The 257,328-nt window shown below is 40.6% G+C and overlaps 2 protein-coding genes and 1 non-coding gene across 6 annotated transcripts; 1 reads left to right on the forward strand and 2 right to left on the reverse strand.

The window, feature by feature from the left end:
• The first annotated feature begins 4,108 nt into the window (after positions 1 to 4,108).
• On the forward strand, positions 4,109 to 4,182 carry TRNAR-UCU (transfer RNA arginine (anticodon UCU)). The gene has a single exon. It is a non-coding gene; the product is annotated as a tRNA-Arg (tRNA).
• An 11,584-nt stretch (positions 4,183 to 15,766) lies between these two features.
• On the reverse strand, positions 15,767 to 29,606 carry LEPROT (leptin receptor overlapping transcript). Of its 2 annotated transcripts, none has more exons than XM_005204483.5 (4): positions 26,768 to 29,606; positions 21,226 to 21,301; positions 20,004 to 20,190; positions 15,767 to 17,487 (listed from the first exon to the last, which is right to left on the reverse strand). In XM_005204483.5, exons 1-4 carry the CDS (start codon positions 27,096 to 27,098, stop codon positions 17,371 to 17,373), a joined length of 711 nt encoding a protein of 236 aa, XP_005204540.2. In that variant the 5' UTR covers positions 27,099 to 29,606; the 3' UTR covers positions 15,767 to 17,370.
• Positions 29,607 to 30,135: 529 nt separating this feature from the next.
• Positions 30,136 to 209,051, reverse strand: DNAJC6 (DnaJ heat shock protein family (Hsp40) member C6). Of its 3 annotated transcripts, none has more exons than XM_005204448.4 (19): positions 208,853 to 209,051; positions 92,269 to 92,419; positions 90,934 to 90,983; positions 90,678 to 90,826; positions 78,686 to 78,808; positions 74,271 to 74,404; positions 73,438 to 73,632; positions 71,125 to 71,242; positions 67,701 to 67,780; positions 66,667 to 66,860; positions 66,486 to 66,566; positions 57,405 to 57,839; positions 54,637 to 54,771; positions 47,592 to 47,660; positions 46,224 to 46,343; positions 38,599 to 38,862; positions 36,282 to 36,424; positions 34,114 to 34,290; positions 30,136 to 32,491 (listed from the first exon to the last, which is right to left on the reverse strand). In XM_005204448.4, the coding sequence occupies exons 1-19, from the start codon at positions 208,965 to 208,967 to the stop codon at positions 32,390 to 32,392; spliced, it is 2,835 nt and encodes a 944-aa protein (XP_005204505.1). In that variant the 5' UTR covers positions 208,968 to 209,051; the 3' UTR covers positions 30,136 to 32,389.
• Between the last annotated feature and the right edge of the window lie 48,277 nt (positions 209,052 to 257,328).

Consider the following 257,328-nt stretch of genomic DNA (forward strand, 5'->3'; position numbering starts at 1 on the left):
CAGAAACCTTTTGGAAAAATATATGCTTGATTGCATGAACTCCCCCTTCACCAAAATCACACATATATACAGTCCTTCCCCCCTACCTCTTTGGAACAGTTTCACAGAGCTATCTGAGGTGCTGTCTCCCAGGCTGTGGTCCTCATTTTGCCTCAAATAAAACATAATTCACAATTCTCACATTGTGCATTTTTTAAAGTCAACCATCTAATCCAGATCTAAGCTTCTTGTGACCCCTAATCAAGAAGGAATGTTACCTTTAAAGAGTTGTCTTATTGATGCTAAGAGAATATTGCTTTTTATGATTGAGCAGGCATTCCTGCCAATGGGAAGTTCTGGTCAATGCATAATGCAGATAAACAATGCACAGTAGACTGGAGAGAAGAGGCCAGAGGACAGAGAAAAGTTTTCATCTGTGACCCCATGCACTGTAGCCCATGGAGCTCCTTTGTCCATGAAATTTTCCAGGCAAGAAAACTGGAGTGGGTTGCCATTTCCAACTCCAGGGGATCTTCCCAACCCAGGGACTGAACCTATGTCTCTTATGTCTCCTGAGTTGGCAGGCAAATTCTTTTATCATTAGTGCCACTTGAGAAGCCCCAAATTTTTCTTGCCTTTCTACAAAATATAAATTCTATTTCACAACCACATATAGCAGAGTTTTCTCTAATAAGTATTTCTAAAGTATTTGGGGTTGCTTATACTTTTTCCTTTTCATACTGTTGAAAGGTCCATCTAGTCAAGGCTATGGTTTTTCCAGCAGTCATGTATGGATGTGAGAGCTGGACCATAAAGAAGGCTGAGTGCCAAAGAGTTGATGCTTTTGAACTGCGGTGCTAGAGAAGACTCTTGACAGTCCCTTGTACAGCAAGGAGATCAAACCAGTCCATCTTAAAGAAAATCAAACCTGAATACTCATTGGAAGGACTGGTGCTTAAGCTGGAACTCCAATACTTTGGCCACATGGTGCAAAGAGCCTATTCATTAGAAGACACCCTGATGCTGGGAAAGACTGAAGGCAGGAGGAGAAGAGGAGGACAAAGGATGAGATGATTGGAGGGCATCACCAGTTCAATGGACATGAGTTTGAGGAAGCTCAGGGATGGTGAAGATCAGGGAAGCCTGGTGTGCTGCAGTCCATGGGGTCACAAAGAGTCAGACACGACTGAGCGACTGAGCACTTCTTCCACTGGCTTCATTGTGTCCATTTTACTCTGAATTCTTTTTAAAAAATTTTTAAATCGGAGGATAATTGCTTTACAATGTTGTGTTGGCTTCTGCTGTACAATAGCGTGAACCAGTCGTTAGTATACAAATATCCCCTACCTCAACTCTGAATTCTTTATCTTTACCCTGTGACTCACAACTCTCGCTCTCACTTGGCCCACCTTTACTCCAGCATGCAATCATCCTCTTTTTCTTCAAACCCCCACTCCTTGGATGTACCTGAACACAAGTCCACTGACAATGTATATTGTAGGTTTGACTGTGAGTCTAGGCAAAGGAGGGAGAGGCAGCGTGGAAATCAGAGGGTTTCACCTCTGACGTGCAGATGACTGAAACAGTATTATTCAATATATTTGTGCTAAAAATCCTTGGACTGTCATCTTCAAAGGAGGGTCTCATAGGCACTGTTTTAACCTCAAGCTCCAGCTCTTCCGGGCAGGATTTGTCTTCTTCCCCAGGACTCCTTCTCAGATGTATTCCCCACCACATCCCCAACCCCACAACTGCACCTCCTTCCTCTTTCTCCCACAAAGCCCAGCTTTCTCTCAAAATTTTATTATGCAAAACACTTCAAACCCCTCACCTTGTCCGGGGTCCCTGTCCTAGACACTTAAAAGGCTCCTCTGAGTTTAAATAAACGAAAAATCATTTTTCCTTAGAAAAAATAGTGCTGCCAGTCACTAAAATAGAGACTTTCTGCCTACTTATTAAGCGCATTAAATAAATGCAATCCAAGGACTAATACTAAGAAATCACTTTCCTTTTATCGATAGTTCGAATTTGACCAAGTGTGAGCCTAGACAGCAAATAGGCCCGAATCCCACGGAAGTCAACTTATAGAATCGCCACCAGAGGGCGGTAACACCAAAGCATTTGTATATTGCAGGACTATCTCCTTCCCTCACCCACCACAGTAACCTAGCCCCTTCTGCTAAATCAAATGTTCTCCTCAGTCTACCTGCCTCAGGTGGTCGCTGCTGGGAACGTGAAACACCAAATGCAACATTATTAGAACATGGTTTGGGTTATTTGAGTTTTACACAGCATTTTTGGCCAACTTTATTGAAAACATGTTTTCATGAGAACCAGTCTTATTCCACCTACTGCCAGCTAAATTTATCTCCACAGAGTTTAACAACACGGAGTGATTAATTAGGGACCAAGCCATTTCCTGAGCACTTAACTGATTTTGTGACTGTGAGTCACCCTTGTTGTCTTAGCCATCTGTCCCTGAATAAAATGCATTTATTTATGCTTTCCGAAGTTTTTGATCTCTCTTTTTTTTCTTCTTTCAAAGGCGACACAGTTATTGGAAAAGCAAAGCTGTTTATTCCTCTTTCTTAAAAAAAAAAAAAAAAGCTTAAATTAAATCACAATGAAAGCAACCCCATTAAGAGCTAAGTCATATGTTACTTCTGCTCAGATCCCTCTAGTGGCTTCTCCTCTCTAAGCAAAAATCATTTCCGTACATGCATAAGGCCCATAGGATCTGTCTAGCCCGTATACACACTGTCTTTTGCTTTCCACTCTCCCCCAGCCACCCTCCTTGCTAGCCAGTGTGCATGCTCCACCTCAGGACGTTTGGACCTGCTTGCCATTTTTCTTGGATCATCTTTCCTCACTGCTACCTGCATAACTATGTAAGTCTTCCTTCACTTCCTTCAAACGTCATCTTCTAAGTCTTTCCTGGCCACTGTACCTTAAATGAAAACCACCATTCACCCATACCTATGTGCACATTCACTCTCTTTATCCTTTTCCTTTTTTTATGTTTTTTACTTTAGCATTTCCACTAACATTCCATGCCCTTTAATTATTTATGTACTTTATTCCTTGTTACTTTACAAAAAATCATAAGCTGCCTAGGGGTAGGCTTTTTAAATATAGCTTCTTCACTACTATATTTTCAACTCCTAGAATAATATGTCGCACACAGTAGGAACTCAACAAAAGTTTATTGAAAGGATGAATAAACAAATTAACAACAAAAAAATAGAAATGCTCACTTCAGCCATCATGTCTGTTCCTTCTCATCAGCCACATTGCTACTTAATAATCATCTCGCTCCACACTAAGCAGCCGTTATTAGAAGTCATTACCTAAGCCTTTTTCCTGATTTATTCCTCATAGCCTTCACCATTGTCAAATTTTATTCCTTAAATATTTGTTTACTTTAAATAAATAATTTATCTTAAACATCATGAGGGCAATAAATTGAAAAGGCAACCTACAGAATGGGAGAAGATAATAGCAGACCATCATGAAAATTAACAGAGGGGAACCTGACTAAAACAGGGTCAGGAGGCTAGAAGCAGAAGCTCTCATGTATGTACCACACAAGCCAATTCAGGGCCCAACAGGAAGAGATGTGCCTTGCGCCTCTGGCAGGAAGTGATAGTCCTTTACTATAGCTAGCAGGAGAAAGAGCTTTTCTCTGCCTGGCAACAGTTTTGCCAATGAGAAACAGTCACACCTCAGCCAATGAACTCTCAGCTTCCTCCCATGGACTTTTAGTTTATAATAGCCCCTCCCAATTTTCCATGCTTCTCAAAAAGGAGTTTTCTCTCTTTCGCTTTATAGGGTTTTTCACAGTTGTATGTCCCAATTTGCAATTCTCTACTGCTCCCAAATAAACCAGTTTTGCTGATAAAATAACTGGGCATTTTTTGTTTTAGGTTAACACTATATATTTAATAAGGGGTTAATATCCAAAATATATAAAGAGCTCATTACAACTCAATAGCAAAAAGCCAAATAATCAGATTTTTTAAATGGACAGAGGGAAAATAGACATTTTTTTCCAAAGAAGACATTCAGATGGCCAATAGGTAATCAACTTCATTAATAAGGGAGATGCGAATTAAAATCACCATAAAGGATTTCCCTGATGGTCCAGTGGTTAAGACTCTGTACTTCTACTGCAGGGGGGCACAGGTTCAATCCCTGGTCAAGGATCTGAGATCCTACATGCAGGGTAGTGAGGCCAAATAAAACATAAATAAGTAGATAAATGATAGATAGATTAAAAATAAAGCCACCATGAGATATCACTGAACACCTGTTAAGATGGCTATTATCAAAAATACAAGAGATAAAAAATGTTGGTGAGGATGAGAAGGAAAGGGGACCCTTATCCATTGTTGGTTGGAATGTACAGCAATAGTGGAAAATAATATGTGGTTCCTGAAAAAATTAAGTGAACTACCAGACGACTCAACAATCCCACTCCTGGATGTATATCCAAAGGAAATAAGATCAAAATCTCAAAGGGCTATCTGCACATCCATGTTCATTGTGGCATTATTTACAGTGGCTAATATATGAAAACAGGCTACATATCCATTAATGGATGAATGGATAAAGATGTGATGAATATACAATGGAATATTATTCAGCCAGGAGAAAAAAAGGAAGTCCTGACATTTGCAACAGCATGGCTGAAACTGAAGGACATGATATGAGTGAAATAAGCCAGACAGAGAAAGACAAATACTGTATGACATCACTTACATGTGGAATTTTTTATTAAAAAGAGTCAAGCTCATAGGAATAGAAAGTAGAATGGTAGTAACCAGGACCTGGGGGTGGGGCAGGGGAGGGAGTATGGTGAAGAAATTGAGATATGTTGATAAAAGGGTACATGCCTTTGGTTATAACATGAAGAGTTTCCGAAGACTGAGGGTATAACATAGTGACTACAGTTAACACTGCTGCATTGTATAGGGCTTCCCAGGTGACACAGTGGTAAAGAATCCACCTGCCAATTCAGGAGATGCAAGACATGCAGGCTTGATCCCTGGGTTGGGAAGATCCCCCAGTGTAGTAAATGGCAACCCACTCCAGTATTCTTGCCTGGAAAATTCCTTGTACAGAGGATCCTGGCTGGTTACAGTCCATGGGGTCACAAAGAGCTGGACACAACTGAGCCACTGAGAGCACACACACTGTATTACATATTTGGAATTCAGTAATAAAGTAGATCTCAACTGTTCTCAGATGCACACACACACACACATGGTAGTTATGTGAGGTGGTGAATGTGTTAATTAAATCCATTGTGGTCATCATTGCATAATGCATACCAGTATCAAAGCATCATATTTTATAGCTAAGAAATGGAAGCAACCTAAACGTTCATCAACAAAGGAGTGGATAAGGAAGATGTGGTACATATATACAATGGAATAATACTCAGCCGTTAAAAAGCATGAAATAATGCCATTTGTAGCAACATGGATGGACCTAGAGATTATCATACTGAGTGAAGTAAGTCAGAGAACAAATATTGTATGACACCCCTTATACGGGAAATCTAAAAAGAAATGATACAAATGAACTTACAAACTAGAAAGAGACTCACAAACTTGGAGAACAAACTTATGACTGTTGAGGGGAAGGATAGGGAGACGGGATAGCTAGGAAGCATGGGATGGTCACGTCCACACAGCTACATTTAAAATGGATAACCAACAAGGATCTACTGTATAGCACATGGATCTCTGTTCAATGTTATGTGGCAGCCTTTTTTGAAGGAGAGTTTGGGGAAGAATTGATACATGTATGTGTATGGCTGAATCCCTTCACTGCTCATCTGAAACTATATTGTTAACCAAATACAAAATAAGAACCTTAAATTTAAAAAGACATCATATAATCCACCTTTAAATATATGCAATTTTTATTCGTCAACACAAATTTTTTAAATGAAAGAAACCATTTTGCTAAGTGTAAGAAGCCAGTCACAAAGATGATGTACTGTATGATTCCATCTATAGGAAATACCCAGGATAGGCAAATCCATAAAGACAGAAGGTCGATTACCGGTTTCTTAGGGCTCCGTGGTGTGGTAGTGGGGGTGTGGGATGGGTGGCTGTCACTGTGTACAGGATTCCTTTTGGAGTGATGAAAATGTTTTAAAATTGACTGCAGTGATGGCTGTACAACTCTGTGAATAGATTAAAAACCACTGAATTACACACTCTAAATAGGCAAATTGTATGATATGTGAATTATGTCTCAATAAAACTTTTATTTAAGAAAGTTAAAAAGACAGTACAACAAATCATGTATGCAAACCAGTCTATCTGTGAGTTAATTTAACTCAGTTATCAACTCAGACTCTGTTTATTCCCATTTACTAAGAATGTGTCAAACCCAAACAAGCTAGAAGAAGGAACTTGAGAATTTCTCATTGGGGTGAAAGAGGCAAACTTGAAAATCAATTAAAAATACTTTTAATAAGAAACCACAGTTCTAAATTGCCAAGGACTGAAAAGCAGAGGCTCAAATATAGGTCACAATCTAATCTCTTGAAACAAAATAAACCTATTTTTAGCTAAAGCTACTTAATCTTACTCTACTAACCCTTCTCTAAGAAAGTCCTAATATTGTTTTTTTATTTAAAAAAAAGAAGAAAAATTGTTGTTGTTGTTTAGTTGCTAAGTCATATTTGACTCTTTTGTGATCCTGTGGACTATATAGTCCACCAGGCTCCTCTGTCCATGGGATTTCCCAGAAAAAAATGCCGCCATTTTCTTCTCCAGGGAATCTTCCCAACCCAGAGATCAAACACGTATCTCCTGCACTGAAGGCAGATTATTTATGCAAATTTATTCTATCAAATTTAAAAGTGCTCTTAAAAAAAAATTACTATTTATGTATTTGGCTGGGTCGGATCTTAGCTGTGGCACACAGGATCTTCAATCTTCATTGCAGCATATGGGATCTAGTTCCCTGACCAGAAATCCAGCCCAGGTCCCCTGTATTAGCAAGCACAGAGCCTTAGCCACTGGATCACCAGGGAAGTCCCAAAAGTGTTCTTGTTATAAAGCTACACATTTTTTAAATGTAGTACCAGACCCAGGTGGCTCAGTGGTAAAGAATCAGCCTGCCAGTGCAGGAGATAGAGGTTCCATCCCTGAATTGGAAAGATCCCCTGGAGAAGGAAATGGCAACCCACTCCAGTATTCTTGCCTAGGTAATCCCATGGACAAAAGAGCGTGTCAAGCTATAATCCATAAAGTCGCAAAGAGTTGGAAACTCCTGAAGCAACGGCATGCATGCACACCAGTTCAGGAAGAGATAAGTCAAAAAGAAAAAGTGAAAGTCGCGTCCGACTCTTTGTGACCCCATGGACTACACATACAATCCATGGAATTTTCCAGGCCAGAATACTGGAGTGGGAAGCCTTTTCCTTCTCCAAACGATCTTCCCAACCCGGGGATCAAACACAGGTCTCCAGCATTGCAGGTGAATTCTTTACCAGCTGAGCCATAATGGAAGCCCAAGAATATTGGAGTGGGTAGCCAGGGGATCTTCCCGAACCAGGAATCGATCTGGGGTCTCCTGCATTACAGGCGGATTCATTACCAGCTGTGCTATGACGGAAGCCCAAATCAAAAAGAACAGAAGAGAAAATTCTAGACACAAACTTTTGCTGTTCAGTTGCTAAGTTGTGTCCAACTTTTTGTGACCCCATGGAATGTAGCCCAGCCAGGTTCCTCTCTCCATGGGGTTTCTCAGGCAAGAATGCTGGAGAGGGTTGCCATTTCCTTCTCCAGGGGATCTTGCTGACCTAGGGATCAAACTCACATCTCCTGGCACATACACCATTGGCACATGTATTCTTTAACACTGAGTCACCTGGGAAGCCCCAGAAATAAGCTAGGTGGATATAAAGTTTTACTATATGTTAAAAGTGATATTTGAAATTAAATCATTTAACCAACTTACTAGCCAATGGAGCTACCTAGCTAAAAATATCAGGAGAAATACTCTTGGTTGATACCATTTACCAAAGTAAATTCTAAGTGAATGAATGAAGCTATGATAGCTCTAGGAGGGAATATTTTTCTTCTCTTAGAGTAGAGGAGACATTTCTAGGAATACATACAAATTCAAATTTTTAGGAAAAAGTAATATCTTTGGCTACACAAAATTCAGAAAATTCTACAGGTAGGAAATTCACAGGACTATCTCTTGCTAGTCTTTTATATGATACCATCTGATTAAAAATATACATATGTAATATAAAAGACAGTGTTAAGAATCTTAGTATGTAAAGAACTCTTACAAATCAATAAAAAAGATAAATGTTCTAAAAGACATGTAGGCAATTCATAAAAGAGAGCAAGGTTTTAGAAAAAAAGTATGAAAAAGAATTCAACATCACCAGTTTCTAAATATACAATTTTATGTAAACATTCAATTAAAAATAACAATGAAGTTGGAGTGGTTTTTTTTTCTGAACAAATTAGCAATTCTGTTAAAATATAAAGGCATATTTTTTAGGCAGGGGGCAGAGCATTCTCAAGAACTGCTGAGCAGGAAGACGCGTTGGCACCATGAAACATGTGTTTACTCTTCAACCCAACTTTGCACTTCTAGAAAAGCATCTTAAAGAGCTAATTAAGGATCTGTACAAAGACTGACTCCTCCCTCACATCCACACAGCTCTCTTTCTCATCTCCTTTAGGTCTGAACTCAGATGCCTTTTTCACAGTGAGGTCTATGTCACCCAATCTGACATTGCAAGGACCCACATACTACTTATACCCCTCCCCTTCTGTATTTTCCCCTATGGCACCTGTCATATCATGTATTTTGTTTTTATCTAGCTTTTAATTTTCTTTTCCCACTGAAATGTGAGTCCTATGTATGGCCAGAGATAGTCCTACATTTTACGGCTCCTGACACATGATTTGGGGGTTCTCCTTTTAAAAAAAAAGTGTTTTCCAAAAAAAACATCACATTTTAAGAATCTGATAAATAAAATAAATACTATAAAATCTAGAAAACTGATAATGCTGGTAAATTAAAGCTCAGCATTTGAGTTGTTTTATTATTGGCTGGATTTCTAAAGATATTCCTAAAGGCAAGTATGGGAATAACTGATGCACCTTCACTTTTCTGTAGTTCAAAAAGTTCATCCACTCATTCATTATGTTTTGTAGATTACTAAAATACAGTTCACACACCATAATATGCATTTCAAGAGTCCAGTTCAGTAGTTGATAGCATAGTCAACAAGGTGTTCAAACATCACCACAATCAATCTAGAATATCTTCATCACCCAAGGTAAGTCTGCAGCATACTTTTCAGGTGATAGACATTGAGGTTGCTTCCTCTTTTCATTTGTTTGTTTGACTTTTTGTTTTCTGTGTTTTCTTATTGAGATGAAATTTACCTTCTGCACAATTCACCTTTGCGAAGTGTGCAGTCCACTGGTTTCTAGTATATTCAAAAGCTGTGCAACTATCGCAACTAATTCCCCACCATTTTCATCACCCCAAAAAACAAGCCCATACCCATGAGCAATCATTCTTCATTTCCTCTTCCCTCAGCCCCTGGCAACTACATATCTACACTGTTTCTACGGCTTTGCTTATTCTGGATATTTCATACAGATAGAATTATATTTTATATGGGCTTTTGTGACTTTTTTCCCACTTAACATGATGCTTTCAAATTTTATCCATGTTGTAGCATTTATTGATACTTCCTCTCTTTTTATGGCTGAAAAATATTCCACTTTATGGATAGACCACTGTATCCATTGATCAGTTAATAGACATTTGGATTGTTTCCACTTTGGGGCTATTATGAATAATGCTGCTATGAGCATTTGTATACAAGTTTTTGTGTGATATATGTTTTCATCTGTCTTGATATATGCTTAGAAATGGGTTTGCTGGGTCAGATGGCAACTCAGTGTTTAACACCTTGAGGAACTTTCAAAATTTTCTATAGTGGCTACACCATTTTACATTCCCCCAGCAATTTACAAGGGCTCTGACTGTATCCTATCCTTGCCAACACTAGTTACTGCCTGTCTTTTTGTTTCTAGCCATTCTAGTGGGTGTGAAATGAAAGCTCATACTGGTTTTCGATTTCCATTTCCCTGATGTCTAGTGATATTGAGCATCTTTTCATGTGCTTATTGGCCATCTGCACATATTTGGAGAAATACCTATTCAGAAGCTTTGTCCATTTCTCAACTGGATTGTCATTTTACTATTGAAGTGAAGTCAGTGGACAGAGGGATAACTTGATCTGATTTACATTTTACAGGTTGACTCTTATGGCTCTGTTGAAACTAGTCTGAAGTGGGGTGGGGAAGGGCAAAAGCAGTGAGACCAGTTAGGAGGCCAGAGCAATAACCCAAATAAGACCATAGTGACTTGAACCTTTGGTAGTAGCAAGAATATAAGACATGTTTTGACGCAGGATACATGTTGAAGATAGAAGCAACATGATTCCCTGATGGAGTACCTGGGCGATATGCAGTAATGAGATGTTTTGAAATACTCCAGGTCTTTTGTTCTGGAGAAACAGGAATAATAGGAAGTGTCAGGAGCTTTGATTCTGGACATGCTAAATTTGAGATGCCTGTTAAGCATCCAAGTAGAGAGATGATATTGGCAGTCAGATGCACAGTTCTGGGATTTAGTGAAGTCTGGGCTAGAGAAACACACATGAGTTAGCTGCTTAGAAAGGTAACTAAAGCCAGGAAGTAGCATGAGATCATCAAGTCTGATACAGAATAGAAAAGATTTTTGTTGAACAAATGATGTTTACTATTTATCTATGATTTACATATATAGGTGTTATAAAAGCATCTAGCACTAGCAACCCACTCCAGTATTCTTGCCTGGGAAATCCCATGGACAGAGGAGACTGGTGGGCTATAGTCTCTGGGGTTGCAAAGAGTCAGACATGACTTAGCAAATAAATGATAAAGGCAACATAAATTTCACATTTGATTTGTGGGAAGTATATTAACCCTGTAGCTACTTATGCCTCTAATTAGCTTTCATAAATATGTTTTATGTGACATCTCACATTCATCTGTCAAAGGGGGGTCCAAATAGTCTCATCTTCACACAGCCTGTGTACCTGTCTTATAATCTCAATCTCCCCTTATTGATAAGCTACAGAAAAAGAGGAGATAAATATTGATGTTAGTTGTTTAGGGGGACCCTTGGTTTCAGAGCCTCTAACTAAATGGCCTCAGAATGACAGAAAACATCCATAAAAGAGGACACAGGCACAAGCAAAGTGAATAGATTACAGAGGTGTAATCTAAGGTGTAGATTAAGTTCATTCGACTCATTTTCATCAGCAGCAAGCGGATTTTAGCAAGAGCATCACCAAGAAAGCTCAAATGGTTAGGATGCAGCAATGATAGAACTGCTGGAGAATTCTGGATTTGTCAGCAGGACAAGCATAATTTTGGGGGCAGGGCAGTAAAGATCATTAAATTTTACAGAATGTGGTAGCAAAATTTGTTTTTCAACTGCAGATGACATTAAAGTATTGAGACAGAAGCATAGATGTACATTTATGCTTTAAATTATTAAATGAAATAATTATCCAGCTAAGATCAAATTGATAATCTTATTTAATTATTCTGAGGACAGAAAGGGAATGAGCAACTTTTAATAATATCTAGTAATTAATTTGTAAGTATACAAAACAGCTGTAACTATTCAATTTTAATAGATAAGTCAACAGTAGCTCATCACTATTGATTTATTTATGCCAAGTCTTTAAGTGTGTCCTTTTCCAAGTGAGTAATTTCAAAGATTAAGACCACTTTGCCTATATGCTCAGTATTGAAGATGAATCCTTATTCCAAAGTGAAAGTGAAAGCTGCTCTGTTGTGTCCAACTCTTTGCAACTCCATGGACTCCATGGAATTCTCCAGGCCAGAATACTGCAGTGGGTAGCCTTTCCCTTCTGCAGGGGATCTTCCCAATCCAGGGATTGAACCCAGGTCTCCCACATTGCAGGTGGATTGTTTATAGCTGAGCTACCAGGAAAGTGGTCATCTATTAATTCTGCACTGTGCTTCATAACTACAGGGAAATGAATTGAAATTTATTTTCTACCAAGTTACACTTTTTTAAAACGTGGGGAAATGCTTGAAATTTAAACTCTTTGTAACTTTCATTTGTTTTAAAGAACAAAGAGGTGTTTTCTACTTCTGCAAAAGCAAAGAAAAGATGAAATTTGACTGATAACCTAAATAGAGATTTCTGAGAGCCATTGTAGGAAGAAAAGAAAATAACTTACAAATTATAATTACTGGATACTGGATAAAACATTTTTATTTACATTTAACTGACAAAAATAATAGGCAGGCATTAAAAAAAAAAATCTCAAGACAGAAGATACTATGTTTAAATAGCAGGTACATGATTTCTCAAGACACATCAATTCTCAGTCCCAGAGGAGGTCTCTCAACGCACCCAGCATGTTTTTTTGAATGAATATGCATGTGTTCAACCCCTTGAACCAGAAAGGCTTCCTTGGGAACTGTTTTTCTCTTACAGGCATTTTATAGTTATGTTGTATTACCCAATTTCTATTAAGAATTTAATTTCATGCTTAGTTTGACAATGCAATGAAATAGCTAGCTCAGTTTCTTTATAATCTAACTGCTTCAATCCACCTTGAAAACATCAGATCATCCCCAAATGCTTTGTGTATAAGGGGGACACATTACTCCTTAAGTGGTACTTAAGAATGTGTGCATTCTTTTATGCAGTGCACAAAACAACTCTATAGAATACGTACAGCACTATTTTCAAGTGTTGACTTTTTCTTTCTTTTTCAATACAGCAAATTCTTGATTAACCATGCCCCACATAACCCAGCTCCAACCCTGGAATGTTAGCAAAACTGTAAGTAGGAACTGGAGTTCTCCCAGTTACACGTTTCCTGAATAAATATAGGAACTACAATAAATATGGCTCAAAACTAGTCAAATTCTCCAAATTTGATTAAGATTATCCAAACAAAAAACTTGGAAAAGAAATCTGCTGGTCTCCTGTCCAAATATAATGCATCCCACGGTAGTAATACCATATAAGAATTTTTGTTTAATAATGTACACAAAAGTCTTTGTTCAACGGTAAATGACAAGCTTTATTTTAAAGGAAATCATCCTCGGGCAACCCTGCTGGAGGAAAGAGAAAAAGAGATTCATCCTCATCATATGTATATAACTGCATTCTAAAGCAGCCTCGGGGATTTTTCACATCAAGTCTGGGGTCATGTGTCATTGCTCTACTCCAGGAGCGTGGCCACATGAAAGCAGATTGCAACGCATGAGTCATTATACACTGGGATTTTTGCGAATAAGGTACTTCGTGAGGAAGAATGTCAAAAGAACATTTAAACACACAACTTATATTCATCTACAGAAATACTGATTTCCCAGTTGTGAGTTAATTACAATACTTGGAAAATGCTAAAATCCTCATAAATATTTTGAGTAAATTATGGTGCAAAATCTGAATTTTGAAAAGGCACATTTTCATGACATCTCCTAAGCATTTCTGAGAGCCTAAAGCTATTAACTTCATGAAAACTTTTCAATCTCTAGAAGGGTCTTCATCAAGAAGATACCCCAGAGGTAGATTTCTGGGGGACCATAAGAAAAATCTGCAGATTCCTAAGTGGAGGAAAAGAAACAACTATGAAATGTGGAACCAACTGAGAACTCACCGAGGAAGGGATGATGTGTGATGGGGTGGCTCAAAATATCACATGCTTCTATAAACTGCTGGAGTACTTTCTTCACTCTACTTTGAAACATTACCATCTCTGCGAATGGGTTCCAAGGCACACCCTTGTAACAACGCAGCTGCAGCCTTACGTGGTAACTGCACTGGGCAGGCATGGATGTGTTCCAGATGTCGGGAGAATAATCACCATCCTTCATTCTCTCTAGGGAAGAGCATGAGCAGGCCACTTTCCCCTTACACATCCCAAGATGTCAGCACTAAGAAACCTGATCAGTAGGAGTAGTACGGTGGGTGACTTTGGAATAAGAAGAACCTCAGGATATGGGGCAGACTAGGAGGATGCCTCTAAGCCAGGAGAGGAGGCCAGCAAACATCACAGGTTTAATGGACCCCAAGGGCATTAGGGGATGCAGAAGGCTGCAAAAACCAAAGTGAGAAAGACCTTGTTCTTGGGAAAGGAGGTGGAAATTCACACTTCCTTTCCTTCAAACTGCTCACACTGAGGCAGGAGATAGATGGGCCCCCGACTGAACAATCTCTTCCCTGTGGACGAAACTCCTTAATAGCAGAAGCTCCATAAAAGCAGGATGATGAAGGAGGCTGAGCCCTGCCCAGACAAGAGATAAAAAGACCACATACTTCTCATTCTTGAAGTGAAGGACACCTCCCTGACTACGCAAGTCTCCTTGGAGGTCAAAAAGGGAGAGGGCATCACCTCATAGTAAGTGATGCTGACTACCCATAGGCCTCTTCACTAGAATCTATCTTGACTAAGAGATGAGCTCACACACGTGGGAGGACCTGAGACATATCAACATGGACTAAAGAACTGGGCAAGTCAAAATGATTGGCACAGGAAAACCGGCAGAAATGCCCCATAAAAGTGATCCAAACCACCACGAGGGCATGACTCTCTGAGCCCACCTGTGTGTCTATCCACACGTGCTGGACTCTTTTTCCTAATAGATACTTTGTTTCACTACTTTCTATCTTTCTGGGAATTGTTTTTCTAAAAGCCAAAGGGCCAAGGCCTTGTCACTGAGCACTAGTCTAGTGACTAGGATTCCGTGTTCTCAACCTCCACAACCTGACCTCAATCTCTGGCCAGGAACCAAAGCCCTGCTTCAGGCTGCTGCAGACCAAGGCCACTCGAGATCAGCACGACCCCAGTGCCAAGACCCAAATCTCAGGCAGGTACCTTGAGTATTCAAGGTCAGCTATGTTAGGGTTTGGCATTTCTAATATTGTTTCTGTGGGAAAAGCGTTTCAAGATGTAAGCCAGTTGTTTGGAACATGATAGAAAATTTCTTTTCTGGGCAATTCTTTATGTGCATTCTCAGTTTTAGAATATTATTAATGTGCTTTGAATTTCCAAAATATATTATAATATATAAAGGGAGAAAAAATGAACTTTTTATGAGGATGAAAAGTGCCGAAGATTTGGGTTACCAAGGTGAAACTTTTGTACCATACATTCATATCAAGCAATACTTCTTACCGACATTTATTTCTTAAATAATACTGAAGTTTATTACTTACATGACACTTAGGTGCTGCAGAATAAATGCCCGTTTCAGACACTTAGCAAATCCAATAACCTATCATTTCGATAAACCATTCCATTAGTAGCCACATTAGTGTTTCCAACACATTAGTCTTTCCATTCCACAAATACTCTACATGAAGGACTTTATATCATCCTGGAAAAATAATCAAGAAGCAATGCTGGAAGACTACACATTAAAGCTACACTGGTTATTTAAAATGTGTACAAGCAACAAAGGAACTTTTGCAAAATGTAGTATTAACAGTATCTCCATCTTAGGAAAAGAAAAGCTATTACAAGCCAACTACACATTCAAAATGGTACCTTACAACTTATTGCTATTATTCTGATGCAGGACAGATTATTGCTTAAAACTGCACATTTCAGAACACCAAGAAATTTTCATTGTTTTGGTTACCATTTATGCAAATCAACATCAGAATAAAGACTTTCAGTTAAAACTTTTGTGTTAAAAGTGAAGTTTATTACAATACAGTAAGTGCAAATGTTATTAAAAATGCTGGTTAAAATCATAAAGTGTCTATACAATTTTTCTAGTATAAATATTGGAAATAACAACTTTAACAATTCTGTAAGTACACAGTACACTGAAAACATAAAATCACGCACAAAGCTAAGTATCACTGCACATTATCATTTTAGGTATCACTCTTCTGATCCCAACATCATTCCAGAATACGAAGGGGTTACAAACATCAAGGTTTCAGTGTTTTGAATGTATGTCAGTTATCACACATTAATAATGCTTTAAAATCATTGCTTATATTCTAATCAAGTGGTTCTAGTTCCAATAATCCCTTTTCTCAATAGGTCTTGGACAAAAAGTTGAGCTAGAAAAACTGAGATTACAGAACCTAGCATCACACTAATTCTCAATGATTCATTTAAAAGTAGCATAACGTGTTATTAAAAGTCCTATAGGACGTGGAAGACAGTAAGTACATCACATGGAAATACAATTAAGCAGCTCACCCTCTGCTTGCTTACTTGGCTCCATGTCTCTGTAGAAAGGAGAAGCCGAGCCATAAAGAAGTGTGGGCCAATCAGAACCGCTGGGAGTGTGTTTAGGGGGTTTAGGGGGACTGGTGAAGGTGGAGGGAAACAGCACAGGGAAATAACTGGGGAGAAATGTCAGACTATAAAGGGAAATTAAACAGTATTACTAGTCCACTCCTCCCCATCCTGCTGAAGCAAGGGACAGCTCCAGTCCAGCCTCCATCCACTGTCTCCCAGCAGGGGCTCTGTTCCCCTCCACTGTGAAGACAGCATTTGCTTTTCAGACAATGTGAAGCCATGGCTGTTCGCTATTCAGAACACTTCACAAACCTGAGGAACAGCCTATAAATTATAGGTTTGGACACTGCACAAACATCAAGGAGAATCTGAACTAGGCCTCAACATGAGGGGAAGGGGAAACAGCTTTTACAAGCCGCTAATGCCCACACAGGCTAAGTGGTTCCGCCAAGGGGACGGCAATGCTTATTTCTTCATGAACATGCTTCTCAAACTTTCATGTGCATTGGATTCACATGGGATCTCACCAAAGCGAGCTGGGTTGGGGCTGGGGCCACAGATTCTGCATTTGTAGTTAAGCTCCTATGGACCACACTTTGAGAAGCAAGAGTCTGCAACACAAAGAGGGGGCCACCTCCTTCTCTCTGGGCCACGAGTATATGTTGGAAGTCCTGAGGAGAGTTGAGATAACCCCAGTGTTATGGACCCACCCAAGCACATCCCTGGGCTGCAGCTGGAGATGTGGCACACTGAGTGGGCAATGCATGTTAACATATTTTCTGACAGCACCATACTATGACTATATGAACAGCTGAACAACATAACTCAACTTGAGTGAATGGAGAAGTCTACTCGTTGGGAATAAAACTAACCCTTTCCCCCATGTAGTCCTCCTTAAAGTGATTACATGATTACAAAGGTATAAAAAACCAGCGTATTAAATTTCATAGTAAAAGGCCACATGTGCACACATATACATACAACATGGATTCTAAGAAATTAAATGCATTTTTGTCAGGATAAAACACGGGCTACCACTGCTCCCAGCTAAAATCATCTCCTCTTCCAAATACAAGGAAGAAACCTTGAATTGTAAGGAAAATCACTGCATTGCCTGCCAGCACCAGGCCACAGGCTCCCCATTTGATCTGAAACACAAGAGGATTAAAAAGAGGATTAAATCTTTACTTTATACTGTACTCTTTGCAAACATTATTTTTTACATCAGAAACAGCTAATGAAATACTAAATAAAACTGCTAAAAGGCTTAACAATGTAATAGGAGACAGTTCAGTAATTAGTCCAATCACTTTGTGACGCTTGTTAATTAAGTCTGGTATCATCCTTAACATTTTCCCCATTAGACATACTTCTCTACGTGTTTTCATGAGACAATGACTGCCTTCAGTAAAATACACAAAGCAAGATTAGAAAGGGTCCAATTACAATATTGGTTACCGGAAGTCCTGGATAGATTGCCTTTTTTCATGAAAATAGGAATTGGAGAGTTACAGACTGATTTGTTTCTTTTCCAGGCAAAAGATTTTAAATAATACTCGGGATACAACTAAAAAGAGCTTTCCAGCGTGGCAGATGGTTTTCCAGAGGCACAGTTGGGGATGAGAGTACCCTCTAGTGGGCATATTTTGTTTTAACAAGCAGAGAACATCAGTGAAAATTTTTTCATAAAACATGATGCAGCATTTGAAAGGTAAAAATAGAAATCCTTAAAGAAAAATTTAAGAAGTACTAGTCTAAGGCACAAGAGGGATAAGATCATGACAATCTTACATTGAAAAACCTTCCATGCTTATCTAAAAAGAGTTCACACTGGCCTGGCATTCCAGACCTTCCCCAGTCAGGCTTCCCCAGCCTTTCTAGCCTCAATCTCAACCTCTCCCTTTTTGCTCCATCATATTGGACTACTCTTTAGTCCATACATTTCATTTTTGCATTTGAGAACCATTCCATATGATTGTCTTTTCTACTTTAATCAAAATAGTATTTATCCATAGAAGCCACACCAAATACCAGAGGTAATTTCTCTCCTTGGTGCACCTATGGCATTCTGATCATGTTTTAATGACCACATATAGTACACTTATACTATACTTACCCATCAGGCTAATTTCTGTTCTTTTGAGAACAGAGACAGTATCTAGTTCTTATTCCGAGTGCCCTACAAATAGCATATGCTGTTTACTGTACGAACAAATAGCACTTGTGTAGGTCTGATATTCAACGTCCCAAATAGGAGTCTCATGAAATTGAAACAGTATGTAATTAGGGGAAATAAAAGCAAACAGTATGGAAGACAGTGAATATCAAAGAACTGAATAAATTATACCCATAATGTGTATTTTGGAGATAAAAACTTTATATTGGATACTGATTAAATAAAGTGCATATTTATGGCAAGACAAGAAAAACTTAAACATAAAATTTCTCTTCTTGTTCAGGCCTCCTCCCTCCCCTTTGTGTACTTTGCATCTGTATTAACCAGACCTCCTTAGGAGATAACATTGCTTCCTAACACGCCTTCCTAATCTCATGAACGTCATAACTGCTTAGGAGATAATCTTTCTTCTTAATGATGTAGTGGGCCATGACGACCCACTGCTCACTTCATACATGTCAATCTGGATTGCGTAAATGGCCAATAGTATGCCATCTGACATATAACCATTTGTCTCTAAAACTTATGCAGCTGTGGTCTGATCTCTTACAGAAGGAACAGTCATCTCCCAGGGTATGATCCTCAGGTTAGGGGAAATAACATTTTCTATTTCTTTGATTGAGTGAGTGAGTCATTAATTTCCTCACTGACAATATGAAGATGTCATATTACTCACTGTATCTTCCAGTAGCTATATAGTTTTCCCTCAATATGTAACTATTGTGTTGAGAATTAGGTCCATGATCCTATTTGCAGAAGAACTGGGTATGATGTTGTGATTTATATTAAAAAATATATATTTGATCAGTCCCCATATTCTGCAAAGAGCTTCTAAAATCCTTGCAACTTCGTAAGTGATGAGAGTGACTATTTTTATGGTGGAAACCTCTGATTTACAGCCAGTCAGTCAGAAGCATGAGACTTGTGATTGGCATCTGAAGAGGGAGGTAGTCTTGTGGGACTGAGCCCTGAACCAGTAGAATCTGTTGCTGTCTCCAGGTAGATGGAATCAGACTTGAGCTGAATTGTAGGATACTCACCTGGTGTGGAAGAATTGCTCCTTAATGGTGTAGGGAACAACCCGACCCCCACCCCCCGCCACCACACACACACATACACACACTGGAATTAGGTGACCAGGACCCCTTTTGATATTTATTTTGGAACTAGAAAAGTATTGCTACATGAGACTCTAGATTGCCCTACAAGAAGAGGCAAGGATTTCAGAATACTTCCAGAAAATAGCTTACAACAGAAAAAGCAAGAAATCACTTGGTCTGGCTAAAAATCGCAAGAGGAACAAAGAAAGCATTCTGAAAGCATGCGCAAGATACTGATAGGTAGATCTAAATCAGGGGAATACAGAAACTAAAAACATGTCTGGCTTTGAGTATGACGTCTAAGCAGTGGAAATGAAACTGTGGTTCCAGACACAGGCCTGTGAAGTAACCTCAGCGATAGCTGGGCAGAACAATAGACAAGACTTACCACAGACACACGAGCAAGAATAACAGGAAATCCAAAGGCAGAGACAACAATTCCTGTAGTGAAAAAATAAGCCAGTTCCCGACAGGCGCTACTTGTTGCATCGGAGTCGTATGTTGCTCGTTTGGCAATGAAATGGGGGATGGGAGAGATGGCGTGGAAAATCAGGACAAACAAGGGCCAGTAAACGCTGTTGGTCGGACCCAGGAGAAACCCAAAAGGGAAAGTTAGTTACATCGTAATTAAAGATACACTCCTGTTTCAAAGTTTATATTATTCTAAATGTCTAGGTCAACAATTATTTATTCAGTTGTCAACATTAGTGCATGAGATGATTATTTTCCAGGAACAGCTGATGATTAAGTAGTGATGATTAAAAATTACCAGTACATTAATACGCAGACAGCTTATACTGTGTTAAGAAACAATGACACAATGTAAAGTCTAGAATCTTCATGGTTTTCTGTGTTACTGAGCTGTAGTTTCTTTAGGGACAGAATCCTAACTTAGTCATCTTTGCTTTCCATATAGAACACAGCACAGTGCCTTGCACATGTTCATTCAGGAGAAATTATCTGAGTGTGCGCAGGTTGGAAACCTTTCAATTTCTTGGAGTAAAACTCAAGATTCCTTGCCCTGGACTACAAAGCCTCACATGATCTGGCCAACTTCTTCCATTCATTCCGTGCCATCTTCCCTCATTTGCTTCATCTGTAGCCACATTAGTTTTTCTATTTCTTAAATACTCCCTCTGCCTGGAATGCCCGCTCTTGACTCATTGACCTGATAAACTTATTTATCCACAAAGTCTCAGGTTAAGGACAACCTCTTCTATGCAGTTCTCCCTGACTTTACCAGGGAAATTCGGGTTCCCTTTCTGGACGCTCTCACTGTACTTTGTACACATCTCTCCTGACTGGACTGTCTGCCTGTCTCTTACTCATAGCTAGAACTGCAAGCTCCCTGAGGACAGGATTGTGTCTCATCATTCTTGTATCCTCAGCTGGTCTGGAGGAAGTCTTCAATAAATTCTCATTAAATGAACACATCAATTTTGAAAAGAGCTTTTCTCTGTACAAATACAACTAACTAAGGGACTGGCTTTGTAATTTGGGCTTCATTAATTCATTCATTAGAGCTTGGTGCTAAATTGACCAAATTCTCTAACACCCATACTAATAGTGACAAAGACATAAAAAGAATAGTTCTTTCTGAAATAACTTACCCATAATCCTCTAAGGCACATCCCAGCATCAGAAAAGTCAGCCCAACAGCCCCACTGAAAGATAAGGCCACAAGAGCTGGGAAAAATAAAATCAAGAGTTATAGGTTCCAATGGTTATCAGGGACTGGGGGAGGGGGAGAGGAATGGAGAAGGATTTTTCTGGGATGGATGAAATGTCCTGGAATTAGAAAGTAGTAATGGTTGTACAACCTTGTGTATATATTAAAAACCACTGAAAGAATTTTTAGAGTGTAAAGAATTTTACACTTGAAAAAGGCTAATTTTTGATATGTGAATGATAGCTCAATTTTAAATTTTTTAACAAAAAAATTGCTTATTTCATTGAAAGAGATTTACTTATTTCATTGGTTGATGTTACATTTGACTAGCAAATGACAGCCTATGTCTGTTACTCTTAAATCTTCAGGTGGAGAAAGAGCTCAAGCCTTTCCAGGACTCAGCCCCTGTCTAATGTATGAATTCCCTAACACCCATACTAAGAGGCCAGATAGTCAGTTGATACAATACCAGTGAAGGGAAACTCACTATCTCCTGAGGCAGATTATTTCATTCTGACAGTTTTCAAATGCTGAAAACCCTCTTTCCTTAAACTGTACCCCAAACTGTCTCCCTGTAATATAAACCCTTTGATCACTGTGCCTCCCCACACCACAGGGCTTCAAGTATTTGAAGATTACTTTCATGTCTTCCTAGAAAATTCTTCCCAACTAGTATCCCCTGAATATCGATTCCCTGCATCTGTTGGACACTAATCTTTGAGGAGGTAGAAATGTGTTTGCTTTGTCCACTGCTGAGTGAGAGAATAACAGAGTTGTTTAAAAACTCTTGCGCTGCTCTGGGTCGCCAACATGGGTTCATGTTGGTAACTCTGTCCCTGACTGGTTGTGTGACTGTGGTAGAAGCTGAACCTCCTTAAACCGGATTATGCAGCTGTAAAATGGGAATAACGAAGCCAACTTATTAGGGAGTTTATGGGACTCAAATGAGATAACCTATATAAAGTGACTGGCAAAGGCAGGAGCTCAGTAAGCAAATGCTGATATAAGTATATGCTCATTTTAGCAACGGTCTTCGGTAAAGGTAGCAATCACAAGCACCGGATACTGAATTATCCGAGTACTCCTCTGAAAAAAAATCCATAATACTCAAAATTAGTCATTAGGTAAACCAATTAACATTTTGATTGCTTCCTTTTACTTTAAGAGGCAATCTGGGGAGACTTTTATGGGAAGATACCTAGGTGATTTTTAAAAACATCTGGGAGCATACAGATGTTAGAGGACAAGGAAGGACAGTCAGTTTTATATATTTTTCCATTTAGTACATGTCACTTTTGGGGGGAAAAAATGGACAAAAGTAACTTTTCCCATATTGTTTCACTACAGACGATCCTTTCCTCATCGGTTCTGTCCCCTGCCTGTGCCTAAGCACCTGCACCACTCTGTCCTACAGGAGACCATTCAGAGCTATGAACCATAGACCTCTTCCTTCTGTTCTGGGACACCAATCACTCAAAGTTCACAACTGTATCTCCAACTGATGCTCTTTACCTCCTTTTTCTTTTTCAGGAATTGCATCCTCGGCCATCTGTCAAACTTGGAGCTAACCAGAAATCCAAATTCACCTATCACTCCACACTCTTGCTGGGATACTGCATTCAACACAAAGCTCCCTGGTACCACAAGGACCCAGCTACATCTAATGCTGCAGTTTGAAGTAACTCCTAAGAACTCAGCCTGCACCTCCAACTCCAATCTGGATTTCTCTGGGTAGTCAACACAGAAGTCAACTTCAACATGTGTAAAACTGAAACATCTCCCCTTATCCTCCCAAACACACACTTCTTCCTTTCCACGGTTCTATCTTGAAAGACTAACACCAGCCCTACACTCCACTTTCTAGAAAATCAGTAAGTCAGGGTGACTCAATCTCCCAGACCTCACTCAAACCCACTGCAAAAGACTAAGTGATTATGTCCCCACTCCCCAAATTCATCTATTAAATTTTCACATCCAGTGAGATGGTGGTAGGAGGTGATTAGATCACAACAGGATTAGGACCCTTATAAAGGGACTCCACAGAGCTTCCTAATCCCTTCTGTTGTGTGGGGACACAGCAAAAAGATACCTGTCCAGGAACCAGGAAGCAAGCCTTCACCAGACAACAAATCTGCTGGCACCTTGATTGTGGAGATCCCAGCCCCTCAAACTAAGAAATAAATGTATTTAAGCCACCCAGCTTATGGTATTTTTGTCCTGCAGCCTTAAAGGATTAAGACAACCACCTCTTCTCTCGTGCCCTCAGCTACTTATCATCTGTGTGCAGACCCTTATCATCTCAGGCCCGCCTTCACCTCATGACTCTTCCAATCTATCCTCCGCACAGCAGACGGTGACCTCTCGAATATACAAAGCTGGTGTCACCTGCACAGTTGCTTTCACAGCCTATGAGCTGTTCTAGCACTGGAGGCGCACCTCTGCCCCGTCTCACATGTTCTCTCCATTAGAATAAACTCTGCCCTCAACCCCAATCCTTTGCCAGGTAAAGTCTTATTGATCCTTTTAGATTCAGAGCAAGGAATGCCTCTTTTGGGAGACTGGTCCTCTTCCTCCCTGGAGCAGGGTTTGGTAATGCCATCTGTATTAGTTTCCTAGACCTGCTATTAAAAATGTATCACAAACTGGGTGGCTTAGAAGAACAGAAATTTACTCTCTCATATCTAGAAAGGACATCTGCTCCCTCTGAAGACTCTAAGGGAAGAATCCTTTCTTGCCTCTTTTTAACTAGTGGCAGTTGCCTGCCATCTCTGGTCCTCTCTAGCTCACAGTTGCATCATTCCAAGTTCTGCCTCTGTCCTCCTATGCTGTTCTCCCTATATTTATCCATGTCTAAATTTCCCTTTTCTTACAAGGACACTAGTCATTGGGTTGCTGCGGCTGCTGCTGCTAAGTCGCTTCAGTCATGTCCAACTCTGTGCGATCCCATAGACGGCAGCCCACCAGGCTCCCCCGTCCCTGGGATTCTCCAGGCAAGGACGCTGGAGTGGGTTGCCATTTCCTTCTCCAGTGCATGAAAGTGAAAGTGAAGTCACTCAGTCGTGTCGGACTCCTCGCGACCCCATGGACTGCAGCCTACCAGGCTCTTCCATCCATGGATTTTCCAGGCAAGAGTACTGGAGTGGGGTGCCATTGCCTTCTCCGAGTCATTGGGTTAGAGTCCAACTAATCCGATATCATCCTAACTTGATTATATCTGCAAAGACCCTATTTCCAAATAAGGTCAAATTCACAGACACTGGGGAGTTGGAACTTGAATGTATTTATTTGGGGGATACGGTCAGCCTGCAATACCATCTTGGTCCTCACACTGTATCTGAGCACACCTTAGACATTTAAACAGTAACACAATTATTTCCAGCCCTGTCACACAATAACTGATCATTTAACCTTTTATCCCAAGCCTCAGGCACACAGCAGTTCTTCTTTAAAAGTTATCTGCAAAACACTTCCTTAGTCCTTTTCCATTTCATAACCTATCTTCTTTTTTTTACTACAATGCAATTTCTAACACATTCACACATAAACATTATTATTTGATAGTTTCCGGACACGACTAAACAAAGCATAGTGGTGCTACTTCTTATCGGTTTTCTGCACTGGCTTCAGGTGGAATATTACAAAATGAACACTGTCCAAGTAAATCATGTTTACTATATTAATGCCAATTATAAAAGTCCGCCAGAAATAATTTTAAAATATGTCTGCTAACAGTTTACACACTCAGATAAATTTCATAGCAAACACATGCATGTGTACAAATATACCCGTATGCATGTTTACAGCATATGTTGATTAACTAGAGAAGGAAGATCTTTGTGTACAAATTTCAAGGGCAGGGGCTCCAACATGGAAACAAGTTATCCTACTCTATTCAAAAGATTAGACATCTAATGGGGTGGGTCCTACCACCTAAGGAAGCCTTCCAATAACCTCTCCCACTGCTGGCATTCCCCTTCACTCTGAAGGTGCACAGATGAGGGAACTGGTGTTCTTGGTACCCCCTTTTTAAAAATCAACTGTCCCATGCAAAAACACTCACTGCACGAAGTGAAGTTGCTCAGTCGTGTCCGACTCTTTGTGATCCCATGGACTGTACCCTACTAGCCTTCTCAGTCCATGGAATTTTTCAGACAAGAGTACTGGATTGCGTTGCCATTTCCTGCTCCAGAGGATCTTCCCGACCCAAGGATCGAACCCAGGTCTCACACATTGCAAGCAGACAGTTTACTGTCTGAGCCACCAGGAAAGCCCCACTGCACAAAGACCTACTGTATAGCATAGGGAACTATATTCAATATTTTGTAATAACCTATAAGGGAAGAGAATCTGAAGTATATATGTGTGTGTGTGTCTGAATTGTTGTGCTGTACACCTGAAATTAACACGATATTGTAAATAAACTACATTTTTTTTTTTTTTAAGTACTATACAAACACCACCCTCCTGTCTGTCCATAAAGGAATAAACACTGATGAAAGTAACGATAAAATCCCACCTAATCTACTCTGTGCAATTAAGACAAATACAGCATTTCAGGGTGCTTTTCGCTGACACCCGCCTGCAGCCAACTCTGCCCAATTGTAAAAATCAATTTACACGACAGGACAGATGTAAGGGTTCTAATGCCGAGAACACTGGAGACAATGGCTCGTCTGGAAAAAGTGGGAAACTCGGCAAAGTGGCAGGAAAAGCAGGGCATTAGGGTGAACATGACGGGAAGTGAAAGCCCAGTCTAAAACTAGGCAGAGGAGGGGGTGGGAACTGCTTCCCGAAGAACTGGGAAGCAATCCGGGAGGTGATGCCCCACCCGGGCTAGCCGGTGATTCCCAGGGAAGGAATGCTCCCGGCGAGGGCTTCGCCTGCAGCGACCCGGACACGCCGGGTGAAAGAGTGAAGACTAGTAGCCTTGCAGAAAAAGGTTGAGGTTCCCCAAAACACGCCTCCACCCGTACCCCAAGGAGCGAAGAGAGCAGGGGAACTCCTTCCCACCAGGAAAGGAGAAAACGATGGCACATCTGGGGAGGCCGTTTCCAGCCCATGCGCTAAAGGCGCAGCTTCAGGATTAGCCCAGAGCCAAGGCGGCGACCCCACCGCAGGACTAGCGAGCTAGGAACCTAGGATGTACCTTTAACGCCAGCCATGTCTCCCGAGCTGGGGCCGCGGCTGCTTCCGGCTTCCTGCCACGGCCCCAGCCCCGCCCGAGGCCGGGTCCAGGGCCGTACCTAGGCTCGCGACCCCGCCCCGCCGCGCAGAGCCCCGCCCCTGACGGCTCCGATCTCCCCAGGCCTAGCCACTCAGGGCCCCGCCCCTGCCAGTCCCCGCCCCCACTACGCATAGCCACGCCCCTGCTCGTCTCTGCCCCTGACACTCAGAGCCCCGCCCCTGTCCCCGCCACTCAGAACCGTCCCAGACCAGACCGCATCTCCTCCCGCCCACCCAAGGAGATCCCCGCTCCTACCCACCCGTCACGCTGATGGGAGTGTACCGCAAACCCGCTTTCTCAGGATAGCGGCGACGATGCTCCCTTAGGTCCTGAGCTTCTGCATAATCCTCGAAATTGCCCCACGCTCCTCCTTTCCATCGGTTGGCCGGAATCCCGGCTCTGCCGAATCGCTGGGTCCACGGGCCCAGAGCTCCCCAACACAGCCCACTAGGGACGCGTCCACCATAGCACGGAAGGGCGGGAACCGCGATTCCTGGCTGCAAGGAATTTCTGCGTGAGGATAGCGAAAATAGAGAGGGGAGGGGGAAAATTATAGTCGGTAGAGCAGGGATACCTGCTTTCTCTGGCATTACTTTCTCTAAGGCCTAGACTGCGTTTGTGTGCCTGTCTGCGTTTACGTAGCTGTGGCGGAGGAAGGGATGGGGACACCGGAGAAGAGGCCCCAAGGAGCCTGGCCTGGCCTTGCTTAATAATACCAACTTGAGCGCTTTTCGGGCACTAGCGTTTTCTCCTTTACACTCAGGTGTATCTATAGAAACGAAAAAGAAGCTATTTTGTGCTTGAGGCTTTCATGAACATTTAAATAAACAGCTATTATTTCTATATCATGGGCCTCGAGGTCTGCAGGTAGGCAAGGCTAGTTTAGACTTCACTGGACCACTTCGTAGTCTGCTCACAGGACAGAGTTTTGGCTTCGTGGGTACAATCTGGAAGAGATTAAAAACCATCTGGTCCAAAGGCTTCATTTTACCTCTACAGAAAGAGGCCCAGAAAGGTTAGGACTTCCCTGCTCACACAACTCTTTGGGGAAGGTTGGATTATGGGTCACTTATCCCTCTTTCTAGCTGAGAACCCCTACACCTTATGATGCTGCTCCTTTTCTTTCGCTTTTTAAAATTTTTCAACAGGACTGAAAGCTAAAGGAGTTCTGGGGAATCCAGGTTCCCCTGACGATAGAAACACAAAATCTCACTACCACCACCTTTCAGGACCCCTGCTTGGTTTCCTTTTTTAAATTGTACACTGAGCATATTATTGTCTCAACACGTTTAATTACTTGTGAGTTTATGTTTCTAGATCCTCCCATTTCTCCTCCTAGATAGAAGGTATACTTATTAAAAACTTTGTTGCTAGTCCCTAGCTCACTGCACAACTTGCAGATCCAGAATTACACTGCATTCTTTACTTTGTAGCCTGTGATCTATCCAAGATCACTGAGAACTTCTCTTTCCCTATTCTGAGTTCCCTATATTGGGTGGCAGTGAAAACTGCCCACCACCCAAACTCTGGCAGCCTGGGTTTTTAGCTCGCTTGGTGGTGATGGTGGTTCAGCCACTAAGTCATGTCTGGCTCTTGCGACCCCATGGAATTGTAGCCAGGCTCCTCTGTCCATGGGATTTCTCAGGCAAGAATACTACAGAAGGTTGGCATTTCCTTCTCCAGGGGATCTTCCCAACCCAGGGATTGAATACACATCTGCATTGCAGACAGATTCTTTACCGCTGAGCTACCAGGGAAGCCCCTTTTTTAGCTCCCTTACTGAAGTGCAAAGCTGCACTCATGAGGAAAATTCTCCTTAATTGATGAGGATTTTCTATGGGGTCAAATCTCACATTTTCCCTTCGATTTCCAACCACCTGCCAAATGTGTGTGATTTCCCTGGTGGCACAAGATGGTAAAAGTCCACCTGCAATCCAGGAGACCTGGGTTTGATCCCTGGGTTGGGAAGATCTCCTGGAGGAGGAAATGGCAACCCACTTCTATATTCTTGCCTGGAGAATCCCATAGATAGAGGAATCTGGTAGGCTATGCAGTCTATGGGGTTGCACAGAGTTGGACATGACTGGGAGACTGAGCACAGCACCAGGTGTGTAGAAAACTATATATAAGGGCTTGCTGGAGCCTCCCATATCACCCTAAGGCTAGTCCCATAGGCAAAGCTTGGTTTGAGTGCCTTGGACTCAGCAGTAAGAAACTGGAAGATGGCAAAAAGATGAGGAGTTTGCCCCAGGGTGATGTCCAGAATCAGAAAAATGCAGAGACAGTATTTGTCTCCAGTTAACTTTCCTGTCCACACCAGCCGTTCTTCCCAGTTTATGCAACACTTTAAAGAGGAACTTAGCCATCTTACCAGAGGCTTTAACCATCTTCTGAGAAAATCTGCTTTCCTCTTACCAGAGGTTCACTGAAAAACTGTTCTTCTACTACCCCATTCTGTATTTCCTCAAGAATAAAGAAGACTTTCAATCAAAAACAGAAAGTAAAAACCTTAGAAGCCGAACCCTTTCCCAACTTGCTGTCAGTGTGTTACCTGGAAATATAAGATCCACGTCCTCTGTCAAACTGGCTAGGACTAAACAGGACCTCTTAGGGTAAATTTTTTATATTCTCTCCTTGCATTCAATTCTCACACTATGAACTAGGTTTTATTATCTTCACTTTACAGATGAGAAAACTGAGGCTCAGATGGTACCTACTGAGTAGGAAAGCTGAGATCAAACCTTAAACAGTTTAAATGTGAAGTCAGAAAATCAGCACTTGAATTGTTCCCCATTTTAAATCGTAGAACAACCAAAACCTGTCTACTTGACCTAAATTCCCCAGTAGATGTTGTCAGCAGGGAAACTGTCCTGTTGCTGTGATAACTGGCTCTGGAATTCAACTTGCATGTTCATTCCTTACACAGTGTTTTGTCAATAGTGTGCTAAGTTGCTTGAGTTGTGTCTGACTCTTTCTAACCCCATGGACTATAGTCCGCCAGGCTCCTCTGTCCACGGGATTTCCCAGGCAAGAATACTGGAGTGGTTTGCCATTTCCTACTCCAGGGAATCTTCTCCACCCAGGGACGGAACCCACCTCTCTTAAGTTTCGTGCATTGGCAGGAGCGTTATTTACCACTAGCGCCACCTAGGGTCCAACTTGAAGATTCTTCTAGACAGGGTACAGCAATGATAATTCAAATACTTTTGATTTGCAACATTTGTTTCCAAGTAAACATGCTGCTTCTCTTCTTAAAGAGCTAAATGATCTGTTTTATGCAACAAAGTCTCAGACTCCCAGGATCAAACCCTTTGCCTCAGCACAAAAATGCATTAATATCCTAGCTAGAGCCAGGATTCCTGTGCTGATTCTTTTAGGGACACAGCATTCATGCAGCATGATCAAAAGTGTGTCTGTATATGGAGGCAAGGGTGGTAAGGGGGGTGGTTAAAGTATAAATCAATAAATTCTATCAGATTATGTTTTGGTGCAAATGTATTATATGTGCAGCAGCAGCAGCATATTCTTTCCCCATAACTTTTCTTAAAAGTGAATCATGTCAGAAGGTGTAATTCAAGCTTGTTGTTGCATTCCTATGAGTGAAAAAATAACTTATGTTTCTACAAATATTTTTGAGCCTTTTAATATACATTACAAATATTTTAGACCAATCACATTTTGTTGAGTGTAACATATTTACAAAACAAAAATATATTACAGTAAATATGAATGAAACAGTGAATCCGATCAACAACAAGCTCTGTCACAACCAGATATTTAAAAGGAATGCGAAAACCTGTTGGTCTGTATATGTTAAGAGCTTTGAGATAAATAGGGGTCCAGAATTATAATGTATCCGGAAAAGAGACAGGGAGCATCCCAAATTTAAGTTAGATAAGATTCTTTCTCATTGCTAATTACATAATGTTTAATGATGTTTTAAACTGTGAACATGGATGAATTATCCAAACATGATACCAAGCTAATATAGTTCTATCATTTCAAAATGTACGTGACATTCACATAGTATCCTTTTAATTATTATTATATACTGTAGTTCACACAATATCTACAGATGTGAATGAGAAAAAAAGTCACAGCAACATGTCTCACATTCCAATTTTAAATAAGACAAGCACATACTGCAAACATTATTTTATAATATGTTAATAAATAACACCTAGTTTTTTATGGTTACTTTGAACAGTTTACAGCTGTATATTTAAAAAGAGAATATTTGAGGCGAGTTTCACATTGTCAGCAAAAGGTAAAATAAATAATGAACCTTTATAACAACAACAAAAAAAAGAACGAAGGAAAGAAAGGAAGAAAGAGAGAAAGAAAGAAGAGAGTTGTATATAGAACATAAAGTATTTTTGACATGCTGCTTTTCCAGTACAGTTTGCCACAAGAAAATGAAAAACAGAAAGAAACAACAAAAAAGATTGTCTTTTAAAAACAATTTTTGAAAGCTTTTCACAATACTGAGCACAAACCTTTTAAGATTAGATCAAGATCTTTCTGCCCATCTGCCTTGTATGAATATCCTCTGCACACCGTGTACCTGCACACCCAAAGAGATCTACCAAAGTCATGGAAAACAATCACTTGCCCCTTAAAGTGAGAAACAGCCAAAATACTGAACTGATATCCAACCAGTCTGAAGTCTGCAAAGGTTTCACTCCTGCTTTATTTTCACAGACGTTCCTGTGCAACTGTTATTCCTGTGGACCCCCAACAACTTTTAGAACAATAAACCCCACTGTAATAATCCAAGAGGTCCTATTTCATCAGGTGGGAAGAGGAACCTGGTTCCTCAGAGAAGCCAGTCTTGATAAGCCATGTGACTTGGTCTGAAGTGGCCTCTCTCTGTCTCTCGCTGCAATTGCCCCTGTCACTGTGGTCATCGATTTCCTTTCCCCAGCCAATCACAAACCTGGAGGACAGGGGATCCATACTAGACAGTCTTCCTGATCAACTGTGAACACGCCAAACTGCCTTACAATCTGTTCCCAGCTAAGAGCATTTTCTCTGCTAAGAAAAAGGAGGAGCATTAAGCCTTACAGGAAAAATTAGAAGTTTCATCAAATCAGGTTGTTGTTATGGCATTAAGACATTCTTCAAGCTACCACATCTTTCTAAAGGGAAAAGAAGATAGTAGCCCAACTCTCTGACCGGAATACAGATTTCTACAGCTTTAGCGTCCCTATTTTTCTTCAGTCAGCATTTTCACTAAATTTTAGCTTATCCAGGAAGGAAGTGTTGGTAGTAATCACTGGATTATAATAGAATTACTTCCCACAGTTCAGGTTCTTTTACATCTGTTAGTCCTCTTGACCAAAAGAAGTGTACAGTATTATACTATAGACCATAGTAAATTTCTGTTAAAACAAACAAACAAACAAAACTTAATGGTCATGTTCCTGAAGTCTACGTAAAGCCATGGCTCAAATTTTATCTTTCCAAGAAAATCTCAAAACTATTAGTTAAAATCCATCATGTAATCCTATTATTATAACTTTGGCTCATTATCCTATCCTCAGACAATGAGATGGGTGCTATGCCTTTGGTAGCCTTTATTTTCAATTTCCCCACAAATTGCTGAGTAGGCTCCCCACAGGGCAGGCTGGAATGTTGTAAAAATACTCTGCAAGGTCTTCTGACTAAAAGTTCCTTTCCTGTTTTGGACTTTTTATGGTGGGGACTTGAGAAAACAAACATCCACATTCCTTATTAAAGAGGAATTAATTCACAAGTAACTTAACAGTTAAGTACTGGATACACATTGCTGGAGTTTTTGGTTCACCTGCAAAAACCTCAGAACTGTGACACACACTAAGCATTAGCACGGGTCTGCAGCAGAAATGGAAAAGCTCATAAGTTAATACAAGGGCTTTTGGCCTTGATTTTCAAATTCTGACCAGGCATCATTGAGCTCCATGAAAATCATCTTTGCATATTGTTCATAGGGTTGCCCAGTAGCCTACAGAAAAAAAAAAAAAAACAAAAATACACATTAGATACCACAGACCAAAATTTTATTTATATTAAAATTTTCATTGCTAATGTGGGCTCTGAGTAATTGAAATCTTTTTCTGTTAGACCATTTCTCTCTTTACAGCCCCATCTTGCTGCTGTTGCTGTTTGGTCACTAAGTCATGTCCAGTTCTTTGTGACTCCACAGAGCCCAACAGGCTCTTCTGTCCATGGGATTTCCCAGTTAAGAATACTGGATTGGGTTGCCATTTCTTTCTTCAGGGGATCTTCCTGACCCAGGGATTAAACCCACATCTCCTGCATGGGCAGGCAGATTCTATACCGCTTGAGACACTAAGGAAGCCAATAGCCCCATCTACATGACCCTAATTACTATGACCTCTCCACAAAGCCCTCCCCCAGGAATTCACATATGGTAGTAGTGATCAGTCACTGAGTAGGTAACAGAATTTATTGGTCAGCACAAGATGTATCTCCATTCTCCAGAGTTACCTACCAAATGACAAAGACTGCATAGCTCTGATTAATGGACTGCATTTTGAAACACTCTTTATTCTATTTCTTAAAAAAATTTTCTTGGAGACCCATAACACAGGCATACAGTTTGTGGGTTTTTCTGGGCTCTTTCCCTTTCTCTTCAAGTCACTGAAATACATCATTTCTTTACTACTATCTGGATTGTCACCAAAAGTTTAGAGAGATGAAAATCTAAGACATCAAATTCAAGTGTGTGTTCTCAAGTAGGATTCAGTCACAGCCTCACACTGTAGGACTCACACGGTCCATATGATGGGGCTTCCCTGGTGGCTCAGCAGTAAAGAATCCGCCCACAATGCGTGTTCACTCCCTGGGTAGGGACGAACCCCTGGAGAAGGGAATGGCAACCCACTCTACTATCCTTGCCTAGGAAATCCCATGGACAGAGGAGGCTGGTGGGCTACAGTCCATGGGATCACAAAGAGTCAGAACCAGCTTAGTGACTAGTCAACAATAACAAAGTCCATATGATGGCAAGTGATCCAATTCTGTCAAGGAGGTTTCTGTGTGTTATGGTGATCTCAACCGGGCCATCCACTGGTTGAAGTCTCTGACAGTGCAGAGCATGTATGTGTGTGTGTGTGTGTGTGTGTACTTCAGTGAAAATAAACTGCCATAATCAATATAGTAATGAATTTAGCTCCATTTTCAATATTTTGTTGATTCTCACCAATTTTACCAACTACATTCTAAAGTTTTTTCACTGTATAATCCTGGCTGAATATACTGCCATATTACTGTAGGAGAAAATTTTCCTCTGTCCAACTCTGAGTTCATCCTTTAGTCAGGCACAACTTCTATCTGATCCCTGAAAATTAGTCAGTAATGAATCTCATACCTAAGTAAAGCCCTCATTCCGTTATTTGTAATGTATAGCTTGACTTCTTTGCTTCTGTGTCATAAAGTATAACTGTTTGTTTAAGTACCTTTTTGAGCCTATGAAATTTATTTTATCATATAAATGGCCCAATAAGAAGCAAGTTGAAAGTATGACTCCTTGACACACGCTTATAAACCAAGGACAGGAGGACCAGACACCCCCAGGGGTGCAGGAGGACAGGTTGTACTCACTTTATCCGGGTGCACCACTAGCACAGCCTTCCTGTACACCTTCTTCACCTGCTCCGGGGTGACCAGGTCTGCCATGCCAACAGGTTTCCACTTAGTCTCCCCAGCCCACAGCACAGTGTGCATTGTGGACAGAAGGGCTCTGATATTCCTCTCTTTGCCTTCAATCCATTCTAGAATCTGCAAACACAGGGGCAGTTAAGAAATTCAAATGCTTCTGAGTCCAGAGCATCTCCACTGTGACTCTGGAAACCCCTCCAGCTCCAGCAACATCAGGTACCTGCCTAGGTCATCCTTCCCACTACCAGGACGGCTCTTCTTCCTCCGCCCCCTACACCTCTTCTTTCTGGTTAACTCCTTATCAGCCTTCAAAAGCCTGCTCAGGAATTTCACACTGTTCCACCTTGGAAAGTCTAAACACCTTCCTTCCTCTCTGGTCCCCCTGAGTTAATGACTTATGCCTAAAGTATGAACTCCACGAGGGCACACATCATGTCTGTCTGGGTCCCTGCTATCTGCTATGTCTAGTAGAGTGTCTGACGTGTACACACACACACACACACACACACAAATTCCTTGAAAAAAACAAAAACAAATTTCTCCAGGCTACCTTTTAAACATATTTCTATCATAAAATGTGCTATACTTCACCATAATAGTGCATTTGTTTTCCCCTTGCCATTAGGCAGACCTGTTTGAAGAAGGATAGTGTTTCTTACATATCATTTTAACTCAGAAACAGTATGCCTGGCAGAAAAAGAGCTTGAAAAGGTCTGTTAAATGAATCAATACATTTAGTCATTCATTCCAACTATGACCATTCATAGTTTGCATCACCATAGTTGGAACAAATGAGGTCACTAAATTGAAAGGTTTGTAACAATGAATCAGCAGTTAGCACTTAACAGAAGCTCAGTCAAAGTGAATGATGACTACTCTCCCAAACAATTAAATACTCCATACCAACTAAACAACCAAGCATGGTTTAAAAGACATAAACCACTTTCTTTTCCAGAAAATTGTCAGAGTTTACCTAATACACAAAGGCTCTTGAGATGGAGCACAGTGTTTGTGGCAGATAAAACCTTTATAACACTGCATGAAGTGAATAGCAAATGTAAACAGAGCATCATATATTGTACTGCAAATTGTATCGCTGCATCTTCAACAAATTATGGAAAACAACAGTGGTATGTTTTTCAACATGTGTAACATTGAGTGGTTGTGCCATTCTGGTTTTGGAGCACTAGATTAGACTCTCATCTTCCAGGCTGGAACAGTGTCAGTGTATTTTGTCACGTGGGAGTTCAGCCTGTCTGTGACAAGCTTTCCAGTTCTCTTGATCTTCACAAACTGTTTCACTACCTCACACCATTCATCAACATAACCATCCTTTTGTCCCCCAACTAACCATTGTCCAGATAATATCTTCAGCTATGAAGTAACATGTCTGTTTTCTCATCTATGAAACAATGAAGTTATAGACACTGGTTTGCAAACCTTAGAAGAAAAGAATATGAAAACATTCTCTTTTTCCAAATAAAATCTTACCTAGACATCCAAGAATCAGAAACAGATAAAAGTAGAAATGCTCTGGTTAGAAGTGAAGTGAAGCAGTGTAAAAGCCAGAGACCCCACTTCCCTTAGCCTCCATCCCTTTCACGTTCCCAAACCTCTAGGTCTAACATTATGGGAGTGAGTAATTCTCAGGCACATCAATCAATAGCTCCCTCTCTATCAGCAAAGAAGAGATCCTGAGGGCATCAGCCAATCTAGTCCTATATAAAGCTACCAAAGCAGAAACAGAGAATATAAATAATGCATTCTTCTTACCACCAAATCATAATGACTTACCTACAGATTGCAATGCCATCTGAATAATAAGATCACATCTTAAAGAGTGCCATTGCTTATTTGAAAATGTGAATGAAGAAAATCTACACTATATATTATGGAATAAGTGCATTGTACTAAAGAAATGAAACAACATATACAGCACTCCCTGAAAGTATTTTTCTATTAAAGGACACAGCTATACTCAAATCAGAACTACAAGAACCAAATGAAATATGGTAGATGCTAGAAACTTAGCATGGCACCTTCTATAGGTTAGTCCCACACTGACGGTTCCACACAACACGATAGTCACTGCGGGCCTGGGGCTCACTCACCTTTAACTTCTCAGGATCCATCTCCTTAGCCATTTCCTCCTTTCTCATCTCAGCTATTGTTCGAGGTCCCTTTTTGTCTTTGTGAGCATTAAAACCTTGACCAGAGAGCAGGTCTTCAAAGTCAGCTGCTTTTTGTTTCCCCTCTGCAACATAGTATTTTTAAAATTATTATAGTGTTTACTCATAAACATAGTATCATAACACTTAGGCACACTGCATAGGGCTTTCACAGGCACTATGCCCCTTAATCCTCTCACTTAGCCTGTGAGTAGAGTATGAGACTGTCATGTCCATTTTATAGATGAGAAAGTGAAGTCTGGAAAACTTAAGAGATCTGTTCAGGATCACATGCAGTGTCCACGGCCAAGCTCAGACTCGAGGTTGGGTTGTTGCACTAACCTAATTCCATGATTCCATGTCCACCGTTCCAGCCTTTCACAGATGAGGACAGTCACGATTGTACCCACTGCTCCCTCCCCACCTCAGGCCCCAGTCATACAACTGGCAAGCAGCAGTGATTGGCCTATGACCTGGGTTTCGGTGCTTGAAATGCACGCACACTGCTGCTTTCCTGCCCACACTCGGGACACTTTTAGTCCATCACAGAACTCTTTTCCCCTAAGTCTGGTTTTGGCCTCACAATCTTTATCAATCTGCTTGGAAAAGCAGCCTAGCGTGGTAGTAGCAAATGGCAAGGGCTCTGGAGACAGACCCCCAGGTTTGAATTCCAGCTCTGCCTTTATTAGCAATGTGACCTTGGGACAAGTTCCTTACCATCTTCCTGCCTCAGTGTCCTCATCTGTCAACCAGGCGTGGTGTTAATAACATGACTTATCTCATAAGGTTGTTGTGAAAATTGGCGAGTTAAATATTTTTAAGTGCTCAAAACAGTGCCTGGCTATTAAATGTTTGCTGTTAAAACAGAACCACAACACAAGAGTCCATTCAGTCCATGCCTTCAACCAACACTGTTGTCTCACTTGAAACTTTCTGTCAGGCATCCTGAACATACACTGTCACACACACACACTCAAATGTGGGTGCTCTGAGATTAGGGGTTTTGTCTGTCTTGTTTGCAGCTGTATCCCCAATGTTTTCTACACTGAAGATACTCCGTAAGTGTTTATTGATTGACAACACTCACCCCATATCTACTCAGAATAAAAATGGAGGGGAAGCCAAATGACTCTACGGAATTACCAGAGAATATCCACTGCTAACCAAAGAACAAACACAATGTTACAAAGACCTAAAAAAGACTCCTTGCCATGTAAGTATCGTGAGAAGCAGGGTGTGGTGGTGAATGGTAGGGGCTCTGGAGTCACATTGCCCTGGTAGATCTTGGCTCTGTCACTTACAAGCTGTATGGACTAAGAAAACTATTGATCTCTGTCTACAACAAGGGTTTGGAGATTATATGAAATAATATGTGAAAACTGCTTAGAATAGCACCTGACATATAATAAGCCCTCAAAAGATGTCAGCTAAAGCTACTAGGAAAAGTAGAGGAATTTCCTTTAACATGTTCCATAGAAAGGTCCGTTTCCTCATCATGTCCCTATACATTCCATTCTTGGGTATAATGAAATCAACTGAGATGTAAAACATATCATTACAGGCCTTTTAGAAAATTCAAATGTAACCATCCCTTCTATGAAAAATATATTATTTTCCACTTGCTATCAAGAACCCCATTTGAAAAAAGAAAGAATCCCATCCAGAGTTATCCTCCAGCCTTAGCTTTTGGGCCACTTTGTGTTCTTTTAACTTTCTTCTCAGAAGAGAGGGAAAAACCATCACAGGAAACCCAAAGATCTCAGGAACATCCCCCAGCCAGAGCATAATCAAGACCAAATGTCCAAGACATGTACACTCCTCTAACTGGGAGCCAAGAGAAAACGTGAACACAGTGCTTGAAATGTTTCCAACTTTTGTCTTCCACCCCCTCTTTCAAAGGGATGGCAGTTTCAAGATCCATCCACCCATCCACTCACTTCCATTCAATACTCCTTTAGTGCCTCCTACCTGTCTAGTGTTCTGCTAGGTGCTAATGCTAATGAGTCAAAAAAAGACCCAGTCCCTGCCCACCATTTGGTCTCAGTGTGGAGAGAGGCAGACAGGTGAGCCAGCACTCACAAAACCACAGTGTGTGGGGAGAATGATAAACCTAGGAGCTCCAGGCACAGCACTGGGAGGGATCGTGCTGCGTCATTACAATTCAAAGACTGCCTCAGAAACTGCCAAATTCCCTGTGTCCTTCTTCAGACATGCATACCGCTGGGTACCCTCTAGCCAGGCCCCATACCATCATCCTTACCCAAATTAGCTGCTGCTTTCCCACGTTCGTTCTGGCCCCCAGGCATGGATGAGAAGCTCACGTTGTAGTTGGGCCGGTTCTGGGGAGAGGAGTGGGGCATGCTGGACTGTGGCTTGGACTGTGTCTGCTGCCAGTTGTAGCCCCCTCCCTGCTGCCACCCCCCACCCATGGGCTGGGGAGATGCTTTCTGTGGCGAGCTGAGAGGTGGAAATCCACCACCCAATCCAGTTGGTGTGGAAGGTTTGCTGGCAAATGAAGAACCACCTACAGGAAAAACAGAAAGAGAAAGAGAGAAAGAAGGTAATGCTATTGTGAGTAGCCTCTAACTCCTGTGTCCCAAGTCACTGCTTACAAAGACTTTAGTGGAACCTCCCTTGACTAGTGGCATAATTAGCCTTCCTACCCTGTCCATTCTAAAGGAGATCAGTCCTGGGTGTTCTTTGGAAGGAATGATGCTAAAGCTGAAACTCCAGTACTTTGGCCACCTCATGCGAAGAGTTGACCCATTGGAAAAGACTCTGATGCTGGGAAGGATTGGGGGCAGGAGGAGAAGGGGACAGCAGAGGATGAGATGGCTGGATGGCATCACCGACTCGATGGACGTGAGTTTGAGTAAACTCCAGGAGTTGGTGATGGACAGGGAGGCCTGGCATCCTGCAATTGATGGGGTCGCAAAGAGTCGCACCGACTGAGACTGAACTGAACTGAACTGAATAGCTAAATAAATTGCATTCATATATTTTCCTTTAATCCTCACAATGACATTTTTAGGTATTTACTAACAGTTCCATTTTTCCTTCTGATAAACAAACTGTAGCTCAGAATAGGTAAGCGATTTTCTGAAAGTTACACAGCCAGAAAGTGGCAGAACTGGGACCCGCGTCCAAGTCTGACTCCAAGCCAGACGAGCCCTGGCTCCTCCACAGTGCCATTGCAGCTCTCCCTCCCACCCTCTCAGAAGATTCTATTTCTTAACTTGAGCAAAATCTATCAAATGACAAGAACAGGGAATAAAACAAAAATACATTCACTGGTGAAGCTGCTACTTAAACATCAACGATCAGGATTATTCACTGTCTGTTATAAATACCAGCATGGTTAGTGCCCACGAGTAAACAAAGGTGTTTTAAAATTTCATAACTAGGTTTCAATTTCACACTACTTGCATTTCATTGCAGGAGAGTAAACACAGCTAACACTCTGACAACTCTGAATAGGGTAAAGAAACTTATTCAAGCTTTAAAAAATGATATTACTCTGTCCTGGGAATTTAAGTAGAATCCTGACTCTGTAACTCCTAACTCCTAAGTACTCACTGCATAAATGCTGGGCTTTTCCCAAAATATGAAGACTAGCTGTGACTCATGTTTGAAGAGGTGATCTCCAGGAACCCTTTCAGGCACCAATACCGAAGCAACAGTGATAATAAAATAGCATTTATATAGCTCTTTTAGAATTTACAAAATATGTTTATGACTATTACTGCCTTTAATCTACACACATCCTTAGGAAATAGGTAGTATTACTGGTTCCACTTTATTTATTTTTCTTTGTCAAAATTACCATTTATTTTTTCATTTTCATACAATTTTTAAAGGTTACTTTCCATTTAGTTATTACAAAATCTTAGCTATATTCCCAATGTTTTACAGTACATCCCTGAGCCTATCTTATACCCAATAATTTGTACCTCCCATTTCCTCACCCCTCTCTTGCCCTCCCCCTAATCCCCACTGGTAAGCTCTAACTTGTTTTCTATATCTGTGAGTCTGCTTCTTATCTGCTGTATTTCTTGTATTTTTCAGGTTCCACATATAAATGATATCATACAGTATTTGTCATTCTCTCTCTGACATACATCGCTTAGCATAATGCCCTCCAAATCCATCCATGTTGCTATTAACGGCAAAAATTTTTGTTCTTTTTATGACTGAATAGTATTCCACTGTGTATACTGCCATATGCCATATCCTCTTTAACCACTCCTCTGCTGACGGACACTTGGTCACTTCCATATCTTGGTAATTGTAAATAATGTTGCTATGAACATTGGGGTGCACATATCTTTTCAAATTAGTGGGGTTTTTTTCCAGATGTATACCCAAGAGTGGAATTGCTAGGTCATAAGTTAGTTCTATTTTCAGTTTTTTGAAAAATGTCCATACCATTTTCCACAGTCTGGCCCCACTTTAAAGATAAGGAAATAAAGGAGGTATACTTGGTATACTTACAGGCTTATGGTCACACATCTAGTTCATGGAGCTGGGACTTGACTATGAACTTCCCATCTCCACATGTCATGTTCATTTCCTGCATCCATAATCTCAAATTCCTCTCCAAATCTCTGAGTCTTTTACTACAAATCTCTGAGTAAGTGAGTCATCCCTCACTTACTGTCTCTTCTTTCTATCAGTATTGTTCCTCTGGTCTGATGTGGGTTCCTCTTCCCACTCCCACTGGGAATGCTGTGTTATGACCAGCAGACTTGGAACCAATCTGTCTCTGCTCCATCACACATTCATGCATTCATTCTTACATTCGTTTATTTATTCATTCATTCATATATTCATTCATCAGTATTTGTTGAGCATTACCAAGTACCAGAAAGCAAAAAGATTTTCTTAGGCTCCAAAATCACTGAGGATGATAAGTACAGCTAAGAAATTATAAAGAAATTAAAAGACACTTGCTCCTTGGAAGAACAGCTATGACAAACCTAGATAGTATATTAAAAAAGCAAGGACATCAGTTTGCCAACAAAGGTCCGTATAGTCAAAGCTATGTTTTTTTCCAGTAGTCATGTACATATGTGACAGTTGAACTATAAGGAAGGCTGAGTGCCAAAGAATTGATGCTTTTGAACTGTGGTGCTGGAGAAGGCTCTTAAGAGTCTCTTGGACTGCAAGGAGGTAAAACCAGTCAATCCTAAAAGAAATCAACCCTGAATATTCATTGGAAAGATGGATGCTGAAACTGAAGCTTCAACACTTTGGGTACCTGATGCAAAGAGCCAATTCGCTGGAAAAGACCCAGATCCTGGGAAAGATTGAGGGCAGGAGGGAAGGGGATGACAGAGGGTGAGATGGTTGGATGGCATCATTGTCTCAATGGACATGAGTTTGAGCAAACTCTGGGAGACAGTGAAAGACAGAAGAGCCTGGCATGCTGCAGTCCCTGAGGTCGCAAAGAGTCAGACACAACTTAGTAACTAAACAACAACAACTAGGTACCAGATACAGTGCCCCAGGAAAATAGCCGAAAACAGCCTACGGAGAATCCTCGCTTTTCTGAAGTTCAGTGAAAAACTTATCTCCTTGACCTCAGTGTTATCACCTGTAAAATCAGAACTATGTCTACATCGCAGAAAAAACATAAAGGCACAATGACTATGTGAAAGCTCTTCACAATTCCTGAACTAAGCAAATAAGAGGCACCATTTTAAAATAATGCAAATTCATATTCCCAGCATGTACCCATCCACCATAAAGGCTCAATAAATACTTGGTAATAGAAAAAGGGAATGGCACTGTTGCGCACTACAGGCTGGCATCGCCCCTGTCGTGAAGCCCTTCTTTGTGAGCCTCTGGGCCCCTCTGCCAACAGCACCTCAACATACCTGAGGTTGGGTAGACATTCCACACTGGAATTTCATCTTTTATTTTAAGGATGCTTACAATCTTCTTTCTGAATATATTACGTTTATTATTTAAAAAGTCAGTAACTACAGAAAGACCTGAAAAACTTAAAAAATTCTTCCATGTTCCCACCGCTTTGCCATTTATTTGTTCATTTATAATACACTATTGAGCGTCTTCTCCACATGAGGCTGCAGATACAGTGGTGAAATGGCAGATGCTGCCTCTGATCTCAAGCTGCTCATCAACATTGCAGGGCTTTCTGATGTTACCCTTTCAGAATTCTTTCCTAAATATTTTTTAGACTGGTTAGCAATTCTAATTTTTAAAGCCACTGAAGCAGAGAACTGACGGAAATATAGAGTAGTAGCTAAACCCAGAGCCCACAGCTATTCTCATTAAAAGCAAAAGCAGTGGTTGTCAAACTTGGCTGTGCATTAGACTCACTTGGGGAGCTTTAAAAATTCTCTATACCCAAGCCACAACCAAACTAATTAAATCGGAATCTATGGGAAAAACTATGGTGTTTGTATCAGAATTGTTCAATGTGAAAATACCTAAAGGAGAAGCATGCTATCTTTTTTTAATTGCAGCTATATAACTTAGAAGTTTAATTTTTACTCTAAAGCAATTGCCTAGGAGTCAAAAATTTTAGTGTGTAAGTAGCCCTTGCTTATATACTCATTTGCTGTACAGTTTCAGGAAAATCACTTACCTTTCCTAAATTATGTGACTCGAAAATGAGGCAAAAGGAAACTAGTTTCCCCAGCAGTTTTTAAGAATTATTGCATTTCAAAAACAAGTAACTCTTCAAAAAAATATTTTTGAATTTCCCTGGTGCCTAGTCGTTTGGATTCATGGGCTTTCACTGTGGTGGCCTGGATTCAATCCCTGGTTGGGAAAAGTCCTGCAAGCTATGAGGCGTGGCAAAAAAAAACAAAAATAACCACTACTCTTGAACTCCTCCAAGTAGGTTTATTGTTGTAGTAATAAAGATGCAGCTATTCTAAAACTATTTTTGTTGTCTATTAATGTTGTTGAGATCCAAGGAAATGCAAGACACAGATGTGGAACAGGGGAAGGCAAGGAAGACCCTGTGGCCGTGGATGGGAGTAAATTATGTGTTAATATCCACTGATCACCTATCTCCATCTCCTGGAAGGCAGAGCAGTGACACCCACCCCAGAGCAAAAAAAAACAAACTTATAGCAGAGATTTTGGTTTCTAAATACCATTCCCCACAAAAAGGAATGAGATTTCTCAGAAATGCTGGATTATAGGACAGGCATGTAAGAAGTTCAAGAGAAGCCTAGGAAACCTTGTGCCATAAAGAAAGCTCTCAAAAATGATGGAATCAAGTGAAAATGATATAGAAGTCAGAAGAAAGGAGCTTTCACAAATCAAATGTGGGACCATGTGAACATTAAATAATAACAGTAATAGATGATAACCAACTGAGTCAAAAAAGAATCCGTTAGCCATTATGATGTGAGAGATGGAGGGAGTCAGAAAGGAAGGAAGGGGATGGGAGAGGGAGAGACAGGAGATTCTTCCTTAGAATGAAATGCCAATTAATATATACAGAAAGAAGAAGGGAATCAGAAAAGCACAGTTTTGTAGATATCATGGCAATAACTGCTTTAGGCAAGAATCACCAATGAATGCTAAAACCAGCGGGTAAAGGTCAGATGGAGAATTGGATAATCTCAAATTCTCTCTCCAGCTTACTCATTAATTACTGAAGGGAAAAATGGTAACTTCATGGTGAAGCAAACCTGGCAGACATCACCTTAACCAAGTGATCAAAGTTAACAAATCAAGACTTTGGCAACTGGCCTGTACCCTTCAAATATCAATGTCATGAATGGTTGAGGAATGATTCCAGGTGAAAGGCGTCTAAAAGGACATGACAACTAGATGCAAGACATGATGCTGAATTTTTTAAAAGAACTTCTTATAAAGGTCACCTATTCAGTAAGGCCCTTCCCTAACCACTCGATATTTAAAATAACACCCTGGCCCATCCCCCACGCGCCATCACTTTCTGCCTGATTTTTTCACAGGACTCCTCATGGGGTCATAGTGCAAGCCACAGACCTAGAGTTCATGGTGCTGAAACCCTGTGATTTGGGCGTGTTCCTGAAACTTCCGTGTCCGTTTCTTCATCTGTAAAATGAGGATTATAATAGTTTCTACTTCAAAAAATATTGGGAAGATTAAATGAAATGATATATGTAATGCACTTAAAATAGACCCTGGTACAGAGTAAAATGTCCAGCTAAACATTAATTGCTTTTATTGGTTGACATTATATTGTATATTTATTCATTTAATGTTTATTTCCCCTTCTAGAATATCAACTTTAAGAAGAAGGAATTTAGTTTTGGTTTTGTTAGTTTGGCTGGTTGGTTTTCACTAAAACAATGTTAGAACACAGAAGGCACTTAATAATTAATTGTGGGATGAATAAATGGGTAAAAAATGAACACTGAAAAGATTGTACTTGAAATAGAACTTTGACTGTTTTATAGAATGTTATTATTCTAAAATTTGAACTTTAAGATACAAAAAAAGGGAAAATAATTTGAGAAATTCTTAAAAGGAAAGAAGATCTAAATTATATAAAAGGAAAGGTCAAGATTCTAACATAACTACTAAGAAAAATAAAACGGTAGCATGTTCTCATTCCCTGCAGATAATTCAGCTCTAAATGCTTCCGGAGGCCTTTTGGGGAAACTAAAATATCAAGTTGGCTTATTTAAACCTTTGTGTCAGAGCTACCTCATCCTTATTTAACAACTCTGCACTTCACAGGAGAGGATGGAAAAGGAGGAGGGAAAAAGTTTCAAAACACACTAGTCCAATCAACTACACCTTGAAGAGAGATTTCTTGGTAAAACAGAACCTTGCACACTGTACCCCTCTCTAGGGAGCATCAGCACGAGCACCGATGCAGGGAGGCCTGGCGTGCTGCGATTCATGGGGTCGCAAACAGTTGGACACGACTGAGTGACTGAACTGAACTGAACTGAAGTGCTTTATGAGCAAGTAATTTTGGAAACACTGGGTTCAGTGAACTTCAATTAAGTGTTTTATGAGTGAGTAGTTTTGGAAACACCAGCTTCCGTGGACTTTGATTATTGCAGTCGTGTCCGACTCTTTGCGACCCCATGAATTGCAGCACGCCAGGCCTCCCTGTCCATCATCAACTCCCTGAGTTCACTCAAACCCACGTCCATCGAGTCAGTGATGCCATCCAGCCATCTCATCCTCTGTCGTCCCCTTCTCCTCCTGCCCCCAATCCCTCCCAGCATCAGAGTCTTTTCCAATGAGTCAACTCTTCGCATGAGGTGGCCTAAGTACTGGAGTTTCAGCTTCAGCCTCATTCCTTCCAAAGAAATCCCAGGGCTGATCTCCTTCAGAATGGACTGGTTGGATAAAACACTTATCCTATAATAATAATAATAATAATTAACATCTGATGAAAAAACTCTTTAGAAATACTCTCCAGAGGGTCTATTTTCTGTATGGAAGATTACAAACTGACCAGAGAGGACTGTGGCCCATGGAGAGAAGAGAGGCACAGTGTGAGGACCTCACTGGCAACTTCAGAATAAGACCTGCACACAGCGGGCCCCTCGTGGCACAGCTCTATTTGACCACCCTTGTCTCTCACTGTTTCCCTACATAGTCACTACTTTCGGTGCAAACTCTATTTTCAGATGCTCCCAGAAGTTCTAACTTTATTTACACTACTACTACTCCAAACTCAGGGATTGGAGAAATGCATTAATAGGGGTTAGCTCCAACCCAGTATTTGAAGCCTGTTTCCTTTTCTAAAAAGACAGCTTTAGGTTTTAGAATATAGCTTAAAAATACAGATTATTTTAGATCCCAGGTAAACACTACAGCTTATTTTTAACCCCAAAGATTTAGATTTGAGGCTTTGTAGCCAAAATAAGTATGTATCTTCATTTGTTATGTGTATACCTAATGTCCCAAGGTCAGCAAAAGGGTCCAGAGTCTGGGGTTTGTTTTGATGGGTGGGAGTACCATGCGAGGAGCCTGTTGGGCTGGTGGCAGCTGATTTGCTTCCCATTCCAAAACCTCCTGAAAAAAATAAGAAGGTCATTGCAAATGAATTAGTTGTCTGAGGCTGAATTCTGAAGTTCAGAAATCTAGAGCTACTGCTCACCTCATCTCTAAGGGCAAATTAGGACAAGGTTTGCAAATATGTTAGAAGTAGCTAGACCCCATTTCCCTAATTTAAGGGAGTAGTGACCTGGAGCAAGGACAGGGAACAGAAAAGGTATAAGTCATTACCAAGCAATGGCACCCCACTCCAGTACTCTTGCCTGGAAAACCCCATGGACGGAGGAGCCTGGTAGGCTGCAGTCCATGGGGTCGCTAACAGTCGGACACAACTGATCGACTTCACTTTCACTTTTCACTTTCATGCATTGGAGAAGGAAATGGCAACCCACTCCAGTGTTCTTGCCTGGAGAATCCCAGGGATGGGGGAGCCTGGTGGGCTGCCGTCTATGGGTCGCACACAGTCAGACACAACTGAAGTGACTTAGCAGTAGCAGCCACTCCTCTAAACCATTACATCTGGTGCTTACCTCATGTCACCTGACTCCATTCTTTCCTATGGGATTTCCTATGAGAGGAGTCAGAGTTGAATTCTGGTTCTGCCACTTCCTAGCTGAGTGACCTTTGACACGTTGCTTAACTTTTCTGAGTGTCGATATTTTCTCATTGGTTACATAAGGAAACAGCAACTGCTTTAGAAAGTGTGTGTGTGTGTGTGTGTGTAACTTGCACAGTGTCAGAAAGATAATCACACAAGATGGCTCTCAAAAAATACAATACTAGCCATAAGAAAGAGAATTTATTTACTATAGACAAATTCAGATCTAAAACAAGTTCTCTGTAAGAGAGAAAACCATTCAGATTATGCAACACCTACTCTATGCCAGAAAATTTCATGTAAGTAATTTCACTTAAACTGTGTGGGATAAGAATTGTGAATTCCATTTTACAGATAAGAAAACTGAAGTTCAGACTGGTAAAAAAAAATTCAAGAGCTTCTAAATGGTTGAGTTAGATGTATACCCAGATCTGTCTAACTCTATTGTCACGGCAAACATTTAGCAAATTGAGACTTAGAGAAATTATCATAAGACATGCAGCACTACCATGTCATCAAGGGCAATGTGAAAAGCTTTCTCAGATTGGGAACCTTTAGTAACTTCCATAAATGGGGCTAGCACTCTGCAAGTACTCACTTCACCTTGGGTGAAGGATTATGCTCCAGTGACCAATTATGTGGCACAAAATTCATCTGCTGATCTTTACCTGGTTTGGTATGCCAGTCCCAGGCTCCTGAAACATCTGGCTGAATGTTCACAGCAGGGGTACTAGAAGCTGCAAACGAGGAGAAGAAAAAGAATCAGGACAAAATAGCTCAGAATCCACTTTTCTGAGTTCACAAAAGAAAATGCTCTCCCTCTCATGATATGCCCATGTCTCACGTGATTCTACTCTCCCTCTGAGCTCTCTCCACATTCTGCAACATTGGTATTTTCTGCCTTCATCTGTACTTACTTATATGAGCACTGGTGGAAGCCATATACTGTTTGTCTCTGTTACTTCCTTGTTCGCCTTTATTTTACCTCCAAAGGTACACTCTGAATTGTAACTGTGCATATATCTGTCTCAAGTACGCTGTGAAAGCAAGAATTATCTTATCCATCTGCATGGGTCCCACCTCTACCCTTAACACAAAGTCAGTAGGCAATAGAAAAAAGGTGAAATGAAACTCAAACTCAATTTGCCTTAAGCTGGCATAAACTGCATGAGCAACTTAGAACAAAAATGTTGTTTTATCATTTGGGGGAGAATGGATCCATGTATATGTGTGGCTGAGTCCCTTCACTGTTCACCTGAAATTATTGCAACATTGTTGTATCCCAATAGGAAATGTATTTTGCATTAAAAAATGAATAAAAATTAAATTTTTTTTGTTTTTGTCTCCTCTGCTGGGACATTAACAGAGAATATGAGTCAATCAGAACACTTACTAGGAACTGACTAGATACCATCCACCCACCATGCTGCTGTCAGGGATGTATCTACTGTCACTAAAACAACAAACTCACTACAGCTTCAAAATAGATCATTCTGACCACTCTCAAGGGAGGTCAAGGGATTACATCTGATAGAGTGCTGGAAGAACTATGGACGGAGGTTCATGACATTGTACAGGAGGCAGTGATCAAGACTATTCCCAAGAAAAAGAAATGCAAAAAGGCAAAATGGTTGTCTTAGAAGGCATTACAAACAGATAGCTGAGAAAAGAAGAGAAGTGAAAGGCAAAGGAGAAAAAGAAAGATATACCCATTTGAATGCAGAGTTCCAAAGAACAGCAAGGAGAGATAAGAAAGCCATCCAGTGATCAATGCAAAGAAATAGACGGAAACAATATAATGGGAAAGACTAGAGATCTCTTCAAGAAAATTAGAGATACCAAGGGGACATTTCATGCAAAGATGGGCTCAATAAAGGACAGAAAATGGTATGGACCTAACAGAAGCAGAAGATACTAAGAAGAGATGACAAGAATACACAGAAGAACTATACAAAAAAGATCTTCATGACCCAGATAACCATGATGGTGTGATCACCCACCTAGAGCCAGACATCCTGGAATGTGAAGTCAGGTGGGCCTTAGGAAATATCTCTATGAACAAAGCTAGTGGAGGTGATAAAATTCCAGTTGAGCTATTTCAAATCCTAAAAGATGATGCTGTGAAAGTACTGCACTCAATATGCCAGCAAGTTTGGAAAACTCAGCAGTGGCCACAGGACTGGAAAAGGTCAGTTTTCATTCCAATCCCAAAGAAAGGCAATGTCAAAGAATGTTCAAACTATTGCACAATTGCACTCATCTCACACACTAGCAAAGTTATGCTCAAAATTCTCCAAGCCAGGTTTCAACAGTACGTGAACTGTGAATTTCCAGATGTTCAAGCTGCATTTAGGCAGAGGAACCAGAGATAAAACTGCCCACATCCATTAGATCATCGAAAAAGCAAGAGAGTTCCAGAAAAACATCTACTTCTGCTTTATTGACTACGCCAAAATCTTTGACTGTGTGGCTCACAAAAAAACTGTGGAAAATTCTCAAACAGATGGGAATACCAGATCACCTTACCTGTCTCCTGAGAAATCTGCATGAAGGTCAAGAAGCAACAGTTAGAACTGGACATGGAATGACAGACAGACTGGCTCAAAATTGGGAAAAGAGTACATCAAGGCTGTATGTTTTCACCCTGCTTCTTTAACTTATATGCAGAGCACATCATGAGAAATGCTGGGCTGGACGAAGCACAAGCTAGAATCAAGATTGCCAGGAAAAATATCAATAACCTCAGATATGCAGATGACACCACTCTTATGGCAGAATGTGATAAACTGAAAGAGGAGAGTGAAAAAGCTGGCTCAAAACTCAACATTCAAAAAACTAAAATCATAGCATCTGGTCTCATCACTTCATGGCAAATAGATGGGGAAACAGTGGAATCAGTGACAGACTTTATCTTCTTGGGCTCCAAAATCACTGCAGATAGTGACTGCAGCCATGAAATTAAAAGATTCTTACTCCTTGGAGAAAAAGATATGACCAACCTAGACAGCATATTAAAAAGGAGAGACATTACCTCACCAACAAAGGTCCATCTAGTCAAAGCTATGATTTTTCCAGTGGTCATGTATGGATGTGAGAGTTGGACTGTAAAGAAAGCTGAGTGCAAAGAATTGATGCTTTTGAACTGTGGTGTTGGAGAAGACTCTTGAGAATCCCTTGGACTGCAAGGAGACCCAACCAGTCCATACTAAAGGAAATCAGTCCTGAATATTCATTGGAAGGACCAATGCTGAAGCTGAAACTCCAAAACTTTGGCCACCTGATGCAAAAATCTGACTTATTGGAAAAGACCCTGATGCTGGGAAAGGTTGAAGGCAGGCAGAGAAGGCAACAACAAAGGATGAGATGGTTGGATGGCATCACCGACTCAATGGACATGTATTTGAGCAAGCTCCAGGAGTTAGTGAAAGACAGGGAAGCCTGGCATGCTGCAGTCCATGGGGTAAGAAAGAGTCATACACAACTGAGCAACTGAACTGACTGACCCTTCTCAAAGTTTCAAGTGGAGAATTTAAAAGAAATGTTCAGTTAAATATAATCAGGTATATTAGAGTACACATTGGTAGAGTAAACTTTTTCTGCATCTGTAGAATGCAAATAAGAAACTGGATGCCATAAGAAAGAACTTCTTTCTAAGACTCTTCTAGGTTCTGTTCATTAAATCAAAGAATACAAAGCAAATACTAAAATAACACTGCAAGTAGGATTTAAGACACAGTACACATATCACCACCAAAAGGTTCATCAAGGCACCAAGCCATCCTTATCAAGCCTTATATTTACCTGTTTTATTTCCTTAGTACGAACCAAGACACTGTACGTTCCCATCATTGAATTAAATAGAATATAACATTATCAGAAATAACAGTTCTTTTCTTTCAGTTTTCCCTTCTCTTTTTCCACAGTAATCCATGAAAACTGAGGTGGAAACTAGATAATTTTGCTAACTTTTTCTGTTTGACTTCCTTTAAACTCTGACCTTAGTCTTACACCCAACTAGGATGCAGAACTAGGAATTAGTACTTCAACTGTATTACTAATCAAACCCACAAACCTACCACACACAAGTCACCATCAGGGAACAGAGAGCTAAAGGACAAGTGCCTATCCTCCAGAAATTTAAAATCTGCTGGAGAGAAAGGAATAAACAAATGAAAAGATAATACCCAGTATTTTAAACTTCTACTTAGCTTTTTATTATGGTTACTTGTTCAGTTTTTCTTCTCAGATTAAGCCCTAAATAATTATTCTCTTCAGAGAAAATGTTCAGTAAATATTCATAGAACTTGAAGGCAACATTTCTTGATTTTCACAAGTGATGGATAGTGCCTTGTAGAAACTAGAGGTGGGCAATCTGACCTCCCAAACTGATGCCTGAGTCTCATCTATATATGAAGAGGATGCAACTGACCCACTAACAATGGAATAATTCCCTTCTCAGCAAGGACAGTGGAACATTCTTTCACACACTAGCATCACACAGATCAAAATCAGCAGCACAGCCACGAAAGAAAAGAGTTCTAACTGGCTGAAACGGAGGGATAAACATCTAGCCAACTCACAAGGTAGAACCAAGTCCGTACTGCCATGCTCAAGTACAAACATCCATACCCACGGGACATAAAAGGTGGTACTCACATGAAAACAGTAAATTCAAAGTATTAAAGTCAGGACAATAGATAACCTTATTAATATTATCAGTATGCATCAAAGAGATTTATATAGGAAAAAATATAATTCATTTTATATGGAAAGACAGGTAGATAATACAACACATCATATAGATCTTGTAGGCACTAGGAAAGCATTCGTAAACAAAACTAACAAAAGTCTCTGCCTCTGAACTCATGTTCTAGTGGGGAAAGATAGACAGGAGGAGAAGTTTCCATGTGAAATAGAGCAGTCAGAGGAGACCCCACTGAGAAGCTGATTGCTGAGCAAAGATAAAAGAGGAGAAGGAATTAGCCATGCCATGGTCTGGGGAAGAGACGACGGCCAGTGCAACGGTGGAGAGCCATGTGACTGGAATGGAACGAGCAGAGGGAGCAAGTAGGGAAGGAGGTCACAGCCCTGGGTATTCGAGCACAGAGGGCCAACCAAGGCCATCCCAATGACTTTGGCTTCCATGCTGAGTGAAGCAGGGAGCCACTGCAGGGACAGCAATGACATAACCTACATTTTAAATAAGTGAACAAAAACAACAGCTTTAACCTATCACCCTGCATCTTTCCTCTTGGGGTAGCCAACTTCCAATCCAGAGATTCTTTTAAGTGGGCATGGCACAAGGGTCAGAGGTGAATTTCTTGCATATCGTCCTGTGGATCCACTTCATACAGTTTGAGATTTAAGAGCAATAGGAAATCACCCATAAAGTTTGTTCCTGGACTGCTTCCTCATTTTCTGTCATTGCAGTTTGACCAGAGTTGCACAACTCAACTCAGTGTTGCACAGTTTCCTTTTGCATTTGCATAGCTCCCATGAAGTCAAGCTGATCACTACACTGTGTTCCCCAGAGGGGCTCAGGGGGCCTTCAACTATAAATACATCGTCCTCTAAGTCTAGGCCACTTGGGTTCAGCATCCTTCAGCATCAAGAAGGAGCTTCATTTCTCCAGCTCAAAGCCATATATCCTTCACTGAAGACCTTCAGTTTTAATCAGTGTTACCTAAGTGATACCTTTTTGCTCTTACAAACAGATGTGATTATGATTCTTTCCACAAAGTTTGTCTCTAACTTAGAAATATAATGTGGGCCTTGTATAATTTAAAATTTTTCTAGTAGTCACATTAAAAAAGGTAAAAAGACACTGGCAAAATTAATATTAATATAACATTTTATTTAACCTAATATATTCAAAATATTATATTAAATGACTAATATAAATATATTAATGACATGTTACATTGCTTTTTTGTACTAAGTTTTGAATTCTGGTATGCACTTTACACTTAGTATGTTTCAAATCAGACTGGCACATTTTAAGTGCTCAACAGTCGAGTGTGGTTAGTGGCTTCATCTTAGAACTAGTTTAATATATCGGGATATTGTATTCTAAACTGCTCTGTGGAATACTAATTTTGTGGAATGCTTGTCATATTGCATTTTATTAACTCAAGACACATATTTTTTCATAATTCAAAGATTTCAACTAGTAGGCATCCTCCAATCAACTGAAAGTGACAGCACATAAAATAAAGATATGTCCTACAACTGGTGGTACCCTATGCATTTTGTGCATGTAGCTCTAATGCAAAAAAAATTTCCAAATTAAATTTTAGGGAAGCTGAGTAAAAGTTAAGCAGGCTTCTTTACTGTAAAACACTGCAGAACTTTTAATATGTTAACATGAATTGTTAATTTTTAAGAGATATGTAGCTTTTCAAAAACAAAAGCCAATATTGGAAATAAATGCAAAAATAAACAAATGGGACCTAATTAAACTTAAAAGCTTCCGCACAACAAAGGAAACTATTAGCAAGGTGAAAAGACAATGGGAGAAAATAATAGCAAATGAAGCAACGGACAAACAACTAATCTCAAAAATATACAAGCAACTCCTACAGCTCAACTCCAGAAAAATAAATGACCCAATCAAAAAATGGGCCAAAGAACTAAATAGACATTTCTCCAAGGAAGACATACAGATGGCTAACAAACACATGAAAAGATGCTCAACATCACTCATTATCAGAGAAATGCAAATCAAAACCACTATGAGGTACCATTTCACACCAGTCAGAATGGCTGCGATCCAAAAGTCTACAAGCAATAAATGCTGGAGAGGGTGTGGAGAAAAGGGAACTCTCTTACACTGTTGGTGGGAGTGCAAACTAGTACAGCCACTATGGAGAACAGTGTGGAGATTCTTTAAAAAACTGGAAATAGAACTGCCCTATGATCCAGCAATCCCACTGCTGGGCATACACACTGAGGAAACCAGAAGGGAAAGAGACACATGTACCCCAATGTTCATCGCTGCACTGTTTATAATAGCCAGGACATGGAAGCAACCTAGATGCCCATCAGCAGATGAATGGATAAGAAAGCTATGGTACATATACACAATGGAGTATTACTCAGCCATTAAAAAGAATACATTTGAATCAGTTCTAATGAGATGGATGAAACTGGAACCTGTTATACAGAGTGAAGTAAGCCAGAAAGAAAAACACCAATACAGTATACTAACGCATATATATGGAATTTAGAAAGATGGTAACAATAACCCTGTGTACGAGACAGCAAAAGAGACACCAATGTATAGATCAGTCTTATGGACTCTGTGGGAGAGGGAGAGGGTGGGGAGATTTGGGAGAATAGCATTGAAACATGTATAATATCATGTATGAAACGAGTCGCCAGTCCAGGTTCGATGCATGGTACTGGATGCTTGGGGCTGGTGCACTGGGACGACCCAAAGGGAGGGTAGGGGAGGGAGGAGGGAGGAGGGTTCAGGATGGGGAACGCAGGTATACCTGTGGCGGATTCATTTCGATATTTGGCAAAACTAATACAATATTGTAAAGTTTAAAAATAAAATAAAATTTTAAAAAAATGTATGCAGATTCAAAGGAGAAAAAACAAAAACAAAAGCCAAAACAAAACCCTGCCTACAAGATGTTTTTATATCTGAACACCTACTGATGTCTTGTAGGGAACCCTGTTCCACTAAACACAGCATAAATACTTCCTTACCATGCACTGTAGGAGAAGGACTCCTCGTAGGCTGAAGAAAGGGGTCACTGGAAGCACTGGCTGTGTTCAAAAAAGAACCCAGCAAATCTTGACCTGATGGTTTAGAAGGTGCTCCAAATGGGTCAAAGGTGGCACCTAGAAAACAGGAAAAAGGTGTTTCTTTGTCCTATGGGTTCACTCATTCCATAAATATTGGACAGCTGTCACTCTTACAAGGCCCTAGGCCAAATACTGGAAAAGTCAGGATGACACCTGCCTCATGGGCTGCTCCACAGGCCCATCCTATCCTTAAAACTTCCTTCAGGGTTAACAGTGAAGCCCAAGGATTTCTGACTACATGTGAATAACCCTTTCTTTGAGGACAAAGGAGAACTCCTGATTTACCTGTAGGATGATCCATAAACTCTATAAACAAGGGCCCTGTGGGCCTTTGGACATCTTAATAACATGAAATAAATCAAGCAAGTTTATAGACTAATAGATAAGTGGTGAAACCATGGCCTGGATCACAAGAGATGATCAATGAATGAACTGTGATCATGTTCAGTGAATTAGTGAACAAACGCCAGGCACGAGGAGCTTTGCTATTAAGGTGAACAGTAGAAAACCTCACTGACCAGGTTTTGCTTAGTTTTGTGTTTTTAGTGGTCCTGGCACATCAAAAGTTAAAAAGAAAAGAAAATGAGTGTGACAAAAACTGAGCTCTCATCACACCTTATGTTCTATGACACAAAATGCTTTCAAAACATTGCTTGCTTACAACTTGCTAGAAACCAGGTGCAGATGTAGTAAAATGCAAAAAAGTTTGTGAATGAACCAAGAAAACTACAACAAAGTGGCAGCTGAGGTTTCCAGCAACAACACAATAATAGTATTTTTAAATTTTATTTATTTATTTTGAGTATGTTGGATCTTCATTGCTGTGCAGGCTTTTCTCTTGTTATGGTGCCTGGGCTTCTCATTACAGTGGCTGCACTTGCTGTGGAGGGCATGTGGGCTTCAACAGTTGCAGCGTATGGGCTCAGTAGTTGCGATTCCTGGGCTCTAGAGCACAGGCTCAACAGTTGTGACACACGGGCTTAGTTGCTTTGTGGCATGTGGGATCTTCCCAGACCAGGGATCAAACCCATGTCTTCTGCATTGGCAGGAGAATTCGTAACCACTGAGCCATCAGGGAAGCCCAACAATGCCGTAACTTAGTATTGCATCATTTCTTTAGGGTTTATGTTGCCTTTCATAAAGAGTACATCAGCTGATCCTGTTAGCTGTCAGACAGAAGTGATAGCATTTTCATTCTATAGACAATAAAACTGAGGTTCAGAGAGCCGAGTTTCTTGCCCAATATCAAGTAAATGATAAGACTGGACTCATGTTCAAGTTTTTGGACTTCAAATTCCAGGAATTTCCCAAAGGCATGTCATATTCTTCACAGACGTGAGATAAATGTGATGAAAATGACAGAGTGGCATATATATAACTGGACTTTAATTTTGCATTAATGGGCAAGGGAATTAGCTCCCTATAATGAGATGTCACTTCCTAATTTGTAAGCATCAAGCTAATGGGCTGACTGCTTCCTGGAGTAGGAGTGACCTATTCTAGGAATAGATAACTACAGTCAAACGAGTTAATGAATAAACCCCATTCTCAAAACCCAGGGAGGGATATGATTTAATATGTGTTCAGCTACAACTTCATTGGCATAGTGCTCTCCTAATGTCTGCCGGGCAGTAGATTAGCCTTACATAGCAGCAATGAATCAACTATACATCAGGCACTCTATTACATGATGTGTGTCATTTAGCTCATTTAATACCAACCAAACTTTATCCCTTCTATAAAATGAGAATACTGAGATTTATAGAATACCTGCAAGCAGACACCTAACTTTGATGTCCACCAGTAGAGAATGCTAAAATCTTCTCACTATTACTTGGGACACTTTTAATACCAACCTATGTTAAATTAGGCTTCCCTGGTGGCTCAGATGTTAAAGAGTCTGCCTGCAAACATCAAAAAAATGTGGGTGGCCAGCCACAAGAAGGATTGAGTCTGTGGCAATGAGCGGAGTGAAGCTGACTGAGCCTCATGGGGCTCAAACTCTTCATCTGGCACCAACTGCTCCACTCCATCAGCTGTGCTGCTGGCAGGGGTCCCTTAAATATATCTTAAATTAATTAAGTGCTTCTCTGCACAGCAAAAACGTATTCAGAAAACTACAGTTTCAAGAAGCCATTACAGGAAAACTGAGGGAAAGCTCAGGAGTCAAATGACCTAGTTTTGGGCCCAGGGACTCGCTATATAAAAGTACACTACTAATTTGACTCTAAGCCTCTGTTTCCTCAACTAGAAAATGCAGATAACAATAGCACCTTATTTACTGTGTTTTTATAAAGACTGAATTCATGGCTGGTGTTAAATTCCATGTTTGGCAAATAGTGAGTACCCCACAAATAGTTGCTGTTATTATTAATAACAATTCATCAATCTATACCTCCAAGAAGAAATAAATAAGCAGCTGAGGGATTGAAGCCTTAAAAAAAAAGTAAGGGTGATGAACTCAAATATTCTTTCTTAGACTGTCCTACCAAAATGGACAGTATTTCTATTTCCTCTTGTGGTTCCCACTGACATGAAGATACAGACCTTCTGCAGACTTTTAGGGAGATCAGAAAAGGCTAGATTATGAGGAAAGTTCGATTCCACCTGCTTGGCCCAAAAGTTATAATTCAACACTGAGAAGTACACCACAATATGGAAACAATTACCTTCTCCTACTCTCAGTGTTGGAGATGCAGAGGTGGAGGTGGCAGATCGGCGTGGTGTGGACTGGGTGGATGTAGGTCCACTCGGGTGAAACACGTCGTCCACCCCTGACTGTCCAGACTGGACGGGACCGGCTGCACCTCCGCCCCCGAACAGGTCACTCAGAAGTTCGGAATTGGAGGGAGGAGCTGCCGGCGAAGAGAAGTTCTTACTCACTGCAGACCCTTCTAGACCCAGAAGATCCACATCCTCAGGGGGTGCAGGGGCAGCTGGCTCCTGCTGCTTTTTGCTGGGCTTCCTGGCTGCGTGAGGTTTGTCACCATTGGCATTGCCATGTGGGCTGGACAGCGTCAGAAGCTCATCGTCTGACTGCTCACTCTCCTGATTCACTAGGGCAGCGTGGTCCTCCTCGCAGAATGACTTCTCCGATTTCTGATCTAAGGAAGGCCAGTATGCCAGAAACAGTCAGTCACCAGCCACAGAATTACTGCTTTTTGTTAGAGTCTACACACTTAAGTTCAGAAAGAGAGAAAGAGCAGCCTGGAAAAAACAATGCTTTTAGACTCTTACTGATGGAAAACTTGATGTATTTCACATAACATTCAATTACTATCTGATGAGCATTTGAGAGGAATATAGCATAGGCATGAAGACCAAAAACTCTAGAATCAGCCCAAGTTTGAATCTCATCTCTGCTACTTACTGGCTCTGTGCTGAGAAAGTGGCTTTACTTCTCTGTGCCTTGGTTTTCCCCTCTGCAAAACGGGAGTAGTAAATAGAACCTAGCTCCCATTGAGTGTTGTGAAAATTACATGAGATTCGATATGGAAAGTGCTCAGATCAATAGTAAGTAGTACTTAAGTGGTTTTTCTTATTTTTAAAATTACTACTACCACCATCCTCTTTTTCTTCCCAGCACTATGCTAGGTGCTTTGAAAAAAAACAAAACATCGTTTCCTAGTCCTTGCTGCCTCCTCTCATGGTCTTTTTCTTCTTCAAATGACCTGCAGCCAAAAGCAGGGCCTTTCTCCCACAGTCTGGAGCAGAAGTGAACCCCATGCCTAATAAGTGACCAGAGGAAATGGCTCTGGTGTTAGGATGGCCCTTTACACCAACTGGGAGGAGCTACTTTCAGCGTAAAATGGGCAGCCGGAAAGATTTGCAGCAGGAAATTCCTTTCTTCTGGGGAAGGAATGGAGAGGCTGGTGAGTGACATTCCAGGCCCTCCATGGGGCAGATGGCCCTATGGAACTTCATCTCCTGGCAGCTAGATCCCTGTTCCAAACCAAGTGCAGATGCACATCCCTCCTCCCCAGTTCTGAAAAGCAAAAAGCTGTGAAAAACTAAAGGTTTCCCTACGTTTGTGGGAAAATCTGACTAGAACTGATGTGAAAGTTACTTATAAATGTCTTCATTGATTTCACTCAGGGCTATGAGTTATGTTTCACTGCAGACATTTTTTTTTTCTTTTTCTTTTTTTATTGAAGGATAATTGCTTTACAGAATTCTGTTGTTTTCTGTCAAACTTCAACATGTATCAGCCATAGGTATACATATATCCCCTCCCTTTTGAACCTCCCTCCCATCTCCCTCCCCATCCCACCCCTCTAGGTTGATACAGAGCCTGTTTGAGTTTCCTGAGCCATACAGCAAATTCCCATTGGCTATCTATTTTACATATGGTAATGTAAGTTTCCATGTTACTCTTTCCATACATCTCACCCTCTCCTCCTCTCTCTCCATGTCCATAAGTCTATTCTCTATGTCTGTTTCTCCACTGCTGCCCTGTAAATAAATTCTTCAGTACCATTTTTCTAGATTCTGTACATGTGCATTAGAATATGATATTTATCTTTCTGACTCACTTCACTCTGTATAATAGGTTCTAGGTTCATCCACCTCATCAGAACTGACTCAAATGGGTTCCTTTTTATGGCCTGAGTAATATTCTGTTGTGTATATGTACCACAAATTTTATCTATTCATCTGTTGATGGGCATCTAGGTTGCTTCCATGTTCTAGCTATTGTAAATAGTGCTGCAATGAACATTAGGATACATGCATCTTTTCAATTTTGGTTTCCTCAGGGTATATGCCTAGGCATGGAATTTCTAGGTCATATGGTGGGTTTATTTCTAGTTTTTTAAGGAATCTCCATACCATCTTCCACAGTAGCTGTATCAATCTACATTCCCACTAACAGTGCAAGAGCATTCCTTCTCCATACCCTCTCCAGCATCTATTGTTTGTAGACTTTTTGATGATGGCCATTCTGACTGGTGTGAGGTGATATTTCATTGTAGTTTTGATTTGCATTTTCTAATAATGAGTGATGTTGAGCATCTTTTCATGTGTTTGTTAGTATGTCTTCTTTGGAGAAATGTCTGTTTAGATCTTTTTTCCACTTTTTAATTGGGTTGTTTTTCCTGGCATGAACTGCTTGTATATTTTGGAAATTAATCCTTTGTCAGTTGTTTCATTTGCTGTTATTTTCTCCCATTCTGAGGGCTGTCTTTTCACCTTGCTTATAATTTCCTTTGCTGTTCTAAAGCTTTTCAGTTTAATCAGGTCCCACTTATTTACTTTGGTTTTTATTTCCATTACTCTAGGAGGTGGGTCATAGAGGATCTTGCTTTGATTTATGTCATCCAGCGTTCTGCCTATGTTTTCCTCCTAAGAGTTTTATAGTTTCTGGTCTTACATTCAGGTCTTTAGGAAGTGTTCTAATTTCATTCTTTTACATGCAGCTGTCCAGTTTTCCCAGCACCATTTATTAAAGAGGCTGTCTTTGCCCCATTGTATATTCCTACCTCCTTTGTCAAAAATAAGGTACCCATAGGTGCATGGGTTTATTTCTGGGCTTTCTATCTTGTTCCATTGGTCTATATTTCTGTTTTTGTGCCAGTACCGTACTGTCTTGATGACTGTAAGTTTGTAGTATAATCTGAAGTCAGGAAGGTTGATTCCTCCAGCTCCATTCTTCTTTCTCAAGACTACTTTGGCTATTTGGGGTCTTTCGTGTTTCCATGTGAATTGTGAAATTTTTTGTTCCAGTTCTGTGAAAAATACCATTGGTAATTTGATAGGGATTACATTGAATCTGTCCGACTCTGTGTGACCCCATAGACAGCAGCCCAACAGGCTCCTCTGTCGCTGGGATTCTCCAGGCAAGAATACTGGAGTGGGTTGCCACTTCCTTCTCCAATGCATGAATGTGAAAAGTGAAAGTGAAGTCGCTCAGTCATGTCTAACCCTCAGCGACCCCATGGACTGTAGCCTACCAGGCTCCTCCATCCATGGGATTCTCCAGGCAAGAGTACTGGAGTGGGGTGCCATTGCCTGTAGATTGCATTTGGTAGTATTGTCATTTTCACAGTATTGATTCTTCCTACCCAGGAACATGGAATATCTCCCCATCTGTTTATATCATCTTTGATTTCTTTCATTAGTGTCTTATAATTTTCTGTGTATAGCTCTTTTGTCTCCTTAGGTAAGTTTAGTCCTAGATATTTAATTCTTTTTGTTGTAATGGTGAATGGGATTGACTCCTTCATTTACTCTTTCTGATTTTTCATTGTTAGTATACCGAAATACAAGTGATTTCTGTGTATTGATTTTGTATCCTGCAACTTTGCTAAATTCACTGATTAGCTCTAGTAATTTTCTGATACTATCTTTAAGGGTTTCTATGTACAGTATCATGTCATCTGCAAACAGTGAGACTTTACTTCTTTTCTGATCTGGATTCCTTTTATTTCTTTTTCTTCTCTGATTGTGGTAGCTAGGACTTGAATAATAGTGGTGAAAGTGGACTATTGAATAATAGTGGTGAAAGTGGACACCCTTGTCTTGTTTCTGATCTTAGGGGGAATGCTTTCAGTTTCCCAACATTGAGAATAATGTTTGCTGTAGGTTCATCATATATGCCCTTTACTATGTTGAGGTAGGTTCCTTCTATGCCCATTTTTTGAAGAGTTTAAACCATAAATGGGTGCTGAATTTTGTCAAAGGCTTTTTCTGCATTTATTGAGATTATCACATGATTTTTATCTTTCAATTTGTTAATATGGTGTAGAGTCCTTGCATTCTTGGAATAACTCAACTTGATCACAGTGTATGAGCTTTGTGTGTTACTGAATTCTGTTTGCTAAAATTTTGTTGAGGATTTTTGCATCTATGTTCTTCAGTGATATTGGCCTGTAGTTTTCATCTTTTGTGTTATCTTTGACTGGTTTTGGTATCAGGGTGATGGCAGCCTTGTAGAATGAGTTTGGAAGTGTTCTTTCCTCTGACATTTTTTGTAAGAGTTTTAGAAGGATAGGCATTAGCTCTTCTCTAAATATTTGACAGAATCTTCCTGTGAAGCCATCTGGTCCTGGGCTCTTGTTTTTTGGGAGATATTTGATCACAGCTTCAATTTCTGTACTTATAATTGGGTTGTTCATAATTTCTATTTCTTCCTGGTTCAGTCTTGGAAGATTGAACTTTTCTAATAATCTGTCCATTTCTTCCAGGTTATCCATTTTATTGCCATATAGTTGTTCATAATAGTCTCTTCTAATCCTTTGTATTTCTGCATTGTCTGTTGTAACCTCTCCTTTTTTATTTCTAATTTTATTGATTTGATTCTTCTCTCTTTTTTTTTTTTTTTTTGATGAATCTGGCTAAAGGTTTGCTAATTTTATCTTCTCAAAGAACTAGCTTTTGGTTTTATTAATCTTTACTATTGTTTCTTTCATTTCTTTTTCATTTATTTCTGCTCAGATCTTTATGATTTCTTTCCTTCTACTAAGTTTTTTGGGGTTTTGTTCTTCCTTTTTCAGCTGTTTTAGGTATAAAGTTAGGTTGTCTATTCGATGAGCTTCTTATTTGTTGAGGTAGGATTGTATTGCTATAAACTTCCCTCTTAGAACTGGTTTTGCTGCATCCCACAGGTTTTGAGTTGTTGTGTTTTCATTCTCATTTGTCTCTCGCAATTTATTTCTTTTTTGATTTTTTCAGTAACCTGTTGGTTATTTAGAAATGTGTTGTTTAATTTCCATGTGTTTGTGTTTCTTTTCTTATAATTGATACCTAGTCTCATAGCTCTGTGATTGGAGAAGATGCTTGCTATGATTTCAATTTTCTTAAATTAATTGAGGTTTGATTTGGGACCCAAGATGTGGTCTATCCTGGAGAATGTTCCATGTGCACTTGAGAAGAAGGTGTATTCTTCTGCATTTGGATGCAAATGTCCTGAAGATATCAATGAGATCCATCTCATCTAATGTGTCATTTAAGACTTGTGTTTTCTTATTAATTTTCTGTTTTGATAATCTGTTCATTGGTGTGAGTGGAGTGTTAAAGTCTCCTACTATTATTGTTACTGTCAATTTCTCCTTTATGTCTGTTACTATTTGTCTTATGTATTGAGGTGCTCCTATGTTAGGTGCATAGATATTTATAATTGTTGTGTCTTCCTCTTGTATTGATCCCTTGATCATTAAAGAATGTCCTTCCTTATCTCTTGTAATATTCTTTATATTAAGGTCTATTTTTTTGGATAGGAGGATTGCTACTCCAGCTTTCTTTTGCTTCCCATTTGCATGGAACATATTTTTCCTTCCTCTCACTTTCAGTCTACATGTGTCTTTAGGTCTGAAGCAGGTTTCTTGTAGACAGCATATATATGGGTCTTGTTTTTGTATCCATTCAGCCAGTCTGTTTCTTTTTGTTGGAGCATTTAATCCATTTACATTTAAAGTAATTATCATGTTCCTATTGCCATTTTCTTGACTGTTTGGGGTTGATTTGTAGATCCTTTTTCTTCTCTTGTATTTCTTGACTATGTCAGTCACTTTAACATTTGTTGTAAAGCTGGTTTGGTGGTACTGAATTCTCTTAACTTTGGCTTGTCTGAAAAGCTTTTCATTTTTCCATCAATTTTGAGTGAGATCCTTGCTGGGTACAGTAATCTTGATTGTAGATTTTTCCCTTTCAGTACTTTAAATATACCCTGCCATTCCCTTCTGGCCTGCAGAGTTTCTGCTGAAAGATCAACTGTTAAGTGTATGGGGTTTCCCCTGTATGTTACTTGTTGCTTCTTCCTTGCTGCTTTTAATATTCTTTGTGTTTAGTCTTGCTAGTTTAATTAGTATGTGTCTTGGCATGTTTCTTCTTGGGTTTATCCTGTATGGGCTCTTTGTGCCTCTTAGACTTGATTGACTATTTCCTTTTCCATGTTGGGGAAATTTTCAACTATAATCTCTTCAAAATTTTTACCTTATTCTGCTCTTCAGAAGTTATTTCCACCATTTTATCTTCCAGCTCACTGATTCGTTCTTCTGTTTCAGATATTCTGCTATTGATTGCTTCTAGAGTTTTTTTAATTTCAGTAATTGTGTTGTTTGTCTCTGTATGTTTATTCTTTAATTCTCCTAGGTCTTTGTCAATTGATTCTTGCATTTTCTCCATTCTGTTTTCAAGTTTTTGATCATTTTTACTATCATTATTCTGAATTCTTTTTCATGTAGTTTGCTTATTTCCTCTTCATTAATTTGGACTTCTGTATTTCTAGTTTGTTCCTTCCTTTGCATAGTATTTCTCTCCCTTCTCATTATTATTTTTTTTAACTTATTGTGTTTGAGGTCTCCTTTTCCCAGGCTTGAAGGAAAGTTGAATTCTTTCCTTGAAGAAGGTTGAATTCTTTCTTCCTTTTTGTTTCTGCCCTCCTAAGGTTGGTCCAGTGGTCTGTGTAAGCTTCGTACAGGGTGAGAATTGTGCTGAGTTTTTGTTTGTTTGTTTTTCCTCTGATGGGCAAAGCTGAGTGAGGTGGTAATTCTGTCTGCTGATGATTGGGTTTTTATTTTTGTCTTTTTGTTGTTTATGTGAGGCATCCTGCACAGGGTACTACTGGTGGTTGGGTGATGCCAGGCCTTGTATTCAAGTAGTTTCCTTTGTGTGAATTCTCACTATTTGACACTCCCTAGGGTTAGTTCTCTGGTACTCTAGGTCTTGGAGTCAGTGCTCCCACTCCAAATGCTCAGGGCTTGATCTACAATGTTGCAAACTTTATGAGGGCAGTGAGGCCAACAGAGAGTACCAGGACCTCAGCGTTTGACTTTTCTACTTTTCTGATGTTTCACCTCCCCAAATTTCACAATATAGCCATTTCCTCGCAAACCAGAAGGGAAGATCCTTGAGGACTGGGGATATCCTTGTTTCTCTAGCCCCTATTACAATGCCTGGTCCATTGCAAAAGCTCAATGTGTGATCTGGTCTGCCTAAAGCTGGGACACCTACAGCAGCAACTTCTTCCAGCCCCTCACTGCAGACATTTTAACATATTTAATGACATGCTGTTGTCTGAGATACACTCAGGGGTGCTAAGTAATATGCAGTTTATTTATCATATTGACTTTCTAACGTGCAAAAAATTCTTCATTCCTAAATCCATCTGGCTCTGTGCAGTTCAGTTAAAAGACTGTGCATTTGTGCTAAACCTATTTTATAGCCTGATAAGAAGATTTCTCAAGTACTTACTAAAATAGCAGAGGAAAGTAAAAGTAAAGTCTTATTAAAAGCTCTTATGTGAAGAAGCAAGATGAAGGAAAAACCAAGAGGGGACTGGGAAATCTACCTGCTATCTAGATTTCATTGGGTTTTCCCATTTTTAAAATGTTTTTGATCCCAATTCTCAGTAGAAAATTCTGAAAGAATCTAAAAAGGGTGGATATATGTCCAACAGATTCACTTTATAGTACACCTGAAAACACCACAACATTGTAAATCAACTATTTCCCAATAAAAATTTTAAAAAAAGAAAATTCTGAAAGTAAACCTTTCAATTCAAAGGAATTCTATAAACAACTTTTTCATCACACATGGAAAACTCTGTGTAGGCAATGGAAATAGTGTGTTATATTGACACGGAAAGGAAAGTCAACCAAGAGGATTTTAAGTACACTATCGCCAGAGGCAGGTTCCTACCCCTTTCTTAAGAAAGTCCTTACCATGGAATTCCGAATTCAATCTTGCAGTTAACCTCAGCAAACTCTAAAGCAAAGGGGTGTTGCTGCTGCTGCTGCTAAGTCGCGTCAGTCGTGTCCGACTCTGTGTGACCGCATAGACGGCAGCCCACCAGGCTCCTCCGTCCCTGGGATTCTCCAGGCAAGAACACTGGAATGGGTTGCCATTTCCTTCTCCAATGCACGAAAGTGAAAAGTGAAAGTGAGGTCGATCAGTTGTGTCCGACTCCTAGCGACCCCACGGACTGAAGCACGCCAGGCTCCTCCGTCCATGGGATTTTCCAGGCAAGAGTACTGGAGTGGGGTGCCGTTGCCTTCTCCCAAGCAAAGGGGTATCAATCAGAATACCAATGCTAATCTACTGGGAGCTGTCCAGAGTTTTATGTTGGGAAAGATTCTAATATCTCCAGGTTCTGCAAAAAAGGATATTGCAATCAAGTCCAACCTCTGTCAAGGTTTTTAAAGCAAGTAGCAGACATATAAGAATCACAGGGATGGCAGAGCCTGGTGGGCTGCCATCTATGGGGTCGCGCAGAGTCAGACACAAATGAATCGACTTAGCAGCAGCCGCAGCAGCAGCAGAGATATGTAGGTAGTGTTTGCCTTCCCTGCACCAGGGAAGCTCAGCTCTGCTCTGCTAGTGGTCAAAGCCCTGGGCAGGGTGGAGGTGGGTGTTGCCAGATTTTTTATTTTTGGAGAACTTAGTTAAGGCCGTGAGATAGAGTTCTTTGCTAATTTTTTGTGTGTGTCAGCAGTGTAAATGGAGATCCTAGAAAATACCATGATTATTCATAAACCCAGTGCTGTGAGCCAAAACACCGCATAATAGAAAAGGTAGAGTTCAGCTTAAAATGGCCTTTTGCATCAGTCTAATAGCATCCATGGAGTTCAGAGTAGGAAAGTTGCCTCATATGGAAAAGGAATGAGCAGGAAGAATGTGAAATAACATGTTAGATAGATGACTTCTTAGTGTTGTTTTTACTTTAGACTGTTTCAAGGACTAATCATTTTTATAGAAGAACCATGTGATTTAACCATCTAACCATGTAACTTAAAGAAATGCTTGGAAATAAATACCTTGCCAGCAGAGAGTGGAAAAGAAGCCACCTTGCCCAAAATGTCTGGGATTATCTGGAGGGATATCTATTGGAGCCTGTCCTGCAAGACAAAAGATATCAAGGAAACACGGGAAATAAATCAATGAGATAAATAACACAGAGGCTTCATTCTGAAAACTAAACCACTGGATGACTCATACCTCCTAAGACCAGAGTATCTTGATGCTCCTGGTGAGAAGAGAAGAGGATGCTGGGGTTGACATCTTTTGTGCAGTAATGTTCCCACGGTGGGGTTAGCTCCATCACTTTGTCGTGAGGCTGTAGTTCTACATCCAGAGTTACCTGAAATAGCTGAGGATATTTTTCTGGTACATCACATGCATCCAACTCAGGCCTAAATAGGAATTTAGAAGAATAAGGTCAGTGAAAAACAATGGAACCAGTATGACGTTCAATGCAGAAACCATTGTAGATGGATTCTGAGGTTCAGACTGAGACTCATTTCTAAGGAAAAATCAACCATTACCACATAAGAGACTTTACTGTTCTGAGCCTCAGTTTCCTCATCGAGATAAAAGAGGAGAGGAATGCCTACTTGTAGAATTTAGATACTACTGCTTGTGAAAGCATTCCAGATAGCAGGGCAGATATATCCTGACGGTGTACACTGGCATGTCCAAATCAGTTGTTAAAATAGTGAAAAAGGCTCACAGCCACCATCCTGAGCTCCTGAATGTCTACTCCTAACCTGGCTCTAGCAATTCCCACCTATCACCCCAGTTTCAGCCACTCTCGTGGGTCCCCTAGACTGCACTATAATACAGCAACTAATATCTGATGCAGAGGTCCCAGGGGACTCTGCTTCAGTGCTACCGCCAGGCATCCATTCTGATGGGTCTTTGTTGATTCCATTTCCTTCCCTGTTGCAAAACACAAAGAAATACAGATGCAAAGGATGACCATACTGAAACTCTGTTCCTTCTCTCCTCACTTCTGTTCCCCCACAAGGTATTTCAGATCTTTTCATTTGAAGTCTGATCCATTTGTGTTTATGACAAATTATATCCAACTGAGAGTTGTAAAATGCAACCAGCCTCCAGTATGTTGCTAAGCCACAGGCACAGGATTTGGGGTGACGGGGAAGCTGTCACATGGGCACTAATTGCTGGCACTAACTGCCAGCATTTCACAGCTCCTTGGATTGAAAAGGCAGGTTGGCCCAAGTAGCACTTACTTGGTGAACTTTAAAACTGTTGTGTCCAGTGGAATGAATCCAGTATGAAACTGAAGCTGAAATATTTGAGTGTTGGTCACCTAAAAAATACAAAAGCAGCACATTACAATCAATCATTGAAGAGGGAACCAGATCAAATGATTATATTTGGGGGAGTCATACATCATCAACTGCTTCTATATCTGCACTTTGAATTTTTAGTTTACTAGTTACTTTGAAGTTTACTATGAATATTAAACAACCTCATTTGGATCTAGCCCAGCTTCACTTCCAACCTCTCCTCTCCATAAACTCTTTTGTGGCAAGCCATTCCCTCATCTCTGAGACCCTATGTTCTTGCACCTTGCCATACTTTGACTCATCTCATTCCTTCTGTCCAGGATGCCCCTGTTCCAACCTGATGAACTAATCCTTCAAGACCCACCTTCACATCTTCTGTAGCCTTTCTGAGCCACCACTGGATAGAATAAACTGCTACCTTTATGCCATCTCATCCCACCTCTATAATGGTAGTGGATACTCATACATGTGTGAATTTCCCCTGAACTCCTAAAAGGCAGTCTTACTTTTGTCAATCCTAAACCCCTAGGCAATGACTGCCATAGAACACGTACTTAGAAAATACATGGTGACTTAAAATACGAACATTTGCTGTGAACATTAGGGTGCATATATATTTTCAAATTAGTGTTTTCATTTTCTTCAGACAGATACCCAAGTGTGAAATTGCAGGATCAGTTGGATAGTATCACTGACTCAATGAACATGAGTTTAAGCAAACTCCAGGAGATAGTGAAGGACAAGGAAGCCTGACGTGCTGCAGTCCATGGGGTCACAAAGAGTCAGACACAACTTAGTGACCGAGCAACGACAACAACATGGTAGCTACTCTTCACTTGAGGGGGAGGGAAACGCTATATTGCTTTCCATATTGCTGTAGCAACTTACATCCCCACCAGCTGTGTATTAGGGTTCCCTTTCCTCCACATCACTGCCACAATAACACTTGATATTTCTTGTCTTTTTGACAATAGCCATTCTATTCTGATGGTGTGAGGTGATATCTCAGCATGGTTTTGAGTTGCATTTCCCTGATGATTAGTGATGTTGAGCATCTTTTCATGAGTCTGTTGGCCATCTGTATGTTTCTTTGGGGGAAAAAAAATGTCTGTTTAGGTCTTGTGCCCATTTTTAAATTGGATTGTTTGTTTTCTTAATATTGAGTTCATAGCAGTATTATTCACAATAGATATGGAAGAATCTGAGTGCCCATTGACAGATGAATGAATAATGTGATATATGTTAATCATATACATATATATGTGTATATATATACACACATACACATATACATATATATTTATGTAGCATAAAAAAAGAATAAAATCTTGCCATTTGTAGCACCATGCACGGACCTGAAGCATATTATGCTTAGTGAGATAAGTCAGACAGAGAAAGATAAATACTGTATGCTTTCACTTATATGTGGACTATAAAAAACAAAAAAAAAATGAACAATAAAACAGAAACAGACTCACACACACATGGAACAAACCAGTGGTTGTCACAGGGGAGAAATGTGAAATAGGTGAAGGAGACTAAGAGATATAAGTTGCCAGTTACAAAATAAAGTCACAAGAATGTAGTATATGGCACACAAGGGAGCATAGTCAGTATTTTATAACAACTCTGTATGGTGTATACTCTATAAAAATACAAATCACTATGCTGGACACTTGAAATAATATAACATTTTAAGTCAACTGTACTTCAATACATAATTTTTTTTAATGCAATTACTTGTAGCGTCATTTGTGATATCCCAACAGTGGCGATAACTCAAATGTTCACCAAATGATGAAGGGATGAACAAAAGCTATATAATCATAAAACGGAACACTGTCTGGCTATGTAAAGTACTGATACAGCAAGGATGAACCTTGAAAACATTAGGCTAAGTGAAAGAAGCCAGCCACAAAAGAGCATACATTGTACGGTTCCATTTATATGAAATGTCTAAAATAGGCAAGTCCATAGAAATAGAAAGCAGATTCCTGGTTGCCTAGGGGATGGAAGAGGAGGAATGGACTGCTGCTAATTAGTGGCTGCTAATATACATAGAGTTTCCTTTGTGGGTGATGAAAACGTTTGGGAATCAGACCGCAGTCCTGTACAGCTCTTTGACAGTACTAAAGATAAGAGCACTACATACTTCAAAAGGGTGAATTTTATGTTATATCAAATGTATTCCAATTGAAAAATTGAAAAAATGTAATTACTTAATCCCACATTCTTAACAGAGATATCTCCTCTCACAGTGATCCAAACAGGGCACTGTAAAGAAAGACAGGCTGCTACAGAGCAAGATTTGCTCTTCCGCTTCAGGGCTACCGTCTCCCGGCAACACCACCTGGGCAGTCACAAATTCCAAGTCTTAGTTTTCTCCCCGGTAGAAAGAGGGCAATGAGCATAAGTTTTTTGTTGTTGTTGTTTTCTTTTTTTTTATTGAAGTATAGTTGATTTAGAATGTTGCGTTAATTTCTTCTGCACAACAAAGTGATTCAGTTATATATATATATATGTATACGTATATTTATATATAAATATACACACATTCTTTTTTATATTCTTTCCCATTACGGTTTATCACAGGGTATTAAATACAGTTCCCTGTGGTATTCAGTAGGACACTGTTGTTCATCTATTCTATATACAATAGTTTGCATCTGTTAAGCGCAAACTCCCAATCCATCTCCCTCTCTGCCTTGACAACTACAAGTCTGTTCTCTCCATGAGTCTGTCTGTGTTTTGTGGATAAGCTCATTTGTATCATATTTTAGATTCCATATATAAGTGATGTGTGTGTGCATGCTAAGTCGCTTCAGTCATGTCTGACTCTTTGTGACTCTATCAACTGTAGCCCTCCAGGATCCTCTCTGTCCACGGGATTCTCCAGGCAAGAATACTGGAGTGGGTTGCCATGCCCTCCTCCAGGGGATCTTCCTGACCCAGGGATTGAACCCGAGTCTCCTATGTCTCCTGCACTGGCAGGCGGGTTCTTTACCACTAGTGCCACCTGGGAAGCCCAAATAAGTGACAGCACATGGTATTTGTCTTTCTCTTTCTGACTTACTTTATTTAGTATGATAATCTCTAATTCCATCCATGTTGCTGCAAATGGCATTATTTGACGGTTTTTATCTGAATAATACTCCATTGTATGTATGTATATATGCGTATACAACATCTTCATCCATTCATCTATTGATGGACATATACGTCATTTCCATAAGTAATCTTTAAATGTTTTTTCTAACTCTAAAACCAGAAGTTATTCAAGCCCAACGTGATACAGAAAAAATACTGAAATGCTCCTGTTAAAGGGTCAGCTGAGCTTAAGTCATGATTCTTTCTGAAACCATACCTTAGCCTGTAGCCTGCTTCCAATTGTTGACCTCAAGTGATACATGGAAACAACCACATCTCCTTGCACAGTGATGCTCAAAGGAATGAAGATTTTTCCATCTTGGACACGGTATTCCCTTTAAACAGAGACAAAAACATACTGAAAGAGAGTCTAATTTGGCACAATAACATAGATTTACAGGTATAGTCCTCTGTGACTCTGGTCAAAGCATCTGTTTGTGCAGGCCTGAGCCCAGGAACTATTTCCTAACTTAAGCACAGTTAGGAGAACAGTCTATGCCAACTGGATGCAAAGTGGTTCTGCCATGAGATGCCACTGGTCTTCTGCCAGGTCCTCCCTCTTCATCCCATCCTGATTTGTAGATCAATCAATTGCCCATTAGCAGAAATCACTCTCTTCAAATATGGGTAGTCTTAATGTATTTACCTTTCCCTAATTGTAATTTTATGGTAAGAACAGAGAGAGAGAACAAAAACTTCAATGGAGATCAATATAGAAACAGCAGTGAAATACTCTGTGAAGGTCTTGTATAGCAATCTTGAAATTCAATCTATTTCAAATTAACTTCACTTCCTGTTATCACACAGTCCCTTTTCTCCACATCCCCTACCACCTCCCACTGGCACCTGCTCTTTATAATAGGTTCTGAAACATTTTAGTTACATCACCATCCACCTAGTTGCTCACATAGAAACCTCATTCATTTCCAATTCCTCCACTGTCCTCACAAATTCTTATCAAGGTCATCTCCTTTAATGTCCAGGCCTTGTGCCCACACCACTTTCTTAACCCTCATTATAACTCATGTGAGTCCCTTAGCTTGTATCACCACTTGAAGGGGGCTACAGCATCCCTTGATTTCACTGTGCTTTTGTATGATTATCACCTATGTTGAACATTTTTTTAAATTACCAGCCATTTCACAATGATATAGTCCTCAAAGGAAGAATAGGATCTGCCGGGAGCCGGTGAGGCATTCCACTCGTGACAAAGGTCATGAGGAAGGAGGCTCGGCATACGCAAAGGCGGGATCGAGCCTCAGGAGTCCGCCCGGATATTCTCGAGCATTTTCCCCCAAAAAAACCAGAGTCTGCCTACTTTATTGCTTTGTGCTCTCACCTCTGACTTTACTGGGGGCTGTTCCCTACCACCATCTCGCTCTCTCTGTCAAAGAGTTAACTTACAGCTCCAATTAATAAAGTTCCTGGGCAATTAGGAGTGTTTAAATCCAAACCCCTCAGATGGCTCTCTAACTCGGCTGACAAGTTTACCCGGACTCCTGCAGCTATGCATACTATTGTTTACAGTCACCCAGCCTCCAGAGGCACGGGAAGCTTAAGATATTCAAATAGCTTAGAGCCTCTCAGAGAGTTAGAAACTGTCAGAATAAACTAGTAAAGGATTTCATTGATGAGCCAATGCTTGTTGCCAAGTTTTCACATCCCCTGAATTGTATCCTTGAATGTGTATTAATTAATATAGTTGGTATGTAGAAAAAATAAGTAGTGGCCTTGGTGTTAGTAACTTTAGACCCTTAAGGTAATAAATTCTTTCCTTTGTTGTAAACCCATTACACATCCGCCCTATAGGAATGCAATTTTATCTTCGGAAGATGGCGCCAAACCTTAAAATAATTACTCTTAGAGAAAATAAGTCTTTGTTGATAAGTCCTTGTCAAGGGTCATAAAATGTTAGTAGGCCTTCTGGCCAGAAGATGATGTAAATCACCTAAACCATTTGTATACCATTTGCAGGAAAGAAACCCTGGTTTTTGATAAGAATCAAAGACTGCTGACTTTGCATCCCCTATTATCCTCTATGTGTAACTTAGGGTATAAAAGCCCCTGTTAAAAATAAAGCTAGGGGCCTTGCTCACCAATGCTTGGTCTCCCCATGTCATTCTTTCCTTTAACTTCCGGCTGAAGTCTCCATCTGGAGCGTGGATATCCTCTGCGACCACTTATTTGCCTGGGCTTCTAAGACCCACTCGAGAAGGTGTCTAAGGTGGGGCACCTTCCGCTATTCGAGAGGGCGCCTGTGGCCTCCATGGTCAGAGCTAACCTGGTGTCACGGGTTATATTGATTTTCCGCGTAAACCAAGCTACTCAGCCTCTTTTCTCCACTGAATTTTCCTACTGAGCTATCCTCATTCTATTACTCTTTATATCTTTGATAAATAAATAAATAGTCGCCGACGCCGTCTCCCCTTCGAATACCCTGGATCAGCCGGGGCTGGTCTCGGCAAGGATCCAACTTACACAGGAATCAAGCATTTCACAAGGAGAAATGAAGAAAGGCATCACGACTTACTTCATTCGTTCAAAATCTGCACAGGTTGTATATATTTTGGTTTCTCCAATCAGTACATCACAGTAAGGGCGACATCCATTTCTCTGTTTGTTGAAAAAAGGAACTGGACTGACAGTGATCGACTTAATTGTGAGAGGCTTGAAGTGAGGACGGTAGGGTTTGTCTGCTAGGAGGTCACACATGTAGCCCAGGTACCTAAAACACAAGACTGACATTCTGTTGGTGCCAACAACACCAGAAGAAATAAGCAATCGATTTGCTATAAAGTTTATTGTCATACGTTATTAACCTACAGTAAAAATTTACTGTGTTAGTCCCTTAAACATTAACTGGCAAAAGAGAAATGTTGCCAATGATTTAGGAAAGCTTTTATCTAATGACACTGCTGTACTTCCCTCCAAAGATCTCATAGTGAGATATTTATTAAATAAAAAAAGTTTACGGGAGCTTTACACTTTACTCAATATTTGATCTAGCAGATTAAATTTGTTATCAGCTGAAGGCTGGCTTTGGGGGGAAAGTCAGAATTTATCATCAGAAGCAATTTTTTTAGTCTTTTGGCCATACTGCATGACATGTGGGATCTTATTCCCCTACCAGGGATCGAACCTATGCCTCCTGCACTGGAGGCAGGGAGTCTTAACCAGTGAACCACCAGGGAAGTCTCCAGAAGCAATTTTTAATCCAAAAGGAAGCAAAAAGATACAATGTAAATAAGAGAAACAAGACACTCTGACTAAAGAAAAGATAATATGTCAGTTATTTAAAGATCTTTATCTTTTTTACGGACATGATACTAGTTAGACCATGCCTGCGCCAAGAGCTGACTTTACCTCCTGTGGGATGGTGAAAGTCCAATTCCTGGTCGCTTTGCGTAGAGCAATCGAATGGCTGGGCCAGGAGTAGAGTAGAGATTACAGAAAATGAACATAGCACCAACCAGAATCGATGATGCTGCCCGTCCATCCTATCAAAGAAAATGTATAAACTTGTCACAAATATGCGCCAGTCAGGCAACTCAGCACCTGCAGTGTGATTAAAAGAGACATGTCAGGGAGGGAAGTCTGGGGGGGGAGGGCGGTGGGATGTGGAGGAGAGAAGACCTAATTGGAGGTACTCATCAATTCAAAAATTGTTCACTTGAAAACCAAAATCTGTTCCAATTATTTAAATCACAAAGCAGCAAGGGAAGGCTTGTTCTTAGGATATGATTGACTCTGCTAACCTAAGAAACCCAGCAATATAAATTTGATTTGTACTTACTTACTGAAAAATAATCTAGTCTTCAAAGTAACTTTGGACTGGAAGGATGAGAACAGTTGAGGTCTCTCAGTTTAGGGTGAAGGTAAAGAGTTCTCAGGTTAGGCAAATACTGCTTGTTGGACTATGCCTGGTGTACATTTTATCCAAAGTATGTTCTCAGATTGATATAAAATAAAGAAGTTTCACATGATTCAACCATGTTTGGTAAAGGAATGCACACAGTAACATTCCTGACAGATGGTAAGCCAGCTTCTTCTAGAATACTTTAAGTGACAGGGGTCATCCTGTTTCAGGAAGAACTCCAAGTTCTTCCTTATACTGAGTATGTTGAAGTTGCAATGTATTCCACTCAATGATCCTCGTTCTTCCTTCTGTCAGGACAAAGAGGAAACCTACTCCTTTCTCCCAGGACAACCCTTCACATATTTGAAATACTCTCAATCAACTTTTCTATTTTCCAGGTTGAAAACACACCTGAACTGTGACGGTTAATTTTACGTGTCAACTGATTGGGCTAAGAGATGCCCAGAGAACTGGTAAGACATTATTTCTGTGTGTGCCCGGGGGTTCGGTGTCGGGGGTGGGGCGGTGCGTTTCTGCAAGAGATCAGCATTGAATCAGTAGACTGAGTAGAGGTATATACCCTCACCACAGTGGGCTGGCATCACCCAATCTACCAAGGGCCCAAACAGAACAAAAAGGCAAAGGAAGGAAGAATTTTCTTTGTCGTCTTAAGCTGGGACCTCCATCTTCTGTTCTTGGACATCGGAACTCTCGGTTTTTGAGCCAACACCAGTGGCCTCCTCGGTTTTCGGGTCTTTGGACATAGACTAAATGTTACTACTCCCTTTCTTGATCCACCATCTTCCAGCAGGTGGACTGTGGGACTTCTAGGCTTCCAGAATCCCTTGAGCCAATTCCTATAATAAATCGCCTCTTGCATATGTATCTCTGTATCATCCCATCAGTTCTGAGAATCTTGACTACCACACCATTTCTTCAATTCTTCCTCATTTGATGTTTCATTTTAAGAGAGATCATCATTTGATGGACTTCCTCTGAACAGACTCCAGTTTAAAAACAACAGCCTTAAATGTGCTGCCCAGATGTGAAATGCAAGATATAAGATGTGTTCTGACCAAACTAGAGAGGAAATACCATTTTCCTTTGTGTGGTAAGAACACTATGCTTTTATTAACATAGTCCCACACTAAACTAAATGCAAGCTAAATCATACCATAAGCTTTTATTGATCTTTCTATCCAGTAGAATTGTGAGCCCTTTTTCAGATGATGTGATAATAGATAAATACACTTAATCTTTAAGAACCAGAATTCAGGACTTTACATTTATCCTGTATTTAATTTCACATTAGTGGTTTCTATTAACCTGTAAAAACTTCTAAGATCCAGATTCATTATGTGACCTTCCTAGCCTGAGAAAGCTGATAAGCTTATCTCCACATTTTCAAAGTTGTTAATTAAAAGGACAACCAAATGCAACGTTTTCCTGGGAAGATGCTGATCCATTAATCACCCTTCTTTGGAAGCAATATTCAGCCAATTTTTAACTAAATGTATAACAATTTAGCCCAAATTTTTCTATCTTGAATATAAGAAATAGGGAAATACCTCTACTAATCTATTAGTCTTATTCCAAAAGTTCAGTTGCTTTGACATGTAGGTTTATAATGAATCAGCATGGACTTCTTTATTCTAAGAGTTTAAAATTATCTACGCAAAAATTGTATTAGAATTTCACCTTGAATCACCATCAGGCTCACCAGTCTGTAACTTTTCAAGGTCAACTCCTCTGTCTTTTGGGGAAAAAACCTCCTTTCCTTGCCTGCCTGGCACTCTTTTTCCTGTTTCCTGATAACATATAAGGAACCCATATTTTCTTCTCCAAGTGCTTTTAGCATTCTGTCACATAATTTAAGTCTAGAGAGAGGATTATTGTTAAGTACTGTGATGCGATTTACTATCTCACTACCTCTCAGCTTTGTTTTAATTATCATTGTCCCTCCCTTTCTAGCTTGACATCTGTTCCCCTGAGGAAGGAACAGAATAAAGGATTGACAGTTTTACTGTGTGCCTCAAGCATTTGTTGCTGTCCTTACTCCAAGGACAGTTTTTTTAAAAGACATACTTCTCAATCTTAATTCTAGAATTTTAGAATTTAGTCTTCCTGACACTCTTTTAACAGGTTCATGGCTCTTAGATATGTGTTCGCTCCCTTTATCTGCTATCCAGGTCTTTTAAAAGTTTTATTCGTTTTTTTTTTTTTTTTAATTAAAAGACGAATATATGCTTTTAAATTTTATTTATTTATTTATTTATTTATTTTTGACCGTGCTGGGTCTTCACTGCTTTGCTCAGGCTTCCTCTAGTTGTGGCAAGAGGGCTTCTCATCGCAGTGGCTTCCCTTGTGGAGTGCAGGCTTAGTAGTTTTGGTTCACGGGCTTAGCTGAACCAACTAAGTTCTGCGGCACGCAAGATCTTCCTGGGCTGGGGATGGAACCCATGTCCTCTGCATTGGCAGGCAGATTCTTATCCACTGTGTCACCAAGGAAGTCCATGTGCTTATTTTTAATAATAATAAAAAAAGGAGTATATAGAATAAAAATAAGTGCTCCCACCTCCAGCTTCAATTCCATTTCTGAAGACTTAGTGCAGACTTCCAACTCATACATGTCCAACACATGAAAGCCTGGAGAGCAGACTATAGGGTCTTAACTCTTTGTCTGCCTCTTTTTTTTTCTTCTTTCATTGGGTTTTTATTTGTCATGATTGTATCATCAGAACTGGGAGCCTCTGGTCTCTCTCAAGCCATCTCCTCTTACAAAGCCACCAGACCTAGGCTTGTTGAACTTTTAGAAAGTTTCTAAGTGAAGAGAAAAATCACCAAAGTGCCTAAAGGCTGCTTGGTCTCTAAAATAATCTGTCTTTTAAACAATCTGTTCTGCCTCTAAAAGGAAAACTCTTCGGCCTTTCACATTAAACTGCTATGAACACCAAGTGTTTTTCCTTTATTACCAAGACTTTGGGGATGTGAAATGGAAAGAAGAAAAAATGTTCTCAGCTTTCATCCCTTTTTTAGCCAACTGACTCTTAAGAAAGAGGGGAAAAGTCATCAACTAAGATTATAGCAAAATATATACCCTAAAGTTTATCAACATAATGAATAGTTCTAATACTTGAGCTCAGATTTCACTTTTGTGCTCCTTTCTTCACGTAGTCCATCACTTATTCTTATCTCTAGTACCTGGGATACAGAGGTAAAAAAGGCACAGTTCTTGCCCACAAGATGCTTGTAGTCTAGTGGGAAAACAGGCAGGTCACCAGGTCATGATGATGCGGTACATTAAATGCCACCAAAGATATTTAGATATATAATCGAATGTCCATATTGTGAAAAAGAAGACTTTACCTAAAGTTGAGTTTAAAGCAATATGCAAAAGCCCTCCAGAGGGAAGGTTGAGTAAAGGGACTCTAGGAGGTCAGTGGTCAGAAAAATCATCAGTCCCTCTAGAACTGCTATAAAATATCGTCAATCTATGTGACTGCATACAAGGGCATAAATGTCTTTTAATTTTGTTTTTATTCAAACATAAAGGTAAGAGAATAAAATATTCCAATATGCTTATGTCAATTCTATTCACCCAAAACTCTGGCATTTTTGCCTGGGCATCCATAGCTCTTGTTTCTACCTCTTTTATATTAGTAATAGCATATTTCAGAGGCTCTGTGCTATGGGGGTTGTATACATATCTGCCTCTCCCACTGGCATTCGAGTTTTAAGGCAAGAATAATGCGTTCCCCTCATTTATAACCCTTACATCATGTAATTTCTAAGGAGGTTCTTAATAAATGTTTATTCAATATAAGCATTACCTGCTCACTAGTCTATATAAGGCCATTTGTATTTGACCAAACCAAACCAGCAAACACGACAGCCACGTCAGCAACATGAAAAGGTTACTCACCAAGCAGTGGACAACACAGACGTTTTTGGGATTCTGTAGTAGCCAGTTATACATATTCCGACACACAGCAAAGAGGTTGTGCAGGCTGGGGGCCTGCCTGATGGGCCAACTGCATTCTGAGACCTAAAGGAACACAGCAGAAAGGAATGAATTCCCAAGCAACTCCCTCTCCATGAGCAGGTATCACACCAAACAACTTCTGGAAGTGACACAGTGGGAAGAGTTGGGAACAGGGTCCAAACACAGAAGAGTTTAATCTTGTAATTTTTTTTACTTTAAAAATTCTGTTTCAGTAAATGGTATGAAAACACAGTTTGAAATACATTTTAAATTAAACTGGATGATTTAAACTACCTATTTGGATTTTTAAAAATTCTGTGGGGTTACACTGAATTTAACTTCTATTTAGTACAAAATGTTTTGATCTGCCTACTAGATGCTTAATTATAGGGTTACATTATAAATCCTGCACTACCCTTAATTGTATCCAAGCTGATAAAAGTGAAAACATGAAAAAGTGCTGCTGAGTAAGCCAAAGATAAGCTTTTTCAGGGGTCTTATTTCTTTCTCTTTTAATGAAGGAACCCACAACTCCATGGGGTGATATCTGGCATTTTCATTCATTTAACACATACAATCATTTAGCACATTATAGAACACTGACTACATATGTAGAATTCTGCTTGGCTCTGATCTGAAAAATCATGTAAGATGGGTACTAATACGATTCCCATTTTGCAAATGAGAAGACTGACTCTCAGAGGTCGTCTTATCTAAAGTCACACCACTGGTTAGCACCAGGATTGCAACCAAGGTCTTCTGAATGTAAGTCACTTTGCTGCAACAGTATACTGGCTGAGACTGTTATTTGCCTCAAAATTCTAGGTACGAGTCTCAGTAGGGAAAAGCTTAGATTTAGGCAAACTCATGAAAACAGAGAAGCCTGGAGGGCTCCAGTTCATGGGGTGGCAAAGAGTCAGACATGACCGAGCTACTTTCACTTTCACTTTTCTTCTCAATGAGCTCTCTGGTCTTTCCTGGTGGCTCAGATGGTAAAGGATCTGCCTGTAATGCAGGAGACCTGGGTTCAATCCCTGGGTCAGGAAGATCCCCTGGAGGAGGGCATGGCAACCCACTCCAGTATTCTTGCCTGTGGAGAACTCCATGGACTGAGGAGAGTCGGACATGACTCAATGACTAACACCTTCACTTTTCTTCAATGACCTCGCTAAGCCTTTCTCCATAAAATATTGTGAATGATAATCACCTACCTACCTTATAGGATTGTGGCTACCACATGAGACTGTATTTCAAAGGCTTAGCTCAGTATTTGACACACACAAAATGATCAACAAATACTGGCTATCACTATTATTATTTTTAATCAGGTAACTGTAGTGCAAATCCTTAAGGTCAGATAGAGGCAACTATGGTTGAAAAAAATGAATAAAACCCTTTTGGGCAAAAGTTTAGACTGAAGGATCAGATCATACAAGGCCTTGTTAAGAACTGAGAGAAATATTTAAGAAGGAAAGTAACTCTTATTAGATTTCAGTATGAAGAAAGGATATAGATGACAAAAGACAAAGTCAGAAAGAACAGTCAGATGGCTGTAAGTGGAATCTAAGTAAGAAACGATGGTGGCTTAGGCTAGATGAGTGGTAGTAGGACACACAAAGACTTGAGGAATTCAAAAAATAGACAGGAAGTGGAATGCCTGTATACAAGACTTAGTGATCAATCAGAGGGTGGCAGTGCATGAGTGTAGACGGGGATGTGCAGACAGAGGACACAAAAATGACTGCCAGATTTCCCGCCTGAATGGCTGGATAAAAGGATGGGAGGTGCCATTATTGAGACAGGGAATTCTGGTCAAAGGAACAGGCTTTTACAGACGCTGTCATTAAAAAGTGCTCTGCAACACTAACAATACTGGTCTAAGAAAACCCATATGTCCCCAGTTCTTTACATTTAACAGTAGGGAAAGAGAGGTAGGAATAATCTGTTTGGTTCACGCTTTTCTAGTAACCATATAGTAACTAGTCAAAATATGGGTGGGAAATTATCTGTGCTGTCTAGAGTTGACACCCGAAAGCAAACACAGAGTTTCTCTCTCTGTGGATGCCAAAAACCCCATTCTTTTTGGTTAGTTTGTAACTTTTTTTCCTGTAAAATGATCATAGGTGGCATCAGAAGACTTTCCAGGTTGTTAATTATCCTAGACCTTTGGGAATGACAGGTGCAATTTATCTTTATTAAACAAAATAGACAAAACACCTAATAAAGGTACCGAACAACTCAGGGTAGCCAGTGTTGAGCCTCTGTCAATTTAAACTCCATAAAGCTTGCCGCTGTCACCTAATATGATTTAAGGCTGTTTCTGGCCCATTCTTTATCCTCAAAGAGATTCCCCATTGATGTGCTCTCAAGGTATGGAAATAATGATTAAAAATAGAATAATTGGGAAGAAAAGATCTGCCATCAGAGGAATTGCAAAATGTACATTTATACAAACTGCTTCCTGTCTGTGATGTTTTTCCTTCCCTTGGTAAATTTCTATTCACAATACAAAGCCCAAGTTCAAGTGTTCTCCTGTCTCTGACAGTTTCTCTTAACACTCACAGGCAGAAATGCTTAGTCATCCTGATCATCAGAGCAACATGGTGAAGCCCACAGGTTGGATTTTCACCTTAGCTTTACCACTTACTACCTAATTAACTTTTGGCAAGGTGCTAACCTCTCCAAGCGGAGAAGGCAATGGCACCCCACTCCAGTACTCTTGCCTGGAAAACCCCATGGATGGAGGAGCCTCGTAGGCTGCAGTCCATGGGGTTGCTAAGAGTCAGACACAACTGAGTGACTTCACTTTCACTTTTCACTTTCATGCATTGGAGAAGGAAATGGCAACCCACTCCAGTGTTCTTGCCTGGAGAATCCCAGGGACGGGGGAGCCTGGTGGGCTGCCGTCTATGGGGTCGCACAGAGTCGGACACGACTGAAGCGACTTAGCAGCAGCAGCAGCAGCAACCTCTCCAAGACTCAAGTCTCTTGTGTGTGAAGTAAAAATGGGCATTACAAGGCAGCTGTAAGAATTAAGGAGCATGACATAAACACAGTAAGTGCCAGCTAACTGACAAGCCGTATTCAAATTAAGTGTTTATATCTATCTCCCCATTTAGACACTAAGCTCCAGGAGAAGAGAGACCATTTTTTGTTTTTGTAACCCAAGTACAGAACCCACACGCTAGTCCAATGGAAGGCACTCAGTAGGTATTTGCTGAGTGAATGAACGAATGAAAGAACCAAGGAAGGAACCCTATGTGGTAATCTCTTCTTATAATATGATTTATCTTTGTCTATGTGTAAAAGGTCTTGAAGAAGCAATGGTGAATCAATTTTGTTGAATTTTTAGATTATGACTATGTAAAAGTGTAGAAAATTTATTTTCTCAGGTAGTATTCAGGCAGCATTTTTAAACCTTTTAGAAATTATATGTCACCCCTACAAATACTAAATGTCAGTATCTATAATGAGTCTCAGCTAAAAGCTGGCTAAATTGTTCTTAGCACAATACACCAATTGTTCAGAATCATTAAATAGATCAAGTAAATAATATTAATTTAAAGTACTCCATAATTACATATTTACTTGATATATAATTACACACCATTAGACAAACATACAATTAGAATTTTTTAAAAGCATGTGCTCTGTCTAAAGGGGAAAAACATTAAGGCGTAAAAAAAAATACAAAAAAATTTTAAACAAAATCAATCACTGCAAGAGGTTTTTGTAGCTCTGTGAGGTTCACAGCTTTGTGCGATAAGCACAATCCTTGGGCAGGTGACACTTCATCATGCTGCCTCCAGTCTCTCTGAACCCCTCCCGGAGTAGCAGACAGCAGAAAACGCCATATGGATTACAGGCTGCCATGATACCACCCGGAGGGAAAGGAGGCCAAAGCAGCACAGGGCTGAATGCTATTCGGTTTTCATCTTTCTGTCTCCCCAGGCAAGAGAGGAGATGACAGAAGCATCCCATTTGCTGAGCATAAGAGCAAAAGATGCTATAGAGAATCAGACTGAAGAGTCATATCCAGTGTTTTAAGAATCTGATTCCATTTTTGGAGGACAGAGGTACTTCAGGCAATTGGGACTGCAGCCTACCAGGCTCCTCCATCCATGGGATTTTCCAGCCAAGAGTACTGGAGTGGGTTGCCATTGCCTTCTCCAAATGGTGATTATAGCTTCCCCTTACTGAAGGCTTACTCTAAGCCAGACACTGGTGTCAAATGTATTCCTTATAGCACACCCACAGAAAAATATTCTAAGTATTTGTGAGATAGAAATCCTTATTGTCATCTCCACTCACTACAGGAGGATGAGTTTTAGATGACATGAAGTGACTTACCCAAGAAGCGGAAGAGTTGAGATGTGAATCTAGGATAATTTTTGTGCACATCATATGAATTTCACCTCAGTAAAAAATAATAAAAATTTGTACACTGTCTGATGATTATTAACTACAATTCCATACATTTCTGAGGCAGTTATGGCACCACATGGGGGCTATTTTTTTTTTTTTACCAAGGTTAATAAGACAGTCAAGTCACTGAAGGCTGCAAAACTAGAATGTGGGACTTTGAGGTTCTCTGGCTCCCAGGCCAGGGGTATTTTTCTGCCCCATTATTTCCTACCCTTACATTGATGCACAGTGACAGAGGAGAGATGAAGATAATCTATAAAGTCATTCCTCTATGGCCAACTCCCCTCACCATCCAGAAAACCAGCAGAGAAACAACTAGGAGCTATGGTGACCTCTTTAGTGAGTTCTGGAAGGAAAAAGGAAAAAAACGGGACCTTCAAAAAAAATCACAAACCCTTTAAGAAACCCAACTTGATCATGTATTTTCCTAAAATTAAATTATTTGCAAAGAGGAAGAAATTCTATAAGATTATACAGTTTAGAAATACTGGAAATAAAATAAGATTCTAAAAGAACTAGCTGGGTTTATCTTTTCTATGTTACTAACTGGGCTCCTTCAGCTTGCTCCTTCCTGGTTGCACAGAGGGAGAAGCAGGCTCAAAGTGGCACTTACATTCACATTATCAGGATGTAAGAACTTTAGGGCAGCCTAGATTTGCTGGCCATTCATCCACTTTTCCATTTATTGCCAACAATAACACCAAGAAATGTGTAAAGCAGTGGTTCCTGAAACTAGGACATAGCTACAAAACTGTGCAGAAATGGAACCAGTACACACACACATACACTCACTCAGAGTGAATGAGTACAGTGTATATTTGGGGGACGATGAAAAAGGTTGGGTATAGATACTGGTGGTGATTATACACTATTATGAGTGTATTTAATGCTGCTGAATTGTACCCTTACAAATGTCTAAAATGGTATGTTTATGTTATATGTCTTCTATCATAATAAAGAAAAAATAGGAGTGAAAATACATGGTTAAACTCTGAAGTCCATGCATGAATCAAAATATACAATGGATTCATGTCTGTTTAACTTAGATTCAGAACATCTGGTTTAGATGATGCATCTCACTGGTCTCCAGGACTTCGCTGTCAATAGCATGACTTTTATTTCCTCAAGGAGGATACTGGCTAAGAAGAGGAAAAAAATTGACATTCAACACCTCCTCTTCAGTCCTGAATAGGAATTCTAACACTATGAACACAGGGCTATCAGCTATGCTTTGTTTTGAGTCAAGATCAGATCAGATCAGATCAGTCGCTCAGTCATGTCTGACTCTTTGCGACCCCATGAATCGCAGCATGCCAGGCCTCCCTGTCCATCACTAACTCCCGGAGTTCACTCAGACTCACGTCCATTGAGTCAGTGATGCCATCCAGCCATCTCATCCTCTGTTGTCCCCTTCTCCTCTTGCCCCCAATCCCTCCCAGCATCAGAGTCTTTTCCAATGAGTCAACTCTTCACATGAGGTGGCCAAAGTACTGGAATTTCAGCTTTAGCATCATTTCTTCCAAAGAAATCCCAGGGCTGATCTCCTTCAGAATGCACTGGTTGGATCTCCTTGCAGTCCAAGGGACTCTCAAGAGTCTTCTCCAACACCACACTTCAAAAGCATCAATTCTTCAGTGCTCAGCCTTCTTCACAGTCCAACTCTCACATCCATACATGACCACAGGAAAAACCATAGCCTTGACTAGACGAACCTTTGTTGGCAAAGTAATGTCTCTGCTTTTGAATATGCTATCTAGGTTGGTCATAACTTTCCTTCCAAGGAGTAAGCGTCTTTTAATTTCATGGCTGCAGTCACCATCTGCAGTGATTTTGGAGCTCAAAAAAAATAAAGTCTGACACTGTTTCCACTGTTTCCTCATCTATTTCCCATGAAGTGATGGGACCGGATGCCATGATCTTCATTTTCTGAATGTTGAGTTTTAAGCCAACTTTTTCACTCTCCTCTTTCACTTTCATCAAGAGGCTTTTTAGTTCCTCTTCACTTTCTGCCATAAGGGTGATGTCATCTGCATATCTGAGGTTATTGATATTTCTCCTGGCAATCTTGATTCCAGCTTGTGTTTCTTCCAGTCCAGCGTTTTTCATGATGTACTCTGCATATAAGTTAAATAAACAGGGTGACAATATACAGCCTTGATGAACTCCTTTTCCTATTTGTAACCAGTCTGTCCTTCCATGTCCAGTTCTAACTGCTGCTTCCTGACCTGCATACAGGTTTCTCAAGAGGCAGGTCAGGTGGTCTGGTATTCCCATTTCTTTCAGAATTTTCCACAATTTATTGTGATCCACATAGTCAAAGGCTTTGGCATAGTCAATAAAGCAGAAATAGATGTTTTTCTGGAACTCTCTTGCTTTATCCATGATCCAGCGGTTGTTGGCAATTTGATCTCTGGTTCCTCTGCCTTTTCTAAAACCAGCTTGAACATCAGGAAGTTCACGGTTCACATATTGCTGAAGCCTGGCTTGGAGAATTTTGAGCATTACTTTACTAGCGTGTGAGATGAGTGCAATTGTGCGGATCCTCTGCTAAAACTGAAACTAAACACAGAGTCCTATTTTAATATTCTGTGCATGGGGTCACAAAGAGTCAGACACGGCTGAGCAACTAACACTTTCATACATACCTACATACGCAAATGCTAAGAAACTGCTATTTAATTATTTCATATGATTCCTGTCAACCCATGTGGTTTCTAAGCATAAAAGTTAGTCAAAATAAAGAATGATGCCCGTCAGCAAAATAAGATCATCTTAGAAACAGCCTGTCTCTGTCATCACCACCTTTATCTCCAAACACACATCACATAATAAAAAGGTAAAATGGCTGAGTTCAGGATTCAAGATACAGAGATATAGACAGAGCTCCATTCATGTGAGTCCCTACACAAAACTGGTCTTGTGTTTGGTCTCTTCCAGCAGTGGTATCCATGGAAGCCTTGGCCATCTACATTTATTAAAATAAGACTTAACTGCAGACCTAGTCCTCCACTGGTCTGGAAGGAGGAGAAAATGATTTCAGTCCTTGAAGACAGGAAGATGAGAACCAAGAACATGTTTCTAAGTCATGCAACAATATGATGCAAATCAGCTTGTAGTGTTAGTGTTGGGAAGAGAAAGGACTAGGGACTTGGAAAGATATGCAGTCTGATCAAAAGCAGAGCTATGCTGAAAATTCTAAGGCCGTGGGACTGTCTTCCTGAGATGCACCTAAGGGTTGAGTGAAGTCAGAGGGTCTAGTCCCATTCTGTGGAGTTCTGGGACCATCTGTAAAGGGCTAACGATGTAGTGCAGTTCTGTCTTTTAGGGGAAAGAATTGGAATTGGCACGCAGAAATCCTCGTGTTAGTGAAGCTAGGCGAACAAAGAAAGAGTGGGGCTGTGGAATGGGTGGCCTGTCAAGGAGTGGGAGCAGCTCATGGATGAGACAATGTGTCTCCCCTGGTGGGAGCATGGGTTCTCAGGACATGAAGAACAGTGAAAGATGAGCTAGAGAGCACAGAGGCCAGATCATGAAAAGACAGGTAAGATACCCTCTACAGTTTGCATGGAGAAGAAATAACCCCACCCCTTTCACCTAGATGAGATTTACTCATGCTTTGGGGTCCAGCTCTCACTACTGTCTCCCTTCACTAAACTTCCTCAGTATGTATTGTAAATATTATTTCCATTTGTCTTGAGAACATCCTGGCTTCTTTCTCCAGCTAGGCTGAGGTGCCTTGAGAACAAGAATCAAATTTTTATTCGATATCTACATATTCAACAATACTTGGCACATTTGATCATCTGAGAAACCTTTCCTAGCCAGGCCAGGCATCACTCTAGGCAGCAAATTAAAAAACGTGCTCTCTGCTCTTTGACCCAGATAACCACAATGGTGTGATCACTCACCTAGAACCAGACATCCTGGAGTCCGAAGTCAAGTGGGCCTTAAGAAGCATCACAATGAACAAAGCCAGTGGAGGTGGTGGAATTCCAGCTGAGCTATTTCAAGTCCTAAAAGATGATACTGTTAAAGTGCTACACTCAATATGCCAGCAAATTTGGAAAACTCAGCAGTGGCCACAGGATTGGAAAAGGTCAGTTTTCATTCCAATCCCAAAGAAAGACAATGCCAAAGAATGTTCAAACTACTGCACAATTGTACTCATCTCACACACTAGCAAAGTAATGCTCAAAATTCTCCAAGTGAGGCATGAACAGTACATGAACCAAGAACTTCTGGATGTACAAGCTGGATTTAGAAAAGGCAGAGGAGCCAGAGATCAAATTGCCAACATCCACTGGGTCATCAAAATAGCAAGAGAGTTCCAGAAAAACATCTACTTCTGCTTTACTGACTATGCCAAAGCCTTTGACTGTGTAGACAGGATAAAGCACGAGTTGGAATCAAGATTGCCGGGGGAAATATCAATAACCTCAGATACGCAGATGACACCACCTTTATGGCAGAAAGTGAAGAGGAACTGAGGAGGCTCTTGATGAAAGTGAAAGAGGAGAGTGAAAGAGCTGGCTTAAAACTCAACATTCAAAAGACGAAGATCATGGCATCTGGTCCCATTACTTCATGGCAAATAGATGAGGAAACAGTGAGAGACTTTATTCTGGGGGGCTCTAAAATCACTGCAGATGGTGACTGCAGCCATGAAATTAAAAGATGCTCCTTGGAAGAAAAGCTATGACAAACTTAGACAGCATATTAAAAAGCAGAGACATTACCTTGCCAACAAAGGTCCATCTAGTCAAAGCTATGGTTTTTCCAGTAATCAAGTATGGATGTGAGAGTTGGACTATAAAGAAAGCTGAGTGCCAAAGAATTGATGCTCTTGAACTGTTGTGTTGGAATAGACTCTTGAGAGTCCCTTGGTCTGCAAGGAGATCCAACCAGTCCATCCTAAAGGAAATCAGTCCTAAATATTCATTGGAAGGACTGATCTTGAAGCTGAAACTCCAATACTTTGGCCACCGATGCGAAGAACTGACTCATTGGAAAAGACCCTGATGCTGGAAAAGATTGAAGGCAGGGGGAGAAGGGGATGACAGAGGATGAGATGGTTGGATGGCATCACTAACTCGATGGACATGAGTTTGAGCAGGCTCCGGGAGTTGGTGATGGAAGGGGGACCTGGCATGCTGCAGTCCACGCGGTTGCAAAGAGTAGAACATGACTGAGCGACTGAACTGAACTGCTCTTTGAGGGCAGTGAGAACAGCCCAAGGCAGGTGGTCCATGTTCAGTTTCTTGTTCCTTTGGTAAGACTGCTAAGTCTGGTCACAAAATATGTGCTTATACTAATTGATGCCTTTCTTTAAATGTCTTTATAGAGATTGCTTTTATAAATCATATATGTATATATGCATAATCATATATGCATATGTTAATATGCATGAATACTTCTATAATGATATTATATCTTTATTTACTTCCAGAGGGAAAATTTTTCAGACGATCACAAATATTTCAAGATGAAATAAAATTTCTATGGAATATTATGCAGGATGTTTCATGGTCCTTCAATTATGAAAATAATGGCATTTTATGTATAACTGAGTCACTTTGCTATAAAGCAGAGACTGGCACAACACTGAAAATCAACTATACTTCAATAAAAACAAAGAAGAAAGAAAATGATGGCACTGAGTTTTTAAACCAAAAAGATCAATTCGAAAGATTTGTTGAATTATAAATAAAATATCTACCCACATTTTTGTGGATGCTAATTTACTTGCTCTCAATAAGGTAATAGATGGAATAAGAGTTGGAAGGGCAGTTAATTATAGTGAAATTTTAAAGAGCTGCATTTAAAATCTGTTATAGAATGGGAATTTAGAGCAAACCACTTGAGAACAGTTTTATCAGTGCTTCTCAGAAAGTGGTCCCCAGGGCAACAGCAGGAGTATCCAGGAAGTTGTGACCACAGCAGCTTGTCATCACACCCCTCTGCCAAAGCAGAAGGGCCAGGTCTGGGTGTTTAAAAGCCCTCTAGGAGATTCTGATGTATATTAAATCTTGAGAACCACTGGGTGACCTCTTGCCTTATTTGGAAACACTCTGAGAAAAGAGAATCCTTCACAAAATTCTCCCTTATCTTATTGAACATTAGGCTAGGAAGTGGTCTAAGAGAGCATACAGAATAATTTCTAGATTTTACAGATCAGGAAACTGAGGCCCAGAGATTATTAATGGCAACTAAAGTTTGGAGCAAAATGCTTTCTGGCATCAAAACTGAGATCCTTGATGCAGAGTAAACACAGCCAGGTATTATTTTGCATATTTGAAATCAAGTTTCACTTTTACAGGACTTCCCTGGTGGCTCAGACAGTAAAGAATCCATCTGCAATGCAGGAGACATGGGTTCGATCCTTGGATTGGGAAGATCCCCTGGAGAAGGAAATGGCAACCCACTCCAGTATTCTTGCTTGGAGAATCCCATGGACAGAGGAGCCTGGTGAGCTATAGTCCATGGTGTCACAAACAGTCAGACATGACCGAGTGACTAACACTTCACTTTTACAAGGTCCAATGTGTAAAAAACCCTTTCTATTTATTCAGAAATCCAGATGCAGCTGCAGAACCAATCATAGCTAAAGGCTAAGTTGAGATATTTGAAAATGTTCTTGAGAGAGAAAAAGCCTTATTATTTTAGTGAGTAAATTGAATTCAGTGGCCAGAAATATTAGACTTGGCATTAGATTCAAACCAAAGCCAGCTCGCATCACTCCTTAACCAGCCTGAAACTAGAACTCTTTCTGTGCCCAGTCCCAAAAGCTCCTTGAGAGGATAAATCTGTTTTCTAGGTAATACTCTCAGCCCAGAGCAATGGCTAAGTTACCTCACTTCTCTGTACCTCAGTTTTTCCATCTACTTCAGAGGACTGTTGAGAGAATTAATAATGTCTTGCATGTAAAGTTCCCGGCACACTGGAAATGCTCTAAAAATGTGCTGCCGGTGTCAGCACTATAAATACGAGCAATTGCATCACGAAACCCACAGTGTGGCTTTTACGTGCTACACCTCACCTATGAAAAATGTACCTCTACCAAAAGTCAGAAAGCTCTTTCCATTAAAACTGGTGTGTCTCTACTGGTCCCACCACACTGCTTCAACGTGATGCCAAAGCAGCAGTAAGGAAGGGTGAAAGGCGTCATTAGTGCTCCAGTAGGAGGGTCTCCAACTGCCCTACAGAGCAGTCCAGTCTTCACTGAGCCACACAGCAACGTGCCCTAACAACTGAGCAGCCAGTCACAGCTGATTTGAGGCCCCCAATTAGCCGGTACCTCACTGACACAGAAACTTTCCTGCAAACATCGTCACCCAAGGAAAAGCTTCAGAATATGTTATAGTAGCCTAGTAAGAATTTTACAGACAGAGAAGTATAGACAGTGCATAGTTTTTCAGCTCCATGTGCCTCGGGGCACAGGCTTTGAGAATAGCTCTTTAAGGGTAAAATACCCTGTTTTAACCTTGTGATCAGGTCTAAAATTCCTTACCCTGCTGTGAAACTTGGCAGTTCGATAAGACTTGGGCGACAGATTGTATACCGTGTAGTGGTCAAGATGTCTGGAATCCAAAAAGCTTCGAATATCATCAACCTGATTCCTGAATCCTATGTCAACACTGTCCAGAGGAAAGGACATCACTGGGAAGGTGAACACAGAAAGAAAATAGGTTAAACAGGTGTGCGGTCACAACGGGCAGCCGTTGAGAGCTGAGCCACTGAGCTGTTAATAAACGTGAGGAACTTACCAATAATTCTGGAGGTAACATAAGTGAAGTCTAAATCTCCTTTCGTGTAGCTAAAAGCAAGACAGGAAAGGGCATTCATTAAAATGATCCAAATATCCCAAGATCTCTCTCTCTCTCTCAGCCACCTGTGCATCACATCCCTGGACATTTCCATCCAGTAGCCACATTTTTATTTCCCTCAAGGCCGCCTTCTCTCTACCAAGGAAGCATTGTTGACAGAAGACAACCCGCACGCTCGGGAGCACACATCTACCCTCCAAACAGGGCACCCCAAAATCCTTTGTAGATGCCACTTCATGAACAGAATCCATCTCAGAGGAGAAAACACTGCTAATTTATTAACACTGATTGTCTCAGCCTCTTCACCTACAGGAAGACAGCTCCCCTAAGTGTCCCCTAAGATTTCCTCTGGGATGGACTGGTTGGATCTCCTTGCAGTCCAAAAGACTCTCAAGAGTCTTCTCAAGCAGGTAGAAGAGGAAGTGATGGAGGAAAAACAGAGGACCCTTTGTTGAGGTCTATAAGGTGTTAGATGGAGACTGAAGGTAAAGGATAAAATTATATGTGAACAAAAATTAAAATGCTGATTAATATACTGGACTACACACATGGATTTCTGCTTTAAAACCACATTTTGTAACTAAATGGCAACCCACTCCAGTATTCTTGCCTGGAAAATCCCATGGACAGAGGAGCCTGGAGGGCTTCAGTCCATAGCGTCACAAAGAATCAGACACAACTGAAGCGACTTAGCCTAGCACAGCACACTGTAACTTAAAAGGACCCTAGAACTTTCGAATTCCTAATGTTAAAAAAAATATATGGCCCGCTTGTAAAAGTTTCATACAGGAGAAAGGTAGGAAACTTCTCCCAGTAAATAAATGTTAAAGGGCTATTAAAATATAAAAACAAAATTCTGTTTTGAATACAATCCATAAGTACTGCTTACTTGGATTGCATGTGCATTATTACCTCACTTAATTCCTGAACCACTGAAGACATAAACCTTAGCAGAGTATAAAAGTAGAGCTCCAAGAGGTTAGTTAATGTGCCTTAGGTTAACAAGGGCAGGTACTGCGTTAAAATCCAGAATAATGGATTTGAAAGCCAGGGATGGCAACCACTATCCTCTAATGTACAGTGAGCCAAGTCCTCCTAGCCTGTGCCTGTAGCTTCTCAAAGACTCAATCTGATGACTTCAATGGCATTCCTCAATCAGACCCCATGTGACTGCATCACAAAATTGATAGTCTTTGAGGCAGATAAGCAGTTGGCAGGTAACCAGATCCTCTGGGGGCACAAAGTCCATTAACGTAAAGGGAAGAACGCACATACCTGGTAACAGATTGTATAACTCTGGAAGACGTGTCTTTGAGAGTGTCTTTCAAGTTGTCCTTTAGGTTGCTAAAGAGCCTCCCTGCCCCTCCTTTCACCATGTCAAAAAGACCTCCGCCATAGCTGGGCTCCATGTCTGGAGATGAGGCACCTGCCAACGGAAATCAGAAAAAGAAGTAATAGCAGAAAAAGAGGTAATGGGTTTCCCAGGTGGCTCGAAAGTAAGGAGAAAAAAAAAAAATCTGCGTGCCAATGTAAGAAATGCAGAAGAACGCGGGTTCAACCTCTGGGTCTGGAAGATACCCTGGAGAAGGAAATGGCAACCCACTCCAGTATTCTTGCCTGGAGAATCCCATGGACAGAGGAGCCTGGTAGGCTATAGTCCATGGGGTCACAAAGAGTTGGACACGACTTAGCAACTAAGCGTGATGAATATGTGGCATGGATGAGGAATATCCCCTTATTATTAGAAGCTACCCACCAGTCCATTCTGAAGGAGATCAGCCCTGGGATTTCTTTGGAAGGAATGATGCTAAAGCTGAAACTCCAATACTTTGGCCACCTCATGCGAAGAGTTGACTCATTGGAAAAGACTCTGATGCTGGGAGGGATTGGGGGCAGGAGGAGAAGGGGACGACAGGATGAGATGGCTGGATGGCATCACTGACTCGATGGACGTGAGTCAGAGTGAACTCCGGGAGTTGGTGATGGACAGGGAGGCCTGGCATGGTGCGATTCATGGGGTTGCAAGGAGTCGGACACGACTGAGAGACTGAACTGAACTGAACTGAACCCTGTTCCCATTTGGGGACTGTTTCTTACCATAGCATAACTTAGCTTATCAAGATTGATACATGAAGCAAGTAGGAATCTGTGCTGCTAAGTCACTTCAGTCGTGTCCGACTCTGTGCAACCCCACAGTCGGCAGCCCACCAGGCTTCCCCGTCCCTGGGATTCTCCAGGTAAGAACACCGGAGTGGGTTGCCATTTCCTTCTCCAATGCATGAAAGTGAAAAGTGAAAGTGAAGTTGCTCAGTCGTGTCTGACTCTAGCGACCCCATGGACTGCAGCCTACCAGGCTCCTCCGTCCATGGGATTTTCCAGGCAAAAGTACTGGAGTAGGGTGCCATTGCCTTCTCCGAGGAATCTGTGCAGAGGAAGCTAATATAAACAACAGCCAGGCAGGTTGTACAGAACAGCAGGTATGAGTCTGAGTCCCTCTCACTGGGTTCTGGCCCAGCCTTGCTATTCCTAACTGTAAGAACTTGGGAAGCCTTTCTAAGCCTCTTTCTTGGTGTCTATAAAATTGGGATAAAAATAATGCCTACTTCATCAGAAAACCTTAAATAAGTGTATTTTAAGCTATTCGAATGCTGCTGCTGCTAAGTCACTTCAGTCGTGTCCGACTCTGTGCGACCCCACAGTCGGCGGCCCACCAAGGCTTCCCCGTCCCTGGGATTCTCCAGGCAAGAAAACTGGAGTGGGTTGCCATTTCCTTCTCCAATGCATGAAAGGGAAAAGTGAAAGTGAAGTCGCTCAGTCGTGTCCGACTCTTTGCGACCCCATGGACTGCAGCCTACCAGGTCCTCCATCCATGGGATTTTCTAGGCAAGAATAGTACCTACTATATTAAGGAGTCAACAGATTTGCAGCTATACTATTTCTATGCTGCACCCTGAAATTCCTATGTTGATATTTTTTCATCTTTGTTCACTTTTCAACTCTATGATGACAAAGGGCAAGAATGGCATCTCTAGTTTTTTATTTTTTAAATGCAGTATTTGTTGTATACTTCAAAATATGTTAAGAGGATAGATCTCTGGATCTCAGGTACAGTAGAACACAGGACCTTATTTAGCTTACAGGAGCAAACCTCTGTAACTCTGAATCTGTTGCTGACTGAGTTTCCCTTCATACCTCCCTCAGGACAGGGGGATGGATGCACATCTATGTTCCAACCTGATCAGTTATTTTAAGCGACAAGTAGATACATGCGTGTGGACAATGGCTAAATGTGTCTGTGCGAAGTCTGGAGAGAAAATTTAAAAAAACACAAACAAAAAAAGACGGATCTCATGTTAAGTGTTCTTACAAAACAAAAAGCAAGCCACACAAAAGAACACAGGAAAATTTTTGGAGGTTGTGGTAATAGTATCATGACTATATGCATATATCTAAACTCATCAAGATGTATACATTAAATATGGTGATGTTGTATATATCAATGATACCTCAATAAAGCTTAAAAATTAACTGCCAGAAAAAGGAAAGTTGGAGGAGGAATTTATAAATGAAAATGTCTTAAAAGACCAATCAACCAAGTACAATGCATGGAACTTAATCTGAACAAACCATAAAAAGTGAATGACAGTTCTCTAGTGGTCCAGTGATTGGGACTCTTGAGCTTCCACTGAAGCAGACACGGGTTGGAGCCCTCATCAGAGCCAAAAAAATTACATAAATAAATAAAAAGTTAATGACATTTATGGGCAATAAGGATTTGAACAATTAACTGGGTATTCAACATTAAGGATTTATTGTTAATTTTTAGGTATAATAATGATATTGTAGTTATATTACATGTAGTCCTTATCTTCTAGAATACTGAAATATTTATAAATTTTAAATTGCAGTGCTTTATATTTTAAAAAACAAATAGAGAATAATAAAATATTCATGTAATAAAACCCTGAATTGTTAACATATACAGCACTATTTGCTAGGTATTATTTTAAACATCTTACCTATGTTCACTCATCCCAAAAGCATACTTATGAGGTAGATAATATTATTTTTCCATTTCATACATCAAAAATACCAAGGCATAGAGGTTAAGCCACTTGTCTAAGTGTATATGGCTCATTGGCTAATAAGTCTTGGGCAGATTTTGGGATTTAAGCCCTATGCAACCTGGACAAAAGTATCCCTCTTTCTTCTCCTAATACTATCTTGAATTTAATATTTATCATTCCAAATAATTTCTTTAAACTTTTCTTACATATGTAGGTATCCACAGGTAATACATTAATATTATTTTTCATGTTTTCAAACTGCATTCTCCTTAGCACTTAGTATGGTCAGACTTTAACATTTTTACCAACCTGGTGAATGAGACAACATCTCCTTTTGGTCTTATTTGTGGTTTCCCTAATTATCAGAAGAGGAGGTATCTTTTCTTGTGTTTACTGGCCAGGTAGGTGTTCTTTAAACCATACTTCACTATATCTACTAAACTCCTCCGAGCTGTAGGAGTTCAAACACATACCTATAAATACATGCTGACTGTAATGTGCTTATCCCTTGATCACAAGAGCTTTTGATGGCCAAGTCACCATTAGCCATCTATTTGAAAACAAGGCTCTATTAGAAATTGCAAAGAGCAATCAATGAATAGACACACGAATAAACACTTATAAAGTCTACCACTTACCAAGTTCTCTCAAGCACTAGACTCCACTTGGACTTTTATGTTAGTACAGTTTCATGTTGTGGGAGATAAGGAGGGTGTTTATTATCCCCATTTTAAAGGCAAAGAAACAGAGGCTCAAACAGGGTAGCAACTCACCTAAGATCTCAGCTAATGAGCAATAGAGCCAGGGATTCAAGCTCAAGTCTGTACCCTTCCGAAGTCTATGCCACCCCTACCATTGCACACTCCTCCACAGCTCCATTCCAGTCCACAGTTTCAACAGCTGTATTCAGGAGGATCCTCAGCTGCCTCACACACAGCCATCCCTCTCCAACTCTTTGCTCCTCTCCACCTCCCACATGTCTGCCTTTATCTGGCTGCTCTCGGCAGCAGCTGTCCTCCCAACAAGCTCTCTCACAAATCACTGCATCTGTCAGACCAACCAAACCAATCTCATTACTCCGGCAGCTAAGCCTCTGTCACCCTCACTGCTTCACAGCCCTACATAATTGCCAGGAGCCAGCCCAATGAGCAGCTCCTCCTAGGCGAGGGCTAGGGCCACAGATCTAAGAATGTTCTCTTGTGTTCTGCTTCTGTGAGAAAAAGGGCATATTATTTCCCTTTAAACACACTCACACATAAAAGGCTGTATCGTGTTTTCATTTTAAATACAATAAGGATAGGGCAACATATGCTTATAAATCCTCATTTCCACCCCAAGTTCCCATTCCAGCCTGAATACCATTCTCATATATGATTGTTCCAAGAGATGACACCAAATTGATTATTCAGACCTCTCTCTGACTCTCGATTTCCTGCTGGAATAGAACTCCAAGACACCAACCTATTAAAAGATATAAATACCCTTGATTATCTAAAAATCAGGCTCTTATCATCACTCAGGCTGCATGCTCTGTTCATTAGAGCCTTGGAACCCTGCAGAAACCAGAACCATTTGGCAGAGCTACAACGTCTGTAACCTCTATATACCCAACTTATATGTCAAACTAACCAGGACACAAAAAAGAAAAGAAAGACACTATCTGACATTACAGGGCTTTGAGGAGTGTATTTTGGCTTTCCTTAATCAGCTATATGAGTGTCAGAAGCACAGAATCTAAAAAGGATTTTGGAGACTCAGCTTGTTAAGAGGAAAAGCAGAAAGTCTTCGAAAAGTGACATAACAGAGAGAGAAACAGTGACATGCAGGAGGAAGACAGTGACTAATAGATCAGGGGTCGACAAACCACAGCCCACAGGCCAAACCCAGTCTGCTGTCTGTTTTTACACAGTCTGTGAAATAAGTATGGCTTTTACCACTTTTAAATGATTGGAAAAAAAAGTCAAAAGAAGAATAATGTTAAACACACTTAAAAACTACATGAAGGTCAAACTCCAACGTTTATAAGTATAGTCTTAGTAGAAAACACCTATACTCATTCATTTACACACTGTCTATGGCTTCTCTCATGCTACGATGGCCAAGATGAAGAGCTGTGATGGAGACCTTATGGCTCATAAAATCCAATGTACTTACTATCTGGTCCTTTATAGAAAAAGTTTTTTAATCCCTGCACTAAATGGCTGAAAGATTCTGCATTCTTAGGAATCCAGATCTTGCCACCTCTAACACTTTTCTAAATGCTTCATGTGAAAAACACACACCCTGGGCTTAGAAAGAGTCTTTGGAGATTTGAAGGTCTAAGAGGGTGGGAGCGGGGACGTCAGAGTTGAGACAGCATGAGAGTGCCACCCAAGGAGAAAGAGTCCAGGTCTGTGCCCCTAAGCCTCCAGGTAGAATCCTGTCTTGTGATGTCTTTTCATTTTAAAATCTAATCCCACCTAAGATAAGCACAAGAGAACTACACTTTGCTCCCTGTGTCATTTCTAAGATGTGATAAACAAGTTTTTCTTGGGATTCCTAATGTTTAGGAAACTAGAAACAGCATCCTATCTCTCCCAAGTCATGAGAACTCACCATGGCTATGACTTGACCTGTTCTTACTCCCAGAGTGACACCAAATTTATCTCTCCTAGGAGACAGTCTCTTCCCATGGGTCTATTAGTCAGCTGTTTGCTCATTTACTTATACTAAGCATCAGTCCAAAAAAGATTTGAGATGATCTGATAGTTATTTAGAATTTAAAAAATAAATGTATTTTTCAGTCCAGTTCAGTCACTCAGTCATGTCCAACTCTTTGTGACCCCATGAACAGCAGCACACCAGGCCTCCTTGTCCATCACCAACTCCTGGAGTTTACCCAAACTTATGTCCATTGAGTCAGTGATGCCATCCAACCATCTTATCCTCTGTCGTCCCCTTCTCCTCCTGCCCTCAATCTTTCCCAGCATCAGGGTCTTTTCAAATGAGTCAATTCTTCGCATCAGGTGGACAAAGCATTGGAGTTTCAGCTTCAACATCAGTCCTTCCAATGAACACCCAGGACTGGTCTCCTTTAGGATGGACTGCTTGGATCTCCTTGCAGTCCAAGGGACTCTCAAGAGTCTTCTCCAACACCACAGTTCAAAAGCATCAATTCTTCTGCACTCAGCTTTCTTTATAGTCCAACTCTCACATCCATACATGACTACTAAGAAGACCAAAAAAATGTTAAGATTGGTCTTAACTGCGTTAACGTAACTAGAAATAAAAGAAAAGTAAGTGTGGGTATTTTTCATAAACATCTAATTGATTTTTCAGCTGTGGGCAAAACACCCTGAGAAACACTGTGAAATAAGAAGGCAGATGTTGACAGAGGCCTTATCTTGGAAAGTCCATAATGGACGGTGGGCATTCCCCATATATGCTTTCACTGCTAATGCAATATATATATATGCTTATGACACTCTAGGCTGCGTATATTTTCACTTGGTAACCCCTAAGAAAGGATGTTCCTCCATAAAGTACTGTCACCAAAAGAAAAAGAAGGTATGCAAATATTTATGCATAAAGATGTTCACTGAGACTTCAGTGGTTAAAAATCTGCCTTCCCACGCAGGGGACGTTGGTTTGATCCCTGGTGAGGGAACTAAGATCCCACAAGCCATGGGGCAACTAAGCCCACCTGCTGCGAGACAGCCTGAGCGCTGCAACTAGAGAAGCCTGCAAGCTGCAGGCTGCAGTGAAGACCCAGTGCAGCCAAAAAAAAAAAGATGTTCACTGAGGTACTGCCTACAATGGCAAGAGACAATAAAGGATGTATTGTCCCACAGTAAGAGATTGATTGAGTATCTCTAAGAATGCAACTAGCTCCTAGTTATTAAATTAGCTATTAATATCACTTTGTAGAAGAGTACAGATGCTCATGACAAAAGGCTAAGTGAGAGATAAAGAGGATACAAAAACGCACAGTACAATCTAATTTTTACAAAAGAAAAATATTTGAGTTCAGAGAAAGAATTCAGATGATTTATTAAACACAAATAGTAAACAGAAAATAAAAATTCAAACTTTCTGAATTGCTGGCACCAATCTAAACTCTTTATGCAGTGTGTGTGCTCAGTCGTGTCTGACTCTTTGTGACTCCATGGACTGTAGTCTGCCAGGCTCTTGTGTCCATGGGATTTCCCAGGCATGAATACTGGAGTGGGTTGCCATTTCCTACTCCAGGGGATCTTCCTGACCCAGGGATTGAACCCACGTCTCCTGTGTCTCCTGCACTGGCAGATAGATTCTTTACCACTGTGCCACCTGGGAAGCTCAAATTCTTTATACTGTGCTGTGCTTAGTTGCTCAGTTGTGTCTGACTCTTTGCAACCCCATGGACAGTAGCCTGCCAGGCTCCTCTGCCCATGGGGATTCTCCAGGCAAGAATACTGGATTGGGTAGCCTATCCCTTCTCCAGGGAATCTTCCTGACTCAGGATTCAAACCAGGGGTCTCCTGCATTGCAGACGGATTCTTTACCAGCTGTACTACCAGGGGAGCCCCAAATTCTTTATAGAGAGTATTTAATCTTCACAATTATCCTATGAAGGAGATACCAGACTATCTCAATTTTCCACAGGAGGAAACTGAAGCAAAGACACATCAGTGACTTAACCCAGGTCCCACAGTTAGTAAACCAGGATTTTACTCAGGCAGGCTGCTCCAGAGTCTAGGCTCTTAGTGGCAACATTTTCAATTTTATTTTAATACATTTATTTTTGGGCTATGCTTCAAGGCATGTGGGATCTTAGCTCCCCAACCAGGGATGGAACCCAGGCCCCCTGCAATGGAAGCACTGGACCACCAGAAAGCCCAAGCTGCTACATTTTCAAAATAGTTACAGCAATTATATCTAAGTGGGAGAATGATAAGTGATTTTTTGTTGCTAGACTATAACTTCTAAGCTTTCTATATTTTATATTCATTAGGTTTATAATTTAAAATGTTATATAAAATAAAGACAACAGCCAAGTGATCCAATGTTAAAATTCAGTTTGTCCTTCAATAGAGACCTCCCTCCTCTGCATGTAATTCATATTAGTTCACAGTCACACAGGAGTTTCTCAGCCCAGCCTGTGAGATATAAGCAAATGTTGCCCATAAGCCCTTGAGTATTTGCAGGCAGATTCTTTACCATCTGAGCCACCAAGGAAACCCCTGAGCAGCCCTATATAGATCTTTAACTCCAATCAGGCTGGGAACCTACCACAAACATTTTTCAGTACTTGACTCTATTTCTAAGACCTAAGACCCACTCCATCATGGTAGTAGCTGTCTCAGCTCTGGTAAGATAATCCAGTACATTAAGAACAAGGAAAAGATGGCAAAGGACTCTTGGCAACAGTTAAAGTTCTTGGGACACCAGCCTTCCCCAGTGGGTTCTTTGGGCCTCCACAAAGACATTTCTACACAGCATCGCCTTTCCCACCTCTGGAAGTCTTTGTCATTCAGTTCTAGTAATTATGAATTATTCCATAGTGTTCAGGATCAGCCAGTATGAGGGATAACTGATAATCCAAATTCTGACATGTTTATCTTTTCATATTCCCATTCTTTTGCACCAACAGGGCATTTTCCTCTGTACTTATTTAAGTGCCATCAAACTACAAATGTCCTTTCCTGGCTTCTACAAAGTTGGGATAGAAATTCCCAAAACTAAAGGGACCTTGAAGAGATGCACCATTAGCCCTTATGCTAGGATATTACTATTTCTTCTCCTCAATACTTGGCAAAGGGGCAAAGAACCAGTGTCATCACCACAGAAGGCTTTATCATCCCTGTTTTATAGTAGATTCTTCAAATTCTTGGCTTCCATCATTCAAGAAATGGATCACATGGGGATAACAACTAGATATATCATGAAAAATCCTGCTACCTTGGCTTCTAAAATCAAAGGCTGCTTAAACCTCATTCCCAATTCATCTCAGTTCAAAGAATCTTAAAGAAAACAGGATGGACTTTGGGCAGAGAGATCTTAGACTGAAGACTTAATTTTTTCACTTAAATCTGTGTGACTCTACACATGATTTTTCACTCTTTTAAAGCTGCTTCTGCCTTTGCAAATTGGAACAAATTAAGAAAAAAAGCTTGCCTACATGTCTCATGGTGTCAAAAAGATCAAATGTGATCATGTATGTCAAAGTGATTTTTAAATAATAAGATTTTCTAAAGCAATCAGGAATTTTTATTTTAATTCTTATAAATTCAGTTCTTATACAAATGAGTCAGTGGACTGGATTCAGTTCATTCCAGTCACTCAGTTGTGTCCGACTCTTTGCAACCCCATGGACTGCAGCATGCCAGGCTTCCCTGTCCATCACCAACTCCTGGAGTTTACTCAAACTCATGTCCTTTGAGTCAGTGATGCCATCCAACTATCTCATCCTCTGTCGTCCCCTTCTTCTCCTGCCTTCAATCTTTCCCAGCATCAGGGTCTTTTAAGATGAGTCAGTTCTTTGCATCAGGTGGCCAAAGTATTGGAGTTTCAGCTTCACCATCAGTTCTTCCAATGAACACCCAGGACTGATCTCCTTTAGGATGGACTGGTTGTATCTCCTTGCAGTCCAAGGGACTCTCAAGAGTCTTCTCCAACACCACCATTCAAAGGCATAAATTCTGCTGCACTCAGCCTTCTTTATAGTCCAACTCTCACATCCATACATGACTACTGGAAAACCCAAAGCTTTGACTAGACGGACCTTTGTTGGACAAGTAATGTCTCTGCTTTCTAATATGCTGTCTAGGTTAGTTATAACTTTTTTCCCAAGGAGGAAGCATCTTTTAATTTCATGGCTGCAGTAACCAGAGGGCTCAGACACACCTTTTGCACACAAGGACCCAGAGACCCCACAGAGACTGAGACAGAACTGTGTTTGAGTGTCTCCTGCGGAGGTATGGGTCAGCAGTGGACTGCTGCAGGGGCAGGGGCTCTGGGTACAGTAGACCAGGGGATGGCATAAGCCCTCTTGGAGGAGGTCACCATTAAGCCCACCATAGAGCCACCAGAACTTAAACAGGACTGGGGAAACAGACTCATGGAGGATACAAACAAAACCTGTGTGTGCCAGGATTCAGGAGAAAGGAGCAGTGACCCCACAAGAGACTGACCCAGACTTGCCATGAGTGTCCAGGAGTCTCCAGTGGAGGCGTGGGTCGGTGGTGGCCTGCTGCAAGGTTGGGGGCACTGAAAGAAGCAGTGGACCTTTGGAAGGAGGTCACCATTATCTTCATTACAGCCACCATAGTTTGGTCAAATAACGGGGAGGGAACACAGCCCCACCCATCAATAGAAAATTGGATTAAAGATTTACTGAGCATGGCCCCACCCATCAGAACAAGACCCAGTTTCACCCACAGTCAGTCTCTCCCATCAGGAAGCTTCCATAAGCCTCTTGTCCTTCTCCATCAGAGGGCAGACAGACTGAAAACCACAATCACAGAAAACTAACCAATCTGATCACACAGACCACAACCTTGTCTAACTGAATGAAACTATGAGCCACGCCGTGTGGGGCCACCCAAGATGGATGGGTCATGGTGGAGAGTTCTGACAAAACGTGGTCCACTGGAGAAGAAAATGGCAAACCACTTCAGTATTCTTGCCTTGAGAACCCCATGAACAGTATGAAAAGGCAAAAAGGTAGGACTGGATTAGAGATAACAAATTTCATAGAAAAAAAAGTAAGTGAAAAAACTGACACACCCTATGCCAAACAAAGTTTTAAGAGTCAAAGCCACCACACTCAAAATATGGTGCTTAAGTCAAAACAGGGATAGGAGTCAACTTCTGCTACTAGCTGGATATATAGCCTATTGAAGTTAAACAATTTATCAGGATCTTGATATCCTTATCTGCAAACTGGAAGCTTTAATAGAATCTCACACAGGATCTCAGTGAGGATTATATAAGTCAAAGTTCTACAAACTCTCAGCACAGTGCCTGGAGTGCTGTGCACACTTATTAAATGATAGCTACAAGGTGGCTCTGGGGAATGAAAAGAATAAAGCCATGAAAATGCTGTCTCCAGCAGAGTTAAGCAGCCTCAGAAATTAAAAAAAAAAAAAAAGGCCACACTCTTCAGTTTCAGGTTTGATGAAGACAGACAGTAGGGACATGTGCGACAAGGACAGCATCTCTTTCTAAAGCTTCTGCTACAGCACATGTTAATTCTTCACATTTGATGGTCCAGAATCATGAGTGTTTAACAGAGGTGAACCTCTTTATAGTTCTGGTGTTTCTTCTTCCCACCCTGAAATAATCTGGTATGTAATATGGGGAACAATTATATGCTGTTTGCACGACTAATATTCAAGTTCACACAGAATCAAAAATACTGCTTTTGAAATACTGAAATACTTCTGTACTACTTGGCACATAACATGAGCTACGAAACTATAAGGCACTTGATGACATTGCACAGCGGTGGCCCTAGATGTGGACCAGTCTGGCAGCTGCTCGACAGACCAAGAGGGCAGAAGGCCTCGGTGTGTGCGGCATTCACCAGCAGTTCTAAAGGAACTCAGCACTGGCAGGCACAGGTCACAGAGCAGGTGAAGTCAATGATGCTGGCTTTGAGCATCCAAACCAGGAAGGGCCCTCAAAGTGCAGCACAGTCCTGACATGTCAGCAGCACACTCAGGCCTTCTTGTACTGAAATAATGTGCCCCTTTGACAGTCAATTTATCAGGGATGTTGCAGAAAGGACCCGATGCCATTCCCTACATCTAGTCAACACTTGTAAATGGGATCATTTAGCTAGTGAAAAAGATACTCCAGAGAATGTCCCAAATCAACACAAAAGATGGACATTTGAATGATAAATAATGTGTGCTATAAACACTATCACATAGTAAACAGTTATATGTGCACATGTATATTTACTTGTTTAGAGAATATACTTCATACTATATATTTATATTTTATATTTATATTTCATACTTTATATTTTAGAGAATATATTATATATTTATTTATATATTAACTTATCTCATCATGACAGTTATTAAAGATTTTACTATCACTTCTGATACCATCAAACCAGTATATACAATATTTCTGCACCCACTTTCAGGACTTCGATAGGAGGGGCAACCCCAGCTCCTCACGGAGCTAACAGGCCATAACAGAATCATAGACTCAAGGTCTCAAAGAAGATGGAAATGGATGATTCGTTAAGTCTCTTTCAGTTGTAAAATTCTTGGAGACTATCATCATTGTAAAAAGGTCATCTGTGAAGCACATGCCTTAGACAAGGCACACTGCTAAGCAGTTTCCATACACTACTAGATTAGGCCTTCACAGTAAGCCTGATGGTCCTTGGGAGTCCCACTGAGGAAACTGAGGCTTTGGTAAAGTTTAGTAACCATGGTGGCAGAACGAAAGTGAATCTAGGTTTAGCTGGATTCAAAGCCTCTGCTTTTTTATTTATTTGGCTGCACTGGTCTTTGTGGCAGCATATAGGTTTAAACAAAAATTTAAAATTTATATATATATATTTTGTTGCTGTTATTAGTTGAATTATTCAGGATCTAGTTTCCTGACCAAGGCTTGAATCTGGGCCCTCTGCATTGTGGCCCAGAGTCTTAGCCACTAGACCACTACAGAAGTCCCCAAAGCCTCTGCCCTTAGCCCCCTTCCCATTCTGAAGTCTTGCATAAGGACTCTGTCCCTACTCTTGCACCTCACTTTGCACCTCCATCCTAAGATGTGGAGTAGTTTGAACAACACAAAATTATTTGTGAATGAGTCTGACCCACGCACCTTAATCCCAGCACTTTGGGTCTTCAGTAACAGGGAAAATGTTCCACACTTCCTCATACCTTCCTAAAATCTTAGCACGATACCTGGCACACAGTAAACACTCAATAAATAGACATGAAACTGGGCTGCTGCAGAATGCAAGAATCAGAGAGAAGATGGCAGAGGTGGCAAGGAAGACCAAACAGATCAACCTTGGGAAAGACTTTGTCTTGGCATTATTGTAGGCTGCAAATATAACCAGATGCTTTCATTGTCTCCTCGTATTTCTCTAATTTCTGATTGTAGCACTGTATCATCCAGCACCCACTCAGCATGCTTGCCTAAAAGATGAAGATTTCATGAAACTTAACAAGAGCTGGTTGTATTTGCTGCCTACAGTTTTTATATTCAGATAAAATAAGCTAATTAAGTAACCATCTCTAGCTCCTCTTTCCTGAAAGGATCCAAGATATTAAAAAAGGATGATAAGAGTGCAAAGAATGAGAAATAGAGTCAAAGTGAAGACCACAGTGAGACTGAAATTGACTCTGCTGTAGAAAAAGGCAAGGCACAGTGATCACAAACTGGTTGGTAATGCTAGGAAAACCCCAGTAAAATGGATGTAACATTTTGTTCATTCAGGGACTGATTGTCAGAGTCAGGCTACATTTGTCAATCCAAATTCTACACAGTAAATTCTCATAAAAACAATGCATGGATATTGCTTACTTTGATTCAACAAATATTTTAAGCACTCATGGTATACCAGGGGAACAGATCTGTCTAGGAGATCTTTACTCTCCAAAACTTGGGCCAAATAGAGGTTCCCCTTTATGAAACAATAATGATCAAATCTAATGAGATCAGAACTCTCAGTGGAATTCTGAAGAAACAGAAAATGTTCTGCCCACCACAAGGCCTCTCAACTCCAGGAAGTGAGGGACCATCACATTTTTACCTCTTTAACAAAAGGTCAAGGCTTAAATTGCATTAAATGGACTATGACATTTCCCTTCTAATGACTAGTCCTGTTGCCTGGAACAGAGAAAACAACACTGTCCATGACAGAGTCCAGAGAAAGCAAAAGACTGATGGCCTGCTGAAAGTATACTGCCAAGAAAAAAAATCAAGCAAAATCTTCTTTTCATCATGTGGGTTCCATTTAATGTGGAAAGGGGAGGCAATAGAGTCCTCAAAGGGTGACTAAGAACCCAACTTTCCTCCCAAACAACTCCCGTGTTGAGTCATTCAGTCATGTCCAACTCTTTGTGACCCTATGGACTGCAGCCCACCAGGCTCCTCTGCCCATGGGATTCTCCAGGCAAGAATACTGGAGTGGGTTGTCATTTCCTCCTCCAGGAGATCTTCCCGACCCAGGGATCAAACCCACATCTCCTGCATCTCCAGCACTGCAGACGGATTCTTTATCAGCTGAGCCGTTTTCCCAGATACACCAAGAATCTTAGGAAAGTGCTGTCTATTATGCAGATGAAGTTCTAAGAGGACTCTCTCAACCCTCCTCCTTCCAATAAGACTGTCCTCTCTTAGCTCCTCATTGATGGAAATTCTAAAACTATCACTATAAGCAGACTTCTGAGAGAATGCTCCCACCACTGCTCTCCAAAGGTGCAGCACTATTGTGGACAGATCTTATTTGTTGTTTACAAACTCAGAGCAGATGCACACATACTACACACAACACAGATGCTGCACATACACCAAAGGAGCCTCACTACATGCAAAGCATCATGTGAGGAAGATGCAGTACCCCACACAATAGACTGACTGATGTTGTTGCTCTTATTTTTCAGATAAGGCAAGTGGGTCTCAAGGAGGCAGATTAAGTCATGCAAGGAATATATTTCATAGGAAATATATAATGCCTATGTGATGCCAAGACCCATGCTTTCTTCATTTCATCAGTCACGTCAGTACATTCAACCACAGGGGTTGAAGTTCTGCTTGAACCATGAGAGGAAGCAGTACAGATTCATAACATTTCAAAACTCAACAGGATATCAGTGACATATTCTTATGCTTCATACAGATACACCGCAAAGACAAAATTATTCTCCACAAAGTATTAATATTAAAAAGAACAGCTCTACTGACGCATACAAAACTGACATACAATAAACTATACATATTTAAAATGTAAACATTCAGTAAGTATTCACACATGTATGTATGGATACATCATAACCATACACACACACACAGTACTAACTCCAAAGCCTGGGTCTCTCTCTTTCAATACCTTCCAACAGAGTCCAGACTGATTGGAGAGAAGATGAGACAACACATGAATCACCACAAATTACCATCCTTGGTCCCTCAAAGTCGTCCCAATTGTCATGGCCATTCTCTGCTAAACCTCTGTGCTGTGCTAAGAACTAGGAGCCTAGATCAATTGCTTGGGACAATTCAAAGAAAAGGCCATGCACAGCCATGTATGTATCTCAGAGCTCAAGGGAGGCATTAACCAACAGATGCACCATTGTTAACTGCTTTTTCTTTTGCTTAGACTTGTCCACTATTACATACATATATTATATAATATAAATGGTGCAGTTCTATAAGGGATGTTAGAGAAAAAAATAGCCATGACTTTGAAGACTACTTTTTAGTGTAAATTGGAAAAAAATGGCAAATCCAAACTATGTCATATGGCAAATCCAAACTATTTCATAGTATGACCCTTTTCTTGTGTAACTGTACATAGAACACATAATATATATGCATGCACGCCCAAAAAACACAGAACTAAAAAATGCAAAGATGTACATTTCTCCAAAAATGTAAACAGTGGTCACCCCTGTTTGTTTTCTTGCTTATTTTATTCTCTGTTTTCACTCCATTTTCTTTGGTTTTAGAGGACCTCAGATATAGAGAAGTAACTTAATCATACTACACTGCACAGGCCCCTCTCTGGTTTTATCCTAGATTTTCTTTTTTTCTCCTTTCATCTCCCATCCTGGTGATATAGAGTAAACAGGAGTTCAGAGGAGCTTACTTCCAGCTTGAGGAGAGGGATGCAGGTTGCTGGAAGCAGCAAAGAAGACAGGTTTATGGAAGAAGGAGTATTTGAATTGCAGCTTAGGTAGAAATGGACATTTCAGGTGGAGGGAGGACAGAAAGCTCAGACCAAGAGAACACCAAGTCAAGGATATACACAAGAAGGGAAAGGACCATACCTGAGTACCAGTTATAACTGTACTGGGGACCATATTCCATACTAAGAACACTGAGTGATGGGTTTTTAGTTGCTGTTGCTGCTGTTCAGTCGCTAAGTTATGCCTGACTCTTTGCCACCCAGGGACTACAGCATGCCAGGCTTCCCTGTCCTTCACTATCTCCCAGAGTTTGCTCAAACTCATGCCCACTGAGTCTGTGATGCCATCCAACCATCTCATCCCCTGTCGTCCCCTTCTCCTGCCCTCAATCTTTCCCAGCATCAGGGTCTTTTCCAATGAGTCAGCTCTTAATGGCCAAAGTACTGGAGCTTCAGCTTCAGCATCAGTCCTTCCAATGAATATTCAGGGTAGACTTCCTTTAGGATTGACTGGTTTGATTTCCTTGCTGTCCAAGAGACTTTCAAGAAATTTCACAGTTTTTAGGTTTTTAGAGTCTCCACTAAATGGAGAGGGAGGAGGGGGATGTTGAGGTGGTCCGTCATTTGTCGAAGGGACCAAGTACAGTGCACACTGCAGCAGAATATCACGCTGTTTCCTCAGGGAACTGGGAGGAGGCAGAAGGTGTGTTGGGGCTTCCCTGGTAGCTCAGTGGTAAAGAATCCGCCTACAATGCAGGAGACCCAGGTTCAATCCCTGGAATTGGGAAGATCCCATGGAGAAGGGTATGGACACCCACTCCAGCATTCTCTTTATTTTTTTATTATTTTTTATTTTTTCCACTTCAACATTCTTGCCTGGAGGATTCCATAGACAGAGGAGCCTGGTGGGTTACAGTTCATAGGGCTGCACAGAGTCAGATATGAATGAAGCAACTAAGGAGCAACGGAGGGTGTGTTACAAAAAGGAGGGGGGTGAGCTCGGGAGGGTGAGAGGGCCTCAGAACCCAGGAGGACTGAAGGTCAAGCGAAAGACCAAGAACTTTTGCCTGTTCTCTATACAACTGCCTGTGGGATTTGGTCCTCACACTGACATAACAAATGACAAAAAAGCAGTTATCAGCAGATTTCAAAGAAGCAGATTTCTAATGACTTCTTAGGAAAAAAATCTGCAGAGCAGATTAATGCTGCCTCAGACCAGTGGAATTCCCCAGGGCTAGCACACACACTTTAGGACACATTTCAAAAAGCCAGAATTCCATCTGAGGGCACCTGAAGGAAATTTCAAGGCAGTACCTTCAGCATCTAATCATCAGATAAATGTATTAGTAGGAGTCTGTGATGGGCAGCCTCTGGAGTAAGCCGTGCCCAGCATAAAAATGCTCAGTGAGGCTCAGTGAACTCAGAGTGAGGATACATCTAAATGCTAACTCAACAGGGAACGTGGAAATGCTTTGAAAGTGAATCCTGGGACCAAAAAAAAAACAGCAAAACAAAACCCCACAGCAAGCTATCGGAGGAAAATCTGCTAGTTAAGTGCAAAGAGAACCGACGACTCCTCATTTCACTGGTCCCAGGACAAAACTGGCATGGACTTGTCTAGGAGACATTCTCATAAAGGCCTCACACCTACCCTCTCCTTTGGGAAAACCAAACACTGAGAAAATTCAATCAAAGGTAATGATGGGAGATACCTAGATCTGGCCTCAGCATGCAGCAGATGTGAGCTGGAGCTCAAGGACACCTTTACCTGATGAGTATAGTTTGTTTTCCAGTATTTCTTCAGATCCCTCCCCAACTCAAAAAATGCCTGTCCACATCTTGCTTGTCCAGAGAGTCTCAACAATAAGCACTCCCAGAAAATCAGGAAAAGAGAAGCATTTGGTACCAGCATAATGTAATTGAAAGGACCAACGCTTTGCAAATACGCAGACCTGGCTTCGTGACACTCACCTTCCTTTCTTATCACCTGTGTAACAGGCGGCCTTATTAATCTAAGCCTCAGTTTCCTCAACTGTAAAATGGGGACAGAGAATATCTTCCTCCCATGTATGTGGTGGAGTTTAAACAACATAATGACGGACAAACATCTGTCACTGGGAAGGCAATCATAATCAGTATTTTCCTATGCATGCCTGTCTTCTTATCCCCTGTGGGAAACTGGAAGAGATCCTCCTGAGCAGAACCACCATGAGAAAGGGAAGGAAACAGGACTTAGAAATGGTCTATATCTAGGAACTGCGACATTCTTCCATCCATTCAGTGACCTTTGCCTATCTGTATGATCTCATGCAAAGAGAAAGCCTATGACACCTTCCTCATAGAATGATAAAGATTAAATCCTTCATCTATAAAAAACACACTGTTACATTTACAACTTAGCAAATGGCAACTTAAGGTGGAGGTGCATAAGGTGGTACTGAATTAACTAGAACACTGTTCACAATGGATCACCAATGGGGGCTCTGAAATCCTTTGTCTGGAGTTTTTTCTTATTGTATGAGGATTTGAACTGCAGAGATCAGACATGCAGGAGAATTGTCCTCAGATAAAATCCTCACATGTGGCCCCATGCTGCCTGAGGCAGGCTTACCAAGCAAAGGGAAGGGGCCCTCCCTGGCTCCCATATTAACTAGTTGCTCTGGCTGTCTTTCAGGCTCAATTATGCACCGATAATCCTGACAAGACTGGCGGGGCTGCATTGTAAATCACGACGGTGGAAATTCTAAAATAAAAGCAAGATTAATGATATGACCTCAATCTTAGCATGAGGGCCCATTAATTAGAAATCATGGACTTAATTGAATTCTGGGCATAGCACAGCCAGCTGGATCAAATTTTATGAGACCTGTTTCTTCAAGCACATGAAGATAACTGAAATGCACCAATGATAGCAAAGTCAAACATCGGGTGTTGCTGAGGAGACAGACAGTTGATTATTTCCCTGGCATAGAGCTCCCAATTCTGTCATGCTTTGAAGGGACCATCACCACCATTTCAGCCACCTCCCTGTCTTCTACACGCTTAAGCATGCTGTGTACCCTCTTTGAGTCTCTGTTTTGCAATCACTGTGAATGCACACACACATAGCTCAATAAGAAGTAGTCATTATCATCATCCCATGTTTATCATCATCTGCTATCATAAGCGGGGCTTGCCAGGTGGCTCAGTGGTAAAGAATCCACCTGCCAATGCAAGAGACCCAGGTTTTATCCTTAGGTCAGGAAGAGACTCTGGAGAAGGAAATGACAACCCACTCCAGTATTCTTGTCTGGGAAATTCCACAGATAGAGGAGCTTGACAGGCTACAGTCCATGGTGCCCGAAAAGAGTTGGACACGAACTAGCAACTCAACAACTCTTATAAGGAGCCTGGAGGTGCAGAAGGGAACAAGAAAGAGTTGTGTGGCTTTTCTTCTCAGGTTGCAGAAGTGGAACCACAAATGACCAGACGAATCACTGTACATTCAGAGCCTCCCTACACTCGAGGCAGCTTCTACCTCTCCTTGGCATCTGACATAGCAGATTCCAGCATGTCTCTTCTACTTCCTTCGCTCTAGTCTGTGTGAGGCTACCTGTTCTCGGGACAAAGATTACAGGCATGAATCCCCACCCAACACTGAGATGGGTATCACACTCTCCTCTACAGAGAAGGAAGGAGGGAACTCTTGAGATGCTGGGTAATGTGTCTAAGGCTTGCCTACAGAACATTCTGGAACCAGGATATCATGCTGTTTCCTCAGGGAATTGTGAGGATGTAGACAGTGTGTTACAGAGGGTGGAAGACAAGATGAATAAAGTAAATGGTCCTCAAATTCCAAAAGGCTTGAGGGTCAAACTAACCTTCCACAGAACAGAGTGATTTAGTTACTGGGAGAGAGGTGAGAATGCTTTTGCTGGAAGCTGCAAACAGACAAATTAATGTGCAAGAAAAGCTTAGTGAGAACAGAGATGGTGCTTCATTTGTGTCTGTAGGAAACACCCAGCAGGAGGCCTACCAAGGTAAACAGTTCAAGATAGGATGCCGAATCTAATGGAATCAAATCTGTCAAGAAACCAAGAGCGCCACTTGGCTCTTACACCAACTGCAAATTGCTTTGAAGTGCTGCATGGTGACAATGGCAGGGGTTATCATTTATCACTCACCTTCTGATGGCTGGGAACTGGGACTCCATTATCTCATTTAATCCTTACAACGACGTTGCCAAGTTAGCTCTATCGTCCCCCTTCTTCAGATGGGCAAAGTGAGGACCCAAGACATAGATACAGTTACACAGCCAGGGTTCTTCCCCAGATGTGTCTCCCTCCAAAGCCCATGTTCTTCTCATGACACTTTATATATTAGTTAAAAGCTTAAAACATAAAGGGAAACACTCAAACCAGCAAGTGTTGTAGGAGCGGAGAAGCCAGGTCCTGTGATGTCAGCTCTGTAGATGATCTAAGGATATTCTTAGGACCAGATGTTAAGGAGGGGAAACCTCTAAACATCACTTGCTGGGAAGGCACAAATGAATGAAAACTACATGCTGAGTCTTTAGCAGGCAGGAGAGGAAAGCTCAGGCCAGCTCAGCTCGTGGTCCTTCGTGCAGAGTGAGTGATCACACACTGGGGTGGGGGCAGTGCCTTCAGAGGCTCTTTATATACAGACTGTAAAAAAGCCAAACTTGTAAAAAAAGAGAGTGAAACGGTGGTTACCAGGGTCTGGAGGGTGGGGAGACAGGACTGAGATTTTAAGGGTACAAACTTACAATGAGCTGAAAATAAGTCCTAGTGATCCAATATGAACAAAGCGAGTGGAGGTGATGGAATTCCAGTTGAGCTCTTTCAAATCCTGAAAGATGATGCTGTGAAAGTGCTGCACTCAATACGCCAGCAAATTTGGAAAACTCAGCAGTGGCCACAGGACTGGAAAAGGTCCGTTTTCATTCCAATCCCAAAGAAAAGCAATCAAAGAATGCTCAAACTACTGCACAATTGTACTCATCTCATACGCTAGTAAAGTAATGCTCAAAATTCTCTAAGCCAGCCTTCAGCAATATGTGAACCGTGAACTTCCAAATGTTCAAGCAGGTTTTAGAAAAGGCAGAGGAACCAGAGGTCAAATTGCCAATATCTGCTAGATCATCGAAAAAGCAAGAGCGTTATAGAAAAACATCTATTTCTGCTTTATTGACTATGCCAAAGCCTTTGACTGTGTGGATCACAATAAACTATGGAAAATTCTGAAAGAGATGGGAATACCAGATCACCTGATCTGCCTCTTGAGAAACCTGTATGCAGGTCAGGAAGCAACAGTTAGAACTGGACATGGAATGACAGACTGGTTCCAAATAGGAAAAGGAGTATGTCAAGGCTATATATTGTCAACCTGCTTATTTAACTTATATACAGAGTACATCATGAGAAATGCTGGGCTGGAAGAAGCACAAGCTGGAATCAAGATTGCCAGGAGAAGTATCAATAACCTCAGATACGCAGATGACATCACCCTTATGGCAGAAAGTGAAGAAGAACTAAAGAGCCTCTTGATGAAAGTGAAAGAGGAGAGTGAAAAAGTTGGCTTAAAGCTCAACATTCAGAAAACTAAGATCACAGCATCCAGTCCCATCACTTCATGGCAAATAGACAGGGAAACAGTGGACACAGTGGCTGACTTTATTTTTGGGGGCTCCAAAATCACTGCAGATGGTGACTGCAGCCATGAAATTAAAAGACGCTTACTCCTTGGAAGGAAAGTTATGTCCAACCTAGATAGCATATTCAAAAGCAGAGACATTACTTTGCCAACAAAAGTCTGTCTAGTCAAGGCTATGGTTTTTCTAGTGGTCATGTATGGATGTGAGAGTTGGACTATAAAGAAAGCTGAGCACTGAAGAATTGATGCTTTTGAACTGTGGTGTTGGAGAAGACTCTGGAGAGTCCCTTGGACTGCAAGGAGATCCAACCAGTCCATCCTCCAAGCAGATCAGTCCTGGGTGTTCATTGGAGGGACTGATGTTGAAGCTGAAACTCCAATACTTTGACCACCTGATGAGAAGAGCTGACTCATTTGAAAAGACCCTGAGGCTGGGAAAGATTGAGGGCAGGAGGAGAAGGGGATGACAAAGGATGAGATGGTTAGATGGCATCACTGACTCAATGGACATCTATTTCTGCTTTATTGACTATGCCAAAGCCTTTGACTGCGTGGATCACAATAAACTATGGAAAATTCTGAAAGAGATGGGAATACCAGACCACCTGACCTGCAGCAGGGAAAGCTGCCTGCTTCAGGACACACTAGTGTGGACTCTGGGAGTTGGTGATGGACAAGGAGGCCTGGCGTGCTGTGATTCATGGGGTCGCAAACAGTCGGACACAACTGAGTGACTCAACTGAACTGATCTAATGCACAAAAGAGTGAACACAAACAACATAATTGTCAAACCTGCTATGATACTATATCTTCATTATTTTAACAACAAAAAAAGAAATAATAATTATGTGATGTGATAGAGGTGCTAACGAATGCTATAATGGCAATCATATGACAGCATAGAAACATATCTAATTAACATGTTGTACACTTTACAGTTATATAATGTTATATGTTAAATATATTTCAATTTAAAAAAGATGTTCTTTCCTAAATTGGTCTCTTCATGCTGCCCAATCCCACCCACCCTTACAGGCAGAGGCACTCTTTAGGGTCAGCAGCTGCTCAGATTTTAATCCTCCCATTCACTAGTATGTGTACAAGTGTCCCCAGCAATGGCATCAGAGGTCACATATGTAACAAACAGCAGGGTGAAACATGAAGCGGATCTGCCTGGTTCTAAACCTCACGCCCTCTCATCATCACATTCTTCATTTCCCACTAGAGAGAAGAGCAGGGGTCTCAGTGTAATCGCCAACAGGGCATGGGTGGATGTACCTCTGAAAAAGCCCCAAGATGACCGCACCCAATATAAATCGGACATCAGAACTGCCTAGGACCAAGATGCCCAACTCTTCCCCTAGCAGCCACTGTCACTGCGCCTCCCACGAGAGCAGGTGCCTGGACTCACTGAGGACAGTGGGGGGCACCACATGAGTACGACCAGTGGCTCTCCTCCCCACACACCTACACGTTTGAGCCCACTTCCGCACGTGAGTCCAGGCCTTCTGGAATCTGCATTATCTGACCCATGAGAGTAATCAAAGGAGTTCAGTTTCAAACACCAGTATGTCCTGAAGCAGGAGGCTTTCCCTCCACAGGCAAAGCCACTTCCTCTGTAAAATGCTGCTCCCTTAGGTTCCAAGACACAGGAGACTCCATGATTCACAGACTCTCTAAAACATGAGTGTTAAACTGTCATTTATGCAAACTGCTATAAGACAAGGCACTGGTAGGAACCCCACCAAACTGGACAGGGAGCTGAAGTCTTAACTGCCACTAAAGCTTGTGGGGGGTGAAGGGGGGGTGCAGGGGGCACTGCTCAGTCATGTCTGACTCTTTGCAATCCCATGGACTGGAGCCCACCAGGCTCCTCTGTCTGTGGAATTTTCCAGGCAAGAATACTGGAGTGGGTTGCCATTTCCTACTTCACAGCACTGGTCAAACAAAAAACATCCCTATCTCCACCATGCCTTCCGTTTTCTATTTCTGTCCGGGAAGACCTGGAGTGGGCTGTTATGTAATAGGCTGGCCAGCTGCAAGCTACTTCTGTCCTTTTTTCTCTGCCTTGGCATTAATCTCAAAGGGACTGATCTCTACCAGGGTGCCCTTCTTTGTAACCTTTAAACATTTGCATCTTACCTTGACAACTGTAAGCTCCTGGAAGGCAAGTTGGGTGGGTTAGATGAGACTGAATACGCAGTGCAGAGCACAGAGCTGTGGACACAGCAGTGGTAAGAAGATTCTAGTATTCCACTACTAAAAATAACAAACAGTAACTAAAGTAGGCTAATATCTGAGAACCTATTCTGTACCAGACATTGTTCTAAATGCTTTACAACTCTATGAGATATTACCGCTATCCTATATTTTATTTGTGTGGAAACAGATAGAGCCTCTCTCACCTGCTGAGGTCACAGAGTTAATAAAAGCCAAATGTGGACAGTCTCCCACAGCCATCTCCTGAATGAAATTACACAGACCACAGTTGGGACTGTGTTCCTTTGGCATCAGACAGACAGACCTGGGTCCAAACTCTAGCTCAGCCATTTATTGGCTATTTCTTTGGATAAGCTGCTTAAACCTTTCTGAACCTCAGTAACTTCATCTGTAAAATGGGATAACAGTATCTATTTTATGGGGTTATTCTGAAGATCAGAGGCAAATTCCTATAAAAGAACCCTGGCCTACTCATCTACTCATATATTTACTAAGCTCCTACTGTGTAAAAGGCTCTGTGGCAGGTGGTAGGAAAACAGAAGAAACCACAATCCCTGCCCTCAAGCTGCTCAGGCAAACATACACAAAACAGTATACACCAGGAGGGAAAGATGGTGCGATGCACTGGATCCCACTGGAAACAGCGGGAAGCGCCTGAGGGCAAGGAGAGCTGACCAGAATCCGCAAGGATGAGTGAGGCTAGCCAGGCGCACTTGGATAGATGATTTCATTCCCAGCTGATGAGGGTACTGACCTTGACCCTGTTCTCACATCTCACACTCAGTCTTTCAGAAAACACTCACTGTGCTGCCTTCGAATTCTTCTAGAATCCAAACCATGTGCAGAGCTTCCACTTATCTAAGAGAAAATGGAGGAGACTTGGCAGTGGGGATATATTTTATTACATACACATATACTTACATATACAAAGTGAAAAGATAAACCCAAAGCCACCTATGAGGCAGGAAACAGGATATAGGGGGCAGGGATAGAAGTTGAATTTTTTTTAATACAACTTGTTTTATAGATTTGAATTTGAAACTATGTAAATATTCTTTGTAATTGGAAACATAAAAGTAACCCGTAAAAAGTGAAAGCAAAATGAAGCAAATTAAACCAACTAAGTACCAAACTGATGAGATAACCACATATTATGCTATGCTATATGCTAAGTCACTTCAGTCGTGTCCGACTCTGTGCGACCCCATAGACGGCAGCCCACCAGGCTCCCCCATCCCTGGGATTCTCCAGGCAAGAACACTGGAGTGGGTTGCCATTTCCTTCTCCAATGCATGAAAGTGAAAAGTGAAAGTGAAGTCGCTCAGTCGTGTCTGACTCTTAGCAACCCCATGGATTGCAGCCTAACAGGCTCCTCCATCCATGGGATTTTCCAAGCAAGAGTACTGGAGTGGGGTGCCATTGCCTTCTCCGAACCACATATTAAAGTAACCTTAAAACACAAAGTAATTATCTTAAAGTGAAATCTATCCAAACCCTCCCCCGCCTGCCAAAAACTTAAAAAACCCAACAATTTTACATCCTTAAACTGGTTTTGGTGGTAGTGCTGGTATTATTGTTCTGTGATTATTATTATGGCATAAAGCGAATAAGAAATTATATTTGTATAATTGAGAACCAGGGTTTTGGGCATGGGAGAAAAGGAAAAACAGACATAAGAGGTACTGATATTTAAAAATTAATCAAATGAAGTTTAAAAAAGAAACCCATGTCCCTGAATCTGAGTTTAAATTAGCATTATGAATCCATGTTATATTCTATTTTTTAATTGTTTCTAGCTCTGGCTAATGAAAAGAGCTAGACAGAGACCAACCCAGTAGCAAAGAGAACCTATCACACACAGACTTGACACAATACTCCCTGCTGAAAATAATTAGGGCCCTTTGAAAAGTGCCTGATTCTAAGACTGAGGCAGAAAATATACAAGATGAGCCCAGTTTGTGATACCAGAAACCAAGGAAAGAGAAAATGAATATTGAGATGTGTGAAAAGGACTCAGATGCCAACTGAAGGGGCTCCCACTGGCCAAGGATGGGTCCATTTGAACATCAGTAAGAATAATATAATAACTGCAATGGATTGAAACATAAATATATGTTTACAAACATGAGTTTATAATAAGATAATAAAGAAAAGAGAGAAAAACTTCATTAGTCACCTTTGGAGAAGGATAGGGAACCAATATGGCTTCCCTAGTGGCTTAGAGGTTAAAGCGTCTGCCTCCAATGTGGGAGACCCAGGTTCGATCCCTGGGTCGGGAAGATCCCCTGGAGAAGGAAATGGTAACCCACTCCAATATTCTTGCCTGGAGAATCCCATGGACCGAGAAGCCTGGTAGGCTACAGTCCATGGGGTCACAAAGAGTCGGGCACGGCTGAGCGACTTCACTTTCACTTTCACAAAAGAGAAGAATCTGCTTTTTTCCTGACTTAGCTATATGAACTATACTTCAAGATAAGGATTTCTCTCTTCATGGAAGTATTTCGAGCTAACAAAGCAAGAATGAAAAGAATGAAATTTACCCTTTGCAAGTCCTGATAGCATAATGTAACAAGGTAGTGATCACAAAAACAGAAGCAACCATGTATTACGTACCCCTATGGAAATATAAAACAAAATCTAATCTGAATCTAAATCTCATCAAGCTTCTACATCTAAGTATCAGGGAACATAGGGGACATGGGAATGGATTAAGTGCCACCACGTTGATACAGTCAGCAAAATCCAGACTTCGGGGAAAACATACAGTGCAAATTACCTGATTTATGTCAACATACATATGCAAGGGGACAAAAAAACAGATGGAAAGAAAGCTTTGAAAAATAAAGAGAATTAAGAGACATGTCAACCAACTTCAATGTATGAATATTATATTAAAATGGATCTTTCTTCAAGCAAACTGTAGAAAGGAAAAAAAAAATAAGACCCTCACTTTAAAAACTGGAAAATTTTAAACAGACTAGATATTTTATAATATTAAGGAATTAACAATATTTTAGATAACATGAAGTATTGTGATCACATTTTTAAAAGAAGCCCTTCTATCTTAGAGACACCTTGGATGAACTGATTATTATGGTTGAGATTTACTTCATAATAATCCAGAGGGGCAGGTAGATACAAAAGAAATGAGACTGTTCATGGGCAGATAATTGCTGAAGTTAGGTGACAAGGACATGGGTTTCCACTCTTTACTTATGTTGTCTCCCCTTCCTACCTTTATATATATTTGAAATTTAAAATCATGTATTTTTATATATCATACACATTATAGGTCACAATATATAACGTATATATTTTTATATACACACATTTAGATATAACTCACCTTTCCTCACTACCTGTGGTACAACCAGCCGTGAATCTAAGTCATCACCATTTATCACCTGAATTATGGCAACAGTCTCTTAACTGGTGCTTTTGCCTCCACTCTTACGTCCCTGTAGTCTGGTATATAAAGAGCAATAAAAGTGTTCTTTTAAGAAATAAGGCGGGTCGTGTTACTCTTCTGCTTCAAAATCTTCCAATGGATTCCCATCCTGCCTGGAGTAAAAAGCAAAGTTCTCACTATGGCCTAAAGTAGGGCCACAGAGCAGTCTGGGTCCTGGACACAAGGACACACAGCAAGAGATGAGTAGCAGGCAAGCAAGTGAAGATCCATCTGTGTTTCTAGCCACTCCCCATCCCTCACATCACCACAGTGTCACAATATAACAATAACAGAAATAAAGTGCACAGTAAGCGTAATGTCGGAGAAGGCAATGGCACCCTACTCCAGTACTCTTGCTTGGAAAATCCCATGGATGGAGGAGCCTGGTAGGCTGCAGTCCATGGGGTCGAGAAGCGACTTCACTTTCACTTTTCACTTTCATGCATTGGAGAAGGAGATGGCAACCCACTCCAGTGTTCTTGCCTGGAGAATCCCAGGGACGGCAGAGCCTGATGGGCTGCCATCTATGGGGTCGCACAGAGTCGGACACGACTGAAGCGACATAGCAGCAGCAGCAGCAAGCGTAATGTGCTTGAACTATTCTGAAACCACCCCCCCCACCACTGGTTCATGGAAAAAAAATGTGATCCAAGAAACCAGTCCCTGGTGCCAAAGAGGTTGGGGACCGCTGGCCTAAAGGCTCTATAGGAGCTGACCTCTGTACTCATCTCTGGCTTATATCTCACACCTCTCTTTCCCCGTCTCTTTGCTGTAGACAAACTATTCATTCTTCTATTCAACACATACCTGCCTCAGGGCCTTGACATTTACTATCCCACTGTCCCCTCAGATATCCACATGGCTTACTTCCTCACTTCCTACAGGTCTCTGCTTAAATGCTTTTTCAGAGTTTTCCAGATCACCCTATATAAAGTGGCATCCCCAGTCCTCTTATTTTAGTTTATTTGTCCTCATGGTACTCTTGATTTTTTCTTCCACCTACTAAAAAGGAAGCTCTATAAAAGAATGTATATAGTTTGCTTGGGCACTGTTATTTCCCATAGTGTCTGGCTCATTACATATTGTTGACTTTGACCTTAAATTCTGAACTGAAGGGAATTACCTGGAGACCCAGAGGTTAGGACTCAGTGCTCTTACTGCCAAGGGCCTGGGTTCAATCCCTAGTTGGGGAACTAAAATCCCACAAGCCACTAGGTGTAATCAAAAGCAAAACAAAACAAAATTCTGAACTATAAACTAGCCACCAACACTGCACAGGGAGTGCTGAGCAAGGAGTAGTGCAGGAGGTAGGAATCGCAGCTTGAAAGGCTGTGAGCCTTTTTAAGACACGGAGTTTTGTCTTGCAGGTGATTGTTGTTGTTGTTCGGTTGCTCAGTCGTGTCCAACTCTTTGCAACCCCATGGACTACAACACGCCAGGCTTCCCTGTCCATCACCATCTCCTGGAGCTTGCTCAAACTCAGGTCCATTGAATCAGAGACGCCATCCAACCATCACATCCTCTGTCGTCCCCTTCTCCTTCTGCCTTCAATCTTTCCCAGCATCAGTGACTTTTCTAATAGTTGGCTCTTCGCATCAGGTGGCCAAAGTATTGGAGCTTCAATTTCAGCATCAGTTCTTCAGAGAATACCAGGGACAGGGGAGCCTGGTGGGCTGCAGTCTATGGGGTCGCACAGAGTTGGACACGACTGACGCGACTTAGCAGCAGCAGCAACAGCCTTCTAATGAATATTCAGGACTGATTTCCTTTAGGATTGACTGGTTTGATCTCTTTGTAGTCCAAGGGACTCACTCTTAAGAGTCTTCTCCAACACCATAGTTCAAAAGCATCAATTCTTCAGCACTCGGCTTTCTTTATGGTTCAACTCTCACATCCATACATGACCACTGGAAAAATCATAGCTTTGACCAGATGGACCTTTGTCAGCAAAGTAACATCTGTAGCTTTTTAATACACTGTCTAAGTTTGTCATAGCTTTTCTTCCAAGGAGTAAATGTGTTTTAATTGCATGGCTGCAGTCACCATCTGCAGTGATTTGGAAAACCAAGAAAATAAAGTCTGTCACTGCTTCCATTGTTTCCCCATCTATTTTCCATGAAGCGATGGGACTGGATGTCAGGATCTTAGTTTTCTGAATGTTGAGTTTTAAGCCAGCTTTTTCACTCTTGTCTTTCATCTTCATAAAGAGGTTCTTTAGTTTCTTTTCACTTCCTGACATAAGGGTGGTGTCATCTGCACATCTAAGGTTATTGATATTTCTTCCAACAATCTTGATTCCAGCTTGTGCTTCATCCTGCGTGGCATTTCACATGATGTACTCTGCATAGAAGTTAAATAAGCAGGATGACAATATACAGCCTTGACGTACTCCATTCCCAATTTGGAACCAGTCTGTTGTTCCATGTTCAGTTCTAACTGGTGCCTCTTGACCTGCATACAGACGATGGGGAGTCTAAAACCATAGACAACAAGCCCTCAAATTTTAATTACAGGGCTTCCCCTGGTGATCTAGTGGTTAAAAATATGCCTTGTGATGCAAGGGACATCTGTTCAATCCCTGGTCTGGGAAGATCCCCTGGGCCACAGGACAACTGAGGCCATGGGCCACAACTAATGAGCCCGAGCCCTGCGGCCTAGGAGCTGCAACTACTGAGCCCACACACCACCACCACTGAAACGTGCACGCCGAGAGCCTGCGCTCCACCGAAGTGAGACGCACCCACAGGCCACAGCTAGACGGTGGTCCCCACTCCCGGCAAATAGAGAAACTCCACATGCAGCAATGAAGACCCAGCACAGCCAAAAATATATAACTTTTAAAAAATTTTAATTATAGTCATTCTTGCCACCATCATTATTACATTAAAGGAAATAAATGTGTTTTGAGTCTTTATATGGTTTATACATTACAAGGTTTATCATCTTCCAATTAAAAAAGCTGAATCACCATACTTGTGGTTAGCTACTTAAAACAACTGGATCCTCCTGAATTAGAATTAAATGCCCCCAGACAAAGAGATATGGGCATGTAAAAAAGAGACAATCATTTGCCTGCAAGATTTTTTGAATAAAAAGGTCCCAAGGACATTAGCAACTTAGGGTATAAGGGGTTATTTGGGAGCAAACTGTTTAAGAAACAAAACTCTCACTCTGTGTGTGTGTGTGTGTGTGTGTGTGTGTGTGTGTATGTTAGTCACTCAGTCGTGTCTCTTTGTGACCCCACAGATTAAAGCCCACCAGGCTCCTTGTCCATGGAATTTTCCAGGCAAGAATACTGGAGTGGGTTGCCATTCCCTTCTCCAGGGGATCTTCCTGACCCAGGGATTGAACCCAGGTCTCCCACATTGCAGGCAGATTCTTTACTATCTGAGCAACCAAGGAAGCCTTGATCGGCCACAAAAGCCCTTGTACCCTTGTGACTTTATAGCATAGAAAGTTATGAGGTAAGAAAGAGTGGATACAAAGAAATCTAAGAGTCACCTTGTCTCCTCCTGCCCCCGGCCCCTGTTCCCACAGGCAGGCACCAAACGCATCCATCCTGTCTAAGTACCCACTACTAGCTAGCACCTTGGTTCAGGTCCCTTTCATCTCTAGTCTCCTGATTTCCTGTAACTGATCTTCCTACCACCAGGCTTGAATCTCTTTGATTCCCTCCAGAGGGATGTTGTTATTAATAATATGCAAATTTAATCTTATCACTCCACTTCTAAAAAACATTTAGGTGCTTCAGGTAACAGGGTTTACAAGCCTTGAATGATGGGAGCCGCTTGCCTCTACAGTCTCATCTCCCACGTTCCCTCATTCATCCTGGATTCTCTGGCTCTTTGTTCCAGCCCCAGGGAACCACCTGCAGCTCTCCCAACAGCCTATGTTCTCACTTACCGGAACTCTGCATAAGCTTTCCTAGGTATCCTTTGCTGTCTCAAGAGTATTTTTCTATCTCTTCTCCAGCAACAATTCTGCATGTGTTAGATGTACTACATTTGGTGTGCTATATCCCCCCAAGAAACTACTCTAAAAAACCTCATATTATTTACCACCTTGCCAGAGGCTGTCAGGCTTCAGCGTTTGAAGTCTATGTTCTCCTAGTTCTTGCATTAAACATGATTGCATCTTATACTTGCAGTTTTCATGTAAGCCTAGAAAATTTTGCAAGTATAATCTCAACTGGGAGCCCTTTTTTTCATTTGCTATTATGTTTTGTTATTGCCTTCTCCTAAAGCAGGGATAGTTAAAAGTAACATAACTGCCACCTTTCTTTCAATTATCTAGTCCAAGAGATTCAAAATATATCTTCAGAAGAATTTCTTATAATAAATAGATCAGATATGAACATGGCTAAAGCCTTGGTTACTTTGCAAAATAATTTTTATTTATATTCATAACTATGTTTCTTCCTTTAAAAAAAAAAAAGTCCCTTAAACAACCTACAAATCCTTGATGATTGTCCAGGCTCTGCCTTCAATATGGTATAATCAAACACAAGGTGATAGTAAAGACTGAAGCTTGGGGAAAAAAATAGTCCTGAAGAATTCTGGACTCAAGGATGTTATAGAATGCATTATTAGGGTTAGTATAAAATAGAATTTGCAGTTATTTCCCAAAAGTATTTACAATAATATTCAAGGAGAAAAAATCCCTAAGTTATTATCCTACAGATGGCACCAATGCTTTTTAAGATTTTAAAGCTACTGTATTTTTCAGGAACTCTGACTATACATACAACAATATCTGGGTTGGAGTCCTGGTTCTGTCACCTGCCAGCTATGTTGTGATCTTGGGCAAGTTACCCCTTTTGAGCCTCAGACTCCTCAGCCATAAAACCAAGATAATTAAACTCAGCTCAAAGGCAGTTGTAAAAAGGGAGTAAAATTATGCCTGTGGAAGCGCTTTGTAAACTAAAAATAAGGCATTGATGGCGTGTACTGATGGCCAATGCCGAAGAGTAATGTGATTAAAAGATAATGCTCTTCCAAGAACTTCAGTTCTCCACCTAACAGTCTGCTGCTTATTTCTCCAAGCTATTATTTTTATTGTTATTGGAAGTACATCAGAAGGATCTCTTCTAAGCCTGGGCAAATACCAAACAAGTCCAGAATGTACTATTAAGTTCCCACAATTAATTACTGAGCTTGTGTTCTTTTCCTTTCTTTAAAGAACCTCTTAGTATATTACAAACCTTAACATGAATAGATGAATTAGCACTAGATTAAGACCCAAGTGCCCAAACTGGAACCATGTGCAAATCTGCTAGTTCTGTTAGTGATGGATGGATTGCTGCCAGTGGATGCACATCTGTGAGGCTCTAGTCACTGTAAATCAAAGAATCTGTCATTGTTTCCAGAGCAGCTCAGCCCCTCTGCCAACAGAATACCCTTTGAGTACCCTCCAATTTTCTATAAATTCCAGGTTTCAGGTTCTGATGTAATCATCTGATTTTCAACCATTTAAGTGCTTGAATGGGTTTTAAGAGGAAAGAGTGATCTAAATATCTTTATAAATCACTGCTAACATCAAAAACATCAGTGCTTTCTTATGTTCAAAGCCCCTGGGAGATCTCAAAAGATTTCTGAAGGAATACTGTCAGTGTAACCACTTCTAAAAGTTAGGTTAATGAAGCCAAAAAAAAAAAACCACTTCATCAAGGAAGTTGTTGATCTCTCTTCCAAAGGTACCTAGGCAAGGTAGGGTCTGACAAGCATGAAGGTGTTTGCCCCAGCATCATTGAAGATTGTCCAAAAATAAGCCATTGATTCTCCATGATGGGGTGGGATAGGCAACACTGACAATGAGCTTCTGACTCCCCTTTGGTAACAAACTCTAAAGTATACAAGGCTCTGAATGGGAGGGGAGTCTAGGGGAGAATGGACACATAGATGTGTATGGCTGAGTCCTTTTCTGCCTACCTAAAATTATCACATTGTTAATCAGCTACATTCCAATACAAAATAAAAAGTTACAAAATATATATAAAGTATACAAGGCTCAAACATACTAGTTTATTTCTTGCCTCTTTCCCACTTCCCCACTCAGGGCATTTGCCTTTACTATTCCTTCCACTAGGAAGCTCTTCCTGGCTCTTTGCATGGTTGATTCCTTCTCATTCTCCAGGAGATCCTACTACAAATGCTACCCATTCAGACAGGTGCCCTCTCCTATCAGTTCTAAAGCAGCCCCTATCACTACCCCACAAGTCACCAAATATTTGTGATTCTGAAATATCCAGGTTACAAGGGCCCCCCTCCTGTTGTCTACATATGCTGATTTGGGGGTGAAAAAGAAGTTTAACCACAGACACATGGATTCCTCATGGAGTGCCCTATTGTTAATATGTACACATATAAACCATCTGCGATACTGTTAAGAGGGAAAAAATAAATGATAAAAGGCAAGACTATCCCCAATAAAGACCTGGAAACATCTGTGTTAAATCAGAGCCTACAATCTCTAACCAAGTACAACAAAGCTAGCAAACTGAGGCTTGGTACCAGGTCCTAAGATACATTGAGACGCTCCAGAACATAAGGAAGCAGGGTTCATGCTCACCAAAGCAATGAACACGAGGCAGAAGACAAATTCAGAGTTCCTGCTTGGCATCAGACCCACATGGAGGCAAATCCCAACTCTACCACATGTCGTAAGCTCTGTGATATTTCTGTGCATCTGCTTCCTCAGGCAAAAGAAAATACCCTAAGGAGCACTGATGATGGCAAGATGGCACACAAGGACAACAGCTTGTGCCAATGTGGTGACCAAATATTTCTCTGTGATCCAAGCTCATACTCAGCCAGCAAGATGTTGAACCTGTCCTGTCAACTTGGGGCTCATAACCTACTTACAACAACTCTTCCTGCTCAGGTTATAATTAGGAATGTCTGACTATTATGAGGAACATGAGAGAACTTCATAAAGTGTTAATGAGCATCCTTGATTTGTCTGGCATCAGAGTGAAGGGACAATGACCTCAGGCCACCAGCATACTAACATAAACAGGTGGCAGTTTCATTACGTGTGACCTTAGGAAAGTGAATTCATCTCTCTGGAAAATTTGATCTGTAAATTGGGGATTAATAATAGTACTTGCCTCCTAGAAATCTTCTCAACATTAAATAATACAATTAATATTAAATATTTAAAACCTGCATGGCAGATAAATAGTAAGTCGTAAACAATGACAGCTATTTGTACTAGTGTGACCTTCTCATCAAGGATTCTGAACTTGTCTTTCACGAAATTCTGAAATTTCTCTTGTCCACAGTAGGAGGTCCTGCTTTGCCATATTTCCTTGAAATGGAACTTCATAAGCCTGGGAGGACAGTCGCTATAGAGTACCAAACTGGGACTTCTTTTTTTGGAGCTGGAATACAGAGGGATATGACAGAGACTGCTATTTGTCACACTAATATCAGTTTTCCCCTTCTTCCTTGGGAATACTTTTTATCTGGTCACATGGCCTCCCAGAATAAAAGATTACATTCCCAGGCTCCCCTTCAGCAAATTGTGACCATGTGACTAAGTTCTGACCAATGAGATGTGAGTGGCAGTGAGTGCAGTTTCTAGGGTATGTCTTAGAGAGAAGAGGTATGCTGGAACATAACAGTGTTAGTTGGTCATCTTAGGCAATGAAGAAGAGCGTAAAACCCTAGGAGCATAAAGCAGCCAGATAGAAGGGACCTGAGACCCTAGTTATTCCAAAGAGTAAAGCTGCCATTGCAGATCAGGCTTTATGAGTAAGAGATAAGCTTCCATCTATTGAAGCCATTGTTATGACGGCCTTTGTTACCTGCAGCCAAACCTGTACTTCCACAAATATTGTAGACAATGTGGAGAAAGGAATAAAGACGGCAGAACGTGATGGAGGCCTACAACATGCCCCTGCCATACAGAATGCTCTCGTATTTACTTGCAGAACTAAACACTCTCTCCAGAGCTCCAGGCAATCAAATCAAATTTGGAATATTGAGATCAATTCCAAAATCAAGAGGGACAGTGGCCAGCTGAAAAGTATTCATGGGAGAATGACTAGGGCAAAGGAAGGCTGAAAGAATCTGTCTCACAAGGAAAGACTATAAGCTAGGAGAAAAAAGATAAACCAGAGCATTAGGATTAGGCTTTAAGCAACTTGGGAGTAGTTGAGCAGGGCTCCACTCTTTCAGAGAGGGTGGTTAATTCTGCAAGTAAATATTAGAGCCTACTATGTGCCAGGGACAGGTTGTAACACTCCATCACATTCTGCCTTAACTGCCTTAATACATTGTACTAAAAGAGAATAATACATATCAAGCATGTAGCACAGTGCTAGGCTCATAGATACTTATAAAGGTCATTAACATCATATTAACTGTAGATACGGAGAAGGAAAAGAGAAAAGTTCCTCCTTTTGTGAGGAGCTAAGAAGATGAGAGTTATTTATCCTGGTGACAGCATCAGCAGGTAGAAGCCTGGAATTTGTGGACTGGGCAAGTAGTTGCACGGCCAAAATAAACTAGGGCTTGCCGTATAAATGCTGCAAAGTGCAGCAGGATCAAACATCACTGAAAGAGTAGGAGAGGAAGGAGAGCTGGCAGATAGAGTCTCATCAGAACCTGGGGAAGGACCCATCCAGACATCATGTACTTATCCAACATTTATTGATTATCTATGAGCAATTATAATGTGAGAAAAGTACTCCAATGAGGAAAATACAGAGAATAATCAGGGCACAGAGGAGAAGCATCTGACCCAGAGTTAGAGGGTCAGATGAGGGTTTCCAGAGAAAATGAGAGATAACCTAAGACTTACACTTCTGAGGCAAAGGTGTCTGGAGTGAAGGGTGGGGAGAGAGCTCAAGCTCATATGTGTTTGAAGGAGGCCAGAGGATCATAAACCTCTTCACCATTCCTCTAAGATCACTGCATGCTGAGTAACCAATCAGATGGCCAAGTCACTTCCAATCCTAAAGTTCTACAATGAAGAAGCAAAATTAAATAAATTTCCCTACACATCAGAGCTGACTACATTTTTAAAAGAATAGTGGGGGGTGTGGATATGATTATAAAAGGACAATATGAGGGCTTCTGGTGGTATGTTGTAACTGTTCAGTATCTTGACTATGGTGGTTGATTTCAGAACCCACTCAGGTGACAAATAGTATAGAACTTATACTCCCCCATACACACACACACACACACACACACACACACACACACACGCACGCACACACACACACACACACATGCACACACACGCACACGCACACGCACGCGCACACGCACATGCACACGCACACACACACACACACACACACACACACGCACACACACACGCACACAATGTACAGATAATACCAGGAAATTATGTCAGTATCTTGGCTGTGATAAAATACTCCAGTATTGCAAAATATTGGGAGAAATAGGCAAAGTCTACAAAGACCTCTCTCTACTGTTTCTTACAACTGCATGTCAATCTATAATTACTTAAATAAAAATTTAGCCACAAAATTAACTACAGAAAAAGAACACAGTTATATAAAATTGTAGTTATGAAATGCAAATTTATTGCTAAAACTATAGCAAAACCCTTAAAAATGATATGTTAAAATTACTAGTACCCTACAATCCAAATATCCTTTTATAACATTTAAATCTAGTTCCTTCACTTTTAGCCTATTACATAAACTTATAATGATTTTTCTGTGTGTATATAAATATATATTTGTGTTTTTATATAGTTTAATTCAGCATATAGTTTTACTTATTCCATGAATTTTATATTTTAAAGACCTTCTCATTACATTAAAATTCTTTGAACAATTATTTTAATGGCTGTTTAGAAATATCATATAGTCACATCATAACAATCTGAACCAATCTTCTTAATGGAACATTTTAGGTAGCTTTAAATTTTTTCCTATTATAAGTAATTTTGCAATAAATTAAGTCTAACTGGTTGCCAACATTACTGAGATGAAGGAGAGCCAGCCCCTGAACACTGAAATATTAGAGTTAGAAAAGATCTTAGAAATTATATGCCCAAACAATCCCCTGAAACAAACAGATCAGATCAGATCAGTCACTCAGTCGTGTCCGACTCTTTGCGACCCCATGAATCGCAGCACGCCAGGCCTCCCTGTCCATCACCAACTCCCGGAGTTCACTCAGACTCACGTCCATCGAGTCAGTGATGCCATCCAGCCCTCTCATCCTCTGTCTTCCCCTTCTCCTCCTGCCCACAATCCCTCCCAGCATCAGAGTCTTTTCCAATGAGTCAACTCTTCGCATGAGGTGGCCAAAGTACTGGAGTTTCAGCTTTTAGCATCATTCCTTCCCCACGTTTAATAGTTATAGAAATTATGTGCCTATTCCCACTTTAAAAAGAAAAGGACAATGCACAATTTCAACAGCTATCCTTTTTTTAAAAAAGCATGAGCAGCCAACCTTGCTCCAAGTCATTTTTGACCTTGTAGGAATAAGTAGAAAAATCATAAATGAAGAAAACTATAGAGGAAAAAATTTTTAAGATTAAAATATTCTAGATATGGTTCATATTCTCATTCTCTATGACACTGGGGAAGCAATTTAAGTATTTTAATTTTGTTTCTTCATCCATTAACATAAACTCCTTCTAGCAAGTCCTCAATAAATATTTGCCATGTAAATGAATGACTGAACTTACTGATGCATATATAGTTACTCAACGCTCACTATTCCTCAAATACTCCATATTCTTCTACCTTTCCAGTCAGCTCCTATGCAGAATGTCTTCCTCAGCTCCTTCTCGCCAACACTTCAGAGCCGGCACTATGGTCCCTCCTCAGAAAAGCCTTCATTAACCCCCCTTAACTTGCTTTGTGCCCATATTCTTTACCTCATACTTTGTTATAGATACGCAGACGTCTGTCCACAGTGATGTAAAGGAGAAACTTGTGGGTCAAGCTGTTTCTTTTTCAAGTTTGAGTAGGGCTTTGCCAAACGTGTTGACATAAAACAGGTTCATCACATCTCCTACTTTAGTTATAGCTACTGGATGAGAGGTACACAGGTAACACCTATTAAGCCAACAGGATCCTCTCCTTCTGAAACTTAGGATTTGGGGTTCAGAGACAGACGATCAGCAAAGACTGAATGCTTGAATCAGCAACAGGTACATTGGGAACTCTGGGGAAGCCACACACAGAGAAGACAAGAAATCTGATCTACAGAGAGAACAAAGGAAAAGCAAAGGCACAAAAGGAAGCAAAACAAGAACCATGAGGCACTAGACAGAGTGGCTGCCAGGAATCTCTCAGCTCTGGAGTTCCAGGCACCAATGAAGCAGGGCTCCACTCTGACCCTGGGACTTTATAACAACTTCCTTCCCTTTGGTTTTAATTACTTGCAACCAAAGATAATTCAGCAAGACATGGAGCCTTCACTAAAGACTCTAATAATGATTTTTCCTCCTTCCCTTTATCACCTACTTCTTCCTCTGAAAATGTTCTTTCCAACTTGATCTGAAACGTTCAAAGTCTACCCATCCTTCAAGACCAGACCTAAGTACAACCTAACCACAGAGAAGTCTGTCTCTGCCTTCTCAAAAAGCCCCTCCTAGAGCACAACAGTGCTTGGCACATGCTCATCACAGTGATGCCTGTACTTACCTTATCCGCCCTTTAAGTCACTTCCTCTCTCCAGGTCTCAATGTCCTCACTCTTAAAAGGAGTGGACTAGATGAGCTTAGTGGTTGTCAACTGAATTCTACTCAGCCCCAGGTTCTTCAGTTATGCACAAGAAACCACTTCTGGGCAGGAGAGGCAAGTGGTCCCAAGGAAGCAGTGTGCCAGCCCCCCATCCTTACTTGAACCAGAGTTGCTCTGTTCTCATGTATTTCATATAGTAGGATTCTGGGTAAGGCTTTATTGAAAAAGGAACATAGTGCTAATTTGAAAAGCCTAAACAAGATAACCCATGCTGCTGCTGTTGCTGCTGCTGCTGCTAAGTCGCTTCAGTCGTGTCTGACTCTGTGTGACCCCATAGACAACAGCCAACCAGGCTCCCCCATCCCTGGGATTCTCCAGGCAAGAACACTGGAGTGGGTTGCCATTTCCTTCTCCAATGCATGAAAGTGAAGAGTGAAAGTGAAGTCGCTCAGTCATGTCCGACTCTTAGCAACCCCATGGACTGCAGCCCACCAGGCTCCTCCATCCATGGGATTTTCCAGGCAAGAGTACTGGAGTGGGGTGCCATTGCCTCCTCCGAAGATAACCCATAGGGCTCCAAAATTCCAATGATAGTGAAAGAAAAATAAAATGTTATTGAGTGAGACACTGTTCTAAACATCCTATGTTTGTCAACATTTTGATCATCACAATATTCCTGTGAGGTAGATATTACTAACTCCATCCAAAAATGATGACCAGAGTCACATAAATCACAAGTGGCAGAGGCAGGATTTGAGCCCAGAACACAATCCAGATCCAGACCCAAGTTCTGAACCACAATACTGTCTTCTATGCTCCCCCAGGGTAGACACTGTGACTTCTGTTCCTTTCTCTCTTTGATTTCACACCAGTTACTTGGCTGGTAGTTATTTAATAGTGTTTGATGAATGAATAAATGCTTGAATGAACAAAGGAAGTTTCTCGTGGATTCCATGGAAACTGAGACACAAACTTGAGCTTTCTAGGACTTCGGCTGCCTCTAGGTAATGTGTATGTGTGTGTTAAGTAGCTCAGTCATGTCTCTCTTTGTGACCTCATGGACCATAGCCCACCAGGCTCCTCTGTCCATTGGATTCTCCAGACAAGAATACTCGAGCGGATTGCCATTCTCTTCTCCAGGAGATCTTCCCAACCCAGGGATTGAACCCGAGTCTCCTACATTGCTGACGGATTCTTTACCATCTGAGGCAACAGGGACGCCTTCCAGGTAATAACCGTAGCCGAAGAGAACCATTTTATAACTTAGGCCTTTCCCACAACATCTTCCTGAAAAGCAAAGAACCTTTTTGCATCCAGGAAGAAATTCCTTTCAGGTACAGCTTCATCTGTAGCCTAGCACTGACCAGTTTGATGAATCCATGAATGCACACCTCACCACATTCGCTAACTTTAACTCATAAACAAATATATTCATCCCATTAATATCAGAGCTTCTCAGCCTTCAAACTATTGATATTTTAGGTCAGATAATTCTTCACTGTGTAGAGCTGTCTGGTGCATTGTAAGATGTTTAGCAGTATCCTGGCCTCTATCCACTTGATGCCAGGAACAACCCCTCCCCCAACACTGTGACACCAAAAATGTCTCCAAACATTGCCAAGTGTCAGGGGCAGAGGCAGTGGGACACAGAGTCACTGGGAACCAGCTTTACATGAACTAGCTTCGATAGCAACACAGAAAAAAAAATAAACAAAAATAAGCATTGACTAATCATGATTAGAACCTAAATAGTAGATCCCTTTCATCCTTGGAAAGTTCCTGGGTTTCATCCTTCACCCTGAAAATTCTCCTTAGACTAGGCTGTCCTGAGCACCGGATAATGTCTCAAACCTGCTGATAGCCTCGTCCAAGAGTTCTGCTGATAACCCCACATACTTATAAGTACTACATGCTAACCACACATTGTCCTTAAAAAAAAATGCTCAGAACATTGTAAAATGAAAAAACTCAAGATAATAAAACATGCCCAACACGGACTCACTTAGCTTAAACCTCTTAACGTAGCCAACACTTAGCAAGAACCTACTATCAGGCTGGGAAGGCACTAGGCACTTTTATATACCATATACCATTTCGCTCTCCTAACAATTGGATGAGAAAAGCACTGTCCGAAGTCCCAAAGATAGTCAGTGATTTCAAAACTTGACTCTAGAACAACCACTAGCTCCAACACCAGGGCTCTCTCCACGATGCACTGCAGTATCTACGGGAAAACTAGAAGCCACAGTTGATGGAGAGCCAAGAAGGTAACTTGTCATTCATATTTTCACATAAGAGACAAAAGGGCAAATTCAAAAATGCTAACAATGGCCATCCACGGAAAATAACTTTACCAGCTATTCTCTGTGTATGTCTGTTTGTATGCATGCACTTTTCTGCATTTCTAAACTGTTTTGCCCTAAATATGTATTATCTGGGCTTCCCTGGTAGCTCAGCTGGTAAAGAATCCACCCACAATGAAGGAGACCCTGGTTCAATTCCTGGGTCAGGAGGATCCCCTGGAGAAAGGATAGGCTACCCACTCCAGTATTCTTGGGCTTCCCTGGTGGCTCAGACAGTAAAGAATCCTCCTGCAAAGGGGAGACCTGGGTTTGACCCCTGGATTGGGAAGATCCCTTGGAGCAGGGCATGGCAACCCACTCCAATATTCTGGCCTGGAGACTCCCATGGACAGAGGGGTCCGGCAAGCTACAGTCCATGGGGTCAGAAAAGAATGAGATATGGCTGAACGACTAAGCACAGCGCAGCACAGAATGTATTACCTATGAAATAAAAAAGTAATCACATCCCATTTCAAAAACCAAAAATAACTTATGGAAGTATCAAGATGCAATGCTAGTTTTAAACAAACAACTATCACTATTTCTCATTTATGAGATTGCCAAAAATTAAAATGTTTGATAATACTTAGACTTGACAAGGATGTGGGGAAAAAAGTAATCTCACACATTGTTAGTAGAAATCTAAGTTGGTACAAGGTTCTTAGAAAGCACTCTGGCAAGATCTACCATAATGTGAAATGAATATGCTCTTTCTTAGAAATTGCCATTTCTAAGAATTTACCCCATAAGTATACCACACGTACACAAAAATATATATTCAAAGATATTTACTACCTATCACTTGAGGACCTTGCACAGTGGAATTCAAAGCAGTCATTACAGAAAATGAGTTACATCTCTAAGTACCAACGTATAAAGTTATCCAAGACATAGTATTAAATAAAAATCAAGTTTCCTAAGAGCAGGAATAGAAGGATTCCAGAATATACAGGTGTACATTGTATATGAATATGTGTATACGTGTGTGTGGGTATGTAGGAATCTGCATGTGTCTATGTGGTTGTATATAAACTTGCATATGCGTGAATCTTCTATAAGTATATGCAGGAAATTATTAAATATTCATTATACCTGGAAAGTAAGACTATACAAGCTGAAAGAAAATGGACTTTTGATTTCATTTTTCTACCACTCTCTGAATTGCTTTAAATTTTCTTTTCACAAACATGTATTACTGCTATACACAAGAACAGGGGCTTTTATTTTGGTTTGGTTTTGGTTTTTAAGAGACAAGAAGCACAGCTCTCATGCAAAGGCTTGAAAACAAAGCAACATATGAAATAGAACTGTCTTCTGTTACGACTGCAAATGCTCACAAAACAAGACAGTGTGAAAGCCTGCCAGGCTCTGTGTGCCAGTGAGAGGCATAATGGAGACAGTTCTCTCCTGGCACACAGAGACAAAGCCAGCCTCCTACCATGGGAGGGGATTTAATGGCTGGATTTTAAGACCAAAAATTAAAATGAAATCCTGCTATATACTTTTTTGAGGCAACCTAAGCCAATTTCCCTAACAGCTAAAATCCAATTTTTCCTCTTCTCTCCCTCCAGCTTGTCTCCAGCCTGTCTAGGATGTAAAGTAGCTGATACATCTTGGCCCTCACAGCCCTCCCCCTTTGCAATCTCGGTCACACTCCGATATGTCAGAAGACCTGGACCCTGCTGCTGGCTTGGCTGTGTATCAGCTCACTGAACATAGCATCATCTCTAAAACATTTTATAAATGCCGCCTACTCCAGTGGATAATTATAAACATTATAAAAATAAATATGAGAGGGTATTTTTAAAAAACATGTAGTCAACACTAGGATGCTGTGAACATGTCACTTGAACCTGGAAAAGAAAAAAAGGCTGGCTATTAATGTTGAACAGATAGTTACTGACCTCACCTATGGTGAATAGGCTGGGCTTACAGTCTGGAATACTTATGAAGCCACCTCAAATTCTTTCTCAACACAAGCAGACAAACAGTTTCTCAGAAACACAACTCAGATTTCATTCGCTGTCACTCCCTCCTGGCTCCCTAAGTACCAGTCACACCACTACTCCTCTCTGCAGAGCTTTCTCCCCCTTCCACATCTTTTGCATTTGCTGTATGCTGTACTAAAATCTCTTTATCCAGCTCTCCATTTTTTTTTTTTTTTTGGCCATGTCACGCAGTATGTGGGATCTCAGTTCCCCACCCACGGACTGAATCTGCATTCCCTACATTGGAAACAGAGGGTCTTAACCACTAGACTGCCAGGGAAGTCCCAGTTCTTCTTATTTTTTTCCTGCTTGCATCTGTTTCTTCAGGTGTCAGCTCAAATGTCATCTCCTCAGAAAGGCATTCCTGGTCATGCTCTGTAAGACAGGCCTCCACCACCCGAAGTTCTCTCTTCCCACTCTGGTCCTTCCATGGCATTTGACACACCATATAATCCTTTCTCTTTGCTTACTGGATGGTGGTATGTCTTCTGCAATATAATATACGTTTATAAGTGTTGAGGTCTTAGCTGTCTCATCCTATGCCTAGAATAGTGCCAGCACATAGCAGGCAGTCTGGAGACACTGGTGAAGTGAATAAATGAAGGGTTATTCACGACATGGTGCTTTCATCTACATGCCACTGTGCCTGTGAAACAGCCAGGGTCAGTATGACTTTTCTCACTTGGATTACCTGCCCAAGGTCACAGCTTGTAATGGCAGAGCCAGAGCATAAATCTGGGGTTTCTGTGTCATGACTCCCTAATACCCCCACTGCTCAACAGCACTGACAAACTGAATTTGGAAATAATGAAAACAGAGCAATTTATCTAGGCTTCAGCATCAGGGGAAGGGAAGGGCCGAAGTAGGAGAGAGGGGCAGGGGGAAACGGCAAGGTATGATCTTGTACTCCCTCCCTGCGAATTACTAAGTAAAATTCTTTCCTTCATCTGAATGAAATAAAGTTACCTTTGGGATGGAGGCTTCTGAAACCTCTCATCACCAAGTCACAGCATGGAATACGTTGCTAATTGAAACAGTAAGTGAAATTTTAGGTAGGTCAGATGCATTTACCCAAACTGGAAAGTGACACCACTGTTCACACCTATTGGACAACATGCAGCAGGCTGGATCTAAGTCACACACATACACACACACACACACACACACACACACACACACACACCCCAAAACTACAGTCATCCACACACTTCCTATGGCATGGGGCTCCAAGTTTCCCGACCATGCTGACTCACTGACTGGGAAGAAGGGAGGAGATCCAGACAGAAAAGGGGAAAGGAGAGAGAATGGAACAGAAGTATAGCAGAGGCAAAGAAGGAAAGAGGGAGCTGAAGAAGTTGAAGATGGAAGGAAAGGAGAAAGACAAAGGAAGAAGCAAAAAGAGGGAAGGAGGACTGCAGAGGAGGAGAGAGGAGGAGAAACGGGGGTTTCTGTGCTGCGAGAACTCGTGCTGCAATGCTCAAGTGGCCCAGTGCTGGTACACGGCAGGCCTGGAGAACTACCAGGGTCAGGTTTTTTTCAGGTCCTTGTCTGTTTCCATAGAGACCAAGAGTTCCTGCTGTGGTAACATCTTCCAAGCTTCTCTGGTATCTGAACTTTCTTCCTGGGCCTCCATCACACAGCAATGAACCAGAGTCGAGGGCTCTGCAGGTGAGAAGGGGCATAAGGGCAGGCTGGCTACCCTACACCATCCTGGCCTCCAGCCTGGGTCCTGGACTCCGCCCAGTGGCATAGAGCTACAGTTCTAGCATTTCCAGTGAGTACCTTACTCCTCCCCCAGGTAAACATGGGTTCTGCTCCTGCCTCCTGTCCTCTCCCCTCCATAGTACTCCCCTGGAGATCTGCAGAGCCCAATGGGCAGCCTACCGAAATGCTGAGAGCCTGGTGAAAGCTTGTGCCAAGCTGACAGTAGATTCAGCCCTTCCACAAGCGTACCCACGGGGCATCTACAGCAGAGAAAACCAGTTGGTCGTATTTGCCACTTTTGCCCAAGACCAGAAGTACTACCTCCTCCCCTCCTGCCATCTGTGCCTCCAACCCCACATCTCATCAGAGTCCATTCTTTTTCTTTTTTTTTTAAACTTGGCTGCATCAGGTCTTAGTTACAGCAGGTGGGATCTTTCATTCCAGCACATGCACTTACCTAGTTGTGGCACTCGGGCTTAGCTACTCCATGGCATGTGGGATTTAAATCCCCAACCAGGGATCAAACCTGAGTCCCTTGCATTGCAAGGCAAATTCTTAACCACAGGGACCATCAGGAAAGTCCCTGTCCATTTTTCTGTGTAATACTTTTGGGAGCGGCCTCTTCCTTCCAGTTTCATTGGCACTGCCCTGACTTGGGCCTTAGTTATTTCTCAGGTCATCAACTAAACTGCCCCGTATCTGTTCTCCCAGTCCTCCAGGTGTATGCTTGCTCTCAGTGCACCCCCTCCCTCCCTTTAGTAATTCCTTACTAAATCAGGAATTCCTGGAGCCTAGGAACCAGTGCTTTCAACCAGCACTCCAGGAACATCTGATGCAGCCAGGACACAGGTAGGAACCATGTACACAGATGCAAATTCTCCCAGCTTCCACACATTACACTCCTCTCTGGAGCTGCAGGAGACTCTGTGGGCCCTTTGCCTTCCTGCACCCACTCCTCCATTTTTAAAAAAGTTTATGTATTTTTTAACCGCACTGATACCAAGATGAACTGCTTACTTACATACTCATTTATTTTATGCTAGGTTTTTAAAAGAAATTGAAATCAAGATATTTTTATGGGCCTTCAAATTATTGTAGTCTCCAGGCACAATGCCTGTTGGATAAGTCAGGCTTGCCTCAGCCAGATTCCCAAATCTTCAGCACCCTCTTACAGCCTACAAAGTAAAGTCCAACCTCGTCAGCAGGCTCAGTTGGAACTCTCTTCCAGCACCATCCACTAGAGCATCTTCCACCCACTTGGGCTTCAGCTTCCAGGTCTAAATGCAGGTCTCTCAACACACCGTGCACGATGGTACCACTGTGTCTTGGGCCTCAGCTCCAACCAATTTTCCTTTCCTTCTCCACCTGCTGACTTCAGGCTCAGACATCACTTTCCACTGTGGCCTTAGTCCTCCTGGCTCAAATTATGGCTCCTTCTTCTGCACCCCCTTCACACTTTCTCCATCTCTTATTATACCACCTATACGCCTGGTTCCAACGTGCACATCTTTCACAGCATAATATTTGTAAAATCATGAAAAGACTAACAACATATGCCAAACAAACCTGCAAGCCACCAGGTAGAGTACTCTAGTTGTAACATGCCAACAGTCATTTTCCACAAATACCAACCCAACACTACACAGAAGATACTGGGTCATCTGATTGCTTCCATGGTGGGGTTATCTGCATTGTTAACAGCTCATACAGTTGAACTTTAATATTTATCCCCAGCACCTAAAATATTATGCTTTGATGCATTAATGAAATAAGAAGATATCTGGATCTACACTATAGCCTGTGACATGTCAGGTAAAGTAATTAAAGGTAATAGAGACTGCCAGATCTCTTAACATGTCATGACATTTCCTAATTCCTTTGACTGTGAGGGACTAATTCTCATACACTGAGCTGCTCTGTCGAAAGCTTCCAAGTAGATTTTAAGAGAAATTATTTAATATACACTAACTGTAATTTAGTTTTTTCCTGAGTTACAAGTTTTGCCAACAAGAAAATGCACAATCTGAACTACAGGATTCTTTAAGTTACCTCAAAAGTATAGATTCTTTCCAAAAGGAGTTCAAGATGATGAATACAGGTTATAAAAAGCAGTAAGTCACCATAAAGTTTGTCTATTACTATTAACACACATGGTCAAAGGTGATACCAAAAACGTATTTAACACTAAACCTGAAAATGGCAAATATTCAAACCTTGGGATACTGATGAAGAAACATGCAGGTCTACAGAAAACAGTTGTCTAGTGTTAGTCTATTTTTTTTAATTATATATGTTTAATGTTTCTGTTTTTCTGCTGAAAAAGATACCTTGAGGAATCATACAATACATTATATTTTTTGGTCAAGAAAGCAGTCTTTTGTAAAGCTATTAATCTCCACATTAGAAAATTCTTGGGAGTCTGAGAAATGTATTTAATCATCTTTCTCCCTGGTCTGATTTCCTTGCATATGAAAAATGCTCATTATTGAATTAGTCTAGCTTTTTGCCAACAGTTTAATTTTTTTCAAGTCTGGCCTCATTTCTGTGAAAATCTAGCTGTTTGCTTATTTTTAGGTTTAGATGGGCATATTTCATTATAAATGCCCTTTTTAAAAATTCAAATCCGTTCATGCTTTCAGTCATTCAAAGAATATCTATCAAGCTCCTAATAAATGCCAAGCAGTGACAAGAGTACAAAGGTGAATAAGACACAGGCTTGTTCTGAACTTTACTTAGTGTCTAGAGGGACAGACAGACTAGGCAACATATCACAATTCAATGTGATGAGAGCTATGACAGGGATGTGCGAGCCACTGAAGGAGCATGGAGATTGCTTCAACTCATGTAGCCTATCAGTTCAGTTTACTCGATCAGTCGTATCTGACTCATTGCGACCCCATGGACTGCAGCATGCCAGTCTTCCCTGTCCATCACCAACTCCCAAAGTTTGCTCAAACTCATGTCCATCGACTCAGTGATGCCATCCAACCACTGCATTCTCTGTCATCCCCTTCTTCTCTGCCTTTAATCTTTCCCAGCATCAGCATCTTTTCTAATGAGTCAGTTTTTTGCAACAGGTGGCCAAAGCATTGGAACTTCAGCTTCAGCATCAGTCCTTCCAATGAATATTCAGGACTGATCTCCTCTAGGATTGACTGCTTTGATCTCCTTGTAGTCCAACGGACTCTCAAGAGTCTTTTCCAACACCACAGTTCAAAGGCATCAGTTCTTCAGTGCTCAGCTTTCTTTATGGTCCAACTCTCACATCCATATATGACTACTGGAAAAACCACAGCTTTGACTAGATGAACCATTGTTGGCAAAGTAATGTCTCTGTTTTTTAATATGCTATCTAGGTTTGTTTTCTACCAAGGAGTAAGGGTCTTTTAATTTCATGGCTGTAGTCACCATCTGCAGTGATTTTGGAGCCCAAGAAAATAAAGTCTGTGGCTGTTTCCATTGTTTCCCCACCTATTTGTCATGAAGTGATGGAACTGGAAGCCATGATCTTCATTTTTTGAATCTTGAGTTAAGCCAGCTTTTTCACTCTCCTCTTTTACCTTCTTCAAGAGGCTCTTTAGTTTCTCTTCACTTTCTGCCATAAGGGTGATGTCATCTGCATATCTGAGATTATTGATATTTCTCCCAGCAATCTTGATTCCAGCTTATGCTTTATCCAGCCCAGCATTTCATATGATGTACTTTGCATATAAGTTAAATAAGCAGGGTGACAATATACACCCTTAGGCAGTACATCAACTGCCTTGATGTACTTCTTTCCCAATTTGGAACCATACAGCCTATAGGGTTTTAAAATATGGAAGCCATGTCTTGAAGAATGAGTAGAAGATAAAATGGAAAAGTAGATATCTAGATGGCTTTGGGATAAGCTAGCCAAAGCTGAGTGAACAGTATATGCAGAAACAGAGATGGAGGTGGGAGGCAGGGGACCTACCAGTAGAGAAAGGAAACAAAGCTCTACTGGGATGGCTTTCTGACGTACTACAATGGGCTTCTGATGTCCAGTTGAGAACACTCTGGACCTAATTCCCAGAGCAGTAAAGACTCATATCCATTGACAAGATTTTGCTGTTCAGTCACTCAGTCGTGGCCAACTCTTTTTGACCCCATGGACTGCAGCATGCCAGGCTTCCCTGTCCTTCACCATCTCCCGTATTTGCTCAAACTCATGTCCATCAAGTTGGTGATGCCATCCAACCATCTCGTCCTCTGTTGCTCCCTTCTCCTCCTGCCCTCAATCTTTCCCAGCATCAGAGTCTTTTCCAATGAGTTGGCTCTTTGCATCAGGTGGCCAAAGTATTGGGGCTTCAATTGACAAGATATTGTTCCATAAATTTATGAAGCTCCACCAATTACACTCTTTTTCAGTGTTATATCAGGATTTAATAACCCTTCTCCAATACTCCTTTTGTTCTATCTCCTTTGTTTCCAGCATTTAAAAATTCCTTATATTTAATACAAAAGGAGACATTTGTCTTGTTTCACGAGGTTCAACGTGAAAAAAAATACACTCATTTCAGCTCTCTCAGATACTTTTATTCCTTCTTACCTCAGGAAAAGAAGCAGATAGAAACATTTACTAATAAATTCTTCATTTCCAGTCTTATAGGCATTCCTCTATGGAATTTTACACAATATACTATGAGGAGAGCTTGTGTAACCTCAGGTAACTTGCTTGAGCTCTCTGTGCCTCAGTTTAACCAACTATAAGAGGAAAATAACCATCAACCACCTTAAAGAATTCATATGAGCGTTAAACAAGATGGCATATGCACAATGCTTAGCACAATGCCTGGATTATAATCGCTAAATTGTAGCTATTTTATCATTAAGAGTTATTAAACAATTTTATATAAAGTATATGGTTACAACTTTTAATTTGTATTACAAATTATTATTATAATTTTAATCTTATATAGGCACACATGGTGGTGGTGATTTAGTTGCTAAGTCATGTCTGATTCTTGTGACCCCCTGGACTGTACCCACCAGGCTTCCCTGTCCATGGGATTTCCCAAATAAGAATAACGAAGTAGGTTGCCATCTCCTTCTCCAATATGCATACATATATACACACAATATATATTTATTTACATAAACTTTCAATAGGGATTATCTCCGGAGCAAGGGCCTATCCGAGAGGGGGAGATGGTACATTTCTACATTTTTCATTTTGTTCCTTAATGAAATCTTTTATTCTTTTTTAGTCAAGGGCATGGAAAACTTTTATAATAAAAACTGATGGAAAAAAAATCTTTGGAAGGAGGTTGGATTTATTTTGAAATGTAAAAGGCAGATAGGCTGAGTTTTGCCCAGATAAGAGAAAGGACGCTGTACCAAGGAGAACAGTCCAAAGGTACTCTCTCAGGAGGCAGTGAACGCTTCCTCACAGAAAGCCTACATCATAGGCTACATGGCTTCCCCTTCTAAGTCTATGAAACATAGCAGTCTCTAAGCATTTGAAATTTGACACAGATGCATCGTTAAATGGTTATCCAGAGTCACTCAAACTTTAGCCACAACTAAATAAGTTGGATGAATCAATTGTGCCTTCAACCTTCAAAACCCTTAAATGGGCAGGTATTCCTAAGTAAGTACTATCAGTACCTATATGTTGATGATATTTCAGTAATGAATTATGAAGTTATCCAAGTAAATATTTCATAAAGTTAAAGCCAGATTCAAATTGTGAATCCTGGGTTTGCTGCTGCTGCTGCTAAGTCGCTTCAGTCGTGTCCGACTCTGTGTGATCCCATAGATGGCAGCCCACCAGGCTCCCCCGTCCCTGGGGTTCTCCAGGCAAGAACACTGGAGTGGGTTGCCATTTCCTTCTCCAATGCATGAAAGTGAAAAGTGAAAGTGAAGTAGCTCAGTCGTGTCCGACTCTTAGCAACCCCATGGACTACAGCCTACCAGGCTCCTCCGTCCATGGGATTTTTCAGGCTGGAGTGGGGTGCCATTGCCTTCTCCGGAATCCTGGGTTTAAACACTACCTAAAACAGTATTTGTTGAAAGTAACTTCTATTTTCAAGTCAGATTCATATAAAGCAAGAAAACATTTTAGCATTCTTCATCATCCTTATACTTCATTAAATCATTGTAGCAGTTCTCATTATCCTTATACTTTTAAATCCCATTAAAATCTGGATTTTAATTGGTCTGTTTTATGACTTATCATCATGAATTTTTTAAGTAAAGCCTAATGTTGGAACATTTTTGTGGATTCTACTTTCCATGGAAGGTAAAATACACATAAGAGAAATATGGAGTTTCTGAGATAATGAGTTGGGATAGCTGCAATGCCATTTGGGATATGAGAGGATGACCTTTGAATGACAATCTTCTAGAGAATAATTTAAATGAAGAGAAAGTGAGCCAGGACAGACAGAGAGCTCTGCAGAACAAACCCAGCAAGGAGACTGCTCTGGAATCTACCTGGAGTCTGTTAACTTAGAAAGTCATTACACTTCTCTGAACATCTATCGGTCTTTCATCTAAGAACAGAGGGGAAAATCAAAGTAGACAAGGTTGCTTCCATTTCAACAATGATAGTATGCCTACATAGAAAGACAGCTTGGTTCAATGGGGAAACACTTAGACCTTAGAGTCAGAAGACGTGAATCTAGCTGTCACTAACTTGCTATTTTACCTTGAGCAAGTCTCCTGCCATCTGTAGGAGTATTTCCTCATCTCATAAATTGGAAGGGCACAGATAGTAAAAAGAAGAAAAACTGCAAAACTATTCTTACATTGTTTCAAGTCTCAGACTTAAGCTCTATGGTCAGAACTCTATGAGGATTCTCCTTTTGTAAATGGAGAACAAGTTTAAAGCATTTCTATATTTTCCATCTAGTAACAATAGTGCAGAGGTTTGATCCCAAATCTCTAGACATGGACACATGCTGCTTACCCTATCTAACAGAATTCTGGGGAAATAAAATAAGTGTACAAGTATTCTATTATAAATAGCTATAAAAGTGTAAGGCATTATTAAGACTAAGCTTTACATTCTCTAAGGGATCTTGACATATTTTTTTTTCATTCTTAAACATTTTCATTAAAGCAAAAGCCCCATGAACCACATATCCTATTCAGCACGTCAGTACAATCAGTTGAATAAATGGGCAAACTATTGCTAGTTTAGAAGTGATCCATAAGTTTAATTAAATACCTTAAACAAATGGACATATTTATACTGCACAAGGCCACTCTTCGAAAATCTTAGATGCTAGAACTATAATTAGATAAACAGGTATAGTTTCCCTGGTAAATGAAACTTCCTACCCACTACAGGAAAGCCCATTCTCAGAGACCAATCCCTCACCAAACAGCACTCTCCTGAAATGAATGCTAAAACAAAGCCACAATATTCTCCTAGCCTAAAGTGGGTGGGTGTAGATCTAGCAACCTCTTCATATAGTGCTAGTTTGATCAAGTTGAACAATCAACTCCTAGCAATAGCACTTTAGAAATTACAGTATTCTTAATAAAAATGGTTTTTCATTACAATAATTTATCAAAGCAATTCATTATTTTTCTCTAAAGCTATTAAAAAATCTGATTTCATAATGATAGGGGGAAAAAATCCTCAAAAATCCAGAATTTAGCAGAATTTAGTAACTGTGTCCAAGTTACTGCCCCTATTGTAGGATGGCGCCCTAGAGATCAGAGGTGTCTCATTTACTACTGCATTCCATACAGTGCTTCCCTGGTGGCCCAGGCGGAAAAGCATCTGTCTACAATGTGGGAGACCTGGGTTCGTACAATGTGGGATCCCCTGAAGAAGGAAATGGAGATCCATTCCAGTACTATTGCCTGGAAAATCCCATGGACAGAGGAGCCTGGTAGGCTACAGTCCACGGGGTCGCAAAGAGTCAAACACGACTGAGCAACTTCACTTTCACTTTCCTTTTCCCTACAGTGCTTACTTAGCACAGTGCCTAGCACATATACAACCAGGCTCAGAAAATACATGTAGAATTTATTCTAGAAGGTAATATACTTTCAAAAACAAATTCCAATTTTAAAATGAAAATCTCTATAAAAATTAAATTACTTGGAATTTCATATTTCATTTCCTTGAAGTGAGGCTCCTCTGAACACATTTGGAAATGTTCATTTTCATTGCATTTATCTGTTATATGTACATTATGTTCCAAAAGAATTATAGTAGCATCATTTAGAGTATGGATCTTTTTTTAAGATTTAAAAGACACTACATCCTGTCAAAAGGTAGTTTGTACCTTGATATAACACAGATTTGGAAAAACATAAATCAAATAATCATGTAAAACATCATACCAAAGCCCTTGAAACCATCAGTCCCTTAGGGATAATTTTAGCTTTAGTTTAAAACTGTCATGAAACAACATCCCATCAATACCTTATTTAACGTCAATAAGAACTTATATGGATAAAATCAGTTCTCAGCCTGGACACTTGAACACCTGTGGACAATATTTCATCACGCTATTAGGATGAAGAAAATAGAAAATGGTAGCCCAAGAAGAGTCATTACACAATTAAAAGAAAAGAAGCTTTTTTTTTTGCAAAGTGCTGGAATTAAATTCAGCTTGGTTTCATTATCTCCCAAACAACTCAACACAAATCTTTCCTCCCAGAGTTCTCAGTTGTCCAGTATTAAAGTTACCAATATAGAACAAACCAAAGAGCACCTCAATTATACATTATCTTTACGTACACAGTCGTCCTATTTTGGCTCCTTGAAAAGGTAAGCAAACCACTATAATGACATTCCAGGTCAAATGTGGATATATTAAATAACTGTTCTACTATGGAAATCGCTAAAAGAGCATCTCCAAGAGAAAATCCAACTTGCTAAAACGCTTTCTAAAAGACGGCTGCAAGCCCAGATGCAAAGTTTAGAGACATTTCCATTTTCTTTACATGTAGAGGTTCATGAAATATTAATAAACTCACTGCAAAAGTATAAAGATAAACAAGATCAAAGCCAACAACAGATGAAAACATTTTCATTGTGCAAAACGGCTCTAGATCCCAGGTAAAATTTGCTCAAGAAAGGTAACAGCATTAACCTTGGCACACAGCAGAGTGCAGAAGAGGCAGAGCTTTACAGAATTGTAAATAAGATCAGCACTGCAAGAATAATAATTGGAATAAATACCTTCGGCAGGCTGCAAAAGCAATCAGCACACTCGGCCCTTCACCTCTCCCCCTCATCCAGCTGGAGAGTGAAAGCCGCTGCCACTCCCCGCCTTCTTCCCAACCGCTCCTCGCGCCACCCCTCCCCAATCCTGTCCACCCTTACGCTCCCCTTTCCCCTTCTCTCCCCGCCCCCCAGCTGGTGTATCCAGCAGCCTAGAGAGATTAAGAGGCGCTCGCTACGGTCACCGGGCCTCCGGACTGATCTAACGTTTCCTAGCTCCCTGGACTAGAGAAATTAGAGACGCGACACCCTAGTGGTATTAGGTGCCTTCGCCTTCATCCTGTCCTCTCCCAAGCCCGGACTGGGTTGAGAGCTAGTGAACCGGGCCGCAACTGGAGGACCCTGCAGAGTTCAGCGGGGCGCTGCCCTCCCGCGGCGCTACCTGAGCTGTCCATGGTGCTGGCGCGGTCCTGAGGCTGCCGGGCGGGACTCCGCGCCGCTGCCGCCCCGGCGTTCACTCTCTGTTTGCCGCCGCCCCCGCCGCTCCCCGCACTTAGGTCCCCGTTACTGTCCACCAGCTGCAAGGATTCATAACCATCGTTGCTGGTCTTTTTCCGGTAGCTTCCGAGAAGGCTCATGAGCAAGCTCAGAGAAGGGGGGGGCGGGGGGGAAATCAACCTGAGAAGACGAAGGGGTGGGGGTGGAAGGTGGAAAGGGCTAAAGGAGGAATTTTTTTTTTAAAGGGGGAAAAAAAAAATCAAGTGTCCCACATGACGCAAATAGGAAGGAAAGGGGGAGCGGCCGGCGGAGAGGAGCTTTGCGGGGCCCGGCGAAGCCACCGCCCTGGGCAGAGCGCGGCTCTGGGCGCCGGGCGCGAGGGCGCAGGGGAGGAGGGACGCGGGCGGGCGGGCGGGCGGGTGCGCGCGTCCCTGGTGCAGCCGCGGTGGAGCCGCCGGCCCTGCCGAGCTCCCGACCCGGGCCAGCCACCCTCTGTCTGGGGAGTGCCCGGAAGCAGTCCTATAGGTGTCGCCGCGTCGCCCCGCGCCGCGCGGCAGGGCAACTCCAAGCGCGGCTGGCCTGCGGGGAGGGAAGGAAAGAGAGAGTAAGGGAGGAGAGATTCTCGGGGAGGGGGCTGTTGAAGGCGGAAAATGGGGCGGGGTGGGAGGGGGAGGGGACTACTACGACTAGAGAGAAGGGTGTTTTCGCGCACGTGAGGTGAAGAAGAAAGGGGCTGGGTGTCTCAGCCTGGTAAGCTTTGGGGAGGAGAGGTTCTCTTGGTAAGATCCAGACACGCCCATTTTGTATAACTTAACCTATATTTGCTGGAAGATTCGGCGAGTCAAAGCCATCCCAACAGTTGCCCTCCGGGAGGACTGACTTAACTCAACTGAACAGAAAAAGAACGCATGTTATGCCAGGATAGAAAGAAACAGCAGTATTTTGCACATTTCCCGGAATGGGTAAAATCCCTAAGGGAGACAGCAAAGACCTGGCTATTCTAACGCTAGGAGGCAGTTACAGCCTATTCCACCTAGGGAGGAGATGTGACTGTTTAGTAACTCTTTGTTGAACGAAAATATTGGCGGGGTGAGGCGGAGAGGGGACAAGGTTCAATCAGGTGCAGTTTCAGTTCTGACATCATTTACCTTGGGACCTAGAGCTAAGGAGTCTGCACCACTCAGCTATCGTGAGGGGATGGGTGGGAAGAAAGCTAGACAAGGATTTTCTTCCTAGTCTCTAGCTCCTCCCCCTTTTTTCTCTCATAGTGCGGAACACAAAGGGTAGTCACTAATTAATCAGAGGAGAATTAAGAAGCTAATGAAACCTAAGAGTCAGGACTCATTTTTTGGAGAAGCCCCTTTCAGGACTAATGCACCTAATTTTATATCCGTGATTTTGTTTTCTTATTCTTAAACAGGGCCTCAACATTATATATTTCAAGCCTTATGAAACCAAGGCTTAACTCTGTTAAGTCTCAAAATGCAATTACCAAATGCTCACTTTCACCTGGAATAAGATTGCAGAAGTATCCCCTTCATTCTCATCGGTTTAGGTGAAGACCAGGTGAAAATCTTGGCTTAAAATTATTTTTCCCTATTAAGATTTGGGATTACTGAGGTGTCTTCAAGTCATCTGATGGACTTTCATCACCAAAACAACAAGAAAAAAGTTCATGCGTGTAAAACTTGCTTAACCCCATACACAAACCTAAATTTGCCATCTCACTTTTCATGACTTTCTCTTGCTGTTATTATTTTGATATCTTTAACAACACAAAGTCAAACTGTAGCATCTAAGAGACTTCAGTCTAAATTATTTGGGATCCAAGGAGTTTCCTGGGAGCTCTAGCTCTACACGTCTACATAAAATAAATTAATTGGATTGAAACAAATTTTCCTCTTCAAGGATTACTCAAATGCAAATTCCTGTAGGAAGGGGATAAATCAGTAAAAGCCAAGAGTGTTTGCTGTCTTCTAGACCCTTCCAGTCCCTCTGGGAAAAGGTGGATTATCAGCCAGTTGCTTTCCTAACTGCATTATCTAATGAACATGTGTTCTTACCCAAATCACAAATCACAGTTAATGCTCATTTACAGGATCAAACAATTTGAGTGGTGACAGTTAAAACTGTAATAAAATTTAAACACAAGTTTTATACTTTCAATTTTCCCAATCTGTCAGTTTGACATTATTTTAGATACTTGACTAGTACTCCCTAAAGTTTAGGAAGTAAATCTTTTCCAATAACATTTTAGATCATCTTTTTCTGCACCCTTCCTCGTCTTTTAATTTATTACTGACCCACAGGGAGAGGAAAATACTTAATATCTGTCATATGCCTTGACAAATTCTGGATTTATACCCTGGATTAAGAGAATTTAGAAAATACCATTTTGAAAAGTGAGAATTATTATTTTCCAAAAAAAGCACTCAGTTATTTTCACTCAACTTTTCAAAGTTGCAGATATACTGCTGGAATAAATTATAAACACATGCCTTGTATTTTGTGACATCTATTTAATCACTTTGTAAATTTAAAGAAAAACATGAATGGAATACAGGGGGCATTTTATTTTTATATTTACACTTAATTTAACATAATTACAACCAATCAGAATAGTTATTAATAAATAACCCTACAAAATTCAGAATATAAAGAACGTAAAAGGCAGGAAAATACAGTAACTAGATTAATTTACAACAGCTTAAAAGTTAGTTTAGGGCTTAAATTAGAATATACACAAATTTCATCACTAAAATTTTCTTTACTATCCTAAAGATCAAATTCACAGAGTTCACATAAAGTTTGCATAAAGATACCACTTTTGTATTCTATAAAATAAAGCATAATAAAACTACCATCGTTATACAGTTGAATTAAGAATTAAATTAGTACCTAACACATATAGAGAAAGTTCTTAACAAATGTTCTCTATTATTACTCTTAGTGATATGGCTTGGGCACAACTCTATCCTTAGTGCTAATTGTCTAACTTCCTCTCATGATAGGAGCTCAGTAAAGGCTAAGTATTATTTTCTCCAGGACTATACTCATGGAAACTTGTCTATGTGATTTTGAATGCAGGCTTGGGCTTAAGGAAGAAAGGTGGTACTGGTAAAATCCAAGGTGAACATTTACAATCAAACTCTGTTTTTCCAAAATGATTGTTTCATAATTTATTTTATCTCAAGAATATCACACTATTTGCAATAGCCAAAACATGGAAACAACCTAAATGTCCATCAACAGATGACTGGATAAAGATGTAGTACATACATACAATGGAGTATTACTCAGCCATAAGAAAATAACAAAACAATGCCATTTGCAGCAACATAGGTGCATTTAAAGATTATTATACTGAGTCGGAAAGGAAAAACAAATACTATATGACATCACTTGCATGTACAATCTAAAATATGGCACAAATGCACCTATCTACCAGACAGATCACAGAAGTAGAGAACAGACAGGCATGGGGAGGGAGAGGGATGGCTGGGAGCTGGGGCTGGCAACTGCATACTGGGACATTTAGAACGGATAAACTACAAGGTCCTAAAGTATACCACAGGGAACTAGATTCAATACCATGTGATAAGTCATAATGGAAAAGAATATAAAAAAGAATGCTCATATATAAATAATTGAGTCACTTTGCTGTACAGCAGAGACTGGCATAACACTGTAAATCAACTATACTTCAATACAAAATACATTTAAAAAAGAAAAAAAGAATATCACACCCCATACGGGGCAGAGCCAAAGGATTAGATGCCCTTTGGGAGAGAGTTCTCTTCACCTTTTCTGTTGCTGACTTCAGTCAGTTTTATTAACTTGATGAAGATGATCCATACTGAGGAATGTTTGAGAAGCAGACTCTATTCTCCATCATCCCCCAAATGCTCTCTTAACACAGCAGATGTCACACAACTTTTGTGTGATACAACCTATCTGGGATTATGATCTATACCAAGAACTAGAAAATCTGTTTCCAGGAACTAGACAACATTGCTTATGACTGAGATTCTAGCACCATATTTCCCAGGACTGAATCCTAGTTCCATGGACTGTTAGCTCTACAAGCTTGCGCAAGTTACTTACTCTTTCTGCCTCACTTTTCTCATCCATATATAGTGAATAGTGAATAGTGAAAACAGAATAATAGTGTCATCATAATAAAATTGTAGTGAGAAATAAATTAGTACATAACATATAGTAAGAGCTTAGCAAATACCATTATCAGTATCATCAATGTATTTTTATAAGTCACTTTTTTCAAAAACATAATTTCCTATCTGTAAAATTAAGTTAAAATAGGTCTTGCATACTTAAGAGATTGATTGTCATTATGATTTATGATAATATAAAAGCATTATGTATAATGTGAAGTGATTATTCTGCCTTGAGTTTTTAGATAATTTAATGCATGTCTATCCTGTTAGATTTTGGACTCCTTAAACACAAACATCCATATTTTGCTCATGTCTGTACCCTCATGACACCAAAGAGAATTTCATACTCATTAGATATTAAGTACCTGCTGAATTTTAAAACTAGTGAATAAATAAAAATGTATTATTATCACCTAGCCTAGTGATTTTTTAAACTACATATTGTGGCCTACTAGTGGACTATAAAATAAACAGCAATTTATGACTATTATTTTCATAAAAATGAAGTAGGTTGGAAAATATCAGTTTTTACCACATGGTAAGATGTTATCTTTTTGAAATATTGTTTTGGGCTTATAACACAAAACCTCCAGTATTGAGACTGGTGAATTCCCAGCTGTGACTGTCCTACACACTGTAACATCTGAATTCACCTGGATAATCAGACAACAAAGAATTCTAGCTAACCAAACTGTATCGAGGGCAGAGCTTCTGCCTTCTGTTAAAGATGTATTATGATTTGGTTTCTGAAATAAACTTCTTCAGTATTCAACTAACATAAATCAACGAACAGCACTAAAACTTTCTTTGGCAGCATGCCTCAGCTACATGACTCGATTATCTTCCTAGTGAATATGGCCTACGGATACAAACACTGCAAGGCATTCAAACTGGGGACCAGGAGGCCACATTTAGCCCCAGATATTTTGTTTGTCCTGTCGTTTAAAAAAAAAATTCAGCTTAGATGCCTTTACAAAAGATACACAGGCTCCAGTTGGAGTGTGGCTGTTGACCACCACTTCCCCGTGTATGATCCCCAGCCTGCCCAACTCTTCACCACTGACACCCCTGCGGGCAGACATATTTGAGACCTGTCATGTAGCAGCACACCTGGAAGATTAACATTAAGAGGGATGCTAAGGTCACATCTTCAAGCCACAGTCCAGAATAAAAACCAACAGACTGGGAATTCTCTTCCAACTCTGTAACTATCTGACTGAGTAATGAATCGATAGCATCACCAACTCAATGGACGTGAATTTGAGAAAACTCCGGGAGATAGTGGAGGACAGAGGAACCTGGCATGCTGCATCCATGGGGTCACAGAATCAGACACGACTTAGGGACTAAACAACAACAACAAATTATGAGTCAGAAGAGAGGCCTTGGTTGCTTCTCCTTCTCTCAGCAGTAAAATGAAGGTGCTGAATTACAAGATTCTCTCTAGTTCTTAAATGTTCCTATTTTTCTCAACACTTGGATTGTCATTTCTTCTTTCTCCTCCAAATGAAGCCCAGAGGGAAAAACCATGGCCATTGAAATGTTCCAGTTGCCAAGTCCCATTTAATTAAGGTTTTACCATAGAATGCATCCATAAATAATGGCAGCTGTCAGGAGCTACACTTAGAGCAATACTCAAGAGAAAAGAGGAAGTATGCTGGGGAAAAAAGTATGCTGAGAAGAAAATCTCAGTTATCCCCGTGAAATTCTTCAGGAATGAGGTGGTCTGTTGTTGGTGCTTGGTGGAATGCTGGAGCTCCTAGAAAATACGACAATTTTTCCAGGAAGGGCATATTTTTAAAGATAACTCAATATCCTAAGGCCTGTTCCTCCTTGAAGCTCTAGTCTAGTCCTAATAAAAATAACTGCCATTGATTACTTGTGCTGCTATGCTGTGCTCAGTCACTCAGTTGTGACTGACTCTTATGTACTGCAGCCCACCAGGCTCCTCAGTCCAAGGGATTTTCTAGGCAAGAATCCTGAGTGGGTTGCCATCTTCTCCTCCAGGGGGTCTTCCCAACCCAGGAATCTAACCTGCATTTCCTTTGTCTCTTCTGTCTCCTGCACTGGCAGGCAGATTTATTACCATTGAGCCACCAGGAAGCTCCACTGATTACTTACCATTTGCCATTTATCTAACCCACCTTAACTCTCACCTTCCCAACATCCCTGCAAAGGTGTTATCCTTATTTTCAGGCAAGCCTGGCAATGGTAAATAACTTGCCAAAACTCACACAGCTAGCTACTGATTGAGATTAAAATTCATCAAGAAGAATCATGCTTTGGCCCCTGTTCTAGTCACAGCTGACTCATTGGAAAAGTCCCTGATGCTGGGAAAGATTGAGGGCAGGGGAAGAGGGCATCAGAGGATGAGATGTCTGGATGGCATCACTGATGCAATGGACATGAACTTGGGCAAATTTTGGGAGATGGTGAGGGACAGAGAGGTCTGACATGCTGCGGTCCATGGGTTCACAAAGAGTCGGACATGACTGGGCGGCTGAACAACAACAACCAGTCAGAAGAGGTAATTTTAGAGGTCAAAGTGAAAGCTGGAAGACATTTAGGTCATTCCTTGGCTCTGACCTGCCTTACAAAGTGTGGTCAGTGAAAATGGATTGGGTACCTTATTGAAACCTGCTGCTAAGTCGCTTCAGTCATGTCCGACTCTGTGCGACCCCGTAGACGGCAGCCCACTAGGCTTCCCCGTCCCTGGGATTCTCCAGGCAAGAACACTGGAGTGGGTTGCCATTTCCTTCTCCAATGCATGAAAGTGAAAAGTGAAAGTGAAGTTGCTCAGTCGTGTCTGACCCTCAGCGACCCCATGGACTGCAGCCTACCAGGCTCCTCTATCCATGGGATTTTCCAGGCAAGAATACTGGAGTGGGGTGCCATTGCCTTCTCCGCAATGAAACCTGAAAGGTTTTAATTAATGTGTCTTCACAACAAGCAAGCTTGTTTTGTAACCATCTGAGTTAGAAAGACTTTTTATGTTGTGTTCCTGAAAATTGATATGTGGCTATTGTTTGGCCTAGTTTTAAACCACTAGAAGGAAAAAAAAAACACTTTGTTTTCATTAAAAGCAAGCTCCATACTTTAAAAGAAGCTTGACTTTCACTGTGTTCACACATGTGTATGTGTATACGTATATGTATTTGCAGATTAAAGAGACATCACATATGGTTGAAAACCACTAGCTTTGGGAGAAAAAAAAATACAACCTATGTTTGAGTCCTAGACTTGCCACAAGTTTTCCTCAGTCTCATAGCCATATTCCCTTTCTATGAAGTGGACCACTCACCCTTTCTCACAGGAAAAAAATAAAATGAAATAAGGCACATAAAAGCACACAATAAACACAAAAGCCCTACTTACCAAATCTATGAAATCATCCAGCTTAAGTTGCAGCATTAAAATACATTTATTACTGGTGAAGTATGACACACAATATACTATCAATTTAGAGAGCTTCGAGGTTTTATACATGTTTATGTATTTTTAAACAGTTTTAGAATTGATGAAACAAACACTATTATTTGACTATAAGTTAGCCTGAGAGTACTATTTGTCAGTTTATAATTGAGCAACCCTGGTAGGTAAAGGCAATATTCACCGTGTTTTGCCAGGTCTAGCACAGTGCCTACCAAGCAGTACATGCTTAATAAGTATTTGCTAACTGAATGAAAGAAAATGCAAAAACTTGTTTGGGAGGCCATCTTTAACTTACAGGAAAATTCACCAAAGGTTCTCCTTTAGTAAGCTCACTGAAAATATAGTTCCATTTGCTAACATTCAACTTACCCTTGACTTTGCAAGGGCATGGTCATGGTATAATAATGTTACACATTCATTACCATTTCAAGAGTAATTCATGGAAGCACCAGCCCCTTTTATCTGTCACTTTACAAGCTGGAAAACTTCAGCTTCCTGGACAGACCCTGACAGACTACCACGAGCTGGCCCTGTGATCAGTTACTCTCAGTCTTAGGGAAAACAGACTGAAAAATTCTGTGTGGTAAAGAGTTCCCCAAAGTCAGGTGAAAATCTACACTGAAGTAAACCAGTGAACCAGTGAAGTTGCTCAGTCGTGTCTGACTCTTTGCGATCCCTGTAGCCTACCAGGCTCCTCCGTCCATGGGATTTTCCAGGCAAGAATGTTGGAGTGGGTTGCCATTTCCTTCTCCAGGGGATCTTCCCAACCCAGGGATTGAACCCAGGTCCCCTGCATTGCAGGCAGATGCTTTACCATCTGAACCACCAGGGAAGCTACACTGAAGTAAAAGTTTCCCTAAATCCTAGATATCCCCATATTTGGCTCTGAGCTCCTTATATATGATTTTATGCTCAAGATCATTGAAATATGGAGGCTTATTCTTTGTAATCCCATTGTGCCTAAAGGTTGTTGGCCCTAGAGTATGTGGCAAATCCTCTGTGATGGTGAAGCGGAAGGCAGTGACCACAGAAGATGCAGGTAAAGCCCACTCTCAGGGTGCTGAATCTCCAGGCAGAATCTCCTTGGCACCCAACCACTGCTGCCCACTTGACCAAATCTACCTGGAGGAAACAAACTAGCATTTTCTAAGCTCTAAATTAAGTGCCTGGGTTTTTTCATTTATTTACCCATTTAAATGTGAAAGGTCTTTTGATAAGAATTACCATGTCCATTTAATACCCAAGGAGACCAGAGCTCTGAAATGCAGCTGAGTAAGAGCTAAGCAGTGATTGTGAGTCGTCCTCAATATTCATTATCCTCTTTTATGCTAACAGAACCCCTGAGCGTCAGCTGGGCACAGGGTTACAGTTTTATAAAGAATATATTTCTCAGTCTTCTTTCATGTCTTGGGCCTGCCATATGCAAGGTTTCTATAATCTACTAGGTATGTACATGGGACTAAGTAAAGGTCATTATAATATAGGCAGAAATGATGTGTGTAATTTCTGGTATTTATCCTTAAAAAGGAAGATTGATGGTATGCCCTTCTTCCATTCCTTTTCCCTTTCTTCTGGTTGGAATATGGCATTCCAGTAGGTATCTTGGACCATGAAGTGACCTTGAGGATGGGAGACTTTCACAGGGAAACAACAGGATAGAAGGACTGTGATCCCCAAAGAACCATGGCAGCCTGAAGCGATTTTCTCTAGACTTTTTCAAGGTGAGAAACAAACTATTAAAAGTCATTGATTTTTTTTTCTGTTATGTTCATCAAAACCTAATCCTCACTGGGATACCAACTACAACCTAACCACTGGATTTCAATTTTTATTTATCATAACATTTACTGGGAATTACATAAAATCTCTATGATCATGGACAAATCATATAACTTCTTTATGCCTCAATTCCTAGTCTGTAAAATAGTGGCACTGAACTAACAGGATAGCTATTAAAATTCTATGATATAAAAAGCACACAGAGCTTGATACAGCACCTAGCATAAAGTGAGAGTTCAATGAACATAGTTATCTATTTTCTTTTTTGTCATTGTCCTTCAAGTGATAATTTCGCTGAGTCTATTATGTTGTTGTTGCTGTTCAGTTGCTAAGTCATGTCCAGCTCTTTGCAACCCCATGAACTGCAGCACTCCAGGCTGCCCTGTCTTTCACTATCACCTGGAGTTTGCTGTAAGTCATGCCCATTGAGTCGGTGATGCCATCCAACCATCTCATCCTCTGTCACCCCCTTCTCCTCCTGCCCTCAATCCTTCAGGGTCTTTTTCAATGAGTCAGCTCTTCACATCAGGTGGCCAAAGTATTGGAGCTTGGAGTCTATTACGCCTGACTTCAAAACGAGTAACCTCTCCACCTCACCCTGCTATCCAGAGACTGCCTTCCTGGGTAGATCAAGCCCAGAGCAGCAGAGCCCTTGCCTATGTCATCAACAAAATCCCTAAAAGAGTCACCCCTGTCCTTAGAGTATAATTCTCTTTCTTTGATCTGCCTACAGAAACTCAATGCAGTCTGGAATATTTTAAGCCACCGAAGTTGATACAAAACTTAAAGCAAAGTGTCAGTATTTATGACACAGCAGTTCTAAGTCTATTTATTTCAATATGGCCAAAATGAGAGTCTGACTGTTTCTCCATTTGTGCTAAAAGTAAATAAAGAACTTGAGTAATAAATTGGAGCACTTTTATATTGTTATTGTATCTTTAATTTCCTGTTATGAAATTTTTCAAACATATACAAAATTAAATTATATAATGGACCTTTGATAGCCATCATTCAGCATTTACAATAACTAAGTTACAGCCAACCATGTTTTATATGTATAAACCCCTAATTTAAGCAAATTCCAGATTTCATCAGCAAATATCATTTTATCAGTAAATATCTCAGTATGTAGCACTTTGATTTTTGGAGAACAACTATCAGATTTCATCTGTAGTAGAAGTAGGGCAAGGTGCCATTCCATCTGTCTGCTGAGAGGCTAAAGTCCACTAGCTCCCTCTCAGGAGACTGACAGAGGAATCTGCATAACCTTCCCGTTTCCTTCTCAGTGGAAATGATGTATTATTCATTCAGCTTTCTGCCTGCCCTCTCACCCACCCCTATTCCCACAAAATCACCCCTTTAAGCACTAGTTGTAATCTCACTACCCAAGAGTTCTAAAAGTCAGCATGGAATTAAATTTTTTCATAACAGCTGAAATTTTTGTAATATTAAACCTGGAAGGAGCTGTAAAGAGGAGACTATCCATTTCAATTTAGAGATAAGAAAACTGAGAAACAGGAGTGAACTGATTCATGTTAGAGCTTTCTAAAATGCAGATCCAATTATGTGACTCAGATGCTTAAAAACCATCCAAGGATTTCCCACTGCCCTCAGTCTAAGGTATTCAGCACAATGGAACCTCCACATTCCAATACCAGCTACTTTCCTCTGGAGAGAAGCATCACCATTTCCGCTTTCCCCATCCTCTAAGTCCAAACACTGAGCTTCTTTAAGAAAACCTGCCTGAGTCACCAGCTACATGTGGCTTGGAGCATGTGAAATATGGCAATTATGACTAAGGAGCTAAGTTTCAAATTTAATTTAAAATCATTTACATTTAAAAATCTGTATTGACTAGGGCTTCCCTGGTGCCTCAGACAGTAAAGCATCCGCCTGCAATGCAGGAGACCTGGGATCAATCCCTGGGTTGGAAAACCCCCTGGATAAGGGCATGGCAACGAATCCCCATGGAGAGAGGAGCCTGGCAGGCTACAGTCCATGGGGTCGCAAAGAGTCAGACACAACTGAGTGACTAAGCACATATGTGACTGACTGCTGCTGCTGCTGCTGCTAAGTCGCTTCAGTCGTGTCCAACTCTGTGCGACCCCATAGACAGCAGCCCACCAGGCTTCCCCGTCCCTGGGATTCTCCAGGCCAGAACACTGGAGTGGGTTGCCATTTCCTTCTCTAATGCATGAAAGTAAAAAGTGAAAGTGAAGTCTCTCAGTCATGTCCGACTCTTAGCGACCCCATGGACTGCAGCCTACCAGGCTCCTCCATCCATGGGATTTTCCAGGCAAGAGTACTGGAGTGGGGTGCCATTGACTGACTGCTGCTGCTGCTGCTAAGTTGCTTCAGTCATGTCCGACTCTGTGCGACCCCATAGACGGCAGCCCACCAGGCTCCCCCATCCCTGGGATTCTCCAGGCAAGAACACTGGAGTGGGTTGCCATTTCCTCCTCCAATGCTTGAAAGTGAAAAGTCAAAGTGAAGTCACTCAGTCGTGTCCAACTCTTCTCGACCCCATGGACCCCACGTCCAACTCTTCGCAGCCCACCAGGCTCCTCCATGCATGGGATTTTCCAGGCAAGAGTACTGGAGTGGGGTGCCGTTGCAGCTCCCAAATGACAACATCATTTAAAATTCACACATGTGCATGGTAAACCATCAATGAAGGATTGCATTCAAATGTGGAGATACATCACATGAGCATATTCCTATATTACTTGTCTCACTGGAAATATAATGTTTAAAGAGCAAAATAAAAGAAATAGCTTCTCAAAAACAGCCAAAAAGAAAAAAACCCTGCCTGAACAACCTTGCTGGTCCTTCAGACCCCCTACATAGAAAGCACTTCCCCCAGAAAACCATCAAAGTTCTTAAAACCAAGTTAGATATAATCCCATGTAGTCCCACAGAACATCATATGTCTTCTAACATAACACTTGCAACACATTACATGAAATTTCCTGTTACATGTACGATTTCTCATATCAGATTGTAAGCTCCATGATGGCAGGATCATGCTTGGTACCTAACTCTGTGCCTGACACAACGCAGACCCCTGGTAAATACTGAATGACTACTGGCACTAGGAAGAGTCCATGAAAGACTTAAGGGAAGAGGGTTCTAAATACTGTTTAGCACCCAACAAAGATTAGCCATTACATTTATTCTTGCCTAAGGCCACACAGCTGCATATAAGAAACCGGTTTCCTGACCAGTCCAGGGCAGAGATCTTAGTATTCCATCACTGCACTAATATGAATTCAGCCGTTAACACTGTCACTTATTTCTCTTTTCCTATGTAAATGAAACCATATCTACTGGATTAAGAAAAACACACTTAGACTTGTAGCCTTTTGAAGTCATTTTTGTTTGACAGTATTTACTTTTTGACCTAAGCAAGAGATTAATATACTCTGGATAATCTTTTTCTGAAAGACTTATAGATCATTATTTCTAAAGAATATTTCCTTTGGGACAGATACTGTTTATGAATCATAGAAAACAACTCTTTCATCTTTGCCTCTGAAATCACTATGCCCATGTGGTATAAAAAAAATGGAACCATATGTTGATGACAAATGAGATAGAGAAGTTTTTAAAAGAAGGTAGATGATCACAAATTACAAAAACAAAATGCCCAAGTGGTGGTAAGTACGTTTTAAGCTTATTACTGCAAAGATAATTACGGTAAAGTTTTTCTATCACCTTTAAAGTTTTGGCTGAAAGATCAAAAAGCATAAATATGTTGGTTTTCAATTCAAGAAAGATTTACTGAGTGGGTGTTACCATGAGACCAGTTTCCTTACACTTATTCCCATCATAAGTTTCAAGGGGAAGCAATCTGGAACAGGGTAAAAAAACAGCAAATTGTATAATTTGGGAAAACTTAACTCTGTTTTCAGAACCTGGGCTTTAGAGATAGATCTGTGCTTCCAGCTGGATGTTTGTACTTGGACAAAATATGTAACTTCTTTTTAGTTAATTGGGGTATTACCCCGCACAGAGTGGCTGTACCTACTAAATTAGTTAGGGTAGGTATGGTGTATATTTATTCTCTTATCAGACAAGAGCAGCACTTCCTTTTTCTGAGATATCCTCTCTGTGGTTGACATTAGAGCTGCCATGGCCCAGGGGTGGGTACCTGAAACCAAACTAGGCCAACCATGGCCTTTTCAGAGGATGTTTCCATTTAAAACCAGACACAGAGTAAGTCCATCCCTAGAGCAAGGAGAGCTGTAGAAGACCTGCTTTCTGACAAGGGGAGATACATAATCTAAGAGAAAAACGCTGCCAAGGAGAGAGAAATACGTATGGGAGAGGAGGAGAGAGAGCAAGAGAAAATAGCATTTATATCCTAGGAATTCAGGAAACTCAGATGCGCTTCTCCCCTTTCCATGGTGACAAGATTCCCCTTTTTTAAGTTCAGTTAATTCAAACTGGTTCCTGTCATTTGTAACCAAAGGAATCCTACATACTGCAGTACCTAGCACAACCCTGTGTCACCTTAACTCAATGCACTGAAATTATTTGCTTACGTAATTGGATTCTAACAATTCTCGTCTACTCCCCTACTACACTTACAGAGGAAATATTAATACGTCTAAACAAAAGCTTGCTTGGAAACCTAGTAAAAATAATAAGCTCCCTGCTATTAGAATCATCCATTCAATTAAACCTTCTACATTTTCTGGCTATAACTAACATTTTTTCTATATGTATGCTATGTTCTGCAAAGAACTGCCATGTAGTGTAGCACTGCCCAACAAAAACATAATGCAAGCCACAAATATATGTAATTTTAAATTTTCTAGTAGACACATTCTAAAAAACTAATAAGAAACAAGTAAATTAACTTTAATAATGTATTTTGTTTAATTCAATGAATACAAAATACTGCCATTTCAACATGCAGTCAATGGGAAAAAAAAGTAATCAATGAGCTATTTTATACTTTTCAAATGAAATCTTCAAAATCCAGTGTGTGATTTACACTTACAGCACATGTCATTTTGGACTAGGCACATTTTAAGTACTCAAAGGCTACTTATAGTAGTGGTGACTATATTAGACAGTGCAGATGAAAAAACGTCTCAATCTTTACAACAACTCTAAAAAGACTAAGGCTTCTGTCATTGAAACGCAAAGAAATCAAGTACAGTTGACCCTAGAACAACAATCCCCAACACAGTCGAGAAGCCACATATAACTTTATAGTGAGCCCTCCACATAGGCAGTTCCTGCACTGCCTGTGGGTTCAACCAACCACGAATCCTGTAGTACTGCAGCATGTATTTATTTATTAAAATCTCTGTATAAGTGGACCTGCCCAGTTCACACCCACGTTGTTGAAGGGTCAACTGTAATTTGTTCGTAGTCAACAGCTAGACAGTGCAAAACCAGACACAAACCTTGAACTTTGGCCTCCCAATTTTATTCTCCTTATCACATTATGCTGACTGTACAATAAGAACACAATCCCATTTTTCAAATACAGCCAGATCAATCAAATAAATTAAGAGTGATGTGGCTTCACCTATAAAATGGAAGGTTTGGACAGGTGGTCTCTACATATAAGGGTTATATTTTGTGATTCACCACTAGGACAGAGAGTCTACCAAGGGGACAGAGGAGGTCAAATGGGAGGAATAGCCCCAAATCCACCGTTCTCTATATCAACTGGTTCATAAGATTCTTACTGTCACAAATCACTGAGTTTCCTCCGTCACGCCTTCTTCTCTAGCAAGCTATTACTCTATTCACAAAATCAAAATCAAAATCATTGCAAATAAAACTGTTCACTGAAACAGCTGTTTAACAGTCTTCAGTGGAGCTTTAACATGAGAGCTAGTCCAGCAAAACCATTTCTTTAAGCAACAGGGAGAAACAGAAAGCACACAGCCTCATCTACTGCCAATGGCCCAACCCTCCCATTATTGACAACAGGGAGACAGCTATTTCCTTAACAGCTAGAGCTGACAGGTCAGGATCTCAAGACAAAAAGAGGCATTTGTTGATGTATCTTAACCATTATAATTTTCTCTGGATCTTTTCATACAAAACCTATTGCTTTTTTTTTTGCAGCAACAAATGGATTCTTTGTTTGGTAGTAGAATGTCAATCCTGCAAATTAACAAGAAACTTGTTTTACAGTGAAGATAACTGTGTGAAAATGTTCAATATTGTGCCTGGAACATAGCAATTTATGTTGGTTTCCTCTACATCACAGAGTAAATGACATTGTCAACGAATACTTAATGTCTGAGAAAATACCTACAATATAATGTTAAGAGAAATGAACAAATACAAACCTGATTCTAAAATGCGAATCACATTCTTAAAAAAAAAAGAAAAAGTCTACCTCTATATGTGCATAGACAAAATGATGGAGGAAATTAACATATTTAACAATGGTTATCTCTTGATGGTGATATTAGGGATGATTTAAAGCTTTGCATGTTCTGGAAGACTGTTTATAAAAATGGCTCCAGTCATTCACCTCCCCCACCTCCCACCCCTTGCCATCCACATTACTTTGTAATATTACTTCACATTTGCTCTCATCAAGAAATCGTTTACTTCCACATTCCTAGATTCTGGGCTGGTCTTGTAACTTGCTTTGAACAACAGAGTGTTATGGACTGAATGTTTGTGTCCCTCCCCACAATCCATATTTGTAGCCCTAAACCCTAATGTTACAGGAGATGGGGGATTTGCAAGATAATTAGATACCTGAAATTAGGAGGGTGAGGCCCCGGGGACTAGTGTCCTTATAAGACAAAGACATTCTCTCTGTGTCGTGTGAAGATGCAGCAAGATGGTAGCCACCTGCAAGCCAGGAAGAGGGCCCTCACCAGGAATGGAATCAGCAGGCACCTTGTTCTTAAAATTCTCAGTCTCCCAAACTGTGAGAAATGCATGTCTGTTATTTAAGCCACCCAATCTATGGCTGGACTAAGACGGAGGGAAAGTGACACTGTACCAGCTCCAAGCGCAGGCCCAGACCTTGTGGAATTCTGCTTGCTCTCTTGGCTTCCTTTTCCTTCCCTAGGTTATCCTGCCACAGGATGGGAGACCACAGGGAGAACCTGGTTCAGTCACTCTAGATATGTGAGCAAACTTCACCGACAACAGCAGATTTTTTGGCCCAGATCAGAACTGCCCAGCTGAGCCCACTCACTAACCAAAATAATTGTGAGCTGAATAAATGTATACTGTCTTAAGCCACTAAGTCTGGGGTTGGTTTACTATGTAGCAAACCTAATTGATAAATTTTTATTTTCCAGAGTTTCTACAACTAAAAGCATAACATTCATTTAAAGGACAAAAAGCAACCTTTTTGGACAAATCAGTCATAGTCATTGACAGGAGGAGCTTACAGTCTAAGAACAAAAGAGTGGATCGATACTCTGATGGAAGTATCTTTTGGGTACACTGGAGGTCCACAGAACAGAGCTGTCAAATCATGGGGGTGGGGGAGGCTAGCATACTTGATTTGGATACTAGTTTCAAGAATGTGTTAACTTTATAAAAATTCATCAACTGTATACTTAGAAATTGTGTGTACTTTTCCATATATTTAAAAGCTTAAAAATTCAATTATTTTTAGGGCTTTATCATACTCACAAATCAATATGAAGAATTCTGATGCCAAAGTTTACCAGTTTATCTCCTGAGAACACTCTAAGTTTCCTATTCATGTAATGTTCTTACTTTTATATATTGCCAATTTGGCCTTTTCCCAATGTTGTCATTAGTTATAAATTTCTCATGTTGGAGTTAAGCTTTTTAAAAAATGATATGTTTCAGTTGTACAACACTATAATTTGATATCTATACACACTACATAGGAATAACTCCCCAAAATCTAGTTCCCATCCATCACCATACAGTTAACTCTCTGCACCCCTTTCACCCACACATCAGTTCTCTGTATTTATCTTTGTTTTTGCTTTGTTTTATTTGTACATCTTTTTGCTTTTTGTTCCACATGAGTGAAATCATATTTGTCTTTTTCTTTCTGACTGATTTCACTTAGCAAAATACCCATAAGTACATCCTTACTGTCACAAATGGCAAAGATTTTATTGTTTTTATAACTGAGTAGTATTCCTGTGTTTGTGTGTGTGTGAGTGTGTGTGTGTGTGTGTGTGTGTGTGTGTACACACACCATATTTTCCTTATCCATTTATCCATGAATGAAAACTTAGGTTATTTTCATATTTTGGCTATAGTAAATAATGCTGCTATGTACATAGGGATAGAAGAATCTTATTGAATTAGTATTTTCCTATTCTTTGAAGAAATACCCCAAAGTAGATTCGCTGGATCATATGATAATTCTATTCTTGATTTTTCAAGGTCTCTCCATAATGTTTTACATAGCGGCTGCACCAATTCAAAATCCCACAAACAGTATACAAGTTCCCTTTTCTCTACATCTTCTCCAATATTTGTTATTGTCTTTTTGATAATAGCCATTCTAACCGGTGTAAGGTGATATACCCTTGTGGTTTTACTAGAACTTTATTAATATTTACTAATGTTGAACATACTTATTGTGCTTATTGGCCAGCTCTATGTCTTCTTTGGAAAAATGTCTATACAGAGCCTCCACTAATTTTTCAATCAGGTTGTTTGGTATTTTGTTGTGGAGGTGTATGAGTTCTTTATATTAGATATTAAGTACAAATCAGGTATATGATTGAAAATATATTCACTCATTGAGTAGGTTGCCGTCTCACTTTGATGATGGTTGCTTTTGCTGTGCAGGAGCTTTTCATACTTTGATGTACTCTCATTTGTTTATTTTTGCCCTTGGTTCCCTTGCCTTTAGAGGCAGATCCACAGAAACATCACTAAGACTAATGTCAATGAGGTTACTACCTATGTTTTCTTCCATCACTTTTATGATTTCAGGTCTTACATTTGAGTCAATCCATTTTGAATTATTTTTTGTGTGATATAGTTTTAGTCTTTTGCATGTGGCTGTCCAGTTTTCACGCCATTTATTGAAGAGACTTCCCTTTCTCCATTTTATATTCTTGGCTCTTCTGTAAAATAATTGTCAGTATACATATGGCTTTAGTCCTGGGCTCCTCAACTTGGTTCCATTGATCTGTGAGTCCATTTTTGTGTCAAACCTATACTGTTTTGATTACTATAGCTTTGTAATATAGTTTGAAATCAGAGCGCATGATACCTCCAGGTTTGTTCTTTTTTCTCAATATTGCTTTGAATATTTGGGATCTTTTATGGTTCCATACAGTTTTGTGAAATATGCCATGGAATTTTGATATGGATTTCTTTCAACCTGTGGATTGTTTTGGGTAGTATGGACATTTTAACAACATTAATTCTTCCAATCCATGAAGACAAAATATCTGCCCATTTATTTGTGTCTTCTTCTATTCCTTTCACCAATGTACAAGTGTTCCACCTCTGTGGTTAGATTTATATCCAACTATTTTATTCCTGTCAATGCAATTGTAAATGTAAATGCCTAATTTTTCTTTCTGATAGTATATTATTGGCATATAGAAATATCACATATTTCTACATATTAAATTTGTATCCTGCAACTTTACTGATTCATTGATAAGTTCTAATGGCTCTTTGGTGGAGTCTTTAATGTATAATATCATGTAATCTACAAATAGTAACAGTTTTACTTCTTTTCTGATTTGCATGCCTTCTATTTCTTTTTCTTGCCTAACTGCTGTAACTAGGTCTTCCAAAACTATGTTGAATAAAAGCGATGAGAGTGGGCATATTTGCCTTATTCCTGATTTTAGAAAAAATCCTTGACTATGATATGATGTTAGCTGTCTGTTTCTTATATATGGCTTTTATTATGTTGAGGAACATTTCCTCTATGCCTACTTTATTGAGAATTTTTATCATTAATGGTTGAATTTTATCAAATGCTTTTTTCTTCTTCTACTGAGATAATCATTTGATTTTTATCCTTCATTTTGTTAATGTAGTGTATCATGTTGATTTGCAAATGTTGAACCATCCCTGCACTCCTGGAATAAGTTCCATCTGAGCACAGTATATGACACTTCCAATGTATTGTTGAAATTGGTTTACTGATATTCTTTTGAAGATTTACATCTATGTTCATCAAGAATATTGACCTGTAATTTTCTTTTGTGGTGTCCTTGTCCAGTTTTGATATCAGGATAATGCTGGCCTCATAAAATGTGTTTTGAAGCATTCCCTTCTCTTCAATTTTTTTTTCAGAGTTTGAGAAGGATAGTTGTTAAATTCTTTGAATATCTGTCTGGTGACAGATTTCTGCTTTTTGGGAAGTTTTTGATTACTGATTCAAATTCCTTACTCCTTACTAGTAATTGGTCTATTCAGGTTTTCTATTTCCTTATTTCAGTTTGGGTAGACTACAAGTTTCTAGGAATTTGTCCATTTCTTTTTATCCAATTTGTTGGCGTTTAATTGTTCACAGTACTCTTATGATCCTTTATATTTCTGTGGTATCAGCTGTAACTTACACTCTTTCATTCCGATTTTATTTATCTGAGCACTCTCTTTTTTTTTTTCTTGGTTAGTCTAAATAAAGCCTTGTCTATTTTGTTTATCTTTTCAAAGAACCAGCTCTTACTTTCATGGATCTTTTCTACCTTCTTTCTAGGCTCCATTTTATTTCTGCTTTGATTTTTATTTCCACTCTGATCCCTCCTTCTACTATTAGTAACTTTGGGCTTCATTTGTTCTTCTAGTTCCTTGAGGTGTACAAATTGTTTATTTGAGATTTTTCTTGTTTCTTGAGGTAAGCCTTTATTGCTGTGAACTTCTCTCTCAGAACTGCTCTTGCTGTATCCTGTATAATTTAGTATGTCATATTTCTGTTGTCATTTGTCACTATGCCTAGATATTTTTTCTCTTTTAATCTGCATACTTTTGTGGGTTTTCCAGTTTTCTTCTTGTATTTCATTTTTAGTTTCATACCACTTTGGAAGGAAAAAATGTTTGAAATTATTTCAGTTTTCTTGAATGTATTGACATTTGTTCTTGGGGTGAAACTGTGATCTATCCTGGAGAACATTCTAGGTGCACTTGAGAAGAATGTGTATTCTGATGTTCTATACATATCTATTAAGTCAATCTAGTCTAATGTGTCATTTAAGGCTGATGTTTCTTTATTGATTTTCTGTCAGAATGATCTATCCATTACTGTAAGTGGGTTTAAACTCCCCTACCAATATTATGCTGTTTTCAATTTCTCCCTTTAAGCCTGTTAATGTTTGCTTTATATATTTTGGTCCTTCTATGTAGGGTACATATATTTTTATATATGGTACATTTTCTTGCTGAGTCCCCTAATTATTGTAATTTTAGTTAATCTTACTACTTTGTCTTTTAATGTTCATACTTGCTTTATAAGTGATTGATCCAATACCTTTACTATATATTTACCTTTCAAAAGAGATTTCTACTTTTGTATATTTTCTTACTAGTATTTCTAATACTATTATTAGAAAATTAGTATTTCTAATACTATTATTAGAAGAGTAGTATTTCTAATACTACTTAGAAACTTTAGTATTAGAAATACTAAGTAGTATTAGAGTATTAGAGTAGTACTATTAGAAATACTAAGTAGTATTAGAAATACTAAGTATTTCTAATAGTAGTAGTAGTACTAATACTTAGTAGTAGTATTAGAAATACTAATTAGTATTAGAAATACTAAGTATTAGAAATACTAATTAGCATTAGAAATACTAAGTATTTCTAATATTTAGTAGTAGTAGTACTAATACTTAGTAGTAGTATTAGAAATACTAAGTAGTATTTCTAATACTACTTAGAAATACTAAGTAGTATTTCTAATACTACTTAGAAATTACTACTTAGAAATACTTTTAAGAAATACTTAAAAGTATTTCTAATACTATTATTAAAAAAGTAGAAATTAATATTTCTACTTTTGTATATCTTCTTCTTTCAGCTTAGAGAAGCTGGAATTTCATGTCAGACCAATTTAGTGGTAATGAACTCCTTCAGGTTTTGCTTATCTGTAACTCATCTTTCCTTCAATTCCAGATGATAATGCTTCCAGGTAGAAAATTCTTGGTTGGAATTTTTCTTCCTTTCTTCCCTTTGAATATGTTATGCTACTCCCTTGTGACCTGTAAAGATTCTGCTAAAATATCTGAGAAGCCTTATGGAATTTCCCTTGTATATAAGTTGTTTTTCTCTTGCTGTTTTTAAAATTCTCTCTTTACCCTTTATTTTTATCATTGTAATTATAAAGTATCTTGATGTAGTTCTCTTTGGGTTCATCTTATTTGGAACTTTCTGGGTTTCCTGGAGCTGGATGTCTGTTTCTTTCCTCAAATTAAGGAAGTTTACAACCATTATTTCTTCAATTAATTTTTCTCCCTTTTTCTGTCTTCTCCTTCTGGGACTCCTATAATGCAAATGTTACTCTGCTTGATGTTGTTCCAGAGGTCTCTTAAGGAGCCTTCTTTTTAAATTGTTTTTTCAATTTGCAGCTCTGTCCGAGTGATTTCCATTGATTTGTCTCACTGATTCATTCTTCCACTTCATCCAGTCTGCTGTTAAACACTTAAAGTGTATTTTCCAGTTCAGTTATGACTTCTGTTTGATGCCTCCTTATATTTTCCATCTCTTTGTTGAAGTTCTCACTATGTTCAACCATTTGTCTCCCAAAGTTGGTGAGCATCTTTATAATCATTATTTTGAACTCTTCATCAGATAGGCCGCTTATCTTCCCATTTCTGCAGTGGCAGTTCCCTTTCTGTTTGAAAATCAGTCTGCAGACCCCAGTTTGTTGATTACTGCTGGTATATTAATGTGCCCAAGAGGTAAAGGATATTGCTAATGGGCATCTCACAGGTCAAAAAGCTGTAATATTGGTGGGCACAGATTAAGCATTTAGAAGCTGTTAGGGCACTCACCCCCTAACCCAAAGACTCCCATTCTAGAATAAGTTGGTCATGGAATGGGTTAGATTGACACTAGGTCACCCTCCAACTTGAGAAGATTTCTGTGCAATGAGGTACACTGTAAAATACCACACAATCCCCAACCACATGGCACATCACTCTCATGTATTAATTTGGCTCCAAAAGACCCAAACTTGGCTAAAAGATATGAGATCCTTAAAAATCCAAAGAGTTAAATATACCATCTTTCAGCACAACTGCTTATTTTATTTCTAAGAATTATATGGTCTCAGAAACTCAAGATATCTACAAAAATAGCAAAATCTTACTTAAAACAACCTAGAGTTACAATAGCCACTATGAGGACTGTTACATTTAGACAAGATCATTCATTTACGATGTACACTTGACAGTAAGGATTCCCATATCAAGCAAACACAATGGAATTCCTAGTTTAATCTGGTATGTGAAGTGAAAGTGACAGTGAAGTTGCTCAGTCGTGTCTGACTCTTTGCGACCCCATGGACTACCAGGCTCCTCCCTCCATGGGATTCTCCAGGCAAGAGTACTGGAGTGGGTTGCCATTTCCTTCTCCAGGGGATCTTCCCGATCCAGGGATCAAACCCGGGTGTCCTGCATTCCAGGCAGACGCTTTAACCTCTCAGCCACCAGGGAAGCCACCAGGGAATCTGGTATGTAGAGAATTCTAAAAAGCTCCAAGATTCAAAATAGCTTCATTGAAAGTGTTAGTCACTCGGTCGTGCCCAACTCTTTGCGACCCCATGGACTGCAGCCCACCAGGCTCCTCTGTCCATGAGATTTTCCAGGCAAGGATGCTGGAGTGGGTTGCCATTTCCTTCTCCAGGGGATCTTCCCAACCCAGGGATCAAACCCTGGTCTCCTGCATGGCAGGCAGATTCTTTACCGAGTGAGCTACAAGGGAAGCCCATTGAAAGGTCTGTCGCAAAAAGGTAATGAAAAATTAAAGATATAAAAGATACCCAAAGTAAAATAATCTAATACTGAGATAAACTCCTACTGCTCCCCTCTATCCTTTTTTGAGTACTCATTCTAGTAATCCTTTGTCTGAATTGCCTTTCACTTTAAAGAGACTGTAAAACAGTTACTTTTTAATCCCTGGTCAAATACAAAACTCAGGGCTACAGTTAAAGAATTTCCAAAACCCAAGGAGGACACTCAAAAGTTTTTGTAAATGGATTATATTCAGAGTCTGATATTTAAAAAAAAAAAAAAATGAGGCCTTCTCCCTTAAGCTAAAATAAAACTATGTACCCAGAGAGGAATTTTTTTCCCCTAAAGCCCTTGTGAACCAACCTATGATGTCTTTCAAGTTGCAAAAGATTTCTTTAAGAAATTAAAAGCGACTATCCTTGTCTTATGAATCAAGTCTTTATAAGACCCAAGATGGAACTCCAGAAACAACTAAAAAATCTTCAACCTTCCCCTGTGTATCTCAAAAGGTTATTGTGGTAAGCATTGTTAAAATTCTGGTCTTAGTGAATAAAAGTCCTTCTTGAAAGAGTCTGCTTTCTTTCCCTGAGCTTTTGAGATATAAATGTTCTACTTGGTATTCTCAGAAAACTCTTATATTCCTATCTAGGTCATTTGTTTAAAATGCAGACTTCAAGGAGGTAATTCTTATCAGAAGAAAAACAAGAAGGAGGGAAGATTATTTGGAAGTTGGGCAAAAGAAAAATCTTTAATTTCTACTCCACAAATATTAGTAGAAAGCTGTAGCTCTGAGCAAGTGAACTTAACTTATTCCAACTGCCAAACATAATTTGGATCCAACTGTTCTTTTATAAACTAAGTTTTGTAAGTTTTGTATTATCATACCTGTCTTATGTCTAAAATTTTAAAACAAAGGCTATATGGTCACTATTTGCATTTGTGTCTATATGTTAATATGTTTATAGATGTGTGATATTTTTCTACCTCTGAATGGTATTGCCAAAATTGATCTGCTAAAGAGCTCTATTTAGTTGGGTTGAAGGTCAAGCACTTTTAAGGATTGAGTACTTGAAAACTCTCAGAAATACAAAAACAAACCAAAACGTTTTTCAAGTTCACATGATTTGGAATAATCTTGGTTAAATAAAAACTAGTTTTTCTGCTGCATTAATTAAAATAAGTATATATTCAGAATTATCAGCATTAAAAACAACGCAGGTTAATGCTCAATATCACTCATTATTAGAGAAATGCAAATCAAAACTACAATGAGATATCACCTCACACTGGTCAGAATGACCATCATCAAAAAAATCTACAAACCATAAATGCTGGAGAGGGTATGGAGAAAAGGGAACCCTCTTGTACTGTTGGTGGGAATGTAAATTGATACAGCCACTATGGAAAACAGTAGAGATTCCTTAAAAAACTAGGAATAAAACCACCATATGATCCAACAACCCCACTACTAGGCATATACACTAAGGAAACCAAAACTGAAAAAGACACATGTACCACAGTGTTTGTTGCAGCTCTGTTTACAACTGCTGGGACATGGAAGCAACCTCGATGTCCATCAACAGACGAACAGATAAAGAGGCTGTGGTACATATGTACAATGGAATATTACTCAGCCATAAAAAGGAATGCATTTGAGTCAGAACTAATGAGGTGGATGAATCTAGAGCCTATTATACACAGTGAAGTAAGTCAGAAAGAGAAAAACAAATATCATATACTAATGCATTGGAAACTTAAAACTTCAGAATTTCACTAAGTTAAATGATGGAAATTTATTGAGTATCAAGGTCATTTCCAAACAAGACAAACTAATAAAAAATTAACTACTAAACAGTAGTTATGTCTTGGCTTTCTACTGTAGAGAAACTAAAACTACATTTGAGTTTATTAGTAAACATGTCTCAAGCCACATTAAAAGCTGCATATGAGGAAACATATGTTTCTAGAAATTACAAAATGTACGCATAAGTTTGCCAATGTAAATGATGTTGGCATAACATACAGTTCATAATTGTCTACTTATTTGTTTTCAGTAAAAAAAAAAAAAAAAAGCTTTTTAAGGTTAAAATGGGGAAGGAAATGGAAACCCACTCCAGTTATTCTTGCCCAGATAATCCCATGAACAGAGGAACCTGGCAATCTACAATCCATGGGGTCGCAAAAGAGTTGGACACAACTTAGTGACGAAACAACAAACAAGGGTTAAAATTTCTAGTATATGTATTTAAAACTACTAAAAATAATATGAAAACCACTTCCATATACAAGGAAAGTAGGATGTGTGTTTTCAGTAGGAGAAGGTATGAGAAATAGAGATGTACTTTTTGTTAAAGAAAAAAAAGTTAAGGAAATCTCTTCTCTTAAGCTATCTATGATTTATCTCAGTTTAGTTAAGTGCATCTTTGCTCATGGGCTTCCCAGGTGGTGCCAGGGGTAAATGAAGGAGACACACAAGATGCAGGTTCAGTCCCTGGGTCGGCAGGATCCCCTGGAGGAGGGCATAGCAACACACTCCAGTATTCTTGCCTGGAGAAGCCCATGGACAGAGAAACCTGGCAAGCTGCAGTCCACAGCGTTGCAAAGAGTCAGACATGACTGAAGTGACTTAGCATGCATGCATGCATAGTTGCTGTGTGGGCTTTGGGCCTATAAATGCCTTGACGGCTGGTGCATAATGAGCAATGCCTCTTAGGTCATCTAACTGTGCCCTAACTGTTCACAAACTGGAACACCTCCCTGGTCAACTCCCCTGAATTTACACTGCCAAGTTAGAAAGGACCTCATGATTCAGAATTAGCTCCCATTTGCAGGGCCCCAATGCCTCAGTTAGGAATAAATAAAAATAAGGCTATAATTAGGAACATCTCCTTAACTCCTGAAACCACTGCAGAATCCTATGCTAAAGCAATAACTGCCCCCAAAACTCCTTAGACTCTCTGGCCAAAGTTGTTCCTGATAACTGGATAGTCCTTGATTGCCTGGACTTAGGGAAACTTCATAATCAAATACAGACCCTGGAACACTCTCAACTGGATTTTACCGCCGCTGGAGCAGCTAATGACTTTTTTCACACTTTCTGTAACTTCATTTCAGGAAAAAACATTCTGTCTAATCTGTTGGTGCTTTAATTTTGCTTCTCATGATCATTCTTCCTTGTATTGTCAAGATTCTTTGGCAGAACATTCAGAAGCTCGCAACTGAGCTGCATCTGGCTGTTTTAAGAAATAAAAAAGGGGGAGATGCCAGGAGCAGGAGCTCCGCCCATGGCAAAGGTCATGAGGAAGGAGGCTCGGCATACACAAAGGCTGGATGGAGCCTCAGGAGTCCCCCTGGAAATTCTCGAGCATCTACCCCCAAAACCAGAGTCTGCCTACTTTCTGCTTTGTGCTCTCACCTACACCTCTGACTTTACAGGGGGCTGTCCCCCACTACCTCTCTGTGAAAAAAAGACTTAACTTACAGCTCCAGTTAATAAAGTTCCCGGGTGTGATAGTGTTTCAACCTACAAACTCCTTTGGAAGTCCTCTAGCCTGCCTGAATATGTTTTTCCGGCCGGCCACATGTGATTGTTCAGAGGCTCCCAACTGTGAGAGGCATGAGATGTTCTAAACTGTCTAAATACAGATTCCTTTGAGCAGTTAAAAGATTGATTAGAAATTGTATTGGTGAGGGGTTTTTCACTTGTTGGGCCAATGTTTGCTGCTCAATTTCCATATCCCCTACCTGCTGTGTCCCTGGCAGTGTATTGATTAATATAATTGGTGTAAGTAGTAGCTTTAATGTTTGTAACCTTGGACCCTTGAGTTAATTCTTTTTCTTGTTATAGCCCACCACACCTTTGCCCTGTAGGAATGCAACTTTATCTAATGCTTTTGGAGGGTGGCGCCTGACTAATCACCTTTAGAGAAAAATAAGTTTTCTGAAGAAAGGGTCTTAAAATGTTAACAGGCCTCTGGGCCAGAAGATGATGCAAACCACCTAAACTTTTGCATATGATAAGTTTGCAGGAAGAAAGCCTGGCTTACTGCTTGACTCTACCCCTTCCCCCATTATCCTCTATGCATAACTTAAGGTATAAAAACTACTTTGGAAAATAAAGTGCGGGCCTTGTTCACCAAAGCTTGGTCTCCCCATGTCGTTCTTTCTCTCACCTTCTGGCTGAATTATTCAGCCTCTTTTCTCCACTGAATTTCCTCACTGAGCTATCCTTATTTAACCACTCTTTTTATCTTTAATTCTCATTTAAATAAGCTGTTGTTTCCTGATCGCAGATGCCATCTCCCCTTCAAATTCCCTGGATCCACCGGGGCTGGACCCCGGCACTTGATTATCTTTCAGCTGAGCAAAGAGATATCTGTGCTATGGTCAACACCACCTGTTGTACCTGGATTAACACTTCTGTGGAAACTGAAACTCAGTTACTATGGATCACTGAGCAAGCCACCTGGCTTAGAAAGGTAACTCCTTCGATGAGATCTTTCTTTAACTTATTTAATTTTGATTGATTTATGTCTTGGGGACCATGGCTCCAAAGGGCATCCAGACATTGGGAATTACCCTGCTTATAATAGTGGTATCAGTCCTCCTGGTATGCTGTATTCTTTCAAAATCTTTAAAGGCATGTTTGCAGCCTGGCGCTAGTAGTAAAGAACCTACCTGTCAATACAGGAGACGCATAAGACACTGGTTCAATCACCAGGTCAGGAAGACCCCTCGGACTACTCCAAGTAGGAAATGGCAACCTCATCAGTATTCTTGCCTGGAAGATCAATGGGCAGAGGAGCCTGGCAGACTATAGTCCATGGGGCTGCAAAGAGTTAGACAGAATTGAGTACCACCACCACCACTCTAGGAGCTGCTGACCACCAAGCAAATGGTCTTCATAAGACTAGAACATCAGAAAAGGAACAAAGAAAATGACTGACTTTAAAAATGTAAACCTGAAATCATGACCTGTGAATACCACAGAAATTCAGCAAAAAACAGTTATGACCTGTGAATATCACACAGAGGATCAAATAAGCTATGAGAACCACAGAGCAGTGACTAAGAGTGGTGCTTTGAATTTTGATCTCATCTTTCAGGCTAAGAGTCTGAACAAAAAGGTGAAATCATTAAAAAGAAACAACACGCCCAAAATGGAATCACTTATGCTAAGCCCCATGTCAACAAACTAAGATGATATCTAACCTGATGGCAGCTTCGGCCTCTCCCAGGAATGTGACCTTTAATCAATCAATCTGGGATTACCTGGTTGGCAATAGGGAGGTAATCTGCCAGACAGATCCCACCTTTCCCCAAAGAAAGGTGACCCTGCCTGAAATAACCTGCTCTTTAGAAACTTCCTTTTTCCATCCCCTTCTGCCTATAAAAGTCTTTCATTTTGTACAGCTCCTCCGAGCTCCTTTCCAATTGTTAGACGGAGTACTTCCCGATTCATGAATCACTGAATAAAGCCAAATAGAGCTTCAAATTTACTCAGATGGATTTTGGTGTTTTTTAAAAAACAAAGTCAATTTATACCCTAGTCACTATATTATTTATTTTCTTCAGATTTGAATTATCGTCCTAAATCATAAACACTGCCCAGTTAAAGGTAAAGTTGAAATTGTTGAAATGTCAGTTTCTAGATCTTTTTTTGTTTTGGCTGTACCACACGGTTTGTGAGACCTCAGTCCCCCAAACAGGGACTGAACCCAGATCACGGCAGTGAGAGCACAGTATTCTAACTACCAGATCACCAGGGAACTCCCCTAGATCTTCTTTTAATAGCTGAAGGCCTGGTTATTATTATGAAATATTATGACTATACCAGTATTTCACAAACACTAAAAAATATGGAAAGCAGGCAGTCACGTGTGAAAAAGAAAATATGACCTCAGCAAGGTAAAGCACATACATGGAAAAATAAAGATACAGAAAAGGAATACACTTTCTGTTGTCACTGTTGTTTAGTTGCCCAGCCATGTCTGACTCTGTGACCCCCTGGACAGCAGCACATCAGGCCTCCCTGACCTCACCATCTCCTGAAGTTTGCCCAAGTTCATGCCCATTGCATTGGTGATGCCATCCAGCCATCTCATCCTCTGACACCCTCTTCTCCTTCTGCCCTCAATCTTTCCCAGCATCAGGGACTTTTCCAATGAGTCGTCTGTTTGCATCAGATGACCAAAATACTGGCTCTTCAGCTTCAGCATCAGTCCTTCCAATGAATATTCAGGGTTGATTTCCTTTAAGATTGACTGGCTTGATCTCCATACTGTCCTATGGACTCTCAGGCGTCTTCTCCAGCACCACAGTTGGAAGGCATCAATTATTTGGTGCTCTGCTTTCTTCATGGTCCAGCTCTCACAACTGTACATGACCGCTGGGAAGACCATAGCCTTGACTATATGGACCTTTGTTGGCAGAGAAATGTCTCTGCTTTTCAACACACTGTCTAGGTTTGTCATAGCTTTCCTGCCAAGAAGCAATTGTCTTCTGATTTCAAGCCTGCAGTCACCATCCACAGTGATTTTAGAGCCCAAGAAGAGGAAATCTGTCACTACTTCCACCTTTTCCCCTTCTATTTGCCATTAAGTAATGGGGCCAGATGCCATGATCTTAGTTTTTCTAATATTTAGTTTCAAGCCAGCTCTTTCACTCTCCTCCTCCACCCTCATCAAGAGGCTCTTTAGTTCCTCTTCTCTTTCTGACATTAGAGTGGTATCACCATACCACTCTATATACATACATAGAAAGTGTATACCACTTTCTACGGGGATACAATTATTTTAAGAAAACTTATCTCTAAAGCATGGGTTAATGAACATATTACAGGCTTCCTCTGTGCTTTCCCTAACTTCTTTGGGGGAGCATATACTCTTTTTAGTTACACAGTACTGAGTACCTCTATGTGTCAGGCACAATACTAGGTGCTTTGTACACACTATTTCTAATCTCACAATAACCCTTTGAGTTGACTATAGGCATACCTCAGAGATGTCACAGGTGTGGCTCCAGGATGACTCCAATAAAGTGAATATCAAAATAAAGCAAGTCATACAATTTTCACATAAAAGTTGTATTTACACTATACCATAATCTATTAAGTGTACAATAGCAGTATGTCTTAAAAAACAATGTAGTTTAAAAGGTACTTTATTGCTAAAACAAAAAATGCTAATCACCATCTGAGCCTTCAGCATGTTGTAATACTTTTGCAAGAGCAACATCAAAGATCATTGACCACATAGTACCATAGCAAATACAATAAAAATGAAAAAAGTTCAAAATATTGCAAAATGTGACACAAAAACACAAAGTGAGCAAATGCTGCTGGGAAAATGCTGCTCAACCCAGGGTTGCTGCCAACTTTCAACTTGAAAAAAAAAAAAATACACAGTATCTGCATAGTGCAATAAAATGAAGCATACCTGAATTACTCTTTCAGTTTTGAAAATGAGAAGACTGAGACTCAGAGACTCAAACTGCCCATCTTGCCAGTCTCTGAGAGGAGGGATGCAAACACGGCTGTCTTCTTTCACCTCTATCCCTCCTTTCTTCTCTTCTTTCCTTTTTTCTTCTCCTTTCCTGCTTTTTACAGTATATTTTGAAGGTCTGTGATCTGCCTGAATTTAATATAGTAATTTAAAGTATTGGAAGTGACATGAAAGGGAAAACAGAACGCTCTGAGGGCACGTTATAAGGCAGGGCATGGGGAGGGGCCTAGGGTGAGAGAAACTCTTCCTGAGGAAGCTACTACTTAAAAGAGGAGCAGAAGAACGGATGGCTGGGCAAGAGGAAGGTAAGTAGATTCCAGGCAGAAGGAACAGCATTTGGGGAACTCAAGATTTAGCCTTTAAGAAAGTAAAATGCATCCGTGACTTAATGATTCACTACCAAGTCCAAGGTGTATGTGTCTGAGTGTATGACTGTGTGTGTGTGTGTATACATAAAATACCCTCACCACATCCTCAGTAGGCCAAGTCTTGTAGAAGCAGGAGGGGAAACGGAGATATCTCCCACTGCTTCTTTCTTCTTACCGGTCCACCCGACCCCAATTAAGGCAAGTACCCTGCCCTGCCACCTTCTTTCTTGAGTCCTCTTTTTTAAACATGAGTTCCCAGATTTTCCCCCATTCATTTCACAGCAGAACTCACAGCTGGGTTCAATCTCTGCACCATCACCCCCAGTTTGAAAAAAAAAAAAGTATTCTAAATTTAAACTATACAGCATCAAACTAAAAATGGCTTAGAAATGGGAACAGATGTACCTTGTGCTGGGCCCTTGTTAGATTTCACAGGCACAAATTACCCTCTTTCCTAAGCATACATAGTCAAATGATTCTTAGGTGATAAAATAACCATCTCCAAGTATGCCTGAGATAAAAGGATCTGTTTTTAAATGACCAGAGACGAGGGTAGAAAAAGAGTAGGAAGTGCTGACTCACACAAGCTGCATTTGGGGTTCTGAGAATATCATCAAGCTCCAATGTTGCTGCATGCTGAGTTTCTCTTCCTTCTGCTTTTCCTGAACCAACCAGTTAGAAAAGTAAGACAGAACTAGGACTCAGAGCCTGAGTGTCCATCTTTGTTCCATGAGACACTCCCTTTACTAAGTTTCAGTCTTCTCTTCCCTTATCACCCTAGGGATTAGATTGATAAACTAGATCAATGGTTTTCAAGCTTTCTTGTCTTTGGCACTTTCTTTAGATGTGACATTACAGTATTCAGTTCAATCGCTCAGCGGTGTCCAACTCTTTGCAACCCCATGAACAGCAGCAGGCCAGGCCTCCCTGTCCATCACTAACTCCCGGAGTTTACCCAAACTCATGTCCATTGGGTCAGTGATGCCATCCAACCATCTTATCCTCCATCGTCCCCTTCTCCTCCTGCCCTCAATCTTTCCCAGAATCACGGTCTTTTCAAATTAGTCAGCTCTTCTCATCGGGTGGCCAAAGTATTGGAGTTTCAGCTTCAACATCAGTCCTTCCAATGAACACCTAGGACTGATCTCCTTTGGGATGCACTGTTTGGATCTCCTTGCAGTCCAAGGGACTCTCAAGAGTCTTCTCCAACACCCAGTTCAAAAGCACCAATTCTTCGGTGCTCAGCTTTCTTTACAGTCCAACTCACATCCATACACGACCACTGGAAAAACCATAGCCTTGACTAGACGGACCTTTGTTGACAAAGTAATGTCTCTGCTTTTTAATATGCTGTTTAGGTTGGTCATAACTTTCCTTCCAAGGAGTAAGTGTCTTTTAACTTCATGGCTGCAACCACTATCTGCAGTGATTTTGGAGCCCCCCAAAAGAAAGTCAGCCACTGTTTCCACTGTTTCCCCATCTATTTCCCATGAAGTGATGGGACCAGATGCCATGATCTTAGTTTCCTGAATGTTGAGCTTTAAGCCAACTTTTTCACTCTCCTCTTTCACTTTCATCAAGAGGCTTTTTAGTTCTTCCTCACTTTCTGTCATAAGGGTGGTGTCATCTGCATATCTGAGGTTATTGATATTTCTCCCGGCAATCTTGATTCCAGCTTATGTTTCTTCCAGCCCAGTGTTTCTCATGATATACTCTGCATATAAGTTAATAAGCAGGGTGACAATATATAGCCTTGATGTACCCCTTCTCCTATTTGGAACCAGTCTGTTGTTCCATGTCCAGTTCTAACTGTTGCTTCTTGACCTGCATACAGGTTTCTCAAGAGGCAGGTCAGGTGGTCTGGTATTCCAATTGCTTTCAGAATTTTCCAGTTTATTGTGATCCACACAGTCAAAGGCTTTGGCATAATCAATAAAGCAGAAATAGATGTTTTTCTGGAACTCTCTTGCTTTTTCGATGATCCAGTGGATGTTGGCAATTTGATCTCTGGTTCCTCTCCCTTTTCTAAAACCAGCTTGAACATCTGGAATTTCACAGTTCACATATTGCCAAAGCCTGGCTTGGAGAACTTTGAGCATTACTAGTGCGTGAGATGAGTGCAACTGTGCAGTAGTTTGTGCATTCTTTGGCATTGCCTTTCTTTGGGATTGGAATGAAAACTGACCTTTTCCAGTCCTGTGGCCACTGCTGAGTTTTCCAGATTTGCTGACATATTGAGTGCAGCACTTTCACAGTTCGTTCTTTTTAAAATTTTTACTGAAGTACAAAAATGATAATACTAAAAACTGATCAAATTATGTGTTGAGCCCAGTGAATTTTCACAAACTGAATATATCTAAAAAACCAGCAGCCAGATTTAGTAACAGAACACTACCAGCAATTGAGTAGGAAAACACTGCAAAGACTGAAAAATAAGCACTATTTTGTTTCATTTTAAAAGAAAATTTGGAAACACATAGAAAACATTTCCACAAGTGAGTAATGCACCAATCATCTGGTCACCTTTTCGTTTTATGTCACATGTGAGTAGAATTATTTATTGCCCTACTTAACTCCTAAAACTATAGGAAAGTCTAGTACATAAGTGCTCAAAAAGTATGAGATTATCAAGTTAATGAACTGAACTTGTCCTTGAAAGACTAAGGACACAGCAAAATTAAATCATGGGTGCAACTACACTATAAATAACCTGCATCCTGGGAAGGATGTTGGGAAAAAAAAAAAGTACTCATCTACAGTATAAAGGTTTGAATCAAGTGTTCTAAAATTTATTGTAATTCAATAATTCAAATTACTTTGTAAATTTCAGAATTATATCTGAACTTAGGAAGTGAGAGTTGACAATTTCAAGTCATAAAAATCACAAAAGTAGTAAACAATTGGATGGAGGGCCAGACTTAGGAAAATGAAAAAGTCATTTAGTAATACATTTTCTCTAGAACAAAGCAACAACAAAAAACATGTAGGTGTTCCAGAGAAATATGAGGAAAGAAGACACAAGCTTTTAATAAGCAAGAAACAGAATAACTAGAATAAAAAGCAGTAACTAGAAATCAACTGCACATATCTCTTATACTTTGTATAAGATGTTTAATATCGTCTACACTAAAAAGAAAAAAGATCTGGTTCAATGTCTAGATAAAATAGAGTAGAATGTAGAAGACTAATATGTCTGCTGAGGGCAATTAAAAAAGCCAGATAAAATCCAAAAACATCTGTTGACGTAACCAGAGAGTTGCTGAGTAGTCAGGATTTGAGGAGCCAGATCCTGGAGAAATAGAAAGCTCACTGAGGTTAAGTCCAACTTTCTGAAAGCTCATTTTTCCCTCAAGTGTTATTTGCTGATTCTTGGCATGGGGAAAGAAGTTGAGAAGCCAGGAAGAGAGCAGATGCTAAGAGACAGAAAAGACTGCAGGACTTTAGCCACTCTTGTGGGGTTGTAAAAACACAAGTGGAGTTCAGAACTGAAAAGGCACATCCTGCAGGGGCCCAGAGAAGTGAGTCTGATATAAACTTTTTCCCAGGAGTACTGCTAACTCAGCTGTACAAGGCTAAGGGCTCAGAGCCAAGGAGGAAGGAAATGAAAAGCAGAATAAGCATTTTTGCAGAGTAGAGCTTCCAATGGACTCACAGTATAGGAACACAAAAACTGTAGTTTAGGACCTGCTGAGGTTCTCATCTCAGGTGCTCAGTCAGCATTCCTGGGGATCTAGAATTGGGTAAACCCAAAACAGACCAAATTTTGAATGTCTGCAAAACATCCTTAACTGAACTGAGTGTCTGACTGGACTGAGGCAATTTCCTTTCTACTGTGGGCAAGTGAGTGTGTTAGTCACCCAGTCGTGTCTGACACTTTGCAACCCCATGAACTGTACCCTGTCAGGTAAGAATATTGAAGTGGGTTGCCATTTCCTTCTCCAGGGGATCTTCCGACCCAGGGATCAAACCCAGGTCTCCTGCACTGTAGGCATATTCGTTACCATCTTAGCCATGAAAGGGTAGCAGAAATACTCTCATAAAACAGAAGACATCATTCAGATCATCTTTATACATTAATGCTCAACATTCAATAAAATATTGTCAGGCATATGAAGAAAGAAGTCAAGAAGGAAAAACAGAAAAGGTAAACATACAAGTGACCCATACACCGGAGTTGTATTAAAGATGGTCTTTAATAAAGTTGTATTAAACGTGGTCTTTAAAATGACTGTGATTATATATTTGAGAAAATAGATTACAAGATGGTGAACCTACTTTTTAATAACAAAAACTTTAAAACTGAAAAATATAAAATGAAATTAATAAATTGCATAATAATACATTAGACACAACAAAGAGAGCTAGTTAGTAAACCTTAAAACAGCAAAAAATAATCAAACTGAAAAAGAGAAAGAGTAAGAATACAGATAATAAAGTAAGGAATACATTAAAGAGAGTAAAAATTTCTAACATAAAAGAACCCAAAAGAGAGGGAAAAAGGAGCAAAAATAATATTTGAAAATATAATAGCAGAGAATTACAAAAAACATCATCTCACAAATTAAAGAAAGGTCGAAAATTCCAAGTTGGATAAACAGAAGGAAAAAAATCATGCCTAAAAAAGCTACCACAAATGAAATATATAAACTCTTAAAAGTAGGCAGAGAAAAAAGACATCACATCAAATAGCAATAAGACTGACAGCCAACATTGCCAAGAAAAGATAAAAGCCAAAGACAATGGAATGGCATCTTTAAAGTGTGTATTGGGGGGTGAAAGGGGGTGTACTGCATCCTCCATTCATCCAACGAAATTATCGTCAAAAGCAAAGGTAAAGATAATTCATTTCCAGAAAAAAAAAAAAAACAGAATATTCTTTCATAGAAAATATGTATTACAAGTAATACAAAGGAAGTCTTTTTTTTTTTTTTTTAATTAGGAAAGGAAGATCCCTAGGGAAAAACACATAAATTCAGAAAATAGCAAAAAGCAAGGGATAGGGAAAATATGTGAGTACATCTAAGTGAAAATTGATTGTAAAAAACAATGATGCTGCATGGGGGAGAGGGTGGTGGTGACAGGGAGGCTCAAGAGGGAGAGGATATGTGGATATTTATAGCTGATTTATGTTATAAGCAGAAACCAACACAACATTGTAAAGTATTTATACTCCAGTTTAAAAAACTTTAATGAAACAATGATGCTAGTGTCTCATGGGGGCTCAAATAAAATTTAACTGAATAATAATAATGACACAAGAGGCAGAAGGTGGGGGAGGGAGGATGGGTAAGGGGAGGACACAGGATGAAGTAAAAGTGTTGCCAGAGTCTAATGTTGTCTGAGTGTGATAAGTAGAACTGGGATAATCACATATACACAAAATGAAAAGTAAAATGAGAAAAAATATGCAACATGCTCATAGTGAAAAAAAGGGAAAGTTAAAAATAATGCTTGATTAGTCCAAAAAACAGCAAAAAAGAAGAAAGTGGTGCAAAAAACAGAACACAAAGAGGAAACAAACATGAATAATTATAATAAAAGCTTTAAATACTCAAACTGAAGACCAGAACTGTCAGACTGGATTTTTTAAAACTTTATATGTTTCTCAAGAAGATTCATATTAAAACATAAGAGCATAGAAAAACTTAAATATAAATATGAAAAAAGATATACCATGTACATATTAGCCCATAGAAAGCTGATATGGTTCTATTAGTTTCAGAAAGGTAGACTTTAAAGTAGGAAGCATTACTTGAGAAAAGAAGAAACATTTCATAATACAGATATATCAACTCTATATGGCAGGCACCTAAAAACAGAGTCTCAAAGTTAATAAAAGCAAAACTTAGCAAATATAAAAAGAGAAACAGGAAATCTAAAGTCATAATGGGAGTTTAATCCCCTCTCAGTAACAAATAGATGGGAAAAAAGTTAGTGGGGATACAGAAGACTTGCAGTATAAGATTTTAAAAACTGACATGATGGCATATATATAGAATGTGAAACAATCTCAGAATGTGCATTCTTTGAAAGTATACATATATTAACATATAAATTGACAATACGCAGGACCCTAAAGTAAGTTAGCAACACATTCTAAGAACTAAATCATCCAAAGTATATTCTCTGGAAAAAGAAATAAAGGGAATCCAAATTAGAAAAGTAGTAAAACTGTCACTGTTTGCACATGATATGATACTATACATAGAAAATCCTACCAGAAAAGAAGCTACTAGAGAAGTACTAAAGATCATCAACAAATTCAGTAAAGTTGAAGGATACAAAATAAATACACAAAAATCTGCTGCACTTTTACACACTAACAGTGAAAGATCAGAAAGAGATGTTAAAAAAACAATCCCATTTTCAGTTCAGTTCAGTTCAGTCGCTCAGTCGTGTCCCACTCTTTGTGACCACATGGACTACAGCACGCCAGGCATCCTTGTCCATCACCAACTCCCAAAGTTTGCTCAAACTCATGTATATTGAGTCAGTGATGCCACGCAACCATCTCATCCTCTGTCGTCCCCTTCTTTCACCCTCAATCTTTCCCAGCATCAGGGTTATTCAAATGAGTCAGTTCTTTGCATCAGGTGGCCAAAGTATTGGAGTTTCAGCTTCAACGTCAGTCCTTTCAATGAATATTCAGGACTGACTTCATTTAGGATGGACTGGTTGGATCTCCTTGCAGTCCAAGGGACTCTCAAGAGTCTTCTCCAACACCACAGTTCAAAAACATTAATTCTTCGGCGCTCAGCTTTCTTTACAGTCCAACTCTCACATCCATATGTGACTACGAGAAAAACCATAGCCTTGACTAGATGGACCTTTGTTGACAATGTCTCTGCTTTTTAATAGCATCTAGGTTGGTTATAACTCTTCTTCAAGGAGCAAGCATCTTTTAATTTCATGGCTGCAATCACCATCTGCAGTGATTTTGGAGCCCCCAAAAATAAATTCTCTCACTGTTCACATTGTTTCCCCAACTATTTGCCATGAAGTGATGGGACCAGATGACATGATCTTCATTTTTTGAATGTTGAGTTTTAAGCCAGCTTTTTCACTCTCCTCTTTCACTTTCATCAAGAGGCTCTTCAGTTCCTCTTCACTTTCTGCCATAAAGGTGATGTCATCTGCATTATCTGAGGTTATTTATATTTTTCCCAGAAATCTTGATTCCAGCTTGTGCTTCTTCCAGCCCAGCGTTTCTCATGATGTATTCTGCATACAAGTTAAATAAGCACGGTGAAAATATATAGCCTTGACATACTCCTTTCCCAATATGGAACCAGTCTGTTGTTCCATGTTCAGTTCTAACTGTTGCTTCTTGACCTGCATACAGATTTCTCAGGAGGCAGATCAGGTGGTCTGATATTCCCATCTATTTCAGAATTTTCCACAGTTTATTGTGACCCACACAGTCTAAGGTTTTGGCATAGTCAATAAAGCAGAAGTAGATGTTTTTCTGGATTTCTCTTGCTTTTTTGATGATCCAATAGATGCTGGCAATTTGATCTCTGGTTCCTCTGCCTTCTCTAAATGCAGCCTGAACATCTGGAAGTTCACGGTTCATGCGGTTCACATACTGTTGAAGCCTGGCTTGGAGAATTTTAGCATTACTTTGCTAGTGTGTGAGATGAGTGCAATTGTGTGGTAGTTTGAGCATTCTTTGGCATTGCCTTTTTTTGGGGATTGGAAGGAAAACCAACCTTTCCAGTCCTGTGGCCACTGTTGAGTTTTCCAAATTTGCTGGCATATTGAGTGCAGCACTTTCACAGCATCATCTTTTAGGATTTGAAATAGCTCAAGTAGAATTAGCTCAAGTAGCTAATTAGAATTTAGCTCAAGTAGAATTTAGCTCAAGTAGAATTCCATCACCTCCACTAGCTTTGTTCATAATGATGCTTCCTAAAGCCCACTTGACTTCACATTCTAGGATGTCTGGCTCTAGGTGAGTCATCACACCATTGTGATTATCAGGGTTGTAAAAGATCTTTTTTGTATAGTTCTTCTGTGTATTCTTGCCACCTTTTCTAAATATCTCTGCTTCTGTTCGGTCCATACCATTTCTGTCCTTTATTGAGTCCATCTTTGCATGAAAATTTCCCTCGGTATCTCTAATTTTCTTGAAAAGATCTCTAGTCTTTCCCATTCTATTGTTTTCCTCTATTTCTTTGCATTGATCACTTAGGAAAGTTTTCTTATCTCTCCTTGCCATTCTTTGGAATGCTGCATATATCTTTCCTTTTCTCCTTTGTCTTTTGCTTCTCTTCTTTTCATAGCTGTTTGTAAGACCTCTTCAGACAATCATTTTGCCTTTTTGCATTTCTTTTTCTTGGGGATGGTCTTGATCACTGCCTCCTGTATAATGACACAAATCTCTGTCGATAGTTCATCAGGCTCTCTGTCTATCAGATCTAATCCCTTGAATCTATTTCTCACTCCCACTGTATAATCGTAAGGGATTTGATTTAGGTCATACCTGAATAGTCTAGTTGTTTTCCCTACTTTCTTCAATTGAAGTCTGAATTCGGCAATAAGGAGTTCATGATCTGAGCCACAGTCAGCTCCCAGTCTTGTTTTTGCTGACTGTATACAGCTTCTCCTTCTTTGGCTGCAAAGAATATAATCAATCTGATTTCGGTATTGACCATCTGGTGATGTCCATGTGTAGAGTCTTCTCCTATGTTGTTGGAAGAGGGTGTTTGCTATGACCAGTGTGTTCTCTTGGCAAAGCTCTATTAGACTTTGCCCTGCTTCATTCTGTACTCAAAGGCCAAATTTTCCTGTTACTCCCGGTATTTCTTGATTTCCTACTTTTTCACTCCAGTCCCCTATAGTGAAAAGGATATCTTTTTTGGGTGTGAATTCTAGAAGGTCTTGTAGGTCTTCATAGGAACTGTTAAGCTTCTTTAGCAGTATTCATTGGGGCATAGACTTGGATTACTGTGATACTGAATGGTTTACCTTGGAAACAGAGATCATTCTGTCATTTTTGAGATTGCCTCCAAGTACTGCATTTTGGACTCTCTTGTTGACTATGATGGCTACTCCATTTCTTCTAAGGGATTCTTGCTCACAGTAGTCGATATAATGGTCATTTGAGTTAAAACCCATTCCAATCCATTTTATTTCGCTGATTCCTAAATTGTTGATGTTCACTCTTGCCATCTCCTGTCTGACCACTTCCAATTTGCCTTGATTCATGGACCTAACATTCCAGGTTCCTATGGAATATTGTTCTTTACAGCATCAGACTTTACTTCCATCACCAGTCACATCCACAACTAGATGTCGTTTTTGCTTTGGCTCCATCTCTTCATTCTTTCTGGAGTTAGTTCTCCACTGATCTCCAGGAGCATACTGGGCACCTACCAATCTGGGGCGTTCATCTTTCAGTGTCCTATCTTTTTGCCTTTTCTTTCTGTTCATGGGGTTCTCAAGGCAAGGATGCTGAAGTGGTTTGCCATTCCCTTCTCCAGTGGACCACGTTTTGTCAGAACTCTCCACCATGGCCCGTCTGTCTTGGGCAACCCTACACAGCATGGCTCATAGTTTCATTGAGTTAGACAAGGACCATGTGACAATCCCATTTACCATCACATTAAAAAGAATAAAATACCTAGGAATAAACTTACCTAAGGAGGCAAAAGACCTGAACTACAAAAACTATAAGATGCTGATAAAAGAAAGCAAAGGTGACACAAACAGATGGGAAGATATACCATGTTCTTGGATTTGAAGAACTGATATTGTTAAAATGACTATACCATCCAAAACAATCTACAGATTCAATGCAAAATGGCATTTTTCACAGAACTAAAACAAAAAAAATCTTTAAATTTCTATGGAGACACAAAAGACCCTGAAGAGCCAAAGCAAATTTGAAAAAAGAAAAATGGAGCTGGAGGAATCAGGCTCCCTGATTTTAGGCTATGTGCTGCGATGCATGGGGTCGCAAAGAGTCGGTCACGACTGAGCGACTGATCTGATCTGATCTGATAAAGATACAATCATCAAAAAGTAGGATACTGGCACAAAAACAGACATTTAAATCCACAGAACATGATAGAAAGCCCAGAAATAAACGCACACACTTATCGTGAATTAATCTATGAAAGAGGAGGCAAGACTATACAATAGAGAAAAGACAGTCTCTTCAACAAGTGGTACCGGGAAAACTGGACATTTACATGTGAAAAAAAAATGAAATTAGAACATTCTTTAAGGGATGTTATGTATATCACACATAATATCACACATATGTATCACATCATACGATCATATGATGTGACATCATATGTATCATATGTAACATCATATGTATCACACGTAAGGGATGTTATGTGTAACACACACCATACATGTGTGTTAAGTCTCTCAGTTGTATCCAACTTTTTGTGACCCCACAGACTGTAGCCTGCCAGGCTCTTCTCTCCATGGAATTCTCTAGGCAAGAATACTGGAATAGGTTGCCATTTCCTCCTCCAGGGGATCTTCCCCACCCAGGGGTCGAACCCAGGTTGCAGGCAGATTCTTTACTGTCTGAGCTACCAGGGAAGCCCCCTTTAACACCATACACAAAAATAAACTCAAAATGGATTAAAGAATTAAATGTAAGACCAGATACTCAAAGATCTTAGAGGAAAACATAGGCAGAATACTCAACATAAATCTCAGCAATATCTTTTTTAATGTCTCCTAGCAAAATGGACAGAGAAGGCAATGGCACCCCACTCCAGTACTCTTGCCTGGAAAATCCATGGACGGAGAAGCCTGGTAGGCTGCAGTCCATGGGGTCACTAAGAGTCAGACACAACTGAAGCGACTTAGCAGCACCAGCATCAGCAGCAACATAATGGAAATAAATACAAAAATGAACAAATGGGACCTATTAAAGCTCAAAAGTTTTTCACAGCAAAGGAAACCATAAACAAACAAAAGACAACTCAGAGTGGGAAAAAATATTTGTAAACGATGCTACCAACAAGAGATTCACCTCCAAAATTTATAAACAGCTCACGTGGCTCAATATCAAAACAAACAACCCAAACAAAAAATGGGCAGAAGACCTAAAGAGACATTTCTTCAGCCAAGAGGCACATGAAAAGATGCTCAACATCACTAATTATTCAGTTCAGTTCAGTTCAGTTCAGTCACTCAGTCGTGTCTGACTCTTTGCAACCCCATGAATCGCAGCACGCCAGGCCTCCCTGTCCATCACCAACTCCCGGAGTTCACTCAAACTCACGTCCATCGAGTCAGTGATGCCATCCAGCCATCTCATCCTCTGTCGTCCCCTTCTCCTCCTGACCCCAATCCCTCCCAGCATCAGAGTCTTTTCCAATGAGTCAACTCTTCGCATGAGGTGGCCAAAGGACTGGAGTTTCAGCTTTAGCATCATTCCTTCCAAAGAAATCCCAGGGCTGATCTCCTTCAGAATGGAATGGTTGGATCTCCTTGCAGTCTAAGGGACTCTCAAGAGTCTTCTCCAACACCACAGTTCAAAAGCATCAATTCTTCGGCGCTCAGCCTTTTTCACAGTGCAACTCTCACATCCATACATGACCACAGGAAAAACTATAGCCTTGACTAGACAGACCTTTGTTGGCAAAGTAATGTCTCTGCTTTTCAATATGCTATCTAGGTTGGTCATAACTTTCCTTCCAAGGAGTAAGCGTGTTTTAATTTCATGGCTGCAGTCACCATCTGCAGTGATTTTGGAGCCCAGAAAAATAAAGTCTGACACTGTTTCCACTGTTTCCCCGTCTATTGCCCATGAAGTGATGGTACCAGATGCCATGATCTTCGTTTTCTGAATGTTGAGCTTTAAGCCAACTTTTTCACTCTCCACTTTCACTTTCATCAAGAGGCTTTTGAGTTCCTCTTCACTTTCTGCCATAAGGGTGGTGTCATCTGCATATCTGAGGTTATTGAGATTTCTCCCGGCAATCTTGATTCCAGCTTGTGTTTCTTCCAGTCCAGCGTTTCTCATGATGTGCTCTGCATATAAGTTAAATAAGCAGGGTGACAATATACAGCCTTGACGGACTCCTTTTCCTATTTGGAACCAGTCTGTTGTTCCATGTCCAGTTCTAACTGTTGCTTCCTGACCTGCATACAGATTTCTCAAGAGGCAGGTCAGGTGGTCTGATATTCCCATCTCTTTCAGAATTTTCCACAGTTTCTTGTGATCCACACAGTCAAAGGCTTTGGCATAGTCAATAAAGCAGAACTAGATGTTTTTCTGGAACTCTTGCTTTTTCCATGATCCAGCGGATGTTGGCAATTTGATCTCTGGTTCCTCTGCCTTTTCTAAAACCAGCTTGAACATCTGGAAGTTCACGGTTCACGTATTGCTGAAGCCTGGCTTGGAGAATTTTGAGCATTACTTTACTAGCATGTGAGATGAGTGCAATTGTGCAGTAGTTTGAGCATTCTTTGGCATTGCCTTTCTTTGGGATTGGAATGAAAACTGGCCTTTTCCAGTCCTGTGGCCACTGCTGAGTTTTCCAAATTTGCTGGCATATTGAATGCAGCACTTTCACAGCATCATCTTTCAGGATTTGAAATAGCTCAACTGGAATTCCATCACCTCCACTAGCTTTGTTCGTAGTGATGCTATCTAAGGCCCACTTGACTTCACATTCCAGGATGTCTGGCTCTAGATGAGTGATCACATCATTGTGATTATCTGGGTCATGAAGGTCTTTTTTGTACAGTTCTGTGTATTCTTGCCACCTCTTCTTAATATCTTTTGCTTTATTAGGTCCATACCATTTCTGTCTTTTATTGAGCCCATCTCTAATTATTAGGGAAATGCAAATCAAAAGTACAATCAGATATCACCTCACACCAGTCAGAACGGCCATCACCAAAAGTCTACAAACAATAAATGTTGGCGAGCAAGTGGAGAAAAGGGAACCCTTCTACACTGCTGGTGGGAATGTAAGTTGGTACAGCCACTATAGAGAACAGTGTGGAGGTTCCTTAAGAAACTAAAACCAGAACACATGTATGATTCAGCAATCCCACTCCTGGGCATACAGTCAGGGACAAATGTGGTTCAAAAGAATACATGCACCCCAATGTTCTCTGCAGCACTATTCACAATAGCCAAGAACCAGAAGCAACCTGAGTGTCCACAGACAGATGAATGGACAAAGAAGCTGTGGTACGTATATACAATGAAATAGTACTCAGTCATTAAAAAGAATGAAATAATGCCAATTGCAGCAACATGAATGGACCTGGAGATTATTAAATGAAGAAAATCAGATTGAGAGAGACAAATATCATATGATATCACTTATAAGTGGAATAAAAAAAAAAGATACAAATGAACTTATTACAAAACAGAAACAGACTCACAGACTTAAAGAAATTTACGATTATGGGGGAGGGAGCAGGAGTGGGGGTAGGGATAGATTAGGAGTTTGGGACAAACATGTACACACTGTTACATTTAAAATAGAAAACCAACATGGACCGACTGTATAGCACATGGATCTCTGCTCAATACTCTGTAACAACCTAAATGCAAAAAGAATTTTTATAAGAACAGATGCATAATATGTATAACAATCACTCCACTGAACACCTGCAACTAACACAACACTGTTAATCAAATCTACTCCAATATAAAATTTAAAATTTTTAAATAATAAAAGTACAAGAAATAAACAAAGTGCATTCTCTGACCACAGTAAAAGTAAGCTAGAAACAAAGAGCAAGGGACTTGGCTGGCAGTCCAGTGTTTAGGACTCCCTGCTTCCACTGCAGGGGGAGAGTGTTTGATCCCTGCTCAGGAAACTAAGATCCTGCAAGCCATGGGGCCCATCCAAAAACACCAGCTCTTTGCAAAGATTAATACAATTTATAAAATCTTTGTAATATGCATGCAAAAACTGAGAACTACCAGTATAAAAAATACAAAATCAATATCAGGAATAAAAGTAGGGAAAATACCAGGCAACCTACAGGTATTAGAAAGATCATAAGAGGATGTAAAGAAAACCTTATGCCAATAAATTTGAAAGTTCAGGTAAAATGGACAAATTCTTAGAAAAACACTTACTAAAAAAACACCAATACAGTATACTAACGCATATATATGGAATTTAGAAAGATGGTAACAATAACCCTGTGTACGAGACAGCAAAAGAGACACCGATGTATACATCAGTCTTATGGACTCTGTGGGAGAGAGAGAGGGTGGGGAGATTTGGGAGAATGGCATTGAAACATGTATAATATCATGTATGAAACGAGTCGCCAGTCCAGGTTCGATGCACGATACTGGATGCTTGGGGCTGGTGCACTGGGACGACCCAGAGGGAGGGTATGGGGAGGGAGCAGGGAGGAGGGTTCAGGATGGGGAACACAGGTATACCTGTGGCGGATTCATTTCGATATTTGGCAAAACTAATACAATATTGTAAAGTTTAAAAATAAAATTTTAAAAATAAATAAATAAATAAAACATATATACACACACACAAAAAAAACACTAAAAAAACTTCCTAAAACACAAAAAGAAATAAGAAATCTAAATAAATCTATACCTATTACAATAAATGAATCCATATTTTAAAGCTTTCCCACAACAAAATTTCCAGACACAAATGGTTTCCACCAGTGAAGTTTTAAGAGAATAACTCTAAAAAGGAGTCAGAACTCTCACAGAACTCTTCAGGAGAACAGACTGAAGAATTACTTCTTAACTTGTTTTATAAGTTCAGCAAAACCTTCACGTCCAAACCAGGCAAGGACACCACCACAATAGAAAATTACAGGTTAATCTCTCTTGTGAACAAAAACACTCCACCACAAAACATTAGCAAGTGAAATCCAGCAAATATATGCAAAGGATAATATGCCACAACTAAAGTGAGTTTATTAAGTAATGCAAAGTTAGTTTAACACTCAAAATATAAATGTAAAAGTAAAACAAACAAATAAATATAATAAAACAGATTCACAGATACACAGAACAAACTAGCAGTTACCAGTGGGGAGAGGGAAGAAGAGAGGAGGAAGATAGGAGTAGGGGGATTAAGAGGTGCAAACTACTGTGGATAAAATAAATAAGCTCTAAGTATAAGTGTTACATTGTACAGCACTGGGAATATAGCCAACATTTTATAACAACTATAAACAGGTATAATCTATACTCTACAAAAATTTTGAAACACTATGTTATACATCTTTATCATATAATATTGTAAACCAGCTATACTTCAAACTTTAAAAAGATCATTCAAAAAGAAAAAATCAATGTAATTATCATATTAACAGAATAAATATAGAACAGTCATATGATCATCACAAAACAGGGAAACATTTTTATATTTTTTTTTAATTGGAGGATAATTTCTTACAATGTTGTGTTGGTTTCTGCTGTTCAACAATAGGAATCAGTCATCAGTTTATATATATAAAATTTCCCCTCCCTCTGAAGTCTCCCTCCTTCCTCCCATCCCACCCCTCTAGGTCATCATAGAGCACAAGGCTGGGCTCCCCAAAACAGGAAAGCATTTGATAAAACTCAGCACCAAGTCATGATAACAACCTGGCACACTAGGAACAGAAGTTAACTTTCTTAATCTGATATAAAAATGTCTATGTAAGCCCTACATCAAATAATGTATTTAATGGTGAAAGATAGCTTTTTCTCTGAGATTAAGGAACAAGATAAGGATGCTCACCATCACCACTTCTATTAAACATTTTAAGAGAGCATAGCCAGTGCAATAATACTGGCTATTAAAGGGATAAAAAGTATAAGGACTGGAAAGTAAGAAATACAACATCTTTATTCATAGAAAACCTACTATCTACAAAAATCTAAAAACTATTTTATAAATGAATTTAGCAAGGTCACGGAAATAAAGTCAACAAATAAAAATCAACTATATTTTTACATCCTAACAGCAAACAATTACAAAGTGAAATTTTAAAATTCCAGTTACAGTAACACAACTATATATTACCAGTGACATTATTTATAATGCCTATATCTCAGTATTTCTGCCCTTAAAGAGGTCAGTTAATGCTCAGCTCAAACTCATTGTTGTAGACTACTCTAATTTTTTTTAAGAATAAGAAAAGTAAAATTGAATATACGGTATCCAAAAGTTTTAATGTTTGCTGAAATTCTTTTAAATTATTAAAGAGGTAAAAATAAAGTCATTTGTACACTCTAACATGTGTGTGTGTGTGTCAGTCGCTCAATCATGTCTGACTCTTTGCAACCCCATGGACTATAGTCTGCCAGGCTGCTCTGTCCATGGGATTCTCCAGGCAAGAACACTGGAGTGAGTAGCCATTCCCTTTTTCCAGGGTATCCTCCTAACCCAGGGATCAGACGGGGTCTCCTGAATTGCACGCAGATTCTTTACCATCTGAGCCACCAGGGAAGCCCTACACTCTAACATACATACATACAAATATAAAAATATCCTATATTTCCTTGTTTAGCATCTCAAGATAAAATTTAAAGATAAAATAATCTACCTAACACAATTAAACAATAACTATATGTATATATCAACAATAACATAAAAGAGAAGTAAATAACAAAACAATATGGATTTCAATATACAAATACTCAAGCAAGATATAATATTCATACCCATACAGGTACATACACTGAATGAGACGGGTATGTTGTATTGATGTCTCAAACCAATTGGTGCTTTGGGCAAGTGATTTTTCTAAACACAATTAAGTATTAAATAAAATCTTTCCTTGATTTACACAGCATTTTTAATCCCGGAAATTTCAGTGTAAATGTAAAACCAATAAATATGTTCTAGGCTCAGAAAAGTATAAAGAGTTTTTCAACTTACCTCTTCAGCAAAACATCTGAAAATTGCACAGGACCCAGGAATAATTCATCATTAAATGGAACAATCAGGAACATTGCCAGCCATCGAGCAGTTCCAGTTTCTGCCCAGGGAATGCTGCTATAGCCCCTTGCATATTGCTAGTATGTTCTACAGGAAGCACATAACGACCGGAAGCAGTATCATGTGCATTTGAGAACCACTGACATAGTCCAGGCTCTAAACCCAGCTTTATCTCATGCTAGCCATGAAAGCTGAAAAGTCATTCAACCATGTATAGATCACCCCAACCAACATACATCATTTGCCTAACCTACACAGTCCCAAGCAGCAAGGACAAAAATCTTGAAAGAATTGAGTTTTCTCTAAAAGTATCACTTTTTCTAAAAATAGTCATGGTTGTTAAAACACACACACACACACACACACACACACACAAACATTACGGGGGGTTCCCTGGTAGCTCAGCTGGTAAAGAATCCACCTGCAGTGCAGGAGATCCTGGTTCGATTACTGGGTCAGGAAGTTCCCCTGGAAAAGAGACAGGCTACCCACTCCAATATTCTTGGGCTTTCCTGGTGGCTCAGATGGTAAAGAATCTGCCTACAATGTGGGAGACCTGGGTTCAGTCCCTGGGTTGGGAAGATCCCCTGGAGGAGGGCATGGCAACCCACTCCAGTATTCTTGCCTGGAGAATCCCTATGGACAGAGAAGCCTGGCAGGCTACCTTCTATGGGGTCACAAAGAGTCGGATATGACTGAGTGACTAAGCACAGCACTGATTTCATTTTGAACTGCTGATTGGGGAATGTACACCATAGTCTTTTAAATATTTAGGGTTTAGAAGTCTGGATCTGACAATATTCAAACTCCCAATCAGATTCTGTAATAACTTTCAGTAAAAAATCAAACTCTGTCAGGAAAGAGTGTGCTCTAATCCTAGTCTTACCGTGTTACAATGTCACGCATAATTTTATTTGCTCACAAAATGTCATGCTTGTTATTTTGAAATAAAACATAGAAAAAAAAATGAAAAAAGAACTACTTACCCTAAACTGTTGTAGGAAAAAAAATGTTTCCACTCAAATTTTCAAACTCTGCACTATTCTTTTTTATTTCTGTTTCTAAAATCTTGTTGTACAAAATACTCAGAGAACTTAAAAGGAAAATTTGTAGCTGAACTTAAGAGTTAAAATGCCTATTTTCCAAATAAACACAGTCTAGAAAATTATGCAAAAGCCAGCATTTTCTACAGTTCACATTTCCCTTTTTATAATAAGTAAATTAATCCAGCAATAAATAATGCTAAAAATTTTATTAAAAATTCTATTTTCCCATGCTACTTACTCTCAAGCCCTTGCACACCATGTGAATGATTCTGAAGATAAAATGAAGATAAAAGGTCTGCCACTTACTAGCTATGTGTCCCTGCACAAATTCTTAATTCAGTTCTTTACACATAAAATACCTCCAGCCTTGCAGTGTTGTGACAATGTGTAAAGCACCTTGCAGAGAGCTTTTCACATATTACTTGTTCATTAAATAGGAGCTATGGTTGTTATTATTATAATTAGCTGTCATGTTTGCCAATACCTAGTCATTAACTCATTCAACTATTTTCTTCTGAGTTGCCCCATACAAAGTTTTTTCCTGGCTTGCAGAGCATTTTGAGATGTTGGGTAAATGCTATACAATGCTGTTTGTGTTTAAAAGTCTCATCAGACTGTCTTAAGATGTACTTGAAAGAGGAAAAAGAAAGGCATTTATTAAACCACAGCTCAACATTTAGAGAACACTAGTCACGTGATGGCAGCTTATAAAAATTCTGTTTCTGCCTACCAACATTCTGATGATTTATTTGTCCCTGTCAGTTTCTTGAGATTTTACCTGGTTCTTGTTTTCAATCTTTTCAAGGAGAGCTAACTTCCAAACAAAGCACAACATTTTGATGGTTTTCCTGTGGTACTTTTCAGCACAAAGACTAATTTTTAGATATTTATGTTTCATATTTAGGTCACCAACTGGCACTTTGGAATCTACAAATAGCTCTCGTGGTCTGGTTACCATGGTCACAGTTTCTCTTTAACATGCTCACACACTCCATCTCACATCTCACATTTAACTGGTCCTGTCAACACACACCCATCTCCCAGCCCTGAAAGGATTCTTTGATCTCTAAGAAGTTAGCTTGTGAGGGACTTAGTGGAAACAGAATGATTCATAACCTATTTGGGATCTCAAACCCCTTCAAAATTTTGAGGAAAAACTACTGACATTCTCATCATACACAAACAAAAGTGGACATGCATATAAAACCACATTTCACAGACTTCGTGACAAACTAGGAAGCTATGATTGATTTCAGTGTTTCTCAAACTCTTTTGAGTAAGATTTGCAATAAGAAACAGATCTGACATTAATACAGCCCATATCTACATAAACATAAATACCTAAAACAGAAGTTACAGGAAACAATTATTTACACTTAGCATACACAATGGTTTCTGATATTTTCTATCCTATTACATTTTTCTACAAGGTTGCTTGAGATTCACTAAATTGCTTTCTTATGACCCACAACCTGAAGAACAGTGCTCTGGTCTAACATCACTCCATTTTCGATATAAGAAAATAGATCCAAAAGGTTTTGTGCTAGGTCACTAATGAGTTAAGTGACAAAACAAGCAAGAACCTAACCATTCTCACTTCCAACCAAGGCTTTTTCCAAAATAAAGTGGAACAAAATTCTAAATACCGTTGAAGTTTAAAGCATCCCGATACACTTGAGAAACTGAGAGTGTTTCCTTTCCAAATGATGGTAAATATTAACCTAACCTGAGCCTCCAGCTCAGTCTTAATTTTTTCTAAACCATGCCTCTGGCCTAGCATGACAGGGCATATAAGCACATTTTTTTTCTTTCCAGAAACCTTTCTCCAGCTACTGAAAACAACACATGAAAGGCCACCATTCTCCTGAGTTCATTTAAAATATTTTAAACAAACACACACATGTTTTATTTGTCCATGAGAGCCTGGCTTACAAATAGCAGTGGGCAGGTCCTCTTTGATTTACCAGGGACATGCAAATCTCCCCTCTCAGGCTGTTTAGTTAAAATTTAAACATCAAAACCAGAGATCGATATGTGGACATGAATGATCCAGAGCCTATTAGACCTAAATCTACAAACACCAGCTACCCCGGCTCCTTTTAAAGCCTCAATAAGACAAAGTGAGATGGTTTAAGAGCCTTCCTTACAAACAGTGTGATAGATTAAAATACCAGCCCCCCTACCTGCATCAGGCTGTGTGTTTTTGATTTGTTCGGTTGGTAGGTTTTTGTTTATTTTTAATATGGAACAAACATCACTGTCCATTACAAGTAAGACTGCACGCCAGAAAGTGTTGCCGAGAACTGGGCTGAAGAAGGCCAAGCAAGCAGTCCTGCGCACGGTAGAGTCAGGAGGATTGGGGCCTGTGCGGGTCTCACTGATCACGCAAACAACTCATCTCGGGCGTTGGGGAGGGTCGGTGGTTTCGAGTAACCCGCCCGGAGTTGCGTGCCGCGCATCAGCTGGGCATCCAAGCCCTGTGCCCAGAGGCAAAGTGCTGCGGTGTACTTAAAGCACTCGCTCTTGGAGGAGAGAGTGGAGTGCAAATTGCTGCGCAGAGGTTTGGGGTGAGATCAGCGAACGCCTGCTGCGGGCGGAGGGCGGTGGGGGGCGCCGCGATGCAGCAGGCAAACCCTAAAATTAGCGCTGGGGAGGCTGGGGCTGGCCCAGGTGGCGCGATGATGGCGCGGCGGCTGTCCTGGAGCTTTACCCGGGAGCCTTGCTGCCTGCATACCCTGCACCTTCCTCCTGCACCCAACCGGGAGCAGCACCTACGCAGCACCAAGGACGGGCTTCCTTCCTGGGAACAGGATTGGGGTACGCCCTGTAGCCTCCCGAGCCTTGAGTTCTAGAGCTCCTCCCCCGTTTGCGGATGAAAATGTAAGGAGCCTCGGAATTCAAAACCTCAGTATGCTCCAGAATCGTTGTTGAGCTTAATATTTGTCTGGCTCACTTTAGAGACCCCGGTCCTTTCCTGAATTTTCCTTTAAATCCGTTCTGTCTTCCCCCATGCCTCAACAGAATTGGGGGATGTAGGGGGAAGGTGCTGGGGGAGGGCCCAGGGATCTAGGGACAGAGGCTAGGGTTGGGGTGGGGGGAGAGTTTGCATCTGAAAATCTCTCTGCAAGATAAACACTTCTGAAGGTCAGTGACAGCTCCCCGTTGGATCCTCCTGAAAAGGTGAATCTTCATTAAAGGATTCTTGGCCCACATTTTTCTTGAGAACCCAGACTGTAAAAAGTCTTCAGTATTTCAGATATTGCAATTCCAATAATGTATTGAAGACCTATATATTAAGTACTGTGAACACTCTTGAAATAAAAGCAAGCTATTATAAGGAAATTTGTGAAATGTAAATATGTGTTTCTCAGCCAGGATTAAATGAAGAATGCAAAAATGTTGTTATATTTAGTAGCACAAAAATGGATAACTGAATGACACAGTATTTGGAAACCAGAAACCAGTTAATTTTAAAAGTCATGTTTATTATATAACTAGACTTTTTAAATAATATATGCACACTACTTTTAAACCAGCCATTTAATATACACTCAGCATGTCCATGGAGTGACCTCTTAACCCTAGCATCTTTTAGCCTTCCCTCTGCAGTCAGCCTCTTACCTTTATTTTCAGAATCTTTCATTCTCTCCCTCCTGCCTCTGCTGCAAAGGAGCAGGAAAGTCCGGCTGATTCTGCAACTCTGACTTTAGATCTGTCATTCAGACAGTCAGCAGTCTCGGGGACAAAGTCCCCCAACGGAGGAGCACCAGGGCTCTGATAATTGCATGCAAGTCAGTGTGTTGGGTTATAATTTTGCTTATACTGAAGCGGAAAGGATGGAGATGAAGGCAGACGTAAACACAAATTCCAAAACATGGCATGGAACTGGATCTGGAGCCTAGGCTTGCCATTCCTTGCAGTAGGTTAGGGCACTGTTTAGTGCCTCCTTCTCTCCAGAGAGATTTGATTCAAATTGAAAGGGGAATGTGTGTGCCATGCAGCAAGCTTATCCTCAAATGGAGACCTTCATTTTGGAGGTGGATTAAGAGCCCTGTGCCATTTCTTCTTACATATTCTTTCATTCAGCAAACATTTCTTTTACCTTTCTGTGGACCAGGCTCTGTGCCAAGTACTGGGGATAAAACAGTAACAGAACCAGCCCCAGTCTTCAGGCCACTCACCAGCTGTTACAATGCAGCATACAGTGCCATACAATGACCTATATCTGCTGTATGGACCTAGATTATTGAACCCATTTCACCCAGGCGTAAGTTGGTACTCAAGGCTTTAAAGCCACTGGATGGCTGAGACAGAAATGATCTGTGGAAAGCCAGACCCAAGACCCCTCTGTTAGATAGCCAGGAATACTCAAGCAAACCTTTCAATCATCCAGTTCCAGCTTACTTTCAATCATTACATAGCTCCAATTCATCCCTTCATTCATTCACTCAACAAATGGTTATCAGTGCCAGGCACAACTCCACCTGCTAGTGACTCAGGAGTGCAGGAAAACAGACCAAGTACCTGCTCTCCTGGCTGTCACATTTGGGTGGGAGGCTTCAGACAGGTCATAAACAAATAAATACAAACATATAATTAATGGCAGTGAATGCTGTGAATAAAACTGAAGCATGATAATAAGGTAAAAGAGGTGCTTTTTAGATAGCGTGGCCAGGGGAGGTGCCACTTAGCATACTTTTGTGGGAAATGGATCAGAGTTAACACAGTCCCTTCCAAAAGTCTTCACTCAGAAATTGTTTTAAAAGTTCTGAACTCTCACAACCTCCTTAGCTCCAAGTGCACTCACTAATGGGCAGTATTTATTCCCCATTATACAGATTGGTAAACTGATATTCAGAAAGATTAACTGACCCAATCCAGGCCCTCACTAAGTTGGAAGAACAACAAAAAGAAAGACACCCTTTGCCATACAGCAGAAACTAACACATCTTTGTATATCAACTATAGTCCAATAAAAAATTATTAAAAAAAATAAACCAACCCATTGCTTTCATCCCCAGTACAATACTGACATGGAAGTTTTGCTGGAGGGAGGAGAGGTAAGAAGGTGAAGGCCTATCTCTACCACTATTACCTGAGTTGTGTAGGGCAGGTGATTTAACCTCTCTGTCATCAGTTTACTCATCTGTAAAGTGGGGCTAATCATTCCAGCCCTGTGTATATTCCAGGCTGTTCAGGAGATCAAAAGAGAGAATAGACATGCCACTTTGTAAACCAAGTTCTATATAAATATAAAGTATAATTATCAACATACTTGGGCACATTAAGAGAACTAATTACTAGTATTTACCTGCTCATTACTGCAGCCCAAGTTAAACACAGCTATGGAGCAAAAGCTTGTCATGGCCACTAGGGGTCCTGGAGTTGACTGCTGCTGCTACTGCTGCTGCTAAGTCCCTTCAGTCGTGTCCGACTCTGTGTGACCCCATAGATGGCAGCCCACCAGGCTCACCCATCCCTGGGATTCTCCAGGCAAGAATTCTGGAGTGGGTTGCCATTTCCTTCTCCAATGCATGAAAGTGAAAGTGAAGTCACTCAGTCGTGTCTGACCCTCAGCGACCCCATGGACTGCAGCCTACCAGGCTCCTCCGTCCATGGGATTTTTCAGGCAACAGTACTGGAGTGGGGTGCCATTGCCTTCTCCGAGAGTTGACTGCTAGCCGCCACAATTTAAAGACTCCTCCAAAGTGTGGGGTAATTTTATTTTTTTTTCCATCCTTCCTTGACAGCGCATAATAACTTTATGCTCATCTTTGAAAAAAAGGCCAATGAGAAAAATCTGCCTTCACTGGAATTCCTCACTGCCCACCAAATGGGCCAGGCTGGCCCATAAATCACCTCAAAGAAACAGGCATCTCCATCTCCAAAGACCAAGGCCAGGGCAGCCAAAAAGTGCCCAGTTCAGAGCTCCTTTAGGGGCAGATAGGGTGAAGAAGGAGGTGCTAAGAGCCACCATCCAGGTACTCTTTCATCCAATAATATTCATTATGCCAGACACTGCTCTGAACACAAAGAATAACACAGTGTTGAACAGAACATTCTGTTCTTAAAGAGCCTGTGGTCTCAGAACAAGAGCTTTCCACAAGGCTTGCTGATTTACTCCATTAGGCCAAGGCTTGGGTTTGAATAGGACAGCAGAAGAGGCCGGGTCCAAACACAAGCTCTACCATTTCCTGGCTCCTGAGGTAGCTGGGATACGTTCCTGCGCCTCTCTCAGTCTCTATTGCCTGATCTGTAAGATGCAGACAATAAGGCACCTACTTCCTAGGGCAGGATGAGGCTCAAGTGTGCCTCTTTCTTCCATTTCCTTCCTTTTATTTTTATTATTATTTTTTTTTTTTAAGAAAAACGCTGTTATCAGTTCGGACGTAGGCAGCAACCCAGGACTGGGGGGTTGAGACCCTCCTCCTCTCAAGGGAGCACAAAAAAAAAAAGAAAAAAGAAAAAAAAAAAGCCCCTCCCCTACAGAACCCACAACGAGAATCCTCAGCCTCGTAAAATGCAAAAATGTCTAAGAATATTTATATATGTACCATTTTTTATAAATAAAGCTGGTCACTCAAGTAAGTCAGTGCATGTCAAGTACACAGCACAAAACTATGACGCATAAAGGGAGGGCTCCATAAATGCTGTTAAGACTAGTATTATCACCTACTGATCTGGATCAAGCATACCCCTCAGCACCTCAGTTTCCTCTTAAAATGAAGAAAATAATAAACAGCTAATATGGCTATTGTGAGAGTTACATATCAGGAAAACTATATAGCCCTGGCATACAGGATCAGCTCAAGCCCTGCCAGGCTCACTTCAGGCCCCTTTTAATCAAGCAGGTTTTCCAAGAAAAAAAAAAACTAAAGCTGGGAGGATTGAGGAAGAGGGAGAGGGGCTGGGATTCATATTAACAAGGAAACAATTTTCTTCCCAAGAGTGTGGTCTTTTCTAGGGTTACATGCATTTTACTCAACACTGTATTTTGAAAAGTTTCAAAATACAAAAAGTTGAAAGAATTGCATGGCAAACATTTTCAAGTATATTTACTAAATTTGCTTTATCACATATATGCTTATCTTTCTATTCATCCTTACTTGATTTTTTAAATTAAGTCAAAAGAGATCTGGTCTTCTTCAGATAAAACAAGTCTTTATTTTCCCTCATGATACAGATTTTACAGAAGCATTAGACTGTTTGATTCTGTGGCCATTCTAAGCAGTGTTTGGTAATTCTCAGAAGTCTTATCTGGCCTGCAGTAAACAAGGATGTGGCCACATCAAGGCCACACACAGTTGAGGAACAAGGATGAACTCAAGTCTTGGAGCTTTCCAGAACAAGGCAGTGTCTCTGGCAGATCCTACGCTCCTATTAAACTGGTACCAACAACCATTAATGGAAATGACGCTCCATCTCAATAACCAAGTTTAGGGAAAGCGTCAGGCAGGCTCCACTGGCCACAAGTCCCTTCACAGCTCTGCCCAGTCCTTGTCTTCTCAGATGCCACTTCTGAGTCATTAGACTGGTGAGTCATCCCCAGGGAGGGAGGCCATCTTGAGAGCAAAACCAAAAAGAATTTTCAAGAACAATGAGTGACACCCTGAATTGAAAGAGAATAAGGCTTTTCATTGTCCTAGCAAAATAACAATGAAAAAAAAAAACAAACATGCTGCTGTTAACACTGTGGGTTCAACTGCCCAGCTGTAAATTGTACTGAGAAGAAAAACTCAGCAAAAAAAGCTTTCACATTCCCTTGGAAATCTGAGAGCAAAAGAGACTTGGAGGCTATGTCTCAAATTAGGCAAACCTAATGATCTTTCAGTAACTTGCCTGGACCTCTTCTGGCTTAGTCATTCATTTCCCAAACATGGCAGGGTAGGGTGACAGGAGGGTGACTTCACCTGCACCACCACATTTTGTCCTCCCCCAGCCAAGCCTCTGTTTGGTTTGCTCAGCCGCGAGAGAGATGTCTAGAGTGAGAAAACTGCTGCCTGGGAGTGGGTTTGTGATTAGGGGCACCGCAGAGGAAGGCAGCATGACTATAAGAAAAGCTGGGTGGGCTCTGATGAAGCCAAGCCACAAGGCAAGGGGAAGAGAATTCACACATGCAGTGCCTACTGTGTGCCAAGCACTCTTCTCATCAGCAGCACCATACATTTGAAGAGAACTTATTTGCCAAGCATGGCCTTTAAAGCAAGGACTTTCACAGCACACTGCCTAGGTTTGAATCCAAGCTTACTAGTTGTGTAACTTTGAATACGTTACTTACCCTTTTTGTGCTGCAGTTTTCTCATTCATAAAATAGACTGTAAAACAGGGTTATTGTAAGAACTAAACAAAATTAAAATATTCACATGTTTAGGACAAGAGCTGGCACACAATAAGCTGTGCAGCATGCATGTTAACACTTGCTGGTCCATCTCTTTTTTGTAATTTTTTTTTCTGGACATGCCGCAAGACGTGCAGGATCTTTGTTCCCAGACCAGGAATTGAACCTGTGCCTCCTGCAGTGGAAGCAAGGAGCCTTAACCACTGGACCACCAGGGAAGTCCCAGCCCATCTTTTTCAGATGAGAAAACTGAGGCAGAAAGAAGAAAGGAGACTTGCTGAAGGACACACAGCTACATGGTGGCAGAACCTGGATACTGCCTGTCATTGACTTCTCACAAACCCTGGGAGGGAAGTGACATCCTCTTCCTTCTATCAGTGAGAGCCTGGAAGGCAGACAGCTTAGTAACCTGCTCATCACACAAGCTGGCAAATAGGAGAGTTAAGATTGAAAATCCCACATTCGCTGTCTTTAAAGCCTTTGCACATCCCACTAGGCTGTTCTCAAGCATTAGCGTACATCAGAATGACTGCTGGGGTTGGTTAAGCATAGGCCGCTGGGCCCTACCTCCAGAGTTTCTGATTGGGTAGCTCTGTGGTGGGGGGCCAGGGATTGGCATTTCTGACAAGTTCTGGAGAGACTGTTGCTGCTAGTCTGGAGCCTGCATTGCCTACAATCAGGCACCTGTATGCAGAACAGAGAGTAGAAGGGATGGGGCCCAAAGGTTATGGGTCCCACCCCAGCAAAGGCTTGGTTACTCTCCTGGGCCTAGCAAACATACTTTGCATTTACATGGTCCTTTGATAGTTATGATCTCATCTGATCTTTCCAACATCCCTACGTAGTGATCATTATCCCCATTCATTGTGATTTGTTTGTAGGGACATATGGTTAAGAAAATGGCAGTGAGAGCATAAACCACAGGTCACCTGACAAGTGTTCTGTTCTTCCCTCCAAGTAACTGATCCTGGAAACACTACCTGCTGATGGAGACTGACTCCAGTTCCAACTTGTGACTTTACAAAGAATAACTTCAATTCAGGCAAGGGCACTTCGGCCCACCACAGTTTGTGGGAGGTAATTTCTGGTGGGAAGAGCATAAGACCCATTTTCTACCATCATTTCAAGGACTAGGAAAGTCTACTGCTCACAAAATACTTCCACCAACTATTTGCTCCCTGCTTGATAGCCTAAAAGCTTTGATATTTGACTAAAATGTGATTCTCTATAAAAGATGAAAGCAATTTGGGGGGTTAATTTCTACTGGAGCACAGCTTGTTCATTTAGAACAGCTTGCATGGTTAGTATAGTTTTTAAAGTTGCTTGGACATATAAGCCAATAACTCATTAGTATCTAGAATATTTCAAGAACTTCTATAAGTAGATAAGAAAAAAACAAACCCCCAAGAAAAAAATGGGAAAAGACATAAACAGGCATTCACACATGTCTTAGTCACATATGGCCAATATTCATATGAAAAAATCCTCAGCTTCATTATTTGTCAATATAATGAATTTGTCAAATTCAATATAAAACAACCAGGCAGTACACTTCATACCCATCAAAAAGGCAGACATCACTGAGTGTTAGCAAGGAAGTAAGGAATCGATATATATATATATCCTAGAGGATTCAATTATTACTTATCCATTCATGTATTGTTACCCAATAAATAAATAAACATATTTACATTCATCTTCTACATTCAGGATACAATGTTAAGCTGAAAAGATGCCAGGGATTCACAGAAGCTATGCTACTTCTCACCTGTAATCTCCTGGTGGAAAAAAAGGGGGTAAGGGGAGAGAAGGATACTGACATGGAAGGCCTTCCAGTTGGCCCAGAAGGGACTGCTGCCCCTAAGGAGCTTCCAGTCATGTTTCACCCCACCACCCACTGAACTTCCCATATTTGGGGTGTGATCATATGGTTGAATATCTGGACTAAAATTAATAAAAATAACCACCACCTGTGAGCTACTATGTACCAAGCACTTTATATACATTAACCCATTTAATCATCACAGTAACCTAAGACAGGAATATCATTCCTACCTTACATATGATAGATAAATGAGCTTTAGAAAGATTCAGCACCCGGCCCAAGATCACACCATTTATTAGTGTGCCACTCATCAGTGGCAGCTTTAAATCACAGTCTGTCTGGCACCAAACCATATGATTATAGATGCCCTAAGTGATGTTGACATCATCATGAGAAATTCAGGCCACCTTTAAGGAAAATTTAATAAAGTTTGGATATGGATTTCACTCATTGCATAATATTCATTCATTTTACTTCTTCCTTCTATGAGTATAGATATTGGAACATGTTTATTTTGTCTGACGTGGAAGAAAGGAAGCTGTGTGGATAACCAGGCCTAAAACAGCCACATACCAGTCCTATGAACTTCTGCAAGTTACCCAGTCTCTTGCTTCACTTTCCTCATCTCTAAAATGGGGGAAATAAATACCATCCATCCTCCTTCTTTCCAAGGTTTGTTAACATCTAAACAAGACCTCATAGTTGAGCTATTCTGTAAACTGTAAAGTATCATATAAGACATTTTAATGGCCTCATCTCCAGGTTGGGGTGGGGGGAAATAGGGAAATACAGTGATCAGCCAAGATCCTACTGAAGAAGAGAGGTGTGGCATGGCAGTGGGCCCTGGGAATCCACGGGTGAAGTCTAGGGTGGGAACAGAGAAGAGGAGAGGGTGGCTGTGTACACAGTATACACCTGGGTTTAAAAACTGTAAAACTAGAAAACTTATCCTCACCCAATTCACTGCAGTGGGAATATCGGTTTATTCCTCTTTTGTAAAACATTCACACAATACCCGGAGTAACATTATGCATGTAAGTATCACTAAAGCAATACTTGTTGCAATTCCCAATCTATTCAACTACTCAGGCAAGCTAAAAAAAAAAGGGGGGGGGTCAGCTTTCAGACCTACTAAGTTTCAGCAACCGTTTGATGCAAGGGGAAAGGAATTTAATTGGCATACTGACTAAAAGTAAGAATACATCCTTTGAAAGCTCGCAAGATGACAATGCCAAGCCACAGAGTCTCCCTAACTTGAAAAGCTTGTTTCTAACACAATAAATAAATATTTGAAAATTGTTTTTGCCCTTTGTCAAATTTCTCTTTAGAATGCTTACTATGTGCCCGCACTTTACAATTATTAACTCATTAATTCATTTAATCTTCCAAACAACCCTGGGGTGGAGGGGGGTGGTGACGCCAACACCAGTGACAGGGCCCTGGTGCAGCCTGCCTCTGGCCCTGGTCGGCCATTTTAGAGCTCAAGGCATGTTAGCCTCGGAAGAAGAATGCTCACATGATGGAAACAGATGAAAAGGACAAGACAGGACACACACACACACAAGCAAACAGGTATCTTAAAAGTACCAAATCCTGACTTAGCTTGGTGGGAGATGCAAAGATGAAGCGGATGAGAACTTGCCTACATGGAACCTATAACAGCAGATGAACAGTGACGAATGCCCTATGGATGACAAAATTCCAAAAGAGAGGCTACAGGTGGCATGAACCCCAGGAAAGGCTTCCCAGAGGAGATGGCATTTGTGCTAGTCCTGAGGGATGGGTAGGAACTGGCCAGGCTGAGAGACCAACGCATGGCCACTGCAGATAGAGAGAACGCAGTGAGCCAGCATATCGGATCAGGCCCCTGTGCTCAGAACATGCCGGCAACGTGCAGTGCCTTCCCAGCTCACTTGGAATAAAATCCCAACTCCTTGTCACATCCTACTCAGACCCTGAACAGGCCCTGTCGCCCTTACTTTCCCCTTGCTAAGCTCAGGCACTGGGATGCTTTCCACCTGTTATTGCCTCTGGCAGGATGCTCTAACCCTGGCTCCATGCTGGAGTAACTCCGGATCAGTCTTCAGGCTCCACTGCAATGGCACCGCCTCAGAGACCCTCCCTGGCCACCTTCCATGTAAGCCAGGGCCCCTCTACCTTTTTGCCTCTCCCAGCAGATGATCTGATTCCTGCCAAGTACACACGGCAATTTGTAATGGGGATTTTTACCGGTCTGACGTGTGTAATGTCGGTTCCCCCTCTGGAAGTAGTTCCATGAGCTGCGGCCTTGTCTATTTGGTTCTCTCCCGGCCCTGACACACTGGAGAGCTCAATAAACATTTTGGAATGAATGAAAGCAGTAAGTCAGTGATTGAATACATGTGAGTGAAGGCCTAGTTGAGGACAAGGTAGAATGTGTTTGGGAAATAGGTAATCGTTACTAGAGTGTACATGATAACAGGTTGGAAAGGGGGTGGGTCCAGATAGGGAGGACCTCAAACGCAGACCTGGATCGGATTAATTCCCCCAAAGGGTACTGCATTGCAGGTGCGGGCCAGGTGTTCGGGGGTGGGGGATACAAACTGTTTCTCCGAGGCACCCCGGATTCTCTCTGCTCAGAGCCAAACGGACACACAGGGACTTCTTCGGGAAATAAACAAGCTGCAACCACCTGAGCCAAGGGGAGATGCTCAGGGGTGGAGGGGGATGGAGGGGCGTGAAGAGGACTGTCTTTGAGCGACCCCGGGGGAGCTCCGGTACTGGTCTAGTCCCTGCGGCCAAGGATCAGGGTGGAGGGTCGCCCAGGCAGGGCCAGACATCCAGGCGGCGTCGCCCCCGCCCGTGGGCCCCGGGGAGTTCAGGGGGGTGAGTTGGGGGCCGAGAACCCAGCGGGAGATGCCACCTACGGCCTTCGGGGCCACCACAGCCCCCCAGCAGTCGAAGGCCGGCGCCCGCAGAGCGCAGTAACAGGTCCGGCGGCCGCGCCCACACTCACCCTGCGCAGCCTTGGAAGCCGAGCGCGTCCGCCAGAGCCGCCGGGTCGCCTTCCACGGCCGCAGCGAAGAAAACAGCCTCCGGCTCTTCTTGCCGCTCTTCTCAGTTGCTCCCATCTGTGCGCCCGCACCCCTCCCCCGCCGCCCGCCGCCCGCCGCCGCCCGAGGGTCGCCTCCCGCTTCCCCGGCTGCCGCGCGTCTGCCAGGTGCCTGGCCGTCGCGGGGGAGGACGCGGCCGCGGGGGGAGGAGCTTGCGGTCGGGTTGGGGACGGGGGCGGGGGATCGGGTGGGGGGGGCACCGCGCTCGCGCCGAGCCTGAGGGCGCTGTCGGCCGAGGCGGGGGCGCTGTCGGGATGCGCCAGCCGGGGGAAGCGCTCAGCAGCTCACGGCTCAATGCTTGTCATTCGTCCTTGATTCCGGAGGTGTCGACAGATTGCCCGACTACAGCTCGGCATTATTAATTAACACAAAAACCCCTGGAATATGCGCTGATTTTTATCCCCAGATTACAAATGAGAAGATTGAAGCTCCGAAAGGTCAGGTAATTGACCGGGAGATCACAGTCTCTAAACCATGCAGATTCCTAAGTCCTCGGCTCTAACTGCATTTGTTCATTCCTTTCTACTTCCTCAGGATGATTCCACGTTATGTTCGAATTTTTTTTTTAAGTGTGATAGATATTCCTGTTTTCTTCATATAACAGATTAAGAATCACCTGTTTCTCTCTCTCTTTTTTAAGAACCTAGTCTATGTCCAGGGACTTTTACACACATGCCATTAAACCTCATAGTACCGCTGTGGGTAGGAAGCATTTACCCATTTGCCAGATGAGGAAACTGAAATGTCAGAGCTGAGGTCGCCCAGCCTTCTCACCACTTTGTCTCTGGAGTGATTTTGCTTGCAGTTGGGGGAGTCCAAGAGAAGAAGAGCAAAACCAAGATTACTTAACAGGGCCTGGCTGCAATAGTAATAGCTCATGTGTATAGAATGCCTTTCATGTGTCGGGTTTTGCATACTTTATTTAACTCTCCCAATGATACTCATGGGAGAGAAATTATTAATATCTATGCTTAACAGAGGGCTTCCCAGGTGGAGCTAGTGGTAAAGAATCCACCTGCCAGTGCTGGAGACACAAGAGTCAGTGTTTGGTCCCTGGGTGGGGAAGATCCTCTGGAGTAGGGAATGGCAACATATACCAGTATTCTTGCCTCAAAAATTCCATGGGCAGAGGAGCCTGGCAGGCTACAGTCCCTGGGGTGGCAAACAACTGGACAGGACCGAGCACATATATCCATATATACACTTAACAGATGGGGGAAACTGAGCATCAGAGAGGTCAGGTTACATATATAAAGCCTTAATAAAGTTTCTATGTTAGGCTGAATCATGCCATTTTTGTAGGTTCAAACAAAAAGCTCAATTTATTATAGGATAGTTTCACCAAATGATCAAAATTTAAATAACCAAAGGAGGCAACTGATAACTCAATGCATCTAGATGATACACTGAGAAACATATATATATATACATATATATATATATATGTTTCAGGACTTCCCTGGTGGCCACCTTCCATCCCTGAGTTGGGAAGATTCCCCTGGAGAAGGGTATGGCAACCTACTCCAGTATTATTGCCTGGAGAATTCCATGGACAAAGGGGCCTAATGGGCTACAGTCCATGGGGATTGCAAAGAGTAAGACACAACTAAGCAACTAACGCTTTCATTTTTTTCATATATGTTTAAGAGTCTTTGTCAGTGATAAACTGTTGAAGTTGATTTTATATTGGTAAGAAAATATCCAAGTTTTAGAAAATACATACTAAGATATTTATGAGTAAATAGTCATGATACATTTAATTTTCCTTCAAGTGCTTTACCAAAGAAGTTTCATATATATGTTTGCGGAGAGGGGAGAAGCAAATGATAAGGCAAATACAGGAAAATCATAATAATACATGAATCTGTATAAAGAGTATATGGGTGTGCTTTGTACTATTCTTTATTCTTGCAACTTTTCTGTAAGATTTCGATTTATTCCCAGGTGAAAGGGTAAAACAACCTTTGTTGCATAGAAAAAGAAAATAAAGTGGGAAGACTCACTGTACCTGATATTAAGGCCTACTATAAGGCTATATTTATCAAAACAATGTGGTCTTGCCAGAGGGATAGATGCATAGATCAGTAAATAACTCGAAAAACAGGCCTATACATGTATACCCAACAGATTTTTGACAAGGATGCAAAAGCAGTGCAATGGAGGACAAACAGCTGTTTCAACAAATAAGGCTGAAGCAAATGGACATGTGTTGGCAAAAAAAAAAAAAAATTACCTTGACGTAACCTCACACCTTATATGAAAGTCTAGAAAATGGATTATAGACTTAAATGTAGAATTATAAAACTTCTAGGGACAAATAAGAGTAAATCATCTGTGATCTGGAATACAACAGAGAGGTATCACCAAATGCATGATCCATACAAGAAAAGGCTGATAAATTGGATTCTATAAAAATTAAATACTTTTGCTCTGTGAAAGACCCTTTTAAGAGGATGAAAATACAAGCTACAAAATGGACAAAAAATCCTTATCCAACAAAGGACTAGTATTTATAATATATAAAGAATCTCAAAACTCAGCATTAAAAAATCCAATTAGAAAACATGCGGGACTTACTTTCCTCATAGTTCAGAGGTTAACAATCCACCTGCCAAAGCAGGGGACACAGGTTTAATACTTGGTCCAGGAAGATCCCGCATGTCACGGGGCAACAAAGTCCATGTTCCATAACTACTGAACTTGCACTCTAGAGCCCATGCTCTGCAACAGGAGAAGCCACCACAATGAGAAGCATGCATACCACATTGAAAAATACCCCTGCTGGCTACAACTACGGAAAGCCCGTGCAACAGTGAAGATCCAGCACAGTCAAATATAAATAAATTTTTAAAAAATTTAATTGGAAATGTGCAAAAGACTTGAGCAGATATTTCAGTAGAGAGGATGGACATACAAATGTCAAATAAGCACATGAAAAGCTACCCAGAACCATTAGCTATTAAGGAAATACAAATTAAAACCACAATGATATATTAGTGCATACATGAAGATCTTTTTTCTACAGTTCTTCTGTGTATTCTTGCCACCTCTTCTTGATATCTTCTGCTTCTGTTAGGTCCATACAATTTCTGTCCTTTATCGAGCCCATCTTTGCATGAAATGTTCCCTTGATATCTCTGATTTTCTTGAAGAGATCTCTAGTCTTTCCCATTCTGTTGTTTTCCTCTATTTCTTTGCATTGATTGCTGAGGAAGGCTTTCTTATCTCTTCTTGCTATTCTTTGGAACTCTGCATTCAGATGCTTATATCTTTCCTTTTCTCCTTTGCTTTTCGCTTCTCTTCTTTTCACAGCTATTTGTAAGGCGTCCCCAGACAGCCATTTTGCTTTTTTGCATTTCTTTTCCATGGGAATGGTCTTGATCCCTGTCTCCTGTACAATGTCACGAATCTCATTCCATAGTTCATCAGGTACTCTATCAGATCTAGGCCCTTAAATCTATTTCTCACTTCTACTGTATAATCATAAGGGATTTGTTTAGGTCATACCTGAATGGTCTAGTGGTTTTCCCTACTTTCTTCAATTAAAGTCTGAATTTGGTAATAAGGAGTTCATGATCTGAGCCACAGTCAGCTCCTGGTCTTATTTTTACTGACTGTATAGAGCTTCTCCATCTTTGGCTGCAAAGAATATAATCAGTCTGATTTTGGTGTTGACCATCTGGTGATGTCCATGTGTAGAGTCTTCTCTTGTGTTGTTAGAAGAGGGTGTTTGCTATGACCAGTGTGTTCTCTTGGCAAAACTCTATTAGTCTTTGCCCTGCTTCATTCCGTATTCCAAGGCCAAATTTGCCTGTTACTCCAGGTGTTTCTTGACTTCCTACTTTTGCATTCCAGTCACCTATAATACAAAAAAGATCTTCATGTCCCAGATAATCACGATGCTGTGATCACTGACCTAGAGCCAGACATCCTGGAATGTGAAGTCAAGTGGGCCTTAGAAAGCATCACTATGAACAAAGCTAGTGGAGGTGATGGAATTCCAGTTGAGCTATTTCAAATCCTGAAAGATGATGCTGTGAAAGTGCTGCACTCAACATGCCAGCAAATTTGGAAAACTCAGCAGTGGCCACAGGACTGGAAAAGGTCGGTTTTCATTCCAATCCCAAAGAAAGGCAATGCCAAAGAATGCTCAAACTACCGCACAATTGCACTCATCTCACATGCTAGTAAAGTAATGCTCAAAATTCTCCAAGCCAGGCTTCAGCAACATGTGAACCATGAATTTCCTGATGTTCAAGCTGGTTTTAGAAAAGGCAGAGGAACCAGAGATCAAATTGCCAACATCTGCTGGATCATGAAAAAAGCAAGAGAGTTCCAGAAAAACATCTAGTTCTGCTTATTGACTATGCCAAAGCCTTTGTGTGGATCACAATAAACTGTGGGAAATTCTGAAAGAGATGGGAATACCAGACCACCTGACCTGCCTCTTGAGAAATCTGTATGCAGGTCAGTTAGAACTGGACATGGAACAACAGACTGGTTCCAAATAGGAAAAGGAGTACGTCAAGGCTGTATATTGTCACCCTGCTTGTTTAACTTATATGCAGAGTACACCATGAGAAACGCTAGACTGGAAGAAACACAAGCTGGAATCAAGATTGCCAGGAGAAATATCAATAACCTCAGATATACAGATGACACCACCCTTATGGCAGAAAGTGAAGAGGAACTCAAAAGCCTCTTGATGAAAGTGAAAGTGGAGAGTGAAAAAGTTGGCTTAAAGCTCAACATTCAGAAAACGAAGATCATGGCATCTGGTACCATCACTTCATGGGCAATAGACGGGGAAACAGTGGAAACAGTGTCAGACTTTATTTTTCTGGGCTCCAAAATCACTGCAGATGGTGACTGCAGCCATAAAATTAAAAGACTCTTACTCCTTGGAAGGAAAGTTATGTCCAACCTAGATAGCATATTCAAAAGCAGAGACATTACTTTGCCAACAAATGTCCGTCTAGTCAAGGCTATGGTTTTTCCAGTGGTCATGTATGGAAGTAAGAGTTGGACTGTGAAGAAGGCTGAGTGCCGAAGAATTGATGCTTTTGAACTGTGGTGTTGGAGAAGACTCTTGAGAGTCCCTTGGACTGCAAGGAGATCCAACCAGTCCATTCTGAAGGAGATCAGCCCTGGGATTTCTTTGGAAGGAATGATGCTAAAGCTGAAACTCCAGTCCTTTGGCCACCTCATGCGAAGAGTTGACTCATTGGAAAAGACTCTGATGCTGGGAGGGATTGGGGGCAAGAGGAAAAGGGGACGACAGAGGATGAGATGGCTGGATGGCATCACTGACTCGATGGACGTGAGTCTGAATGAACTCCGGGAGTTGGTGATGGACAGGGAGGCCTGGCGTGCTGCAATTCATGGGGTCACAAAGAGTCAGACACGACTGAGCAACTGAACTCAACTGATTAGAATAGCTAAAATGAAAAATAATGATAACACCAAATGCTGGTGAGGATGCAGAGGGAGAAACTGGATCATTTATACATTGCTGGTAGGAATATAAATGGCACAGCCACTTTGGAAAATAATTTGGCAATTTCTTATAAAACTAAACTTGGGCTCTAAAATCACTGCCGACTGTGACTGCAACCATGAAGTTAAAAGACACTTGCTTCTTTGAAGAAAAACTATGACAAACCTAGACAGCATATTAAAAAGCAGAGATATCACTTTGCCAACAAAGGTCCACATAGTCACAGCTATGGTTTGTCCAGAAGTCATGTACATATGTGAGAGGTGAACTGTAAAGAAGGCCAAGCACCAAAGAATTGATGCTTTCAAACTGTGTGCTGAAGACTCAAGTCTTGAGAGTCCCTTGGACAACAAGGAGATCAAACCAGTCAATCCTGAAGGAAATCAACCCTGAATATTCATTGCAAGGACTGATGCTGAAACTCTAATACTTTGGCCACGTGATGTGAAGAGCCGACTCATTGGAAAAGGCCATGATGCTTGGAAAGATTGAGGGCAAGAGGAGAAGGAGGCAACAGAGGATGAAATGATTGGATGGCATCACCAATTCAATGGACTTGAGTTTGAGCAAACTCAGGGAAATAGCGAAGGACAGAGAAATCTGGCGGTTCATGCGGTTGCAAAAAGTGAGACATGACTTGGCAACTGAACAACAGCAACAAATAAAACTAAACACAACTACCATAAGACCCGACAATTACACTCTTGGGTACTTATCCCAGAAAAAAGTGAAAACTTATGTTCACACAAAAACATATACAACAATGTTTATAGTAGCTTTATTTGTAATAGCCCCAAACTAGAAACAACCCAGATATCAGATATCCTTTGATGGGTAAATGGTTAAACAAACTGTGGTATATCCCTGGCAAGGAATGCTAAGCAATAAAAAGTAACAAAGCTAGTGCTACAGGCAATAAGCTAAATGAATCTCCAGGGAATTATGCTGAGTGACTAAAACCAATCCCCAAAGTTACATACTATATGGTTCCATTTATGTAGTATTCTTGAAATGGCAAAAATTATGTAAATCAGAGACAGATCATGGTTGCCAGGGATGAGGGAGGTGAGTATGGCTATGAAAGTACAACAAGAGGGACTTTGCTGGTGGTCCAGTGGCTAAGACTCTGGGTTCCAAATGCAGGGACCCTGAGTTCAATCCCTGGTCAGGGAGCTAGATCCCACAGATGCTGCAACTCAGAGTTTGTGTGCTACAACTAAGACCCAGCACAGCTAAATAAATTTAAAAAGAAAATTTTTTTAAGTACAGCAGGAGAGAGAGACCTGTGGTGATGGAACTGTTCTGTATCTTGTCTATATCAGTGTCTATACTGTGATATTAGACTACAGTTTTGCACAATGTTCCCACTAGGGGCAATGCATAAAGCTGTACATAGAATCTCTGTATTATTTTTTACAACTGCATGTGAATCTACAATATTTTTAAATTAAAAGTTTCATTTTTAAAAAATGACAGGTCTGCAATTCATATAGTTCACTCTAATGTCTAAATCGTGATTGAACCAAGATTCCACCAAGGTCCACACCTTCATGGCCACACTAGGCTTTCTCTTGACTGCTGGCTCACTGTGAAAGGCCAAGGATCTGCTGCTAGGTTCCAGGGAGAAGGGAAGGAGGACTCAGAAAGGTCACAGGAGCATGGAGACCCAGGTCAGTCAGGGAGTGTTAAATGACTCTCTTGGGTTTGTTTTTATTTAACGTATTTATTTGGCTACGCCACGTCTTAGCTGTGACACATGGGATCTTCCTTGTGTTAACTCAGAATCTTTCCTTGTGGTGCTCAGGCTACTTTCTAGTCGTGGCACGCTGGCTCCAGAGCACAGGCTCCGTAGTTGTGGTGCATAGGCTTAGTTTCCCTGACATATGTGGGATCTTAGTTCCCTGACCTGGAATCACTGGAAGGCAGATTCTTAACCACTGGAGCACCAGGGAACAAACAGGATTCTCCTGTTTGAAATGAGTTCCTTGGAGGTAAGCGACACTGTGAAAGTAATTATGGGCCAGATCTATTCTGTTCTTTCTTGAATCCAAAAAGAGTAGGAAGATATAAATATGAAATAAAGAAGGGAGGTGGGAGAAACCACGAAGAGGGTAGAAATCAAGAGGTATCCTCTCTCTTAGCAATGAGCTGCATTTTTCTGTACATCAGCCTTCATTCTCCATAGCACCTAAAGTCTAAACAAATAATTCCTTAGAAGAAATGATCTAATGAACAAAGCTACTTAGAAATAGCAGACACGTGCCAGCAACTCACACCCTAGAGAAGGGTTACCTCTGCTCCTAGGACTTCTTACTTGCCTTGGGGTTCAGTTCAGTTCAGTTCAGTCGCTCAGTCATGTCCAGCTCTTCGCAACCCCATGAATCGCAGCACGCCAGGCCTCCCTGTCCATCACCAACTCCCGGAGTTCACTCAGACTCATGTCCATCGAGTCAGTGATGCCATCGAGCCATCTCATCCTCTGCTGTCCCCTTCTCCTTCTGCCCTCAATCCCTCCCAGCATCAGAGTCTTTTCCAATGAGTCAACTCTTCGCATGAGGTGGCCAAAGGACTGGAGTTTCAGCTTTAGCATCATTCCTTCCAAAGAAATCCCAGGGCTGATCTCCTTCAGAATGGACTGGTTGAATCTCCTTGCAGTCCAAGAGACTCTCAAGAGTCTTCTCCAACACCACACTTCAAAAGCATCAATTCTTCGGCACTCAGCCTTCTTCACAGTCCAACTCTGACTTCCATACATGACCACTGGAAAAACCATAGCCTTGACTAGACGGACCTTTGTTGGCAAAGTAATGTCTCTGCTTTTGAATATGCTATCTAGGTTGGTCATAACTTGCCTTCCAAGGAGTAAGCGTGTTTTAATTTCATGGCTGCAGTCACCATCTGCAGTGATTTTGGAGCCCAGAAAAATAAAGTCTGACCCTGTTTCCACTGTTTCCCCATCTATTTCCCATGAAGTGATGGGACCGGATGCCATGATCTTCGTTTTCTGAAAGTTCAGCTTTAAGCCAACTTTTTCACTCTCCACTTTCACTTTCATCAAGAGGCTTTTTAGTTCCTCTTCACTTTCTGCCATAAGGGTTGTGTCATCTGCATATCTGAGGTTATTGATATTTCTCCCGGCAATCTTGATTCCAGTTGTGCTTCTTCCAGCCCAGCGTTTCTCATGATGTACTCTGCATAGAAGTTAAATAAGCAGGGTGATAATATACAGCCTTGACGAACTCCTTTTCCTATTTGGAACCAGTCTGTTGTTTCATGTCCAGTTCTAACTGTTGCTTCCTGATCTGCATACAGATTTCTCAAGAGGCAGGTCAGGTGGTCTGGTATTCCCATCTCTTTCAGAATTTTCCACAGTTTATTGTGATCCACACAGTCAAAGGTTTTGGCATAGTCAATAAAGCAGAACTAGATGTTTTTCTGGAACTCTCTTGCTTTTTCCATGATCCAGCAGATGTTGGCAATTTGATCTCTGGTTCCTCTGCCTTTTCTAAAACCAGCTTGAACATTAGGAAATTCACGGTTCACATGTTGCTGAAGCCTGGCTTGGAGAATTTTGAGCATTACTTTACTAGCATGTGAGATGAGTGCAATTGTGTGGTAGTTTGAGCATTCTTTGGCATTACCTTTCTTTGGGATTGGAATGAAAACTGACCTTTTCCAGTCCTGTGGCCACTGCTGAGTTTTCCAAATTTGCTGGCATATTGAGTGCAGCACTTTCACAGCATCATCTTTCAGGATTTGAAATAGCTCAACTGGAATTCCATCACCTCCACTAGCTTTGTTCATAGTGATGCTTTCTAAGGCCCACTTGACTTCACATTCCAGGGTGTCTGGCTCTAGATGAGTGATCACACCACTGTGATTATCTGGGTCGTGAAGATCTTTATTGTACAGTTCTTCTGTGTATTTTTGGGGTAAGGACACTTAAATCTAATCCTGAATACTCGAACCATCTGCAAAATACTAGTTATGTCCCTCCCCCTCATGGCTTACTATTTTAATCACCACCACATCCACCCCCATTCATTAATGGAATTTAACCAGACGACCTAGAAGTTTCCTTCCAGGGCTTCTCACCATCCTTCCCTGCACGTGTCCCACTGGTCTTAGAATACTGCTAAGCATCAGTAACCCAAGTTGGCCTGGCTTGGAGACTTACCTTTTCTTCTGTTCTTTGGCATATCCAGTGGATTATAGTTGCTCCTTGGAGGGGTACATTTGCTCGCTGCTTAGATTCACAAGTCAGGACAGCATGAGAGAGACATTCTTCAGCTTGCCCTTTTAGTCCAAATGTCATGTGATTTCATGACACCCCTCCAGCTTGGAGCTGGAACCAGGTCAAAAGTCTCTGGCTCCCAAAGTCACAGACTGCTTCAGGCAGATCCAGTGGGAAGCCTTATCTGCAGTCCCTGGAGCCCATGGGGAAAGAATTTAGTCTGGGAGAAGATCTTCCACCCTAGTAGAAACACTCAAGTGCCCTGGGCACATTCATGAGCACTAGCAACATAGAATTTCTTTTCAAATGTCAAAAGTGCAAAACAAATGTTGGGCATAGGACAGAAAGAAAAGAACCTCCCCCAAAGCCTGAATTTCATTCATGTCATTGGATTTACAAAGCTAAGTCCAGCAATGCTCAAAGTTGATAGGATACAAGATTCTATGTGTGTATGTGTGGAGAGGGGGCTAACAGAAAGGACCTACACTTCCCAGCTAGGCAGAGCTGTGTGAATCCTGGCTCTGCCACTTACTGTATATGTCACCTTATCCAACTTGCCTAACTTCTCTAAGTCTCAGTTTCCCCATCTGTAAAATGGATTTAGTAAATAGTACCATATCACAACTCACAGGGTTGTGATATGTTTTATTATCATATATAAAGAATTGAATAGGCTCAATGACAAGAAAGGAGCTTATTATAATACTATGTCCACTTAGAGATACAACAGATAAAAAAGAATAGCATCTTCTTTCACAATTAATAAGTGTGTGTGTGTGTTTGTGTGCATGAGTCTCAAGAGAGAGAAATGAAACGATTGATTCTTGGTGAAGATTACATCCTTCAGACTTCATAATTTAACTCTATGTCTGTCTTCTTTTATGTCTGAAGTGTCCTGTTACTCACCCTTCCTTACAGAAAGTTCCAGAATGTAAACTAAACTGTATAACCTAAAAACATCTCAGGTGCCTTTGGAACCACTGGGCGCTGTTTCACGTCACCCCAGTGGCAGTGCCAATAGGACCGTTATTAGCCCAGGAAACAATTCAGAGCAGTCTCCACTTTACACTTATTTTTCAATCTGAAGTTCTGAAGTTCATATTATATTGAAAATAGGTGCTTAAAAGTCTTTCTCACTCCACAGATTAGCGCTCTCATTTTTGCATCTGACTCCTGACTTATTAATCACAAAATTCTCTACGCCCAGCACAGACTTGGTAAAGTAGAGGTTCTCATCAAATGTATACTCATTCTGGTTTTGGTTTATGTCAGAACCAAAGGACTTTATTGCAGGGGAGTGGTGATCGTGAAGTAGTCCAGAGAATGTTGTTGTTTAGTTGCTAAGTTGTGTCTGACTCTTTGTGAACCGATGGAATGTAGCCTGCCAGGCTCTTCCATGGAAATCCAGGAAATCCTCCAGGAAATCCATGGGATTTCCCAGGCAAGAATACTGGAGTGGGTTGCCATTTCCTTCTCCAGGGAATCTTCCCAACCCAGGGATCAAAACTGGGTCTCTTACCATGACAGGTGGATTCTTTGCCACTGAGGCCCAGGGAAGCCCACAGTCCAGAAAACAGGCATAGTAAAAAGTCATTACCACTCTAGGCTGGACTGACAGAAGGAGAAGACATTACAGCAGCCCAGGGGTGGAGTCACTAGAGACTGGAACCAAGGAGATGCCCAGAAGAAACAGCCTCAGCAGAGATTTCAGGAAAATGTTTCCTGACCTGTAACACAATGTGCAGCCCCACATAATCCAGACATCCCACACTTGCAAGGAGTTTTTCCAGAAATCCTCCTTCTCTGTCTCCCTTATGATATGTGGGATTTCAGAGCAGTGGAGAAGAGTGATTAAAGTCACAGAACTTATCACTTCTGGGTAACTAGCTTCTGTGTGCCTTCGTTTTCTCCTCTGTAAAGTTGGGAAATTCGTATATATCTCGAGGGGTAAAAGTTGAAGAAGAAATGTGAGATTACATTTACAAAGCATCTAGGCTTGTCTGGCACAAAGCAAACATTCAAATTATGCTAATCCTCACCCTCCCTTTTTAAATGACACAGAACATGCTATAACAAAAGGCTTTTGTATTCCACCCCTTTCTATTAGAGAAAAACTTTTGTGTGGAGACTAGAAAATCTGTCAAAGGGCAAGGGATCTTTCTGGAAATGTTGGCCATGGCTTAGAGTTTAACTGTATGCCTTGGTGGATGGGAAATGAAATATAAGGTGAATGGTTATCTATAGATGCGTAGTTGGAAAGCCTTCAAGTAGAGAAGGGAAGGGCCATGGGAATGGCTGACGGGTTGAGGGAGGGTGACTTGAGGGTCCCTCCTCTTCTTTCTCCGATCTCCTTGTCAGAGACTTTGGTGAAAATGACAGTCCAATTGTGTAAATTATTTTTTTCCTCACGTCTTTCTATTTTTCTTTTTTCAAGCTTTCTATGTGTGGATCTTGTATAATAAGAAAGATAAATTAAGCACCAACTTTTAGGTCAACTAACAAAGCTGACTCTATTGGCAAGGCTTTAAAATGAATGAGGGACTTCCCCGGCAGTCCAGTGGTTAAGACTCAGATCTTCTACTTCAGGGGACACAGATTCAATCCCTGGTCAGGGAAATAAGATCCCATATGCCAGATGATGTGGCCAAATAAATAAGTATTGTAGTTGCTGGTTAGTTGCTCAGTCATGTCTAACTCTTTTGCAACCCCATGAACTGTATGCAGCCTGCCAGGGTCCTCTGTCCATGGGATTTCCCAGGCAACAATATTGGAGTGGGTTGTCATTTCCTTCTCAAGGGGATCTTCCCAATCTAGGGATCGAACACGTGTTTCCTGCATTGGCAGATGGATTCCTCACCACTGAGCCACCAGAGCAGCCCTAAATAAATTAATAAATAATAAAATGAGTGGTAATAGGAAAATGGAAATAATATGGGTTCCACTGGGGATTCAGCTCTAACCACATGGGATGGTGGTGGCTGTTTCAAACCAGTGTCACCAGCTGGGTCTGCAATCCTGACATCTTTTGTTCTCCTGGAGAGTTCCTTTGCAACACTTAGAATTGTGGTGTAATGCCCTCAGGGAAGGCCTGCATGCTTTTAAATCTTAGAATGTGAAGATACTCCTTTTTTTGTTTGTTTGAGGTATGCTATGCTATGCTATGCTAAGTCGCTTCAGTCATGTCCGACTCTGTGTGACCCCATAGACGGCAGCCCACCAGGCTCTGTCGTCCGTGGGATTCTCCAGGCAAGAACACTGGAGTGGGTTGCCATTTCCTTCCCCAGTGCATGAAAAGAGAAAAGTGAAAGTGAAGTCACTCAGTCGTGTCTGACTCTTAACAACCCCATGGACTGCAGCCCACCAGGCTCCTCCATCCATGGGATTTTCCAGGCAAGAGTACTGGAGTGGGGTGCCATTGCCTTCTCCATGTTTGAGGTATAATTATAGTTAAAATTGGAGTTCTTAACTTCTCTTCTACTTGCTGTTAATCTTGGTTATCAAAGTATCAGTTTGCTTTTGTGACAGAGATGGGTGGTGCTCACCATATCCTCTTCTTCCTGGGCCCCAGCTAGACTACTTTCACAGCCTAACTTGCAGCTGGTCATGGCCAAGTGACTGAGTCTGGCCAAAGGAATGGGGAATAATGATGTACATCACTCAGAAGCCTGGCCTCTGACCGTTCTCACATAACCCTCCATGCTCTCTTTCTTCACAGATCAGCTGACTGGAAGCTGAAGATCCACTGACTGATTTTTGAAGCCCAGAGCTTTCAGAAGGAGGGAGCTGGGTCCCTGAATGACTGCGTGAAACAAATTCCTTCTGCTCTTCCATCAATCACATTGAACTGCAGTGTAAGCAAGGAACACCTTTGCTATGTCTGGCATTGAGATTCTGCAGTTGTTTGTTACAGCAGTCAGAGTACTCTTATAAATACCCCTACAGAGAAGGCATACTGGGGGAGAAATATCTAACTCTGAATGGTATCCCTGGCAACATGGTGCCAGATGGACACTTCCAAGGAAGATTAGCTGGAGCTGCATATCACCATCTCCCAAGGGGCCACAAAAAGCAAATCAGATCATTGGATGTAACCTCTAAGGATAATTTTCTCTCAATTACATTTGCTGGCTTATGTTTCCCTCTTCCACGAATAATTACCTTGGCTTCTTATTTTCAACTGCGGGTTGTTAATGATGATGGAAGGACCTGAACAGGGTGGATACTAAAAGCTGTTACAAAATGGAGAAGGTTTTTGAAAATTTCAGAGGGTTTGCTTCTGTGAGCTTGGCTTGAAATATTACATTGCCTTATCCTGTGATACTAACAGGCCTCCTTTAATTCTTTCTTTCATTAAACAATTACTTTGAACAAATATCCCACTAGTCCCTGATACAGTGGGATATAACTCTGAAAAACTGAACAACTGTGGTTCTTTTACTCAAGGAGTTTATGGTCTAATGGAGAAGAAAGACATTAAATAACCAATTACCCAAACAGATAATCACACAAGTGGAATAGGTGCTATGAAGGAAAAGCCCAGTGTACCAGCAGTGTTAGAACATATAACGGTGGGGGTGGGGGTGTGGTGGCTAAATTCACTGAAAGGGAAACCGCTCCCTGAGAAAATGATGTGAACTTTAAGACCTGTAGGATGACCAGTTGTCCAGGGGAAAAATATATAAGGTATGGGAAGCAGATCTTAATGTAGGAGAACTACAACCTAGATAGCATATTGAAAAGCAGAGACATTACTTTGCCAACAAAGGTCCATCTAGTCAAGGCTATGGTTGTTCTGTGGTCATGTATGGATGTGAGAGTTGGACTGTGAAGAAAGCTGAGTGCCGAAGAATTGATGCTTTTGAACTGTGGTGTTGGAGAAGACTCTTGAGAGTCCCTTGGACTGCAAGGAGATCCAACCAGTCCATTCTGAAGGAGATCAGCCCTGGGATTTCTTTGGAAGGAATGATGCTAAAGCTGAAACTCCAGTCCTTTGGCCACCTCATGCAAAGAGTTGACTCATTGGAAAAGACTCTGATGCTGGGAGGGATTGGGGGCAGGAGGAGAAGGGGACAACAGAGGATGAGATGGCTGGATGGCATCACTGACTCGATGGATGTGAGTCTAAGCAAACTCTGGGAGTTGGTGATGGACAGGGAGGCCTGGCGTGCTGTGATTCATGGGGTCGCAAAGAGTCGGACACAACTGAGTGACTGAACTGAACTGAACATTAATATTACTGATAATATTAACCAATGGTTTTATAATACTTATTATGGCTCAGGTAATACTCTAAGTACTTTACATATGTTCATACATTTAATCCTTTCAGCAATCCTATAAGGTAAGTACTATTATTATTTTCATTTTGCAAATGAAAAAACTGAGGCATAGAAATGTTAATAAGTTGCTAATAAACAGCAAGGGAAGAATTTTCACTCCAACTACCTGGCTCCAGAATTTTGTACTCTTAGTCACAATAGTCTGCTGAGATTTGGTAGATTCTGGGCAGGAACACAGAGGACAGGCATAACTGAAACTTGGTGAGCAAAGGAGAAGATGGCACAAGGTAAAACAGTGAGATGGACTTGGGAATTCTTTCAGGGTAGGGCTTCCCTGGTGGCTCAGTCAATAAAGAATCCGCCTGCAATGCAGGAGACGTGGGTTCGATCCCTGGGTTGGGAAGATCCCCTGGAGGAGGAAATGGCAACCCAATCCAGTATCCTTGCCTGGGAAAATCCATAGACAGAGGAGCCTGGGTGGGCTACAGTCCATGGGGTTACAAGAGTCAGACATGATTTAGGGAGTAAATCACCACCATGGCATACACTAAGAGGTCAATAAAGTCCCCTAAAATTCTGAGCAATCTTGATCTTTATTTTCTCCACGTGAATTTGGTGACCCATGAACTTTGGGGGTCATGACCCTGGGGGATAGAGAGGTGGTCCTGCCCCATTAGCAGCTTGCACATCCTATCAGCCATGATTCTTCCCTATGGAGTTCAGTTCTTTCTTCTGGATAATCGGCCTGGGGGCCACCAGGACATCCTACCCATGGGTTCAATGTACCTGCTTCTTTAATTAGTGTTTTGCTCATGATGCCTGTGACTTCTCAGCCAGCCTGATACACCTCGGTGAGCCCAAGACAAGCTGACTTCATCTAACTCAGTACAATCATTATCCTTGTATACCCTCCTCACACAATTCACCCCTCTTGCAGTCAAGTACAGGAAATGCAAAAAAAAAAGATCAAAGCTTCTAGAGTTATTTTGTTCATTACAGCATCCACTAGACACATGTAGCTATTTGCCTTTACACTTAATTAATAACATTTGATTGAATAAAAATTCCTCAGTTGAACTAGCCACATTTATTTTTGGCTGCACCATGCAGCATATGGGATCTTAGATCCCAGACCAGGGATAGACCCCATGCCCCCTGCATTGGAAGCAGGGAGTTTTAACCCCTGGATCACCAGGGAAGTCCAAACTTGCCACATTAAAAATATTCAGTTATCACAAGTGCCTTGTGGCTACTATATTGCCAGCATAGTTAAAGAACATAGTTAAGGTTTCTATTGTTGCAGAAAGTTCTATTAGACAATGTAGAAACATGCTTTATGCTTATTGGGTTCATCTTAAGATCTGTAACCATAGCAGAGTGCATTTTATTCCAGAATCCATTCATAATACATGATACCCCATTCATATTCATAGATTATTCATCCTCATTCAACTAATGCACACTAATGTACATTGAACATCTACTGCTATCAGATTCTATACCGTATACTGAAAAAGGCTGAACGATCATGTTGTTAAAAAGTCTTAGATGACTAGAGCAAAGAGTGTTTGAAATATGGATGCACTGGACTATCCCAATTTGGGGGGGTTTGTAGGTAGACAATCAAACCTTGGGAAAGGTACTTAAGCTCTCTGAGCCTCATAGCACTGTTGTGGGTATTAAATGAAGGTATTAAATATATGAAAAACACTTAGTAAACATTCAATAAATAATAACTGTTATTGTTCACATCATCATCATCTTCCCAGTTGACAGGCAACACAGTGGGAAGGCAACTCAGCCTTATTCATTTTGGGATAGTAATAAATGGTATAGACCTTCTTTGTGTTGATCACAGATTACCCTCTTTATGACACCTAGCTCTGCCGTGGACTGTTCATTAGATATCTGAAGACTATGCCTGCTTATCCCCTCCCCACACTCAGCCCTGGGTCCTTCACCTACCTACCCCACTTCTGCAACTCCTCCTTTCATTTCTGAATATTTTCTTCTTTCACAATACTTTTCTAAAAAGTAGAACTCAGAACGTCTCCAGGTACTTCAGGTATTGCCCAAATACTATACATTAGTGACTACTAAAATGTGTGCCATGAGGAGGAATTCATTTAATAATTTTTTAACATTTAAAAAATTTATTTAAAAATCATTTATGAGGGTTTACTCCTATAACTGAATTTTGAAAGTTAAATACAAGACTTAGTTCATATCCACTACACACTTGCACACACACATTTTTTATACAAGTGGTATCATAGTCTATGTTTTGTTCATATTTTTCATTAACAAGAAATCTGGAAATATCTCCAATGCTGAGTACAATATGATGCCTCCATTAATCTGAACACAAAACTGTATTTCTATTATAAGTGAAGATCCTGTTAGTTGTCTTTTTAGAGGGTGGAAGATTTTTTAACAGTAGATTAGGCTAGTATATAGTTACCTAAAATTTCAGAATTTTTTTCATAAAATTATTAAGCCAAGTTCCTCCCATTCTATACTTATGCAACTGCTGAATATTTTAAGCCTAAATGTAGGACTTGGCATTCATTTCCATTAAACTGCATTTTGTTGTTTTGACCTAACTTCAAGGTCTTTCAAAATCTTGAGTGCTTTATCCAAAGCCAATCCCTCCCACCTATAAATCTAATAAATATAATTTTACTTCCACTAAATCACTGCAGCATCTAAGGCCAAAAGCAGAGGCCTATAAAACAGATGTGACCTTGCTTCAAATACACAGATCTGCTTCCGCTGGTTTTTGCAGGTGACTTGCCTTGGGACTGTGTGTTTAACCTGTCGCTTTCCCCCTTCCTCCACTTTAGGTCTTCTTCTTTATTATTTTTTTTAATGTTTATTTATTTGGCTGCGTCAGGTCTTGGTTGTGGCACGTGGGATCTTTCATTGTATGTGGACTTCTCTTTAGTTGTGGCACACGGGCTCAGTAGTTGTGGTACACTGGCTTAGCTGCCCCGTGGCATGTAGGATCTTAGTTCCCTGACCAGGGATCGAACCCACTACCCTGCATTGGAAAGGAGATTCTTACACACTGGACCACCAAGAAAGCCCCCTAGGCTTTCCTCTTTATATTTGAACCAAAAGACTGTCAAGCATGATAAATCAACGAGTGATTCATTTACTACTCCTTAACAGATTTGGTGACAAAAACAAAATTCATTGCAAGAATTTGAAACAGCAGAGATAAAATAGAGTTTTATTTTATTTTATTCGGATTCTCCGAAGATTCCAATTGGAAATTAAATATAGATCAGAAACTCATTTGATGAATCCATATTTATTAATCCTATCCATTAGGAGGGGATAAATGAGAGGTGACATCCGATCTGCTTATAAAAAGTCAGCCAACAAGGAGAGATTAAAAGGAGCATCCCGTACACATCACTTTTTCTGAACCTCTAGTTTGGAGTGTGTGGAGTCATTAGTGGGTTCACAAATGTCATTCTCTGTCACCTTCCAGGCACATAGCAAGGTTGCAGCTCCCCATTTTTTACAGCCTTCCCCAGAGGAAGTCACTCTCAATTGTTTGACATACCTTTCAAGATATTTCTTCTACATTTCCACATATGAATAAATATGAGTAAAAATATCACTATAAGATATTTAGAAATATCGACCAAATTCCTTTCTTTTTATTTTTTGTTTTCAAAATTGACAAGGTTTAAAAATTTTTTTTATTGGAGTATAGTTGCTTTACAATGTTGTATTTGTTTCTACTGTACATTAAAGTGGATCAGCTAAATGTATACATATATCCCCTCTTTTTTGGATTTTTGGATTTCCTTCCCCTTTAGATCACCACAGTGCATCAAATAGAGTTCCATCAAATAGTGTTTTGCAATCAGAGAAGGCAATGGCACCCCACTCCAGTACTCTTGCCTGCAGTAGGCTGCAGTCCATGGGGTCATTAAGAGTCAGACACGATTGAGTGACTGCACTTTCATGTTTTCACTTTCATGCTTTGGAGAAGGAAATGGCAACCCACTCCAGTGTTCTTGCCTGGAGAATCCCAGGGACGGTGGAGCCTGGAGGGCTGCCATCTATGGGGTCGCACAGAGTCAGACACGACTGAAGGGACTTAGCAGCAGCAGTGCTTTGCAATAGGTTATCATCGGTTATCTATTTTATTCATAGTATCAATAGTGTATATATGTCCATCCCAACCTCCCAATTCATCCTATCACCTCCCTTCCCCTTTGGTATCCATGTTTGTTCTCTACATCTGTCTCTATTTCTGCTTTGTAAGTAAGATTGTCATACCAATTTTTTTGGATTCCACATCTATGCATTACTATACAATATTTATTTTTCTCTTTCTGGTTTACTTCTTCCTTTCTTGCTGTAAGTCTCCAGTTAAACAGCGTGGCTTTTTTGTGCTCACTGAGGGAAGGATGACAAAAGACAAGTATGGGTGTTGTGAGGGTCTTTCCTTGGCTTTGGTTTTCCAAAGTCTAAAACCCTTGGAATGAGGATGAATCTTAGAAAATTAAGGACAGAGGGATTGCTGACTCATCATTTCTTCTCCCTTGGATATTTCCCTGGGAGGAGGGGAGCAGAGAGTCTGAAAGAAAGTAGTGAGGACAGATTTCAGACAGTTCTGGAGCGAGAGTCTTGGTAGATTGCCTCTGAGGCAGCATTCTGAGATGTTGCTCGTAGACTGTCCAGTACCCTGGCAGGGAATAAAAACACCAAAACAAGTCTTGGGCCTGACAAATGATTTCTGTGCCCAGGAACAAGATGGAGCAGCAGCAGGGAGAAACTCTTGCCGACAGGATGGAAACACCCAGGGGACTGATGACCACAAATCAGGAGGATGGATATCTTGGCAGGTGCCTGTGTTGACAATGGACCTTGAGTATCAGAGGGACCAATAGCCACCCCTATCTCCCAGTTCCTTGAAACTCAGATGCACCCCTGGAGAAAAGGAATGATAAACTTCAAATTCATTGAGAGTATATCTACAGAGTTGATACGGTGAGGATTCAAAATAGAAATTAGACCAAATTATAAAAATAAAAGAAGTTCCTTTTCTTGTATACCTGAGTAATGGACTTACTATCCATCACACACACAAACACACACATACTAGTTTTTATATAAATGGTATAATCTACAATTGTTTATATTTTTTATTAATGGACTTCCCTAGGGGTCCAGTGGTTAAGAATCTCCCTGCCAATGCAGGGGACACAAGTTTCATCCTTGGTATGAGAAGATTCCGCATGCCACAGGGCAACTGAGCCCACACGCCACAAGCACTGAAGCCCACGCACCCTAGAGCCTGTGCTCCGCAACAAGAGAAGCTCCACAATGAGAAGCCCGCTCATCTCAACTAGAGAGTAGCCCCTGCTCACTGAAACTAGAGAAAGCCCGCATGCAACAACAAAGACTCAGTGCAGCCAAAAATAAACGAACAAACAATACATCTGGAAAATTATTCAGTGCATAATGGTCCATATATGGATAGACTATGATTTATTATTTACTACTGAACCATACCCTTACTGTAAGATATTCAGGTTGTTTCAAGTATTTGCTGTTTCAAACAAGACTTCAACATATACTCTACATAATTTTGTGCACATATGTATTTCTGTAGAAAGGAGTCCTTGAAATAAATAGAATACAGGATCAAAAGACATGTGAATTTTTAATATTGATAAGATATATACTAGCAATTTGCCTTCCATAGTGACCCTATCGATTTGTATATCCTGTGACAGTATATAAATTTCCCTTTACATTATAACTTCACAATCCTGAATATCATTAGTCTTTTAAATTTTTGAGAGTTTGATAGTTAAAAGTATTTTTCATTGGTCACTTCAGGGTAATTGAAAAGTAAGAAATTTTCCTCCTCTTTCCAGCTTTGGCCAACTGGCATATCCCATTTTAGGAGATTAAGAAGCAGGGATTTCTTGGATTTCCCCAGTGGTCCAACAGTTAAGACTCCATGCTTCCAATGCAGGAGGTGCAGGTTCCAGTTGGGGTACTAAGATCCCACATGCCGCACTGTGTGGCCAAAAAAAAGTACAGACTTCTAAAAGAAACAAGTGATTAATCAGATTTCTAGTAGAATCTTACTTAAATATATCATAATGTAATCCTGATTAACGATCTCATTTTTCTCAGATATAACACTTAATAAATTTAATGATGAAACTCTTTTAAAACTCATTATTAATAAATAATGCAGATATGGAATAATAGAGAATTTAGCTTCTTTTCAAGCATTCATGGAGAGTCACAAAGCTTGACAAAAGAATATTCAAAAGTACAGTAAGGTAGAAATCATACCCCCCAATTTTTTTTTCTTAACTTTAGGCCCCATTGTGCAGCATGTGAGATTAGTTCCCCAGCCAGGGATGGAACCCATGTCTCCTACATTGGGAGCACAGACTCTTAACCACTGGACCAACAGGGAAGTCCAATACTAAAAAAAAAATTTGACCACAATGCAATAATACTATAAATTAATATCAAAATTGAAAAATCAAAAACCCTTCTGCATAGGATATGAAAGAAAAACTATTAAACAGCCTTTGTGTAAAGAGAATATACAAACAAAATCAAAAAATTTCTATAAGTACTATAATGAAAGCATTGCATGTCAGAATTTGTGAGATGCTGCTATGAAAATAATCAGAGGAAAACTCACAGTCTTAAACATGTATAAAAATCATAAAATGAACATAAATGTATTAAACTTTCAACTTAAACAGCTAGGGAAAAAATCAACAAACTGAATCAAGAATTCCAAGGAAGGAGATAATAAGGAGAAAAAATATAAATCAATGGAATATGACATAGACACATAATTAAAATATCTCAGGAAAGAATCAGTGAAAGGAACATAGCTACCTTTTAAACTGCAGGAAATTTAAGAAGTCTTATTTATGGAGAAACATGAGACAGATTCCTTCTAAGGCCAGAAACAAGATAAAGGAATGTATTGTCTCCACTACTACTTAACACTGTTGGAAATATTAACCAATGCAGAAAGAGAAACAATTAGAAACAAAAGAGAAAATAATTAGAACTAAAAAAGTGGAAAATAGGTAAAACTATTCTTATGTACAGATATTAAACATGGAAGAACCAACAGAATCAGTATTATATCATAGAAATAATAAAAGAATTCCCTAATATAGCAGAATGTAAAACTGACATATGAAAATTAATAGCCAACTGTCTGTCAGTCAACTGCTTGCTACTGGTCTTCAAGAAAATAAGGAGCTAGTACCAGAATGTAAATCAGCTAGGCCACTAAATACGCTACTGAACTAGACTGGCAACTTTTTAAAAAGAAAAACTTCCTAGTACCTGAAGAACACAATGAGTTGATTTACATAATACAGAGAGTAGCACTGGGACAAAGCAGATAAATATATCAAATGTGAATAGGAAACAAGATTTTCAGTTTGAGAAGAAAATATAAAATAAAAGAGGTATGGAAAAATCTTGCAATGTTTAAATTTGAATTACAAACATCAGTATGAACTTATAACTTAAAATATATACATTTCTTAATTCTATCTAATGTCACCACAATGACAATGAGCATACTCGGTGCCAGGGCCCTGGTGGCTTCTAAATACTCCATTATCCCACTGAAAGAGGCCAGAACTCTGTGGAGAATTGACTAATTCCAGGTCTTGGAAGGGAAAGTTGAGATGACACTGTGAAATCTTATGCCAACAATCAAGTAAGTATTCAAATACTGATGGAGCCTCATTAAAAAGAAACAAGAACAACTTGAAGAGGATCCTACTTGCCAAATTTGGGACAATTTGAACATGAGGAAATAATTGTTAGAGCTAAAAAGGCGGTTAGCAAGACATGAGGTTACAAGATGAGTACACAAAAATCAATTGCATATCTGTACTAGCAACAAACAATATGAAAATGAAATTAAGAAAAAAATTTCATTTACAATAACATCAAAAGAATGTAATACTTAGCAACAGTATTTTCTAAAAACCTTAGCAAAAGATATGTACACAAAAAACTACAAAACTTTATTGAGAGAAATTGGAAAATAATTAAATAAATAGAAAGGCATCACATGGTCATAGGAGCGAAGACTTAATATTGTTAAAATGGCAATATACCCGAAATAAGGAGTTCATGGTCTGAGCCACAGTCAGCTCCTAGTCTTGTTTTTGCTGACTGTATAGAGCTTCTCCATCTTTGGCTGCAAAGAATATAATCGATCTGATTTCGGTGTTGACCATCCGCTGATGTCCATGTATAGAGTCTTCTCTTGTGTTGTTGGAAGAGGGTGTTTGCTATGACCAGTGTATTTTCTTGGCAAAACTCTATAGTCTTTGCCCTGCTTCATTCCGTATTCCAAGGCCAAATTTGCCTGTTACTCCAGGTGTTTCTTGACTTCCTACTTTTGCATTCCAGTCCCCTATAATGAAAAGGACATCTTTTTTGGGTGTTAGTTCTAAAAGGTCTTGCAGGTCTTCACAGAACCATTCAACTTCAGCTTCTTCAGCATTACTGGTTGGGGGATAGGCTTGGATTACTGTGATATTGAATGGTTTGCCTTGGAAACAAACAGATTATTCTGTCGTTTTTGAGATTGCATCCAAGTACAGCATTTCGGACTCTTGTGTTGACCATGATGGCCACTACATTTCTTTTGAGGTATTCCTGCCTGCAATACTAGATATAGTGGTCATCTGAGTTAAATTCACCCATTCCAGTCCATTTCAGTTTGCTGATTCCTAGAAGGTCGCCATTCACTCTTGCCATCTCTTGTTTGACCACTTCCAATTTGCCTTGATTCATGGACCTGATATTCCAGGTTCCTATGCAATATTGCTCTTTACAGCATTGGACCTTGCTTCTATCACCAGTCACATCCACAGCTGGGTATTCTTTTTGCTTTGGCTCCATCCCTTCATTCTTTCTGGAGTTATTTCTCCACTGATCTCCAGTAGCATATTGGGCACCTACTGACCTGGGGAGTTCCTCTTTCAGTATCCTATCATTGTGCCTTTTCATACTGTTCATGGGGTTCTCAAGGCAAGAATACTGAAGTGGTTTGCCATTCCCTTCTCCAGTGGACCACATTCTGTCAGAATGAAGAGAGTTCAATCTGTCTTAGATTGAAGAGAGTAGGGAAAACCACTAGACCATTCAGGTATGACCTAAATCAAATCCCTTATGATTATACAGTGGAAGTGAGAAATAGATTTAAGGGCCTAGATCTGATAGATAGAGTACCTGATGAACTATGGAATGAGGTTCATGACATTGGACAGGAGACAGGGATCAAGACCATTCCCATGGAAAAGAAATGCAAAAAAGCAAAATGGCTGTCTGGGGAGGCCTTACAAATAGCTGTGAAAAGAAGAGAAGCAAAAAGCAAAGGAGAAAAGGAAAGATATAAACATCTGAATGCAGAGTTCCAAAGAATAGCAGGAAGAGATAAGAAAGCCTTTTTCAGGGATCAGTGCAAAGAAATAGAGGAAAACAACAGAATGGGAAAGACTAGGGATCTCTTCAAGAAAATCAGAGATACCAAAGGAACATTTCATGCAAAGATGGGCTCGATAAAGGACTGAAATGGTATGGACCTAACAGAAGAAGAAGATATCAAGAAGAGGTGGCAAGAATACACAGAAGAACTGTACAAAAAAGATCTTCATGACCCAGATACTCACGATGGTGTGATCACTGACCTAGAGCCAGACATCCTGGAATGAGAAGTCAAGTGGGCCTTAGAAAGCATCACTATGAACAAAGCTAGTGGAGGTGATGGAATTCCAGTTGAGCTATTCCAAATCCTGAAAGATGATGCTGTGAAAGTGCTGCACTCAACATGCCAGCAAATTTGGAAAACTCAGCAGTGGCCACAGGACTGGAAAAGGTCAGTTTTCATTCCAATCCCAAAGAAAGGTAATGCCAAAGAATGCTCAAACTACCACACAATTGCACTCATCTCACATGCTAGTAAAGTAATGCTCAAAATTCTCCAAGCCAGGCTTCAGCAGTACATGAACCGTGAACTTCCTGATGTTCAAGCTGGTTTTAGAAAAGGCAGAGGAACCAGAGATCAAATTGCTAACATCTGCTGGATCATGGAAAAAGCAAGAGAGTTCCAGAAAAGCATCTATTTCTGCTTTATTGACTATGCCAAAGCCTTTGACTGTGTGGATCACAATAAACTGTGGAAAATTCTGAAAGAGATGGGAATACCAGACCACCTGACCTGCCTCTTGAGAAATCTGTATGCAGGTCAGGAAGCAACAGTTAGAACTGGACATGGAACAACAGACTGGTTCCAAATAGGGAAAGGAGTACGTCAAGGCTGTATATTGTCACCCTGCTTATTTAACTTCTATGCAGAGTACATCATGAGAAACACTGGACTGGAAGAAACACAAACTGGAATCAAGATTGCCGGGAGAAATATCAATAACCTCAGATATGCAAATGACACCACCCTTATGGCAGAAAGCGAAGAGGAACTAAAAAGCCTCTTGATGAAAGTGAAAGTGGAGAGTGAAAAAGTTGGCTTAAAGCTCAACATTCAGAAAACAAAGATCATGGCATCTGGTCCCATCACTTCATGGCAAATAGATAGAGAAACAATGGAAACAGTGTCACACTTTATTTTTCTGGGCTCCAAAACCACTACAGATGGTGACTGAAGCCATGAAATTAAAAGACGCTTACTCCTTGGAAGGAAAGTTATGACCAACCTAGACAGCATATTGAAAAGCAGAGACATTACTTTGCCAACAAAGGTTCGTCTAGTCAAGGCTATGGTTTTTCCTGTGGTCATGTATGGACGTGAGAGTTGGACTGTGAAGAAGGCTGAGTGCCAAAGAATTGATGCTTCTGAACTGTGGTGTTGGAGAAGACTCTTGAAAGTCTTTGGACTGCAAGGAGATCCAACCAGTCCATTCTGAAGGAGATCAGCCCTGGGATTTCTTTGGAAGGAATGATGCTAAAGCTGAAACTCCAGTCCTTTGGCCACCTCATGCGAAGAGTTGACTCATTGGAAAAGACTCTGAGGCTGGGAGGGATTGGGGGCAGGAGGAGAAGGGGACGACAGAGGATGAGATGGCTGGATGGCATCACTGACTCAATGGACGTGAGTCTGAGTGAACTCCAGGAGTTGGTGATGGACAGGGAGGCCTGGCGTGCTGCGATTCATGGGGTCGCAAAGAGTTGGACACGACTGAGCAACTGATCTAATCTGATCTGATACCCGAAATTGACCTACAGATTAAATGTAATCTCTAGCAACAAATCCCAGATGTCATTTTTTGCAAAATTGACCAGTTGACCTTAAAATTCATATTGAAAGTAAAGGCAGGCAGGAAAGGTCCCTTCTTGAAAGAGAAGATCAAATTTGGAGACTTGTGTTTTCTATTTCAAAATGTACTTACTACAAGACAGTGTAATCAAGATTGTAGTGATGGCATAAGGAGAGATACATAGATCAATAGGAGAGAATTGAGAATCCAGGAATAAAAGCATTTATGTATTTTTAGTTGATTTTAACAAAAGTACCAAGACAATTCAATTAAGAAAGAATAGCCACTCTAACAAAAGTTGCTGCACAACTGCATGTCCACATGCAAAAGAATTGTTGGAGCCCCACCTTATGCCATACACAAAAATTAACTCAAAATAGACCAAAGACCTAAAAAGGATTATAAAATTCTTAGAAGAAAGCATAGGGGTAAATCTTTGTGACTGTGGATTAGGTAATTGTTTCTTAGATATGACACCAAAACACAAACAACACAAGAAAAAAAATGGTAACTTGTACTTCAGTGTTACTGTTGTTCAGTCGCTGAGTCGTGTCCACCTCTTTGTGACCCCATGAACTGCAGCACTCCAGGCTTCCCTGTCCTTCACTATCTCTCGGAGTTTGCTCAGATTCATATCCATTGAGTTGGTGATGCTATAACCATCTCATCCTCTGCTGTCCTCTTCTCCTTGCCTTCAATCTTTCCCAGCATCTGGGTCTTTTCCAATGAGTTGGCTCATCACATCTGGTGGCCAAAGTATTGGAGCTTCAGCTTCAGCATCAGTTCTTCAAATAAATATTCAGGGTTGTACTTCACCAAAATTAAAAACTGTGGGGACATTCCTCGTGGTCCAGTGGCTAAAACTTCACACTCTCAATGCAGGGGTCCTGAGATTTAATTACTGGTCAGGAAACTAAAAGATCTGTGCCACAATTAAAAGATCCTGTATGCCACAGCTAAGATCCAGCACAGCCAAAAAAGTAAACATTAAAAAAAAAAAAAAAAAACCTGTTGTGCTTCAAAGGACATTATCAAAGTAAGTGGAAAAACCAGCCCATATAATGGGAGAAAATTGTACAAATCTTATATCTGATTAAAGTCTAGTATGCAATATATAAAGAACACTTACAACTCAACAATAAGACAAATAACCCAGTTTTTAAGTGGGCAAATGGTAAACCTAGAATAAATAGACATTTTTCTAAAGAAGATGTACAAATGGCCAATAATTAAATATGAAAGATGCTTGACTTTATTAGGGAGATGTAAATCAAAATCACAAGAACATTCCACTTCACATCCATAAGAATAGATATAATCAAAAAGACACAATAGGACCTGGGAGAACAAGATGGTGGAGGAGTAGTGGACGTGGAGTACATCTCTCTCCACGGATGCATCAGGAATACACCTTCAGACACAGAAGTGCATGCAGAACACCAGCTGAGAGCAGACAGGAGTGCCTGACCAGTGGAAAAGAATACATAGAACCACGCAAAACTCGGTAAGAGGAAGGAACTAGGGGGGAAAACAGGAGTGTTAGTAGGACTGGACCTGTCCTCGGTGGGTGGGGGAACTGAAGCAGGGGTCCAATCCCCATGTCGGGGCAACTGTCTGAGTCAGAGGAGAAACATTTAAGGCTGAGAGTGAAACAGCTGATTTGTGGCAGCCTAAATGGAATGAGAATCAGACAGTCCTTGCCACAGCCATACATACCCCAGACAGGGACGCAGCTCCCCTGGAAGGCAAAGCAGCTAGGAGCTGGAGTTTAGGGATTGTGGAGCAATCCCAGAGTGAGGGCTGCTGTTGACTGAGGAGAGATGGATCAAGGGAATGTGAGGGAGGAGATTGTGATGGGAAATGCCTGTGGAGGAAAGCAGGGCAGCCATGGAAGCAAGGCGATACTGCTGAGTCATGTGTAGGGGGTGGAGCCATCACCATGGCCTCTCTTCCCCCACACGCCAGCATCAGCAGCTGAACAATAGAGAGGCTGGGCCATCAAATGCCTGACATAGGGAACTAGAGTAGGACCCCACCCAGAGTGCTCCTTTAAGTGCCCGACACGCTAATCTATAGATTAGGACCCCAGTCAGGGGGGACCCTCTATGTGCCTGCTGCACTAAACAGAGAAGGACCCCAGGCAAGGGAGCCCTCTAAGTGCCTGAATGGGCAGAGCTACAGAGAAAGACTGGCTAAAGAGGCCTTCTGATCGCCAGCTACCAGAGGCTCGAAAAAGACGCTGATAAGAGCCATAACTCCTGTGGCAGAGACCGTCCCTGTCCCTGAACACTTGGTGCCGCCAAGGTCCCTGCCAGCCAAGCAGCGGCGTCACCATCACACTCAACTCTCACTGGGGCAGAGCTGCCACAGGCAAAAAAACCTCGCTTCTATATGTGCAGGGTCACTTCTGTAGTGTCTGACTCTTTGCGACCCTATAGACTGTGGCCTGCCAGGCTTCTCTGTCAGGGAGTGGGGTTCTCCAGGCAAGAATACTGGAGCGTATTGGCCAATACACACACAGACACACACACACACAGAAGTCGCTCAGTTGTGTCCGACTCTTTGCGACCCCATGGATTGTAGCCCACCAGGCTCCTCGGTCCATGGGATTTTCCAGGCATAAATACTGGAGTGGGTTGCCATTTCCTTCTCTGGTTGCCAAACCCTTCTAGAGCACTATATTTCCTGCTGCCCTAGCTGCCATCTCCCCTCAGTATCTGGTGCTGCCAGAACCCCTGCAATCCAAGCAGCTGCACCACCTCCACACTGGCCCTCACAGGGGCAAACCCAAGTCCTCCAGGGAAGCCCCAAGAGCAAACCCCAGTGGACGACCCACATGCAGAGGTGGAAATAAAACCAAAATTGAAACCAAGGGTCAGTGTGGGTAAGTCAGAAGACTCAAAACCTTCCCACCAGCTGTACAAGCTGCAGAATAAATCCACATGATCAACTGAGCAGACTCTGTGTCTATTAAATATATAAATGGTAATTGAGAGATCCCATAAAAGAAAACACACTAGTTCTGATAGCTGTGGACATTGGAGGCGAGAACACACAGGAGTAGGACCAGAATAGAATCTGAGCTGCCCTCACAGTGGGTCCAGAGATCAGCACAGTGTTGGAGGGCATCCTAGGGAAGTGAAGTGGACTGTGAATCCCAGTGAGGAGAGGGACTCTGACAGCAGTGACTCAAGAAAAACATTTATTATTCTTATGTTTTGACTTGTTCTGTACATTCTTTTCAGAGAAGGCAATGGCACCCCACTCCAGTACCCTTGCCTGGAAAATCCCATGGATGGAGGAGCCTGGTGGGCTGCAGTCCATGGGGTCGCTACAAGTCGGACACGACTGAGTGACTTCACTTTCATTTTTCACTTTCATGCATTGGAGGATGAAATGGCAACCCACTCCAGAATTCTTGCCTGGAGAATCCCAGGGACGGGGGAGCCTGGTGGGCTGCTGTCTATGGGGTCGCACAGAGTCGGACACAACTGAAGCGACTTAGCAGCAGCAGCAGTACATTCTTTTGGATTTGTCTTTTCCTTTTTTTCCCCCTCTGTTGTAGTTCTTGATTTTATTGGCACTATGAAATCTAGTTAAGCTTTTGAGCTTTTTTTCCCCTCAGTCACATTTTTATTGTTCTTATAAACCTCTGCTTCTATGTTGGGCTTTTGCAGTTCTGTGGCATTTTCCTCCTTTATTTTTTTTTCTTTTCTTTTTTTAATTTTAATTTTTAAAACTTATGGTTATTTTTTCTACATTTACTCCTTTGTTTGCTTTTCCTACTGTTCTTTTCCCCTTGAAGTTAATCTTTAATGTATATAAATCTTCTTTATATACGTCTATTTAACTATGCATCCAGCAGTGATCTGTTGCAAGGGGAGAGGCTCTAGTGTGGCAGTGTCTGCATGGGATCTTTTGAAGGAGGTCCCCATTATCTTCATTCAGTTTAGTTCAGTTCAGTCATTCAGTCGTGTCCGACCCTTTGAGACCCCATAAATCACAGCACGCCAGGCCTCCCTGTCCATCACCGACTCCTGGAGTTCACTCAGACTCATGTCCATCAAGTCAGTGATGCCATCCAGCCATCTCATCCTCTGCCGTCCCCTTCTCCTCCTGCCCCCAATCCCTCCCAGCCTCAGAGTCTTTTCCAATGAGTCAACTCTTTGCATGAGGTGGCCAAAGGACTGGAGTTTCAGCTTTAGCATCATTCCTTCCAAAGAAATCCCAGGGCTGATCTCCTTCAGAATGGACTGGTTGAATATCCTTGCAGTCCAAGGGACTCCCAAGAGTCTTCTCCAACACTACAGCTCAAAAGCATCAATTCTTCAGCACTCAGCTTTCTTCACAGTCCAACTCTCACATCCATACATGACCACTGGAAAAACCATAGCCTTGACTAGATGGACCTTTGTTGGCAAAGTAATGTCTCTGCTTTTCAATATGCTATCTAGGTTGGTCATAACTTTCCTTCCAAGGAGTAAGCGTCTTTTAATTTCATGGCTGCAGTCACCATCTGCAATGATTTTGGAGCCCTCAAAAATAAAGTCTGACACTGTTTCCACTGTTTCCCCATCTATTTCCCATGAAGTGATGCGACCAGATGCCATGATCTTCGTTTTCTGAATGTTGAGCTTTAAGCCAACTTTTTCACTCTCCACTTTCACTTTCATCAAGAGGCTTTTCAGTTCCTCTTCACTTTCTGCCATAAGGGTGGTGTCATCTGCATATCTGAGGTTATTGATATTTCTCCCGGCTATCTTGATTCCAGCTTGTGTTTCTTCCAGTCCAGCGTTTCTCATGATGTACTCTGCATAGAAGTTAAATAAGCAGGGTGACAATATACAGCCTTGACGGACTCCTTTTCCTATTTGGAACCAGTCTGTTGTTCCATGTCCAGTTCTAACTGTTGCTTCCTGACCTGCATACAGATTTCTCAAGAGGCAGGTCAGGTGGTCTGGTATTCCCGTCTCTTTCAGAATTTTCCACAGTTTATTGTGATCCACACAGTCAAAGGCTTTGGCATAGTCAATAAAGTAGAACTAGATGTTTTTCTGGAACTCTCTTGCTTTTTCCATGATCCAGCGGATGTTGGCAATTTGATCTCTGATTCCACTGCCTTTTCTAAAACCAGCTTGAACATCAGGAAGTTCACGGTTCACGTACTGCTGAAGCCTGGCTTGGAGAATTTTGAGCATTACTTTACTAGCATGTGAGATGAGTGCAGTTGTGCGGTAGTTTGAGCATTCTTTGGCATTGCCTTTCTTTGGGATTGGAATGAAAACCGACCTTTTCCAGTCCTGTGGCCACTGCTGAGTTTTCCAAATTTGCTGGCATATTGAGTGCAGCACTTTCACAGCATCATCTTTAGGATTTGAAATAGCTCAACTGGAATTCCATCACCTCCACTAGCTTTGTTCGTAGTGATGCTATCTAAGGCCCACTTGACTTCACATTCCAGGAGGTCTGGCTCTAGGTCAGTGATCACACCATGGTGATTATCTGGGTCGTGAAGCTCTTTTTTGTACAGTTCTTCTGTGTATTCTTGCCACCTCTTCTTAATATCTTCTGCTTCTGTTAGGTCCATACCATTTCTGTCCTTTATCGAGCCCATCTTTGCATGAAATGTTCCCTTGGTATCTCTGATTTTCTTGAAGAGATCTCTAGTCTTTCCCATTCTGTTGTTTTTCTCTATAAAGCATTGATAGCTGAGGAAGGCTTTCTTATCTCTTCTTGCTATTCTTTGGAACTCTGCATTCAGATGCTTATATCTTTCCTTTTCTCCTCTGCTTTTTGCTTCTCTTCTTTTCACAGCTATTTGTAAGACCTCCCCAGACAGCCATTTTGCTTTTTTATCTTCATTACCTCCACCATAGTCTGGCTTCAGGTCAAACAACAGGGTGGAAACACAGCCCCAGCCATCAACAGAAAATTGGATTAAAGATTTACTGAGCATGGCCTATCAGAACGAGACCCAGTATCCCCCTCAGTCAGTCTCTCCCAAAAGAAGCTTCCACAAGCCTCTTATCCTTATCCATCAAAGGGCAGACAGAATGAAAACCACAATCACAGAAAACTAACTAAACTGATCACACAGCCTTGTCTAACTCAATGAAACCATGAGCCATGCATGGAAGGCTACCCAAGATGGATGAGTCATGGTGGAGAGTTCTGACAAAACCTGGTCCACTGGAGAAGGGAATGGCAAACAGTTTCAGTATGCTTCCCTTGAGAACCCCATGAACAGCATGAAAAGGCAAAAAGATAGGACACTGAAAGATGAACTCCTCAGGTCGGTAGGTGCCCAATAGGTTACTGCAGATAAGTGGAGAACTAACTCCAGAAAGAATAGAGATGGAGCCAAAGCAAAAACGACACCCAGTTGTGGATGTGACTCATGATGGAAGTAAAGTCTGATGTTGTAAGAGCAATATTGTATAGGAACCTGGAATGTCAGGTCCATGAATCAAGGCAAATTGGAAGTGGTCAAACAGGAGATGGCAAGAGTTAACATCAACATTTTAGGAATCAGTGAAATAAAATGGACTGGAATGGGTGAATTTAACTCAGATGATCATTATATCTACTACTGTGGGCAGGAATCCCTTAGAAGAAATGGAGTAGCCATCACAGTAAACAGAAGAGTCCAAAATGCAGTACTTGGATGCAATCTCAAAAACGGCAGAATGATCTCTGTTCATTTCCAAGGCAAACCATTCAATATCTCAGTAATCCAAGTCTATGCTCTGACCAGTAATGCTGCAGAAGCTGACATTGAATGGTTCTATGAAGACCTACAAGACCTTCTAGAACTCACACCCCAAAAAGATGTCCTTTTCATTATAGGGGACTGGAATGAAAAAGTAGGAAGTCAAGAGATACCTGGAGTGACAGGCAAATTTGGCCTTGGAGTACAAAATGAAGTAGGGCAAAGTCTAACACAGTTTTGCCAAAAGAACACATTGGTCATAGCAAACACACTCTTCCAACAACACAAGAGAAGACTCTACACATAGACTTCACCAGATGGTCAATACCAAAATCAGACTGATTATATTCTTTGCAGCCAAAGAAGGAGAAGCTGTATACAGTCAGCAGTTTTGTATACAACAAGACCAGGAGCTGAGTATAGCTCAGATCATGAACTTCTTATTACTAAACTCAGACTTCAATTGAATAAAGTAGGGAAAACCACTAGACCATTCAAGTATGACCTAAATCAACCCTTATGATTATACAGTGGACATGACAAATAGATTCAAGGGATTAGACCTGATAGACAGAGTGCCTGAAGAACTATGGATGGAGGTTTGTGACACTGTATAAGAGGCAGTGATAAAGAACATCCCTAAGAAAAAGAAATGCAAAAAGGCAACATGGTTGTCTGAGGAGACCTTACAAATAGTTGAGAAAGAAAGAGAAGCTAAAAGCAAAGGAGAAAAGGAAAGATATACCCATTTGAATGCAGAGTTCCAAAGAATAGCAAGGAGAGATAAGTAATAAATGCAAATAAATAGAAGAAAATAATAGAATGGGAAAGACTAAAGATCTCTTCAAAAAAATTCGAGATACCAAGGGAACATTTCATGAAAAGATGGGCACAATAAAGGACAGAAATTGTATGGACTTAACAGAAGCAGAAGATATTAAGAAGAGGTGGCAAGAATACACAGAAGAACAATACAAAAAAGATCTTCATGAACCGGATTACCATGATGGTGTGATCACTCACCAAGAGCCAGTCATCCTGGAATGTGAAGTCAAGTGGAACTTAGGAAGCATCACTATGAATAAAACTAGTGGAGGTGATGGAATTCCAGTTGAGCTATTTCAAATCCTAAAGATGATGCTGTGAAAGTGCTGCACTCAATATGCCAGCAAATTTGGAAAACTCAGCAGTGGCCACAGGACTGGAAAAGATCAGTTTTCATTCCAATCCCAAAGAAAGGCAGTGCCAAAGAATATTCAAACTACCGCACAATTGCAATCATCTCACATGCTATCAAAGTAATGCTCAAAATTCTCCAAGCCAGGCTTCAACAGTATGTGAACTGTGATTTCCAGTTGTTCAGGCTGCACTTAGAAAAGGCAGATCAAGCTGCCTTTAGAAAAAGCAGAGGAACCACAGATCAAATTGCCAACATCCATTGGATCATCAAAAAGCAAGAGAGTTCCAGAAAAACATCTACTTCTGCTTTATTGACTATGCCAAAGACTTTGTGTGGATCACAACAAACTGTGGAAAATTCTGAAAGAGATGGCAATACCAGAGCACCTTACCTGCCTCCTGAGAAATCTGTATGCAGGTCAAGAAGCAACAGTTAGAACTGGACATGGAACAGACTGATTCCAAATCGGGAAAGGAGTACGTCAAGGCTGTATATTGTTACCCTGTTTATTTAACTTATATCAGAGTACATCATGCAAAATGCCAGGCTAGATGAAGCACAAGCTAGATTCAAGATCTCTGGGAGAAATATCAATAACCTCAGATATGCAGATGATACCACCCTCATGGCAGAAAGTAAAGATGAACTAAATTAGAGCCTCTTGATGAAACTTAAAGAGGAGAGTGAAAAAGTTGGCTTAAAACTCAACATTCAAAAAATGAAGATCATGGCATCCAGTACCATCACTTCATGGCAAATAGTTGGGGAAATAATGGAAACAGTGAGAAACTTTATTTTCTTGGGTTGCAAAATCACTGCAGATGATGACTGCAGCCATGAAATTAAAAGAAACTTGCTCCTTGGAAGAAAAGCTATGACCAACCTAGATAGGATATTAAAAAGCAGAGCCATTATTTTGCCAACAAAAGTTCATCTAGTCAATGCTTCATGTATGGATATGAGAGTTGGACTATAAAGAAGGCTGAATGGTGAAGAATTGATGCTTTTGAACTGTGGTGTTGGAGAAGACTCTTGAGTCTCTTGGACTTCAAGGAGATCCACCCAGTCAATCCTAAAGGAAATCAGTTCTGAAACTCCAATACTTTGGCTACCTGATGCGTAGCCTGGAAAAGACCCTGGTGCTGGGAAAGACTGAAGGTAGAAGGAGAAGGGGATGACAGAGGATGAGATGGTTGGATGTCATCACCAACTTGATGGACATGAGTTTGAGCAAGCTCCATGAGTTGGTAAAGGCAGGGAAGCCTGGTGTGCTGCAGTCCATGGGGTGGCAAAGAGCTGGACATGACTGCCTGAGCAAGTGAACTGAACTAAACTGATCTACTACTCTTTCTTTTCTTTCTTTCCTTTCCACTCAACAATTTGTTAGTTTTATTTTCATGGCTTTATTCCCCACCTTGCTTTAGTTTTGTTTTCTGGTTTGTGCTTTAGTTAGTTTTGTTCTTAACTGGTAAATATAATTTTTTATTTCCTTTGTTCGCTGGGTCAATCTACTGTACTTTAGTTTTGTTGGGCTGTTTTGACCCTGCTCATGGGTATATATGTATATGTGTATATTCCATTATTTTAATTATTATTTGCCTAATTTTGTAACTGCCATTTGCCTGGGGTTCATCTTTGGTTTCTCATCTTTGGATATTTGTTTTAATATCACTTAATGCCATAACAAATCACTTATGGTATCTTCATTCCTGACCAGAGATCAAGTCTCGAGCCTTTGGAGTGGGAGCACTGGCTCCAAGACCCCAGACTATCAGAGAACTAACCCTAGGGAGTATCAAACAGTGAGAACTCATGCAAAGCAATCCAGTTGAATACAAGACCCAGCATCACCCAACCACCAGTAACACCCTGTGGTGATACTAAACAACAAACAAAACAAAAATACAAACCCAATCATCAGCAGACATGATTACCACCTCACTCGGCTTTGCCCATCAAAGGAAAAACAAACAAACACAGCACAAATCTCACCCTATACCAAGCTTACACAAACCACTGGACCAACCTTAGGAGGGCAGAAAAAAAAAGGAAGAAAGAATTCAACCTTCTTCAAGGAAAGAATTGAACTTTCCTTGAAGTCTGGGAAATGGAGACCTCAACAACAATAAGTTAACAAAAATAACAAAAAGACAGAGAAATACTACACAAATGAAGGAACAAACTATAAACACAAAAGTCCAAATAAATGAAGAGGAAATAGGCAAACTACCTGAAAAAGAAATCAGAATAATGATAGTAAAGATGACCAAAAACCTTGAAAACAAAATGGAGAAAATGCAAGAATCAATTAACAAAGACCTAGAAGAATTAAAGAGTAAACGTACAGAGACAAACAACACAACTACTGAAACTAAAAATACTCTAGAAGGAATCAATGCAGAATATCTGAAGCAGAACAAATCAGTGAGCTGGAAGACAAAAAAGTAGAAATAACTTTTGAAGAGCAGAATAAAGCAAAAAGAATGAAAAGAACTGAGGATAGTCTCCGAGACCTCTGGGACAATATCAAACGTACCAACATTTGAATTATAGGGGTCCCAGAAGAAGAAGAGAAAAAGAAAGGGTATGAGAAAATTTTTGAAGAGACTATAGTTGAAAATTTCCCCAACATGGAAAAGGAAATAGTCAATCAAGTCCAAGAGGCACAAAGAGTCCCATACAGGATAAATCCAAGGAGAAACATGCCAAAGACACATACTAATCAAACTAACAAAGACTAAACACAAAGAAAGAATATTAAAAGCAGCAAGGGAGAAGCAACAAGTAATATACAAGGGAAACCCCATATGCTTAACAGCTGATCTTTCAGCAGAAATTCTGCAGGCCAGAAGGGAATGACAGGATATATTTAAAGTACTGAAAGGGAAAAATCTACAACCAAGATTACTGTACCCGGCAAGGATCTCATTCAAAATTGATGGAGAAATAAAAAGCTTTTTGGACAAGCCAAAGTTAAGAGAATTCAGTACCACCAAATCAGCTTTACAACAAATCTTAAAGGGACTTATACAGGCAAGAAACACAGGAGAAGAAAAAAGATCTACAAAATCAACCCCAAATAGTTAAGAAAATGGCAATAGGAACATATATATCAATAATTACTTTCATTGTAAATGGATTAAATCCTCCAACCAAAAGACACAGACTGGCTGAATGGATACAAAAACAAGACCAATATATATGCTGTCTATAAGAAACCCACTTCAGACCTAAAGACACATATAGACTGACAGTGAGAGGATGGAAAAATATATTCCATGCAAATGGGAAGCAAAAGAATGCTGGAGTAGCAATCCTCCTATCATACAAAATAGACCTTATAATAAAGAATATTACAAGAGATAAGGAAGGACACTACATAATGATCAAGAGATCAATCCAAGAGGGAGACAACAATTGTAACTATCTATGCACCCAACATAGGAGCACCTCAGTACATAAGACAGACATAAAAGGAGAGATTGACAGTAACACAATAAGAGTAGGAGACTCTAACACCCCACTCACACCAACGGACAGATCATCAAAACAGAAAATTAATAAGGAAACACATGTCTTAAGTGATACATTAGATGAGATGGATCTCATTGATATCTTCAGGACATTTCCATCCAAATGCAGAAGAATATACCTTCTTCTCAAGTGCACATGGAACATTCTCCAGGATAGACCACATCTTGGGTCCCAAATCAAACCTCAATAAATTTAAGAAAATTGAAATCATATCAAGCATCTTCTCTGACCACAATGTTATGAGACTAGATATCAATTATAGGAAAAGAAAAAAAAAACAACTGTAAGAAATACATGAAGATTAAACAGCATGTTTCTAAATAACCAACAGGTTACTAAAGAAATCAAAAGGGAAATCAAAAAATTTCTAGAAACAAATTACAATGAAAACACAACAACTCAAAACCTATAGGATGCAGCAAAAGCAGTTCTAAGAGGGAATTTTATAGCAATACAATCCTACCTCAAGAAACAAGAAAAACATCAAATAGACAACCTAACTTTACACCTAAAACAACTGGAAAAAGAAGAAAAAAAAAAAACAAAAATTAATAGAAGGAAAGAAATTAGAAAGATCTGAGCAGACATAAATGAAAAAGAAATGAAAGAAACAATAGTAAAGATTAATAAAACTAAAAGCTGGTTCTTTGAGAAGATAAACAAAATTGACAAACCTTCAGCCAGACTCATCAAGAAAAAAAAGAGAGAAGAATCATTTCAACAAAATTAGAAATGAAAAAGGAGAGGTTACAACAGACAATGCAGAAATACAAAGGAATAGAAGAGACTATAATGAACAACTATAGTGCAATAAAATGGATAACCTGGAAGAAATGGACAGGTTCTTAGAAAAGTTCAAACTTCCAAGACTAAACCAGGAAGAGATAGAAATTATGAACAACCCAATTACAAGTACTGAAATTGAAGCTGTGATCAAAAATCTCCCAAGAAACAAAAGTCCAGGACCAAATGACTTCACAGGAGAATTCTAACAAGCATTTAGAGAAGAGCTAATGCCTATCCTTCTAAAATTCTTTCAGAAAATTACAGAGGAAGGAACACTTCCAAACTCATTCTATGATGCCACCATCACCCTGGTACCAAAACCAGACAAAGATAACACAAAAAATGAAAACTACAGGCTAATATCACTGAAGAACATAGATACAAAAATCCTCAACAAAATTTTAGCAAACAGAATTCAGCAACACGTCAAAAAGCTCATACACCATGATCAAGTTGAGTTTATTCCAGGACTGCAAGGATTCTCCAATGAACGCAAATCAATCAATGTGATACACCATATTAACAAATTGAAAGGTAAAAGTCATATGATAATCTCAGAAGATTCAGAAAAAGCCTTTGACAAAATTCAGTACCCATTTATGAATAAAACCCTTCAAAAAATGGGCATAGAAGGAACCTACCTCAACACAGTAAAGGCCATATATGATAAGCCTATGGCAAACATTATTCTCAATGGTGAAAAACTGAAAGCATTCCCTCTAAGATCATAAACAAGACAAGGGTGTCCACTTTCACCATTATTATTCAACATAGTTTTGGAAGTCCTAGCTACCACAATCGGAGAAGAAAAAGAAATAAAATGAATACAGATCAGAAAAGAAGAAGTAAAGCTCTCACTGTTTGCAGATGACATGATACTGTACATAGAAAACCCTAAAGATAGTATCAGAAAATTACTAGAGCTAATCAGTGAATTTAGCAAAGTTGCAGGATACAAAATCAATACACAGAAATCACTTGCATTTCTATATACTAACAATGAAAAATCAGAAAGAGAAATTAAAGAATCAATCCCATTCACCATTGCAAACAAAAAGAATTAAATATCTAGGACTAAACTTACCTAAAGAGACAAAAGAACTATACACAGAAAATTATAAGACACTAATGAAAGAAACCAAAGATGACATAAACAGATGGAGAGATATTCCATGTTCCTGGGTAGGAAGAATCAATATTGTGAAAATGACTATGCTACCAAACACAATCCACAGATTTAATGTGATCCCTATCAAATTACCAATGGTATTTTTCACAGAACTGAAACAAAAAATTTCACAATTCATATGGAAACACAAAAGACCCCGAATAGCCAAAGCAGTCTTGAGAAAGAAGAATGGAGCTGGAGGAATCAGCCTTCCTGACTTTAGATTATACTACAAAGCTACAGGCATCAAGACAGTACAGTACTGGCACAAAAACAGAAATATAGACCAATGGAACAAGATAGAAAGCCCAGAAATAAATCCATGTACCTATGGTTACCTTATTTTTTACAAAGGAGGCGGGAATATACAATAGGGCAAAGACAACCTCTTCAATAAATGGTGCTGGGAAAACTGGACAGCTACATGTAGAAGAATGAAATTAGAACACTTCCTAACATCATGCCCAAAGATAAACTCAAACTGGATTAAAGACCTAAATGTAAGAATATGCTATGCTATGCTAAGTCACTTCAGTCGTGTCCGACTCTGTGTGACCCCATAGATGGCAGCCCTCCAGGCTCCCCCGTTCCTGGGATTCTCCAGGCAAGAACACTGGAGTGGGTTGCCATTTCCTTCTCCAGTGCATGAAAGTGAAAAGTGAAAGTGAAGTTGCTCAGTACTGTCCGACTCCTAGCAACCCCGTGGACTGCAGCCTACCAGGCTCCTCCATCCATGGGATTTTCCAGGCAAGAGTACTGTAGTGGGGTGCCATTGCCTTCTCTGAAATGTAAGAATAGAAACTATAAAACTCTTAGGAGGAAAACATAGGCAGAACACTCAGTAGCATAAATCAAAACAAGATCCTTTATGACCCACCTCCTAGAGTAATGGAAATAAAAACAAATGTAAACAAGTGGGACCTGATTAAACTGAAAAGCTTTTGCACAGCAAAGGAAACTATAAGCAAGGTGAAAAGACAACCCTCAGAATGGGAAAAAATAATATCAAATGAAACAACTGACAAAGGATTAATTTCCAAAATATACAAGCAGCTCATACAACTCAATGCCAGAAAAATAAACAACCCAATCAAAAAGTGGGAAAAAGATCTAAACAGACATTTCTCCAAAGAAGCCATACAGATGGCTAACAAACCCATGAAAAGATGCTCGACATCAGTATTAGAGAAATGCAAATCAAAACCACAATGAGATATCACCTCACACTAGTCAGAATGGCCATCAAATAGTCTACAAAAAATAAATGCTGGAGATGGTGCAGAGAAATGAACATTCTTGCACTGTTGGTGGGAATGTAAATTGATACAGCCACTATGGAAGATGGAATGGAGATTCCTTTAAAAACTAGGAATAAAACCACCATTTGACCCAGCAATCCCATTCCTTGACATATACCCTGAGGAAACCAAAATTGAAAAGGACACATGTATCCCATTGTTCATTGCAGCACTATTTACAATAGCTAGAACATAGAAGCAACCAAGATGTCCATCAGCAGATGAATGGATAAAAAAGTTGTGCTACATATACACAAGGGAATATTACTCAGCCATAAAAAGGAATGCATTTGAGTTAGTTCTGATGAGGTGGATGAACCTAGAACCTATTATACAGAGTGAAGTGAATCAGGAAGAGAAAGGAAATACCGTATTTGAATGCACATATACAGAATCTAGAAAAATGGTACTGAAGAATTTATTTACAGGGAAGCAATGGAGAAGGCAATGGCACCCCAATCCAGTACTCTTGCCTGGAAAATCCTGTGGATGGAGGAGCCTGGTGGGCTGCAGTCCATGGGGTCGCTAAGAGTCGGACATGACTGAGCGACGTCACTTTCACTTTTCACTTTCATGCATTGGAGAAGGAAATGGCAACCCACTCCAGTGTTCTTGCCTGGAGAATCCCAGGAACTGGGGAGCCTGGTGGGCTGCAGTCTATGCGGTCACGCAGGGTCGGGCACAACTGGAGCGACTTAGCAGCAATGGAGAAACAGACATAGAGAATAGACTTATGGACATGGGGAGAGGGGAGAAGAGGGTGAGATAGATATATGGAAAGAGTAACATGGAAACTTACATTACCATATGTAAAATAGATACCCAATGGGAATTTGCTGTATGGCTCAGGAAACTCAACCAGGGGCTCTGTATCAACCTAGAGGGGTGGGATGGGGAGGGAGATGGGAGGGAGGTTCGTATTCCTATGGCTGATTCATGTTGAGGTTTGACAGAAAACAACAAAATTCTGTAAAGCAATTATCCTTCAATAAAAAAAAAAAAAAAAAGACACAATAGCAAATGTTGGTAAGAGCATGAAGAAATTGGAACCCACTGGAATGCACTGCTGGTGAGAATGTAAAATTCTCACCTTCGAAAACACTTTGGCCATTTGTTAAAAAGTTAAACATAGGATTACCATATGCCCTAGTAACTTAATTCTTAAGTATTAATATATAACCAAGTGAATTGAAAACATCGATCCACACAAAAACTTATACACAAGTGTTTGTTGCAGCATTGTTCTTTATAACCAAAACATGAAAACTACCCAAGTGATGAATAAACAAAATGTGGTACATCCTATATTAATAGAATATTTTCCCCCACAAAAAAAAGAATTAAGCACTGATTCACGTACAACATGGATGAACCTTAAAAAAAAAAAAAGCTAAATAAAAAAGCCAGGCATAAAAAGGCCTCTTACACGGTTCCATTTACAATGAATGCCCAGAATAGTCAAATTCATAGACAGAAAGTAGATGAGTGGTTACCAGGGGCTGGGGAGAGGAAGAAATTAAGAAATCAATAAATATTCAAAACAGTAAATACATTTTAAAACTTTTTTTTAATGTAGCAACTTAGTAATTAAAGTATTTCCCAACTAAATAAAAGTTAAAAGAATACTACTCCTGATGCCTTTCACCCAGAGTCAACAACTATACCCTTTTTTTCTTTTTTGCCACATTTGCTTAATAACTGAAAATGAGCTTGGCTAGATACAAAATCCTTGGCTCACACTTTGTTTCCTTGAAAATATTACTCAATTGTTGGTTTGATTTGTAAAATGAATCACTCAGTCTTTTTGACTTAAAGTTTAGAGGCGTTTTTCTGGACATATAAGAATATGTCTTAGGCTTTTCTGGTGGCTCCGTGGTAAAGAATCTGCCCATTCATGCAGTAAACACATGATCCTAGAAGATCCCTGATCCTAGAAGATCCCACATGCCGAGGAGTAATTAAGCCCACGAGCCACAACTATTGAGACTGCGCTCTAGAGCCCGAGCTCCGCAACGAGAGAAGCCACGGCAGTGAGAAGCCCGAGCACCACAACTAGAGAGAAGCCCCCTCACAGCAACTACAGAAAAGCCCCTGCAGCAACGAAGGCTCAGCACAACCAAACACATAAAGAGTATGTCTTGACATTGACTATTCTGAGTCAATTTTCAAAATTCCACAGTGTAACTTTCAACATACAATACCCCTTTCAATATATAGATTCAGGGTTTGCTTATTTATTGGTAAGTTTTTATTGCATTACAGCTTTAAATGTTGGCTTTATTTTTTTTCTTCTTTACAGACTCAGTTATAGGTATATTAGATCTTCTTTGTCAGACTGCTATAGCTATTTTTTTTTTTCTGAGTGTCTTACTTTTTCTTATTTTGTTTCATTGTCTTGGAAATTTTCATCTCACTTTCCCACATCTCCTTTGTGTACTTTGATGAATCTATTCCTTCTCGTGCATCTTGTAATTTAGTCCTAATTTTGGAGATGGTGGATTTCATTCACTTTCTTTTCTGTGTTCAGTCAATTCTTACTTCACACCTTTTTGCTTTGTGCCCACTGCTCGTCTGCATTTATGGATTACTGATTTGTGATGTTTTTTCATATCTTTTATGGCTTGTCTAACAATATTTGATTCAGGTTGGAGTGTTGTGCTACAGCTTCTTCTGCTTTTAGATTGGGCCTTGAATGCTTTCATCAGCTGAAGAATTTTGATTCTCAATTGATTCCCTTTTGAAACTAACTTTCTGTGGATATTGGCTGCTTTCACCTGTTCATTTTCAAGACATTCGGATTTTCAAGACTTTTGGATTTTCCTGGACCAGATGTTTCCATGGATAGGGTTGAAGGATGAGTGACTTACTAGTTTCTCAGTTCAAGAGTGCCCTCTTCAGTTGGTACAGTGAAATACAGTTTCTTTAATGACTAGCCTTTTGGAGGATAGGGGAGGAGGATAGGGGAGGCGGATTAAGGAGAGTTTAGGATGATTAGATTTAATGAAACTCTCATTTCTCTAGAAACTGTAATTTCTACTAACTTCTTTATTTTTCCCACTTGTTACTGTATCTCTAAGAGATGTATCCTCCTTCTAAGTTCCTTGTTTTCTCCCAGAAGCTGCACTTTTACACACATGTTTATTAGACTCTATCTTCCCCCATTAGTGAGAGCCCTAATCCAGCATGGCTCTTCTCAGTATTTTTCCACTTAGTGTTGGGACTTTCTAAATGTCACTGCACTCTTTTTCCAAATAATCCCAGCCTCACTCTCCATTTTCAAATGGGCTCCATAGGCAGTGCTCTTAATTAGAGATATTTCTCCACTCAAATACAATAAGAGTTTGTTTTCTGGTTATGTAGTAGATATAATTGTGTTATGTAGTGAGTTAATTGTGATTTTATTTGCTTTCCTTGATCTGTATAGTTTGGGGAAGATATATAGAAAGGGTAAGACTTAGGCAACTGTCATCTTCAAAGAGTCCTCACCATCTAACTTCAATTGATAAACGCCAACAGGCATAAATTTTTAGGTAATGTTTGCATGTATGCATGCATGCAAAGTCACTTCAATCATGCCCAACTCTGCAACCCTATGGACTATACCCTGCCAGGCTCCTCTGTCCATGGGATTCTCCAGGTAAGAATACTGGAGAGGATTGCCATGCTTCCTCCAGGAGATCTTCCCAAACCAAAGATTGAACCTGCGTCTCTTATGTCTCCTGCATTGACAGGCAGGTTCTTTACCATTAGTGCCACCTGGGAAGCCCAAGGTTTTCAGGAGCACTAAGTTGAGTTGCTTTATTGGCTTAATATGGGCTTCCCTGGTGGCTCAGATGGTGAAGAATCCACCTGCAATGCAAGACACACAGGTTCAATCCCTGGGTTGGGAAGATCCCCTGGAGGAGGGCATGGCAACCCATTCCAGTATTCTAGCCTGGAGAATCCTGGTTGACAGAGGTACCTGGCAGGCTACATACAGTCTGTGAGGTCGCAGAGTCGGACACAACTGAGCAACTAAGCACAGCACACTGCCTTAATACAGGGGGAACATAACAGTTTAATACAGATGAAATACAGATGATTCGTTCAGGTCTTTAAGGAACGCTAGCCTGTACCCTCTTCTCCCCTACTGTTGGACCCAGGGTGGTTGATGTAATATAACACAGTCAGTGGATCTAGGGTGGTCAGTGTGTTGGGGCCATTACTGTGAAGAGAATGACTGATCCGTCTTGACTAATCTGGACACAGACCATTCCTTTTTGTATCCCCGATTCTCCCTTGACAGGAAATCACTTTCTCAGGGTGCATAGACTTAGAATGGACGGTGCAAGATGGCAACTCCTGATGGGATAGAAGATTTAATCCCTCCATGGGAGCTCTTTCTTCCTTGTAAGGGGACTGATGCTAGGATCCTGGCTGGGAGAAAAGCTGGCCACAGGAAAGACTCAACACTGCTCAGGTCCTAGTCACTCCCAAGTGGCAAGGCTCTCCACCCTGACTCTTGCAAGTCCTGCCCAAGGCCAAAGGAGCCTTGACTGCAGGGCCCTTAACTGGTTATGTGGTAGATATAATTGTGTTATGTAGTGAGTTAATTGTAATTTTATTTGCTTTCCTTGATCTGTATAGTTTGGGGAAGATATAGAGAAAGGGTAAGACTTAGGCAACTGTCATCTTCAGAGTCCTCACCATCTAACTTCAATTGATAAATGTCAACATGTATAAATTTTTAGGTCTCTCTGGATCTTTGGCTAGTGAGAGTCAGCTGAATAATCATATGTGAGCACTGGAGTTGAAGTCTTCCGTTCCCTAATCCTGAGGTTCATCATCTATAACTGGTGTACAATGCCTGGCCCATTGTGTGACACCAGGGTCTATCTTCAGTAACTGCAATCTTCTGTTATACATGCATATATGTACACACATATAATATTTACATATACATGTACATGTGTGTGTGTGTACGTGTGTGTGTGTGTGTGTGTGTGCTTCCGTGGTGACTCAACAGTAAAGAGTCCACCTGTCAATGCAGGGGTCAGGGATTCAATCCCTGGGTTGGGAAGATCCCCTGGAGTAGGAATGGCAACCCACTCCAGTACTCTTGCCTGGAAAATCCCATGGACAGAGGAGCCTAGCAGGGTCACAAATGAGTTGGACACAACTAAGTGACTACATAATACATATATTTATATGCACATATAAAATATGCACATATATAAAATACATATACAACGTATCTAGTTTAGGTAGGTTTCCTCAAGTATGGGCATGGTTTTCATTTAATTATTAGTTGCTTACATATTCACTGGCTGAAATGAATATGGGGAAAATTAAATCAAATTGAACGCTGGGGAAAAAACCTCAAGTTATTTAAACAGGTAATGTTCTCTGATACATCAGAATTCTATATAAATAAGATTTTATTTGGTCATCAAAATTATAAATCCTCTCCTCCATACCCCTTTGTCCTTGTATACGCTACCCCCTCACTTCATGGACATCCAGCCACTAAGACCCTCTTTTCTACCTCCTGTATTCTTCTCATCCAGAAGTCTCATATCAGCTTAAACAGATATGCTCTTCAGCCTGTGCAGTGTTTTTAAAAAGTTTAAATTGCCAAGATTTCACACAGTGGCTCCCCTCCCAGAAAAATATAATACAACCACCCCTTTTCTGAACTCTACTATCACATCTTAGTTCAGACCTGTAGTACAATTACATCATGCAAATCGGATGAGTCTCTTCTCAGTGTAAAGTCTGCTGTGAATTTTGAGACCAGGTCAATACAACTTCCCAATTCAAGTTGGTCTTATCTTTGTCTCCCCAGTCCTGCCTCACACGGTTTTGGCATCCATCTGGCATATGTACTTGTATTTTTATATACATCCCATTCCCTTGGCCTGGGTTCCCTCTTTTCCTGCATCACTCAACTCAAATATTAGCTCTCCTTCTCTGCTTGGTTAGCCAAGAGTCACTCCCTCTGTGTTCTTTCAAGTATAATCCAGTGATTTAACTCCAACAGTTACATAAAGAGTTATTTAATCATATGTCCATCCCCTCCAGGAAACTGTAAGGAAGTCAAGGACAAAAACTGGGTCTTCCTCATCTTTGCAGCCCCAGAGCCTAATAGTATTAGAGAAGTGAAAGTTGGAACTGAATGACATACTCATCTTGGACCCATTTCTATCAGTCAGCTTGGGTTAAATCAAGCTGTGATACCAGCTCCACCCAAATCTTAGTGGCTTATAAAACCAAAGGTTTGTTTTTCATGCATACTACCCATCCATCATGGACTGGCCACATCCCTGCTCCACATCTTCACTTTCAGTTCAGTTCAGTTGCTCAGTCGTGTCCGACTCTTTGCAACCCCATGACTGCAGTATGCGAGGCCTCCATGTCCATTGCCGACTCCCAGTTTACCCAAAATCACATCAATTGAGTCGGTGATACCATCCAACCATTTCATCCTCTGTCATCCCCTTCTCCTCCCACCTTCAATCTTTCCCAGAATCAAGGTCTTTTCCAATGAGTCAGCTCTTCACGTCAGGTGGCCAAAGTATTGGAGTTTCAGCTTCAACATCAGTCCTTCCAATGAATACTCAGGACTGATCTCCTTTAGGGTGGACTGGTTGGATCCCCTTGCAGTCCAAGGGACTCTCAAAAGTCTTCTCCAACCCCAGAGTTCAAAAGCATCAATTCTTTAGTGCTCAGCTTTCTTTATAGTCCAACTCTCACATCCATACATGACTACTGGAAAAACCATAGCCTTGACTAGATGGACATTTGTTGGCAAAGTAATGTCTCTGCTTCTTCACTTTAGGATTCAGGTAAAAGAAAAGCCCCATAAAGCTGCCAAGTTTCAATGCAGATGGAGAGATAGGTACCCATCCTCTGGTCCTAAGGCTTCTACTCAGAAGCAACACCTTCATTTCTGCTTACCTCTAGTGGTTAAAGCATATTATATACCCAAATGTTAAGCCAATGAGACCAAGATATAAAATCCTCCTAAAAAGTGAATGGTTTTGAACTTTAAAACAATGTCACACATTGCCATTAGGTCCAGTTCACCTTTCAGGGACACGGAAGCCTGGAGAACAAGTTGCTGTGTCAGCTGGCGTCTGACTTCAGCTAACGGAAAGTCCCTGCAGGAGATAGGAGTGGGCGAGGTTGGGAGAAGCCAGGGCATGTGCCCCTGTCCCTGTCACAGGAAGACTCTCCTTCAGAGGCTCTGTTTCCTCTACACCTCAAGCTCCCACCAGGGAGGTCTGCTGGACTACTGCTTACTGTTGAGTAAGCCTGGACGGGATGACCTTAGAGTCAGGCACTCTGATCCAGTCTCCTTACCTGTAGGATAGGATCTACTTACATCATCCAGTTACTTCAAA

The sequence above is a fragment of the Bos taurus genome, chromosome 3 (genome assembly GCF_002263795.3).
Source record: "Bos taurus isolate L1 Dominette 01449 registration number 42190680 breed Hereford chromosome 3, ARS-UCD2.0, whole genome shotgun sequence".
Taxonomy (NCBI): domain Eukaryota; kingdom Metazoa; phylum Chordata; class Mammalia; order Artiodactyla; family Bovidae; genus Bos; species Bos taurus.

What these genes read in the sequence shown, in the direction of transcription:
- LEPROT (XM_005204483.5), bottom strand. Translation starts at nt 27,098, where the DNA reads ATGCCAGAGAAAGCAGGTATCCCTGCTCTACCGACTATAATTTTCCCC. An exon ending in CACTCCCATCAGCGTGACGG is followed by an intron (nt 21,302 to 26,767) that starts GTGGGTAGGAGC and finishes TATTTTTCCCAG; the next exon opens with CTCTTGTGGCCTTATCTTTC. An exon ending in TTCTTGCTCGTGTGTCTGTG is followed by an intron (nt 17,488 to 20,003) that starts GTAAGTCTTGTC and finishes CTTGTGTTTCAG; the next exon opens with ATCAAATGGGGAGCCTGTGG.
- DNAJC6 (XM_005204448.4), bottom strand. Translation starts at nt 208,967, where the DNA reads ATGGGAGCAACTGAGAAGAGCGGCAAGAAGAGCCGGAGGCTGTTTTCT. An exon ending in CTTTCACCATCCCACAGGAG is followed by an intron (nt 73,633 to 74,270) that starts GTAAAGTCAGCT and finishes CTTGTGTTTTAG; the next exon opens with GTACCTGGGCTACATGTGTG. An exon ending in AGATACTCTGGTCTTAGGAG is followed by an intron (nt 66,567 to 66,666) that starts GTATGAGTCATC and finishes TTTGTCTTGCAG; the next exon opens with GACAGGCTCCAATAGATATC.